The 288,358-nt window shown below is 39.9% G+C and overlaps 7 protein-coding genes and 2 long non-coding RNA genes across 12 annotated transcripts in view; 2 read left to right on the forward strand and 7 right to left on the reverse strand.

Annotated features, from left to right (window-relative positions):
- Positions 1-20,723, reverse strand: part of vat1 (vesicle amine transport 1) — a 38,580-nt gene extending 17,857 nt beyond the window's left edge. Inside the window, exons 1-2 of the mRNA XM_017686103.2 lie at positions 20,043-20,723; positions 10,802-11,009 (exon numbers count right to left, since the gene is read on the reverse strand). Coding sequence (XP_017541592.1) covers positions 10,802-11,009; positions 20,043-20,495 — 661 coding nt within the window. The 5' untranslated portion in view covers positions 20,496-20,723. The remainder of the gene's footprint in view (positions 1-10,801; positions 11,010-20,042) is intronic.
- A 15,054-nt stretch (positions 20,724-35,777) lies between these two features.
- On the forward strand, positions 35,778-65,684 carry rnd2 (Rho family GTPase 2). Of its 3 annotated transcripts, XM_017686127.2 has the most exons (6): positions 35,778-36,202; positions 37,727-37,814; positions 53,376-53,485; positions 58,800-58,934; positions 63,350-63,582; positions 65,141-65,684. In XM_017686127.2, exons 1-6 carry the CDS (start codon positions 36,101-36,103, stop codon positions 65,151-65,153), a joined length of 681 nt encoding a protein of 226 aa, XP_017541616.1. In that variant the 5' UTR covers positions 35,778-36,100; the 3' UTR covers positions 65,154-65,684. The 3 variants fall into 3 exon arrangements, with proteins under 3 accessions (XP_017541616.1, XP_017541606.1, XP_037400873.1); XM_017686117.2 differs by having other exon boundaries at positions 63,350-65,684; XM_037544976.1 differs by having other exon boundaries at positions 58,806-58,934; positions 63,350-65,684.
- Positions 51,074-53,446, reverse strand: LOC108413550. The gene is made up of 3 exons (XR_001856772.2): positions 53,357-53,446; positions 51,536-51,681; positions 51,074-51,431 (listed from the first exon to the last, which is right to left on the reverse strand). It is a non-coding gene; the product is annotated as an uncharacterized LOC108413550 (long non-coding RNA).
- On the reverse strand, positions 53,456-76,699 carry LOC108413557. Its single transcript, XR_001856773.1, has 3 exons — positions 76,554-76,699; positions 73,279-73,418; positions 53,456-53,521 (listed from the first exon to the last, which is right to left on the reverse strand). It is a non-coding gene; the product is annotated as an uncharacterized LOC108413557 (long non-coding RNA).
- Positions 76,700-88,785: 12,086 nt separating this feature from the next.
- mrc2 (mannose receptor, C type 2) lies at positions 88,786-163,246 on the reverse strand. The gene is made up of 30 exons (XM_017686155.1): positions 163,015-163,246; positions 162,713-162,848; positions 149,519-149,956; positions 131,199-131,372; positions 130,804-130,968; positions 129,650-129,763; positions 129,237-129,380; positions 126,979-127,170; positions 126,572-126,726; positions 124,488-124,592; positions 121,245-121,360; positions 118,637-118,785; positions 116,984-117,201; positions 102,433-102,575; positions 101,591-101,678; positions 100,671-100,800; positions 100,508-100,540; positions 99,847-100,010; positions 98,160-98,328; positions 97,708-97,850; positions 97,430-97,544; positions 96,026-96,186; positions 95,359-95,467; positions 93,815-94,053; positions 93,560-93,725; positions 92,507-92,656; positions 90,948-91,067; positions 90,673-90,852; positions 89,947-89,970; positions 88,786-89,473 (listed from the first exon to the last, which is right to left on the reverse strand). The coding sequence occupies exons 1-30, from the start codon at positions 163,027-163,029 to the stop codon at positions 89,253-89,255; spliced, it is 4,476 nt and encodes a 1,491-aa protein (XP_017541644.1). The 5' UTR covers positions 163,030-163,246; the 3' UTR covers positions 88,786-89,252.
- Positions 163,247-168,177: 4,931 nt separating this feature from the next.
- Positions 168,178-183,894, reverse strand: tlk2 (tousled-like kinase 2). 2 transcript variants are annotated; one of them, XM_017686166.2, is made up of 21 exons: positions 183,238-183,894; positions 182,176-182,258; positions 180,878-180,949; positions 178,738-178,804; positions 178,418-178,461; positions 177,231-177,335; positions 176,948-177,055; positions 176,689-176,781; positions 175,963-176,073; positions 175,746-175,882; positions 174,325-174,477; positions 174,161-174,227; positions 173,945-174,042; positions 173,647-173,728; positions 173,290-173,381; positions 172,947-173,036; positions 172,640-172,809; positions 171,513-171,648; positions 171,168-171,279; positions 170,729-170,836; positions 168,178-169,497 (listed from the first exon to the last, which is right to left on the reverse strand). In XM_017686166.2, exons 2-21 carry the CDS (start codon positions 182,254-182,256, stop codon positions 169,324-169,326), a joined length of 2,100 nt encoding a protein of 699 aa, XP_017541655.1. In that variant the 5' UTR covers positions 182,257-182,258; positions 183,238-183,894; the 3' UTR covers positions 168,178-169,323. The 2 variants fall into 2 exon arrangements, with proteins under 2 accessions (XP_017541655.1, XP_017541662.1); XM_017686173.2 differs by lacking the exon at positions 177,231-177,335.
- An 8,759-nt stretch (positions 183,895-192,653) lies between these two features.
- mettl2a (methyltransferase like 2A) lies at positions 192,654-199,403 on the reverse strand. Its single transcript, XM_017686201.2, has 10 exons — positions 199,351-199,403; positions 198,988-199,215; positions 197,779-197,867; positions 196,047-196,312; positions 195,887-195,936; positions 195,255-195,315; positions 195,025-195,164; positions 194,672-194,778; positions 193,419-193,484; positions 192,654-193,107 (listed from the first exon to the last, which is right to left on the reverse strand). The coding sequence occupies exons 2-10, from the start codon at positions 199,137-199,139 to the stop codon at positions 192,923-192,925; spliced, it is 1,116 nt and encodes a 371-aa protein (XP_017541690.2). The 5' UTR covers positions 199,140-199,215; positions 199,351-199,403; the 3' UTR covers positions 192,654-192,922.
- A 5,702-nt stretch (positions 199,404-205,105) lies between these two features.
- Positions 205,106-237,335, reverse strand: itgb3a (integrin beta 3a). The gene is made up of 15 exons (XM_017686190.2): positions 237,190-237,335; positions 234,830-234,918; positions 233,769-233,973; positions 232,207-232,459; positions 227,419-227,584; positions 225,365-225,526; positions 224,819-224,914; positions 224,586-224,675; positions 223,445-223,579; positions 221,514-221,940; positions 216,364-216,586; positions 214,812-214,912; positions 212,374-212,490; positions 207,825-207,991; positions 205,106-206,142 (listed from the first exon to the last, which is right to left on the reverse strand). The coding sequence occupies exons 1-15, from the start codon at positions 237,254-237,256 to the stop codon at positions 206,074-206,076; spliced, it is 2,367 nt and encodes a 788-aa protein (XP_017541679.1). The 5' UTR covers positions 237,257-237,335; the 3' UTR covers positions 205,106-206,073.
- Positions 237,336-262,600: 25,265 nt separating this feature from the next.
- Positions 262,601-264,107, forward strand: rprml (reprimo-like). Its single transcript, XM_017684512.2, has one exon. It carries the CDS (start codon positions 262,922-262,924, stop codon positions 263,243-263,245), a length of 324 nt encoding a protein of 107 aa, XP_017540001.1. The 5' UTR covers positions 262,601-262,921; the 3' UTR covers positions 263,246-264,107.
- The last annotated feature ends 24,251 nt before the right edge of the window (positions 264,108-288,358 follow it).

Genomic DNA, 288,358 nt, shown 5'->3' on the forward strand with positions numbered 1-288,358 from the left:
CTCTGTCTGGGGTGAATCTGGTTTGCGTTGCCATGGCGACTAAGCAAGTTACCCTGTCTGCCCACATACAAACACATTTCCCATACTCCACATGTTTATTCACCTGGGCGTGCTCTCTCTCTCTCTATCTCTCTGCCCTCAGACAGATAGAATGTGTGTTGGGGTTCATGCCACCCCATTACTTCAGAGGCCTCATCACAAGACCTTCAGTGGAACTGCCAGGAGAACCTGTCTGTCTCTGTCTCTGGTATGCTGAATTGCACGTTCATGTGTTCTTATTTCAGCTAATCTTCTAAAATATGCACATGCGTTAGATCTGGCCCCCTCCATACGACCCTCAGTTTTCTCACTGAGGGAATGAGAGATATCATGGGACAGTGAAACCCTACATACAAGTGGGAGGGGAAAAGAAAGAGAAAGAAGAAAAGAGTAGAAATGTAGAGAGCACGAAAGTAGAGAAGAAAAAGAGAAACAGGAAAAGAGAAGGTAAAGCGAGAGAGGGGGGGAGCGGGAGAGAGAGCGCGAGAGAGAGAGAAGGAGTCCAGGCATATAAGCAGATTCCCATGGTTAATTCCATTTGTTATGCTCAGGATTAAATTCCATTGTTTTTATGAGGAATGAGGAGTGATGTTCATCTAATAAGGCTCATTTTAAAAACAAGGCTACAGCAGGACAACACACACACACACACACACACACACACACACACACACACACACACACACACACACACAGGATACAGGGACGTCTTTATATTTCCCTTTTCTACTTACACATTCACACCCACTCACAGATTTGGCAGCCACACTCACGGTCACAACAGCATGACCCTCTCTACTGAGGAGGAATTTTCCCTAAAACACTGAGGAATTCTACAGATTCCCAACACGCCAGCAATCCCAGCCCACACGAGGAGGGCAAGCAAAGGACACAGAGAGGGAAAGACAGAGAGAGAGAGGGAAAGACACACAGGCAGACACACAGACAGGGAGACAGGGAGAGGCTTCTTTTATAACAAACTGACATCTTCGACACTTCACAAACATCACTGCTGTTGGATGTATTTTTAGGAAACAGTGTATAAATTAACACTGCAGACTTCTGACGGTACAGTAACATGCAGCTGGTTTTGCTGTAGTGTACAGAACATAAATAAATGCACATATTGTAACCTTTAGATTAGTCCTCGACATTGTGTGAACTAGAGATGTGCACAGGTACCCAAGCACTCCGTTATTTATTTGAGGTGCCAGTACTCAGAGACTGAAATCAGTATTTGGGTATTTCATTTCATTGCGAGCAGACAGTGAAAATACACATATATTTACAATTCAGCGATAGTTTCGCTCATATCTGCAAGCAAATATGTTATGTCCTCTGAAATACGAGGGCCTGAACGCGAGTGTGTTGCCAAATTGCAAGAGCTGTAATTCTCAAAAAATTATGTGCTGCCCTTATTGTCAATAAAAGGACTGAGCTTAATAATAATAAAAAGAGTATATCAAAGAAAATAATTGCACTTAAATGGCAAGTATAACACTGGTCAGAATAATTGCAATTAAATATTTTGCCCATATCACAGTACTAGTATTTTCTTGATATCATGCAGGAAGATACAATGTAGCATCAAAAGGTCAGGAAGAGACATTTAGGCCCAAAATGAGGGATGAGCAATATGACAAAAATGTAATTACACATGAAAACGTTCTTATAGCATACAGTTAATCTCAATGTTTTTGGTTAATTATGAATACAATAATTTGGGCTACACCTGATTGAAACAGATCTCCCAACAAAAGAATGAAACCTTCTTCCTTGATAAATCTAATTTTAATGAAGGAATATTGAGACGGTAAGTGTTCACTGTGTGACACCATTTATCATGGTAAAAGATATTGTATCATCACATCACACCAACATCAAAAATATATAATTCGTTAATTGTTAATGTGACACCAGGCTCTGCAATATTGATATCGCAGAAAGCTGTAATATGAGCTCTCTAATCAATCATAATGGTTTTACTGCGTGCATCTTGACAGTTTCAGATGAGTGTTTGACTGTTCATGAGTTAGGACACTCAAGTAGTTCCAAAAATAAAAAAACAAAGCTATTTTGGTCCAGACAATTTTTAATCATTTCACATTATTGAATCACTAATGTGTTTTTAATACATTTCAAGTCACATCTCAGTCAAATTATGTGGCAATATGTTCACAACACTAGTATTCTGATCATATCGTGCAGATCTATTATCCAGCCCACCCGAGCTAAATCGAGCAATGACAGTTGCAAAGGCTATTTCCTCAACTGTGTTTGTAAGCTCAGTGTATTATTCACAGCTTCCCCAGGTCAAGGTTAACTTTATCATGGTTTGATTATTAATAAGGTTGTTGATTTGTCTGAGAATGTGAGTCTGCAAAGCTGTTATTGTAACAACTGCTGTTGCTAGCTGTATATTGTCACCTGTCCAAAGAAATATATGTATCTCTAAATTAGTAACCTTAATGAACAGCAAAAACATTCTTTCAATACAGATTAAAGTAAAGAGATTTTATTCCAACCAAATTTGAAGCATATCTGTTAGTCCATTGATCATGAAATTTTCCCCAACAATGTAAAGGACAGCTGCCAGGCACAAACAATGTAGAAAAATGGAAATTGTATATTCAATTCACACTACACTCTTTAAAATAAAGATGTCAAAAGAGTTCTTCTGAGAAAATAACCTTCACATAATGTAAGGTCCTTTAAACTTTAAAATGGTTCTTCACACTAATTTACAATGATGTCTCATTAGAGACATTCACTATAATGTGGCATCTCACTGAAGAAGCCCCTGGCACCTTTATTTCTAAGAGTGGTAGTTCAAAATCCCCCCTTCTTCCTACCAACTGGCCATACGGGGGCTGCTTCATTTTGTCCCTTACTGATATAAAAAGAGATTAAAAATATACACAAGGTTTTAACACTTCCAGTCAAACTGCGTTTAGTTGACTTTCTAGGTGTCTGTACTGTATATCACTACTTTTTACAGAAATATTAGATTTGTTTGTGCTACTGTTTAAAAAATGCTATCTTTTCTTTTTTATTATTATTATTATTATCTTTTATATCTTATTGACAGGTATCTTACTGCATGTGTGTCCCAGAGTCAGTAAGGTGTTCTTTGGCAACAACGTTGGATATTCCAATATTCAAAGCTTACTTCACACCAAGGCATGCCCACAATATGCTTAGAGATTAAAACAGTCTTTTGCAATCTGTCACATCTGTAAAGGACAGTCAACCACAAAAAGAACTGTGGTTTCCAAGTACTGACAGTACAAGTTGAGTCAATGGCTTTTTCTTTTCTAAATTCAAAGAAATGCTTGCCTGTTAGGCGTGTAACAATACATCCTGACATGATTACACAGTGCTAAAACGTGACAATGTGCATTGTGGAAATATGTCTTCTAATGTCAATGCATTGTTTTAACGCTAAAGTCCTACCTCCCAACTCTATAGTGTTATAAGTAAGCTGCGCACCTACATAATTATCAAGTTTAATTCAATATACTGAATCGCAAACCCAGTGAATCAAACCTAATCACAGGCCAAGTGTATTGTTACACCCCAATTGATTCCAATTCTTATTTCTTGGCTGAATTTTCTATGGATTTTAAAACTGAGGTTTTTGAACACATGAAATACACTAGTATAAGTGCTTGCTATTAGGAAGTCATGTTACTGATTTGCCTAATAGCAAGCACTGGCATTATAAACTCAATGAAAAATCAGCTGCTTATTTAAACAACATTAAATCAATTAAAATGGTACATCGAAATAAAGGAGACACTGACTGTTTAGCACAATGAGTCATGCCTAATTATGCTACAATATTTACCAGCAGCTTCTCAAATACAGCTTGAATGCACTAACCTGACTCACTTTTTTTACGCCACAAAACCGCAACAGCCAAAATCACAATAATTGGTGGATGTCAGATTGATGGTTTGGAGCCAAAAAAAAAAAAGACCAATTCTGATCACGCACCCTCAACTGTTCTGTATCATGCATCAGTTTATACATTCCAGTTCTCTCCTCTATCTCTAACTGTCTCACCCCCTCCCCTTCTCCATGGGCGCGGTGGTCAGAGAGGTTGGACTGTTGGATAGGTTTTGCCTTCTGCGACACTCCAGATGGATCACTGTACTTCCTCCTGACATGAGCCAAACACACACACACACACACACACACACACACACACACACACACACACACACACTCTCACACCAGGATTAAAAGTTCACTTTCACATCCAGAAAATCTGTGAACCCTGAATGTGAGTGTATTCACTTACTGAATTCAAGGATGCAGATGTTTAAAATATTTGTGCCATTTTATCAGAAAAAAAGGGAACAAAACAGTCCAATTAAAACAAGCTGTCAGGGTTGTAAGACATTTACTATCCAGTACTCACAGAATGCACTCATTAATCGTATTAATGCCAACCTTTTATTGTTATTAATGCTAACTAAAATAACATCTAATATGCTTATATATTTGAAAATACATTATATTTCGAAAAGTATTCACTCACCCATCCATCCAAAACATTGAATTCAGGTGTTCCATTCACTTCCATGGAGACAGGTGTATAAAACAAAGCACCTAGGCCTGCAGACTGCTTCTCCAAACTGTGAGAGAATGAGTCACTCACATGAGCTCAGTGAAGACCTGTGCAACAAGTCAGGTTGTGAAATCCTCACTACTAAATATTCCACAGTCATCTGTCAGTGGTATTATAACAAAGTGGAAGTGATTGTGAACGACAGCAACTCGGCCACAAAGTGGTAGGCCACGTAAAATGACAGAGCAGGGTCAGCGGATGCTGAGGAGCATAGTGTGCAGAGGTCACCAAGTTTCTGCAGAGTCAATCACTGTAGACCTCCAAACTTCATGTGGCCTTCAGATTAGCTCAAGAACAGTGTGAAGAGAGCTTCATGGAATGGGTTTCCAAAGCTGAGCAACTGCATCTAAGCAAGCTTACATCAAGCACAATTCAAAGCGTTCAATGCAGTGGTGTAAAGTGCCGCCAGAGCAGTGGAGACATGTTCTCTGGAGTGACTAATCATGCTTCTCCATCTGATGGACGAGTCTGGGTTTGGCACTGGCCAGGACAACAATACTTGTCTGACTCAATTGGGCCAGGTGTAAAGTTTGGTGGAGGGGGCATTATGGTGTGAGGTTGTTTTTCCGGAGTTGGGCTCAGCCACTTAGTTCCAGTGAAAGGAACTCAATGCTTCAGCAGACCGAGAGATTTTGGACAATTTCATGCACATGTCTGGGGATGGCCTCTTCCTGTTCCAACATGACTGTGCACCAGTGCACAAAAAGGTCCATAAAGACGTGGATGAGCGAGTTTGGTGTGGAAGAACTTGACTGGCCTGCACAGAGTCCTGACCTCAACCCGATAGACCACCCTTGGGATGAATTAGAGCGGAGACTGAGAGCCATCAGTGTCTGACCTCATAAATGCACTTCTGGAAGATTGGTCAAAAATTCCCATAAACATACTCCTAAAACTTGTGGAAAGCCTCCCCAGAAGAGTTGAAGCTGTTATAGCTGCAAATGGTAGACTTTGCTGTTAAATTTTATTATACCTTCCTCAAGCATACTAATATCCTCTGTCTTGTTTTATTTCTCCAATATATTAAATTTGGCAAATAAACAAAAACTGTGCACTAAAATGGCCATATTGGCAGAAAAAAATGCCATATTTAATTTTGTTCCCTATAGAGGGAGTGTTTAGTTATTTTCTATTATCCATCCATCCATCCATCCATCCATCCATCCATCCATCCATCCATTTTCTAAGCCGCTTCTCCGTCAGGGTCGCGGGGGGGGTGCTGGAGCCTATCCCAGCAGTCTTCAGGCGGAATGCAGGATACACCCTGGACAGGTCACCAGTCCATCGCAGATTTTCTATTATGTAACAGGTAATTCCACCTGTATTCAAACTTTCACATATGGCTGTACATACACAATAAGACCAAAAGTATGTGGGCAGCCCTCATAATTATTGAGGTCAGGTGTTTCAGCCACAACCATTGCAAACACATGTATAAAATCAAGCAAATAGCCATGCAATCTTCATACACAAACCCTGGCAGTAGAATAAGTCATATTGATGAACTCAGTGACTTCAAATGTGACACTGTGATAGGATGCCACCTTTGCCACAAGTCATGAAATGAAAACAGTTCATGAAATTTCTCACCCGTTAGATCTGTCCTGGTCAACTGTGAGCGCTATTACCTTGAAATGGACTGCCTAGGAGCAACAACAGTTCAGCCACAGAGCGGTGCACCGTGCAAACTCCCAGAGCAGGGTCACCGAGTGCTGAATCACAGAGCATGTACAAATCGCCTCTCCTACGTTGCATCACTCACTACAGAGGTCCAAACTGCCTCTTGCAAGCAACATCAGCACTAGAACTCAACAGATTCATGAAATGGGTTTCCATGGCCAAGCAGCTGCATACAAGCGTAAGATGTGCAATGCCAAGTATCTGCAGGAGTGATGTAAAGCACACAGCCACTGGACACTGAAGCAGTGGAAACATTTTCTCTGGAGTAATGAATCACGTTTCAATAAACGCCTGATGGATGAATCAGCGTTTGACAGATGGCAGGGGGAATGCTACCTATCAGAACACTAAAAACCAACAGTAAAGTTTGGTGGAGGAGGGGAAATAATCTGAAGCTGTTTTTCAGGGTTTGGGCCTCTTAGTTCCAGGGAATATTTATGTTAATGCCACAGCCTACAGAGACCTTTTAGACAACCACATGCTTCCAACTTTGTAGTAACAGTTTGAAAAAGGCTTCTTCCTCTTTCTGCATAATTGTGGAGGAACTATCAAGGCCTGCGCAGAGCCCTGACCTCCACCCTACTAAACACCTTTGGGATGAGCTGGAACGTTGACCGAGTCGGGCCTTGTCATCCAACATCAGTGCCTGACCTCACAAATACTCCATTGACTGAATATGAACAAAGTCCAACACTCCAAAATCTAGTAGAAAGCTTTCCCAGAGGATTGGAGGCTGCAAAAGGGGAGCTCCAAATTAATGCATATGGCGGTATAAAGCATGCTACCACTGGACTTTGGAGCAAGGTAAAAAGTATTCTGTGGAGTGATTAATAACTCTTCTCTACCTGACAGTCTGATGGATGAGTCTGATTTTGGCAAATGTCTGGAGAACATTACGTGCCTGACTACATTGTGCTAAGTTTGGTGGAGGAGGGATAATGCTATGGGGTTGTTGGCCTAATTCCTTGAAGGGAAATCTTAATGCTTTAGCATACCAGGACATTTTGAACATTTGTATGCTTCTAACTTTGTGGGAATGGTATGGGGAAGACCCTTTCCTGTTACAGCATGACTGTGACCCAGTGCACAAATCAAAGTCCATAAAGGCATGGCTGGGTAAGTTTGGTGTAGAAGAACTTGCCTGGCTCACACAGAGCCCTGACCTCAACCCTATCGAACACCTTTGGTATGAACTAGAAACTCCATGTTAATGCCTATGAATTTAGAATGAAAGGTCATAACTTTTGTGATAGTTTTATTGCCTTGAGTCGCACACATTCAGCTATTTCCTGAAACACTAAGTGTTTATAGTTGAACGCGTGCGGTGCTGTGGGCTGCCAGGAGCTGGATTAAGAAATGTTGTTCTAGAGTCTTTTTTTTCCCCTAAATACTCATGGAATCAACAAAGTTCAAAATTTACTTTTGTTTGTTTATTCATGCTGTCACAGTCTGGGTGTGATTACATTTATTTTCCTTTTGAGATAATTACTCTCATCAGGCACTGCAGTTCTTTTACAGCAATTGGACTTTGAAAACAAAATATAAATCCACAAATAAAAGCTAAAAAGCGAAAAGAAAACTGCTGACATTGTTTCTGCTGGGTGGTAAGCCCTTGTGTCAGACCTTCAAACCATCTCAAAATATTACTGTGGTATATTGTATTTTCAGTTCAGCAGAACCAAAACAGAATTTGAGATAGTGAAAAGGGACGTCTAAGGCACATATTAGAAGTTAAATATGCGGGTAAACTTAAGAAAACTCATAATATCCTGCATTTAGTTGTTGCAAGTTAATGCACAAAAACACACAGTATAGGTGAAAATAAACCCCACCAAAAGATGCAAAAAAAGTCCTCTGACTACCTCGCACACAACCACTATCGCAGCACAATATGTACAAAACAGACTATATAGTTACAATTATACTGGTAACTGTACTAACAATAAGATAGATGGGCTATAGGTTTCATTTTTCTACTGGGTGATACAGCACTGCACAATCTATGACATTTTCTGACAAAAATGACATTGTGCATTAGTCAAACCATAAGAATGCCAGATATTCTCAAAAACACTCATCGTGAGCAGCTGAGATGGTGGCCAAATTGTGTGCGATTTATTAGAGCAGGGAGAGAAGGGCAATTTACACCGAGCAGGAACCTTAAAACTCGCCTTGCTTGATTTGGATGGACCAGACTTACTACTACTACTACTACTACTACTACTACTACTACTACTACTACTACTACTACTACCACCACCACCACCACCACCACCACCACCACCACTACCACTGCACTGAGTGTTATACTGCAGAAACTGATCAGAATAAGAAAAAGACAAATATACTATATATTAAGCAACCGTAACACTATGATGCTGTCATTATCAATTATTTTAGTAACTGTGTAATACAGTGAAAGGCTAAAGAATAAAAAAGCATAACCATCTTGAAAAGTAATGGACAAAATTTGACAGTATTTATTGCTATTGTGATAAATCACATCCCAAGCTTTTCTGTATGCAGTGGGTACTGTCTGTACTTCAGCACTGGTAACTATGTTTCATTACAAAGAAAGCACAATTAGTCTTGTTTAGATGCAGTGTAGCACAGCACAATTTAACATCATTTTTAAATGAAATCATAATCAATTTCTGGTAATATTGTACTGGACCTTTCAAACTTTACAAACTTTAAGAAAAACTAAATATTGTATTATTGTTTTGAATTCTGTGCATTATGAAAACATCTGTAAGCCTCTCATATTATTGCACAGCTGTAATGCAGAGCTTTCCAAGACTACAGGAAAGAAAAAAAAAGCTTTTTAAATGCCTGTTTCTCTCTGGAAGAAACCAGCAGGAGAACTTAATGCATTCTTATCATGCAAACTGTCAGTCATTACGGATACATTGAGAAAGTGGATTGATGTTTTTTAATTAAATAATTGTGTCTAATACAATACCTGACCGTCCTAATACATTCCACTAAAGACTGTAGAGTTTAAGAGGAACACTTGGCAACAGCTCATAACCAGAGACAGAGATCTGGATTATTTATTCACACAAACAAAAAAACACAAACTATCAGCAAGATGCCAAGATGATTGTCTATAAATGTATAAGCTGGCCTAAAAAGTTGCTGCAAATATACAAATTATGCTGTCATTCACAAACTAAACCTTCATGCTAAGTGTAACTGTCAGTCAGTGCTAAAGTGAGATACAATGTGACCATTTCTAAGAGTGAACAGCTTCCCTGTAAATAAGAAAACACTCCAACAGTAATCCATCATATTCATTTTACAGCAAGAGACACACTGGAAAACAAAACACTATTGACTCATGTTAAATGAGAAGACTGTATCCATTTTAAATGCATTTGTCACTTTCACCATGATGGAGTTTTGTGTTCTGGTTCACCGGTTAAGCCTGGGCCATGATTGTGTACAGAATGGCAAACATGCATTAAGCTATTAGAGTCTTCAGAAGATGATTATTCTAGTATCATCTAAGCCATTTATGCATTACTGTATAAAATAGTTTGCTTAATTTCATGCAATTGTTTGATGGCAGTACATTACACAAGGAAAAGGTAATCAAGTTAACAGAAGTAATGGAAGAGAACTCAATGGAAACCATGTATTATTATTGGGGTGTTTGAGTTGACCCTAACTGCTGCAGAAGTATGGATCACTGAAAATAAGAAAGTAACTATAACTCATGCATAATGTTATTCAAGCTTGAACCTGTTAAGAAAAAAAAATTCCAACTCAGGGATGGCTACTCCACTGTGCTAACACATGTAATCCCTTTCATTGTGGTTTTATTACTGCACCAATTAATAAGAATGATTCATTAGAGTGTTGTTTTATTCATACATTCAGGACATCCAGCAACTGGTGTTGGTCTTATTGCAAATCATCAATGGAATTATTATAAAATCTCTCTCTCTCTCTCTCATTTAAAACATTGCAAGATGCACAGTTACACAGACATGAATACACTCACACACACACACAGACACACTTGTGTAAAAGATCCCAGAAGACGCTTCAATACAATTCCCTGGCACAGATATGTCGATCCGCCCAAAACACACACATAAATATAGGGTGGTCTCTGACATTTGCAAAGCACTGCAGACAAGTCAGTCTCGATTACTTTGCTTCTTGCACACTCGCTCTCTGCAACTCTCTTTTACAGCTTTCTAACACAATACTGTACTTTCTCATTCCCTCAAAAGCCCGAGAGTCCACTTTCAGCAGCTGCAACAAGTGTGTGTTTGTGTGTGTAGGTCATAAAATAGTAATTAAATATGATTGCATATACCATTGGCATAAAGCCCTCAGGCCTGCTGTCAACAGCTGCATAAGGTCATCTCTGGGCAATATCCCACTCCATACACCAAAAAATAACCTCTCTCTTTCTCTCCCTCAGTCACGCACACTAACCTGCTGCCATGTGGATGAGGACGCTCTGGTTCGGGCGCAGGTGTCCGAAGTCGAACAGCATCATGTAGGCGGTGATATAGTTGACCGGCAGAGCCGCCGCCTCCTCAAAGCTCATCCCTTCCGGCATGAGGAAAGTGTGTGTGGCTGCCACCACAACTACTTCCTGCCACAGCCCACTGCGGTTCAAAACCATCACCTTGTCACCCACCTGTGAGGAAAAGACAAAAACAACTTTAGAGACATTCAAAAAACCTAAAAGGATGTGACAAGTATGGAACACAAACAAGATTTATGACATTGCTGCAATTCAAGCTACAATCCTGGAATGTAAATTGTAGTTTTCACCCATGCTCTACCCACAAATGTATTCTTTTATAGCAGCTATTGCCAAGTTGGACAAGCTTTATACAATGTTGACAAACACAACATTCAACCGAACAAAGGGTCATAGTACACTTTGCTTAAAGCTGCTAATAAGGTTTCCAGTTTGAAGGCTACCAATATGGAATACACTGCTGTAGCTAATTAAAGCTAGCAGGTTTAAAGCAACATCAATGATGAATTTTCCCAGTGTTAATGTTAGTTTGATCTACCCCAAAAGGTGTAACCTTGCACATGCAAATAAATATCGTTTAAAACTATTTCTAAGGTATTTTGACAGAGCACACTCGCCATTGTTCTGAAAAGCTTGAAAGCACGCCTAACTTAGCAACAGCTGTTAGGAAAGAATACATTTGTGGGCAGCGATCAGACAGTTCATCCTAAAGCGTGACAGTTTAAAGAATTTACATGTGCACAAATGTATCAGAGCTGGCTGAATAATTAGAAAATGCCAAGGGTTACACAATATAAAGAAGACCAAGATGTGAATATGAAATGTGAAAATACCCACCCACCTCACCCACCCGGGTAGTTTCCCACAATTGCAAGTATCTCCAGATAAATGAAGTGTCACATTGGCGTGGACTCCTTCCACATCAGTGTGGAAAACTTCAGTACTGGTTTCAAATAGAGTTTGTTGATTCTGTTTTTTATTGGGTTTACAGTTTATTTTGTAAATATAATAGGCCATTACATATTGGTAAATTGATACAATCATCATTTAGAAGATGTATTGGAACAACAATATGGCAATGCTTATTAAATTGCTTATTAAGGCAATGCTAAAACCTCAAGTGTGCTTTCTGACTGTCTTAGGGCATTTTGGAAGTAAACAGTGTGAGGTGGTTTGGGTTCGAGTTTCAGGGCAGCTGTTTCAGTTTCAAGTAGTGTGTTAAAGCAACTGGGGAAACTTGTAAAACCAGTCAGAGATCTTATTTCTATGATTTTTTATGAATTATGACAATAGCAGAACCCTTTTGGTACTGTATAGCAACATTTTTAAAATGTTCTTTAAATAAATAAATAAATACATACATACATACAACAGGTTTTTCATCATACAGAAGGACTATTCATCACACTCTATTCCATCTTGCTTTCTCTTTCTGTTGTTTTGCTGTATCCTGTATATCGAGTAGGATGCTGTTTTCAATAGGCATCAGCCGTGTAGTGGAGAAGTGTGGTGTCCCCTTTTGATACTCAACATGAGCAGAGATTATAAATGGCTGTGGTGACCAACGCAGGAAAACGAAGGGGACAAAGTGTTCTTACTCACTATTGTCATTACCACTATTTGTAAGAGCTTAGATTTTGAAACTTTGTCATAAGCCTATTTATTCTTCTTTATTTTCAATGGAAATTGTCCTTGTTTAATTTTAACTATTTAAAAAAGAAAACAAAAACAATGGAAATTTCCAGTGCAAAACAAGAAGATTGCTGTTAAATTACCATAGTTTTACAAATAACCACTGCCTTGAGGAACCAATGGTTTTAACAGTGTAGTACTATAAAAATATTCACAATTTTACAACTCTCTGCTATTAAACTTTCACAGTGTGGTAAATAATCAGCAGTGAAGAGACCCCGAGACCCCACACTCCACTCCCCAGCCCCCTCCCCACCTTAACACACACATGCAATACAGGACACAGGAAAACTCATCCAGCAAACTTCCACAACTTCCTCTGGAATCAGGAGACACAGGAAACACTACTGCATGCGCGCACACACACACACACACACACACACCCACACACCCCATGTGCTTTGCAATGTCTTTAGAACTATTTTAGTTTACACATTACCACAATTCAGAAAAAGGTTCTTATCTTTCATTCTCCTTCATTATCTTCTGTCTCTCCATGTCCCTCCCTCCCTCTCTCTCTTCTCCCCCTCCCTCCCATCCCTCTCTCTCTCTGTAACAGGATGAGTTCTTCTCATCAGGGGAGCAGCCAGATTCTTCAGCCTCAATAAGCATGAGACAAGAAGACAAGCATGCACACATACAGGCACACGCACACACACATACACACACACAGACTTTCAAATACACTGGAGACTGGACAAACACTTCTTCAAATTATGGCTGAAAGATTCATTGTTTTGTATTAAAATCGTAATTTGGAGTGTGTGTTTGTGTGTTAGGGTAGATGTGTGTGGTGAGCAGAGGGCCAAAATAAAATAACGTGTAAACAGGACAGGAACAGGAACAAGAAAGGTAGGTTTGCATTTTATAATATTACACTACATGTTGTTGCTAAAAATCATTAAACAAAAAAATGAATTTAACAAATTACTTGCAACCTTTGGCCATGAATGTTTAAGCCTCAAGCCAGAAAATGTGGATGTTCTGGTGTTTTTTGCCAAAAACTGACCTGGACCTCAAATGTATAGAAACAATTGCTATCAGTAACTATATTGGTCAAAAAACTGCAATTTTCCCCAAAATATTTCAACCCTACCTCTCTCATATCTCTCTCTCTCTCTCACACACACACAGTCATAACCCATTTAAAAGATCGAAAATGAGACAGAAGTACATACAAGCACACACACACACACACACACACACACACACACACACACACACACACACACACACACTAATAGGCTCAAGGGAGACATGAGCATAACTGTCTATTGAGTCCAATTAGAGAGCGATTCCATCTGAACCACTCCCCCCCCACCCTGCTCTCTCTCTGTCATTTCAAACTATTCCCAGCTCACTCTGTCCCTGCCCCAATTCCTGTCTTCTCATCGTTTGCCTTATTCTCCCTCACTCTGTCCCCCTCCTCCCACTTTTACCCACTCCCTCCCTCCCCCCCTCTCACTTCTGTCGCTCCCACAGTCTCTCCTCCTTCACTCCACTGTTCTTCTTCTCTCTCTTTTAATTGGAGGCATTGTACAGCATAGATCAATAGACGTGGGTGCCTGTGCCCAACCGCCATCATGACTCACACTGTACAGCCTCACAAACACACACTTTCTGCTTTTTAGGTCTAAAAGCATACGGCACATTTAAATAATGATCCTTGCATCAAAGACTCGCTACTGTGTGTAAAGGGGGCACAGTCAGCACACACACACACACACACACACACATATATATACACACACACACATATATATATATATATATATATATATATATATATATATATATATATATATATATATATATATATATATATATATGAAGCAATCATAGTCACGCAACTGGCACATCAGCTAAGAACATAAAAAAATAAATGACATGTTGATTTTGAAAGTGAAAGCAAGTTAAAACATCCTGTACACAGAACAAGCTTAATTTTCCTTTAAACTGTTGTGCATGATTCCTATTAATTTGCTGAGTTTAACATATTGCAAAATAATAAAACATACAACATTAAGTATGCCATAATTTCACAAAAGCCACAGTTCACATTATTTTCAAAAAGCTATAAACAGTAATTGTGTACTAAAACATGCAGGAGTGTGCTGGCAACAAAATATGTTATTTGACAAGTGGCGCCAAAACTTTTGCATGGAACTATACATTAGCAATCAGATTGTTTTAACAATTAATTGAGTAAGAGCCTAAATAAAAAAAAAAGAATGAACTATAAACCAATACATACATACATACATACATACATATATATACATATATATATACACACACACACACACATACACACATATATATATATATATATATATATATATATATATATATATATATATATATATATATATATATATATATATATATATATATATATATATTTATTGACCATTTATGTTTTCACTCCAGGTTATAGTCTTCTCTGTGCTTCTTTATGGGTGTGCACAATAAACAAGTGACACAGGACAAATATTGATGCCTATGAACTTTCGGTGGCAAAGACTTTTGAGAGCATCTCGGACTGAAAAGAAAGCACACAGTCTTCGTCCCAATCAAGCCTCATCTCTCACTCAAAGCAACAGAGCCAAACTGCAGTTCTCTGATTTTGGACATACTTTGAAAAGAACCAATTCTCGGAAAAGACCATTATGTTTGGAACGGTTAATGGTAAATGAGGAAAAGGATGTAAACGCTCCAAGATGGATGGATACAATCAGAAGAATCTTGAACAAGCCATTCAGAAGCCAATAGACCCAAACAGAAGACAATATATTCTGGAAAAAAAAACATCTAAAGTGGTTCTTAGCAGTCAGATTTAGCAGCACAAAAGATGAAGAAAACGAAGAAGATGAAGAAGGATTATTATTTTAGATGGAAACTCCTCCTAAAACAAAATTTGTCTGATTTTTTTAACTGTGATGTCAATATGGCATTAGCAATACTACACATCACTGAAATGCTCCCCTCTTCAATTCGGTGTTCTGTTTTCTAACTTGCAGCCAAATGTTATACTTACTTGGCTGACATTAGCCACTGAAGTTAGTTAGTTACAAGCACTTATTACCAGCGGCAGCAGAAAATGTGCACGAACTCAGCTGCCTTTATTTCATTTGTGCATCACTGTTTTGCAGTAGAATAATGCTACCTCCACTTCAGAATACTGTACTTTTTAGCTTGCTTTCCAGAGTCCATCTCCCTTTTTATCTTCCCTTATTTTATCACCCTTTTTCAAAGTTCTGTATGCAGCACAAATGACTTTTCAGCAGAGCTTCTGTCCTTTTATAGCATCGGTCAGAATCACCACACAAACACTGTTTGGTGCAAGTAAATGGTACACTGACAAATAAAAAAATAACACTGACATTTTTTTTCTATAATACATATCAACTTTGTTGACTAATCATTGCGGCTCTACACTCAATTGACACTGCAACACTGTGATAGCGCTGCTGTCTTTGTTTTAACAGTAATGTTGAGTCACTGATTTTCCACGTTTATGGTACTGTTTTTTATAACTACTACACCAATAAGGCTCTACTGTACCATCATGAGATGAAGGTTGCGTAACTAGGCCATCGATCTTTATAGATCAAAGGTAGCCTCACTCGGTTATGGTTAATCACACACTTCACTTCCACGAAGTTGACCTTGTACTAATTCCACATTAATCCCACCCAAGATCTTTTTGTTGTAGATATGGCTGAATCACAGTCATTGTAACTGTGACGCTAAGTCCACACAAACATGTTCTTTAAGATTGTTCTTACTGTCCAGTAGCATTTTTTCTATAATACAGAACTAAATCCAGCCCTACATCCTTCTTAGGGCTGATCACAATTTAAAAATTTTTAATTGATTAAATAAGATGCATTATTATTTTAAATTCTCCTACTGATGGATACACCCATTTACCTTTAAACACTTAAATAATAAAATACTTCATATTTTTAAATCATTTGTTATGCATGTTCAGTTAAAGAAATGGTTCACAAAATATTGTCTTTAGTAAATCAGATTGTGCCCTAAACATCAACAAGGCTGAGCAACCATAATGAAGACTTGGCAGCTTGTTCAGAGAAGTTGTGTGTGTGTATTTACAAAAATTCTTATGAAGATTTGATGTTAGCCTTCTTAGCCCTAAACTAAAATGTGGTATTAATAAGCGCTATGCAACAATAAACACATTAACATGCAGGTACATTTAAAGTGGGCAGAGCACTAGCTGTCCATGCAGTGACAAATCTAATTCATCTGTTGTTAAATAACAGAGTTAGAGACATAAACTAAGAAAGAAAGAAGGAAGACGAGAGAAAGTTTGACAGAGAGAAAGAAGGACAGACATAGAAAAATAGAGACAGACAGACAGGCAGGAGGAGAGAAAAAGCAGGAGGAAATTCCATCCTGACAGTGTGGACTGGAGAAAGATAATTGAGAACAGATGTGACTGATCCCTGCAGCCAGGCTGTCTGATAAACGCAGATGTATGTATATGTGTGTCTAGCATGCATTATTCATGCTAAGCAGCTGATAAAGAAAAAGACGGGAAACATCCGGACGGTAAAAGAATTATTCCTCCTTTGTTAAGTCATGTGAGGTGATGTCACAGTTGGCGTGTTCATTCACTACTTTTATTACCCACAAGAGCTGAGTGCCTGTGAGAGAGAGAGAGAGAGAGAGAGAGAGAGAGAGAGAGAGAGAGAGAGAGAGAGAGAGAGAGAGAGAGAGAGAGAGAGAGAGAGAGAGAGAGACAGTGGCAGTTTCTCTTCCTCTGCTGCTAAAATGCAGCATTATACTAAAGTCGGCATCAGCAAATTCCAAAGTGCACATGTTTACCAGCAAATCCAGACCGTATGATCGCGTAAGCAGCAGTGAGAAGTGAGAAGGCCTGTGAGACACATCTGTCTACAAGCAATAACGCTTGATGGACAGGACTGGGTGGACAACCCTTTAATCTAATTTCAAGGATGAACGAGTCAAGGGGAAAGTTGGACTGACATCTCTTTGCTCAGCTGGCGCGACACCGCCTTACTTTTCTTTCCCACTTGCTTTCTAGCACACTTGATGACCAAACCCCAAATAGATTACTGGACAATTACCATATATATAAAACTCTGTAGACACCTGCTCACCCAGTGTTTCTTCCCAAATCAAGGGTACTAATACGAAGTTCCCCCCCTACCTCTTTGCTGCAGTAACAGCCTCTACTCTTATTTGAAGGCTTTATGGTAGATGCTGGAACATTGCTGTGAGAATTCGATTGTATAAGAAAACAGTGCTAAAGCTCAGAATCTTCAAAGTGTGTTTTAAGAAGAAATTTCTTCTTAAGAACGGTTGGTGAATGAGGCCCAAGATTCTTAAAGGGCCCACTTGCTTTCTGACCGAGGCACTTTCCTCGTGGGAATTGGTTTCCAGCCATGGGTGACCTTAGGCTCATCCATGACTGCTCCAAGAGCATCACATTATATTGGTCAGTGCTGTTCTAAGGAGAATATATAAAGCTGTTTGTGTACAACTGAACACCTGTGTCAGCAATAAAGCACTAATGTGAATTGTAAGGGGTGTCTGGATACTCTTGGACACATACAGCCGTTTTCCAGACGTGGATTAAGTCTAGCTGTACAAGCATTACAAATTCCCCTATATCCAAGTCAGGGAAACTCCTATAGAACCACATTGCACTATTTAGGTGTAGAGACCACGCAGTGCACTACACAGTCAGCAGGGAGCCATTTGAGATTCAGAAAATGTTTTCCCATTGGCTTCTATCAGTTGTGCGACACATCTTGCAAAAGATGCTTTCATCCAGTAGCCATCAGAGCGCGTTGCCATAGGGCGTCGCCATGGATACCATCACGCATGACTCATCGATTTGTTCCTATGGAAGCGACCGACCATCACGTGACCAGACAGCTCTCACTGTGTATTAAAACATATGTACTGATTCCTTTGCGAGTTTTATTTACACGTATACGTTTTTATGCTTATTAATTCTACATTAAGGGTGAAAGTTTGGCTGATCGCGTTTCATCAGACGACAGGTGCACGAAAGGCGTACATGGCGCGCGCCCTGCACAGATGGGCGTAGCCGCTCCTGTAGGAGTGGGTTCTTTACAGAAAGCTTTGGCGAAAAAAAATAAGTTTAAGGAATTCATTAAAGAAAACGAGCACAACGCTCGATTTGTGTCACCGGGTCTCAAAAACGGCGGGATGACAAAAGGCTCGCGTACCCTTCCATACGTCGCGCCTCGCCCCTTCTCCCCTGCGTCGTGCACGAGACACCTACCGACCCCTACCGCACTCCCAAAACCTACCCCACCCTACCTAACCGCCACCTCCTTCCCACGCGCACTCCGAACCCACCCGTGACAGTCACCACGCGGCCACATGCCTCTATAGCTTCACCCCGGGCCGGGGGGGGTGGAGTGGGGTGGGCGGTGGTGGGATGTGCTTTTCTTTCCAGCTAAACCGATGTTTAATTGTTAATCGGGGTCCACCATTGCTGTGCTCCAGCATCGAGCAGGCGTCTCCACAGCCTGTCAGTCACCGTCAGCGGAGGCTCGGTGGGGCGGGCTGGGTGCACCTTCCATTCCCGGTCCTTATTTAAACCAGTAACGGCTTCACTCTCTATATCTCGGCTCCAAAAGCCGAGCAAGTGGCGTCTCTATGGGGGCGTTTAGACCGTCCCCACCCCGTGATAAAGAAGTGAGGCTACATCCCCCTCCCCTTATTCATCACATTCACCTATTGTCTCCGAAGCAAATCACATTTCTCCTCACAGATCAGCGGCTGACTTTAAAACAAACTGAATTTGGCCCATAAAAGGAATAAAAACCCTATCAAGCAGCTCTATTACTAGTGTCTGGTCTTCGCTGGTCATTAGCTTCGCTTATAAAACAGATACATGTCTGTACCACAATAGCCTACCTGCTAGTGTACTGACGCTAAACTTTGCCCATTAATGAAACCAAGCCGTCCAAATCACTTTCACTGACGGTCTCTGTGAACTGTTAACTACAAAGCCCGACAGGCATGTTCAGACACTACACTGAGGCTCTTCACTACTCCTGTTTGAGGTGTTATGGTTTATAGCTGCCTTAAATGCGCCTGTGAGGACATTTAAAGCTCAGCTGAAATGAACTGAATACATTTTTATTAACGAGGCTGAACCTGGCTTCCCATTTTCCAGCCTCTTGTTCTAATTTTCCGTGCCGCCTTAAATAGCGTAGCAGTTACGTTCAGGCGCCTTCAGGAGGCTGAACGTAACTGCTGCGCCATTTAAGGTGGAACGGAAATTAGAATAAGCCCAACTTTTGCAGCTTAATTTGTTAGTTTATTGAGGTAAATTTGATGGAAGTTACAGCTATAAAAGGCAAAAGTACATATAAACGAGGCGAGTTATGCAAGATTAAGCTTTAAGCTCGTGTCCGTGCTGTTCAGTCTAAATCAAACATTTCAATAAAAGACGGCTCTTACTTTTCTGTCCGTCACCTCCTCGCCCACCGCCTCGATGATGCCTGAGCACTCCATGCCCGGTGTGACGGGCGGTGACGGGAGCCGGTCGTAGAGCCCCTGTCTGGCCATGAGGTCGGCGAAGTTGAGCCCGCACGCCCGCACGCGCACCATCACTTCACCAGCCTTGAGCGCGGGCTTCCCTTTCTTCACCTGCAGCTTCACCTTGTCGTAGCCGCCGTAGCCAGTGAGCACCAGGGCGCGGTAGCTGAACGCATCCTCCTCGGCGGGTTTCTCCGCCGGGGCTGCTGCGGCGGTGGCGGTGGCGGCGGCGGCGGCGGCAGCCTCGGCGGGCGGAGGCTCCGGTTTGTTCTCCGTCTTGGGCGACTCGGCGGGCTTCGTGTTCTCCTGCGGCTGCTGCTGCTGCTTCTGCTCGTCGGCGTTCTGCTGCTGGCTGGGCGCGTCCTCGCCGGACATGATCGGAGGAGTCAGTGTGGTGGTTAAAACAGAGAAAGAAAAGAAGAGCCGAGAGAGGTTCGCTCGGTTTGGGCTGTACGCTCCTACTCCGCCTGAGAGAGTGGCGTACAGAGAGCCGCCGCTGAGAGAGGTGGAGCGAGAACGGACGGACCGACTGAAAATGTTAAACGGGAGTCACAACCCGCCTTTCTCTTTTTTCACTGTCTTGCAGAGAGGGGCGCGAGCCTGAGGGCGTGGAGGAGAGAGAGAGAGAGAGAGAGAGAGAGAGAGAGAGAGAGAGAGAGAGAGAGAGGGGTGGGAGAGGGAGAGAGAGAGAGAGAGAGAGAGAGAGAAGTGAGAGAGAGAGAAGTGGGGGAGAGAGAGAGGAGTGGGAGAGGGAGAGAGAGAGAGAAGTGAGAGAGAGAGAGCGAGAGAAGTGGGAGAGAGAGAGGAGTGGGAGAGGGAGAGAGAGAGAGAAGTGAGAGAGAGAGAAGTGGGGGAGAGAGAGAGAAGTGAGAGAGAGAGAGCGAGAGAAGTGGGAGAGGGAGAGAGAGAGAGAGAGAGAGAGAGAGAGAGAGAGAGAGAGAGAGAGAGAGAGAGAGAGAGAGAGATGCCTCGACTACAATGGCCCGCGCTTGACAGCTCAGTACAAAAGAGTCCGCGCGGAGAGACCCGGAAAACCCGGAGAGACGGAACCACGGAACGGAGGGAAATTTAATAGGGCGTTTTCTCATCTTTCATGCCTCCCTGTCTCTTCCATTCTTTCATTCTTTCTTTCAGTCTTTCTTTTGCAATTTCATGTTTTCCTTATTTTCTTGTTTAAATAATTTCGTTTCTTTTTCTTATTTCTCTTTATTTCCATTGTTTTCTTCTCATTTCTTTCACCTTTGTCTTCCTCTTTGTCTTTTTTTCTGTTTACATTCTTAATTTTTCTTTCTTGTGTTTTTTGTCTTTCTTTCTCTTTAAGTCTTTTTACTTGTTTACATTCTTAATTTGTGTTTATGCTTCTTTTTCTTTCTTTCTTTTGTTGTATTATTTCTTGTTTTTGTTTTAGTTATTTTTCTTGACATCTCATTTTCATTTCTTCTTGTTCTTTCTTTATTTCTTTTTTAGTTTCCTTTTTTTCCTTTTCAATTTTGGAATTAAAATAATTTTGAAATAGTTTACTAATTTCAGAACCCCCCCCATTCTATACTCTATCAGGGTAAGAGCTTGACAGTGTTACAGGAGGATGTATATTATTAGTATGGAGTGAGGAGAAATAGCTTGTCAAGGAAATCATACATAACTGGTGGAAGTGCTAGTTCTGTGCCAGAAAGGAGAGTGATGTGCGTGAGTGTGTGAGTGAGGGAGAGAAAGGGAGAGAGAGACTAATGGGTCAAAAGGAAACGTCTGTTTATTCCCCCAATTCTCTCGGACGGATTGGGAAATCACAGAAAGCTTACACACCATTGTTATCAGTGTCAACACAGAGAGTCCACTTATTCCCAGCCCATCTCACAAAAACAGTCCTGATCTATGGTCAGATTCCTCCCTTTGTTATACTGATCTCTGGCACTAACGCTGATCTCTGAGGATCAGCCTGTGTGTGTGTGTGTGTGTGTGTGTGTGTGTGTGTGTGTGTGTGTGTGTGTGTGTGTGTCTGTAAAGGAAGTTCATATCTTACTCATTTTTTTTTTTAAAAACATGGACCGTTAATGCATTATTGTTTTCAAGGCTCATATCCAACATGTATTTTGTACTTTATTTATTCCCCACACATTCACACTGAAGGCATAAGGAGTGTTTCAGCCTGGACTGCTGTTTGAATGAGGCTCAATACAGGGCATCCAGCCAGCTTTGCTATACTTACATATGTCAGTTTTAAAGGCACAGTATCAAAAACAGCCTGTTTCATTCCAAGCGATAAAGAGAGATTGAAAAATGGTCATGTGAAAATGAATTATGAATGTTTTTTGTGCATAATTTCACACAAACTTTATACGTGAACATCAAGGAAAACAGGAAAATCCTACAGAAATGTAGAATATTAGCCCTTTAATTGTTGCAGTGTTTACTAGACTCTCTTATCCAGAGCAGTGTACAATTTGAATGAATGTCGCATTTGCCAAAGGACACTTATCGGTGCACAATCTCAGAAAAAAGGTAAAGTATCTGTCACTGGGGCTGTACCCCTCTTGTCACTGGGGTGGTACCCTCAAGGGTACATCTCATTACCTGTAGTCACGGAACATTTGTACTATAATCCGCTGATATTATATTTCCGAAGTATGTACTTTTCTCCTGGAAAAATGTATTTAATATACACAATTAGGCTGCAGAACCATTGTTGTACCTTTGAGGGTACGTTTACATTGTTTGTACCTTGGTGAATAAAAGATGTACTTGTTCACAGGACCTTTATTTTTAACAGTGTAGTACGGTGCACATAACCTCAGTCTGTTGCCTGGTGGATAGTAGCATCACCCACTGCGCTACACCAAATACTCTCTTTCAAAAAGGCAAGGAACATTTGGTTTGCATGATATGCAAAGTTTAAGTTCTACAGAGTCAGGAACATTGCTACACCTTGTCCTATTTTTATAAATAAAAGATGAAAATAGACTACAGGACACTGAAAAACAGTTTTCTTATCTCTTTTGTATCAACGAAGCAGAAACACACACACACAAAGCAGGCCGAGTACACAAATGAGACTGCTGAATAATAAAAGCATGCACTCATACATGCACACACCCCCACATGCCCACACACAAACACTCTCACACAGTGCTAAAGAGCAGCGAAAGCGTGCACAGAAGGAAGCGCTCGAAGAGGAACAGGAAGCTAAGAGTGGTCGATGGTGCCCAGCACCGTTCAACTCCACTATTATTTATAGTCAGGATTACTGCGATATGTATATGACCAGCCGGCAGCGAGGTTTTCTTTAACGCAAGCTACAAACCACAAAACAGGGCAATACAAAACAGCTTCAACTATAATTAGAGTATGGGTGTCATAAGTCACTACATACCTAAAATGATGGGTCTTCATTGGTAAATGAAAAGAAAATGGACTATGGAATAAAGAAAATGGTTCTATATAGTGGTTGGGATAACACCTCTGCCTTCTACACTGTAGACTTGGGTTTAATCCCCACCTAGCCAAACACCCTACACTATACCAATAAGAGTCCTTGGGCAAGACTCCTAACACTGCCTTGGCCTACCTATATAAAATGATCAAATTGTAAGTCGCTCTGGATAAGAGTGTCAGCCAAATGCCAGAAATTTATATAGAACCCTTTGCATGATGAAAGTTTGAGGGAGAATGTGCTGTAGATGGTTCTATATAGCACCAAAAAGTGTTCTTCTATCTTCTAACAACACTCTTTAAAAAAGATAGTGGGATCTTCAGTACAGAAAAGGTTGTTCTGTTGTTACAAGCCTGACCCCATAACAAAAGGGTTCTTCTGTGTGCTGTCTAGAACCCTTTTCAAAAAGGTTATATATAGAACTGTCTTCAGCACATTCTCCATCAATTTGAAGAAACTTTTCATGATGCAAAGAACATTTTATTCATGCAACATACAAAAGAACCATTGAAGAACCATCATTTTTAGGTGTGTACTATTAGTGGCACCTGTGGAGTGATTATGACTATAGTCTGATATTAGCACAGTCAGCCTCAGATGCTCTGCTTGCAGAAATGGAGCGTCTGATATCTTTTGCAGGCAAAGCTGGTCACAACTATTGGGTTGATATCAGCTGCACTCTGATTGGCTACTCACACGTCAGTGTATTCACACCTCCAACATTTTTATCATTTGGGAGGGAAACTAAGTTTTGCTGTTCCAGCTAAGTTCTAGACAGCAACAGTGAACAGCAACATGCACTGGATATTGTGATGAAAAAAGAACCTTTTACAGCAACATCCACAGTACCAAATCATTTCAAACTGCGGCCCTGCAGGTAAAACATTATTTAAAAAAACAACCACTTATTCAGACGTTAGTTATTTACAAGGATTAGATTATGATCCATTTAAAGCCCAGACATGAACAGAAGTTAAATATGTACAAAGGTATCTTTTATAAGGTACTTTCTATTGGGAGCTGTCTGTTTCAAACCCCAGCCCCAGAATTCAAACTTCTGAAAACATTACCCATCCATCCATTCCATCCATCCATTTTCTTAGCCGCTTCTCCGTCAGGGTCGCGGGGGGGGCGGGTTGCTGGATCCCAGCCTATCCCAGTATTACATTTTTTTCAATTTTTTATAAAGATCTTTTTGATTTCTTTTAAAGTGGAGCTGAAAGATTTAGATTTGTCTTGAGTTTAATTTTTAAATAAGCAGTGAGCAGTTAGATCCCATTGTTTTGAAGTAAATAAGTCTGAAAATCAGTGTGTAACATTATAATTGTCACTATTGTCTGTAATTAAGAAAACGCTCTTTGTTTTTAATGATTTTAGGTTTGCACAAGTGTTCAAATCTGTGATTGCTAGTCATGTACTGGCTAACATAACTGTGTTCTGCTCAAAATGAGTTAAAATTGTCACTACTGAAATATTTGGTAAAGTTTCGGTGGTGATATGATAATTAAGGTACAGGGTCACTCAAAGTAACAGGATTTTAGGCTAAAGTCCAGGTCAGTAAAAAGTCTGAGATGTGTTTTCAACTCTGACATTTAACTGATCCGGTACAATGACTGATAGAAAGGTAGCTTTTCTAAGCAATCGCCAAATACAGCAGGCAGTGATTGGCTGTTTGCCATGTCAAATGACCCATTCCTGACAAAGCAAGCAGTTATGTTTTAAAAAGTACCAGCTTTGCCAATGATCAGAAGCCTGGCTTGTGAAACTGTTCAGCATCCGTGCATTTTTACACTGCTGATATTTGCATTCCTCTTCACTCAACACATCTGAATCCACTCATTAGCTAATTAGCACGGCCTTCTTGAGCTGAATTCTGATAGAAAACACTAATCCCTGCAGGGCTGTGGCCTGAAAGGCCTCCAGTTTGACACCATGGTTTAGCAAAACAGCCCAGACTAGAACATCAACAGACACTATTCAGTGCTTCAAACTGCAAATGAATCTGTCGCTTGTCTTCAGAGTTGTTGATCACGCACGCAGCCAAAGGCCACTATCACAAACACTAGAAGAGTTAATGGTAAACCGCAGGTGCTAATGTCCAGAGTGTCTCACTCTAAGGCAGCCAGGAAGTGATCGGTATCTGCATATACATATTACGCTTTATTTTGCAGCACACTTTATTATGTCACAAATATTGCACATGTATGATGTTGTTTTCCTCAAAATAAACCTGATTAAACTTTAATATATGACATTATTGCAAAAAGACAAAGAAAGCTGGCTTATTTGTCTTTAAAGCCTAGGCACCAATTAACATCTGACAGGCAGTGTACACACATCAACAGATTGGCTATTGATTTTTTTTTAACTTTTTTTTTTCTCTTGGTCTCTAATGCACAGTTGGCTCTGCGCCAATGTGTCAGCATCCAGCTATTTAGCTGAAGTGCAGTCTTTATTATAGAGTAGAATATTTATTTACTGCAGCCCGTCATCGCAGATTCAGTAAGTATAAAGACACAGAGCAGTCCATAAATAACTGGACAGTGTCACAGTTTTGGCTCTGCAGGCATCAGATTGTCGCTTATTGGATTTCAAATGAAATTATGAGTATGAGTTGAAGAGTAAAAGTAAAAGTGTGAGTGAAGAGCCAAATTTCACCTTCAATTTTCAGTTAGTTGCATCTGTCTAGGGTGAGTCATATAGGAATTTTGCAAGAATGTGTGGCAGTCTGTATATGGATTTGCCATAAAGCCTCCCAAATTATAACATTTAATTAAACTGAGAGAGAGAGAGGGAGAGAGAGAGAGAGAGAGAGAGAGAGAGAGAGAGAGAGAAATTAGTATTGGTCATGGCCACTTGGGACTTTACAAAGACGTCCGTAGACACATAACTGAGAGCACGTTCAGCTACACGACTGACCCAAGCATTGTTTTGTTAACATTAGACTGAACTGTGAGCTGCGACTGAACTTGGTCTGTCCAGTTTGAGGGGCAGCATCTGTCTCCCTCTGCTGGTTAAACTTGGCAATGCACCACAAATTCCTCACTTTCATTAACAACTTTTACCAGTCTAGCGTTCAGAGCCCCTCTACACTGCACGTTGTATAATAATAATAATAATAATAATAATAATAATAATAATAATAATAATAATAATAATAATATAGGAAGAAGAAGCCTGCATTTCCTGAATAAAATGCAATATGATTGAACAACTTGAGGCCATTTTAGATGGTTCCTAGAGTGTTGCTAGTGTGTTGCTAGGTGGCTGCTATGAAGTTTCAAGTGGTTGCCAGGTGGTTGCTATGGTATCCCAGGTGGTGGCTAGGGTGTTGTTAGCATACTAATATGGGGACACAATAGGGGTTCACAAACCTTTGTCCATAAAGTTCTGAATAAAATGGTTACTACAGGGAAACCAGACGTCCAGTAAAAAGCTGTACACCATTCACAATTAGACGCACCACTGTAGTTGAAAGGTTGAATATCTTGAAAACTGCGAGACACATTGGCGGGCCAAACATGCTTAAGTATGTTTGTGTTTATGTAACAAAAACAGTACATATCAATTTGTCCATGACGTTTCTCCAACCTCTCCTTCAAACAGGCCATTTTTGTTGTTGTGCTTTTAATGCTTATATATGTAAATGATCTCCATTGTGATTGGCTGCCCTGTATTGTGCCTCAAAAGCAGTCTGAGTTGGAATAGTCCTTATAACTTCAGTATGAACGGGCTGGAATAAACTGTCTTGTACAACAGCTAGTTCTGGCCACGCAAGCTGATTGGTTGAGAGGCGTTCTAACCGTGCAGATATTTCGCCACAACATCACAGGCTTTTCACAAACACTGTATCACTCCTCTGAGACGCCGTTGCTAAGCTATGACTTTGACAGCTGTAGGAGATGCTCAAGCCATTTGAACGTTTTTACTTCTTAGTTTGCGCGGAACCAGAAAATGAATGCTTTTAAGATCACATTTGATCGACAGCTGATTTGGTCAGACTCTGAGGATGAGACTACACTAAATTCCCAAACTGTCATCACCACCGAGCAGCTTTTCAGTTGGCAGCTGAGACAGAAGAGCAGCGGAAACAACCAGGAATTAGCCAGTCATGAACTCAGTACCAAACGTGTAGTCTGATCTTCAGAGTCTGATCAAATCAGACTGAGCCATAAAACTGACACAATAAAAAACAAAAAGCTGCTCAGTGGTGATGGCAGTTTGGGAATTTAGTGTAAGGAGCTGGAGAATGAACTGCTGGCTGAGCAGCGAGTGAGCGGAGCTGCTTGATAAGGAACTATAATTTGGTAGAAGGAATTGAGAACGTTAAAACATATTAAATGATCACAGCCCAATTGATGTATTTCTCACCTTATTTTTTAACTGTTGTGCTAAAGCAATAGAACACTCGAGGTTGTGATGGCTGTGATGATCTACGGTTCGACCAAATCACAGCCGTAATGTTATTTCATGATAACACACTCCCTCTAGTGTTGCTTAGAACACTAGAGAACCAGGTTGTAAATGTGTTGGTTATTTGTGACATCACAAAAACAGTTAATTCATAATGTTTTTTTAGCAGGGATTTCCATATATGGACAGTATGGACAAGGAGTGAACAATACAATTTAATACTATACATTTACATAGTTTTTGTGCAATTTATTCAATTTTCCCCTTCCCTTAACTGAAGTTGATGCCAAGACATTTTGGTTTATGTGTGAAATATACTGTTAGATAACAGGGAATCAATCATACAGTGTCAAAACCACATGAGCCAGTTTATTTGAGATTCCTTGTTGCAACCGCAATACCAGTATTAGAACAGTAGGTGGCGATAGGAAACTGCATCAGCTGATCATCTAAGGTTAAAAAGCATATGCTTTTTGATTCCACCCTTTAAAAAGTGTCATGTGCCTATATATTTCTGGTTCCACTATGGATATAATCCAGTTTGTTACAGACATACTGAAGATGATGTAGGACTATAATAAGCAACAGTGAGGCAGGGTTGTCCAATCTTATCTTCAAAGGGCCAGTGTGGCTGCAGTTTTTCATTCCAACAAAGCAGGAGCACACATGATCTGTTGAAGACTGAGACCAACTGATTAAACAAGCACAATCAGGTGAGCTCCTGCCTGTTTGGAATGGAAATCTGCAGCCACACCAGCCCTTTGCAGATAAGATTGGACACGACTGCAATATGGAATTTTGGACAGCAATCAAACACGGAATTTTCTAAAACAGGTTGGAAGTATTTCGTCCACCTAAATGCCAGAAAAAACATTCAGACAACGATTCAGCAAAGCCTATTTAAAAGCTCGAAAAAGCTTGCTGATTTGTATATATTGAATCAATCAATAAAAAATAAACAAACAAACACCTGGCTGGAAATGCTTTGTGGACTGCTTATATTTACAAACACTGTTCAACAGGATGTAAAAGGTACAGAGAAAGAATACTCATGTGAAAGTATGAGTACTTTATCTAAATATTTCGTAGTTAAAAGTGAAAGTATGGAGCCTAAAAATTGACGTTGTTAGTTTATGTATCTGTTCATATTAAGCATTATTCATCATATTACAGTGTTTAAAAGACAAACATTTTTCCAAAATCTTCATTTAAAATATAATGATCTTTGGCCACTAAAATTCCTTCAGATTTTTTATTACATCACTGTGCACCAGTGTGCAGAGAAAATAATGTTAACCAGTTAATGTAACATCATGTTTCACCAACCCTCCCACCTGAAGTCATTAAACCAGCTCAGAGAGCCTCCCTAAGACCATGTTATGCTCAGATATATGTTAAAGGACACCAATTGTTGAAGCTTTGTAGGTGGAATTCTTTCCCATTCTTGCTTGATGTACAACTTCAGTTGCTCAACAGTCCGGGGTCTCTGTTGTCGTATTTTGGGAGACAATGGGAGACAGGTCTGGACTGCAGGCAGGCCAGTCTAGTACCCACACTCTTTTACTACAAAGCCACACTGTTGTAACACGTGCAGAATGTGGCTTGGCATTGTCTTGCTGAAATAAGCAGGGATGTCCCTGAAAAAGACGTTGCTTGGATGGCAGCAGATGTTGCTCCAAAACCTGTATGTACCTTTCAGCATTAATGGTGCCTTCACAGATGTGCAAGTTACCCATGCCATGGGCACTAACACACCCCCATACCATCAGAGATGCTGGCTTTTGAACTTTGCGCTGATAACAATCCGGACAGTCCTTTTCCTCTTTGGCCCGGAGGACACGACGTCCCTGATTTCCAAAAACAATTTGAAATGTGGACTCGTCAGACCACAGGACACTTTTCCACTTTGCGTCAGTCCATCTCAGATGAGCTCGGGCCCAGAGAAGCCGGCGGGGTTTCTGGGTGTTGTTGATATATGGCTTCACTTTGCATGGCAGAGTTTTAACTTGCACTTGTAGATGGAGCGACGAACTGTGTTCACTAACAATGGTTTTCTGAAGTGTTCCTGAGCCCATGTGGGAATATCCATTACAGAATGATATCAGTTTTTAATGCTTTACCGCCTGAGGGATCGAAGGTCACGGGCATTCAATGTTGGTTTTCTGTCTTGCCGCTTACTTGCAGAGATTTCTCCAGATTTTCTGGATCTTTTGATGATATTATGGACTGTAGATGATGAAATCCCTAAATTCCTTGCAATTGCACGTTGAGAAACGTTGTTCTTAAACTGTTGGACTATTTGCTCACACAGTTGTTCACAAAGTGGTGAACCTCGCCCCGTCCTTGCTTGTGAACGACTGAGCCTTTCAGGGATGCTCCCTTTATAGCCAATCATGACACTCACCTGTTTCCAATTAAACTGTTCGCTTGTGGAATGTTCCAAACAGGTGTTTTTTTGAGCATTCCTTAACTTTCCCAGTCTTTTGTTGCCCCTGTCCCAACTTCTTTGGAATGTGTTGCAGGCATCAAATTCAAAAAGAGTAAATATTTGCAAAAAACAATAAAGTTTATCCATTTGAACATTGAATATCTTGTCTAGTGTATTAAATTGAATATAGGTTGAAAAGGATTTGCTAATCATCGCATTCTGTTTTTATTTATGTTTTACACAACGTCCCAACTTCATTGGAATTGGGGTTGTGTATATATATATATATATATATATATATATATATATATATATATATATACATACATACATACACACACACAGACACACACACACACACACACACACACACACACACACACAACAGTTTATTAGGTACACTTTGCTAGTAAAGGGTTGGAGCCCCTTTTGCCTTCAGAACTGCTTTAATTCTTCGTGGCACACGAAGTTGGAAACATTCCTCAGAGGTTATTTGAGTTACTGTTGCCTTTCTATCATCTTGAACCAGTCTGCCCATTCTCCTCTGACCTCTCACATCAACAAGGCATTTTCTTCCACACAACTGCCGCTCACTGGATATTTTCTCTTTTTCTGACCGTTCTCTGTAAACCCTAGAGATGGTTGTGCGTGAAAATCCCAGTAGACCAGCAGTTTCTGAAATGCTCAGACCAGCCCGTCTGGCACCAACAGCCATGCCACGTTCAAAGTCATCTTAAATCACCTTTCTTCCCTATTCTGATGCTCGGTTTACACTTCAGCAAGTTGTCTTGACCACCTCTACATGCCTAAATGTATTGAGATTAGCTATTTGTGTTAGAACAAATAATTGAACACGTGTACCTAATAAAGTGGGGTGTGTGTGTGTGTGTGTGTATATATAGTTATACACACACACACATATATATATATATATATATATATATATATATATATATAGTTATAGCGTGAATTCTATATATTGTGACTTCTCTTTTGGAGATTCAACTGCAGTTTCAGTATTAAAGCAGTAGGTGGAGATATGAAACTGCAGGCAGCTGATAGATGAAGGTAAAAAGCTGTTTCATTTCTCACCTGAAACCCCACATCTCTGCCCCTGTAATTCCTCACTCTGCCTGAAAAGAAAATTAAAGATTTACATAATTTTGTCTCTGACACAAGTTATAAATACTGTGTAAATATATTAGAACCTTGTAGTCAAGTTGCTCATTTTTGCACGATACTCAGCCAATTTGATCTAAGAACAAAGCATAACTATTGGACAGAAGACTGGATGTTACTTTCTATACCTGTGAACTTGTGACAATGCATCATAAGATCACCTTTTAGACCTGTCTAAATTAACAGCACTGAGTTAGAAACGGGAAAAGTGAAGTTTATCAAGGAGCCCTTATCCTCCATTTCTCTTGTATTTAATTTTTTCCCTTAAGATCCAAATGTGCTGGTTTTCATGATATCACAAATCCAGTTAATTCAAAATTTTAAATAGTCTGTTTTGTTTCAGTTTCCAAATATGGACTTATATAGTAGTTACAATAGTTACAAACTGCATTTAAAACTTTTATTTCATATTTTACTTTTATTTAATTAAATTCTAAAATAGAAAGTTTTTGGTCACAAAGCAGTGGAAACCTAAAAGGATCTGCAAACCATTGACATCACAGATCTATTCAAGACAAAGTTTTTGAGTTGAGGGGTTTCTGTCCTTAGCAAGTGAAATATGTGTTTCATTTGCATAAACCCTGAGGTGGTTTTAAAGACTGTCTGGTCTGCAAGTTTTCACTCATGTTTTGGGTCACTGCCTGGTTCCATTGTAAAGCACTCCATTGAGTCTGGAGAAATTGTCTTGTAAACAGACAGATGAGGTGATTGTGCACACTTCTGAAGTCTCTATGCCGCTTTAATCTTCACTTACATCACCAATTCGATGAGTCAGCAGACTCAGAGCCTGCCATGCTCAGCTAGCCATGTCATTATTTCCACTGTGATGCGCTGGTGTTCACCCAATGTGAACATGGTAATGAGGGAATTCAAACAGTAACGATCACGCAAGGACAGTAAAAATGATGTTATTCAAAATAACATACATGTAATAATAAGTCCTACATGTACTATATAAATGAAAGCAGTGTGTGCAATAATAATGTCTTTATTTATGTATTTATTTTACAATCTCATTTCCAAAAAAGTTGGGACGATGTGCGAAATGTAAATAAAAACAAAAAGACATCCAAATTATTTAAACCCTACATTTAATTGAAAATAGTGAAAAGACAACATATCAAATGTTGAAACTGAGAAATTTTAGTGTTTTTTGAAAAATATATGCCCATTTTGAATTTGATATTAACAACATTTTCCAAAAAAGTTGGGACGGGGCAACAAAAGACTGTTAAAGTTGTGTAATGGGTTAGGGTTAGGGTTTTATATATGTATATATATATATATAAAAAAAACACCTGGTGGTTGATTGGCAACAGGTCAGTGACATGATTGGGTGTAAAAAAAAGCTTTCAGAAGTAAAGATGAGGAGGAGTTCACCAATCTGTGAAAGACTGCATGATTAAATAGTGCAACAACTCAAGAATAAAGTTTCTCAACATAAAGCAGCAAAGAACTTTTGCTTTTCATCATCTACAGTACATACTAACATTTTCACAGAATCTGGAGAAATCTATGTATACAAAGGACAGGGCAACAAAACAGTACATGTTGGCCATGATCATTGGGTCCTCAGGCGGCACTGCATTAAAGATAGACATGATTCTACTGTGAAAAACACTGCATGGGCTCAGAAACACTTCTGAAAACCACTGTCTATGTCACTTCATCGCTGCATCCACAAATGTAAGTTAAAACTCAAAGAAGAAACCAGATATAAACAGGATCCAGGAATACTGCCACCTTCTCTGGGCCCATGCTCATTTAAAATGGACTGAGATGAAGTGGAAAAGTCTTCTGTGGTCTGATGAATCAACATGTACATTTTTTTGGAAATCACGGACACTGTGTCCTCTGGGCTAAAGACCCCTCAGCTTGTTATCAGTGCACAGTTCAAAAGCCAATATTCATGATGGTCCAGGGGTGCATTAGTGCACATGGCATGGATGACTGGCACATCGTGAAGGCACCATTAATGCTAAACGATACATGATATACATGTTTTGGCATCATATCATATCATATCCAGATGATGACTTTTTCAGGGAAGGCCTTGATTATTTCAGCGAGACAATGTCAAACCACATTCTGCACATATTATATTATAAATATTTTACTTTCAACACTACAGCAATTGGTCTCCTCAGTTCCCAAACACTTACAGAATGTTGTTAAAAGAAGAAGTGACGAGACACAGTGGTAAAGTGTAGTAAACATTTTGGAATGTATTGCTGCCATTAAATTCAAAATGGGCATATATTTTTCAAAAAACAATAATATTTCTCAGCTTTAACATTTGATTAGTTGTCTTTGTAGTATTTTCCTTTAAAAATATGGTTTACATGATTTCCATATCATTGCATTCTATTTTTATTTACACTCTGGACTGCATCCCAACTTTTTTGGAAATGGGGTTATATATGACCAACATGTGTAATATATTGCTGTTGTCAGAACAAAACCTTGTATCTCCATTTTAGTCGTTTTTCAGTTTTTGCCATAATTTGAAAATGCCTGTTGCCCTTTACATTGTGTGCAAAATTCATGATAAATGGACCAAAAGAAACATCCCAAAATTACTTGGAAAAAAGTCTGGTTCCATTGACTTACATTAAAAGTAAAGTAGGTTTTATTCTTCTACTGTAAAGTTACCATTTTGGAGATACAAGGCTTTGTTCCCACAGCAACGATATGTACATATGTCATAATAATATGTATCAAAGTACATATATGGAATAAGAATTGTCTAAGCCTAACCTGCCAGACCAAGAAGCCCAGGCCTGGGCCTGAAATTCCTGACAGTCAGGATGAAAGAGAGACTTTATGGCAGTTCATTCAGGAATGCCAGCAATCTCTGCCCAGAGATCAACTCAAAAGTGTGCCTATTCCAACTTTACCTAAAGTGAACATCATTCTCGAGGTTGGGCTGGTCAGGGTGTGGTGGCCTTTGTATTGAAAGAGGCTCTCTTGTTATGAAAGGGTTTTCTCTTATTGCCCAATGTTTTGCTTACAATATCACACCAGTGCTTTTGTCTGAGTCAGATGTAGTACAGGACACAGCCTACGGGTTATCATCAGCATCTGATGCTCTAAAAAACATACCATCACTACACCAATGAAGAAAGAAAAGACAACAATCTTTCTAAAAAATTCTGGACAGTACTGTTTGTTTATTAGACCACATATTTTTCCCTTATTTGCCTTATTAATTTATTTAATAATTAAGTTACTAATTAAAGCCTACTCATAGATATATCAGTTTCTAATGTTTTGGTACCTGTCCCTTGTAACCTTTTCAATTTTTTATAACAGAAAAAAACAAAAAAGTGTTTAATTTTTGTTTGATATAAAATTCAGTGTTTAAAATAAAATTCTAAGTAAAATAAACACAGAAATTGTATGTTTTCTATTAAATTTAACCACATGCATTATTTGTTTTCTAATACCTGATGACATGTCCCCTTTCCTTTAACTTCTCGTGGTTCCTGTCTAGTCTTCCACAAACTGGGAGCAGATTTCAGCCATGGTTTGTGTTTGCCTGTTTCAGCATTTCACCTGCTGTTCCTAGCTGAGATTCAGTATTGAGGTCTGGTGATTTTGCTGATCAGTCAAACAGTCCCAGTTTTCCATTATGTTCTTTATGTCCACCAGACACATACAGACACTCTACAGTTGTCATCCTGGAATGTGGGAATGTCAATCCTGCATTCTGCTCAGACATGCAGACAAGCACAAAGTTAGTGGACGAGTGGGCAAAAATGGATAGGATTCTCTCTCTCTCTCTCTGGTAATCTCTCTGGAGACTGGTATAATCCTTACCTGACAAGATTGGCACCTGGATGCTAGAATGTTAAAGGAAGTGTTGAAGAATAAATGATGAATGCGTCTAATGTTTTCTTCAGGGAGTTTATTACGAGGTCCTGAATAATAAATCACTAAAAACTATAATTAGTTTTCTAAAGCTTAGCTTAGCTTCCATCACCTAAATCAATGGAGTGATCAGTAATACCCCAGTCCTCTCAGACCGGCGCCCACAGAAAATGAACAGCCATTAATATCCACCATACGGCCTCACACAAAGGAATGAATGAGAACAAAAGCGAGGGATGAGGACCGTCTGGGGATTTCATTGGACGTCGGGCATTCTTTGGGCGTGGCTATTCAGATCAGGGGGCGGGGCACGACCCACACGGCAGACTGAGGACGCGAAGTGTCAAAAGGGAGCGAGGTGTCACTGTGGGAACTCTGTCTCTCGTTTTCTCTCTCGTGCTATCACTTTCCCGTTTCTCTTCCTCCCTGCTCTCTATCTGTCTCGTTTCCTCTCTCTTATCTCTCTCTTTCTCCACCCGTCCCTCTTTCTCTCTTACGTTTTCTGTCTCTCCCACTCTTCTTACTTACTCCCACTCCACTTCTCCCCACTCGCCTTCTCAGCCTCGGTCACTGACGGGTGTCTCCGGTATTAGCGGGCGGTGGTTGGTGTCCTGAGCGAGCGCAAGGAGTTCTAGGCGGTGACGGTTGTTGCCGGTGCGGGCGATGGAAGGGCAGGGCAGCCGCTGTAAGATCGTGGTGGTGGGCGACACTCAGTGTGGCAAAACGGCGCTGCTGCACGTGTTCGCCAAAGACAGCTACCCTGAGGTAAGCTAACCTGGAGACTGGAAATATGACTGACCAGTTATGTCTTCATGCTATGTCTTCAGTACATGGAATTATTCACGTAGATAGTTTTAAACTACATTTGCTGTCGTACAAAAGACTACACGCAGTAAAAATCCCTAAATCTGTAAGTCGTAACTCATGTGCACTTGACTGTAGCCACCTGAGAGGCTCAGGTTTGAGAGACTGTATGGCAGACTTGCCCAGTTAAGTTCTGGACTTTCTATATGTGCAGTTGTGTTTCTGCGAGTTTATTGGGTGTATTTTTGTCTAATGCACAAAAATAGTTCACCGAGTAACATTTCTCACTGCTCTAGCTCATAAACTCCGCACTATTAATTGTTCTGTTCCCTGCCAGCTCGAATTGTTTTAGCCTGCCAAGAGTTGTGTTGCATGGGCATTGTAGTTTTTTAGACCCCAGCTCGAAGCTAACTATCTGTGTGTACAGCTAACTTTGAAACTACAACTTTCAAAAAGTTTCTAAACGATAATGCTATTCAAGGGTAACTCCACATATTTTTTAATATTTCTACATTATTCAACTGTTCATTCGTAAACAAGGTCATTTAGAGTGTTTTGATGGTATGAAATGGTGAATAAGGAAACCTATTGACTCGAATTTGTTCACAGTGGTGGTAATAGCAACTGACGTAGCTGCATTACGAACAGCGGAAATATAGCCATTTTATTCACTAGCCAGAAAGACAAGTGAAGCTAAATGTCCCTTCTGTGTATTTATGTGTAATGCTCATAAAGTTCAAATATTAATAAACAAATAATGAGTTTTCTTTGGGGACTACTGTACCTCGCCACACCCTGCATGTTCCTCTGCACCATGAATGTATTTTTAAAAATACATTTTAGGCCAAATCCCTCTCAAAACAGTGTCTCTGGCTACCCACCTCACGTAATGTCCCTCTTTGTGTTAACCTTTAGAGGCATTTAACACTTCAGATGTCTGGTTCCTATCACCACCACTGCGAATAATTCTGAATTGATAAGTTTATCTAGAACTGCTGATTTCACACTAAATCATTCCAAATGAAAAAATGATAGTGGAAAAATATGATAGAATTTTCTCTTTAACAGTACCCACTTAACTTGCTATCAGTATAATGTATGTATGCCTTTTAAGGAGAAAGAACATGCTGCTTTGCTGTTGCTCTTAGCATTTTATTTCATCCCAATGACCCAAATGATCTCAAAAAGAGAGCAACAGCCTGTGATAAACTTCTCTTCCTATGCTGTTAGACGTTCCACTGCACGTCTATAGGGAACCCAGCACTTGAGGAGTTTCTTGACCTGATACTTTCTTTCCTTTTGTTTCTACTTGAGTGATTATTTCTTTGAAGTAATGAGATTTCAGAATGGTTTTAGGCTCTTCTACCCACTTCTGAGCAGTGAGCATATAAGTCACAGAAAAGAAGGACACAAAGTGATTTCCAGTGTTTATGGCACGGCCCATGCGGCCTGGTTGAAGTTATTTGTTTGCTTGTGTTGTTCCAGAGCTACGTGCCCACAGTGTTCGAGAACTACACTGCAAGCTTTGAGATTGACAAACATCGGATTGAACTGAATATGTGGGACACGTCAGGTAAGGCTTTTTTTGCATCTGTAATGGTGACATCACCCAGTAATCAACTGATTTAGTGAATGCTGCCATTGGAACATAGCTAAGGGTCTGTGGTCATCTCAAGCTCAAGGTCAGTTTCATCTTCTAGAGGTTCTAGTTACAAAGGTGGATATCTGTGTACTGTAGTGATGAGTTCTTTATTTGGATGCTGCTTTTATATTGGATATTGTTTTCATGAGAAGTTCCATTTTGTGTAACAAATCTTGGAGCCATGTCTACTGTTTGCATGCCTTTGTTCGTACTTGCACTGCCTGCACACCACCTGTGTGTGAGAGAGAGAAAGAGAGAGAAAGCATGAACTTGAATCAGGGATGTGCCAATATGGGAATTATGGACTGATGATGATATCTGATATTGTTCATATCTGTTCCTGCCAATGTGGATACAGACGCAATTACAATATAAGTACAACATTTGTTTCTGAAGGTTTACAAATGCAGTAAAATTAATACAACAGAGATACTGTAGCACTGTAACCCAGTGTCAACTGAACATTCTGGTGTTCTTGAGTAAAATAAATACAAAGAACTTTACACATGAACTGAACAGGGTATATGTAGCCTCCTTGCAGTCTCTTCTGATTCCCTTGTCTTGCCTTTTCTTTCTGTTATTGAGTTTATTGGAAAACTTGCTCAAAGCACGATTTCTTTTCAGAGCAAATGAATGGCAAAACCTTTTTGAACATGCCTTCTGAGAGGCTTTTTTATAGAAACATTGTTTCTTGTAAGCGTGCTTTGATCCCTTTATACTGGAGAACAGCTTGAGTCTAAAAAGCTCCGTTGACCGCCTGATTAAGATCAGCAGGCAAAAGGCCTAATTTATATTGCTATTAGGACCTGATGGCTACTGTTTTTACTGATAATATAGTCCCATACTAAGGTTTTCCAGCCAACAAAGCACCAGTTAGGTCTCTTTAAATGTAGCCCAAGAACCACATTCAGGAATGTCTAGCTCTATTAAGGTTAGATTTACAAGTAGCTTGTTCTGTTTATTTTATTTAAGACTATGTAAGACTATGTAGTATTTCTGCTGTTTAAGAAATTTGACAATTGACAACTGACAATCATATCAGTCAAAAATACATAAAATATATGAATACATTAAAACATGATATCAGCTGATATTATTGTTTGTCAGGATTTTTCCCTTTAAAATTGGTATCACTATTGGTAGTCATAGGCAGTATACCGGTTCATACAGTAATCTTCATATGAAGCACAAATAATGCAACATACAGATCATGTTAACACGAGCACGTTTAGCAGAATGGCCGAGTCAGGGATGCTTCAGTCCATATTCAGTTGCAGTCTGAAGAAAAGTATTTCAGATATAGTCCAGTTGTTAAACATGTTTTTTATTTAAAGTAGAGGGACATCCACGAACAATAAGCCGCTGTTAACTAGTTATTGGTGACAAAAATGTTTATATCAGTGTTGCCTTTAAATATGTGTATTTTCATAGTGTCAGTTTACAGATTTGCATGTCATTTACAATATTGCAACAGTTTGGAAAGATGTTTAAGATGTTTATACTGGGATATTGGTGTGTCAACATGAGCCTCAGAAACGTATGTAGGTTGGATGACATGTAAGTGTTGCAGCAGCTCTGCATGTGAAGTGTGTGTGTGTGTGTGTGTGTGTATAGGGTTGTCAGAGTGGATCTTGGCACACCGGGTGTTACGCTGGAATGCTGTTTACGCACTTGCCCTGACACACACACAGACACATGCATTTAGAGGTTTCTCAGCGAGTGTGACCTATAAAACACTCACTTAAGGCCAGTGGGGTATTTCCTCACCCTGCAATAAAGTTATTTCAGGCATTTTTCTCATATTCTGTTTCCATTTTCTGTGGGAAAATGTTCCCATGCTGGACTGCGGTTCTCTCTGGAGGACTGATCAGACCAGTCTTGCCCTGTTAGAGCATATATTTTGTCACTAATGCCCCTTTGGCCTTGGGAATGGACTCCCAAGTCCAAGGTTGGTCTGGATATCTGTGAACTTTCAGTTTTGCAGAGTCTAAAACAAACAGGCTATGTGACAGCTTGGTGTTATTGGCCCTGCATTTTGTAATGTTTACTGTGCCGGTCCAGGCTCCTCGCTGGCAGATAAACAGTTGTGCCCCATGATCAGACTGCAAAGGGAGTAAAAAGCCAAGGCCAAAACATGGTCAAAACTGTTTTGGGATTTTTTTCCCATACAAGAATCTTTGATGTTAACACTCATACCAAGTTTAAAACAAAACCTTAATTAATAACTTTACAAGAGAAGGCAAAAACATACTTTGCTTTTAACATAAGTCATTGTAACCAAGCGTTTTTTCCAATATATTTTGAAAATTTCTTTTGGCCCATTCATTATGAAATTTAGACACAGTGTAAATGGAAACATGTTTAAATATGTACAAATGGACAAATATGGAGATGTGAGTGTTTGTTCTGACAGCAACAATATCATTTTCTGGACAGATGTGCACTAAATCGAACACAGAAAAAATATTCTGATTGTTACAGCTTAAAAAGTAACAGTCGTTTAATTTAAAATAGCCTCATTTGCATGTTCTAAAAAGAAGATTGATAGTGAGACAGTAATATATACAATACATCCTAACATTCGTTGCAAAAATAGGTTATACCTCATATTGTTTATAGGGGGGTAAAGTTACATATTTTACCGAATAACGCTCTTCATCAATATGAATTTTTGAACATTTGATATGATGATGAGCGCATCAATGACCTCCCAGGTCAAATTAGGCAATTTGATTTGCCCAAAGGCAGAATACGATGTCAACATAGTGTTAGTTGGTTTAAATAAATAAAAGAACTAAATGCAGTCAACAGCAGTATGAAAATGCATGGCCCTTCCTGAGGAATATCTATATTAATAAAGAACAAACTAAAAACCAAATGTTGCACAAAGAACCTTGCTGATTACAATGCTACCTTGAGTGAAAATAGCCTTTGTAACTCTGGTATTTTGATATACCAAAAGTGTTAGACATATTTTCAGATTCTACAGGATTCAAGTTTTTAATATTTTATGTTGAAATGTCTTGAATCAAAAGATTTTATACAGGTCCCAGTGTGTATGTACTAAGTTATTGTTTATAGTTTTCATGCTTTGTGGTTTCCACAAACGGTGGCAAAAGTGGGAAAGAAATGTGTCGTCAGTACAGTTTTTACAATTTCAACACTGCTTCAAAATTTTTTTCATGTCTTTTGATGCGGAATTGAAACTGTTACATCCTGTAATCTGACAGAATTAAGGCCAGGGGCAAATCAGTGTTTCAGTACAGGCTGGACACTTGTGGCCTGAGATAGGATTGTAATATTTATGGTACTACAGTGATATCATGCAGCTTTGAGTGAATTCAAGTCAAGGACAAGGCCAAGGAAACACAGGTAGAATTAAATGCCTTCTGCTTTCACACTATATAGACTATTCACAGTATTTGGTGTGTGTGTGTGTGTGTGTGTCTGGCTGTGCTGACCATCTGGAGAATCAGGCCAATAATTAGCAAGCGATTATGTTGCATGATAATGAGGTCCCTGCGTGTCTGTCTTTGAGAGTGCCATGACATAGTTCTTTGTGAGGAAATGTCACCATGTCAAAGCAGCTGAGTGGACAGTTTGGTTATGCTGTCTGTCACAGACCAATCAGCTTGTTGTAAAGAAGTACGGTCACAAAAAGGAGCCTGAATGCCTTATCTGACACAAATATACTAGATCATCTCTAAGGGTGGACGATATGGTAGTCACTGTGTTATCGTTATTGTTATCATTTTCGATTATGTCACAGTACTTTTCTATCTAGTGTATCATGGGTGTCATCAAAACACCAAACACTTCTTTTACCAAATCATAAAATGGAAGTCCAAAATGATTTTGAGGGCACTTTCCAACTACACACTTGTAGTTTCAAGTGAACACCACAGATCACTACACCAGCTGACTGTGCACCAAAGTGCTTTGTGAGTCCCTTGCTACAGAGGAACATTAGCTAACATTCACAGGGGCTGATGAGTAAATGAAACTTATCAGACTGTCTCGACTGCCTGTCTTAAAATGGAAGCATTGAACAATAAGAAAGACCCTTAAGCTACATTTACTGACTGTTTGTCATCCTATAACAGAAACACTTAACCAGCTTTTATTGGTAGCTGGTTAGAAATGAGCTAAGCTGCCTCAATCTTTGACTTGCCTGTCCATTGCACATTGTTCCATAATCATTAGCAAACATTCGTCTTGCTCTGTTGTTCTTTTTGCTTCCATATGGTGCACCTTCCTATGTAGGTCAAATTTGTGGGGACTTGTTCTAATGGTAAATGCATGCCCTTTTACAGTAACAGTGGCAAAAGCTGTAGCCCCTGTGATGAAATGTTAAGTTTTTAAACACTTCTTTTAGCATCTTATGGTCTTCTCTTGGGTTAAATGTGATGGGGTGGCCTGGACAGGTTGCCAGTGGTTTTATATCTTCTCTATTTGTAGATGACCTTTTGAACAGTGGAAGGACTGACTTCTAGTATTTTGGAAACACTTCTCAAACCCCTTTACAGTCTCATGGACATCTTCAGCCATCTTTCCGAAAACCTCAGAGAGCTCTTTCAATCTAGGCAAGATGATGCCCCAAACTCCAATAACAAAGATCAGATATGTGAGGTCTAAATTAGACCGGTTCTTTCAAGATATTATCTAATGGTGTTCTAATTATTAGCACCTCATTGAGTGCACCTGATGCTGATTTGACACATTTGAAGAACTAATTATATATAGGGGCATACTTACATTTTCCACATAAGGAAATTGCATTTCTGTTTATTTCAGTTATATAAAAGATTTTTTTTTCTTTTAGGTGTCACTTGTTAAATGATATCACTTTATTTACCAGCATATAGATACAAATATGTCCAAATATGCTGATGAAAGTCTAGACTTCTCATGGCGTGTATTTATTTTTTATGGCAATGAGCTAAAATTAGCTAGTCAGTTAAAAGTTTATAATAATGACAGGCGTAAAAATGTAATAAAAAGTCACTGCCCCCTAATTGTTTTGTCCATTGTCCCCTTGTTTGTAAACCTCAGATAACCTTTTATGACACTGTTCAATACTGATGACCTCAATTAAATACTCAGGAAAACATGTTGTGACATCATTTGTCACATTAACAACCTCTCTTTCTCCCTCTCCTCTTGTGCCCATGTGGCTTCCACTCTGCGTAGTGTTTATGTACTCCTGATTACTCCTCTACTTTGCTTGTATAGAAGCTTCCAAGTCTCTCAAGTGCTATCTGGCCTTTCATTTTAACATCCTCCACCTCTCCTATATTTTTGTTTTCAGATCTGCCCTTTTACTTGGATTCTGCCCTTCAAAATGAGCACTCAGGGACGCAAACTCAACCCTGAGATCGCGTACACGCTGTGCACATATTCTGAGTCAACACCACCCTCATAGGAAAGAAAAATCTAAAAAGAGGTATTTTTAATGGCTCTGTGGCTTCTCGTAGGCAACAAGATAAGAAACTGCAGAAGTGTCTGCTGCAGTTGTTTCCAATTCACTTTTCTGTTTCCTTTCACCCCCCCCCAACCCCCCTCCCCCCCCCCTCCCCAATTATGATACGATTGGACAACTTGGACACTGTCTTTCTTCCCAGATTGCAAGAAGGCTCTTAGTTTGGGGATTAAGCCAGCTTCACATACACTATATTTCCAAACATATTCGCTCACCTGCCTTCACACGCCTTCACACGCATATGAAATTGAGCGAGATCCCATTCTTAATCCATAGGGTTTAATATGATGCCAGCCCACCCTTTGCAGCTATAACAGCTTTAACTCTTCTGGGAAGGCTTTCCACAAGGTTTAGGAGTGTATTTATGGGAATTTTTGACCATTCTTCCAGAAGCGCATTTGTGAGGTCAGACGCTGATGTTGGGCGAGAAGGCCTGGCTCACAGTCTCCGCTGTCATTCATCCCAAAGGTGTTCTATCAGGTTGAGGTCAGGACTCTGTGCAGGCCAGTCAAGATCTTCCACACCAAACTTGCTCATCCATGTCTTTATGGACCTTGCTTTGTGCACTGATGCGCAGTCACGTTGGAACAGGAAAAGGCCATCCCCAAACATGCGCATGAAATTGTCCAAAATCTCCTGGTCTGCTGAAGCATTAAGAGTTCCTTTCACTGGAACTATGGGGCCGTGTCCAGCTCCTGTTAAACAACCCCACACCATAATCCCCCCTCCACCAAACTTTACACTTGGCACAATTCAGTCAGACAATTGCCGTTCTCCTGGCAGTCAGACAGAGAAGCGTGATTTGTCACTCCAGAGAACGAACAAAAGTCTTCACTGCTCTAGAATCCAGTGGCAGCGCTTTACACCACTGCATTCAACGCTTTGCATATGTGCTTGGTGCAGCTGCTCGGCCATGGAAACCCATTCTATGAAGTTCTCTATGCTGTTCTTAAGCTAGTGTGTATTGACTCTGCAGAAAGTTGGCGACGTCTGCACACAAAAAATTAAGAAATGTGAAATATGGCCTGTGCAACAGTTATGGCAATTTTATATTTGAATTGTGTTAAATGCCATGTATACTTTTATTCCCTGTAGAAAATGTGTTAATGTATTTACACTTCAAAAATGAACAAAATGTGTCCTTCAAACCTTTGCATACGACTGTACACAAATCACATTAGCTGCGCTGCAGTCGTGGTTATGATGAAACGTGTCTGCGTGTTTGTGGTTAAGCTAATCATGAAGTATGTGAGGGCACAGTTGTGGTTAAGCTAATCAAACTGGCGTTTCTCGGCTTTTAGCTGAAGCTATGACGATTGGTAATGACACCCAGGCTCATAAACTGGCGCATGCTGGCACACACACTAACATTAACCCATGCTTTGTCTTTGAAACGCACTGATAAAGTACGAGCATGTACGCTAGGCTAATCAAACTGGCGTGTTTGTACTTATAGCTGAATCCACCACAATCAGCAATGACATCTCATAGAGATACACACACAGCAGGAGAATCGCTTCAGCATGAGTGAAGTGTAGCTCAGAATATTTGCTAGAACAGATTTAGGCCACCTTTAAACAACACAAGTTTATCGTCCTCTCATATCACTGACACAAGATCAGTCATAACGATGAACCTGTAAATAGCAGCTACAGAAAAAGCTGAATTTGTTTCAGATTTAAATTTAATGCACTGAAAGAAGGCAGCGAAGCTGTTCTGTGCTAGTTTTTTTGCTGTATTAACGACAACAATGCCCCCAGGCGATAAAAAAAAAAGCAGATGAAAAAGATAAAACAGAATGACACACATTCAACACAAACACACACACAGGCTGGGAAGAGGAGCAGCTGGGGGCATCCATGGATAAAGTTTATGCATCAGAGAAAGAGCGGCTGTAGAGAACAGACAGATCTACATCTGTGTCCCCTTTAAACACACAGACACATGCAGCGAATGGTGTGCGTGTGTGTAGCGCTGTGTGTTTTTGTACATTTTCAGGACAAAAATGTCCTGACATTGTAGGAAAACCACAGAAAAACAGGACTGCTTTTTTTTTTTTTTTGCTGTTAACAGAAGTTTATTTCTCAGCACTGCAGTAACACTGATGTGGTGGTGTTGGTGGTGTGTTAGTGTGTGTTGCGCTGGTCTGAGTGGATCAGACACAGCAGTGCTGCTGGAGTTGTTAAACACCTTGGTGTCACTGCTGGACTGAGAATAGTCCACCAACCAAAAATATCCAGCCAGCAGCATCCTGTGGGCAGCATCCTGTGACCACTGATGATGAATTAGAGGATGACCAACACAACCTGTGCAGCAGCAGATGAGCCATCATCTCTGACTTTACATCTACAAGGTGGACTGACAAGGTAGGAGTGTCTAATAGAGTGGACAGTGAGTGGACACAGTGTTTAAAAACTCCAGCAGCACTGCTGTGTCTGATCCACTCGTACCAGCACAACACACCACCATCACGTAAGTGTCTCTGCAGTGCTGAGAATGATCCGCCACCCGAATAGTACCTGCACTGTGAGTGTCCATGGGGGTCCTGACAACTGAAGAACAGGGTAAAAGGGGGCTTAAGTGACAAATTACGCAGTGAAACAGATGGACTATAGTCTGTAAATGTAGAACTACACATACAAGCTTGTTGCATCTGTCTGTTGGTAGTTTTTCCCACTTCTCCACTGCAAACTTTTCAAGCTCTTGGATGTTTGCAGGATGTCTCTTCCCTATGGCAGATTTCAGCTGTCTTCAGAGATTTTCAATGGGGTTGAGATCAGAACTCATTGCTGGCCAGTATAAAACAGTCCACTTCTTCTTTTGCAACCATTCTGTTGTGCTTTTTGATATGTGCTTTGGGTCTTTATCATGCTGGGGGACGGATGATCCACAATCTAAACCTAGCTTTCTAACACTAGGTAGCACATTTTGCTCTTAATTTTGCTGCTTTTGTAATCATTATCCCTTCAATTCGATTGAGGCCTCCAGTACCTGAGCCAGCAAAGCAACTGTGGGGGTCATATATACACTACTGTCCAGAGGTTCTCGTCATTTTAGAAACTTTTGTTATTTTATGTACAATAACTTACAATATAAATGTATATATTACAAACTATTCACTTTTTTTAACATATTTCAGGAATTCTGTGAACAGAGAACTTGATAAGTAATTTACTTATCTCCAAGTTATCTGTCTTGAGATTTGGTCTTCATGTTTGAAGTTTAATGAGTGTTCTGGATATTAAGGTTATTAAAACTTAATTATTGATATTATACAGCTTTCTCAGTCCCTTTAGAACCAGCTACAGCTCAGTTCATCATCCTGAGCTCATTTATACATTCCATCATTTTTATTTAAAGTGTCAAAGTCTCTTACTAATTATTTGAAATAACTTTGAACTTGTGTATAAAAAAATATATATTTTCTACACTGTCCTGCAGCCAAACTGGTTGTGTGTTAATATTGATTTCAAACATTTGAACAGCAATATATAACGTGTGTGTGTGTGTGTGTGTGTGTATTTTGGTCTCACAGCTGGGTAAGTGAACCATCAGACTGAGATAAAACATATGAGGCTACCTTTCTCCCTGATGCTGCTCTTTTACTCTGGCCTTTTTTCTGCCTGCGCACTCCCCCCCCCTCTCTCACTCTCTTTGATTGACAACCAGCCACAGGGGCTTGTGGGACATGCAGTCCTGTGCCTACTCCCCGAAGCCAGCACAAAAATCACCGAGAGCTTTGATCGCCACTTCAAAAGTGCACAGTCTCTCTCGTCCTCTCTCTCTCTTTCTCTCTCTCTCTCTCTGACTCTCCTGCTGTAGAGGAGACAGAAAGAGGGACATGTTTGATTTCATTGTCTAGTCTATCACTTTCTTTGAGCCTTGAGGCTCGCCTTGGTCCATCGAGGGGTCTGCGGGATCTACAGGTGTTCGGTCCACCGCTGTATTTCTCCAAGGAGATGAGTTTTCTTGACAGAGCCAGGTGTTGTGGTGCAGGGCAGCACAGCAAGAGCACTCACACTGCCAATCAAAAGTTTGGGAACACGACAGGACTGAGGCTTTGGGGCAGAATACATAAGCTGGTTTATTACAGTTTATATAAAAAACAGGAAAAACTGGAAAATAATAATAATGAAGTCTTTATTTTTATTTGAAAAGTAAGGCGCTATACAAGTAAAGTTTAAAGTGCTTCATAAGTGCTGCATAAATACACACACACACATTTTCTAAGCCACGTCTCCCTCAGGGTCGCGGGGTGCATAAATACACACACAAAATGTTGGGATGCTGTGCAAAATGAAAATCAAAACAGAATGCGATGATATGAAAATAGCACAAAGACAACATATCAAATGCTGACAATTAAATTCTTTTTTTTTTTTTTAAATATAGAGGCCGATTTTACCTTTGATGCCTGAAACACATTCCAGAATAGCTGGGATGGGGAAAAAAAAGACTGGTAAAGCTGTGTAAAAACATTTCACAACTAGTAAGGTTAATTGACAATAAGTCAGTAACATGATTGTGTATAAAAAGAGCATCCTGAGGCTGAGTCTTTCCGAAGTGAAGATGGGGAGGGGTTCACCACTCTGTAAGACTGCAGGATTTCATCATGTACAGTGCATAATATCACTAAAAGATTCTGAAGAAATCTATGTATGTGATGGAAAAGACCAAACACCCATACTGGATGACTGTGATCTGCAGGTCCTCAGGTGGCACTGCATTAAAAAAAAAAAAAAAAAAGGTATTCTGTGGTGGAAATCACTGCATGGGCTCAGAAATGTCACCTTCTCTGGACCTGAGCTCATTTAAGATGGACTGAGGCGAAATGGAAAAGTGTCCTGTGCTCTGATGAATCAACGTTTTAAATTCTTTTTGGAAATCATAGTTGGCTTGTCACCCAGTCTAAAGAACAGAGGGACCACCCAGCTTTTATAAGCACACAGTTCAAAATCCATTAGTTTGCATGGCATGGGTGACCAATAATGCTGACTGATATATATATATATACAGGTTTTGGAACAATGTATGCATCAATCCAGATGTCTTTTTAAAGACAGGATTTGCTTACATCAACTATTTTATTTTAACATTTGACATGTTGTCTTTGTACTGTTTTCAATTAAATATAGGGTTGATGATTTGCACATTGTTACATTCTGGTTTTATATACATTTTGCACAGTGTCCCAACTTCTTTGGAAACAGGGTTGTAGTATGTAAAAAGAGTTTGAAGTAGTATGCAAACAAAGTAAAAGTTTCAAAGTGTAGCAATCACTCCCTCATCACACAGAAGCCAACTCACACTTTACCCATATAAAATATGTTTTGTTTATTTTTTTTTCAGTTTTGGAGGTATATGGCTTTATAAGGCTGGGGTACAGGAACTCTGGTGTAATACAGTTTTCCCTTAAAGCATTTGACCAATTAACATCATTAATTTCGTTGCACTCAGGTGTGTATTTTATTAGACTTTATAAGACTGTGGGTGGTGGAGTGGGAGTACTGATTTGTGTGATATTGTTCTGAGTTTGCTGTACATGGACAAAACAAGTATCATTTTTCTCACTGAGAAACGAGAATTTTAAACAGTGTTGTGCTGTGATAATCGGATCGTCATCAAGGAATTAGAGTTAAGGTTCTGTGTCCCTCGTAGAAAAGATAAAAAAAAAACATTACACTTGCCAGTCTACAGTTTAATTTACTTATCACAGTCTTACCTTGCAGATTATATAACGTCTTCAGAGACTTTCTGTTCTATGCTATCGCAGACTGCAAGCTGTCTCTCTCTCTCTGACTTCCTTTGATGATGTGTATGTGTATTTAACATTGTGAAAGAGGTTGTTTAGTGTAGTAAAAATAGTTTCTGATGTTCTGATGCTGTATGAAGAAATCATACATACATAATGTGTGTGTGTGTGTGTGTGTGTGTGTGTGTGTGTGTGTGTGTGTGTATGTATGTATATATATATATATATATATATATATATATATATATATATATATATATATATATATACACACACATACATACATAATTAGTGCCGTTAATGGCACAATTTTTTTAAATCGCATTAATGCCTTATTATTGTGTTAACTTTGACAGCCCTAATATGTACATTAGGAGTAACTCATTAAGAGTAGAGGAGTGAGTGTCTGTGTTTACAATCAAAGATTTTTGCCAATCCAATTGAAAACAGTCAGATTACAGATTCAGACTGAGGTGTTTATTCTCACTCTGTTCAACAATCTGATGAAAATCTTCGTTTACCTGCTCGCTACAAGTAATCCGATGCACAATGGCATGCATGGAGTAACTTCAGAGTAAACGTTACCATGACAGCGAACATCACGTGATGTCCAGTCGGCGTGAGATGAGTCTCCAGTTGGCGTCTACTCACTAGCTATGTTTACATGCTGTTTACAATGCTGTAGCACTGTGGTATGACGCTACATGTCTTTAATGAACTCCAACTTTGTGTAATTTATTTTTCTTTGCGCAGTACTGTGAAGCCCTATAGGCTGTGACTGCATACAACTTCAGCACAATTGAAGTTTTATTTAGTTTTTATTTTCTTTACACATCTCTGAACTGAGACACAGTAGTATTATATTTGAGACTGCAGCTCCCTAATCGATTACAAATCCAATTTTTGTTTTGTAGGTTCAGTATCACTGCCTAGTATGTGAGTGAATAAAACTCCCTTAGTTTTCTCTTGTCCCAGCAGTTTTTAACTTAACTACATTTAGCATAAAATGTGTTCACCATTTTAATTGTAACATTTCACTTAAAAATCCTTATTTTCTATAACATTTACACAGATAAAAAAAAGTGATTAATCGCGATTAACTATATAAAATTCTGAGATTAATTGTGAATAAATTTAGTCGTTTTACAGCCCTACACACACACACACACACACACACACACACACACAATACAACACACACACACGCACCACTTTATTAGGTACACCTTGCTAGTAAAAGGTTGGACCCCCTTTTGCCTTCAGAACTGCCTTAATTCTTCATGGCACACTTTCAACAAGCTGTTGGAAACATTCGTCTGAGATTTTGGTTGGTTAATTGAGTTACTGTTGCCTTTCTATCATCTTGAACCACAACCATCTTGGTTGTGTGTGAAAATCCCAGTAGATCAGCAGTTTCTGAAATACTCAGACCAGCCCGCCTGACACCAACAAACACGCCACGTTCAAAGTTACTTAAATCACCTTTCTTCCCCATTCTGATGCTCGGTCTGCACTTCAGCAAGTTGTCTTGACCACCTCTACATGCCTAAATGCACTGAGTTGCGGCCATGTGATTGGCTGATTAGCTATTTGTGTTAACAAGCAACTGAACCTAATAAAGTGGCCGGTGAGTATTTACACACTATATATACACATTTACTAAACCTAGACTATGTAATATTTGGGGATTTGGAGACCTCTTTGGTGGAAAAGTGTAATCAAGAACCTTTTCTAATGTCGGGTGTGCTTCGGACCCCTTGCTGGATGAATCTGATGATTGTGAGTGGATTAAAACAGTATTCGAAGACAGTTCAGTCGAAACCTGATGGACATGTTTTCGATGACTTAAGAAAAATACTTACTCTTGTCATCATATCTTCATCAATATAATGTTGATTTCACATTTGAAATCTAAACATTAAGCAGGACCTTCTTTTTGAGTCTGTGTGTTTGACCTGAATATGTTCAGGCGTATGATGTGGCCCGTAGAAAAAAAAGAAAAAAAAAAAAACTTCTTTCAATTATAATGGGGGAAAGAAAAAAATCATACATAGTGCTGCTTTAAACTATATATTGACTCAATGTCATATTTGGGAGTCACCAAGAAGGATTTTTCCATAGTTGCAGCAAAATTGAGAAACTGGGCTTGGTGAAAACCATTCTGAAAGGCTAGGTGTCCTCAAACTTTTGGTGGGCTTAGTGCCTGTAGGGAATGATCAGACTCCATTGAGTCCAGCCACAAATTTGATATTCTACTCAATATCTGTACTGTGCCTCAGAATGTTGGGCCACAGGCAAAGATGTGAAGAGGTGTGTCCTAAAAAAAAAAAAGACTTATTAAATGTCTGTTGAATCTCAAGTATGAGCTCCACAAAAAGAACAGAGCTATCTCTCTCCCTCTCTCATTGCTGCAACACTGACCACCAGCCTCAGCTTTCCTCTCGTGCTGTCCCTCTCTTCATCCATCTTCACCTGTCCGTCCTGAGGTGGAATTAAAGTGACCTCTCACTTAGCGAGCTTAGTAGAGGAGCCACCATCTTTTATTTCATCTGCTTCACTTCATTGGCCTGCAATTCACACACGCACAGTTTAGGGTTTAGAGGTGGAAGCTCCAAATTCTCACAGCAGATTGTGCCCCTTCATAAATATGTGTACATGTTCGTATCTGTGAAGCAGTTGTTTGGAAAATCTCGTTCTCATAGTCTGATGCCACAGCACAGAGACATCAAGGTCATATCTGTTTATACCAAGCTTGCATGCTGTTGTACTTGGAACAGTGAAACAGTCAGACAACAGCTGTGTCTCCTTTATTACTGCGTCTGTGTTAAGCTGTGTATACTGATCTGCTTGCAAGGGATGATGGCCATTTTGTTGCTTGACTATGTCCAGTCACAGTGTCACCAGCAGGGAGAGGTTGTCTTGGTGCTGTTTGAGGTGTTAAGTGTTTTGACAAACAGCACAACCAGAGATGCAGTCCTAGGATTAGAATCTGCAGTAGGCCTGGTTGATGTCTAAAACTAATTGGCACAACATTTTGTAGTTAGAAATTATGATTATGGATAATAACGCCAAAAAATAAATAAATAAGACGTGGTCTGCGGCAGCTTTGACCTACTTTCTGTATAGACTTGACATATGAAATAATATGATACTGAGTAATCCAACATCTCTGAGAACTAATCAGTTTGTCGGTTATAATAAATGTTACTGTATACATCTGCATTCATGAGCTGCTTCTGCTGCAGATCTACATTAACGTGTGTTAATAGCGCTAGAGAAACTTCAGACTGAGTGATTTCCAAAGCCACGTCCACATGCTTTCCATATTTAAAACAAGGGGTTTTCAAAATTTTGCATAATTCAACCACTGGGACATTTAATCTGTACAGAAAATACAGTACACTGGCCATAGAAGAGGATCAGAGGCAGTTTCTCTTCAGGTTAGAGGTAATATAGCTGCTCTTTGCTAACTTTCAGTTATATTATCATTATTTTTTTTTTTTTTTTTACTGTGGCAAGTCAGTGAGAGGTGAGCTGAAGTTCTAAAGCACATGAGCATTTATTTAATTCCTTTAACATGAAGTAAAATAAGGGGATCTGTGTGGTAAAGATAGCATTATAGTGTGTAGCAGAGGGAAATAATACTAGCAGTTTCTTTAAAAAAAACGGTCTCTGTCACTCTCTCTCTTTTTGTGTGTGAAATTGATTACTGGGGCGCTAGACCACACGCTTCTTAAACGTCAACCCCAGTTTCCCAATGTATTTAGTTTTCTCCATTTCTCCCTCAGTTCTTATACCAAAATGGCGATTATTGCCTTTTACACATCGTCATCGGGTTACTTGTCCATCATCGATATCTGATTACCTTGCCCTATCGCCCAGGCCTAATCTGCAACCCCAGTGGTTGGCTCATCTCTCTTACCTTTAAGCTACTGGTCAACCCTTTTTAGTCCCAGACATTTCATACACAGACATGCTTATTTACATTACACCTTTGAAATACTTTTGGTATGTAAATATAGTGGCCATGAAAATGTCATGTCTTTGCCATCTATACTGATGTTATGCATCATCGCTATCAAATCACAAACATTAATCTCCATTTTCATTTACATCATTCAAACAGACCATCTGCACTTTACATTGTGAATCTTTCTCCTGTAGCTGGCAGCCCTTTCAACATGATGCTACAGACTGAATCATAAAAGATAAGCCTTGAAAAACATGTTTAATTTTACTTACAGTATTTGTTTATCTGCAGGCTCTTCTTACTATGATAACGTGCGGCCGCTGGCGTATCCAGACTCAGATGCTGTCCTCATCTGTTTTGACATCAGCAGGCCTGAAACTCTGGACAGCGTCCCAAAGAAGGTCTGATTTCATCAAACTTCCTCTTCTCCTTTCTTACTTTGTTCCCAAATAAAATGAGATCGATACATATATATTATTTAAATGTATAAAATCTGTTTTATTTTGTGTGTGTGTGTGTGTGTGTGTCTATATATAAATACACACACACACACACACACACACACACACATATATATACATACATACATACATACATACATACATACATACATACATCACACACACACACACACACAGTCAAATGTACTGTGTACATTGCCAAATGTATTCGCTCATCTACCTTCACACATATGAACTTGAGTGACATCCCATTCTTAATCCATAGGGTTTAATATGATGTCGGGCCACCTTTTACAGCTATAACAGCTTCAACTCTTCTGGGAAGGCTTTCCACAAGGTTTAGAAGTGTACTTACGGGAATTTTTGACCGTTCTTCCAGAAGCACATTTGTGAGGTCAGACACTGATGTTGGATGAGAAGGCCTGGCTCATAGTCTCCACTCTCATTCATCCCAGGTTGATGACAGGACTCTGTGCAGGCCAGTCAAGTTCTTCCACACCAAACTCGCTCATCCATGTCTTTATGGACCTTGCTTTGTGCCCTGGTGCACAGTCATGTTGGAACAGGAAGGGGCCGTCCCCAAACTGTTCCCACAAAGTTTGGAGCATGAAATTGTCCAAAATCTCTTGGTCTGCTGAAGCATTAAGAGTTCCTTTCACTGGAACTAAGGGGTCGAGCCCAACTCCTGAAAGACAACCCCACATCATAATCCCCCCTCCACCATACTTTACACTTGGTACAATGCAGTCAGACAAGTACCGTTCTCCTGGCAACCACCAAACCCAGACTTGCCCATCGGATTTCCAGATGGAGAGCGTGGTTCGACACTCCAGAGAACATGTCACCACTGCTCTAGAGACCAGTGCCGGTGCTTTACACCACTGCATTTGATGGTTTGCATTGCGTTTGGTGATGTAAGGCTTGGATGCAGCTGCTCGGCCTTGGAAACCCATTCCATGAAGCTCTTTACGCTGTTCTCAAGTCAATCTGAAGGTCACAAGAAGTTTGGAGGTCTGTAGTGATTGACTCTGCAAAAAGTTGGTGACCTCTGCACACTATGTGCCTCAGAATCCGCTGACATTTTACGTGGCCTACGACTTCATGGCTGAGTTGCTGTCGTTCCCAATCGCTTCCACTTTGTTAGAATACCACTGACTATGACCAGTTGACTGTGGAATATTTAGTAGTGAGGAAATTTCACTTTATTTGAATAAATGAAGTTACAGTTCACAATGATGATAAAAGCATGTCATTTTTTATTAATTATTTTTCACTCATCATTTAAACAATCTATGGAAACTGCAGATTCTACACTTTCAGTCTCTACCACATTTGTAAGTAAAAGAGTAACCATATTATGATTTGAATTTGATCACAAGTTATTTCCATTAGAACTGATTTCAAATCAATACCTAATATATAGATTTACTCCAGATTTGAATTACTGTATCAGATTTCCAGAGGTCAGAAGTCACTTCGTCAGTATTTGATGGCATTGCCTTTTAACTGCTTAACTTGAGTCAAATGCTTTGGTTAGTCCACTACAAGCTTCCAATGATACTTTGATGTAATTTTTGCCCGTTACTCCTGACAGAACTGCTGTAATTCAGTCAGGTTTGTGGGCCTCCTTACTCAGACATACTTTTTCAGTTCAGCCCATAAATTCTCTGTGGACTTTATGATGACTGCGCTAATATTTTCACTTTGTTGTCTTCAAGCCATTTTGACACAACTTTGGAGGAATGCTTAGCATTGCTTTTCTGCTGGAAGGCCCAGTTGTCACCAATCTTTGACCTTCTAGATAAACCTCCTTCCTTATGATGACATCTGTTTTCTGAAGTGCACCAGTCCCTTTTCCAGCAAAACACCTTCATGGTTAACAGTTAGGACAATGTTCTTTGGAATAAAAGCCTCACTCTTATTCCACCATACATAGCCCTAATCACTATGGTCAAACAGTTTACTGTTTGTTTCATATGACCAAGGAACACTCCTCCAGAAGGCCAGGCCTTTGTCCTGGTGTTTACATGCAAATTTCAGTCTGACTTTTTCAGTTTGGTCTTGGAGCAGGGGCTTCTTCTTTCTGAGACAGCCGTTCAGGTCATGGCAATGTAGGACTTAATGGCAGATGTAGATACTTTAGTACTTGATGCCTCCAACTCCTTCACTGGTTCCTTGTTTTTTTGTCCTGTGGTTTAGTTGAACCTTTCAGACCAAAGCCTTGAGGAGTAATTTGTGCCTTCTTCTTGAATGATACCAGTGTGGTGACAAGATTTTTATATTTACATATAGTTGTTTTTATAAATGCTTGTTATACTGTCAGTTGTTTGGAAATTGCCCCCAAAGAGGAACCGGACTTCTGGAGGTCCACAATGAGTTGATTAATTTTTTCCATGGTATCAAAGGCAAAAAGGCACTGGTTCTAATAGTAGGCCCATAAATACAGCCACAGTGCACTCCTAATCATGACAATTGGCCACTCAGAAGCTTCTAAAAGTCATTACATCGACTTCAGGAATCTTCCCAACTGTTAAAAGATACAGTCAACTTAGTATTTGTAAATTTCTGACCCAATGGAAATCTGATATAGTGAATTGAAGCCAATACCCTAATTGACTTTCCAAAAGAAATTTACAGCAAAACGAAATGTGTGGAGTTCAAAATCTGTGAAATATTTGCATAATGTATTTAGCGTAGATGTATGTAAACTTTTGTCAATAATAACTCCAGATTTCTAAGGGTTATATAATGCACATAAGCTGGAACAAAATATTAGCCTGTTCTCGTGCATCACCATAGCTACCGATTTAATTTAAATGTGAAAATTATGGGATCCACTTGCTATATTCTTGTTAAAGGCAAACAAATAGTTGAATAAATAAAAAGTCACCCTTTATTTTTTTATTTTTCAGTAGATACATAGGACATAAAAGGTTATTGAAATTAACTCAGTGTGCATGCTGCTGTAGATGTAGCTGGCCTGATAATTACACTTTTTTTTTTTTTTTTTGAAAGGATAAAGCTGATTAAGGGCATTATCGCTGAGAGCAAGCATGCCATCTCATTGATGGAAACTATGAACTGTTTTTGTTTGTGATGGTTTTTTTGTGTATGTGTAGTGGATTAACTGAAAGTGCTGTTTTATGCTGGAAAAAGGTTAATAATTATGTGCTGTACACAGGGTGTGAGACTGGTCCTGCAGGGTTTAAGGATGTGTGTGGTTTGGGGTGTGTGGTCTCCCATATCAGCCTTAAATGCAGCAGGGGACATTCCCACGCTATAAGAGCTTAATAGTTGTTTTGAGGTGCTTTGAGCTCAAGACTGTTTGGTTGTGTAATGTGTTTCGTCTAAGAGTTGCTTCATCCAGTGTGCTCAGCCACAGAGTCTCAGCCACATGTCCTTACATCACCCCAGCTTTGAGAACTCCTCAGTACAGTCTACAGCCGCTCAACCTCAAAATACCTCTCCTCACATTTCACTTTGTAGGAGCCCATTTTGCAGCTGCTGATTAAAAACCCATTAAAACATCTAAGCATTTTTTTCAAAATACAGTACCCACAGGGTACTACAAAATAATGATGATGATGATGATATCATAGTCCCAACATATGTAGTTTCAGTCAAAACGTATAGAAGACAGACATGTCTAGCTTTAATGTATGTTAATGTCATGTGATTTAGTCCAAGTAATTCTTGACCATTTCTGTTGGTCCATTCGTGACTAAATAAGGGCTGCTAAGCAACTAGCCATTTCAAATGGTGCAAAAAAATACAATTATGGGATAGCAGTAATATATTTATCTTTCAAGCTTTTAAGCAAAAGCTTTTAACTTAAAATAATTCATGTTCAAAACTAAACTTAGCATGATGAGGAAAAATGATTGATTTGGTTTTGATTGGTTTAAAGCGTTGAAAATGTCATGGTTAACTTGGATGAACATCTACGAGTACCCATTTGATTTTTTGATTAAATAATTACATCAAAGTATATATAATTTTCATATATTTATTCACAGTCCTGTTCGTGTGTGTGTGTGTGTATATATTATATATATTGTACAAATGACTGGCCTTGTGTGTTCAGATTTAATATTGTAAATTTTTTTTGGAATATCAGAAAGTCATGAAACGATTCTGTAACTATCGATACACAGAAAATGAGATTCAAATGCAAATACAAGGCATTCTGAATGTTCATTCTGTTATATTCTTCATTCTTCTTCATTTTCAATGTTATACACAGTACTAACATCATATAAGTATCGTTTTACACATGCATCTCTATCAAAATGTTTTTATATTATTGATTTTGAGCTTTTCATTCATTGGGTATATACAAGCTTTTGACTGGTACTACAAACCCGGCTGCCACCTCAGACTCAAAGTTGGCTAAACTGACCCCTCCCATGTAGGCGGGGTTAAGAATGTGACAGGCCTGGAATGTTGAGGGATTCTGTGTTCTGACCGGAGCATGAGGGATGGTGTTAGGGTTCAAAGGTCATTTAGGATGTGTTGATGGATGGATGAACACATTCAGCTGCAGGGCAACAGTGGCATAACTGGCATAGCTGAGCCGGGGGGGCTATAGAAGCAGAGACAGTGGCCTTTAGATGCCTTTGGTTGGCGCTGCGCTAGGTGAAAAACCACTGAACAGGAGCAGGATAAAAGCTACTTTTGAGTAAAATGTCTGCATGCAGATTTATTTGTCTCGGTTGGTTTCACGTCACTGGAAAAATATATGCATGCTGTGTAGCTATCACCATCTGTTCTGACCTTTAAAAATCAATTCAGTTGTAAAGTGCATTTTCCATTCACCATCTGAATTGTGTTTACCACATACCACCTTTGGCCAAATATATGATCAAAACCACCAAGACTACTGGAGTCATTTATGACTTGAGAGTAGAGTTTAAGTCTAAAGTTCCAGGAAGTCAGCTAGAGGGGTATAAAGCCCTGTAGCATCGAGCTGTGGGGCAACTGTGTTCTCTAGAGTGATGGAGCTCCATCCAATACGTGTGGGATGAGCTGGAGTGTTAAGTTTGTGATCCAGAATTCATCATCCAATATCAGTACCTGACTTCATCAATGCTCTTGTGGCTGACTGCAATCAAATCCTTGCAGCGATGTTACAACATCTAGTGCAAAGCCTTCCTTGAACTAGTAAAAGCTGTTACTGCAAGGGGGTACAAAGTCCCTATTAATAAGAATGTAATATTGCTCTGTATATTTCTAATCCTCTTTCTGTCTGTATCAGTGGCAGGCTGAGGCTCAGGAGTACTGTCCTAATGCTAAGCTGGTGCTGGTGGGCTGTAAGCTCGATATGAGGACGGACGTCAGCACCTTACGAGAACTGTCCAAACAGCGCCTCATACCCGTTACACACGAGCAGGTGAGAACACACATGCACACACAATCTCAAGAGGGAAATGAGAAGACAGCAGTACATGCTCAGAGAGGAGGGAGTGCAATAAGCAAGAAAAGGAAAGAAGGACTGGTGCAGAAAGTCTCACCTGCAATATTACTGTTTACACAGCTACAGCCGAAGGGCTCACCAGAGAGAACACACACACACACACACACACACACACACACACAGTGTCTGCTGAGTTGAATCGCAGTGTGAGAGGAGTCACAGTGTGTGAGGAGTTGACAGACTCTTCTGCAGTGTGAGAGTCTATTTGGAGGTTAAGAGTGTTTAATATTCATGCCTGGGATTTAGCAAAACCAAAGGAATAATAAAGCTACAGAAGACTTTGATGAACAAACGCAGCCTGATATCACAGGCTTTAGGCTTGTGTGTGTGTGTGCGCACGTGTGTGTGTGTGTGTGTGTGAAAGAGTGGTGAAAAAAAAAAAGACTTTAAAGAGCCTGTATACTACATTTTTCGTGTAATCCAAGTTTTCACCTTAGGCCCAGGTCCACTTACAACATTACGTACCAAAATCAGTCAACATTTAAGGGTTTCATTCCAAAACACCTTATAGACAACTTTATGCTATTTTCTTTTTTGTCATATATTTTCAGGTACATTCTGAAGTACACCTGGTGTGTGTTGGGGGTGTGAGTGTTGCTCTAATATGTTCTGAACTCAGTTCACCATTCTATACTTGCATGTATGATTTAGAATAAAAAAGGGGTATAGTTGTGTATTATCTAATTTTGCTCAAATTGTGTCATGTTAAAAGCACTACTAACAACTTCAGTGTGTCTAGGTGGACCTTCTGCTGGCAGAATTGGTGGATATATGTAAATCAGTTGAATCTTATGACATCACATTAATGCTGAATTCAAAACAGCTTCATTTTCATATATGGCCTTTATGGACTGGTATGATTTGAAACATTAAAAATGTTGACAAACTATATCAAACTCTTTTAAAAAAAAAAGGAAAATGTGTTTTTTCTATGATATGGGCTCTTTAAAGTGGAACAAACTTCAAGAAATCCACACACTTTAATCAGCTTTCTCAAAATCCCCGACATAAGAACAGACACTCTCTCTCTCTCTCTCTCTCTCTCTCTCTCTCTCCCTCTCTCCCTCACACACACACACACACACACACACAGTGCTGGATTTGTTTTCTTGTTCACTCAACCGAGTATATAAGTCATGACACCTCACATACTGCTTATGACAACTGCATTCAGATGCATGATCTGGCTCTCTCCCCTCTCCCTTACTCTCACTCACACATGAATTTTGAAAGAACAAAGATATGTATATAGAGCCCTGTGTAAGCTTCCTGCTACAAGGCTTATCAGCAGCCAGAGAGAGCGAGAGCGAGAGAGAGAGCGAGAGATGGAAAAAGTGCAGAGAAAGAATGTCAGTACAAGAGAGGGAGATGCTGTTTGGAGGACAGTGAACTGCTAAATGGAATGCATTACTTGTCCTTTTGCGGTCACCTAGTCAAAGAGGGAAAAATAGTCATTTCTATTTATATACGAAGAAATTTCAGCTCTAATGAAATACTAAGAGAAAAAGAAGGATATGAAAAAAGGGGTAAGGAGAGGGGTTTGAAGTGTGTGATTATTATATATAGAGTTATAAATATTTCAAGTCAAACAGTACAAGGTCAAAAGCTAGATCAAGAAAACAGTAAACCTAGGGGCAATCCAAAAAACAGAGTCTGTAAACCAGAAATACAAACAATTCATAAAGGGCTGGGCTAAGGCAGGGTCAAAAATAAACAAAACAAAGGGCATACACAGACAGACAAGTTAACAGACTGGAAGGTTCGGTAATGCTCTGTGAGACAAAGACACTAATTCACAATGAACTGACAAACTGAGGGGGGTTAAATAGTGTGTTAAACAGGTGACCTGAATCAATAATCTGGTGGAGCGGACCGGTGAGGTGTCACGCGAGGGAGATCTCTGGTCATGTGATCTGGTGGGCCGTTCTGGGAAATGAAGTCCGGGGGCCTACATATTTATATACATTTAAAAATATAAACATTTGATTTACATATTTTAAACTAACATTTTAGAAATACCAAGAAGTTATTCTTAAGCTCCTAAGCAAAATATCCTCACGTTTGCATATTTTTTTTCCTCTGGGGTGTTTTTGCAAAGATAGTCTGTGGTTGGTCATTTGCATGTTCCTTTCCTGCCTATTCTTGTCCACCAGTGTGACTATTAAATTATAAATAATATTCTGGAATCATCTATACATTTTTTTCCAAGATATCGGTCTTGAGATTTGGCCGTTACATTTGAAACATATACACGACAAATCCTTCATTAGGAGCACACATACACCTGCTCATTCATCTCATTGGCCAAACACATGACAGCAGTGCTGTGCATGAAATCAGGCAGAAAAGGACCAGCAGCTTCAGGTAAAGGTTACACCAATCATCTGAATACAGAAAAAATCTCAGTGATTTTGATTGTAGCATGATTGTTGATCCCAGGCAGACTGGTTTGAGTATTTCTATAAGAGTCTCTATAAGAGTTTACAAAGAATGGTGCAATAAAGAAAAAACATCGTCAGCTTTAATTCTGTGAATAGAAACACCTTGTTGAGAGAGGTCAAAAAACGATGGCCAGGCTTGTTTGAGCTGATAGAAAGGCTACAATAACTCAGATAACCACTTTGTACAACTGTAGTGAGCAGCAAAGCACATCAGCATGCACAACATGTTGAATCTTGAGGTGGATGGGCTACAACAGCAGAGGACTACATTGGGTTCCATTTGTCAGCCAACAGCCGAAAGCTGAGGCTGCTGTGGGCACAGGCTAACCAAAACTAGACTATTGAAGCCTAGAAAAATATAGCCTAGTGTGATGAATCTCAATATCTGCTAAAGCAAACAGATGGTAGGGTCAGAATTTGCCACCAACAGCATTCATCCATAGACCCAACCAGCAAGCTGGTGGAGGTATTTGAGTATAATTGCTGACTATGTGCATCACTTCATGGCCACAATTTACCCAACTTTTGATGACTACTTCCAGCATGAGAATGCACTGTCACAAAGCAAAAGTTCACAAACTGATTAATGACCATGACAATAAGTTCAGTGTTCTTCAGTGGCCTTCCCAGGTCCCAGATGAATCTTAATAGCACACCTTTGGGATGCGGTAGAACAAGAAATTCACTAAAATAAAATAAAATCAGAAATATCGGCAGGAATTGCATAATGCAATCATGTCCTTATGGACCTGAATATCCAAGGTATGTTTCCAGCATCTTGTGGAATCCATGTCATAAAGAACTGAGGCTGTGTTGAGTGCAAAGGCAAGCCCCACCAGGTATTAGGCTAGTATAGTGTTCCTAGTAAAGAGCTCTGTGAGTGCAAGTATTGAGAATATTTTATTAAGAGCCCACACACAGCATCGCATTTTGAGTCTGAACCTGACCCAACTGAATGCAAATAAACCTGAACCACATCATCATGAGTCCAAAACTGACCTCAATATAACAAAACACTGACAAAAATTTTGTTAAAAAATAACTTGAACTGGCCCATCAGCCAAAGTGCAGAATAACACCAACAGTGCTGATTAATGCAGTGTCAATAATAGATAATCATTAGAGCACAAAAATAAGATACAAACATTGTAAAACAGAATGCTATAATAAAATAATCACCTATCCAAATTTTCCCCCCCAAATAATCCTTTTGAACAGCATCTCATACGGTCTTAGTCTGGATAAACCTTCTGAAATGCAATGTTTTCATGAAACAGCAAGATAGTTTAATACTAAAACTATTTCTGCAGATAAAGCAAGTTACAGAATTACAAACAAATCAAATGTTCTTTTGGCTGCACTAAAAAGTACTTTCCTGAATCATTTACCATTTATTTCCTGCACCTTTGTGCTGAGTGGGTGACTTCAGCTTATACGGTTAAAAACAATTTAAATTTGTGAAAGTAGTCAATAAAATAAACAGTAAAACTAAACCAGAGGCAAATCTGATAAAAGTGGAAGGCGGACTGTGAAGCCCAACATTTTGAACTCAACCCAAGCCCGACACCGAGACCGAAAAAGACATGAGCAGTCAGGTCCCATTGAGTTTAGACAAATGTTTTGAGCTAGATACTATACATCTTACTCAGTTAATATAGCATCATCTGCAGTGCCATTTGTCAGTCTGACAACTTTAAAATTCCCAGTTATTATTTTTATACAGCTTCCTAGTTTATGAATTATGAATTATATGAAAACTGTGAATTGTAGTTCTACAAATTATATGAAAGCTGTGATATTGCAAGGGCCCTGCATATTAGAATTTTTCTTTTCCGCATCCAAATTGGTTTTATATCGTTGAAAAAACGACTTTCTCTCTTTCTCTCTCAGGGCAGTCTGCAGGCACGGGAGCTGGGTGCAGTAGCATATGTGGAGTGTTCATCACGCATGTGCGTGAACAGTGTGCGGGACGTCTTTCACATCACCACACTCGCCTCCGTCAGACGGCCTGCCCCTGGACTCAAACGCAGCTCCTCCCGCCGAGCCCTCAAACGCATATCCCACCAGCCCCTGCTGCCAATCAACTCTCGAGCCACGCCCCTTGAACCCTCTCCCACTCTCAGGAAAGACAGAGCCAAGAGCTGCATTGTCATGTAGAAAATAATCCAACAAACACATTCAGCTGTGTTCCGATCTGATCTGCGTAAAGTGGGTTTCTCACAGCTGCTGTGTATTTATGAGACTTTCACGGTCGTATATCATGTCAGATTACGGCCCATTAAAACTGTACAGATGCGTGAACATGTTCCACAGAGGACTATTTATTGACCCTTACATTGTTGTTGTTGCTGTTAGAATTTTGATGCCGCTAAGTAAACAAACAGAGAATGAACATGGAAAACAACATGCATGGGATTTTATCTGTGAGAGCAGATTATCTTGTAATTTTAATTGTTAGCACTTTACCGTAGGGCAGTGTTCATCAGGCTACATGACACCAGGCATAAAGTAAGTAACAGTAAGAAAGTAATATTTATTTTTATTATTAATTTAAAACACCTTACAGTGCACTGATGCTTTACAGAATTAAGATATTAAAATTTACACATGAAGAAGCAAACAAGTCAAAAAGAAAAGCAAGATTAAGACCAAAGAACATGTAAAAAAGAACATCAAGACAAAAAAAATACCAAAGAAAAGAAGAACAAAACAAAAACACTACCCAACATTCACATTTAATACACTCAGCTACGTCAAAGGCCAAACAACATTCAATCATATGCAAAAATTTGGGTGCCGGGTCAAATACCATGCTTTGTTGATGTTAACACATCCTCTATAGTGAACAAACTTCAGCACATTTGGAGTTGGCCTATTAAGTGCCTTACATAAACATTTATAAAGGCTTATTCCTATTGGTGTTGTCTGTCACAAAGGCTGCTTCTGTCAACATTGATGTCAACATTTATGTCATGTAATTAATTTTCCAAAAAATTGGCCCGTCATGCCAATTTTTTGGGGGAAATGTCGTAGCTTTTGGTTATGCTGGGTTAGCTTTAGCTCACTAAATCTCTGACTCTGAAACTGTTTTGTGTGGGCGGGGCAAGAGATGACAACCTTCTGATTGGTAAGGGGAAAGCTTATGGAAGCATTACCCAAGATTAGGACTGTCCAGTTTACATTGCGAGGGAAGAAGTATGTTAATTTATTGGTCACTGGAACATTATTCAAATGATATTAGTACATTTTTATTTGTCTGCAAGAACAAGATTAAACTAATTACAAAGAATATACAGATCTACACAGATCTTTAAACCTTATAAATGGTAAAATGAAAATTACCTAACGGCCAAAGATATGCTTAATTTTGTTCAACCAGCCTGATTTGGCAAGCTGTGTCATAGTATCAGCAATAAGTCACTGTGACACTGAAGTACAAAGTCTATGCCATTTCAACCCAGAACATGTCAAGACACGATCTAGTGCCAGAGAAAAATCAATGTCAACTTGCCATCAAGGGTGGCAGATGTGAGCTTTATGACAAATGATGCCTAGTGGAATACATGTTTATAAATGTTCATGTAGGTTTATGTCATGAAGGGTTTATGTGAGCATAGCCTTATGAACACTGCCCTACAGTAAAGTGTTACCTTTTAATTCATATTTCTTTGTACTTTGCAGACTCTTCTGCTAGAGTGTCCACCTCAGATGTTCCACTGCCACCGCAGAGAGTTAAATTCAGATAGGCTTGCGTCTCCAGAGCCCTCAGTAACTTTTTTATTCACTTCAGTGACTCTAATGGGAATTGGCAGTCATGGGTGATAGTGCTCCACTTACATGGAATTATGCACTCTGGAAACGACACTGGGTCGGAATGCCAAAAAGGTCATATTTTTTCACTGCTTCACATCATATCGCATAGGAACCAGTGTAGAACTGGCTGACACAGTCAGATAGAGGCAGAATCACATGTCTGTACTGATAACAGCTGATGCCTGGAGAAGCGCATAAGCCTAAACATGGTGTGAGTTGGGATTTAGTAAGGTATTGACTCGTTTCACACTCTAGGCAGGTGAAAAAAGCACATCAAGCTATACAGTTGGCTGTTATTATTCAGCATTCACACTGTTCAGCAATCTCTCCTGGAGGAAAAGAGGGATCACATCAGGGTTGGCATTATCCATGTATTCCTGTTCAAAATAAAATTTCAATCAAGAGAATCTCAGCACTGTAGATTTTACTGTAGCAGTGATATTTTCTCTTCATGCATGTGTGATATTTGTGTATGTAAATTCTGTGAGAGGCAATCAGAGGCATGGAAACTACTGAGCCTATGTTTATCAGGAACGGGCAGCTGTTTCCCTGGCAACCTCCTCCCGCCTTTGTGATGTCACAACGGAACTGAGAAAAGAATACTGTTGCCTTGGTTTCCGGCTCTTCCGCGGGATGTCTTGTCTTATCTAATGAACACCAGTAAATTAATACGTGCACACACATGCTCACACACACACACACACACACGTGGCATGGGGTTGGGTGAAGGCAGGAGGTAGATGAGGTTGGCAAGAGCAGTCGTGAGCCAACAGAGCACCACGGCTCAGACTGAGAGTAAGAGGATTAGTATGTGTGTGCGAGAGAGAGTACTCCATCATTCTCTCTCTCTCTCTCTCTCTCTCTCTCCTTACATCCCCCACCCCTCCAGTGTTCTTGGCTGAGGGTGTGGAGTGCAGCTCAAGGAGCCCTTGAACCACACATACACAATCTCTACCAACTTACACACTGTTTAAATTCCAATAACTCTTCAACTTTTAACATTTCTGGATAAGTAATTGGTTAAGATGTTTAAAAAGTCATTCCGTGTGGTTTGATGTGAAATGCACCATTCTACAGAAAAACTTAGAATTGTTCACAGCAGTGGTGATTGAAACGAGACTACATATTACATAAACTTCCTATATTTTGTCTCAAGTTAAGATCTGACCAGGTCAAATTAAGATTTCTCACATTTCATAGAAGCAAATCTTAATTTAGGGATTATGTCTTATAGCATCATATCACCAGAAATCCTAAACTTCTCAATATCAATAATCAATTATGTCTGACTCAACTGATGATACACACACAAACATTAACGTAAAGAAAAGTAACATTCAAAACATAACATTCAAAAGACAGCATAACTAAAACTAAACTAAACTAAAATGCGATGAACTACAACCCCAATTCCAATGAAGTTGGGACGTTGTGTAATACGATGATTTGCAAATCATTTTCAATCTATATTCAATTTAATACACTACAAAGTCAAGATATTTAATGTTCAAATGGATAAACTTTGTTTTTTGCAAATATTCACTCATTTTGAATTTGATGCCTGCGACACGCTCCAAAGAAGTTGGGACAGGGGCATGTTTACCACTGTGTTACATCACCTTTCCTTTTAACAACACTCAATAAGCGTTTGGGAACTGAGGACACTAATTGTTGAAGCTTTGTAGGTGGAATTCTTTCCCATTGTTGCTTGATGTACAACTTCAGTTGCTCAACAGTCCGGGGTCTCCGTTGTCTTATTTTGCGCTTCATAATGTGCCACACATTTTCAATGGGAGACAGGTCTGGACTGCAGGCAGGCCAGTTTAGTACCTGCACTCTTTTACTACAAAGCCATGCTGTTGTAACACGTGCAGAATGTGGCTTGGCACTGTCTTGCTGAAATAAGCAGGACGTCCCTGAAAAAGACGTTGCTTGGATGGCAGCAGATGTTGCTCCTAAACCTGTACGTACCTTTCAGCATTAATGGTGCCTTCACAGATGTGCAGGTTACCCATGCCATGGGCACTAACACACCCCCACACCATCAGAGATGCTGGCTTTTGAACTTTGCGCTGATAACAATCCGGACAGTCCTTTTCCTCTTTGGCCCGGAGGACACGACGTCCATGATTTCCAAAAACAATTTGAAATGTGGACTCGTCAGACCACAGGACACTTTTCCACTTTGCGTCAGTCCATCTCAGATGAGCTCGGGCCCAAAGAAGCTGGCGGCGTTTCTGGGTGTTGTTGATATGTGGCTTCACTTTGCATGGCAGAGTTTTAACTTGCACTTGTAGATGGAGCGACAAACTGTGTTCACTGACAGTGGTTTTCTGAAGTGCTCCTGAGCCCATGTGGTAATATCCGTCACAGAATGATGGTTTTTAATGCAGTGCCACCTGAGGGATCGAAGGTCACGGGCATTCAATGTTGGTTTTCTGTCTTGCCGCTTACTTGCAGAGATTTCTCCAGAATCTCTGAATCTTTTGATGATATTATGGACTGTAGATGATGAAATCCCTAAATTCCTTGCAATTGCACGTTGAGAAACTTTGTTCTTAAACGGTTGGACTATTTGCTCATGCAGTTGTTCACATAGTGGTGAACCTCGCCCCATCCTTGCTTGTGAATGACTGAGCCTTTCAGGGATGCTCGCTTTATACCCAATCATGACACTCACCTGTTTCCAATTAACCTGCTCACCTGTGGAATGTTCCAAACAGGTGTTTTTTGAGCATTCCTCAACTTTCCCAGTCTTTTGTTGCCCCTGTCCCAACTTCTCTAGAATGTGTTACAGGCATCAAATTCAAAATGAGTGAATATTTGCGAAAAACAATAAAGTTTATCCATTTGAACATTAAATATCTTGTCTTTGTAGTGTATTCAATTGAATATAGGTTCAAAAGGATTTGCAAGTCATCGTATTCTGTTTTTATTTGTTTTACACAACGTCCCAACTTCATTGGAACTGGGTTGACATTTCCAAAGCTTTATTCAGGTTAATAAAATGCCCCACATTCAACTCCCCCTTAATGTTTTCATCAGCCTTAACACACAAAAGCCCTATGAAAAATAAATCAGTCACAACTGAACCCACAGTTTTGCAATATCGTTTGGCAAAAACGTAATGTTACGTTAGATACAGCAAATCTGTTAAGCTGCCTAAAAATTACAGAAAAAGAAAGTTAAAACAGAAGTTAGGATACTTACTTGAGGTTTATCCTAAAGTTAAGACAGTATGTAGGAAATTTTGTCTAGTTAGGATGTTTCTGTTTAATACTGTTTTCTTATCTGGAGTTAGAATAAGATTATGAACTTAAAAATTGTTGTTCTGTAATAGCTTCTGTTCTAAATTCATCCCTGAAAGTCGAGATGTTTCTGTAATACGGCCCCTGGTCCCTTTTACCACCACTGTAAAGAAATCAGAGCCTGCAAGTGTCTCTAAATTGAATCACTTCGGATCAAACCACTCTGAATGACTGTTTGCATCTCAATGACTGAATTAGAAAGAAAAAAAAAACATTTAAACTGAAACAGACCCACACATTCTACTCACGCCTGTACACACCCTGAAAGAGTGTGAGACTTCCTCCACACAGACTTTGCTTCAACCATCTCACCAGTTTTGAACTAAAAATTATCTCTCAGTGAACATCATACATAGAATTTGTTTTCACTCATGCTACTAACAATGTATAATATATCAAATAAAACCATGTTGTGACTAAGTGGAAACAGTGCAAATGTCAGAGAACACTCTTGTTTCTTACATTTCCAGTCAAGAGTCATTAAGTACAAGTTTTTTTTTTTCAGTGTCAGAAAAAAAGCAGGAAAATTACAGAAAAGCCAATGCAAAGAATAACAAACCAATTCTATACTTTTATCCACATACTGTCACGTCAACTGGTTCATCCTTTCAATCTTAAAACCACCCAGCTATAGCTGAGTCCTCCCTCAAGAGTCACTGGCTTTGTTCCCCTTCAGTGGGGTACAACCCTCACACAAACAACTACCCAAATTTACCTTAGCTGCCTTGCACATTCCTTGCTCACGAAAATCTAAAATATCTATAGGAGATATTTATGAGAGGATTAGATACTATAATCCACTTGCATGAGGTAGAAAATCTCTTTAGTGTGTCTAAATCTGGAGTTCCATAAATGATTAAAGTATACAGAGAAATTGGGACACCTAACAACTACGCAAGACCTGGTAGACACCAAGACTGCCACCATCAGATGAACAGCATATGAAACTTGTTTTTGAAACAGGAGAAAAATCAAGCTCCACTTTTCAGATTTGAAAAAAATCTACAGGTGTTCAGTCTATCTTTGCACTGTGCAATAAGACTGCAAAACTGGGCATCTGAAATGTGAAGTGAAGGTTTTTGAACTTCCCTAAATTTGTAATTCAGATTACTCAGACCATGAAAACTGTAAAATGCAACCAACTACTAAGACTGAAATTTGGAGGTGTTTATAAGAAGCAATACCCCTGCAGATTTCTCAAATTTCTCAAATGAAAGCAAGTCTCCTGGCAAAACAGAGTTCAGAACATTTTTGTTTACCGTACAGCACGATAGCAGCGATTTTTAAAAAGAAAGCATGGGTTCTGACAGATTCAAACAGAGAAACATCATCTGAAGCTACATCATCAGAGTTGTCCTGAAGGACAAACACAAACATGACTCTGCAATCCTACACAACACAGTTGAGCCAACAGGACATTTGCGCTTCTTAAAACAGATGTATTTTTAAAAGCTTTAAAAGAGCCCAAATACATGTCCGTGAAGCACATGTTCTCTGTGTTTAAACGTCTCTCAGGTGCGTGCACACTTTCTTTCTCAAGGTAAATCAGAAACTGATGTTGCCAAGGAAACTTTCAAACGGTAGGTAAGCTGTGTGTGATTGTGTGTGTGTGCACACTGATGCCAGTGATGGAAATTTTCCTGCATCTTTTCATGAGTGTATTTTTAGTATGCAAAGCTGTTTTTCCCCAACATGGTCAAGTTTGAACATCACGTAAATACGCAATAAACATGTTTTTAAGACTAGGCTCTTCATAGTCTGTAAACAAGGGCACTTGTTTCCACATATGCTCTCTCTCTGACAGTAACAGAGCCCCATAGTCCAGGAGAGTGGTCATCAGAAGGCCAGCTTCCAGGAATGGGGTAAACTTTTTTTTTTTTTAAATATAACCTCTGGAAAGTAACTGTAAAAGCCGTAAAAGCCACAAGAATTACAACCAAAAGATGCCATACTTTTCACAGGTTGACTTGAAACTGACAGAAAACCAACCCTCTATATTAACTGTTGTTAGGTGCAGCCAGCCATGGTCAGCTACTTCTACTGGATTTGATAGTGATATGAAAATATCAATAAACGTATGATGTAATATATAAATCACACCATTAATAAAACGATTGTTAATTCAATTTTTAATAAGCACAACTGAATAAAAGTTCATTCATTTTTAATTTATCTAAATATCACATTTATTAAAAAGTTATGGAAGTTTCCACATGTTATCAAAGCTGAATTGAGGACATTCTAATACACTTAATGTGAAAAAGCTTAATGAGGCTTAATATACTAAGGACGTTGTTTTAGTACATTAAGCGACGTTAAACCTTTTCATTATAATGCGATTAAATGGGAAGAAAAAGCTTAACGTAAAAATTATTACTTTCTTTATGGATCACAGGCTCTTCCTTCCAGTTGTAGTCACTACATTAAGCCATGTTAAGCTTTTTTTCACGTTAAGCATTTTAGAATGTCCCTGTAATGGACATGAAACTAGTGTAAAGAGCACAATTAAAGAAAAAGACTTTCAATTAAGCATCTCTTCCACACCTCCTGCTGCACTCCCTGCTCACACCTTGCATATAATATAGCTAAATTCGCACCTCATAACTGTCAGCTGCTTTCTCTTGCATACCTTCTCATTATGAAAAAACAAGTTGATAGTGCTAGTAGCAAAATTACCAAGATAAGACGATAAGTAGGCACTTAACCTCTTGTGGTGTGGCTACTGCACACTTAACACTTTACATTAAAGCTGCTGTTTATTGCTGTGCAATAAAAACACACTATATATTGCCAAAAGTATTCGCTCATCTACCTTCACACGCATATGAACTAGAGTGAAATCCCATTCTTAATCCATAGGGTTTAATATGATGTCAGCCCAACCTTTGCAGCTATAACAGCTTCAACTCTCAAGGGTAGGAGTGTGTTTATGGGAATTTTGACCATTCATCCATAAGCGCATTTGTGAGGTCAGACACTGATGTTGGGCCAGAAGGCCTGGCTCACAGTCTCCTCTCTAATTCATCCCAAAGGTGTTCTATTGGGTTGAGGTCAGGACTCTGTGCAAGTCAAGTTCTTCCACACCAAACTCACTCACCCATGTCTTTATGGACATTGCTTTGTGCACTGGTGCGCAGTCATGTTGGAACAGGAAGGGGTCATCCCCAAACATGTGCATGAAATTGTCTAAAATCTCTTGGTCTGCTGAAGCTTTGAGTTCCTTTCACTGGAAGTAAGGGGCCGAGCCGAACTCCTGAAAAACAACCCCACACCATAATCCCCCCTCCAGCAAACTTTACACTTGGCACAATACTGTCAGACAACCGCCAAACCCAAACTCATCCATTGGATTGCCAGACGGAGAAGCATGATTCATCACTCCAGAGAACACGTCTCCACTGCTCTAGAGTCCAGTGGCGGCACCGCTACATTCGACGCTTTGTATTGCGCTTGGTGATGTAAGGCTTGGATGCAGCTGCTCTGGTTTGGAAACTCATTCCATGAAGCTCTCTATGCTGTTCCTGAGCTAATCTGAAGGTCACATGAAGTTTGGAGGTCTGTAGAAACTACAGAAAGTTGGTGACCTCTGTGCAGTATCCGCTGACCCCCACTCTGTCATTTACCACTTTGTGGCTGAGTTGCTGTTGTTCCAAACCTCTTCCACTTTGTTATAATACCACTGACAGTTGACTGTGGAATATTTAGTAGTGAGGAAATTTCACGACTGGACTTGTTCCACAGGTATCATCATATTTGCTGAAACTGTCACCATGTCCTGATAGTAGTACATGAAGGCAGATAATCTGTGAAGAAAAAAAAAACAAAAAACAGGCTCCTCTGGCCCAGCCTAGTGCTCCTAATGACATTTGCAAGAATCCACTGAGCCTGAACAAAAACAACCAAACAGAGGCAAGAGGAGTATCTGATAAGGTTAGTGTCAATCACTTCATGTGCACACGCTGTGGGCAGCAGCCCCCGGACAAAAAAAACTGCCCATCCTTCCTTTGCTAACAACAGCATAGCTACATGACCAAGATGAATATATACGACAAATACAGAAACGCAAGTAAAAAGAAAAAAAAAAGATTTTCAGAGATGGAGGGAACTAACGTTACAAGACGTGAAAGGCTTTAAATCAGATGCTGATTATTTATTATATACATTTTTGCTTGACATGTAATTACACCTACTTGATTTATGTTTAATTTGATTTTCAAAAAAATTTAATCACAAAGAGCGGATGGTTACAGTAACACTTCGTAGCTCGTATATTACTGATGTTGCATTCAGGCTAACGTTATTTTGTTTCCGATGCTAAGGCTGCTAATCACACACACACACACACACACACACATTCTCTAAACCGCTTCTCTCTCAGGGTCGCGGGGGGGTGCTGGAGTCTATCCCAGCAGTCATCGGGCGGAGGCCGGATACACCCTGGACAGGTCGCCAGTCCATCACAGGGCAATGTATAATTAGCTGCTAATTAGCATTATTTTATCTGAAAGCTGTTGAGAACATCTTTGTGAAGCGGCCAGGCAGTCGTATTGTTTTGGTCCTGATATTAAGGTGTCTGTGCTCTCACAACCAATTGGTCTCATAAATGATTTACTGCTTATTTAGGACTTTTATCTGTTATGAGTCAAACATCTGAGCACTGAAATAAGCGAGTGCTAGTTGCTGTTGTTACTAACCTACCTGTGCGCGGCTGCCTCCTTTGCAAGGAGGGGCTTTGGAGGCAGGGCTGGCACGCAGCAGAGATGGAGGGACATCGAAGTTTTCCTTGTCCAAATTTTCAAGCTAAGACCACTCGTTTTAACACAGTAACATCTTGAAATCTGCAAAAAACATTAAAAATGTTCACAGTTATACTTACAAACTCTTTAGCTTAGCTTTAGCAGATTCCTGCTTTGGGCCTAACCGAGTTTTTTTGGAATGAAGAAACAGACATTTTATCATAATTATTATATCAATACGAGTAATGTAAGTACATTTGTTTGCAACAACATTATTAATTTTTTTTGTTTATAATAATTACTGTAAAAGGTTCAACACCCCCCACCCCCACCCCTCATTCTTTTTTGGAAATGAGGCCTACAGTCAACTCACTCTAAGCTTTTACAGTGGAAAACATAAAACTAAAGCCATATTTGAGCTGGATTCATTTAAGGAGTTACTTATTACAGACAAGATTCGAGATTTTGGTCCAGTATGAATCTGCAGTGTGTGGTTTTCACAAGTCTGGCAGTCATAATTCAGCAGAGAATGGCCTTCTGTAATTGGCTGATCCTGGAGCTCTCTGAGTAATAGTAGTCCTGTTCCAGTCCAACTCACGCTAATGCAATAACAGAACCTGCTAATAGACAAGGCAGCGCTGTGCTGCTGTTGTTATTAGCTGTGCCTTAAAGCCACGGACACAGCCGAGGTAGGCTGCACTTCTTGGCCGCCTTGTCACTGAAGGCTGTCCCATCCTTTGATCCTTTGAATGCGGCAGAGAAATGCGCCCTTCATTTCTGAGAATTCAAAGGCCTCAGCTGGTGTACCCTTCCAGACTTTCAATCACCCACAACCAGAGTTCTGAAAACCATTTAAATGCTGTAAACAGCTGCGAATGGGCGAGATGCTGCAGCCTCAGTGTTTATACACTGATATTTCAATGAACTGATCATATTTATAGGATATAACAGTTGTGTAGTATACACTGATGGACCCAGTGGTGGAGGTATGATTGGGTACAGCAGGTCTAGGCCCTCCTGCCTTCGTAGTGGCTGACAAAAAAAATCACTCAAATGTACTTCCAGTGTTAAAATGTTATTAATAAACACATCAAAGCTACAAATAAAAATTAACTTGCAAAATACGTGACAATCAGAATCAGTTTTAAAATGACCAATCAAAATTCCAGTTTAACCAGTACCAGGTGCCACCATTTGCATGTTTTTTTTTTTTAAATACAAAGGTCACAAGTCAAACTTTCAGTTTAGTTGAAAGATCTGTTTTTTTGTTGTTGTTTTTTGTTTTGGTAAATACAAAAGATATTTTTCATATTGTGATGCAAAAATATAGCTCACATGCACATTTTATGATATATTTACACCCATAATATCTATAGGGCTGTCTAAACTTTTTTCAAAGAGCCCCAGATTTACTTTGTCAAAATACTGAAATGAAATTCATAAATTCATATTCAAAATGCACATAGAATCCGTGCTCTCTGTGTACTACTGTGTTTCCCATCACTGTATAAAAGATGCCCAAGACTTCTTTTATTGTTGGATTGCCCAGTCAGCGCTATTTGCATAATCAAATAATTCAATTGATTCAGGGTAACCAAAAAAAATGCTGGAGCATATCTCAGCAGTTATTGGGTGGAAGGAAGAAAACATCCTGGTCAGGTTACCAAGTCTATTGAACATGGTTGGTGTAGTGTAGTGGGTAACACCTCTGACTTCTACGCTGTAGATTAGGGTTCAATCCCCCACCTGGCTAAGCACCCTAACACTATATCAATAAGAGTCCTTGGGCAAGATTCCTAACACTGCTTTCGCCTACCTGTGTAAAATGATCAAACTGTAAGTTGCTCTGGATAAGAGTGTCAGCCAAATGCTGTAAATGTCTTGAAATTTTGCACAAAAATATAATTTGTGAGACAAACTAAACAAAAACATATAATTATTTGGTTTCATTAGATGTTATTCTTCACATATTAAATAAATAGACACATGTTTAGACCATAAAACTTTAAAAATCTGCTAAACTACTGAATTTGCTCTGATAAGAATTTGGTGCTGAGTCTCAAGTAGTTTGCAGTTGCTTTAGTTTCTCTGCCCTCTCCTGAATGTTTGTTGTATTGTCTGTGCTTTGTTTCACATTCATTGATATTGAATTCATTATGTCTTTTATAATATGAGTCACTAACATTTAGGACTGGGTATCATTTGAAAACGTTCGCATCCAACACCAATACGATAGTTACAATTCAAAATCGATACCATAATGAGACTTTTTTCTATACCCTTTTTTCTAATTGTGAGAAAAACATCCAAAAAAGCAATAAATAATGATTTTCTTTTTCTACTGCATACCAGATAGATATCAGTGTTTTTGATGGCATCTCTCTGAATAAATAAAAACAAAGAAAAAATTATTCCCAAAGCACAAACACATTACTGTACCCAATGTTATAGGGATGCCACAGAGGGATAAAACAAATGATCTCACCTAAACCAGGGAGATAGGACAGTCGAAAGGGGCTGCAATCCAAACAAAAAAACCTGGCTACTGCTCTGCGGCGTTCTTCGCTCCTCTCCTCTGACATCCGGAGCTTTCTGGCTAGTGAAAGGGGGTGTTTCTCTGTGGTCAGCCGCGATAGCGCGAGTAGAACTGACCCCTAGTACTGTCAAAGCCCTCACCTCCAACATGAAAACAACTTAAAAGTTAATAGGGCTCAGTTATGAAACCTAGGAATTACATCAGTGTTACAGATAAGTTCATACATCAGCTGAACTGTAGCCAGCTGGCTAGCTAATATGTTGTAGTTTTATGCTAATATTAGCTGAATCCTAACCGGCTTTCAGCGCCGACAAATGGCACAGTAGCGAGTGCTGGTTTTCTCTGGCAAAGCAAGAAAGGCGCACAGTAAACCGTTAACTTACATGATATTTTGTGACTGGAAACACTGGAGTGTGTGTGGTTGTAATATATTTCGCCCGGATTCTCGCGTCTCCGGGGGCGTCGCAGTGCTGTGCTTCACACAGTCAAACATTCAGCACTTTACTTGATGGAGGTTAATTCCAATGACTTGTTTTCCCATTAGTAATAAGATTACTTCACTAAGCCCGTGTGATTTGCATTTTTTGCAAAGTACTGAAAATAGGCACCAATGTTTTTGAGGCTGTCCAGTACTCTGTGGTACCGAGAAGTTTTGGTTGGTGCCATTTTGGTATTGAATCTCGGTGCCCAGCTCTACTCACATTTACTGTGTCTCTTGATGAAGTATTCGAGTTTCCCTCTCACCAAAATCGCCGGTTCTCAGTGTGAAGTTATAAGTGCTGAGTAAATTGAGCTGCAGGTCTAGACAGAGAAGAAAAACTCTTAAACTGTAGGTAACCAGAGCCAGTTTATGAGGAGCCTGGCCATTTCCAACCCCCCCCCATTATAATCAAAAAAGAGGACTACCAAACAGCAGAGGGCGCCCGCGAGGGAGTCCTCAATGAATGGGAGTGAATGACGTTCAACGGCTAAAAACGATCAACTTTCCCAGAACATTTCTCCAATTTTAGAAATTAGGAGGATGTGTTCCACTAAAAAGCCAAGAAAACGCACCCAAATATTTCCTTTTTACTACAGCAAACGGGTTTTGGGCAGCGGGCATTAGTGCTAGTGAGTGCTGATTGACTGGAGCGGAGAAACTCATTGGCTGTTCGCGCTCACTGACGTCATGGACATACACGAGGCGACGTTTTAAACTCCTATAATTCGAGTTTAAAAGCTCTTAAAAATAGAACAGCAGGGTTAGCATGTTTTATGATATTCGGTGTTCAGGAAATGATTGATTCTTTTACATTAAAAATATTTAAGCATTTATAAATATGATTTTGCGGAAAGGCTCCATATCAACCCGTTCATTTTGGACTCGCTCGGGAGCGCCCTCTAGCGTCTGAAAAACCCAGAAGACGTTGCAGAGTGGTAATTCTCCTCTATACAAACTTCATTATCACAGTGAAGTGCACTACACTGTAATTTTACAGTAGTGCTGCCACCGTCAGGTGCCACTTATAACGCACTATAACACAGAGTTTCTACACACTGTGTCTAATCATTGTCCTTTTAGACCAGCGGTGTCAAACTGGATCCAGAAAGGGCCGGTGTGGGTGCAGGTTTTTGTTCCAACCGAGCAGAAGCTGTACCTGATAGTCTTTTTAAAGCCAGGATCAACTAATTAACCAGGTGGAATCAGGTGTGGCTTCTGCTGGGTTGGAATGAAAACCTGCACCCACACCGGCCCTTTCTGGATCCAGTTTGACACCCCTGTTTTAGACACTCCTAGCTTGTTGGTCCACCTTGTAGATGTAAAGTCACAGACAGTAGCTCATCTGCTGCTACACAGTTTGTGTTAATCATCCTCTAGTCCTCCATCAGTGGTCACAGGACGCTGCCTACAGGACACCGCTGGCTGGATGTCTTTGGTTGTTGGAGCTACCTCTCAGCTTAGCAGTGAGGTGTTTAAAAACTCCAGCATCACTGCTGTGTCTGGTCCAGTCATAACACAACACCACCCCATCAGTGTCACTGCAGTGCTGAGAAGATCCACCACCCGAATAATAACTGCTCTGTGGGGGTCCTGACAATGAAAGAACAGGGTGAAAGGGGGTTACAAGGTATGCAAACAGATGGACTAGAGTCTGTAACTAGAAATACATAGTGCTCCTATAGGGTGATACAAGTGTAGAAACAAGGAGGTGTACTTAATGAAGTAATGGTAGAACCCCAACAATGCTTTAGTAACACCAAAGACTGGATCTAAATGAACAGCTACTGCAGTGACTGGTGCCAAATTATTTTACCTGAATCCTAATGCATGCATGGTTTCTTGCTGTTAGACAGAACGGCTCTGCAGCAGAGCGTATTTGGCGCCTGAAGTTAACAAGTGTAACACTCCCATAGCAAGGTAGCAGGTGTAGAGGGTGGAAAGCTAATATCATTACTCGTTCAGCCTGTAGTGCAATAAAACAGTACAGCCCCAACTTCACTATCACACATCTGTCATTAGCACTGACACATACAACACACACACACACACACACACACACACAAATGTTTGGCCATCGTACAGGCCAGGTGGAGTGGGACTGGGTGTCTGGCAGAGTCCTTGGCCAATCGCTTGCCCCCTGCTTAGTGACTGCCACAGCAGGAGCGCAGGCGCTGTCCCAGACCAGCCAAAAACCTGCTGCTGTACAATATGGCCTCCCACCCTTTAGAGAAAAACAAAGAAACGCTCATTCACACTTCACCACCGCCCCCACCATAACGCTTGTCTTGCTTTCATCATTCATTTCCTTCCCTATCAATGCGAGCATACACACATGCGCTCACAGCTGCCAGTCAGACAGCAAATCTCAGAAGGTGGCAAAGCACCAGGGAAATCAGTCAACCTTCACACCTACACTGAAAACACAGACACACTCTCACACACACACACACACATACACACACACACACACACACACACACACACATATATATATATATATATTTATAGACCTAAATCATATTTTACATTACATTTCATGTAAACATTTTAATAATTTTAGTATTTGCTCTGAATTCTCTGGGGCCGCAGTGTGACAGAGATAGACAGAGAGAGAGAAAGAGGGAGATAGAGCAAGAGATGGAGATGGTGGAAAGAGATAGAGAATTAGGGAGACAGAGAGTTAGAAAGAAAGATAGAATAACGAATAGAGAAAAAGAGTTATAACAGGAGGGAAAGTGAAATGATGGAAAAGGGATAGATAGAGAGAGGGGGAAAGAGGGAGGTTGGAGGTAAAGGAGAGATAGAGAGAGGTGATAGAGAGTAGAGAGAGAGAAACAGCACAAGAGAGAAAGAAAGAAAGATACAGAGAGGTATATATAGAGAGTGAGTAAGGGGGAGAGAGGAGGTAAAAGAGAGGTACTGAGAGGCGATAGAGCAGAGAGAGAGAGAAACAGAAAGCGCAAGTGGGAGAGAGGAAGAGAGAGAGAGACTGATGTGTTGTACAATGTGGTTCTTGTCTACATTGAGGCTGCACTGACAACTGCAGAGTCAGAAAACGACAGCTGTACACACACACACACACACACACACACACACACACACACACACAGTTTTTGTTTCATTGTAATTTTCATTAATCATAATTCTGTTATTTATGATTTTTTATTTAAATTTTTATGGAATATGTAACAAGTTGATTTTTTATTTGTGATTTTTGGTTGATTTATAAATATGATGTTAAGTACATACAGATGGTCATGTTCGGTGGGCCAGTGACAAATGAGGGTAGGCTTAGGCCCATTCACACTGAAATCAATGGTGTTAATAGGGAATTTGTCCCTCTTTACTGCAGCAACAGTCTCTACTCCTCTGTGAAGGCTTTACACTACATGTTGGAACACTGCCTAATGCTGGGGGACTTTATATCCCTTTATCTGACACTTGGCATTAGGCATGGTCACCTTAGGCTGCTCCGGAGTGCCATTCTATTTCCTGTACTATATATTGTATTTATTGTTATTGTTAGATTACTGTTTGTATTTTGTATTGCTAGCACTAATTTCACCAAGACTAATGCTGTGTACATACAAGGATAACCAGAAGATAGTGATCTCTGAAAAGACACACACGTGTTGTGACCTGGAGTGTGTGAGCATTCATCTGGAAAAAGGTGCCTTCATAAAAAGAAATGAGATCTTATAGGATTAGGATTTCCAGTTTTGGTAAATCATTAAAATTTAAGCTCCAACACACACACACACACATACACACACACACACACTTAATCAGCTTTTTTACCCTGATTAGCAAACATTGTTTCAGATTCTCATTTTCTCCAAAATAAACCCCTTACGTCATCTCCTCTACTGCTGTCCTCATAACGTGACTCTCTCTCTCTGCATTCTCATCTCTTTACCATTCTCTTTCTTTTTCCTTCTCCCTCTGTTGCGCTCTATTTCTAAACACTCCAAAACACTCAGTGAGAGGGAACAATTTATACCAACAATATAACACACACACACACACTCACACAGTTATGTCTTTATGAGGCTGTTGAAGTATCACTCAATTTGTCCTTCAGTCAATTCTCACTCTCACACTCATTACCCCCCCCCCCCCCCCCCCCCCCCCCACATCGTTTTTTCGTTCGATGGCTCTTCAGCATCATAACAGCTCAACGTTCTGATTACTGCTGCTTCTTCTTGTCATATCCAGCACTTACTGAACTGAACTGAACTTATTGGGACACTACAAATATGCTTATGCTAACAGCACATACTTTAAATGTCACTTCCCCTTAAATCACTTTCACCGATTGGGCTCATCAATGAAAGTGAATGCCTTTTCTGCTTCTGACTCAACATTGTGTGTGTGTTTTATTATCAATTTCAATGCACCCTTACCCCCATCCACCCCAGGTCATACCTATAATGTACTATTCCATGTTGTTACATCATGACAAAACTGCATAACACCAAACTGGCATGAAGAAGACTACAAAATGATTGACTACAATTTCAAGAGGTGGTTCTTCAGAATGATTTTTCAAATGTCAATACTGAAATCAAAGATATTCAGGTACAGGAGAGAAACATGAAAGAGGAAGAAAGCAAAGATGGCTGCACCACTCAGGTGAGCCTCAACTAATTTAAAAAGGTGCATCCAGGAGGCCCCACTCCTGTCTATTGCCTAGAGCCCCACAATCACTAAATCCCCCTTGATTATTATCAAAATATATTGGTGCTGTCTTATAATGGAATTTAAACTTACATATATTTTTCTAAGTCATTTTGAGCTGTTTCTGTTGGTCTGTTTATCATGAAATTTTAACATAAATGAAATGGTACCTGGAGTTTTCAAACTGTGTGACTAAAATAGAAACATGACAAAAATGGAGATACAAGTTTGTTGCACAACAGACGTAATACGTACAGGAGATGTATGAATCACCCCACATCCTAAAATTGTATGTACAAGCAAACCTGTGTGTGCATGTGTTGTCTGTCTGTCTGCCACTCTATTTAATTAGACCTAGGAAGACTGCTAATGAGGCCCCTGGAAAACAGCCAACAGACACCCAACTCAGCAAACGCGCACACACACACACACACACACACACACACACACACACACACACACACACACACACACACACACAGGCATATGGAACAATAAAATAAACAGGACGTATATCCTACTCTCATTCTGCGCTGTTCACAAGACCGATCCAAAAATGACTGACCCCATAGCTATCATCACACACACACGTACACAATGCGCCCAGTCTTGAAGACAATCTCTCACTCTCTCCTTTTCTCTCTCTCAGTGGGTGGTCTATAGTGAGCTGTGAGGGTTTGTGGTGTGTGCGTATATAATGCTCTGAAATGCCACTTCAGCTCAAACACAGGCAGAAAGAGCAAGACAGTGTGTGTTTGGGGCAGCGGGAGAGAACGCAGGAGAGCTAAAGCGGCACACTGCTGAAACAAGCACTTCTGTTTGATTTGCTCTGAGATTAGGGAATAACACTGACCCACACAAATAAACAAGCAAACACGCTCGCATTCATATTCCTATCTTTCTGGGGGTTTTTCCCCATTACCTTCTTTAGTCCTGTTTTTGCTCCTTAATAAAAGTAGATGTTTTGTGAGTGAAACAAATAAATGAATAAATAAACACATGCATGCAAATGGAAACTGAAATAGCCTAATGTGCAAAAACAGTCATACTGTGAGAAATCCTGCTGCTAACCCCCCCCCCTAACTACTACTAATGCACTTCCCCAGCCAATCAAGGACTTCTGAAGAGGTGAATTAGCTGGAGCAGGTGTTACACATTATGGTTGAAAGCAGACTTAGAAAGAAGGTACATCTCTAGGATCAGGGCTGGTGACCACTGATCTACATTACCTAGGTAGCAAATGAAAATGTGTCATTAACAGGCCAGATTAAGCATCTTGGTGTTAAGATTTGTGCTAAGATGCTCCTGGGAAACCCAGCTCTGAGCATTAAACCATTGTACAAAAATCGTATGTGTATATTCTGCCCTCTTGTGGTGAACATCAGTCATTGCTCCAGCGTTACATACCTCATTGCCATCAATTGATCCCCACAGCTCTGTGTCAGCCAAGATCTGATGGCTTATTTTGTCCCATGACATGGTGCTGTAGTCAAAAATGAGAACATGTTTTAGAGATAGGTAAAAGTCAAAAGATGTAACTAACTACAACTTAGTTATCTCTGGCACGAGGGGCATCGCTAGAGGGCTACTAAGCCTGTGTTAGGGGGGTCGAGGGCATGGTCCGCCATGAGAATTTTTGAATGGCCCCAAAATGTGTTCACCATGAACTTTTATAGCACCAACAGCCAGAAAATGTGTCAGAAATGGCTTTTTGGACAAATTGGCACAAGCAGATCTGTCTCTTCGTAGCTTGTGTTAAGCAAAGGGCTTGTATGAGTTAAACACAACATCCATTCACTTACAACAGGCACAGATCAAGCAAAGGTACTAAAGTCAAGCAATGCTATCTCTCTCTTGGATAAGCTGCAAAGTCCTAAATATACTGTACTACTAAATACACAGACTACAGATCAGTTCAGTCTCAGCTGGTGATTATGCTCTGTAGGCATATAAAATAAGCTAAGTATCATAATTTCATGGTCAGTGGTCATGACCCATTATATTTTCTCAGTTAAGTTCAATTAAATTCTGTATCCATTTTAACTGAAAGCTTAAACAACTCTCTCTTGCTTTCTTCTTGATCACTAATCTCCATCAAATCTGCTCCTTCAGCTCTGTCAGTCTACTTCATCTTCTCTCCCTCTCTTCACCAGTGTTTCGAAATATATATATATATATAAAAAACACTGGCAGGCCCAAACTTTAATTACATACTTGAAGAACTTCAGTACAGCTCGGCCAGTTTGCAATGAAGTCTCTGTAGTTACTGAACAATAAGCCTTAGGTATGTAATAAGCCTGAGATTTTTAACTAGTAAAAATCACTGACTAGCCCTCGACTGAGCTTCTTCTTCTTCTTCTTCCTCCTCTACTTTTACACCAACTATCTCCATGTCCACCTTCACTACATCCATAAACCTTCTCCGAGGTCCACCTCTTCTCCTTCTACCCAGCAGCTCCATCTCCAACAACAGCCCTCGACTGAGCTGCCGCCTTTAATTTCCATCTACAGGTTGAGGAATTAATGGATATAAAATTGCATTATGATCCACATTATATGACTTTTTCACTCACAATAACTTACTGTAAACAACAATCAATGGCACATACTGGTGTCATTTGTTTCCAAATGCTGAAGAGAACAGTACAAGTAAAGTTATATATACTCTCACTGTGAAGTTAAAGTAGCTGTTTTGTCAGCTAGCTAGCTAATGTTAGTGTTAGCCTAACACTTTTTTGCCTCATATAAACCCAAAGTTAGCTAGCTAGCTAACAAGCAACAAAGTAAAGACCCAACAGTCAGCTATACTGGCCATAATTTGCCACAAATCCCTATTGTAGGAGGGAATCTTCACTCTGTTACTACTTACTGTTTCACTAGACTATAGTTTTTGACTAAGGTCAAATGTTTTAATTCCTGAGTTTTTTGTCAGAATCCTGCCTTCAGCTTCAGCAGATGACAAATTACATTACTTTGTGAGCGAGTAAAACCAGAGAGCCTTTCCAAGGTCTGATATTATTAGATTACAATTTATAAGGCCTGCTGTGATTGGTCGACGTTTGGGTGACATTACATTAGTCAATCTCTGCTAGCACAGTAGAGGCAGTGCTGCATTAGAGCAGCAGCACTGCCTCCCCATGGCGGCCACAAATTAAGTATCTCATTCCACTATCTTACTGAGTCATGGTCATGACATGCTTACTCATTCCCACACCTCACCATATTGGGGCCACAACTTAATTATCTTATTCCCACACCTTACTAATTTTAGCATTGACTCATTTTCACAACTCACTAAATCCTGGTCACAACCTATCACAACTTAATTGTCCAATTCTTATGACTTAATAAATTGTGACCATGACTTAACTAAAGCAGGTCTTACTAAGTCTGGGCCACAACTTAACTATTTTCTTCTCACAACTTAATTGTGGCTACGACCTATTTAACTTGTTGTTATATACGACATATTTAACCCATGGCTTACTAAGTCAGGGCCACAACTTAATTATCTCAATTTATTATTTTCAGTTTTCTTTCTAACACATAATTAAGTTGGGGGCCCAATTTACAAAACACATTCCTCACCTTACTAAGTATCTCATTTCCATTCTTACTAAGTTGTGGCCATGCATTGGGATTATGTTCCCACACTTTAGTAAGTTGTGGCCATGCCTTATTTATATATATATATATATATATATATATATATATATATATATATATATATATATAAGATAGGATGTCACCAGAGAGGCCCCATAGAAAACAATAAAAAAAGTCTCACTGAAACGGACTACCAGCTCCAATAAATGTCTAGAACTGCCACATAGCCAACATATACTTTATTCATTTCATATAAAAACAAACAAAAAAAAATCAGAACAAGCAGACAACAGGTGCATATTTGAACAATGTTTTCACAGGGAATCAAGATGATCCATTTAATCCTCAAAGAAAAGAAGGAAAAAAAGAAGATTTCCCCACTTTGAACCATACATTTATCCCTAGTGTTGCCTGACACTGAACCACTGATGGCGACTTGATCTTCCACCCACATTCAAACCCTACTCCCAATGTTCAACCTCTACAGCATGGTCATAATAGAATGTGATGGTCATAATAGTGCCATAATTTTATATGTAGTCATATTACATTGATATTGTGTGGTCATAATTAGTGTATAGACATAAGTGATACTACACTATTAGCTACAGTATTATTATTTGTCAAAATGGTCAGTATATGGCACATAGTCAGGTCACACACCTACTTGCTCACAACGTGATGTCAAACACTAATAAAAACTAATGTTTCACCCCTCTGGTCACATTACCTGGTCAAACCTGGAGGGCAATAACAGCTGCAATATTCTGTGATCAAATGAGTTACAAAGGCGTTTCAAAATACTCAAATATTTTATGGACTGAGTGTCTATAAAAGATGCACACCAACACTTGCCTGTGTGGCTAGGGTTTCACTGAAATGGCCCTTTTTGAACGTGCAGTGACCCCATCATACATCCTTTCATCACCGTTCTGCATATTCCTGACTGGCTATTCCTTTGTATGACACAAGCACACACAATTGAAATTCCCAGAATGTGCAATTACTGCGATAAACCACAGGCATGAGCCCACTTACTGTAAAAGCAGTGATCCTCAAATCTGGTCCTGGAGTACCACTGCCCTGCATAGGTTAGTATTTCCCCTTATCTAATACACCCTCACTGCGTCCCAATTATATTCTAACTGCTAATTCTTACTGCTATTTCAGTATGTAGTATATAGTATGTTTACAAGTGCCAAAGTTGAGTATATAAAGAACCCAACATGCACACTTGGTATATGCAGTGCAGATTTGTTCAACAGACCGTTGATAGTAGTAACATGTGTATCAGCCAATCACTAATCTAGATTTTGGAACAAGCATGTTCATGGGCTCATGGATGCAGATAAGACTGACAAGTTAGTTACTGAAGTGAAAATAAGTACTCATCGACTACAAACAAACCTCTGCACATTTTACTGAACAAGTACTGTTTATTTGCTGAATTTAACATATTAAAAAAACAAAATGTGTCTTCTGCAAAAATTATGGCACATATCATATTTTTTCCAATATGTAAAAATCAGCAAATAAATAGAAACTGTGTGAAAGGGAATTCAAACTTATCTACAATGGCTTGATTCAGATTGTAAGTCTGCGGCTGAAAACAACTTTATGCTATGATTTGTCCAAGCCGGTATCAGAAGGAATTTTGAGCAATGCAAAAGCCTACAGCTCTACATTCCTTGTGGACGTGTTAAAATGACTGCAAGACCCAATCTGGACATCGCCAGTGGGGATGCTGGACACTACTGTCTCACACTGTGATGCAAAGCAGCGAGGTAAATGTTATAGAGATAATTAAGAAATTATGGCAGTTATGGGGTTGAGCACTACCTAGCTAACACGATCAAGCTGGAAGGAATAGGAATAGGAATGTCAATATAAAGCTAATAACAAAGTTTAAAGCTTGACTATGCAAGTTGGGGATTTGGAGACCTCTCTGGTGGAAATACGCAATTGCAAGCAATGCAAGAACATTTTCTAACATTGTGCTTGTGCCCCATTTCCCCCAATAGATGCATCTGATGATTGAAGAAGTATTCAAAGAGAACTCAGTCTTGGTGAAGGATGCATCTTACAAGGATGTAAATGAATTACCTACTTATGTCAACATATCTGTTTCAGACATAAACATCAAGCCAGACTTTCTTTTTGATCCTTTGTGTCTAAAGACATATGATGTGGTCTGAAAACTCATGCACACTATTAGTTTTCAGACCACATCATATTTTAGTGTTTTTTTTTGTACCTGACTCAGTAATGCTACTTACTTACCAAGTGCAGTGTACATGGTCATGTCTTGGTGTGACGTAACTTATGCTAGCATAGCAACATCACTTCCTGTTAGTACAAAATAGTGCAGAGTGTTAACATTCCGTATACTAACCTGCCAAAATCTTACGCCATCACACTATAAAGATTAGCATGCAAAATAAACCCTATAGTAGGGGCCCCCAATCCTGCTCCTGGAGATCTACCATCCTATAGTGTTTAGCTTCTTCTCTAATCTATCTAACACACCTGATCCAGGGCCTCTGACTATTAGAGCCAGGTATGTTGAACCTGAACTCTCCAGGGTGGTGGACCTCCAGGACAGGACTGGGCACACCTACTTTATAGTATTAGTGTATATTATTTAACTGGAACCCAGTACTAGCTCAACTCAGGAAAGGTTTTTTAAGAAGGTGACACTAAAAAAAACACTAAAATGTGCAGGGGTAGAATTCCAAGGCTGCATTCAAAATCACACACTATTAGAGAACTAGTGCAGTATATAGTGAGTCAGCCGTGCTGCAATGTTTGAAATCTCAACAATTCGAGTCTTCTGGCTGTTCTTCAGTCAGCTCACTATTTTAAACGCTATGAAGTGAATAGTGAATGAGTTAATGTACTGAGAACACAACGCCGGTCTGACTAACACTGCTGTAAAGACAAAGAACTTCCACTAGAGGGAACTTCAGCAACTGCTTCTTTCCCTCAGTAATCTACTCACACCCTCTAACTCTTGTCCACCTAAAACCTCTCTCATTCCTTCCACTCTACTAGGACACTTCCTTTCTCTCCTCACGAGCTACGATTGGTTCCAGACCTGTTCCGCTCGCTGACTCGACATTCCACAGCTGGCCGTGGCAAAGTTTCAGCCTCATGCTCTCGCCAAGGGAGAAAAAAATGAAAAGAAAAAAAAAAACACCACACAATCTAAACCCCTAAAGAATTCTGGAAAGGAAGATGAGAAAAAAAGGGAATAGGAATAGAGAAAGAGAGATAACAAATGAAAGAAAACGCTGCCGTTAGATGTCCACAAATGTAAGAAAAGATCAGAAAGCTGGAGGTTTGAGTTACTCACATTCACAAAGAGCAATGCTAAAGTCAGTCCAGCTTTAACCCATTCATGTCTTACTACATTTAGTATACTCAGGAAAACAGAACTCGGTAGAAAGTGATAAACTTTTTGTAGAGCTACACTTTTGAAGAGCACCTAACAGTATACATTACATATTATTTTCTTACTCAAATTCAAATTTGGATTTTGTACTGCTTTGCTTAAAAATCAGGGGTCCTATGTGGTTGAAAGACAATATGGTAAGTCACCCAAATTAACTTTAGCTATACAGTTTGATCCCTTTTAAAAATTTCTTTACATTTGTGCCAAGCAAGCCTGGCGAACATACAGATCCAAAGAAATGTAATACAATTTCAGAAGTGGACATCAGTGGGTTAAAGCAAAATGGCGAGTCTGAAAAGCAATTGAAATCACTCATTCTTTAAATCACTCCAGATTGTTTCTGTCCCACTGCGTCTTTTTTCGTTGCGTTTCTGCATTGTTAAACCTATCGCACACTATCATTTCCTTTCCTCTATAATCACTATGATTATCAAAAACAGACAGCGAACGATTCAGCTGGAGCTACTGCCTACAAAGAGAGAGAGAGAGAGACGTAAAGAGAGTGCAAAGAGGTGAGGTGATAGAAAAGATGCATGAAGGGGGAGAAAAAGGAAAAAGAAAACACTCCACAGGCAGACGATACGTGGACTCTGACCTAAAAACGAAAGAATTCATTCCACTTCAGTTGCATGTATGAAAAAAAAAAAACAATAATAAAATGAATGAGAAAAGAACCCCCCCCCCCCCACCCCCCCTCCTCCTCAAAGTCACAGTCTGCAAAAAATACTGCTGTGGTATTACATTTTGGTTCGGATTGTGCATTTGCTTATGGGTTTCAACCTCCAACGTTTGGAAGTTTTGAGTTAACTTTTTTGGTTTGTTTCATTTCAGCAATACAGAAAATCTAAAGTACCCAAGGCAGGGTAACACTGGAGTGAAAGTATGGTTATAAACACTATTTCCATAAAGAGTTACAGTGGAGAAAAAATACACTTTATGTGCGTATCAGCCAATCTTAGCTGACCTTCTAAATCTGTGGAATCTGATTGGTCGATGATCTTGATGTGTTGGAATGATGCAACAGTAAGAAACGGGGTGGAGTTTCACCTCTGTTCATTTTTGATTGGCATCTGCTGCGCTCCACACAGCTTTCAGAATGTCTCCACAAAAAAAAAAAAAAAAAAGAATTCAGTTCAATTAGTCATTGAATGTGCAGGCTAGCTTTCATTCTTAACTCGTCCTCCATTATTCCCCTTGCTCGTTTAGCTCCATATCCGACACCAGGATGTTTTTCTCCGCCTCCTCAGAGGGGGTGGAGTTAGTGCGGCTGTACCGAGCACCCTCATAGGACCCAGAGGCGCCATAGCTTTTCCTTCGGTAGAGAAAAGCTCCGCCCACCACAAGGGCAATCAGGACCAGCACAGCAAGAAGGATGAGAACCAAAGCAGGAAGATGATCCACGTCAGCTATAAACACAGACACAGAGACAAAACAATCCAGACTGTGAGCATCTGAGTCAAATGTATTGTATTTATTGCCTAACATCATTCCAAACACATGTATTTCAAAAGCTGTTGCAAATTAAAGTGATAGTTTAGCAAAAAATCTGACCAAAAGTTGTCTCTTTAGTTTTCTTTAGGTATTGTTCAAACTACAGGCCTAATTCAAAACCTTCCTGATTCAAATCACCTCAAATAGCAAGTCATCTCAAATAGACTTACATAGTTTCTGACATTGTATGACATACTGTTATCTAAAAAAATGGACAAAAGTACAGACAAAATTTCAACTCAAAGCTGCTACTATTGACTTCAGCAACCTACTTTAGTTCAAATGTGATTTTTGGCTAAATTATTCCTTGAAAAGTTTATTTCATGATTTTTCATGATTAGTATGGGATTAGTATGACATTGTAGAGTTAAGTGGAGACAGCACTTACCTGCTACATCTGAAGAATCTAGTCCTATAAATATGAAGAGTTGAAAATCAAAATTTTTTTAAAAGATAATAAAAAAAGCACATAAGAAATATAATAAAACAGATGACGTGTGTGATTCTGTACCTCTTGCTCATTTGCATATTTAGACAATCGTGAGTGTCAATGTCTTGTGAGTAGGGATGCAATTGTGGGCTGATGATAATATCTGATATTTTCATGTGCAAAGCTGCAGATACCCATATGGATACATTTATAACATACTGAAATTGGGACTACAGGTACCTGGATTAGCATTACAGACAAAATAACATTTTGTAATGTTTTGATGCTGTCCATTTTTATAATATACATTCTTTGACCACAACAGCTACTCAAATTTACTGTGTGACAAAGATCATGATAAATGGACCAAGAGAAATACTCCAAATTGGCTTGAAATAAACTTATGTTAAATGTAAAGAACATTTTGCCCTCTCCAGTGAAGCTGTTATTCTAAAGATGTGTGTGTTTTGGTTTTTTTTTATTGTATAGCTATGATTTATTGTGGTGGGGTTACAAATGCATGAACGAATAAAATGTAGATATTTCACACCCTCTTCTCTTCCAGAATACAGTAAATACATCATAAAATAATAAGTTGAAATATCTCTCTCTTGCTGAAAAATTGTTTTTAAGCAATTTTCTCCAGACAATCGCATGATATCATCGCGCAAGTTTGTGTCCCACCTCGTGGCCGTTTGCAGATGACTCCATGGGTGCGATTCTTGCAGGATCCAGGTCTCCAAAACCCTGTGTTGCTCTGCACCCAGAAGCAGCTGTTAGCAGAGAGCATGCTCAGATTAGCGTCCTGCTGCTCCCAATTGGTGTACTCCACGACCGAACTGTCCTGCCATTGCAGACTGCCTCCTGCACACAAACACACCCATACAGAGAGTTGTGCTCAAAGTTAAAGAAAGAATAAAAAGCCCTGAATCAGTCATGACGAATGAGGCTACTTATACCTCTGGTGTTAAAGATCATGCCGAGCCACGCGCCATTTGCCTGTTCTTGATAGCCCTGAATGTGCTCCCATACAAAACCATTCTCATTCTCATCCAGCACTGACAGCAGCTCTGCTCCCACTGTGAGAGAGAGAGAGAGAGAGAGAGAGAGAGAGAGAGAGAGAGAGGGGTAAAGTTACAGTGAGAGCAATCACAACAAAAGCAAAAAAACTGTATACTTTAGTGTGCAAGATATTATTAGGAGGCCATTTTAAAAATTTTAAACATATGGTGCCAGAACCCAAATTATGGCTTTAAATTAAGACCAAAACCTGGCCTAAAACCTGGGAAACTGGCCCACAGTATTCAAATATCCCAACTCGTGAATACCTGGATATCATGAAGAGCTCACCACTAACTCATTACCCGCAACTAACACTATATTTCCAAAAGTATTTGCTCGTCTGCCTTCACACGCATATGAAATTAAGTGAGATCCCATTCTTAATCCATAGGGTCTAACATGATATCGGCCCAGCCTTTGCAGATATAACAGCTTCAACTCTTCTGAGAAGGCTTTCCACAAGGTTTAGGTCTTTATGGACCTTGCTTTGTGCCCTGGTGCACAGTCAAGTTGGAACAAAAAGGGGCTGTCCCCAAACTATTTCCACAAAGTTGGGAGCATGAAATTGTTCAAAATCTCTTGGTCTGCTGAAGCATTAAGAGTTCCTCTTACTGGAACTAAGGGGCCAAGCCTAACTCCTGAAAGACAACCCCACATCATAATCCCCCCTCCACCAAACTTTACACTTGGCACAATGCAGTCAGACAAGTACCGTTCTCCTGGCACTGCCAAACTCAGACTCGTCCATTGGACTGCCAGACGGAGAAGCATGATTCATCACTCCAGAGAACACGTCTCCACTGCTCTAGAGTCCAGTGGCGGTGCTTTACACTGCTACATTCGACGCTTTGCATTATGCTTGGTGAGGTAAGGCTTGGATGCAGCTGCTCAGCCTTTAAAACTCATTCCATGAATCTGTCTATGCTGTTCTTGAGCTAATCTGAAGGCCACATGAAGCTTGTAGCGACTGACTCTGCAGAAAGTTTGCAACCTCTGCGCACTATGTGTCTCAGCATCCTCTGACCCTGCTCTGCCATTTTACGTGGCCTACCACTTTGTGGCTGAGTTGCTGTCATTCCCAATCGCTTCCAATTTCATGACTGGACAAGTGGCATCCTATCACGGTACCATGCTGGAATTCACTGAGCTCCTGAGAGCGACTCATTCTTTCACAAACGTTTGTAGAAGCAGTCTGCAGGCCTAGGTGCTTGCTTTTATACACATGTGGCCACGGAAGTGATTGGAACACCTGAATTCAATGATTTGGATGGGTGAGTGAATACTTTTGGCAATATAGTGTAAGAGATGATGCATATCTGATCATTCATTTGGCTTATTGATTTGTGTTTTAGGTGTGTATGATTGAACATGCTATCAGCTGACCTACAGAATGATAACTCAGCAAGAAAGAGAACTCTCAAAAGTATACACTGCACAAATGTCATAAATGTGTTACCTTTTTTGCAGGTGTGCATGGCCTCATGTTGTAGCCGTAGCTGGTTCAGGTTAAAAGTGTAACAGTAGTTTCTAAAAGGAATCCATGGCCAGCCACCCAGCTTCTGAAGGCAATGTCCCGGATACCTCCACCTGTGAGCAATGTCGTGCTCTGAGAACAGAAACATGTGAGGTACACATTAAACAGATTCTCAGAGGCAAAGTATTTAACCTCATTTCATTTTGATGTGTTTCTGTGAGCTTAAAACACAAGTGAAAACCTGTTGATATGAAACTCTTTTGTGATAGAAGCCATTGGGCACATTACAGATACAGTGGACAGACATTAGGTTGAAACTCTGGAATTTTCCTTTAGTCTCTTAAATTGTGGTAGTGGGTGCTATGGCCAGAAATTTAAATCATGGTACAATTAAGAGTACTTCTCTTCTCTGAATGCTAAAGTAAACTTATGTTGTAGATTAAAAATGGACTATTATTCTGGGATGTCCTTTCAATCTCAATAAGAAAAATCACACAAATCTTTCAAAAATTTAATATAATTTAATCGTTTGGCTGTAAACAAAGTCATTCAGTGTGGACTGATGTGTCTAGAAAATCTCACTGAGACAGAATTGTTCACAGTGGTGATGATAAGAACCAGATGTCTGAGAGTTTAAAGCCTTTAAAAGCTTGTGTCCATCACAAAGATTGAGTTATGCAGAAATAAAAAAAAAATCTGTGTTCACCTTTAAGAACTGAAGCAAATCAAAAATAGTTTTATTCAAACTGTATATTAATGTAATCAAAGTCACTGAATAATTCAGTGTAGTTACTGAATAATTTGGAATCTGAATAATAAGTCAAAGTAATCCATGAATAATTTGTAGGTTTGCAATAATAAATCCTAAAACAAACTGCAAACAATAGCCCTGCAGTTTAAGGGGTTAAATTTCTGCATCAGCCTTATAAAAGCACTTCTCTCTCTCTCTCACACACACACACACACACACACACACACACACACACACACACACACACACACACACACACACACACACACACACACGCACTCTACCTGTATTAATTTCACAGATGGCTGCGTCCAATGTAGCATCACAAGCAGACACTGTCCATTGTCCACTGGAGGTCATGTGACCACAGCCAAACACCTGATTGGGCTCTCCATCCCGCCAGTCACTGAAGGTGACATCCTCTTCACCCAGCCATCTGTAGCTTCGACCCTAATGACACAGAGGTGTCATTTATATATGTTTGACTACACATTTAAGCTCGTCACATGGAATTCATAAACTGAACAGCACTGCCTCACCCCGTCATTATGCAGGGCAATCCAGGCAGGTTTGCGGAGTGTACTGAGCAGGAGTGTGAGGTATGCGTGCTGTCGTGGATCTCTTACTGCAGCCAGACTGCCATTAACAGACTCACACACTTGCAGAGCCCCCTTCCAGTCCAGTCGCTTCTGCAACAAACGATACTGAACCCCCTGAAACTCCAAAGGCCCATCTACTGCAGGGGGGAGTGGGTCCACACCAGGGACTATAGCACGGTCTGAACATACATATTGTTGTACAATGTCAGGACATAACGTCACACTTATGTCCCATACATACATAAACTCAAGCAGCATTTTTGTGTATTATTAAAAGAGCTGAAACTGACACATAAACCCAAACAAGCTGGATTTTGCACTTGGTTGCAGTCACAGATTTTAAAAGTTTTTCTTTACTCAAAGCCAAGGCTTAATTTTAGTTAGCAACCAAGTTTTCCAGTCAATGAGTTAACTCTGAAAAGGTATACAGGCTAAAAAAAGTAAAGGCAATAAGCATAGCAAAGGCTGCCTCAGCCTCTGAATCCAGAGACTTTTTTGGGTTGTCTAGTTCTTTTTAAGCTGGCAAATGGTAAAATCTCTAAATTGCAAATTTAAGTACTTGGATTTGTAACCAAACTACCTGATGGACTACAATAAACACTAGAACTTTGCATAACTGCAGTGAGGAAATATGTAGTGAGAATAGTTCACAAATTCTGAAATTGTCTACAAATAACTACTGGAACTAACAATAAATATATGTGTACATATAAGATCAGTAGGGCACATTTTTGAATAGACTGCTAAGAATGATCCACTGCCCAAATAACACCTGCTCTGTGGTGATGTGGTCTGGACCCCTGTGGGGGGACCATTGAAGAACAGGGTAAAAGGGATTTAACAACGTATGCAGAGAAACTGATGTACTACAGTCTGTAATTGTAGAACTACTATATGTAGAACTACCTATATGGTAAGTGGAGCTGACAGAATGGACAGAGTGTAGGAAATGTCCTTAATAAAGGGGCCAGAACAAGAGAAGGAGGGGCTTAAGTTATGTACATGCCATGCTCAACTTTTTTATAAATCAATAATAAATTCTAGGGGTCAAGATCAAGATTATATATTTGTTGTATACAAAGTCTTATTCCTATAAGGGCATTCAGGACACTGTGCTGAAAATGTATGAACTCCACTACATTCACTCCAATACATTAATATTATTCTCAATAAACCCAAACTGTACAGTCTGCATATTAGACATGCCTAGAAACAGAACAGAAGACAAGCCAGACATTTAAATCCTTCACACAAGTATGAAAAACCCTGCAACACAGCATGGACTTCCATGTAGCTGCGATACCAAATCGACAGATTGCGGTAGTGGTTACAGAGGAATGGTGTTTTACTGGCCTAGTTACGCTGTTCTATGATAATTTTACTTATCTTTTACTCTGCTTAATAGGAAAAACATAGCAGTACCTATGTGACTACATTTTTGAACGTGTGTGTATATGATTATGACTTTGTTGTGAGCGGATTACTTTTGCTCTTCATGCAAATGTAGCCGTGTTTCTCTCCTTCACAGCTTCGAGATGACCACATCCCTGTGGTTCTGTGAGGACTGCCATGCAGAAACACCACACAGTTGCGCTAATAACACACAAATAAACAAACACAATTAACAAGAAATATAAAGTGAGACATTAAAAAAAGACACTGATGGTAGGGCTGCACAATATCGACAAAGTATGAATATTGCAATTTTACTGCTACATATCGTGTTCACAATATGCCTGTGTCACAATGAAATAGTCAAAGGTTGGACTACATTGCTTTGATACATTGATTCATCAAAACATGCATAAAAACACTCAAAACATGAACTGTGAATGGACAAGACACACTTATAAAACGTAGTATAAATAAACTGACTGGCTGGATGGCTCATTTACATATTGCAGATTTCTGAAAAGGCCAATATGGCAAAAATTATACAAACTACATATTTATGTGACAGAATAAAAAATAAGCAAATAAGAATAAAAGAACAGATAATCAAGAAAGTAAATATTAAAACTGGTAGAAAGCAACCGAGGTTGGATGTATAGATGGATGGATGGGTGGATGGATGGATAGTTATGAGAAGTAAGAAGTAGAAGTACTGGTTAGATGGTTTAATTAGGGAGTTTTAGAACATTTTTCTAGTACCGAGTTCTTGTTGTGTCCACTCTTGTCCACAGGCTCCCCAGGAGCCCAGTTTGTGTAGCTAAGCAACCCAGGCTCTGCCCACTTGAACTGTCCTTGAGAATCTGAGGTAAGCCCCACCCACAGATGAAAACTGGTGTTGGGCAGCAGAGTCACCAGGAAGGCTAAAGCAGACAAAGGTGTGGAAGAGTGTGAAGAGAAAATAAAACGTGTTACACAAAAGAAATTTGTATGTCACACAGATCGCTGAAGGATCGTCTTTATTGTCTACTGCAATCCTATTATTCTGGGGTTCCACAAGGGTGGGCTCTAGGCCACATCCAGATTATTATTAAAACCATGCTCTTCGCCTTGGCTTGCATTAAAATGAAGGCAGCTTGAGTTCATTTTGCGTAAGATTCAAGCATGCTTCTTTGTAAACACAAACTACATGATCAGCATATTAGGCATGCCTTGGACCACAGAGGACAAACCAGACATTTAAGACCTTCATATGTATTTAAAACCCTGCAACACAATAAAGATTTCTATGTAGCTGTGATACCGCACTGACGGAATGAAATAGTGGCTACAGAGGAATGAAAGACACCAGTGCTTTACTGGCCATAATAGTGCATAACATTACTTTAACCCTTAAGGCCTCCGGACATTTATTGTAGAGATGATATTTACCAGGCTTAGGCAAACAGTATGATGTTGTGGAGAAAGCTAACACCCATAGACGCTGTGCGTAGGCACATGGCAGCTTGGAGCACTCCGCAGACAAACACACCATGCAGCAACGCCTGTGATTGGACGATGTGAGGATTTTAAACTTTTAATTCCCACCACTACTTCTACTTTATAACCTTAACTACTTGCTTTATAACTGCTTTGTAACCTTATCTTCATTTCTAACACTGAAGTCGTCTCAAGTTGGCTCTCCAATGCTGCTCTTGTTCTTGCATGTGGTCGCATATGCTGTCCAGATTGGACCAGAGAGCATTCAAGAATCCACCGTATATGTATTGTCGTTTTTTATATACAGTACATTTATAAGTATCCCTTCCTTATTTGTGCAATACTGTTGGGAATAAGAATGAAATCCAAAGAATGAAAGGAAGAAAAAGTTCAGAGAGGTAGGACTGGGGACTTTGGAACCCCATTTCTACAATTTGTCCAAGAAATGTCTTTAAGACAACCATTTCATTTAGACTGTTGTTCTATCTCATCATAATTAATTGGCATAAAATTTCGATAATTTCAGCTCACTTTATTACATCACTGTGCTGCTGTGTTGCTTATTACTAGGTTGTGGCTACATATCACCCGCTCCCTTAGGAAACGACTTAAAACAAATTTATTTTGCTTGACATTTTTAATACAAAAGAGACATACATTTATTTGCATGTTTGTGTTTGTCTGCACCTTGTTCAATGTGACTGGGCACTGTAGTTAGTTTTGCCCCTTGAGACTGGCACATCATGTGGGCGGTAGACCAGGTGACACGCCTCAATTCCTCGTGCCCAAACAACTTGTAACACTAACAGAGAAGGGAGGGGTCAAAATATAGCATATAAACACATATAGACAAATTTAACTGTTCCAAAATGTTTAGACTAATCATTACAGAAAGCATTCGGCATTCACTTTCAATAAAGAAACACTGAGGATGATGTACTATTGAGTAGAAAGTTATTTTTTACTTTGTGAAGGAACGGACTCCAGCCATAAGGACAGCCTGCTGGGATTCGGGGAGGAGGCGGGATGGGTGGGGGCGTGCCCGTGACATTTACTCTTTTACACACATATGGCAAATCTATATGACACTTCTGTTCTGCCCATTCACCTGAGAGGGAGAGAAACTGAGAGTAAGTTTTACTGAATGTTAGCTGTTACGCTACCAAAAATATTTGTGATATTAGACATTACATACTAACATACATTAGAATGGCTTTTACTGTCCTATTAGTAAAAATTCATGACATTATCTTCTTTTGGGAACTGGACATTAACCAAAATATTGAAAGCAAAATGCATTTTTTTCCACTCCTGTATCAAAAATGTATTGTGTCATGGTGAGAAACAAAAACAATACATATTGTACTACGACAACTCTAGTGTACGTAAAAGAGAGACACAATGCACATTGCCAAACCTTTAGACCCAGATATGTGGACACACTTGGAGTCTCTAGTGAGGGGGCGAGGTTGCCCAGGACCCCATGACACATAGTTGAGCACAGAGTGATCAGACCACCTGTATCGTCCATCATTCTCAAATGTGTGCAGTCCAATCCACCAGTGATCACTCTCTATTCTTGTTATCTGGAGACATACACACACACACACACACACACAGAAACACACTTTTCTGAAATATAAAGTAGAAATGGGTTGTTTGCCTCACATCAAAGAATTTTATAAGAACTTTATAACATTTCACACTGTAGGATGTTTATCGTTATCAGAGTATACTGATGAGAGTGGATATCTTTGAAGCCATAGTTCAGGAAAAAAAATCTAATTTACACAATTTGTCCTTTACTTACCAAATGTAGTCTCTCACCCAAACTGTGTCCTTGCTTCTTTAGCTTTTTACACTGGAGCTACAAATCTGATGTAGCTAAGAAGTGATAGAAGCTTATAGCCACTTGTTAGCATAGTGCAAGCTGCATGCCTGAATCATCTCATACTTTCCTTAACAAGTATGACAAGTAATGCTGAATAGACCCGCTTTTTGACACTGTATGACATACTGTTATCTATAAAAATGAAAAATCTCACAGCTGCCATTCTGAAGCGTAAACGCTGTCTGTACTTTTGTTTTTTTATAGATAACAGTACGTCATACAGTCAAAAAAATACACTATATTTTTAAAAGCATTCACTCATCCATCCAAATAATTGAATTCAGGTTTTCCAATCACTTCCATGGCCACAGGTATATAAAACCAAACAACTAGACATGCAGACTGCTTCTACAGACATTTATGAAAGAATGAGTCGCTCTCAGGAGCTCAGTGAATTCCAGCGCGGTACTGTGATAGGACGCCACCTGTGCAGCAAGTCCAGTTGTAAAATTTCCTCACTACTAAATATTCCACAGTCAACTGTCAGTGGTATTATAACAAAGTGGAAGTGATTGGGAAAGACAGCAACTCAGCCATGAAATGGTAAGCCATGTATAATGAGTGGGGTCGGCGGAAGCTGAGGTGCAAAGTGTGCAGAGGTCACCAACTTTCTGCAGAGTCAATCGCTGCAGACCTTCAAACTTGGCATGGCCTTCAGAATAGTTCAAGAACAGCATAGAGAGCTTCATGGAATGGGTTTCCATGGCTGAGCAGCTGCATCCAAGCCTTACATCACCAAGCACAATGCAAAGCGTCAAGCGCAGTGGTGTAAAGCGCCGCCACTGGACTCTCTGTGTTCTCTGAAGTGGCGAATCGTGTTTCTCCTTGGCTTGCATAATTTAGGGGTTATATTTGATCAATCCTTGTCATTCGACACGAATGTTAGGCAGCTTACCGGGTCTTGCTTTTTTCATTTAAGAAATATTAGCAAACTGAGATCAGCATTGACAGATATGTGTGTGATAATATCAGACATCAGCCCTGACCCACATTTCTCAGATGGGTGTATCCCTAGTTTGTATGAAGCTAATTCCTAGAGTATAAGCTTCTATTACTTGTTACTGTATTAGCCTCACAGCTGCAGTGCAAAACCAAAGAAGTAAACTTTAGACATGGAACATGTTCTTTCTGAATGACTACATTTGGAGGAATGGAGGAGATTGTTTTTGCAAAACTTATCCTTTAAATGACTGATGTAAAAATGTGTGTGTACCTTGCGCACGATGCTTGCCACAAACTGTCTCTCTTCATTAGAGTGTATGGAGGCGAGGGACGCGGAAAACCATGAGCAAATCCTTTGGGCCTGTTTCCATGTTGAACGATGCTTAAACAGCTTGTACTGAGCCTCCTCAAAAGTCACCCACTCCAGTCCAGAGTCTACACACCAGGGTACAGACACATGAACACAAGACATATCCCATATATGTACTATAAAGTTTTACTGAGCTTGTTTAATTTTTGGTGAAACATAAATAAGAACGTCACCATCTTGATTAATTTACAGATTTTTACCTATTTTTTCCCCAGTCTAGCCATGGCCACATGCATTCGATAGCTAGGTTTCCCCGTGTCACACATTGCTACCAAGATAGGAGGATGAGGGGTACCACATGCTTCCTCCATGATAGCCACTGCATATTTTGGACCTACTGCTAATTTAGTGTCAAATGTCATTGGATGGCTCAACATGCTTGAAGGAGAGCGCTAACTGCCAATTCTGTTATGTCACCTAGCAGACACTTAAGATGGCTAGCATTGTGGTGAGTGATGAATAACTATCCAGTCCACAACACATACACACTGTGTAACATAAACCAACACAAGCATGGAAAAAAATACACAAAAAGCACTAAAGATGATCCAGCATTACAGACCTTCAGCTGTCTCAGGCTCCAACTCTGCTTTTCCTGAATCAGACAAGATGCAAACATTAAGACTCATAATCAGTGTGTGTTTGTCTGAGTGTGGTAAGTGTGTGTGTGTGTGTGTGTGTGTGTGTGTGTGTGTGTGTGTGTGTGTGAGAGAGAGAGATATTACCCTTGGGTATTTTGCAGATCCAGTCCAGTTCAGTTTCACATTCTGTCTTTAGCCAGTTCATATCTGAAGGGTTCGCTGCTCCACACTGTGCTGAGCTATACGGACCCCTGCCGAAGTTCTGATAGGACACCTGAGAGAGAGAGAGACAGAGAGGGGGGGGGGGGGTGCTTCAGCCTTATAAAGATATACAGTATTGTGCAAAAGTGAGAGACCACCAATAATTTATTTAATTTCGAGTCAAAATAATTTTTGGGACTTTAGATTTGACGTGTCTTATCGTGTCTAGTCTCCTCAGAAAGATCTCCAGGAAAATAAATAATGATATGAGTACAGAACGATATTACTTACACTGTTACTCAAACGTTCAGAATCAGTGGTAATATTCAACAATATAATACCAAAATAATTTTTTCTGGAGCAAAATTTATAAAATGAATCTAACAAGCTACTTTTCTACATCTTCATAGTTTAAAATAATCAGTGGCAAGCTGTAAAAATACAATTGGTCTGTTGCTCTGGGAATTTACGATCACAGATGCATGTAAATTCAACCAACCCAATGGCTTGCAGTCTTTTCCAATGAATTTAATGCATTATTACTGTGTTAAATGTCATATAACATGGATAAGATGATTCTAAAATGACTAGGAAAGCTGTAAAACAGCAGACCAATAGCATGAAGATATCATAAAATAATATTCAGAATATATTAAATTAACTTGATGAGAAATGACCATAAATAGATCATTGCAGTATATTTTACACTATTTATTATTTAGTATTGAAACAACATTGTCGTTTTTTCTCATCTTGAAACATTGAATAAAACATCTAAAAATACTTTCTAGTATTTATAATATTTTAATTTAGTTCATAATATTTCAGTCTACACTGTATAAGAAGAGTACAGGCTCACTTACAACTGATCCATCACTCCATGTCCAGCTGTCACTGTTCCGACGGGATAAACCAATCCAGATCCAGTGCTGCTCATGATCTTCCTCATCCCTACACACACAGCCGATCACACACACACACACACACACACCGCCGTAAGTACTTAACCAATCAGACACTAATAGGCTAAACAAATCGCCAATTTGTTTCATGAGTTTTACGTGTATGCTCATGCGTGAGTGCACTGCAGTGCAGTGAAATTTATGACTTTTGTTGTTTGCTCAAATTTTTGGTGCCAAGAAAATCTACATGAAGCAAATATGGTGGCACTCAAGACATACTTCTGAGAGCCATGCAACATGAAAACAATAAGCACTAATGCTAAGTCCTTTACTACCTCTATAGTATCATATGAACATTGTAGTGCATTATGACGTATTTTAAGCAAACAAAGAACTGACAGTAAAGTAAAATGGCGGCCATTAGAGAAAATTGTGTATATCCATTTTTAAACAATTTAAATAATCTGAAAACACCAGCTGCAATACACATTTTGGGAAAACCTCATGATTAGTTACTCCTGTGTACTTCTGCCAACTTACCATTGAGGAAATATAAAGTTGGTGGTCCAACAGCGAAGGTATACACATAAAAGAACATTGTAAAGCAACTTTAAGTGACATAATGAATATTAAACAAGACATCAGCAATTTTTTCATAATCTTTATCCTTGATTAATCATCTAAAGTTGACAAGTTGTTACAGCCCTAATTCTCAGGCAAATACAGCTACTCAGAACAATGGAGTAAAGCCACATACACATACAAATACACACGCACACACTCCCTTTCACAACCATACTCACCCGAAGGCCTCATGAAGGATCTGAAAGAGGAAGGCTTCCTCATCTGAGTTGCCAAAGCTGGCCAGGTCAGCACCGTGCTTCTGACAAAACATATGAGCCTGGATCCACGTCAGCTTCTTCTCCAGATCCCCCGCATGGAAGACCTGCAAGAGTCAGCAGTGAGAACACACACATACACACGACTGCTGCCAATGACAAACCCACACAAACATTCTACAATCCACAAAAAACAGTGTTGGGCCATATATCTCCTGTTCTAGCACTAGTGTAACACAATGATGCTTATTTTAGCTTCAGAATGATTTATACACAACAAAAATGTAAACTGCATCAACTATAAGTGACTTCATAAATAAACAAGACAAACAAACAAATCATTGTATGCTGGAAGCTTCAGATTATTTCGAAAGAACAAAATATTCAAAGTACATCTTACACAATATTTCCTTGCTGGAAATGTGCTTTGCGGTTAGTTAATGTTTATAATACTGATCCTTTGGTGCTTTTTTTTTGTAGCAAAACAGACCAAAACAGTTAAGCAAACTATGTCAGATCTGTAAGCGATTCTTTTGACTTGTCTCAGACTCACGGTTAACTGACCTCCAACTTATCTTAGACTCTCGCTTAACTGACCTCCAACTCATCTTAGACTCTCGCTTAACTGACATCCAACTTATCTCAGACTCTTACTTAACTGACTCAAATCTCAGACTCATGCATAGCTGACTGCCAATTCGTCTTAGACTCTCAGTTAACTGACCTCCAACTCATCTTAGACTCTCGCTTAACTGACCTCCAACTCATCTTAGACTCTCGCTTAACTGACCTCCAACTCATCTTACCTCTCGCTTAACTTATCTCAGGCTCTCGCTTAGCCGACTCACATCTCATCTCATACTCACACTTAACTGACTCCCAAACTGACTTGTGACTTGAAAAAAATCAGCCAGAGGAAAAAATAGCACAAACAAAACTGAGTGAATAAAGAGTGCCAACAATAATATGGGAAATAAATACAACCATACATGTGCAATTTTGCCTTTCAGTTTTACTATGGTCATGCACAGTGCATTATGGGTACTGTAGCGAGTTTAAGTCATTACTTTGGCAACTGCAGTCACTGCTGTAATGCAAAACACTTTTTTCACTTTTTTGTTTAATAAATGAACTGTCTGCAATAATGCCGAATACTTCACCAACATTCCAGTCCAACTCAACCTTTTGATAAATAGTGTCACCGAGGTCTGTGCAGTACTGCTTCAAATGAGTCTTTCATTATGGAAAACTTTCAGTCTAAAGGACAGAACTAAAGCACTTCTTGTAGTAAATGTGTTTAATGGAATGAGGCAAAACTAGCAGTGGCTAATTCAGCTGAAGTTGTCAGCGAATCTCCTTGAAGTACCATATTTACTACATGTAGCACTCCAGTTCTGTCCTTCAGACGGAAGGTTTTTCTGTAATGAAAGCCTTGTTATTTAAAGTAGTGCCAATCCTGGCAGGGGCAAATGACAAAATTAAAATTCTCTACTGAAGACTCAAGACACGACTTGGATTTACATTTTATAAATTCGAGGTTAGACTCAAACTACCTAAGGCTGAATGGTTTTCTGTAATGTAAGGCTTGTTATATAAAGCGGTGTCGAACTTGACAGATACAGCTAATAATGAGATTGAAATTCTGTACTAAATACTCAAGACTCAACTCAGACTTATACTTCAGAGACTCAAGACTCAACTCAGATTTATACCTCAGAGACTCAAGACTCAACTCAGACTTGCACCTTAAAGACTCAAGACTCAACTCAGACCTGCACCTCAGAGACTCGAGACTCAACTCAGACTTGCACCTCAGAGACTCGAGACTCAACTCAGACTTGCACCTCAGAGACCTGAGACTCAACTCAGACTTATACCTCAGAGACTCGAGACTCAACTCAGTCTTATACCTCAGAGACTCGAGACTCAACTCATACTTGCACCTCAGAGACTCGAGACTCAACTCAGACTTGCACCTCAGAGACTCGAGACTCAACTCATACTTGCACCTCAGAGACTCGAGACTCAACTCAGTCTTATACCTCAGAGACTCAAGACTCAATTCAGACTTGCACCTTAAAGACTGAAGACTCAACTCAGACTTGCACCTCAGAGACTTGAGACTCAACTCATACTTGCACCTCAGAGACTCGAGACTCAACTCAGACTTGCACCTCAGAGACTCAAGACTCAACTCAGATTTATACCTCAGAGACTCAAGACTCAACTCAGACTTGCACCTTAAAGACTGAAGACTCAACTCAGACTTGCACCTCAGAGACTCGAGACTCAACTCAGACTTATACCTCAGAGACTCGAGACTCAAATCAGACTTATACCTCAGAGATTCAAGACTCAACTAAGACTTGCACCCCAAAGACTTGAGACTTGATTCAGACTCCCACGTTAGACACTTGAGACCCGACACATTTCCAATTCACACATTAGAGACTTGAGACACGACTCGGAATTACAACTCCGAGACTAACAAGAACAAGAGACTTAAGACTCAGACTCGAACATCAGAGACTCAACACCGATTATGGACTCTTACCTCAAACACTCAAAACTCAACTAAGATTCACATGAAGCAGTCTCAGTACATCTGTGTAATGTTGTGTCACCAGAGGGCAGTGAAGAATCTTACAGCACACCAGATGAAAAGCACAGCAAAGAAGATCTTACAGAGCTCACAGCTAACAGGAGTTCATTTCAGTACATTTTCTTGAACTATGTGTAAGCACCCCTCTCCATGGATCACCACCTTATTGTGGTGGAGGGGTTTGTGTGCTTGAATGATCCTAGGAGCTATGTTGGCTGGAGCAAAAGCTCCTGGTAGGGTCTCCCATGGCAAACTGGTCCTAGGTGACAGGCCAGACAAAGTGTGATCCATAATCACCCCTATGAAAACAAGAAAACAGGATTTGTGTACCCTGCCCGGATCAGGGTTACCGGGGCCCCACCCTGGAGCCAGGCCTGGGGGAGGGGCTAGCCAGCGAGCGTCTGGTGGCCGGGCATTCACTCATGGTGCCCAGCCGGGTCCAGCCCGAAGGAGCTACATGAGTCCCCCCTCCCATCGATCCACCACCGATGAGAGGGGCAGTAGTAGGGGTTCGGTGCATTGTGGATCGGACAGTGTCCGAAGGCATGGGCCTTGGCGTTCTGATCCTCGGTTGCTGAAACTGGCTTTTAGAACTTGGAACGTTACCTCACTGGCGGGGAAGGAGCCTGAGTTGGTGCGTGAGGTTGAGAGATACCGGCTAGAAATAGTCGGGCTCACCTCAACACACAGCTTGGGCTCTGGGTCCAGTCTCCTTGAGAGGGGCTGGACTTTATTCTTTTCTGGAGTTGCCCATGGTGAGAGGCGGCAGGCAGGTGTGGGCTTTCTCATAACCCCTCGACTCGGCGCCTGTATGTTGGGGTTTTCCCCCGGTGGACGAGAGGGTAGCTTCCCTACGCCTTCGGGTTGGGGAACGGGTCCTGACTGTTGTCTGTGCTTATGCACCGAACAGCAGTTCAGAGTACCCAGCCTTCCTAGAGTCCTTGGGAAGGGTGCTTGAAAGTGCTCCTCCTGGAGACTCGATTGTCCTACTGGGGGACTTCAACGCTCATGTGGGCAACGACAGTAAGACCTGGAATGGCCTCTCTGATCTGAATCCGAGTGGTGTTCAGTTTTTGGACTTCTGTGCAAACCACAGTTTGTCCAAAACAAACACCATGTTTGAACACAAGGATGTCCATAAGTGCACATGGCACCAGGACACCCTAGGCCACAGTTCAATGATTGACTTTGTACTTGTGTCATCGGACTTGCGGCCATGTGTTTTGGACACTCGGGTAAAGAGAGGAGCTGAGTTGTCAACTGATCACCACCTGGTGGTGAGTTGGATCAAGTGGTGGGGGAAGATGCCGGTCAGACCAGGCAAACCCAAACGTATAGTGAGGGTTTGCTGGGAACGTTTGGCAGAAGAACCTGTCAGATTGATCTTCAACTCACACCTCCGTCAGAACTTTGACCAGATATCGGGGGAGGTGAGGGACATTGACTCAGAATTCCGCTCCTCCATTGTTGAGGCGGCCGACTGTAGCTGTGGTCGCAAGGTAGTTGGTGCCTGTCGGGGCGGTAATCCTTGAACCCGGTGGTGAACACCCCAGGTGAGAGATGCCGTCAAGCTGAAGAAGGAGTCCTACTGGGCATGGTTGACCTGTAGGACACCAGAGGCAGCTGGCAGGTAATGACAGGCCAAGTGATCTGCGGCTTCAGTCGTTGCCAAGGCAAAAACCTGGGTGTGGGAAGAGTTCGGTGAGGCCTTGGAAAGTGACTTTAAGTCGGCTCCAAAAAGATTCTGGCAAACCGTCAGGCGACTCAGAAGGGGAAAGCAGTGTGCCACTAACACTGTATATAGTGGAGATGGTGTGCTGCTGACTTCGACTGAAGACATCATTGGGCGGTGGAAGGAATACTTTGAGGACCTTCTCAATCCCACCAACACGTTCTCCAGTGAGGAGGCAGAGTCTGGGGACACGGGAATAGGCTTGTCCATTACTGACGCCGAAGTCGCTAAGGTAGTTAAAAAGCTCCTTGGCGGCAGGGCTCCAGGGGTGGATGAGATCCGTCCCGTGTTCCTCAAGGCTCTGGATGTTGTGGGGCTGTCTTGGCTGACACGCCTTTTCAACATTGCGTGGACATCGGGGGCCCAGCTGACCTGGGAGCGCCTCGGAATCCCCCCCAGGGAGCTAGTGGAAGTGGCTGGGGAAAAGGAGGTCTGGGCCTCATTGCTTAAGATGCTGCCCCCGCGACCCGAACCCCGGAGAAGTGGAAGATGATGGATGGATGGATGGATGGATGGATGGATGGATGTGTAAGCTCCAAGACTTATGCCTGCTAGAGTCCAATACATCTCTATGCTCTAGACAAGATTCAGTTCAGGTTGCAGCCTATTATACCACCTCCAATTAGAAGGATGGGGGAGTCCTAATTAGTGGCCAATAAAATTTCCAGACACAGATATGGTAAACTGATGTGCAAATAGTTTATTATACATATTAAACAAAATATAATACATTACTTTATTTAGAACCTCAATTAAAACTGAAAAAGGCTTCTGTTAAAATAAAAATAGTGATCAATAATGCTGACACATTAACCCAGTAATATTACATTTACATTTACGGCATTTGGCTGACGCTCTTATCCAGAGCGACTTACAATTTGATCATTTTACACAGGTAGGCCAAGGCGGTGTTAGGAGTCTTGCCCAAGGACCCTTATTGGTATAGTGTAGGGTGTTGGCCCTGGTGGGGATTGAACCCCAGTCTACAGTGTAGAAGGCAGAGATGTTACCCACTACACTATCCAACCACTTATTTAAGCAGGTTTCAGGATTAACAAGGATTTAATAAAAGGGGTAACATACACTGTGGTAGCCTATTAGTCAGCCCTGGGCAGGGCAACACCAATTTACACCACAAATCACACTACAATGAAGCCACTCCACACTCATCACTGCAAATAATAATGCCAGGACTCTTATAGCATACCCCAGGATCATAGCCCAATTATTAATAAATCCCTGAACCCAGGCTCTGACCCACTGGTTTCCACTAAATACCGCTAGTGGTTTTCCTACATAATAACCATGTTTTCCAACAATGCTAAAACAATAAAGAAAATAGTTCAAAAAGAAATTGAAACCAGTTTAGGAGAATAAGGAAAACAGTGATTGACTCTGCTTGGCAACTTGCAGGATGCTTTATCAGTGCTACTTCTTTCATTGTTCTGAAGAGTCTCAGGTGCTCTGGAAATGTAACTTCAAGCCTCAAGCACTCAAAAGACTGACTGCAACATCCACGACTGCCGCCTTGACTTGAATCAACTTGCTGCATGCATACAATTCCACCACTGCACTGCTCACTTCCACCACCAATGTCCCAGTAAATGAAAACATTCCCGTTAAAACGGAGGCATTCCAATGATCAAAAGCGTTTGTTGCAACCTAACCGTTCATATGAGCACGCTTCTCCATGCACGTGATCAAACAAGAGTTAAATTAAGTCTCACGGCACTTCCACTCGGCCAGCACCACTTTCTTAAAGGGGCAACGTGATTTAAAAAGGGCACAGAGCTCGTACATACATGTTGGGCAGAACAGACATTTGCAGTGGCTGACATGGGCAATGGGTCATAATATGATTTGTATGAGAAGGTAGAATCATTCCATGACTCTCTCAGCACTGAGCCAATCCTATTGCCTTGCAGGTTATATTGGAAAAGGTAAAGACTAATTGAGCTAACCCCTGCAGAAATGCCTGATGCTAACATTGCATCACTAGGTGAATAAAGGCTCCAGCTAGGGCAGAATGGATTTTAATACATGCATTGATCATGTGTTCAGGAACAAGGCAGACCACCAGTTAGGGGTTTTAGCAGTGGTCATGGCTTGGAGAGGAGATGAGCACCATTAAATCTCACAAAGCCCACTGAAAAGACCAGATGGGCAGACAGCAGCTATTAATCAACAAGCCAGAATGGGTGAGGCCCAGATTAAGACTGACCCCACATCCAATTCGCAAGCTCCAGGGTGGGAGTGGCCAGTGTGCTACTGGAGCCAATTCGACCAATTCCACAAGCTACCACATAAGAAGTGTTGCAGAAAAGTGGCAAGAAAAAATAAAGACAGGCTCGAATTTACAAGTACAATCTAGTTATTTAGATATAATATATTTTTATTATTTAGTAAATGTATCACATTTAGTATTGACTAATAAACTCTTTACAAGCTTGCCCTTTTCAAGCTAAACAGTACAATGTGACAAGGCTAGTAAGTAGACATTAGCTGAGGTGAATACAGGCACATTTGTTGTTTAACTTAACGATTTTATGTTGCCTTTTTCAGCGTAAAATTCATGCCACATGTGGCCAACTATGGGTTTTGTTGACAGGGTCTACGTTTTTTATTTAGTACATTAATAATAAGATGCTAAGTGGTGCTTCTTTGTGTCCAGCGTTCAGTAGGCCACTCTACCAATGAAAAAGAAACATCAACAGATATTCTTATCAATTTATTCAACAGAAATAGTTTAAAATGTAATTCAGTTTCAATTAAAATATTTTAAAAATTCCAATTTAATTAAACATAAAGGCTGAAACTGCTTTTGTGATGACCTGCTGCCATGACTAACTGAAATTAAAAAATACTGGTGTTGAGTTAAATCAATGCCACCTACTACTAAGTGCACTGAAAAAAAATCATTTAAATAAAACATACAAGATCAACACCATTAATATCCACAGAAAGACAGCTGTATTAAAGTAATACCTTTCATTCATGCCTACACATTTCAATCAATAACATTCAATGCCTCTTGTTTATAAGTCTAAAACATTCTTTACAAACCTAATCTCTAATCTAAACTAACCTCTCACACTCACTATCAAATCTCTCACATTCACTATCAAACCCCCTCACACTCACTGTCAAACTCTAAGGCGTTATTGATAGTGAATGTGAGAAAACTTGATGGTCGCGTTTTCTGGCCGAGAGAGTTATTATTTAAATTAGCAGTATCTGATTCGCTCATAATCAAATATGCCTGTCTCCAACATGCAGTAGTTCACTCTTAAAAACACAGTTCTTCAAAGGTCTTTTACAACCCCAATTCCAATGAAGTTGGGACGTTGTGTAAAACATGAATAAAAACAGAATACGATGATTTGCAAATACTTTTCAACCTATATTCAATTGAATACACTACAAAGACAAGATATTTAATGTTCACATGGATAAAGTTTTTTTTTTTTCAAATATTCAATCATTTTGAATTTGATGCCTGCAACATGTTCCAAAGAAGTGGAAGACAGGGGCATGTTTACCACTGTGTTACATCACCTTTCCTTTTAACAACACTCAATAAGAGTTTGGGAACTGAGGACACTAATTGTTGAAGCTTTGTAGGTGGAATTTGTTCCCATTCTTGCTTGAAGTACAACTTCAGTTGCTCAACAGTCCGGGGTCTCCATTGTCATATTTTGCGCTTCATAATGCGCCACACATTTTCAGTGGGAGACAGGTCTGGACTGCAGGCAGGCCAGTCTAGTACCCGCACTCTTTTACTACAAAGCCATGCTGTTGTAACACGTGCAGAATGTGGCTTGGCATTGTCTTGCTGAAATAAGCAGGGACGTCCCTGAAAAAGACGTTGCTTGGATGGCAGCAGATGTTGCTCCGAAACCTGTATGTACCTTTCAGCATTAATGGTGCCTTCACAGATGTGCAGGTTACCCATGCCATGGGCACTAACACACCTCCATACCATCAGAGATGCTGGCCTTTGAACTTTGCGCTGATAACAATCCGGACAGTCCTTTTCCTCTTTGGCCCGGAGGACACAACGTCCATGATTTCCCAAAACAATTTGAAATGTGGACTTGTCAGACCACAGGACACTTTTCCACTTTGCATCAGTCCATCTCAGATGAGCTCGGGCCCAGAGAAGCTGGCGGCGTTTCTGGGTGTTGTTGATATATGGTTTTCACTTTGCATGGCAGAGTTTTAACTTGCACTTGTAGATGGAGCGACGAACTGTGTTCACTAACAATGGTTTTCTGAAGTGTTCCTGAGCCCATGTGGTAATATCCGTCACAGAATGATGTCGGTTTTTAATGCAGTGCTGCCTGAGAGATTCAAGGTCACGGGCATTCAATGTTCTGCCTTGCTGCTTACTTGCAGAGATTTCTCCAGTTTCTCTGAATCTTTTGATGATATTATGGACTGTAGATGATGAAATCCCTAAATTCCTTGCAATTGCACATTGAGAAACATTGTTCTCAACAATGTTGCTCACAAAGTGGTGAACCTCGCCCCATACTTGCTTGTGAACGACTGAGCCTTTCAGGGATGCTCCCTTTATACCCACTCATGACACTCACCTGCTTCCAATTAACCTGTTCACCTGTGGGATGTTCCAAACAGGTGTTTTTTGAGCATTCCTCAACTTTCCCAGTCTTTTGTTGCCCCTGTCCCAACTTCTTTGGAACGTGTTGCAGGCATCAAATTCAAAATGAGTGAATATTTGCAAAAAACAATAAAGTTTATCCGTTTGAACATTAAATATCTTGTCTTTGTAGTGTATTCAGTTGAATATAGGTTGAAAAGGATTTGCAAATCATCGTATTCTGTTTTTATTTATGTTTTACACAATGTCCCAACTTCATTGGAATTGAGGTTGTAGTAAAGACAGTGGTTCTCTATAGAACTAGGAACACGAAAAGAACCATTATTAAATAGCGCTTTGCATGGTGAATTGGTTCTTCAGATGGATAGACAATGTGCTGTAGATGGTATGACTAAAGTCTTTTTGGTACTATAGCATATACTATCAAAGCTCTCACACTCACTATCAAACACTCTCACACTCACTATCAAACCCTCTCACACTCACCATCAAACCCTCTCACATTCACCATCAAACTTCTCACACTCATCATCAAACCCTCTCACACTCATCATCAAAACCCTCTCACACTCACTATCAAAATCTCTCTCACACACTATCAAATTTCTCACTCTCACTATCAAACCCTCTTTCACTCACCATCAAACCCTCTCACACTCACCATCAAACTTCTCACATTCACAATCAAACTTCTCACACTCACCATCAAACCCTCTCACACTCACCATCAAAACCATCTCACACTCACTATCAAACTCTCTCTCACACACTATCAAATTTCTCACACTCACTATCAAACCCTCTCACACTCTCTATCAAACCTTCTCACACTCACTATCAAATTCTCTCTCACACACTATCAAACCTATCACACTCACCATCAAACCCATCAAACTCACCATCAAACCTATCACACTCACTATCAAACCCTCTCACACTCACTATCAAACTCTCTCACACTCTCTATCAAACCCTCTCACACTCACTATCAAATTCTTTCTCACACACTATCAAACCTATCACACTCACCATCAAACCCATCAAACTCACCATCAAACCTATCACACTCACTATCAAACCCTCTCACACTCACTATCAAACTCTCTCTCACACACTATCAAATCTCTTACACTCACCATCAAACCTATCACACTCACTATCACAAAATAGCTTTGTTTCACATACTCAGCATAAAAAATGAAAAAAAAAAAAAAAACAGAAGTAGAATATAGGGTTGTATTTTATTCATCCTAATGTAAAAAGTTCTATCACTTTAACTGGAGATAACTGCAGAGGGCACGTCTGGTTGCAGAAGCTCAACAATCAGGCGATCGCAGTTAAAAAATGATAAAGACAAAAAAGATCGGGCATGGTGAGAAGACAGGACTACACGGTGTTCCAAACTATTATGCAAATTATATTTTTCTCTGATTTTCCTAAATGGTCGATGCAAATGACAGTCAGTATAATTTTAAAGTCATCAACAGTTAAAGTATAAATCAAATTTTATTGAACAAACCTCCCAATGATAACAGTATTTTTTCAAACTGAAAAAATGAACTGAAAATGGTCATTTGTTGAATTTGTAGCATTAAGAGGTTACATTTACTGAAGTCGAAAGCTATTTTAATCAAAAACATCTTAACAGGCCAAGTTATTTGTTAACATAGAACCCCTTCTTTGATGTCACCTTCAGACTTCTTGCATCCATTGAACTTGAGTTTTTGAAGCATTTCTGCTTGAATTTCTTTGCACGATGTCAGAATAGCCTCCCAGAGCTTCTGTTTTGATGTGAACTGCCTCCCACCATCATAGATCTTTTGCTTGAGGGTACTTCAAAGGTTTTTGATAAGGCTGAAGTCAGGGGAGGATTGTGGCCACACCATGAGTTTCTCTCCTTTTACGCCCATGAAGCCAATGACACAGAGGAATTCTTTGCAGCGTGAGTTGGTGCATTGTCATGCATGAAGATGATTTTGCTACGGAAGGCACGTATTTTCTTTTTGTACCATGGATGAAAGTGGTCAGACACCTTGAGGGACCCTAAAGGGGCCTACCAGCTCTCTCCTCATGATTCCGGCCCAAAACATGACTCTGCCATCTCGCTGCTGAGGTTGCGGCCTTGTTGGGATATGGTGACCATCCACCAACCATCCATCTGGACCACCCAGGTTTGCATGGCACTCATAGGTAAACAAAACTGGTTGGAAATTAGTCTTCATGTACGTCTGGGCCCATTGGAACCGAACCGTTTCTGCTTGTGAGCACTGGGTAGGGGTGGCCAAATAGCATCACGACAAGCACCAGGATCCAACAGCATACCGGGCAGAGCACTCAGAGAATGTACCAAATAGCTGGCTGATGTTCTCATGGACATAATCAACATTTGTTTGAGCACTGCAGTCATTCCAACATGCTTCAAGTCCACCATCATTATCCCTGTGCCGAAGAAGTCTCCAGTGTCCTGCCAGAATGACTACCGTCCTGTTGCACTCAATTCCATCACGATGAAGTGCTTCGAGAGGCTTGTCATGAGGCACATTAAAAAACCAGCTTCCTCCTTCACTGGACCTACTGCAATTTGCATATTGCCCCAACCGGGATAGGTAATAACATCTCCAACACCACCATACTGAGCACCGGTGCCCCTCAGGACTGTATGCTTAGTCCGCTGCTGTTAACTCTGCTGACTCATGAATGTACTGCAAAGTACAGCTCAAATCACATCATCAAGTTCACTGATGACACGACTGTGGTGGGTCTGATCAGCAAGAATCATGAGTCAGTGTACAGAGAGGAGGTGCAGCAGGTAACAGAGTCGTGTGGAACCAGCAACCTGTCTCTGAATGTGGACAAAACTAAGGAGATGGTTGTTGACTTCCAAAGAGTGTGAGGTGACCACTCCCCACTTAACATCACTGACTCCGCTGTGGATATTGTCAGGCACATCACAGAGAACCTCACCTGGTCCCTCAACTCCATAGCCAAGAGAGCCCAGCAGTGCCTCTACTTCCTGTGGAGACTGAAGAAGGCTCATCTCCCCCGTCCCATCCTCACCATGATCTACAACCAATTCCCTGGTTTGGAAATTGCACCACCTCTGACCTCAAGACCCTACAGCGTGAAGTGAGGACAGCTAGGATGATCATTGGGGTCTCTTTCCCCTCAATCATGGACATCTACACCACATGCTCCATCTGCAAAGCCTCCAGCATTGTGGACGACCCCATCCATCCCTCACACTGACTTTTTTCACTGCTGCCGCCTGGCAGAAGGTACCGGAGCATCCGTGCCATCACTGCCAGACTCTGTAACAGCTTTGTTCTGCAAGCGATTAGGTTATTTAAACTTACAAGGACTGATCTGAAAGCCTCCCTCACACACATAGTCTACACTCACAAACAAACACACACACACAAACACGCACACACCTCTTTTGCTGCTGACACTGTGTTTACACTGTTTACTCAAGTTTTACTACCTCAGTAACTGCTGTGTTTATGTATGTTATTTGACTGCGTGACTCACAAATCACATCTTTGCACCTTATTCAACTACCTCATGCCCAGAAATGTGTGCTGTGTATGTGCTGCACTGTCCTGTCTGTTTACCGTGTCTAATGTCTGTTTATCATATTTAATACACACTGTTTCTAACCTATATCTTTATTTGCACACTATGTCTGCACGTTGCACTTTTTGTTCCTTGTTGCATCGTGTTCTTCAAATACCAAATCTCTTCACAGTACGATGATCACGCTCAAATTTTCGTGAAATATCTAATGTTTTCATGCCTTGTTCAAGGCATTGCACTATTTGACGCTTTTGGGCAGAGATCTTTTTTCTTTCCCATATTGCTTGAAACCTGTGTCCTGCTTAATAATGTGGAATGTCCTTCTTAAGCAGTTTTCCTTTAATTGGGCTCACCTGCTAAAACTAATTATCACAGGTGTCTGAGATTGATTTCAGTGATCCAAAGAGCTCTGAGACACAATACCATACATGAGTTTAATTGAAAAACAAAAAATTAAGTATTTATGACACTTATATCCAATTAGCAAAGTAGTTTGGAACACGGGGTAGTCCGGCATTTGGGGAGGCAACCTTACGTTGTATATGTGTTTGTATATTTTATGCAGCTATTCTATCAGAAAGAAACTGAAGCGATATAGGGCAAAGACTCAATAGGACTCCCGCCATTAAACAGCGAAATCAAAGAGGAATAAAAGTCATGCTGCACAATAATTATGAGAAAAATTCACTGTAATGTCACGTCACCAGATGTGAACTTCGTTACAGCTCCAGACTTAAGAATTAAAGCTGTGAGCTCCTCACTGTCCGGTATTCATATCATCAAGTTCTTTCATACACTCTATCAAGCTCTCGCACACTCACTATCAATAACGCCTTAGCGTTTAAAAGTGAATGTGAGAGGGTTTGATAGTGAGTGTGAGAGTTTGATAATGAGCGTGAGAGCATTTGGTAGTGAGTGTGAGAGGGTTTGATAGTGAATGTGAGAGGGTTTGATAGCAAGCATGAGAGCGTTTGATAGGGAGTGTGAGAGGTTTGATAGTGAATGAGAGTTTGTTTGATAGTGTGTGTGAGAGAGTTTGATAGTGAGTGTGACAGAGCTTGATAGCGAGTGTGAGAGAGCTTGATAGCGAGTGTGAGAGAGCTTGATAGCGAGTGTGAGAGCTTGATAGCAAGTGTGAGAGGTTTGATAACAAATGTGTAAGAGAGCTTGACAGTGAGAGTGTTTGATGGTGAGAGGCTTGATGGTGAGTGTGAGAGAATTTGATAGTGAGTGTGAGAGGTTTGATAGCGAGTGTGAGAGAGTTTGATAGTGAGTGTGAGAGCATGTGATGGTGAGAGGTTTGATGGTGAGTGTGAGAGAGCTTGATAGTGAGTGTGAGAGCGTTTGATGGTGAGAGGTTTGATGGTGAGTGTGAGAGCGTTTGATGGTGAGAGGTTTGATGGTGAGTGTGAGAGAATTTGATAGTGAGTGTGAGAGGTTTGATAGTGAGTGTGAGAGTTTGATAGTGAGTGTGAGAGGTTTGATAGTGAGCGTGACAGAGCTTGATAGCGAGTGTGAGAGAGCTTGATAGCGAGTGTGAGAGCTTGATAGCAAGTGTGAGAGCTTGATAGCAAGTGTGAGAGGTTTGATAACAAATGTGTGAGAGAGCTTGACAGTGAGAGTGTTTGATGGTGAGAGGCTTGATGGTGAGTGTGAGAGAATTTGATAGTGAGTGTGAGAGGTTTGATAGTGAGTGTGAGAGAGTTTGATAGTGAGTGTGAGAGCATGTGATGGTGAGAGGTTTGATGGTGAGTGTGAGAGAGCTTGATAGTGAGTGTGAGAGCGTTTGATGGTGAGAGGTTTGATGGTGAGTGTGAGAGAATTTGATAGTGAGTGTGAGAGGTTTGATAGTGAGTGTGAGAGCGTTTGATGGGGAGAGGTTTGAAAGTGAGTGTGAAAGAGTATGATAGTGAGTGTGAGAGAGTTTGATAGTGAATGTAAAAGGTTAGTTAGGATTCTGGCCTAAACGGCACATATAAGCACACACCTTATAGCAGTGGCGCAGCATGCTAGATGTTTTCCACTCAGGAGGGCATGCCCCGGTAAGAGAGGGAGTGGGCTGTGGTTTGGGGGGTCCAGGGAAGATAGTGGAGTCCTTTTCTTGTCGGCAAATGTATTTGGAGCGCGCACTTATGCACTCCTTCACCTCCCACAGGCCTGTAGCATGTCCTGTCGCCATTGCAACACATCCGCCTTTTATAGGGGCTGAAAGTAAAAGAATGTCATACAAGAGACGTGGATGAATCTGACCTTATCAATCTGGTTGTCATTTGTCTCAGTACTCACTCAAGGGCATGCACTATTAACCCGGAGAAGTGAACAGGTGATAACAAAAGCATAGTGTAATTTGATAATTATTTTTTTTAACTTATGATACATGGAAAAAAGCAGCGAAATTGAGTTAGAAGTGCAGATTCTAGCCTTACAATCAATATCACATTTGTGGTTAGAAGAGGAGACATTTGTATTTGATGAAATGAATTCTTCACACCAAACAAATGTAAAAAGTCAGTTCTAGTAAAAAAGTGGAGTCACCAACCTGACAATTTAGAATATAAATCAAATGTAAATGCAATTATGGGTTAAAGCCATTCACAAATTGTACTTGAATATTCAAGTGGTTCAATGCTCAATCACAAAAAAGTAAAAAACAATAAACAAATCAATAATTTTAAAAAAATCCAAGTCAAATACATCACTGAAGATGACTACTGATAAGAAAAGTCTCTTTAGAAAAGTTCTAGTTTAAGATAGAAGCTAGTTGCATCATAGCCTCTTTAAATGCTCTATGTGTCACACAGCATCCAGGAACTGACAGCGAGTGACTTCAACATTAAAAAAGAATGAATTGGCCAAATTTGAACCATTTTCACAAGTGTAGTCGATCAGCTTAAAAACAAGGAGCTTAAAAACAAAAACACAAAATCTTAACAAACCAGAGAAAATGAGGAATAGATCTGGCTTTTTATTGAAAGATTAACAGCGTAAGCGGGATCTATAAGTTTAAATCTATAAAATTAATAAGCTATTTTTAGAAATTTTGTCCACATTTTCTTCTTTACGCAGTCTAGTATATAATGTTTGTTTTGAGCATTGATTCTGACCATTTACATATTGATTACTGACCATTGTAAAGACTTTTAAAAGACTCAAGACTAGTATTGAGGTTAAAGCTTGTTCAAAGTAAAAGTAGCAGCCACACTGAGGCTAAAATGTCGTTTTTACTTCCAAGTTCCTGACCTTAGACCTCTAATTTATTCACCACAAAAACAAACACAATGGTCAATCTCATCTCTGTGACTACTGGGTAAGCCTGGGTTTTTTATTGTCTGTAACTGTCTGTCTGTCTGTCTGCTGGATAGAAAGCAAGCTAATCCGATTTTCCTTCTACGCACTAAAAGCATAATTTTGCTAGTATAAATACTAAATAGTCTAAATAGTTTTGCGTTTGGTGGACATCCTACCTGTACATGCAAGCAATGTGAAAATGTGCCATTTGACAAAAAGATGCATTGTGCGTAAGTGGTTGTAGATGCAAGTGTCTCTTTATGTGCGTGTGTGTGTGTGTGTGTGTGTGTGTGTGTGTGTGTGTGTGTGTGTGTGTGTGTGTGTGTGTGTGTGTGTGTGTGAGTGTGTATACCTGGCTGGTCCCGGTTCCAGTTAGTGTATGCCAGTTTCTCTCCAGTGAGCCAGCGGAAGGGGCCAGTGCTGTTCTCATCATTCAAACCCAGCCAGAAATGATCGTCTGAACGGCCAAACATGAGACTGTTCACAAATGCCTGCTCAAACCTACACAATAAGCAGCATCTGTTAGCACATCAAACCATCAAATCATCAAATAGATACTCTTTATATTATACACACATCCAGTGCAGAAGTCAGAGACCACTCTTAATTTAATCAACTTCCAATGAAAACAGCCACAAGTACAAATGATGTTTTTTAATATCAGGAAAAAAACTGAAAATATATATTAATTTTCTATTTAATTATAGAAAATTACACAGAAGCCTCAACAACTAAATGTAAAATGAATGTGTCCACTCCTTGCCTTTATTACAGCTTCTCTTCTCACAGTGGAAGGACGGACAGAAACTCCTGATTTATTCAGATCTGAAGTAGGAGTGGAGCTTGACTCTCTCCTCTCTCTCAAAGACGAAAGCTCTCAGTACTGTTTATCTGATGGAGTTCTAGTGGTCTACCAGGTCTTCAGCCCCAATTTCTACATATCTTATCTACTTATTTTTTGAACTCCAGTTTTGTAAACTCCATTTTCCATTTACTTTCCCATTTATTATGCAACTGCAAGTAGTTACCTTGTATTTACTCTGCTGATAAATGAATAACTTGTACATAATGGCTGTTTTTGCTGGAAATTGAAAAAAAAAAAAGATTAGTCTCTGATATTTGCAATGCATAAAGAACTGCATAAAAAAAGCAGTAATGGACATAATGTACATATCGTTGGCAGAACAAAACCTTCCGAAATGATAATGGTAGAGGAGAAGATTAAAAAAAAAAAACACTTTTCTTTTAATGTAAGTCAATGGAACCAGACTTCTTTTCATCCAAGTGCCATTTCTTTTGGTCCATTCATCATGACATTTACACAGAATGTAAAGGGCAAGAGGCATTTTCAAATTATGCCAAAAACATAATGGAGATAAGAGGCTTTGTTCCGACGGCAGCAATATACTACCACTGATGCAGGGTAATTTATGTAATACATATATATTAAACACATATACATAATATTAAACACATATACATACAGTATGAAAAAAAGATATTAATAAAAGTTACCCTGTAATTATTGCAGACATTAGAATGTATTTTTAGATTTTGATTTGTTTTCAATGTTTTCGATGCAATTTAAAGAACCACATAACATGCGTTTCAGTCTGGTTAACGTGGCTTCCTTCACTTCTGAGGTAAAGGCCAAACAGAATGTATTAATTTTTGGGATAACAGTGCAACATTTAGCCTTAAACAATGTAAATTAAATGGAAACACCAATGTTCGGGACTCAGACACAGCCTCAGTCTTTAAGTCTAGGCTAAAAACTTACTTGTACAGTCAAGCCTTTGGTGATTAGTCTTCCCTGTCAGATCTAGACCTGCTGGAGTCTCTGCTGCTCTGTTATACTGTAATCTGTGGTCAGCCACTCTTTACAGAACTGACTCTGTGTTTTCTTCCTTTCTTTGCCAAGTTGAACAGCTGCCCACCCTGTGTGTCGCCCCATGCTGTTGGCCCTTCTGCCCTGATCGGGTGCCACTGCTCACCAGCCATCGGCTTGACCACCGCTGTTGCTGCTGCTGCATAATCATAAACTAATCAAATTAGCCACTGCTTCCCCCCCCGCCCCCCGCCACACTTTGTTCTATAATACTTCATAGTAACAATGTTTGCTATCCGGTGTCGACCAGAGGAGGATGGGTTCCCCTTCTGAGTCTTGGTTCCTCTCAAGGTTTCTTCCTCTTCTAGTGAGTTTTTCCTTGCCACTGGCTTGCTCATGTGGGCTTGGACCCGGATTTTTCTTTTCTTTTCTTCCTGTAAGACTGATTGTTCTGTAAAGCTGCTTTGTGACAAACACCTGTTGTAAAAAGCGCTATATAAATAAACTTTGCTTGCTTGCTTGCTTGCATAACTATGCTTGTGCCTTCTCCAATACCATAAGTAGAACATCACTAAAAATAAAACCTCTACAGTGTTAATTAATCCTTAGCATAACAGTGCTAGCATTTAACCCCAAAAACTTAAACAATGTTTAACAACGTTTTCCTCAACAATATATAAACTGTTGCATTAAAATTTTGGTACAAAAAATTTTTAAAAAGGTGTAAAAAGGAGGAAAATGGTGTTTACAAAAAACAAATAATTAAAAAGTAGTTGAAAGTAGAGGCGAAATGTGCCTAAGTGTTAGAGCACTTAATAACCAAAGGGGTAAAGTATAGTCATTTTTATTTTGGCTGTCCAGAAATGGGGTGTTACACTGAAAATAAAGTAGTTTTTCCAAATTAATGAGGATGGCGACTTTTATTTTGAAAAATGTCTCTCAGTAAAATGACATAGTAGTCTATATTATTATAATGTAAAACATGTATGACTTATAAATGTGTTTATGTAAGATGTTATGAATGTGTTATATAGACACCCAAGTACACGGTTACCAATTTTTCCCATGTTAAAAAAGTGAATTAAATGGAAAATGGTTATGCAGTTGTAATGTATAGGCAGAAGAGTTTTACCTGTTGTTGATAATGGCTAATGTGGAATTTTTGCTGGCACATGCTCTTTTGCCATTGTTAAAGGTTACAGACTCCTCTCCAACCCAGAAACACGCAGGACTGTGCCACTTCCAACCCTGGATGGAGAAATCAAGAAAAGGTGGGTGGGGGAGAGATTAAGAGAGAGAGAGAGAGAGAGAGAGAGAGAGAGAGAGAGAGAGAGACGTATTTGTATGTATATGTAATCACAGACTGAAATGGAAAAAAAAACGTGCTCTCGCAAGTAGCCAAATAACCCAAAGGCTTCCAGCTGTCAGCCCAGCCGCTCATGCTGGGGACAGATGTGTTCTCTCTTTGGGTGTCTGACCTCTTAGTAACTCCTAATACAGACAGTCTCATGAGATATAAATGCAAAACAGGATGAACTTGCTTTAATTGAATGAGCTTTAATTAGGTATAAACTAAAAACATTAGGCCAGTACACTTTACAAAAACTCCACATAATCTCATTACTGTCTTACCAGAACCACACACACTGTAACCTTAAGGGAATGTTAAATGGTAAATGGTAAATGCTTTGTAGCAGGGGGAGAGTCGTGGGCTGGAGGTTAGTGAACCAGCCCTGTGACCAGAAGTTTGCCGGGTCGATCTCCATGACTGAAGTGCCCTTGAGAAAGGGACCTAACCCCCAATTGCTCCCCCTGGCGCTGTGGATAGGGCTGCCCACTGCTCCGGGCAAGTGTGCTCACTGGCCCCTAGTGTCTGTGTTCACTACCATGCATGTATGTGAGTGTTTCACTGCACAGATGGGTTAAATGCAGAGGTCTAATTTCACAGTGTTCAAACACAGTGGCAAATGGTTGTAAATTCCATTCAGAAGGAAAAAGCTATACTATATAAGAATTGGGGATCTTGAGACCTCTATGGGGGAAATGTGCGGAAGAACATTTTGTAATGCTGGTTGTGCTTCTATCCCCTCCTCAAGCTGAACACATCCCATGTAAAAACTAGCTGAAGTTTTCAAATGATGTAAAAAATAGAAATTAATTTAAACAAAGAAATTACACAACTTTGACTTGACAGTGACGATTTACTGTTTTATTTAACTATTTGCTAATTATTTTGCTGCATCTGGATGTATGTGAGCCTGAGAAGTGTGGTGGGCCTAGAAGTAGCCTTTAACCTTTAACCTGCTGAAAGGACCATTTAAGATGCAGCCATCTGGGATGGAACTCGTATTACAACTTGGACAAAAGGAGAGGTCACAGTGAAGCAACAAGACACACACACACACACATATTTATGCACAGACCTATTTACCTAATTAATGAAAGCATGCATAATAATGCTCTACATGGCTCGCTACATGGGAAGCTTCAGATGAAGGACAGAGCTATAGACAGAAGTCAGAGAGAGTGTCACGGTTGGCTCCTCCCACTACGCCATGTGCTCCTTTGTTTTGGACTTCCAAGTGCGTTTGTTTTGGTTTTAGTCCTGCCCCCTGTTTGGCTACTCCGCCCCTGATTGTTTTCACCTCACCCTCGTTTTCCCCTGTGTATTTAAGCCCTGTGTTTGCCCCTTGTGTTTGCCAGTCTTTGTTTGAATCTCTTTGTTTGATGTCTCGGTCTCTGTTTGCTGTGTTTATTCTGGTTTATGTCATGTCTGCCCCCCGATCTATCCGTGTTGGCTCCATGACCCTGGATTTGCCCCTAATAAATCTTGCTTATCTCAGCGTATGCGTCCGCCTCTTCGCTCCACGTTACAGGGAGAGAAAGAGTGAAACAGAATAAGAGAAAAAACAGAATAACAGAGAGGAATGGGGTCAGAAAGAGGAATAGATTTAGCAGATGTATGAAAATACTCACAACTTGGTGTGTGCATGTGGTGTGTGTGTGCGTGTATGTGTCAGTCTCAGTGTTCAGGTTCAATTCATGGTTGTGGGTGAGGAGGCTGGACCTGTGTATGTGTCTGTGTATGTGTGTGTGTGTGTGTGTGTGTGTGTGTGTGTGTGTGATTGCAGTATTTACAGTGTGTCTCTGACAGGTTTGTGCACTGACTACATCTGGAGTTCCAACAGTATGACACAGCAACACTAAAAAGACCCTTTATGTGAGAAAGAGAGAGAGAGAGAGAGACAGAGAGAGAGACAGGGGGTGAGGGACACAGATAAATGGTGAGAGAAAATGAGAGAGACAAAGACAGAGATAAAGACAGAGAGAGTGAAAGACAGAGACAGAGAAAGACACAGAGAGAGAGAGAGAGATGAAGACTAAACTTTCTAAAATCAAAACTGAATTTAACAGGACAAACACAGACAGTTGGTGTAGTGGAGCAGGTAGCACTGCTGCCTTCCTCGAGTTAGACTGGAGTTTGGTTCCCTGTCTGGTCAAGCACACCACCCTTAACCAATAAGAGTCCAAGACTCCAAACACTACATGTGTCCACCTCTGTAACACGCAACTGTAAAACTGCTTTGGGTAAGAACGTCTGCCAAATGGGGTGAATGTGAATCTACAGGCTTTAGAGTAGTTTTCCATGGGAATGTGAGCTGATACAGCTATTACCAAATTATCTACTATAAAACAAACTGTAGAAATAATCCTGGTTACATTATTCCAGTATTAATTCCTGTGGAAAAGGACATTTCACATATTAAGTATGGAGACACTTAAAGAAATCTAGCTGATGTATCCTGTCCAACCTAAAGTGTATAATTCATTAAACAACCAAATCTGAAAAAATGCTTGATTTCATGACACTGTGTTGACTGTTGGCTGTAAATGCCTAAGCTAAGAACAAAAGTAATGACATACTACATTCATCTGAGAAAGCCAGGCATGTAGCTCCGGTAAGCAAAATTATGATAAAACTTCAGTCAGTAAGATCCCATATCAGTGAATGAGTTGTAACCCACCCACACAGACAAGAGAAATCATATCTTTGCCTATCTAGACTGTGGGACTACTAGTATGACCTTTAAATGTGTTCCTTCATTTCTATTTCCCTTTATTGATTATTTAATTTTCTGTATTTATCTTCATATCCTTATATTTTTTATTGTGTCCATTTTGTTCATTAATTTTATATATATATATATATATATATATATATATATATATATATATATATATATATATATATATATATATATATATGCTGTTGGAACAAGACCTCTATTTTTGTCAGTTTTTAGATTTCTACAGACTGTAGAAACAATGAGAGGACGGCTGGAGAGAGAGTTAAAGATTAAGAGATGTAGAGTACCGGTCTGCAGCCGTGGTCCTGGATCGGTCCATCTGTCTTCTGAGCAGCTTTCTTACAGATGGAGGGCAAGGAGAAATTACAGGGGCTGTCATTCCAGCGGCCCTCCTACACACACACACACACACACACACACACACACACACACACACACACACACACACCCATATACAAACAGAGAAAAATGAATGAGTTACATGATGCAGATGTATCAAATTCCTTTTTAATGCTTGTTCATGATTTTGTTACCTAATCCTTAAAAGCCACAGTAAATAACAAAAGTGTAAAAAATGGTGTAAATCTGTAGGAATGTGATATTCGAGCATCTATGGAACTTCATGAATGGATTAACCACAGAAGTAAGAATCTTTATTTACAGTACATTACTCACTACTGAGGTGCATACTATTACAGTTGTTTTGTAAAAATACAGGAAATTACTTTTAATTTGCAGCTCAATACAACTGCATAACAGTAATCTTGTGGTCTGAGTGGAGTCACAGTATAAAGTTGCTATTTTACTGTTATTTACAGTCACTACGGTAAAGTAAATTACTGTGAAGGTAAGACAGCTGGTAGCCGGTAATCTACTCTACTTTTACACTTCTTTTGTTTTACAGTTAACATAAATTAAACACAATTCACTACATAAGTAACTGTATAGTTAAGTGTGTAATTATGTAAGTACATCTGAATTAAAATGATAGCAATAACTAAACATCTGAGGGTTAAATGCTTTCAATTCCAAATGCCTTTTCATCTCACTTCTGAGCCACGCAGTATGGCAGAGTGACTCAACATAGCTGGACAGCTCTTACTAACTGCCCACACTTACTGCAGAATGCCTGACCAAAGCAGCTCTCTGGGAAGCAGAGGAGTCTATTGTGCAATACCTCCACCATAATAATAAAGCAGCCAAATGCCTTCTGCTGGCACTTCCGGTCGTAGCCTGCATATTAACTGGCCGCTCTATTCAGGACGACTGTCCACTAATGCTAAATGGGAAACATTTCATAAGCATATGTTTCATAAGGTATATGTTTTCTTCACTGAGTTCCAAATAATGCTAAGCACTTTTAAAACAGTTTCATTCCATTACCCAGATCTGATGTGTACAGTTAAAAGGTTCCAAAACCACCACCTACAGTATAGAGCCTTACTGGCTGACTGAGTAAGCAATTATATCCTAGTATACACATTTAAAATCTAAAATAATTTCAGTCAATATTATCAGTACTCCACATTTTTAGCCCCTTAAAATCAGTATCAGCCACACAATTTTCATATCAGTTGCTACTGATAGTGCTACTACTGTATACATAAGTTGTTGATGATACTGAACATATATCACAATACTTCCAACAAATGTTCACAATATATAGCATCACAATTTTTATTAACTTCTTACATCTGATAAGTTGAAGCAAGCAATAAAGAGCCAGTAGTGCCACATTAAAAAAAACACAAAACTGACATTCACTAAGCCCAATTAAAAAGGACTAACTGTGCAGTCATTGTAATAAAACACGGTTAGTCTGTGTTCTAGAAGTACTGACGATATCTACGATATACTCAAAAAAGCATACTGTGACACATTGTGATACAATTTATCTCAATAATTAAAATTATTGACATATTGCCCTAACATAGTGTGCACTGGATCCATGGGGTACAAACAGCTGTAAGTGATGTGGTGTGGCAGGAGAGGTAGTGACTGATTAGGAAGCTATTTAATCCACAAAAATCTAGAGTTATTATTATTATAATTAATACATTCTATTTATATATTTTATCCGAATCGCATATGGTATATTTATATTGCATATTATTTACATTTAATTATGTGATTCCAAAGATAGTTACATAATGAATTACATTTGCATTCAACAGGTTCAAATCTGCAGTTCCTTTCTGTTTGTTTCAATGTTATAATAACAAAAATATGGTAAACAGATAAAGAAAATTTTAATGTTAACTGTGAGCAATATTTAATGAAAAATAATTGAATTAAAGGTATGTACATTTGTTGCTTCTGATTCTCAGGGTTTCAAGTCAGATGCAAGTGAGGGGCTAGAAGGGGGACTCACCGGACCCCACATGGTGACGCAGTCCTCCTGCGTGTTCAAGAAGTTGTTGGGCTCAAATGGATGCCAGAAAGTGAAGATAACGGGGGTGCGGTCTGTCCACTCAAAATTCATCTGCATGGCGGTGTCATGCAGGCCTATCCATAATTCATCTACATCTGAGAGAGAGAAACAGAAAGACTTGAGCTGTACACTGTGAGTGTGTGTGTATATGAGAGAGAGTATGACAGAGTGTCATAGATATCATGTTTGAAATATGGCCTTTAGGGTCTGTCACACTGTCAGTGTCTTATTAAAGCTCTTTTTTACACCATTAGAAAAAACCCAGCCTTACACTGAGTGAAGATTTTATTATGAATGAATCAACAGAAATGGTAAAATTTGCTATAACAGCGTTGATATGTGTGTACCTCTTTTCATGTGCACAGTGATAAACTCCAGCTCCGGCAGGGTGTGGATGCTGACTAGGTGGGCATCCATCTTCTGGCATGTTTTCTGGGCAGAGTTCCAGTCCATCTTCTCAGAGTTCAGCCTATAGCATCCAGCCTGGAAGTTCTGCCAGCCTACATCACACTGATACTGACCGTCATCTGCCCATGAGTCTGAAATACACACACAGTGATGAATACCTGCCCTGGGTTTGAGATGATCTTCAGTATCAGTATACAGGGATTCAGTACTGGATTTCTCTTTTAATAAAATGTCACAGGCTGTACGTGGTGAAATCTCTGCATGTCCTGCATGTTCAATTATATGCTGAGAAACATTTTCCTCTAACTGCTGGACTATTCGTTCATGCATTTTTCGCTAAGTGAGTCTTTCATGAATGCTCCTTTTATACCCAGTCATGACAGCATCATTTATTACCTGTTCACCAGCAGGAAGTTCCAAACCAAGTGTTTTTAATCATTTAACAGACATACACTTTCTTGGAACGTGTTACAGGTGTCACATTTGGAATTAGTATATCTCTACACAAATCAGTAAAGAGGATGTGGTGAAATATTAAATATATCTTGTTTTCAATTAAAAACCTATTTTAAAAGTTTTCAAACCACTGCTTTCTGTTTTTGTTCTCTATTTTAAATATTTTTGCACAGTTAAAATATGAAGCAATAACTCATTTTAGACATATTTTATTATAACTTTAATCTTGAATTTATACAGCTGTTTCATTTAATAAGGAACTGTCTACAGCTCTATTCACCATTTTCCCTTTTTAACAGCTCCCCAGCTACCTGCTAATTATTTAAAACCGTTTTGATGGATTTTTCATTTCATGTTGCACCAAATATTTTCTTTTGGTGACAGGCTGGACTGCAGGCAGGCCAAGTCAGCACCCAGACTCTTCTTCTGTGAAGCCATGCTGCTGTGAAGGATGCAGTATGTGGTTTGTCATTGTTTTGCTGAAATATGCAAGACCTTCCCTGAATGACTACTGTCTGGATGGAAGCATATGCTGCCAAAAGCTGTATATTTCATTCAGCATTAATGGTGCCTTGACAGATGTGCAAGACACCTATGCCATAAGCACTTATGCTCCGCCATACCATCATGGATGCTGGCTTTTGAACTGTGCGCTAATAACAAGCTGGGAGGTCTTTACTCTGGAGTATACAGTGTCCATTATTTCTCAAAAAAAAATCATATTTTGATTCATCTGACCACAAGACACTTTTCCACTTCCATTTTAAATGAGCTTGGCCCCAGAGAAGTTGGCAGCGTTTCTGGACCCTTTTTATATGTGATTTCTTCTTTGCATGACACAACTTTCACTTGCATTTATGGATTTCACAGCAAACACAGACAATGATTTCTGAAAGTGTTCCTGAGCCCATGCAGTGATTTCCAGTATAGACTCATGCCGATTCAGGGCCCGAAGATCATGAGCACCCAATATTGACTGTTGTCCTTGTCCCTTGTGTACAGGGATTTCTCCAGATTTTCTAAATCTTTTGATGACATTATGAACTGTAGATGGTGGGATATCCGAAGTCTTTGCAATTTTACATTGAGGATCATTTTGAAATTTTTTTACAAATCATTTCATTCTGGTTTTATTTACATTTTTTTTTACATTTTATACAGCATCCTGACTTTTTTGGAATTGGGGTTGTACTAAAAACATTGATTCTTTAAAATCACATTAAATCTTTAAATACCTTCCTAAGACCTCTACAAAGGAAGAATAATAGATTTTCCACTTCAGCTCACATATGGCATGTATTAAAAGGCCCATATTCTGCATTTTTCTTCTGCTTTATTTCTTTCTCTCAAGGTCCACCTACAGCATTTGTTTGGTTGTATCAAAAATGTCCACAAACAGGGCTTTAATACCGAAATAAAATACATGAGCACTCAGAGCTGAAACACTTCCTAGAACTACAGTATGAATGGACGGAGCTAAACTGTTATCTTTTCTACTGCTTAAACAGCGGTCAGTTTCTGAGCAGAGGAGTACAGACCGCTGGATATTTCTGGTTGGTAGACTAGTGTAAAGAAATTTAATATACATGACTTTCACCCCAGCCTTTATACTGAATATCTTATATATGAAAAAATGAGACAACTCTAGTCTTTTCATTATCTAAAAACCTATTTCAAGGTATTATTAAAACTTTTGAAGGTGCTGCAGTAACCCTGCACCGGTGTATACATGTACACACACCTGTAGTGAAGGGGTCCAGGGTGGCGTTGGGTCTTTTCTTGCAGATGTAAGGCAGAGCCATTGAACAGTCTCTGTTTTGCCAGCGGCCTGCGCTTTCAGTGCGGATCACAGCACAGTTCTGATCTTCCTCATGATTTGGCTGTTCTAGAAACACACAGACACAGAGTCTTTATTCAAATCAAGTCTGCCTTATCCAGCCAATTATCTGCGATCTCTCAGGCACCAAATAATGCTGCAACTTGCCATACTGGGTGAATGCCAGTCATACCAGCGGTCATTTGAAGCCACCATGAGTCAGCGCTAGCTTAAAGATTTACAGTAAACAGCAAATAAATCAAGCTATTTTTCCACCTGGGAGAAATGAATGAGCACATGTTATAAAGCACGTAGCTCTGTAGGTGTGATTCTCTCACCTGTTTCCCAGTTGAGGTATTTAAGAGGGGCAGAGTCAGCCCACTGCCAGCCTCCATTAAGGTCCAGATCATTCAGACCCATCCACAAAGCAGCGCTATAACCAGTCAACAAACCTGAGGGTCACACATGCATATACAAACATCATGCACTCTGCAAATAAGTTCACTGACCAATATCGCAAACCACATATAAAAACATAGATATACAGCATTTAATGTCTCTAAAAGCTACCTCACAGACCACTATTGTACAAATGGTCACACACAAATACGCTGCCTGATGCCAGAGACATAGTTTTATGACAGATTTGAAAAAGAGGTTTTTGGCCTAATATTTAATTTTTAAAATACATGTATGGTAGAGATTTACATGCAGGGCATACAGCAAAATAGAACCTTACAGAAAGTGATTTTTCCAGATTTAGCACAATTTTACTTTCATCAACATAACATATAAAAACTCAGAAAACACACATAACTGTTTTGAATAGTATAATAAAATGGCAAAAAAATGCATTGTAGACATCACAACCCCTGGTTCCTATCACTACCACTGTAAAGATATTAGAGTCAGTGAGTTTCTCTGCAATGCTACAATTCACATAAGACCACCCTCAATGACTTTGCATGCCAACAATTGAATTATAAAGAATTCCTGAAAAACTGAAATCTGGAATTCCACTTGAAGTAATCACAAATAGAGATTTCCCTGCTGTTTTTTCTGTAAAAACAAACACAACAATGGATCAAATTAAGGCCGCAAGTACCATGCAAAGCTACATTTTCTTGCTCAAATGTTGCTCTTTGGTGGCTCAGAAGGCCTAACTGTGATTCTCCTGAAATTCATTAGACAAAAAGGAGATATGATGAAAGACGAATGTTCAGTTGCAGATAAACATGAGTGTTATTATCTCTTTAACTGAAACTCAAGAGATTAGTGAGGTCCTCTTCTTAGGAGAAACATCTGAGCAGCAGACTCCAGCAAAATCTCCTTTATCTTTCCTTATGATCTCACTGTTGTCTATGAGAAACTGCAGAGATATTAAGGTCTCTTTTTTATTTTTCCTCTCCATTTTGTGTCCATTTTTACCATGACAATGACCATCAGTTTCATTATCTCTGTTCCTTTCTCTCTGTCTCTTTGTCATTCTCACCATTGATGTAGCTCTGCTCCTCGACCTTGGTAATGCTCAGCAGATCTGCCCCCTGCTGCTGGCAGCTGGTACGAGCCTCACTCCACGACAGAATGGCCTGGAAATTAAACTGGTAGCAGTTATCCATCAGAGGATCTGTGTCCCAGAATGTCTCACAGTCCGCACCTACACATAGAGAGAGAAAGAGAGAAAGAGAAAAAGACAAAGAGAGAGAGAGAGATAGAGAGAGAGAAAGAGAGAGATTAAACAGACATGTTCTTCTCTGAGCCAAACTACTGAACTACAAGCCAGTTACGTTAGTGGTACATCTAAATCACTTGAACAAACAGTATTAACTGTTATGGTAGATTGGGAACAGCTGTGAGAGTAGGCGGTTTCTGGTAAACTGGACTCACTCTTAATGGGGCAGAATCCCCAGTGCTCGTCCTTGCCATAATCGTGGGTGGTGGCGCACCAAAGATGGCCGTCCTCCCGCCCAACACTGGTGCAGCTGTGGAACCACTGGCCATCATACAGGAAGGGCAAGTAGCAGGGCCGGCCATGAGAGTTCCCCTGAATAGTGTAGATCTCTATGGAGATAAATTTGTAAGGAAGCCTCAGTGAGCTAATCAGCCAGGTATACAAACTCTGCAATGCAAAAAGTTAGTGGGGCCTGCAAAAAGTATTTGGGCCCTGAAGTAGTGCCTTTCCTTTTATTGCAGTTACTCACGTAGGCTTTAGCATTCACATTTAGCGACTTAGCCGAGTAAAGTGGTTAAGAAGTAATTTGCCACCTACATCCCAGCAAATTGAACGTTGTAGCTTTGAATCATTTTGTATTTGAAAGTTAGGGAGTGAAACAGGAAATGTGTCAGGTTGCAGTGATTTCTGGGCAAGATTTGCTCACCCCTCTAAGGGCTCATCTAACACCCCCTTCACTTGATATAGTACAGTAAAGGAGTGGGTCTTTACATGGCATCTGGGATTCAACTGAGGAGAAACAGTGAGGCCAAGTGGACGAGGGCATGTTAAAACTGGCACTGAAGTGGGCGGATTGTTTACTTTGTCAATGCAATGCAGTCAATGCATTTACTGCTTTATTTATGCTTATACTAACATTTTTTGTTGCTATGTAAACGTGACTATAGAAAATGACCACAGTCAGCATAAATAATAGCGATCAACTGAAATAACTAAAGCCAGGCAATTATGTAATAACTGTGAGAGGCCTGTAGGACAGCTTGTAACAATTTAAATCACATACAACTAAAACACTAAACCAACCTGAGCCATCAGGTCACCTCTGTCACAATAGCTGCACACAAAAGTTAAGCAAAGGTTAGACTCTGTGCTCTAATTTTTTAATCATAAAAATATTTAACTGTTTCTTGTTGAGATGTTCAAATACTGTTCCATTAAACTCTAGATGTCTGAGTAGCAGAAGTGGTTAAAACACTCATGCCTGGTTCTCAGTCTTGTTCAGTTTGGCGAAAAGCCTGTTCAGAGGAGGCCAAAAACACTCAACTGCTGTTGCTACACCAACACAGAAATCATTACTGGACACATTTGGCTGTTCTGAGTGGGTAAACAACAGTGACAGACTAAGCCAGGAAAGGAATAACTTCAGTCAATGATATGATAAAAGAGTATGTTTATTACGCGTCTGTCTGCCTAGCGGCTTTGGCTGCTGGGCACTACTGTAACAATAGAACGGTATTGAGCAATGATCTCTGTCTTTTCCCAGGAATGACTTGCATTTGGGTAAATGTGCATAGGCCTATTCCATCAACCTACACAAACTCACTCTTTCTCTCTCTCTCTCTCCCTCGTTCTCTCCTTCTCCCTGTTGCTCTCTTTACTCGCTATTGACTGAAGTTAATCTCTACAGTCAAATGGAATGCCCAGCAGTTTCTATAGCAACAGCCACATTCCGAAAGAGGAGCAACAGAGAGAAAGAAGGAGAAGGGACAGAAAAAAAGAAGAGAGATGGAGAGAAATATAGACAGAGAGTGAGACAGTTACACAGAAACACAGAAAAGGAGAGACAAAGAGAGAGAAAGAGAGAAAATTAAGTAACAGAACAAGAAAGAGTAAAAGAAAGCAAAAATACATACATACATACATTATATATATATATATATATATATATATATATATATATATGTTTGTATGTACATATATATAGAGAGAGGGACAACTAGGAAAACTAATGTGAGAGAGCATGAGACAGAGAGCGAGAAAGACAGAGAGCAGTGTGAGAACTTTGAGACTGTATGTGAATGTGAATATGGGAGAGAAAGTGAGAGAATGAAAGACAGTGTTCTGCTGTTCCACTGTCACTCTTCTGTGGAAAAGTAGGCCACTCCCATTAAAACCACACACACACACACACACACACACACACACACTCAGACACACTGAGTGAGTAACGTTAGTGGCATCTCCTCAGGTTGGAGTACACTTCACTGCTGCTGCCTCGCTCTGACAAACATGACAAGAATCACAGACGAGCGGAGAAAGAAGAGAGGAACAGAAATGACATGGGAGTCCTTCAAAAACAGCTGTGTTTAAAACAACACATCATCTTTAATCCAGTTAAGGTCAACACAAATTCTGCACTACTTTCAACACAACCAGTTTGTTGCCTTATAGCTTGGCAAAAATTCTAATTCATTCAGTTTTCCCTCCAGCCCATATAAAGTCAGTCAGCTGAGAGGCGACTTGCTTCTTTAGTTTTTTTGCATTGGAATTATGAGGCTGACGTAGCCAACAAGTAATAGAAGCTTATAACTGCCAGATTAGCAACATTCAACCTAAATCATCATACATGCTCCAAAATGTGTTGTTGAGTAATCTCAAAAAGACTTACAGAAATGCTTCGATGTAGGATTTCTAATAAAGTGCAGAAACTGGAGAATCAAACTGTTTACTGCTGCTGCTTATAAACAGATTTGTCCACTATTATTTTAGGGAGTGAAACAGGAAATGTGTCAGGTTGCAGTGATTTCTGGGCAAGATTTGCTCACCCCTCTAAGGGCTCATCTAACACCCCCTTCACTTGATATAGTACAGTAAAGTAGTGGGTCTTTACATGGCATCTGGGATTCAACTGAGGAGAAACAGTGAGGCCAAGTGGACGAGGGCATGTTAAAACTGGCATTGAAGTGGGCGGATTGTTTACTTTGGGTGGGTCAGGTATCTTCTGTTTAATTCTAAAGGATAAGGACAGATTAGAAAATTCTTTTAGTACATGAAAGGACCAATAAGTGGATGTGTGAGACGTGTCTCAGTCAATGCATTTACTGCTTTATTTATGCTTATACTAACATTTTTTGTTGCTATGTAAACGTGACTATAGAAATATGCTCGCACATGTGGATTCTGACGCTGTATGATGTACTGTTGTCTATATCTATTTTTATAAGTAACAGGCCTGTCATGATATAACCAATAACCATGATTCTTAGGATCTAGGATCTCTAATGCACAAGCCTGAAGTAAGTAAACATGCTCACTATCAGTTGAGATCTAGTAGCTCCTAAATTTAACTCAAATAAACAAACGCTCACTGCTGCCCTCTAAAAGTGTCACAGCACCAGTCAGATGTTAAATTGACAATAAATAGCAATAAATGTGGTTTCTGCATTCTTTTATTTACATGTACATACCTCAATGGACACAAATGCACCCCATTCACCTTCTGTTTGTTGTGACATATACATACTGCATATGTAAAGGTAACTGTGTGTAAAGAACAACTGCAATCAGCTCAACTAACTGCGATCAGGGGCTTATATAATAATGGTTTATAGGCTCAATAACAGCAGAGGTGGCCAATATGATATGTTACCATTACTGTGATAAATAACCTCAGATTATGCACAATTCTAACCTCACAATTCTAAAAATTTAGACCAATTATAGAGAGCATGTACATCAACGACAACCAGCATAATAGTAACTACATAAACTGCACAGTAACAGACATGTTTGATTTTCCTGTTCCTTCTTAATCAGAATATTTCTGCAAGCAAATGATTTTTTAATATGACACTACTCTTCTGCTGCTGCACTCTGTCCACTCCAACTTCACAGAAAAACTAAAAATTGTGATACACATGGTGCATCATGAAAGCATCGTGATGCTATATTTTTAGCCATATTGCACATTTTTATGTCATACGTTAGCCAAACATACAGTGTGCTTCAAATGTCTATGTTAGAGATATGCTCTCATGTTCTAAAAAATAGTGCGTTAAATTTGTGACTGCACAAAAAAATGCATTGCTACTTCAAAAAAAATCTCAGTAAAGTGTGTCTAATTGTTTTGCAGGCTGAGACATTCAATAAAAAGAGTGTAAGAAACCACACCAGCCCTCAGACTTTCACTGGCTGCAGTTAAACCACACAGACTGTCACTGATTACCAAAAGATTCTCTAGAATCTAGAATGCCAAAGTTATGCCACATAGCTAAAGACAGTAGCAGCAGCCTGAACTTTGTACATTGGTCCATTTTATAGATAACACCTTGTCATACATACATATTTTATCAAAATAAAATAATCTCTTAATCAATAATTGTTATGTAATAAAATAACAAATGTAATGGATATATATGTGGAGTATGAATTCAGTAGGATGCGTCATCACACATATTGTTTATTTAAGAAGAGTGAATATGTCAAAATAAAGCTGACTTTAGGCAGCAAGATGGTGCTATTTGGGAACAACGCAGTTTGGGTCAAGGAAGTGATGATTTAATCCGTAGTTAGCAAGATGCTACTTAGCATGGTAAAACTTCTATCACTTGTTTGCTACATTAGCATTAAAGAAGCCACGTCTTGGCTGACTGAGCACATCTGGAGTAAAGAGAAGATTGTTTGTATTTGCCAAATTATTCATTTAAAGGCTGTAATAAAATTGTAACAGATGACACAGACGAAAAACAGAAAACACTATGATATGAAGACATTTGTAATTAAGTAATCTAATCTTAAATGGAGCAGTGTCTTTACAAACACTTTACTCTGCGATTTTCTCTTCAGACCCTTTGACATCATTTTGACATCTGGACAAGCTCACTTCATATTCTAGATAAGCTTAATCCAGTGGACAGAAAGGCCAGTGAATCAATGTGATTCTCAAGCAGACCACTGGACAATTGAGCATTGGCTAGACTTTTGGTATTTAGTTCATGATATCAAGTTAGACTTTATGAGATAGAATTTACCGTCAGAAGTCACATTTATTGTTAAATGTAATTTTATATATTTCTTACTTGTAGCTCAGTGAAACAAGAAGAGACATTCTGTTGAACATGCACAATGCTTCAATCCACACCACATTTGTGTTTGTGAGTAAAAGCAGTTTTTTCATTTGAATTCTCTTGTTTGATGGAAAGGAAAAACCGCGTTTTGCCATGTTTTTGTCATTTTCCAAAATCAAAGTGGCAAAAAGGTCAGAAGTAGAGACACTAAAATTTCACCATAACATGTAAATGTAATCTGAGTGTCATTCATTATGTAATATTGTCATTATATTAAATAAATTTAACATAAGCTGAATGTGTTGCAAAACCACAGTAATACAGTAATAACTGGTGAGATGTAGAGATAGAGCGAGAGAGAGACAGAGAGAGAGGAGAGACAGAGAAAGAGGAGAGACAGAGAGAGAGAAAGAGAGAGGACAGAAAAAATGGAAAGAAAAAAAGAAATGGGTGCAGAAAGAGAAATAGAAAGAGGCTAAAAAGAGTGAGAGAAACGGGTGGACGGAAACAAAAATGGGTGAAAAGTAGAGAGGGAAAGAGAAAAAAGTGGAGAGACAGATTGAGAGAGACAGCGAGAGAGAGAGAATAAAAAAGAGACAGAGAGATGGAGGGAGAGAAAGTTCTAATATCAGGCTGCACTGCTGCACAGCTGTCGGATGCTGATTCTCTCTACTGTTTACAAACATGATCCAGCCTCCTCACTGGCCGTCTCTCTGGCAAGCAGCCAAACAGGCGGCACTCAGAGTTGCCCTTGGCTACAAATCCGCCAGCGTGAAGCAGATCCTGCCCTAAAGAGCCCCAGATGTGCTGCAGACCTCCATCACAACAGCTTACATGCTCACTCCATTTTTCTGCCGCTCACACTTAAACAGATGTGGGTAGAGTAGCCTAGATCTGTACTCTCGTGATAGCACCGATACGTGGATACAACACTGACAAGTAAAAGTACCTTTCCAAAAACAACTGAAATAGAAGTACAAAAGTATCAGGTGAAAAACTACTGAGTGACTTAGAGAACTGTAGTGGAACTTCTTAGTAAATCCAGCGCCTCTCAGACACTGTAGGAAATGAAGAATGTTATGCTGCATTCTTCTCTTTTTGAGATTCTTTTAACCTAAAATAAATGCTAAAGCTCCATGGAGTCAGATGTGGCCAATCAAAAAGTAGCGCAGATGTTACTCTCCACTAAAACACACTGAGATTAAACACAAAAAGGTAATAGTAACTAAATTAGAATTACAAAAATGTAGCATAAAGCAGATTCATTCTTTATTTACTTAAGTAGAAGTTAAAGTATTAGGATTTGTAAATAATCAGTATGTGCTGTTTATCAAATCAAATCAAATTTATTTGTATAGTGCTTTTTACAACTGATGCCACTAGGCAGCTTCACAGAATTCCAGTATAGACAAGTTTTAAGATGAATGTAAAAACCCCAAGGGTGAGCAAGCCAGAGGCAACAGTGAAAACTCCCTCAGAGCTGAGGAAGAAACTATTCTGCCCTCACTTGAAAACCCCGCTTCAACAGCTAGGCAGATACATAACTTGTCCAAACCCTCTTGAGGTTTAAATGGATTTATTTGTTGTCACTATTCAATGGAAGAGTGTGCCAGGAACTCAGTAAAATTACAACACAAAAAAGCTTTCCACTTCCTTCTGCATTGTATAGTTGGAAGATACTCTCTCCTCCAGCGATGCCAGATAGTGTTGGCTAAAGCTTGGACTTGCTGCCACTGACTTGCATATAGGTCCTTATCATCAAACTCACCCTGAGGAGGAGGATGTGCCCCAATTTTCTGGGTAAAGAATGTTGCTGGTGACAGGATAAGAGGAGAATCAGGATCTGTTGACACAGGGACTAATGACCTTGAATTCACAATTGCTTAAACTTCAGCCATGAATGTATTGAGAACCCCATGAGTAAGCCTTGAAGGTTCCATCTTGAGAAACATTGAATCAAGAATACGCCTGCTGATGCCCATCAGACTTTCTCAACTGACCCCCATGTGAGAACTATGAGGAGGGTTGAAGTTCCAAATACATGCATTGTCAGACAGATATTGCTGGACCTCTTTGTTGCTGGATACAGTTTCAATTTTCAGTCCTTTGCAGGTACCCACAAAATTCGTCCCACAGCCTTACCTTAGCTGCTTTGCAGATCCCCTGATAGAGAAGAATTGTCGCAAGGCATTTATGAATGATGAAGCACTCAGTGACTCAATTACTTCAATGTGTATGGCTCGAGTGCTCATTCACGTAAATATAACTGCCCAGCATTTGCTCTCAGACAGGCCACCTCTTGTGCATTAAGCTGCAATCACCCAAGCTCTGAACACGTCTACTCCCACGTATGAAAATGGAGGTTCAGTACACAAGCGCTCCATAGGTAGGTCTGCCATTTTCTGGGTTACCATCTTACCCTGTAGCTTCCTGCAAGTAACACACTGATGGAGTATACCGCTGACACGTCACTTTCCACCAATGATCCATAGTCCAGCAGCTCTCAGAGCGCCTTCAGTAAAATGGCGACCTTGATAGTGAAAAGGTTAATGGTAACAACGAATAAGTAGAGTTATGACATGACTCTGAGCAGGAAGGATGAGAGGGTGGATTTCATCCTTCTTTAGATTGGCTTCTAAAAGATGTCCTCCAATTCTAAGCATGCCATGATCATCTATGTCTGGGCATAACCTAGAAAGTGGGCTCTGCTTGGGAACAGGTGTGCCTACTCAAATACATTGCAGCTCTTTTTTAAAGGCCTTGTGCTGCACACTTTGGATTATAACTCTCTTAGCTTGGTCTTACTCTTCCCTCGAGCAGGGTTCATCACAAATGTCTTGGCATATTTGCTTCTTTCTCATTATGATCCTTCCTGCACATCACTTAAAGAAAGCATATGTACGAGGTCAAAAGCTCCAGGAAGTGTGTGTGTGCGAGTGAGGGCCAGCCAGCAACAGGAAGTGAGCTGAAACCATAGTAGCTATTAATGTGTCCAGCAGAGCACACACAGCATGGGCCCAGAAGTGACAGACGTGCTGTCTCAACAGCTTCCTACCCAAGGTTTAGCTTGACCCCACTGAAGGTTTGCTTGTGTCTTTCTATGCCAATGAAATTAATTACCTTTTAAGGGACAGGCGTGCCCCAACTTATCATATATATAAAACCCAGTTTTCTCTGCCTGCGGCCAGAGCATTTCTGATCTGGCATGCGAATGCTTGTATCTGTTTGCTCTCAATAAATGTTACTCAAAGGCTCCACGTGTCTGAGTATTTGATTAACTGATTTTACTACGACAGGTTCAACTGACCTTATAGCTTGGTCAGCTAGGTTTTGGTCAGTTGAGATGTACCTCCACTGTTCTGGGCTGGTGGATTTCCTTATTTGCTGTACTTTGTTATGTACATAGACATAGAATTGTCTTGACTCGTTGTGAATGTAACCCAAGACTATTCTACTGTCTGAGCAGAATGTTACAGAGCCAAACTCCACGTCTATCTCACTTTGAATTGTGTCAACTATTTCCACTGCTAAAACTGCAACACAAAGTTCAAGCCGAGGAACAGTGATCTCGGGACAAGGCGGTATGAATATGAAGCCAACGTCTGCCTTCCCACTTGAGTCAAAGGTTCAGAGGTAGGCCACAGCTGCAATGGCCCCTGTTGAAGCATCACAAAAGACATGCTTCTCTTTTTGTGAGCTTGACTAAGTGAGATGGAGATATATTCTGACAAGGAATTCCGACCTTTTCACGTTCAGTAAGTGATTCTCTCCACAGCTTCCATTCTTGCAGTTTCCCTTCTGGGAGAGAAGCATCCCAGTCATGTGACTCCATGGTGAACTCCCTAAGGAATGACCTCCCTTGAATGCTCACAGGGGCTGCAAAACCCAGTGGGTCAAACGGACTGTTTATCGTTGACAAAACCCCATGTCTTTTATAGGGTTTTTCTGTTGCTGACACCTGAAATGTGAAGACATCTTCATCAATGTCCCAGCTCACTCCTAGAGTTCTCGGCATAGGAGGAGAGCCAGTGTTCATGTCCATTAGTCCCTTGGCCAAGTCTTCTGAAGGGAACTCCTTCATAACCTCAGAACTGTTAGAGGCAATTTTATGTAAGCACAAGTTTGAGAGTGCAAGCATGCCTTGGGCGTTCTATAGAAGTGAAACTGCCTGGTGCTCTGTGGGAACGGATGCCAGACTGTCATCAACACAGAAATTTCTTTCAGTGAAATGCCTAGCTTAAGCTCCGTAGTCGTCCTCACCTACAAGGGCAGCTCTCCTGAGCCCATACATAGCCACTGCTGGTGATGGGCTGTTACCGAAGATGTGCATGCACATCCTGGACTCAATCACCTTGTCTTCAATGTCATTATTACGATACCAAAGGAATCACAGGAAGTTCCGGTGATCCTCGTGCACCACAAAACAATGAAACATATGCTGCACATCAGCTGTTACTGCAATGGTCTCTGTTCTGAAGCGCAGAAGAACTCCAATCAAGCTGTTATTCATATTGGGACCAGTTAGGAGGACATCGTTAAGTGACACCATCTTGCTTGGCGCTAGAATCAAAAACAACCCTTATCTGATCAGGCTTTTGGGGAAGATACACCCCAAATGTTGGCAAATACCAGCATTCCTCCTCTGGCGTCAGAGGTGGAGCTACTTCCTTGTGTCCATTTTCAAAGATTTTATTCATAAAATCAATTAAATGCTGCTTCTTTACTGGACGCTTCCTGAGCATGTGGGAAAGCGATGTTAGACGCTTAGCTGCCTGCTCATGGTCATTTGAAAGTCTTTGTCAGGGGCTAGGAAAAAGGAAGTGGTGCAACCCAACAGTTACTGCTATCCTGATATACCTCTTTGACCCATTAGCCTCAAGAAGGCAAGATCTTCCATGGAAAGAGCTGGTTTATCATCCTCTTTGGTGTTGCAGAAAACAGACTCACTCACTGAGATTCCAGCATCGGCTGGGATGCACTGACGACTTGTGGTTGAGGGGCACAGACTGTGAAGCCAGTTTGGATCACTGCTCTTATCTTTAATTTGAACACTGTTAGTGCATGGGATCATGAAGCTGGGGTGACCATTTTCAATCACATTGATTTTGAAGACGTTTACTGATGAGGGCTTATGTGCCCCGTGAAGACAGACTTCTCCAATTACCACCCAACCAAGAGCCAGGCGTTGAGCAAAAGGTGCATGAAGTGGGCCATTGCGTTGTTCTAGGACCTTCTGTGCCTGGATGATATCTCTTCCCAGAAGAATGAGTACCTGGACTTCAGGATGTAATGAGGGTATTCTTGTGGCTAGACTCTTCAGATGGGTATGATGCCTTATTATGTCAGGGGTAGGAATTTCCGACCTATTGTTAGGAAGCTCATTACACTCGATGAGTGTGGGAAGAGCTAAACATACATCTTTGTCAACAGATTCTATTATAAATCTGTTTGCTCTCCGACCTCTTGCTTCTGTGACACCTGCACATGTTTTAAGAGTGTAGAGTGAAGCATTGCCAGGTATGCTGAACATGTTGAAGAAGGCTGATTTAGCTAGAGACTTGTTACTTTGGTCATCCAAAATAACATATGTCCTCACTCTTTTCTCAGGGTGTCCCTCCAGATAAACATCAGCAAGGCATATTTTGGCACAGGACCACCCTGGGAAGCCATCTCCACATACCTCAGTACAGGTGGTGCAACAGCGAAAACATATTAGGTTCTCCTTCAAGAAAGTTTTCCTTTCCTCGAGAGACTTCTCACAAAAGCCTTTACACTTACGCAATGGGTGTGGCTTCTTGTGAAGGAGACAGTTTCTGTTGGGGTCTTCAAACCTCCATATCGCACTCCTCTCATCATTCTTGATGGCATTGTCCAACTCTGTCTTATGCACCATTATAGGATTGCATACTGTTCCTCTTTGGAACCTCTCTGTCTTGAGTGGTGCTGTGTTGCTGCTGGTAAGTTGTAAGCTGTGATCATTTGTCATTTTTTCTACAGCACGAATAAAGCTGGAGAAGAACGAAAAAGGAATCTTCTAGTTTCTTCTTCATTAAGAAAAAAGATGGAGAACTTCGCCTTTGTATAGATTATCAAAACCACATCCCTATCCACTTCCTCTGGTCCCAGTAGCCTTAGAACAGTTAAAGGGAGCTAAAACATTCACCAAATTAGATCTAAGAAGTGCCTACAATTTAATATGTGTCAGAGAGGGAGATGCGTGGAAAACAGCTTTTATGACCACTAGGGGGCACTATGAGTACCTGCTGATGCCCTTCGGGGTCTCTATAGCGCCCTCTGTGTTCCAGGCATTCATTAATGAAGTACTGCGAGACAAGTTAGGACATTTTGTGATTGCTTATCTGGATGACATCTTGATTTATTCCTCAGACAGACACCCATGTGCATCATGTTCGGGCAGTGTCCAAGAGACTACTGGAAAATAATCTGTATGTTATTGGAGAAAAGTGTGAATTTAATCTTGAATCTGTCAATTTCCTGGAGTATGTAGTCAGTAGTCAAGGGGTTATCATGGATGATCACAAGGTTGACGCTGTCGTTAACTGGCCCACTCCTACTTCAGTCAAAGAACTACAACGGTGCTTAGGATTTTCAAACTTCTATAGAAGGTTTATCAGGAATTTCAGCACTAAAGCCACGCCACTCACATCCCTACTCAAAGGCGCCCCAAAAGGATCAGATGGACAGAGCAAGCAGGCATTTTGAGAACTCAAAGAAGCCTTCCTTTCAGCTCCCATTCACACACATCCCAATCCTTTCAAACCATTTGAGGTTGAAGTGGATGCTTCCAAGACTGGTGCACAATGGCATAGGACTGAGTAAGTGGGCTTCTAACAGCAAAGTACTGTTGCTCTTTGACCCAAAAGAGCCCCCAAGCTTCTTTTCTGCATGCCGGAACTCTTACATCATTCCAGACCTGGCCTTCACCATATGCCGCAGCAATGACCTGAAACCAGAGAGACACGTCCTGGACAAGTTCCCTCATTCACACCCCCGGCCATCCATCATCAAAGTACCATCACTGGTACAGCCAGTAGCTGGCAAACCGGTCAGGAGATGGAACTTCAGAAAGGCGAAGTGGCAGCTCTTTATGGCAGAAACGGAAAGAAGATCTGCTGGCCTCCCAGACCCACAAGTAGCTGATGTGGACGTTGCATATTGCAAAGTCATCCCAAGGGCAGCAAAGCACAACACTCCATGTGGCTACAATAAGAACTACATCCTGGGCTGGGATGAGGAGTGCAGCTGTCTGCTGCGTCAACACCAGCAGGCAAGCTCCAGAGAAGAAATGGAGGCAACAGCAACAACCTTACAGCAGAAGCTGGATGACACCCAAAGGACCAGGTGGACTGAAGTAATGGAATCTATCGACTTCACCCACTCTAGTCAGACGGCATGGCAGACCATCAACCTGCTCTCAGGGAGTAGAACAACACCCCGCCGGTGTCCAGTGACATGCCTTCGGATATCCACGCATTGTCCTGCCCGCAGCCGAATACTGTGCCCACATGTCCACATGTGAACAAGGTAGATACTGCCATCAGCAGCGCCCTCCGGATAGTAACTGGTTGTCTGAAACTCACCCCTGTGTCCTACCTGCCAGTCCTTGCTGGAATCGCCTCAGCTAGTCTCAGACGGATGCAGCTACCCTCACCCTGGCAAGAAAAGTGCAGAAGTATGACTGGCACATCCTGCACAAAGACACAATAACATCGGCTCCACCAAGCAGGCTCAAGTCTCGCCATCCCTACAACAAGGCAGCACAAGAGATGCTACGGTCTATTCTTGAGGATTTGTCCAGGGATGCTTGGCTGGCAGCAACTGAAAACAGAAGTGGGAGACGGCTGGGCCATCCCGCATCCAACAATACATCAGGGACCCAGGAGGCGGTGTAAAAGGAGACCTCCCATGCCACCTTTGGACCTTGCTGAAACGTTTACGCACTGGGGTCGGCCGTTGGACAGTATGCGAGCGTGGCGAACCTGAACAGACTGCACATAATTACCGACTGCCCCTATACAGCCCACCCTCAGAAGTTGGCCTCTTTGACTTGGGACCAGAGACGAGGGCATGGCTGCATGGCACTGAGTTGGCCATCTGATGATATACGAAAGAGAGAGACAACCCAGCGGACTGGTATAGATTTTTAACCTGGGCCGAAATAGCACAAAACTCTTTGACTAGTTCCTTGACAGGTATGAGCCCTTTTCAGTGTATTTTGGGATATCAGCCTCCCTTGGCTCCGTTGACTGGGGAGGACACAGAGGTTCCGGCGGTCGACCACTGGATGAACTGGAGCGAGGTTGCTGGACTCCAGAAGACGAGGTGGTCTCTTGCAGTATCTAGCGGATTGGGAGGGCTACAGACCTGAGGAGTAGTGTTGGGTGACAGCCAAGGACATTCTGGACCCTGCTCTCGTGATGTATTTTAACAGCCAGCACCCTGAGAAGCCTGCTCCATGTCCCAGGGGTCGTTATTTCTGGTTTCATCTCACATGTTTTTGACCTTGTGTTTTCTCCTGTTGCTTGTTTACACTGTTTTTTAGATTTGCCCTTTTGTACTGTTGCCTGGTTTATTGGATAATGGATTTTTACTCATTGTCTGTGTTTTGGACTTTTTTTTACCTGCTTGGTTATGATTGCCTTCTGTGTTTTGCGGTTTACTTTGGAACTGACCCATGCCTATGTATTGACGACGATATATCTGCCTGAATCTCAAAGTAAAGCAAAGTAAATCTCTGTTTATAACCATGACTGTCTGCTTACTGGTCATATATTACACACTGCTGTGTGGCAATAATCAATCATGAATCATGAAATGTCCTCTGAAATTTAGTGTGCGTTGATCACATATTTATGCGTGTAAAAAGTTACACTGTTAGAATATTACACTGTACGCAACCACTCAAAACAATATTGATTGCCTCATCCTGCTTCATAGCTACAGCACACACCCATGAGTCAATTAACTTGACAGAGACAAATTATGTGTGGTTTATCATTAGTTCTAAACATGTTGATCTACATCTTTATTTGTCACTTTCAGTCACTTGAGTAGTTTGACTTTATTGATAAAGTTCCAAGAATATGCCAGTAAATATGAAAATAGACAGGAAAAATGCTGTAGGCAAAACTTTCAGAGTAACTTTTACAGCCATGCTTTAGTACATAGTGGCATAGGCTACAACATTAATTCAACCAGCTAGCGATGTTAAATCTCATTATTTCTCACTGGACTGAACAGGATTTTTGTCAAAGTTCTCTAAAGCTTGTTATAACAGTTACTACGAAAGAATGCACAGGGGTTGCAGAGGGGGAATTAACCAACGCACGGGGAAAGCGAGGGAGAGACGGCGGAGGCTTATGGAGAAGAGTGGATATAAGCCGCGTCTCCCCTCCGTCATCATGGGCAACGTGAGGTCGCTGGCGAGGGAGTACCGGGAGTGTAGTCTCATGTGCTTTTCGGAGACATGGCTACACCAGGACATCCCGGATGACCATGTTTCCATTGATGGCTTCCACACTGTTCGGGCCGGTCGGGGCTGCACCGAGAGCGGTAAGCGCAAAGGAGGTGGTGTCGCTGTGCTAGTTAATAACCGCTGGCGTAACCCTGGTCACATTACCATCAAGGAACGTACCTGTTGCCCGGATATTCAGCTGTTGGCTGTCGGACTCAGGCCATATTATTTACCACGCGAGTATTCGCATGCCATCATCGTGACTGTCTACATTCCCCCCTCTGCCAACCCGACGTCGGCAAGTGACGTCATTTATTCAACAACAGCACGTCTCCAGACGCAACACCCGAGTGCCTTCATCGCCATATCAGGTGACTTTAACCATGTCGCTATGGCCAAGGCACTACCACACTTCACGCAGTATGTGGACTGTCCCACCAGAGAGGAAAGAACACTGGACCTGCTGTATGCTAATGTTAAGGACGCATACAGCTGCTCCCCCCTTCCCCCGCTGGGTAGGTCAGACCACAACTTGGTTCACCTCAGTTCCTGTTATGTGCCGCTGGTGAAGAGTCAGCCTGTGACCAAGCGGATAGTGAGTAGATGGTCTGTGGAGACTTACGAGGCACTGCAGGATTGCTTCGAGGCTACTGATTGGTCTGCACTCTGTGAGCCGCACGGAGAGGACGTCGACGGGCTCACAGAGTGCATCACGGACTACATTAACTTCTGTGTGGACTCCACTGTCCCAACCAGGACTGTTAAATGTTACCCAAACAACAAGCCGTGGGTAACGAAGGACATTAAGGCTCTCCTCAACAGGAAGAAGAGGGCCTTCAGAGCTGGAGATAGGGAGGAGGTTGAGAACGATCCAGAGGGAACTGAGGACAGCTATCAAGGAGGTGAAGAACAAGTACAGGAGGAAGCTGGAGTGGAAACTCCAGCAGAACAACATGAGGGAGGTCTGGAATGGGATGAGGACCATCACCAGCTTCAGGTCCAACAACAACAGAGGAGTAGAGGTCAGTGTGGACAGGGCCAACATGCTAAATCTGTTCTTTAACAGATTTGACACGGCAGGCTCTGTCCCCCCCCAGCCTGACTCCTCTGCTGCCAGTCTTCAGCAGACCATACCACTCATCCCCCCTCCCCCTCCTGATAGCCTGCCCCCCTCGTGTGATAGCCCATCTCACACCTCCATCCCTCCCCCACCCACCTCCTCTAAAGTGTGTCTCACTGCTGACCAGGTGAGAAGACAACTGAAGAGACTCCACACAAACAAGGCTGCAGGCCCTGATGGGGTTCCACCCAGGGTGCTTAAAGCCTGTGCTACCCAACTATGTGGAGTACTTCAACGTGTCTTCAACTTGAGCCTGAGTTTCCAGAGGGTCCCCATGATGTGGAAGACATCTTGCATTGTTCCTGTCCCAAAGACGCCACGACCCAGTGACGCCAAGGACTACAGGCCAGTGGCACTGACGTCTCATGTCATGAAGACCATGGAGAGGCTCGTCTTGGATCAGCTCCGACCCATAGTCCAGCCTTTTCTAGATCCCCTCCAGTTTGCCTATCAGCCCCGCCTGGGAGTTGAAGACGCCATCATCTATCTGCTCAACAGAGTTTATGCTCACCTGGATAAGCCAGCCAGCTCTGTGAGGGTCATGTTTTTTGACTTCTCCAGCGCATTTAACACCGTCTGGCCCACTCTTCTGGGCGATAAGCTCACAGTGATGCAGGTAGATGCCCCCCTTGTGTCCTGGATTGTTGACTATCTGACCGGCAGACCACAGTATGTACGCCTGCAGCACTGTGTGTCGGAAAGAGTAGTCAGCAACACTGGAGTGCCACAAGGTACTGTCCTCTCTCCCTTCCTCTTCACCCTCTACACCACGGACTTCAGCTACTGCACAGAGACTTGCCACCTTCAGAAGTTTTCTGATGACTCTGCAATAGTTGGATGTATCAGCAAGGGTGAAGAGGATGAGTACAGGGCAACGGTGAAGGACTTTGTCGCATGGTGCGAGCGGAACCACCTGCAGCTCAATGTGACAAAGACAAAGGAACTGGTGGTGGACCTGAGGAGGGACAAGGCACCGGTGACCCCTGTGTCCATCAGCGGGGTCAGTGTGGACACTGTGGAGGATTACAAATATCTGGGTGTGTATATTGACAATAAACTGGACTGGGCTAAGAACACTGACGCCCTCTACAGGAAGGGCCAAAGTCGTCTCTATTTTCTGAGGCGCCTGAGGTCCTTCAACATCTGCCGGACTATGCTCAGGATCTTCTATGAGTCTGTGGTGGCAAGTGCTATCCTCTATGCTGTTGCATGCTGGGGAAGCAGGGTGAGGGTGGCAGATGCCAACAGATTCAACAAATTGATGCGCAAGGCCGGTGATGTTGTGGGTGTGGAGCTGGACTCGCTGACGGCAGTGTCGGAGAGGAGGATGCTGTCTAAGCTGCGGGCCATTATGAACAATGGCTCCCACCCACTCTACGACACGGTGATGAGACACAAGAGCTCATTCAGCTCAAGACTCATCGTACCAAAATGCACCACAGAGCGCCACAGGAAGTCATTCTTACCTGTGGCCATCAAACTCCATAACTCCTCCCTCAGTGTGTGATTCAAAAAACTGTTCATATGTGCAATAACAACAATTGTGTGTGTAGAGTACTTAAATCTGGTGTACATACTGTAAATTCTATATATTGTCTTAAATTATTAGTAAAGTGTTTATTTTTACATAAATGGCTGCAACTGTAACAACTGCAATTTCCCCCTGGGATCAATAAAGGAATCTGAATCTGAATCTGAAGAATGCATTTATGGAGCATGAATAGCTCAATTGCAGACATTGTTGGACAGCGTAAAGGCCTATTCACACCTTCTGATTTTTAAAAAACAAAAATGCATTTCAGGTTTTATGGATGGATGTGGATCAGACTGATCAAATACTGCTACACTGTCATGGTTGCAGTTTTAATAAAAGGCAGCAGAGCAGTAATCTTGTTCATAAGCACAAACACTTACACAATAATACTTACAAGCAACCCGCTAACTAAAAATGTGGAGGTTAAAGGAAATATACGGAGAATCTTTGTTAAAATGCTTGGAATAAATATGTTTTTATCAGTTGTTTTGTTTTGTTAATCTTAAAGTATCAAACTCTGTTTATTCCCAGTCTTTTTGTAGAATGAGGTGCACCAAGTATAAGCCTTCTAACTACAGTGCTACTATTCTAATTTTTCTTCTCCTTCCATCTTCTTCCTGTTTTTCCAGGGCATTAAAAACAAGACCATTAGATTTGGGGTGACGGTTCTACTATGCAAAATATCGCATACGTTTTCCATCCGAAAAAACTGTACTTGATGTGAAAAGCCTTAAGCCTGATGCTCTGCTTACATCATGACAGTAAACAGATGATGGCATCGTACATTTTCCCAACTTTTACATTTAGCTGCAGCAGTGGTATGAACGGGAAGTTTTGGGGTTTTTGCACCGGATGCTTTTAGTTGAAGTCTGCACATACGCATTCACGTATAATATCAACAAGAACAAATCATTAGAAATATTAGTATGGGTTCAAAACACTTTTTGAGATAAAACAGTGTCTAACATAATCTACAGTGGGGTTGGAACTGTTATTGCAGTAATATTATCCCCACAATTCTGTTTACATGGTTGCACGTCCATGTAGGATGCTAATTTCAACACTTCTGCTCTGATGCACAGAACAACATGCAAACGCAACAAAACATTCAAGATTTTTTTGTCACACAATTACACTGGCTGTATCTGGATTCTGCATAGCTTCAGGTGTGTGAAAGTCCAGAGTAAATGATACACAATATGTAAAAAAAAAAAAAAAAAAGAGAGAGCTCTGCAAAGGCAGAATCTTCAAAGAAAATCAGAACTCATAAACATTCTCCTCCATCTTTGGAAAACTGTGGAAAAGTGACTGAGGAGAAACACAGCCCACCCTTGTCTTACCGCGGTATGTCTTTGTGCAGAGGTCCTGATCATCCCCGTACAGTCTCCACTGCAGGTTGTCAGGTGGGCGTCTGACAGGCAGAGTGACTGTGGCCGAGCCATTGCGGTCAGTAGCTGGTGGTTTGGGATTGGGCAGGTGCGTATTGAGGGACTCAAGGAACTTGCTGCAGCTCCAGGACCAGCGTACCCGGGGGGGCTCCCAGTCACAGCGGAACATGCCCAGTGGAGAGCGGTCGGCCAGTCCACTCAAGTTGCCCACGGTAATGCCCAGGCAGAGGGAGGATCCAAGGTTGAAGAGGCGGCTCCTGGTCACCCACTTCCACAGCTGAGCATCTTCATTGCAGGACGAGGAGAGGTAAAGGCTGTGATCCCGAACACCCAGACAGCCCTGAGCACCCTCATGGTAAAAGGCAAAAGTGTCTGAGTCTGCAGTGTGTGCTAAAAGAAAGACAGAAGAAGGAGAGATGAGAAAGACAGTTTAACTTTGTTAATGTATTTTTCCTCTGTAATCATTATTAACATTAAACATGTGATTTTTTTGGAAATGGTTGTTTTTATTGTGCTTAAATGCAATTTTTTGTCATGCCAGCTGTACAAAACAATTCAATATTAAAAAGCTGCAGTTGCACCATCCATTTTATCTAAGTATGGCCAAAGAACTGGAAAGAACTGTGAACTGTTTTCACAGCAGGGCGTTCTAACTAGGGCTGGGCAATGTGGCCAAAAAGTAAAATCTTGATTATTTTCAAATTTATTAAGGATTTTCTATCCTGTTTTTTTGGTTCTTGCATAATGCCACTAGAAAAAGCAAAAACAAATTCTTTTTTGCACGTTAACTTAAAAGTCTTCAGAAGTGCAAAAATAGTAACAGACCTATAATTTTTAAATGATATATTCTTTCAAGGGACTCAAACTGTGCAAGTACAAAAAAAATTGTTCCAAAAATAAAAATAATTAAAAAATAAATAAAAGAACCATTTTAATTAGTAATATTCTTTTAAGAATAGCAAGCAGCTCCCAAGCAACTCTCACTTTAAAAAAAGTGCAAACCAGAAAGTTCTTACAGGTTTCTTGAAAGGAACACAAGCCTACCCAGTAAGCAAAGAATGTAAAGCAAAACATGTTTAAAAAATTCAAAATGTGTTTAAAAATAGTCAGTCAGTGGGGGGCATGTTATGAGCATCAATAGTCGTCCAAAATCAGTTTTAAAGAAATCAGTCCACTGGTGACTTGTCAATAACATCACTAGATATCCAAAATCAGTTTTAGAAAGTCAGTTTATTGGTGACCTATTAATAACGTCCATACACGTCCAAAATCTGTTTTAAAAAGTCCGTTTATTGGTGACCTATTAATACCAAACAACAAAAAGAAAGCTGTATTCCAGTCCAGAGATATTATGTTGTTACTTTTCTCAAAGACATAAAAAACGCCCATTTTATTGTATTTCGTCATCATGGCGCTCCAGCTCTGCCAAAATGAAAATGTATTTGCAATCCTTTTCGCATTTCCACTGTCAGCAAGGCAGTCCTGTCATTTAAGTGCTGTGGGTGTGGAGGTTGTATCAAATGGCTTAAAAGAAGACACGTTATCAATTTGAACAGGCACCTATCAATACCCCTCTGAAAGGTTCTCGTTTGAGAAAGTGGGTTCATGAAAATTACAGCTCTGATTTAAATAAAAGTAAACTGAGGAAGCTGTGAGGCACTAGAGAGTGGAGAACGCTATCTTTCCATGCTAGCTGTTTTTCGCAGCTGGTTAACTTGAAGTAGCGCTCCGTCACTCGCACGACACGGCGAATTGATGATCGTGTAGATCAAATACGATACAAAAGCAGTTTTTAAACGTAGCTAAAAGGAGGACTCCGTTTGTCTGGTGTTGATATATTGCGGTTCACCCCCTAAACTACTACAACAGAATAGAGAAATCCAGTCATCGCTAGCTGATGCTTGAATACTGTGACATGCTCTGACATGGATGTGGTGTGATCCATCACTGACCTACCGAGCCGGCAAATGATTGCATTTCGTATTAAGTTGACGTTGTTGAGAAACTGAACAGTTGTGGAGCTTTTGCTGCTGTTTTCTCTGCCATTTGCACTGACACAATAAAGAAGCAGCAGTTTAATTTAAACATGTTTAAATGAGGCTCATGGATTTAAAAATGTGATCCATGTGGTATTTTTAGAGTTTTAAATGTTCATAAACTCGACTGTGCTCAAGCCTTAAACTCAGCTCATTATAAAGCTTCGCTCCACAAGTGAGTGACTTTTTGCCATTTTTCTTTTTTTTACTTGCTGTATTTTCTTCTTTTGTGCTCCCTGTTTTCATTGGCTGTTGTAGGAATTCACTCAGATTGACTCATTGATCAGTTTATACTACTAGATTATGCTCAGAGCAGAATTGGAAAAATCATACGTTTGATGAACTTCAACTGGTCTAAAATGCAATCAGGAGACAAAAAATCAAAGTCTGCGCTGCTCGATCACTATTCAATTCTCTCTCCAACTGTCCAATCTGACTGACCCAAAAATCTGCAGACATGAGCCACCCGGCACAGACTAAGAATTGGGTAAAAGCATGAAAAAGTTGTGTGGCTTTAGCTGACGACACAAAGCTTGTGAACCACTTGTAGATGAGTCAGACCAATCAGAAGCAACAAACACAAACTAACTGGCAGTCTGGCACATTATGCTTAGCGTTCAAGCCTTCGGCCAAAAAAAAGTGGATGGAAGTGGGTCTTGGACCTCAAGATACATTCACATTTTAAATCTAAATCCCAAAGAGTCAGAAAAATTGCAATTAGATATTTTGCCCAAATCATTCAGCCCTAACAGAGCCAGAACATGCAATTCACTGAGAGTCACAACACTTTATACACAGAGAATCACCAGTCGCCTAGTTAATCTGACAACAAAGATAAGGGGAAAGTTTTTATGTAATTAAATTAATTACAAATACCCAGTTGATTTACATTCCGCCAGAGAAAAATGTCACTAGGGGGCCAAAATTTGTCATAAATTTCAGCTTGCAAAGCCTTTTAAATCTGAATAGAAGCAAGAGAGATACAGAGAAAAAGAAAGTGAGGGAGTGAGAGAGGGAGAGATGGAGATAGAGACAAAAAAGAGACAGAAAGAAAGAATGAGACAAAGGACTAGAGTGGAGAGAGTGATGGAGGGAAACAGAAAGAGAGAAAGACAAAAAGAAAGGAAAGGAGACATAGACAAAGTAAGAGAGAGAAAGAGAAAAAAGAGAGATGGACTGAGTGAAAGGACAAAGCGAGAATGCAGTTACTAGCGCAATACTAGAAAACCAATAGTGAACCATTATCTGAACGCTGTTAATGTGGAAAAGGGAAAACAATCAATATCCATAACAGATATAGGCCCTAGTGTCCTCTATGGCTTACGATCAAAAACAGAAACACTAGGAATTCGAAAGCACACTGTGTGATTAATAGTATCTGTATTAGAAAGTGCTGCTTAGATCATACCAACACACTGAGAGTGAACAGACCAGACTTAACTCGGCCCAGTTCACACTAAAGGCTCCTTTAGTTACGGGCCTAATCATGGAGTAATTCTCCGAGAAGTGAAAAGTGTTTCCACATGGCTGATTCAACACCTTGATTTCCTGGTGATCATTTGTGCGTGTGAGAGAGAGAGAGAGAGAGAGAGAGAGAGAGAGAGAGAGAGAGAGAGAGAGAGAGGGAGGGAGAGAGAGAGAGAGAGAGAGAGAGAGAGAGAGCGAGAGAGAGAGAGAGAGAGAGAGAGAGAGAGAGAGAGACAGGGAGAGAGAGAGAGAGAGACAGAGAGCGAGAGAGAGAGAGAGAGAGAGAGAGAGAGAGAGAGAGAGAGAGAGAGAGCGAGAGAGAGAGAGAGAGAGAGAGAGAGAGAGAGAGCTGTTAATAAAAGCTGCTAAGCTGTGACCTGGTATGGCCTTCTCTCCCCCGACAGTGGAAGGTTTTGTGGTGAATGTTCAGCAAAGTTGTTGGACACTATTCACACAGCGATTCTTTGACTGCATCTATGCTCTATTACTTGACACTTTGGCTTCGCAGCCCATCGTAATTCAAATTGCAAAACACATAAAACACATAACAGAGTTCTAAAATCCAACAACCAGCCTAAGAAAAACGCTCTGGGAAATTAGAAGCTCTGCAGCTTTTGCAATGCACATTAAAGCGCATGTCTACAATAAACCAACAGCAATTTTCACTCGCTTTGGATATGTTTCTGAGCAGCAGCAGCAGCTTAAACGAAGGAGGGACCTGGAGGCCAAGAGTAAACTGAGCTCTGAAAGAACCTTTATTTAACAACATGGATTATACAGAGACCAAGAACTGAGGAGGTGAAGGAAGACAGAAAACAGGGAAAAGAGGGGATCTGGAACTTGACTGAGGTCACATGGCTTGAAGGGTAGAGAAAGAGAAAAAATGAGAGGAAAAAAGAGGGAGACAGAAAGAAAGAGAGAGACAAAATGAAGAGAGAGAGAGAAATACAGACAAAATAACAGAGAAAGAAAGAAAGAAAAAGGAGGAATGAAAGAATAGAGAGACAGAATGAGTAAGCAAGAGAAGGAATAAGAGACACAGAAAGGTAAAATGAGAGAGATGAGTGAAACAGCAAGAGAGAAAGAGATCCAAAGAGAGCCAAAACCAACAGCCTTCCCAAAAGCACGGTTTCCTCTCATCCCTCTCTCCTTCCTTCTCTTGGAGGGGGGGGGGGTGAAGTTATAACCACAGATCCACTGAGGGAGAGAAAGGGTGAGAAAAAGAAGTGCAAGAACAAAAAGTAACGTGTACAACTGTAAAGGAGTGCTGAAAATGATGGTCAAGGAACAAAAGAATGAAACAGAAAAACCGACTAAAAAGGAAAGGGTAAATGGAAAAAGATACAGAAAAGAGAGATGAACAGAATGTGTGTAATCTATAATACTATCTTTCTCTTATTTATGTTCATGTGTTTCTTGTTATAGTGTATTTTACTACATTCATGCCAATAAAGCACTGTTGAACTGAACTGAAAGACAGAGAGAGAGAGAGAGAGAGAGAGAGAGAGAGAGAGAGAGAGAGAGCAGAAATAGAGCTGTGATTTCAAACTGTGGAAAGGATAAAAAAAGAATAAAAGAGAAGTTTGTGATAAAGTGGTGGACAGTGAGGGGAGCACCAACCCAAAACCAAACACAGGCTCTCCTTACTGACCTTAAGCCTAAAGAAAGAAAATAAGTAAGGAGGTAAAGATGAATAAACAGTGGACAGTGAACTGCTGTAAACCTACGCCAAACCCCCGGAAGGAAAATATGTTTTACAGTAACTGCAGTCTATGAATACCTATCACACTCACAAACAAGCACACAAACAAAGCAGTTAACTCCTTAAACTGCAGGCCTTAAACTGAGTTATTAAGACTTATTATTCAGGAACTACTTCATTATTTGGTAACTACTAACTACTAACTGCTACTAACTAACTACTAGAGCTACATGACATGAACGGTGCAATATAACAGAGCCTGCATTGGTGAAATGTGACATGGCTAAACGATGTGATGCTTTAACTTTTTGCATGAACACCAAAACACTGTGATTGGCTCCCCAATTACAGTGCCTAAGTATTAGCCCTGATGATGCCACAGCCACCCATGACCAGGATTCTGGGTGAAATTAGTGGGTGAGAATTAGCTATGACAAACCTGGCTTGAAAAACCTGGTTAAACACCCCCGCCCACCCATAAACAAAGTGTGACTGGTTAGCAGCCTCATTTCCATATTTCAATGGTTCATCTTTCCACAGTATCAAATATCAAGACAAAGCAACAGTGGTAGTGATGTGCATGGGTACTTGGCCAACCGCTTACAATCCCAGGCTAATTACATTTAAGTAACTATACAAACTACGCTGCATATTAGCTGAGCTGTTCCTCTTTCCTCGATAGAGCGATAAGACACGGTCGATACATTTTGGATATAACACACAATTCTCACACTTCCACGTTCTAGCGTTTTTCGACTGCAAAGAGAGCGACACTACTCTGTTGCCGCCAGGAGAGGGCGCATTTCCGAGTTTTTTTTCTTTCAACATGATTACAGAGAGAGGGGGGCCACATGTAAAAAAAGGGTCGCCAAATAGACGTCTGAAACGTGGATTTACACATTAACCGATTCAGTGGATCGACCAGCGATCTGTTCTCCTGTGACCAAGTGTGAGTGACGAGATATGTGGCGTTGCTGTACTGACCTACAGTGAACTCACCTCTTTCCTACCAAGCTTTAGCAGCATTAAATCACGTCTGATTTATACAACTAAAGTGCTGTTACAACGCTCAAAAAGTCTCATTTAAGTATTAGTGCATTCTCAAACCACGAAAGTAAAAGAAAGAAGTGGGTTCATGTCAGTTACAGTCCTGATTTAAACGAAAGTAAACTGAGGAAGCTGTGAGGCACTGGAGAGCGGAGAACGCTAGCTTGACAGGCTAGCTGTTTTTAGCAGCTGGCTAACTTGAAGCAGTGCTCCGTCACTCGCACAACACAGGGAATTTATGATACTGTAGATCAAACACGACACAAAAGCACCGCTTGCAGTTTAAATGTAGCTAAAAGGAGGACTGTGTTTGTCTGGTGTTGATATATTGTGGCTTAGCCCTTAAACTACTATTACTGATGGCAGTAAGGCGTTGGGATTCATCAGTGACCTACCGAGCCGGCAAATCATTGCAGTTCATATTAAGTTAAGGTTGTTGAGAAACTGAACAGTTTAGCACGGTTGTTGGCCACTTGTTTAGCATTTGTAACAGGATAGCCGTGCGCTCGTCACCAGACAGCTAAAAATAATCTTTTCTTTCTTAAATTATGACTGAAATAATTACAAAAACTGCAGCAGTGCTATTCCAGCTGATAAAGACAGCAGAAACTTTCTCTCACACATTCTCCACTGTTTGGTGAGTGTTTGTCATGTTCTGACCATAAATGATGGGAGCAAAAATCAGCCTTCAAACTTGAAAGAAATAATGGTTTGCCATTTATCGTGATATGTATCCATATCGAACAATATTCATTTTGGTTATCGTCATAACATTTTTGGCCATATCGCCCAGCTCTATCCATAGCCCTCCCTTAATGTTTTGCTATGTGGTTTACGAGCTGTCCATCCAAAAACCCTTTCAGATACCCAAATATTATAACTAGTCAGCATGAACATGATTACACCCTGAAACGAACCTGATATGTAAGTTATACATGTATACGAGTGTGGTGGACGCTTAGGTTCAATATGATACCCACCTTCAATAAACACACAAACACAAACGCACACCCACATCGAAATGCATCATCATCATCATGACCTCAATCCCACAGTTGATGATGATGATTGCTGTAGACCTGTAAGTGCTTTTCGTTTTCCATAAACACGCACAAAGCTAAAACAGGGACAAAGGCAGGCCGCAGTTTGCTACTAATATCGCCTGTCTTCCTCTTGATTGTGAATTCAGACTGTGGTGAGTTCACCAGCCACTGCCCCGAAGCACACAATGGGAGTGAGTGAACCACCAGCTGGGGTGAAGCCGTAACTCTCTAGAGTGCACGTCTGTGTGTTTTGAGAAATGTGTGGCAGCCTGTGTGTGTGTGTGTCTGTGTGTGTACTTCAGGGACTGTAATCAGATATAATCACTGCCCTCCTCTTCTCTCTCCATGCTCTTCACTGAAAAAATGTGACACGCTGACGTTATTTGATTCGATTTCATCCATCACTTTCACATTATTACACTATAATACATCAACACAGTTATTACCAAAATTGAGTGAACTGAAAGCAAAATGCCTGGATGTAGCCTGTATTTCAATCATGTGGAAGTGATGTTCATGTTTGAATCATCGTGTCTTTAACGTGGCCGCTAACTGTGACTGAAGGCCAGCAAACACTGGCAATGTTACTATAACTGCTATAAATGTGTCCTAACTAGGACAAAGCCCTGGCAGTAGTGAGCCTTTGGAAAAATCCAAACTGGAAAAAAGCAGAAAGAACACAAGTCGAAAAAATTGAAACAGAAGGTTTGAACTAGGACGAATCTTTCCATGAGGCAATGATTCCGCATTTAATGAAACCCAATCTGTGACAGGCATGGATTAGATGACTCCTTCCATCTGTGTATTCACCCCTTTTTCTCCTGCTGAACCCAATTCACCTTCTCTCAGCTCAGAATGCAAATCACGTGACCGTGGAGACTGCTGCGATTGGTGGAAGCCAGATACCCTTTATTACATCACAGTGGACTGAACCTTTAAAGGCAGCAGTCTTGTAAGCCGTCTTGTAAACTTCAAAGAGGTTTTTTTTTTTACTGCAGGCTGAGCAATTAGCCACAGCCGGATGAAGGGGAAGGATATTTTTGCAATATACTTCAAACCATCTTAATGCTGTCACGCTGAATCTGGAGGTGTTCCTGTATAGTATTGATAAAATGGAAATTCCAAATAGAAATGCAGACAATTAGATGATGAAATCCCAGAGCAATAACCTACCACAGTTGCACTGTGAGGCACTATTGCCTTTTGGCTAGTCATAACACATTATGTTACTGTTTATAACAAAGTCATTCTAGATTTATTATGCATTAACAAGAAATTTGTAAATCATGCAATGCTCTACTACACTACACTATCAGGTTACTGATCCATATTCAGTCAACTTACTAGAGCAAACGCAGGCATAGGCTGAACTTTATTTAAACTTAGCAAAGTAAGTTATATGATATTACATGCAAAATCTAAACCTTTAAGTCAAATTTGATCTACTATTTGGCTGCAGCCCCATACAGTGGGAAAAACGCTGCTGTGCTTTAATTCCATTATTCAAAATGAAAGGTTCCCTGAAGCATAAAGCCCTCTGACTTGGTTCTGGCGCTGTTGCTGCAGTCTAGGTCATACCGCCTGAAAGCAGGCTGAGTGGATGGCCATCTGAACCTCGACAGTGAGAGCTCACTTACATAATGCTGCTTTTGGCTTCAATGGTAGCAAAGTGTGGGCGAATCTACTCAGTCAACGATGCTCATTGGTGGGGAGTTTCAAGTGATCCTGATATCACTATAACCTTCATAAAGGAAGTCAGGGCAGTGCTGTGTTTGCTGCAGTTTATCTGGTGGAGATGTTGCGGATCCAATACCTAATATTGGCGTTTGCCGATACTAGCGCCAAACACTGAATCAGATATGGGAGTAAAGAAAATAACAAATCCAAGTCTTTAAAAAACTTCGCCTGGGATTTCATGAAACAAAAGTATATGTAGCCATTGTAGCCAAATCATTAACCTAAGAACAAGTAGCTAATTAAATAGCCTAATTTTGCACACATTTGCACTGTAAGAGATTTATATTGTTGGCTATACCTGTCTTCTTGTAGGGCAGTAAAGTATTTGCTTGATCATTTTTAGAATGGCACTTAAGCGGATTGCTTAAGTTTGATTGATCAAGATTTTAATATCAAGGTCGGAAAAGAAAAAGTGATACTGTGCCATCTCTGCTAGTCTATCTGGCCAATCAAGGCTAACATGCCAGTGGCCTCCCCTGCCACGCAACCTTCAGCATACAGAGTAGCAGGTTTTAACACAGCGTTCAATTTAGCCTGCAGCAGAATCCTGTCATTTAGATAATTAGCCATGTTTCCCACAACCGTAAAGGCTGCTAAAGGTTTTTGTTGCTCCAGCTACAGTCCAACACTCACATTCCGAAGCAATAACACAACCTTTAACTTATTGCACATACAAAGTGATGTTTCAGTCCAGGATAGGTATTTTACTGATGGACTGAACAGCATCCAAACTGCATCTGGTAAGACTATTGTCTACTGTTTTAGCTATTTCTATAACTAACTGTGCTTCTTCTGGCCTGCTGCTACTTTTTAGTCCTCATGCAATTATAGATCAACAGTAGAGCATGCTGGCAAAAGGAAAGGCTGCATTGCAAAGGTGGTCCTGGCTGTCTTGAGCATACATGCACATTAATGCATTTGAGTAATATAAAAACCAGCAAGACTGTTGTCTGCATAATGCAACTATGGCATCACAACACTTAGCCTGCACGTACAACACATAGAATACTGACCATGGTAGCTACAATCTGTGGCTATAACTAAAACTAAAAACGATCATAGCAGTAGGTATTAGTATGTTAGCTAATAACTATAGTCTTGGTTTTGGGCTAACATATTAACTTGTGGCTGAAGCATTAGATCTGGAGTCTTCAATTTTTGGAATTTCATGTTAAACGCTCTAATAAACTGGATGTGGAAAGCATTAACATATAAAACATAAGGCACATTTTCAGCCACTCCATATTTTTGCAAAAAGTAACATCTGTATACATTAACAAGTCAAATATAATACAAAATACAAGAATCCACATAACAGACATAAGACATAAGCAGAATAAACATGTTTGCTGGACGGCCTATGAGGCAGCTCCCTTGGTGTGAGGAGTGTGATCTAAAGTCATGCATTATACTGTGGGCTTCTCATGTTCTGCTTCTGGGCTACCAGCTCACTGAAGGTTTTATTATGACAGATGTTGGGGTGGGGGGTGGAGGGCACAGTGTGAGAGTGGAAAAGGACTGAGGGAAAAGGAGAGAGAGAAAAAAGAAAACAGAAGGGACAAGGAATAGATGGTAGAGAGAAGTCAGGGTTTTATATAGATGATCCTTTTGTTCTGTAAACACAGAAAACCAACACACCGGAAATTCCGGCAGCTGTTTGTTTCTCCACTCCCTCTGCCTCAGCAAATGAGTGCTGATCAGGAATCAGCTTTCACTACATGACTCAGTTAACACTGATAAAAAAAAAAAAAAAAGAGGCACTGGTCCAGAGCTTCTGGATCAGGATATGGCCTCAGGTCTAACTCCCATGGTTTCATCAGTCCACATCATGGAAATACAACAACAAGCCTCACTGTCCTCTGATTCAACATGATCATCAGGCCTAACCTGGACATTATGGTTCAGGATCTGCCAGCGAGCAATTTTTTAAACTATGAATACTGTGACAATGCATGTCATTTTTTTGGAGGCACATATCAGTATTGATGGGCTCAGCTAAAAATGCTGAATCAGATATCAGAGGGGGAAATATCCAATCTAATCCAGTGTATAATATACTGAATATTATATTCTACTTCTCTATACTCACAAAAATAATGCTGTAGTTTTTAACAACTTAGTATTGCAGGCTTATTATACAGTAAGGCTTATTATTCATTAACTACAGGGACTTTGATGCAAACTAATGGAGCTTTACTTTGGTTATGGAAGTGTGTACTAAAACTTTGGGCCCGTCGGCAGACTCGCGGCTTGGTAAGGGGTGAAAGAAACAATATTAGCTGATACTCACTGTATCAAAAAAGAAAAACTGGTATTAAGCCATCTCTAGCTCTGAGATTCAAGTAGCTTAAAGAGAACAGTTCAGAATACATTAAACTATACAAACTGTAAGTATCCTGCCTGGAAATGTGGGTTCTGACTGGTTAGCATTCACAGTACTGTTTAAGATGATCTTTGGTGTTATTACGAAAGAAGCACCACATTTAGCAAAAGGACACGCCTTACTTACCTTTATTTATTCAAATTTTAATATAATCTGATAATATACTGTGAAATATAAGGAAAATAATGATACTGAACATTATCAACGCCACTCAGATCTACCTGACTTTCAGGTTGAATGTAGTTGTTCTTAGCAAACAGACAGCCTTTAAATGTCCTCTTTATTTCTCAAAAACAGTCTCTCTGTCTACCTGTGAAGACATATAAACTCATTTATATTGTCTATTTCCAGTGCGTTTGTACTGCTACCTTTGTGCAGACTCCTTCAGGCTGCTTTGACTGGCAAACGTGTCGAAAAAAAGTGACGTTAACATCGAAGCCTGAGAAAGCAGTGCTGCTTAAGGAAACGGGAAACTTGAAAAGGTTCTGTGAACAAGCTCTGTGAAGTATTTTCTGTCAGGCTTTAAGTTTTTTTGTGTGTCTCTCCACAGATGTGTGCCTAAGATAGAGCTGTGACAGTTGTTGCCACAAAGGTGCAAAAATCGTCTGGGCTGTCTCGTGGATTTCCGTGAGGGGAACTAGCATCAAGCAAAGCTGTAAAAACGAGACAAAACACGACTGCAGCTTGGCACCGTGTAAGTTACTACAGTTAAAACAAACTCTATCACCAGTGTCGAGATTTCAAGCCAATGGTCACTTAAGCAGAACTGGGCAATACGATGGTATTTATCGTGATATTTATCACAGTATGTAGTATCATTTTCTTATTGTGGACGTCATCAGTACTTAAAATCACTTCCAACCTGCATACTTGATTAAAAAGATGTGTCATGTTTAACAGGTTATAGTGCAGTTTGTGAAATGTTGAATTAGATTCATAGTTTTTGATATTTAAATTGTGGCACTACTTGTCGGTTTTAACTCATTACATGTCGTAAAAAATGAATACTGTGTTTTGTTGTGTATCAACAAAAAAACTTTTACGATAAAAAAAAAATATCACGATAGTACATTTTGCAGTATCAACCACCTCTAAGCATTTGGTGCTTCTAGAATATTCACGGTATTTGGGTCTAGATTAGGTTTTATAACCAGAGTTTATTGGACGCTTTTATACGGATATGCCCTCAAAATTAGTGGCCTAATTATATGAGCTTCATTTCACTGTGCTACACATTTGCATTCAATATACAGAGATTATGCGATGGAACAAAATAATCATTTCAGGGCAATTTCACTGAATGGAGCTTCGGGACTAAAACACCTTCCATTCACTGAAATGTCCCTTAATTCATGCTTTTCACGGAAATCAGTTATGTGAAAACAGCACAGCTATTTAAGACTTCTTATGTTAAGCAATGTAATCGCTTTGGCAGTACAGCATGCGAAGCAGCCATGTCAATGAAGCCCATTACAGTGAAAAAATCTTACACCTCCCCTCCCCATCCCCCTCTCCCTCCACATCTGGTTCCACTCAAACTTCGGGCTTTTCTTTAGCATTCCGGACCATCGCTAAAGTCTCATAGCCAACACAGCCAAGTCAAAGCAGCGTCCTAAAAGCACAAAACTAAACCCGAGGCGTACAAACCTCTTCACGCACCTCTGTGGCCGCACATTAATGTATGTGAGGGAGGAAAGGAAGTTGCAGAGTCTTTGTAAAGCGGGTTCTTACCTGTGAGCGCGACCATCGGGTGCAGACTTAGAAGTGATAAATATAAAGTGCATCTGCAAAAGTGAAGAAGGTTTTTCCACGAGGGTCCGGGCTTCTCCCGGCGATGCATGGCTGCAGCGAGCGCCGAAAAGCAAGACTGAACAGTGGAGAGAGAGAGAGAGAGAGAGAGAGAGAGAGAGAGAGAGAGAGAGAGACTGTGTTAAGTGTCCGGAGAGGGGAGAATAGTGTGTGCGAGAACGCGCGCGTTCAAGTGGGTTTTTATTCCTGAACTCGTGCAGTTCCAGCCCGACTAACTGACTCACCGAGACGCTGCGCATCCACACACAAACACTCGTGGCCGAAGACGGAGATCACAGTGTTTGAGTGGCAGCCGGGATAAATCTGTGGAGAATTCACCAGAAGTCGCACCGTGAGGAGTTCACTAGAAGTTTATCTGAAGCTAACGCCGGTTTTCAACCCAACTGTGAAAACTGTATGAACCTCAGAGGGAAGAGAAAGCGAGAGAGAGAGACGGAGAGAGATGTGGAGCTGTAGCTGGAGTAGTCTCCGTAGCAGCTGCACCTCGGTTAGCCTACTTTAGCTTCCCCTCTGCCCACGTCACCACAGCGGGCTGCACACAGTGGGCATCAAACTCCTGAAATACCACCTCAAACACTCTTTACACGACATCATCCTACAGTTGTGCCAGTACATGCGAGGTCTAGTTAACATTTTGAGGTTGAATGAGCATCTGAAATACATTGTCATCGCCAAAACACGCAGACGTTTTTGTTTGTGTGCTCTCTGTGGGGTATTTCCACCGCCTTCTGTACAGATGTAGCCCTAAACTCTTTCTCAAGTAAAAGTGATTACTTTTGTCATATGCGTAGACGTAAAACCTCATACAAAGACATTTAAAAAGTAGGGGGAATTAGAGAAGTACGAAAGTAGCTGGTAAGAAAATGTCAGTAATTTATAGAATTTGGGTGGAACTTCTTAGTTACATCCAGCATCAGCTTAGCTGGTTTGTTATGCTCTGTACTTCTCCTTTTAAAATAATGCTAAAGCTCCAGAGTGAGAGCTGTGAGCAGGAGCTCAGTCGACAGAACTTACCTTAAAAAGAAAAGAATCAGAAAATTAATCTGAGCGAAAAGCAAATCACTTTCATTACAAGCATAGGCTGCTTACGCACCTACTGGGGCCTTGCTAACCAGGCTAGCCAACAGTAGCTAAAGTGCCATTCAGTGCTATTTTTTTATATCATTCAGGTGATTTAGGTCCAGATTATTTGGGGTTTGTCACCATAATTGACTATATCTATGTGATATGTATTGCTATGTCTTCAAAATTAGTGAACCTTATTTAATTATGACATTTCCAGCCAGTTAAAAATAAGAGGCAACATAGTACATGTGAATACATTTGGTCTCAATGCTTCTACTTTTGGGTTAAGAACAGATGCTAAAGCTCCACAGTGAGAGCTGCAAGCAGCAGCAAAGCTGTCCAGGAGCTCATTTGACCGAACTTAAAAAGAAAAGGATGAACAAAATCTAACTAGGTACAAAGCAAATCACTTTCCTTACAAATATACTTAATAGTATTCATAAAATACTCAGAAAAGTACAAATCAATGAGAAATTCAACTACATTTACACTTGAGTGAAAACATACCTGGCAAAATGTAAACCCTTACTACTCATTTCTTCTGTACTGTTTCCCCCCTCAAATACTAAAAAAAGAAAAATAATGGCCTGATTTCCCCCCTACAAAACATCACTATAACCTCGAATGACCTGTTGCTCAAAACGTTGACCAATTATAAACCCCAGTTACTTAATAACTGGTGCACTTAACAGCTCTTAAACGGGACAAATTAATGTAGACCAAATCAGCTATTATTTATCCATAATAAAAAAAAATAATAATAAGGCATACAAACTCTAGTAGCTCTTCAAGGTTGGGTCTGATTCTGAATACTGTGGTTCTGCTCAGTCCAAAAGTGTTTTTCATTCAACAGAAAATGAGAGGGACGAAAGGTTTTACAACCCATTTCAAACCACACACACTCCAAGACCATCATAAGCCGCCGACCATCAGTCTAAATTACGGCTGCTGTGTGAACATTCAGATGTTTTTCTTTGTGTGTGTCTTTTGTGCAAACAGCACATACGGTTTAGTGATCAAACATGAGACAGGCACGCATTCTGAGGTCAGGCTGAAAAAAGAAAATGCTGTATGCGGGGGAAAAGTACAACCCCAATTCCAATGAAGTTGGCACATTGTGCAAAACATAAGTAAAAACAGAATACGATGATTTGCAAATCCTTTTCAACCTATATTCAATTGAATCCATTACAAAGACAAGATATTTAATGTTCAAACGGATAAACTTTATTGTTTTTTGCAAATATTCACTCATTTTGAATTTGATGCCTACAACACATTCCAAAGAAGTTGGGACAGGGGCATGTTTACCACTGTATTACATCACCTTTCCTTTTAACAACACTCAATAAGCGTTTAGGAACTGAGGACACTAATTGTTGAAGCTTTGTAGGTGGAATTCTTTCGCATTCTTGCTTGATGTACAACTTCAGTTGCTCAACAGTCCGGGGTCTCCGTAGTATTTTGCGCTTCATAATGTGCCACACATTTTCAATGGGGGACAGGTCTGGACTGCAGGCAGGCCAGTCTAGTACCCGTACTCTTTTACTACAAAGCCATGCTGTTTTAAGGCGTGCAGAATGTGGCTTGGCATTGTCTTGCTGAAATAAGCAGGACGTCCCTGAAAAAAGACGTTGCTTGGATGGCAGCAGATGTTGCTCCAAAACCTGTATGTACCTTTCAGCATTAATGGTGCCTTCACAGATGTGCAGGTTACCCATGCCATGGGCACTAACACACCCCCATACCATCAGAGATGCTGGCTTTTGAACTTTGCGCTGATAACAATCCAGACAGTCCTTTTCCTCTTTGGCCTGGAGGACACGACGTCCATGATTTCCAAAAACAATTTGAAATGTGGACTCGTCAGACCACAGGACACTTTTCCACTTTGCGTCAGTCCATCTCAGATGAGCTCAGGCCAGAGAAGCTGGCGGGGTTTCTGGGTGTTGTTGATATATGGCTTCACTTTGCATGGCAGAGTTTTAACTTGCACTTGTAGATGGAGCGATAAACTGTGTTCACTGACAATGGTTTTCTGAAGTGTTCCTGAGCCCATGTGGTAATATCCGTTACAGAATGATGTCAGTTTTTAATGCAGTGCCACCTGAGGGATCGAAGGTCACGGGCATTCAATGTTGGTTTTCTGCCTTGCCGCTTACTTGCAGAGATTTCTCCAGATTCTCTGAATCTTTTGATGATATTATGGACTGTAGATGATTAAATCCCTAAATTCCTTGCAGTTGCACGTTGAGAAACGTTGCTTTTAAACTGTTGGACTATTTGCTCACACAGTTGTTCACAAAGTGGTGAACCTCACTTCATCCTTGCTTGTGGACGACTGATCCTTTCAGGGATGCTCCCTTTATACCCAATCATGACACTCACCTGTTTCCAATTAACCTGTTCACCTGTGGAATGTTCCAAAAAGGTGTTTTTTTTTTTGAGCATTCCTCAACTTTCCCAGTCTTTTGTTGCCCCTGTCCCAATTTCTTTAGAACATCAAGGCATCAAATTTAAAATAGTGAATATTTGCAAAAAACAATAGTTTATCTGTTTGAACATTAAATATCTTGACTTTGTAGTGTATTAAATTGAATATAGGTTGAAAAGTATTTGCAAACCATCGTATTCTGTTTGTTTTACACAACTTCATTGGAATTAGGGTTGTAGTAAGATATTCTAAATATGTTCTGACCTTTGTTTGTTGACCTACTGAGGGATAAAGAACCATCGTTTTTAAGAGTACAGAACACAGGCACGTGTCAGATGTTATGGGCAGAGAGCAAAGCACAAAACCAGATTTATTGCTTAGTTCTAGTCATAATACCCAGGCTGGGCTGGGCCCAAAGCACCAAACTGTGCCCATAGCCATGCTTACCAGTTTTTGAAGGGGTCATGCCATCTCCACACTGAAATACAAGAGCAACTAGCATTAGCCTTTTTATAGGTATATTCTGTCAACCTGTTTTCCTTAACAACCATGACATATTTCCATTTAAAGCAGTATTAGGATATTAGGCATTAGGATGTGCTCTGTAATAGCTGAATAGGTTTAGGTGAAACAATATATTTTTGTTAACATTTTCCCCACCCACTGGTGCATAGTGATGTAACCAAAAAGCAGAAGACATTTTAGAGATGGGCAAAAAAGCACTACAGTTCAGTGAAAGACTATAGGAAAGATTAGCTTGTACAATGGCATTCCAGCAAAGGTTTTTTTTTTGGATATGTTTATAAGCTAAGATAGAACAAAAAGCAGGCAAAAAGTGCTACACTTCAGTCAAACAGCACAAGAAAAACAGAAACTGACATTTTAATGATGTGTATTTGCACTTAATGTGACCAGGGATATGAAACCACAGGGTCAAAAGGGTCAATTATGCTTTCAGGTTGAGTTTTAGGCCAGAGCACAAATAAAAACACTGGTGTTTAATTATTCTGAAAAGAATGTTCCTAATTTTCTCCCTCACCAGAAAAAAGGTCTTCAAAAAGAAAGTAAAAAGAAAGAAAATCTGAATAATTGAAGAACATTCTAGATTCACCCAACAAACGTTTTGGTTCTATAAACACACACACACACACACACACACACACACACACACACACACACAACGATCAGCAGTAACGAAATGAGACCTACATAAATGAGTGCATTTTAAGATAATCAGAACTCAAGATTAGCCTCTACAGGACTACAGCTGCCATTTATCAAAACACATCACATTGACACCAAAACAGATGAACAGAATGTGTGTTTGGCTTCAGTCTAGCCTTATTAGAACATGTTTGAAAGCAGAACATTTCTTTTGAAAACTACAGACCTACTTTGGGGATAGTTGAGCACAATTGTTTAGGAAACTGAAGTGGTTTATGCGAATGCTTCGTTGCTAGACGAATCCTTAAATTCCAAATCAGGAAGAAAAGTTCTGAAAGTGTGGCAACAAAATAATGTCAAGCCTGACTAATGTATTAATGACCAAAAGTAACTGTAGGTCCAAAAATGGTCACCCAAAAATGGGCTTTTTTAAAAAAAAAAGTCACCCAAAAACCTCAAATCAAGACAAGAGTGTGCAGGATTTTTAAACAATAGTATTTAATGATCATTGCCATTTCTGCCCTGTACCCCAATAACTATTCCCCACCCCCCCGAAAAGTCCTCTTCCCCACACAGTAAACAATCAGGACCAGGAATTAGCTAAACAGACCTAAATAAATATGAGCATGTGGGTATGAGTGTGTGTGCGAGCACGCAAGTGTGAGAGAAACAGCTTAAAATAATGGAAAAGAAAAAAAACCAAAAAAAAAAACCAAACTTAATCTCAAGTTTAAAATTTAATTTTTCCCAATTTTAAAACATTAAATGGAACATACTTGGGGCCACTGGTTCGTTTCACTAAACCGTCTACAATAAACCTTTCTAAAACAGCTTTTCTTCAAACCATTTAAAAAAAAAAAAAAAAAAAAAAAAACCCTAAATCAAGTCAAACAGCACCACCTTTTGGTAGAGCTAAGCTTTGGTCACAGAGGAGGAGGGAAGGAAGAAAGATTGACCAACATGCCGCAAAAGAAGTTAGTTGATCAAGCTATTAAGACTTCACCTTTACACTTCGATTTTAAAAACATTTGAAAAGCAAAATTTTCATGAATTATTGTCACCGTTGTAACATTTTGCACTACTGAAATGGGCGAAAATGTTCATGACTAATGTAAGTTCTACGTAATTTTGGACAATTTCTCTGGGTTCGTTTAACATAAAATGCGAATGCTAAAAAAATTGACAAGGTTTTCATAAGACAGCGACAGTTTCCTTGTATGATGGGGTTCCAGCAAAGGGGTTTTTTGGATATGGCTATAAGCTAAACAAGAAGAACACAAAAAAGGAGTGGGGTGTAGGGCAGGAGTGAGCGCTGGGCGAGCAGAGTATCTCCTCAAGTCCAGAATCTGTTGCACTTACACAGAAGACACTAAAGTAGGAGTGAGGGGGCTTCTCGCATAATGTCAGGAATTTACCTTCAAACAAACTGAAGACAACCTCTTCACTGAAAATATGCATGTGTGTGTATAATGTATCTGTGTGTTGTGGGGTGCAGGGCATGCATCAGTCCATGTCATCTGCCCAAGCAGTTGCAACTCTGTCCTCTTCTGCTCCATTCTATCCATTTCTATTCGTAGCATGAAAACACCAGCTCTTACAAATTCTCTTTCTTTCTCTCTCACTCCAAGGGTGCTTTCCGTCATACCCCTCCCCACATTACAAGCATTGAAATGCTGGGGAGAGGAAGAGGAGCAGAGGGGACAGACATCTTTTTGTCCAGCCCTCCATCCCTCTTTTCTCTTCCTCCTGCTCTCCCTCTGTAGGCAGAGGCAGATGCTCCTCTACCTAGGGCACTTCAGAGCTGGGTGGGGCGAATACAAAGCCCCACTCTCTCCGATTCAAATCAGACAGGCGTAGATGGATGGAGCTCTCAGTTTGAGGCGCTGCTGCTGGAGGAGCTGGAGGTGGAGGCGATGGCCGTGTTGGAGTTGCCAGTTGTGGCCACTGATTTGCGGATGTGGGGGAGCAGGAAGGGGTCACTGGCCAGCTGATGGACATCAATACGGTCCTCCTTACGGTAGACCAGACACCGACGAATGAAGGCCTGGAAGGATAATTTGATATATACACAGACAATTGAGAATATAAATAAAATTAAATATACATAACTAATATAATGATATTATTAAAAAGGTGGTATGTAGGTATTTCTACCTACAGAAGTAATTCTATGGAGAACACAAGTGATGTGACAGAATGAAAGATGACTGGCATTAGCTGATTAACATTGAAATATTATGATGGGGGAAAAAAATGCATAATTTCATACATACATAATTTCTGTGTTCCATTCACCCATAAACTTTAAACAGAGATTTGCTTAAAAGATTTAAAGAGGTCCACACTAGCAGTATGTAGTATGACCAAAACATGTAGCACAGTATAGTTCAAATTTCTAATGTCTCTTCAGTTTATATCATAGTCCCCATTTTAGATGCTTAAGTAAACCTATTTCAGCGGGTTTAACAGTGGCTAATTATACCAGGATCAGTAAGAAACATTAAGATCTAAAGTATGACTGAAATATATTTTACTTTGCAAAACAACAAATTAAACAAAACTGAACGATATATAGACAAATCTACGCAAACATTACTTTTTAACACAAGACTGTGGGCCCAGCAAAAAGATGTAAAGAAAAAAAAATTTTAAATTAATACCGGCACTATACAGGCATCTGAAAGTAACAGTGGCATCATTTAAAGTGCAAAGAGCAATTCAAATGTTCAATAAACTTCATATTCGGCAGCAGACCAAGTCAGTTTCTCAGGTGGTGTGAGGAAAAATTTTTTTTAATTAAATACACAAATCACTAACAATCACTTAGTTGCCCATGTTGGGCTTAGGCCAACTCCAAGTGACTGGCTTTGTCCTTAAGACCATTGCCTCAATAGCAAAATGGACTACACCAGATTTAAAGAACTACACAGCAGAAAGTTATTTGCTGTGTTTTCATTTCCATTTGAAATGTGACAAAAAAAAAAAAAAAACATAAGTCTCTCACAGAGTAAAAACAATATATTAAGCAATGTTTAAAAACAAAAAAAACATGCAAGCTAAAAATAAAATAGAAAACATGTTTAAGGGTGTTTTCCAGGGGCTGCCAAATAACAGGGGATGGGACTGATAATCATGACTTGTCAACAAGAAACCACTGTGCTATTTATTTTTGGATATTGGCCAGACCCATTAATTACATTGTGTTGTAATTTATTTATTTATATAATTAAATAAATAAAATATATAGAGATGGGGGGGGGGGGGGGAAGCTGTACCTTGGCCTCAGGTGAAACTCCAGGTTTGGGAGGGAACTGCACCTCAGTGGCTTTGAGTATAGTGTTCTCCTGTAGGATATCCTGCTGTGACTGATTATGACCAAAGGGCTATAAGAGTAAAGGAAACAAGAGAAGGCAATCCAAGGTATTTCAGTGGAATGCTGGATGTAATAGAATGTAAACAAATTACATTAAAAGACTCCAGTGAACAGTAACTGAGGATTTGTTTTGAATTGCTGAGGATTTATTCTAAGAAACTGGATAGCATCTAGAATTAATCTCGGGGGATGACAGAACTGTACCACACAATTTCTAGAATTACAGTCTAACTGAGCTATTAGGAAAAGCATATCTCCAAGTGAAACACTTCATTATATTATGGCCAAAGTGAGAGCCTTATGGACTTGAGGGAAAAGCTTTCCCCTTAAATATACACTACCTTTTTCCCATAGAGGCACTGGTAGAAGATCACTCCAACTGACCACACATCCACTTTGTTGGAGATCTTAGGCGGCTCCTTCCCTACCACAAAGCATTCGGGGGGCAAATACCTACAGGAAAGAGAGGGAGCATATTAGATGGCAGCTAATCTAGAACATTAGAAGGTGTGTTCCTGCTCAGTTTTTAAGGCCAGTATTTGAAACTCCACCCAAATTACTTGAATGACAACTGACATTACTTAATGACATGCAGAGGCTAACCATTCATGCATTATAGAGACTTATTCCAAGATAACGTAATAACAAAAAGAAGCATAATTACAGTCTACATCAGACACACATACCAGTAGGTCCCAGCTCCTTGCGAGGTGAGCTCCATGCCATCTACACCATAGTTATCATCGTCCATGATCTTGGACAAGCCGAAGTCTGTAATCTTTATCTCCCCGCATGCTGTGCCATTCACCAGTAGGATGTTACCTAAAGAAGGAAAGAGTCGTGGGTCATAAGGTCTGTTTGGGTTACTGTGAAGCACAGTGATTACTTCTAACAAGGTCAGCCTCAAAGATTTAAGACAAGTCTGCCAACTCAGTAGATCGTTTCTTGTGACTATGATGGCAGCAGTCTCCATTTTAAGCAAGTCTGTTTTTCTAATGTCTGGAAGAAAAACTGAATGATGTATACTCTGCTGCCATCTACAGGTTGCAATGCAGTGAAACTAGGTTTCTCCATCACACTTGCTAAGGTTATTTTATCCCAAGTATCGTAGACATGACCTAAATTGACATTATCCATGTGTGGCTGCAAGGCATGTTTTCACAGGTTAACAAGTGGATTAAATGTCTGTAGTGTGGAACTATTTTAAAGTGGAAATGAAGAGTCTAACAGCCACCTGTAATGGCTTGCAATGCCAGTGTTTTGTCTGTGACAAAGCCAGTCAAGTGTAATCAAAAAGAGGGTTAAACTAGATGAATGACAATCTTCAGTGCACAGCTCTATACACTAACAGTAGCAATACATGGAAAGCCAAGATGGGTGCAAACGTTAGACAAACTTGAAATACAGAGGCAGCATATTCAAGACACTTTGCACATACAAACAGAAGAGTAGACAAATGTATACATACAATTGCTCTGGTCACAATGAACCTTGTGGCCAGAATTACAGAAACATGTGTATACTTCATATTTATAATGAACAAACATGCTTCAGTACCAAAAAAAACAGTCAATCCACTCACTCTATGCTCTACAGAACATCAGAACCTTCTGAATTCAACTATGAACTTTGTTTTTGTAGTCGTCACTACTGCCACTGGCATTAAAGACATATCTTATAGCTGTAGTTATCAACAAAAACGACTGGACCATGACTGTCAGCAGATACTCAATATTACACGAGGGCCAAAAATGCTTGGATTAAGCCCTCTAGCAGAAATACCTTTGGAATCACAAGTGTATCTGTGTTGTACCTGGTTTAAGGTCATAGTGGATAATTGGTGGGCGGATCTCATTCAGGTATTTGAGGGCGTTGACAACTTGCATGATGATAGACCGGCCTTCTTTTTCAGACATTAACTTGTGCTGCTTCAGGTAGAAATCCAGATCGTTGCCCTCACAGTACTCCAGAACTGTGCAGAATCTATACACAAACAAATCCACTATTTCTGCTTTTCAGACAATTTAGGATAGACAGAAATCAATGTTAAATTGCATTCTATATCAGCTATTGCAGTTACAAACAGAGTCTCAAGCAAGCAGTTAAAAAGAATTTCTTACGAGTCAGTGTCCAGCGAGAAGTAGTCGTAAAGTTTGACAATTCTGGGATGGTCCAGCTCCTTGTGGATGCGGTATTCTCGGCAGGCGTGTCTGAAACAGTCAGTATAGAATGTTTAAAAACCTCCTCAGACAGACTTAAAGGCACAGGCAGTGTGCACCTAACTAGTGAACATAAGCGCATGACTAAATGCACATTTGATGCATTCCTAAAATGCACTGCGCACATTTTAAAAACCAACTATAACGCCATTGTGGTTTCTTTGAATTACAAGAAAAGGGGGAAGAAAAAAAAAAAAAAAAAAAAAAAAGATTCAAGCTTTGTAACATAAAAATGGCATCCTACTTGTGGTAGTTCTCTTTCTTCTCATCTCTCCAGTTTTTATTTAGCTGATGGATTTTTACAGCCACATATCTTTGCTCTGTCAAGTCAAAGGCCTGGAGGAATTGGAGACAGAAAAAACAGAGAAAAAGAATATTATTACATAATCTAGTGAGTCCTAAGCATCAAACGCAATACACCCACTACATACACACCACACAGAAAATTCAGACATGCTTGGTAAGTAAGTAAGTAAGTAAGTAAGTAAGTAAGTAAATAAATACCACCTTATAAACATTTAAAAAAAAAAAAAAGACAAGCATGACAAAAACCTGGAAAGAATGTCTCGCCCACCCTAGATTCTTTGAAAAGCTCCCCTACCTTGTATACTTCACTGAACCCTCCTCTGCCTAGCAGGTGCAGCAGTAGGTAGCGGTCATTCAGCGTGGGGTGATCTTTGAACCTGACACAGAAATCAAAACAATAACTTCAGCTTTGGCACTTCAAAGTTAAACCAGCAGGATCTCCAAATTATCAGATGCGTCATTCAGCAAAGCCCGTGCAACTCTAAAAACAGCTTAATTAAAACAGGCAACAAAGAAAAGCAGTGTTTGCCCTAACAAACAACAAACCCCTCTGAACATAGCTACGATGGAACAGCAGAAAGAAACGAACATACTGAGAGTTATCTTCGTTGTGTATTCTCTTGAGTTCTCGGATGTGAAGATTACGCACTCGCTCCAACCGTTCCAATTCAACCTGAATCTCAGCCTCCTCCTACACAAATATACACATTGTATATCATTTTAGCTAAAAGCAGACACCATCAAGACTAACAGATTAAAAATAAACAAAAAGCAAGTAAACACCAGCTTAGTATTTGCTTACTACGTACCTTTTTTAAGTGGCCAAGTCTCAATTTGAAAATCTCTTCTTGCTCATGATATTCTGCTAGTGATAACCTGTCAGCATAAGAAAAGCATATTACAGTTCAAAAACATAAGCCAAATATGCCAAATAATGCAAAGATGCAGGTAGTGCCTCATTCTCTCTACTCACATCTCATTCTCTGCCCCATTGCTCTTGTTCTTGCGTTTGTTGGGCTCCAGACTGGGGGGTGGGGTCTGGGACACACTGGGAGGTTTCTTCTTAGCCAGGAGTTTCCTCTGCCTCTCAATGTCCTCTCTCTGAGAGTTCACCCTCTCCTGCTGCCTACACGCATACAAACACAGAGGATGAGGGAACAGATGAACCCACACAAAAGAAATCCAGGAAACACTGATCAGCCCATAAAAGTGAAGGACCACAACAATGCCTCCACGGACAGCAATGCAATGCCATGGGCAGCAAGAGCATTACTGGGTAAACTGGAAAGACTGGACACTGGCGGGGGGCTATATTCCAATCCTGTAGTGCTATTCATGTAATGTTGTGTGAACATGCAAACATTATACTATGTACTATGGTATCACATGCCATGACTGGCTGATCCAAAAGTACTTACCACATAGTCTCCAAATACCTAAAAACTATTCTAAAGGAAATACTGATTGTTTTCATGGCTCCTGTCACATTAAAGTCAAATGTATCTGAAGTTTCTCAGCAATCTGAAATGCACTCAACTCTAACAAGGGGGGGGGCCTTTTTCTTGGACGTCCGAAGTTTTAAACTGGAACTCCAATCAAACACCACAGCTGAGAGCATTATTCAGTCAGGTTTTCTGTGCTTTATCGCAATTGATAATTAGCAAATGCCGTTACTGACCGTCAGATCAGTGTAAAAATGCTCTGCCTCTCATAAATGGCCAAATAAAGGTTATGCATATAAGCATAAACCTGTCTGCCAGAAGGCATAGGAGCCTAGCTGTTGGCTACATTAAAGCATTTAACATTACATTATATCCTTCAGCATAGCCCTAGATTAACGAAAAAAAGCACTTATTTGAATATATAAATAACTATTTGTAGAGGTTCTGGTTTAAAATCTATAGATATTAAGCTAAAACACAATAATAAGGAGCTTTACCGAAGCTAAAATGACGACATACAAACCAGCAATGGGCTACTGAATTTGAATTAAAGAACCTGAAAGACAGTCAGAGAGGTTACATGGAGGTAGTCTCGTTTCCACAGCAGGGAGACATGCACAGGATCTTAAAAATTTACTGGACCATATCTCTGACAGGATATTAATTTACTGGTCTTGTCACTTTTACTGTTTTAATTCCTTAATTAGGGTTGATCACTACACCACAACGCTAGCCAGAACAAGTATGACTTTTAAGCCCCTATTGAGCTTGCATACCATATCTTCCCCCAGCTTGTAGAGGTTTGGAATTCCTACAACAATCGGCAAACTGAGCAGAGTGCTCTGGACTGGCTAGATGTAACTTGTATACTTGAATTGAATTAAACATGTTTGTGTATTTATATTTATTCTTGCTTGTCTAATTTGTGAAGGTGTATACAAATTAGTCTTACTTGACTAGGTTCTGAAAGGCATAGCCATCGGTCCACTGCTCGGTGAAGGAGGCTCCATGTCGTACTGTGGTGAAGTGGCCCAACCGCAGCCGATCCTGCATGCTCTTATCTCTGCAAGCCATCTTTTCCTGCTTTGACTACACAACAAGCAAACAATTAATACAGGCTCTGGATTACATCAAAATCACCCACACTAAAGGAACTACGATGCACACACCTTCTCAATGAGCAGCTTCTTGCTCATGGTCACGCACTTATTGAGGCGTTCTTTACAGCGTTCCAGCATTCTCTGCTGCTCATCAATCTGTCTGCGCAAGTCACAATTCACCTGCAACACACAAAAACATCTCTAAATCAACACAGACAGGCTATGCATAAGTCAGAAATTAGAAGTGGTCCAAAGCAGTACTGGAGCTGGATAAAATATATAGACAGGGTTTTTACAGAGGTAACCAACCATCATATAAATAAGTAGTTCATGTTCAACATAGGAACCACTGAAGTACATCTTCGAGATAACTTTTCTTCCACATTTTCATTTCAGGTGCCATTGTAATATCTGGGCTATAGTACAAAAACTTCCTGAGCATATTGCGAATTTTAAAAGTACTTGTACAATACTGACAAAGTGGCATAAACAGCTATGCTATTTGGTAGGGGAGTTTAATTTATGTGACTGTAGTACATGGAACACTGAATTTTTAACTTAAACATTCAAAGCTTTCGACAGCTTTTTCAAAATGTAGCACTACTGTTTTGCCAGCGAACTGTCTGTTCCAAATTTAAACCCCAAAAAGGTTACATATCAGGATATGAAGCTCAGTAAATGTCTTCACCTCTAGCTCAGCATAATGTTTTTTTTTGGTGTGTGTGTGTTAGGGGGCTGTGTCGGTTGTGGTTTTACATACTGATTGTGGAACAGTGCTGACACTGCCATCCCTACCCTGAGCAGATCGTCAATGCGCCCTTCTTTCTTCTCCAGGTCAGAACTCTTGCTGCTTTCCAATGCAGCCAATTTCTCCAGAGTCAACTCCGACTAAGGGGAGAGAGCACGAGTGTATTGTTGCATCATCTCAGTGTATGCTGCATCATCTTTACCTATGTATGTTTTTAAAAAAATAAATAAATAAATACATACATAAAAATAACTAACCAAATAAATAAATAAAAAAGGACAGTGTGCGAGTGTGTGTGAGAGTTACCTGTGTTGCTCGGTGCTGCGTGTGTGTGAAGGCTGGTTTGATGGAACACGAGGAGTGAGAGTGGTCTGTGTTTGCTGAACCGAGAGAGGAGGGGCTTCCCTGCTGCACCTGTCAATCATATTTTCATTTATTACATTACAGTAATCACACGAACACTGCAAAAAGACAGTGATGGATGGGTAGATGCAGAGAGCAATGGCTGTAAAAAAGACAGGAAGAAGCAGAGCAGAGAGGGGGCGGGGGCAGGAAAGTGAAAGACAGAAAGCGAGCGCAGGTGACTCACTGCAGCAGGAGGGTTGGAGAGTGAGTGCTGGGGAGAAGAGCGCACAACAGGAGGAATACCACGCGCCGGACTAGTGCCAGTGCCAGTGCCACTACCCCCCGCAAACTAGAGAGAGAGAGAGAAGTAAAGAGAAATGATTAAAGGGTGAGTAGTTAGTATAAAGCCTGAGTAGTTAAAAGAAACCATGTTGCTGTATCCACATGTCGCTGTTCATACAATGCGGCTTATCCATTTAGAGAGCCCATATTCTACATTAAATAACATCCACCACCCCTCAGAATGAAACAGGATGTTTTGATACCATGCATTTAAGACTAAAATGAATGAGCTCAGCTCTGATTGGTTGTCCTGTATTGTACCTCATTCAGAAAGCAATCTAGGAACACTTGACAAACACTCAAGTTTCTTTTCTTGTAACTGAATAATTTTTTAATTGTTCAAAAACAGTGAAAATGTTGAATAAAATAAAAAACTGAGACTGGTAGTGTAGGTTTGGCCAATAGGCATGCCTGCCAGCTGCCCTGGCAAAAAAGGGACACCAGTTTTACAACCTAGGTCATCATTTTCAGCAGACAGGCACGCTTCAGTTATTACTGGTGAAATGTGATGCTTTCAGACAGCTGGGGTTCAGTAATTTCATTTACTTCCAGTGCAATGATTAAATCAATTAACAGGACCCAGAAAAACAAGATAATGGTCAGGTTAACTTGCTTTCTCTTAGCACTCCTTCCATAACCCTTTATTCATTCCATCTACGCTGCCACAACTGCAGACATAGGACTGCAGACACAGAGGACTGAGGAATGTCATAACCTTACTACTACTACATCCAAAATGTGAAGTATTGTTGTAAATAGCCAGATCAAAAATGATGTGAATAACCTGGTTATTAATTTTTGCCTTAAAACTCATTTCATAGTCAAGTGGCTTTGCAAGAACTACACTGTCGTAGGAATTCCTTTCATTCCCTTAAGTGGTTTTATCCATTAATTTCCTTTGAACTATTAGCATGCCATTGATAAATACTTCTGCAGCCTCTAATTTAAACATAAGAGGACTCTCCTCAGCTTTGGCTTACATGTTTTTAGAGATTTTTTGAGAACATATTCTTAATTCTGATTCTAGAGAAATGAGTAGTGGCGTTTTAACTATATGGCAAGATATTCACCTTTTGCAATAGAACCTACCTCAAAATAATCACTGATCTTGTGTCCTCGGCCTCCTGCCTTTGCTGGGGTGGGGGGGAGGAGGAGGAGAAAGGTCACAACATGCAAAGTGAATCTGGATGTGTCGGGACACAAACAGAGTTTTGAAATCTCTCAGCTACACTAATTCAGCCAATCATGTAATAATGGAGGACATAACAACAACCTGAATCTTTATAACTACACATCAACCATCTTCACAAATTCCAAAACACTTGAAGACAAAGTGTAGTGTCCTTGGCAGATGAAGAAAATGCACTACAGTTACTGCCGCAAGCAGAACAGATCCAAAAGCTGCCTACCTTGGCTGTCAAAGGGGTCTCCTTTCCTCTTACGTGTCCTCTGGTCATTAGACTTCTTCTCAGGTGTCTGAGAGACAAAGAGAGAGGGCAGGAGAGAGAGAAAGGGACAACAGCAAATCAATAACATGACTTCATTCCACAATCCTATTCATTCCAGGCGTTTCCATTAAAAAATAAAAAAAAAAAAAAAAAAAAAAAAAAAAAAAACACTGCTGCTCACCAAATCTGCAGACTAGACAGCAGCCTCCCCAGACTAAATAAAACAGAACAGTACTAATGTAACCCCATTACACATCCTCATCACTGCACACCATCCATCAGCCCTACCCTACTGCCCTTAAAACTTCAAACACTGCACCAAAAAAAAGGCTCTTGGCAAATCTATAACAGCTTTACACTTCAAAACTTTAACTACTACAACATTATACCATGCTGTTCAGCCTGACACCAATGTAAAGATATATGAACATGCATTTCATTGTACAGCCAATAGAATACATTAACAGAATGTATTCAAGCACTATGTTAATACAGGTAAGATTGTAGGCAAGGTTCTGAAGCTTAATTTAGGTATTGGGTAAACTTTTTTTCCTTTAATCTTTTTTGAGTACTTTCTGTAGGGATGGGCAATGTGGAAAAAAATAATCACAAATCATTTAGGAAAGTTTCACAATATCATAAATGTAGTTTCCTAAGTTACAGTATCAGTACCAGACGTATGGCGACAGGAAAGCTTAACTTCAGACTTGAACAAAGAGGATCTGATTGGGTCAATGGCTGTCAGTAGAAACTTTTTGGCGTTAGCTTGAGTTAAGCTGCACACTTCACATAAATGAAAATGTTTTCTTTCCAGAGTCACATTCATCCTTATTGTTTAGGAGTATTTCCTAAACAACCTTTGTAACCGATCTGCTAGACAATAAATGGCAGAAGAACAGAATAAAAAGTGTTTATTTCAAAGCAGTGGCTATATGAATCCAGACAATATAGAATCTGATGCTAGATTAGCGAAACACAGCAACAGTACTCAATTTTAAAAATGTGATGTGAACTAGCACGATTATTTCCTTTTACTCAGTGATTCACATTATGCAACAATAATGGGTCTAATTTTTCTCTCCTGAACCTCTGGTATTGTCAGAATTTCATCTCCCAACAAAAATGGAGCAACTTTTATGGGAGCCCTCTAAATAAATGTGCATAACAAATATCATGACATTTGGTAGTACAGTTCTATAGATACTGAACTGTTTTATTCCAGAACCTTTAAAGCTTCATTCCTACATTTCCCAGAGTTCATTTTCTCCATGGTGGAGTGTCTAATAGCACTGCCAGACACAGTCTATGCCCTCGTTCTACTGCAAGTTTAGTTAGGATCTCCGTTTTCTGTAGAAATAATGCTAATGTGTGCAGGAACAAAAGCTAATCGTTATCACACACCACTGGGAAAACAAAGAAGCCACGGTCAAAAAGCCAGAAGACGTCAAGAAGGATTTAAAGGTTTGGATTTTTCTGGACCCTCGGCAGAAAGAGAAAACTCGAGTTGAGGTAGGCGCAGTTATTACTGACAGCCATCACTGCTGTACCTGCTACAAAGAGTACTTGCTTGACAATGTTCTGCTCTTCCGAAGTGAACTTTATATGGCAGTTTGACAAACGACTCTAAAAATGTGAACACACTGCAAGATCATGATATCATAAAAATAGACACACAATCTTCTTCAACCACAAGTCGTGTTGCTGCAGTGATTCATGGGAGTTATTTTTGTTTGACACATGCACAAAGACTTTATTGGTCAATTTATTCCCTAGCATTTTCTCTGAAATGGCTTTGACAACAGAAATCATGTCACTGTCCACCCCCACAAGCAGCTAGCATGATGGCACCTTCTGACATTAAAGATCATCACCCAATGTGACGGTTTTCCTTTAAACATTTGCCACTTTAAAGTATTTTCTAAATCTCTCCAAGAAATCAGTTGGTTGCAATTACAGATGACATACACCCACAAAAATGCTTTGTGACCCATCTCTAACTTTATGCACAATAAATTACAGAAGTATATGAGAGAGAGCGAGAAAATGAGAGTGTGAGAGAGAGAGAGAGAGAGAGAGAGAAAAAAAAAAAAGTTAAACTAACCTCTAGCTCCTTATCACTCAGGGAGCCAACGCTACACAGACTCTGATTGGACGATTCGTTGTGCCCAGAACCCTATGAAGAGAGGGGAATAAATAAGTAAATAAACAAAGACAGAACTAACTTCAGACACAGACAAACAAGCTGCTGAGAACATCCTGTTTACAACTGCATTTCTCCATTTCTCTCTCTCTCTCTCTTCTACCTCTTCATAATTTCTTGAAATTTTCTCAATCCCTTCACACTCAAATGCACAAAGATGTTGAGTTCCAAAGTTGTACAGACAGAGAAAGATGGGGAGTGAAGAAGGGGGTGGAGCACAGAGGAAGTCTGTTCTGTAATTTTTCTTTCAGGACACTTTGAGCTCTGTGTTGAAGAAAAACATCGAGGGCCCCGTCCTGACGCACCTGACTTGCACTGCATGAGGTTGATGCAGACAAATGTTTCCACTGGGACTACACAATGATTCACAGTTTAATAGTCTCTGCAACATGGCTTCCCGCAACCTGACAAATCGTAAAAGCCCACAATTATCGGATTCTGCTTGGTGCTACAGCTGGGGCATCAAATTGGAGCAATCTTGTGTGCTCCAACAGTTTGATGAACTGCAGACATTCAAGCACTCTGAGAAAGGATGTTTATCAAATCCAAAAAAACGAAAGTCTTCAGGCATTCATTCCACTAAATTGTTCATCATAATTCCAGCTTTAATTATTCCATATCACACATCTCCATTTTTCCATGCTTAGGACAGCAAGAAGATTAAAGCTGCTAAGCCGACAGAGAAAGTGACTGTTCTGGATCTTAGTCAAAAAGGCTGCCTACATGCCACCTACAAACAGGGTTTCCAAAAGCTGGCTACAAAAAAAGAAAAGCAAACAGTTGTAGAGCTGCTTACTGATAAAAGTTCTGCAGATTAGCGATTCGCATGTGACATTTTGTCCCTGACGTGTGCAAGAATCAAATGGGATTCACTGCAGCTCACTTAATGACATGCCTGATCAAAATACTATGGGAATACCATTTAACAGAGCAAGTTATGTCTGCAGACCTTTGAAATTAAATGCACTCCACTTGCAGTTAACAGGCTGTATGATTAACTGCATAGCCTCACTTTGTGCAAGCGAAAGCATGGCAGATCAAGACATAAGGACAGCAGAAACATCAGCACCTGAACATAAAGTGGTTGCAAGGAGATCACTATGAAGTTGGACACATGTTTAGAGGGGAATTGGTGATTAACGTAAAGCAAGAGGGACAGACAATGGATGTTTCGGCTTTTCGGCTGTGTGCTGGCAGACCTTGGCAACTCCGACCCCAGTGAAGCGCGCCTCCAGCAGCTCCTGCCTCCGAGGATCCAAACTGTGCAGTTCCTCCATCATGACTGAGAGAGAGAGAGAGAGAGAGAGAGAGAGAGAGAGAGAGAGAGAGAGAGAGAGGTTTGCATCTGATTATGCAGCCATAGTGATGCTGACGGATTGATACCACAGTAATGTGTGTGACATGTTGAGTCATGTGTCACTGCATGTTTTTTCGAGACCTTTCTCAAAATTCATGAGTCTCTCCCTCTTTCACCCATACACCGAACATCCACAGGCTCCACTAAGCCTACAAGCATCGTCAAGAGTCATACGACTCCATATGACACGTACAGTTACCTAACAAACACACAAACCTGTATGAGCTTTAGTTAGTAAAACAAATCACAACATGGAGCTTTTCTCACAACATGAGCCAAGCACATCTAACATCGCAGCACAAAGCCCAATTCTTGTAAGCTGAGCCTCTATAACTTCATTAGGTCAGCACTAGGTTCAGGGAGGTGGCTGGAAGGGAAAAAAGATGCCACCCAACTAGCTGTCCAGGTTAGCTAACAACTAAACTAGCCAGCTAACTAGCTAGCTACCGAAGTATTCAATCATTATCCATGCAACAAAGTTACTTCCAGTTCAAATAATTGAAAATACAACAGAAAGTGTGAAACATTTGTCAATGCATCGCACTAATCCACAAAAATAAACTACGTATTTGCTGTGTGTTGACTATTTTAGGTATAATTTCGAGGCTATGTAGTTGGCTAGCCTAGCTAACCACCATGCTAGCTAGCTAGCAGACTGCTCTGAATCACCGTCCGTGTTCATGTGTCGAGCAAATATGAAAGAAAATCTCTCAGAAAACGTCTCCAACTTTTTCTTCTGATTTCTATCCTTACAGACCCTTGCTAGTGGGTTAGCTTAGTAGCTAGCAGGTCAGGTTGTTTGGGTTTGGCAGCATCATCCACACAACATTGTTAGCACTGATTGATGCAGGTTAACTAGATTCCTCACAAGTTTTTAACACTCAGCAAAGGCTGTATTTTTTACCTGAGGTGTTAATGGCGTTTTAACTCCTGAAGGGCTTGTTTTTTTGGTTTAATGTCCGAATGCTCTCCCCCCTTCTCCTTCTCCTTCTCCTTCTCCTCCTCCTCCTCCTCTTCTTCTTGACTCCAGTCTTGTCTTTCTCGACTAGCCCGACATTCCCAAGCAAGGCCTCGTCCAAATCCCCGCCTGTCCCCAGCGCTCAGTGGCCAGCAGCTCTGACTTCCAGCGGCAAGCGGAAGGCCGGGACACCTCCGACTCGAGGCCTCCACACGGTCAACCTCTTCCACTGGCCCTGCTGAAAAGCCACAGTCTATTAACCGATCAGGCTACGCTGCGCTCCTTTCTTCCTTACAAAGCGATGGCATGCTGCCCGGACGCAGCGTTCAGAGCGCATCCACCATCGCTCCGTTTTTCCCCCAGCGGAATAAATCTCGACCTCTCTCCTCCTTCACGTCTGTCTTCTCCGGGTCGGCTCCGAACCGGGCTCGACGCCTTGAGTGATGAAGCTGCACGTAAAGCCAGGCTCCGCGCTCTCATCTCTCGAGAACAGACCCGCCGCTGAAAAGCTCCCCGATCCGTTCCGTACCCGATCGTTCAGTCCAATCCGGATCGATTCGGTCCGGTTCTCATCTTTTACAATGTAAACAACTATCGGTAAATCTCACGTTCTCTCGTGAGATTGAGTACGCTTTTCAGCCGCTCGGCCACGCCCATTTCCACATTCCACAGTTCCATTCACGTTTTCTTAAAAGGGACATTTCTCAATATATTTGCATAATTAAATTAATCAGAAGTCTGACGCCTTACATGCTTCTAAAAGTTACCTCACAGAAAGTCATTACATGAAATGGTTACGAATATGCGTCCTGAGACACATAATCCAAATCAGATTTGGTCAGTAATCAAAATGCGCTTAAGCAATCAGGTAATGGGGAAACTCCGGGTCTACAGGAGTCAGACAAGAATCAGATTTCTGCTTTCCAACCAGTCAATAAACTCACAGAAGAAGACGTGGCGTAAATGTAGTGTAGACCACTTTGCTTGCAAGTATGAACATACATCATGTAGAAGATGAAGGATATTTAAATCCTTCATTTCGTCAAGCATGTAGTTGGTTTCAGCATCGCTCCAAAAGTGTTTTGCCGCATTTCGTGGCGCTTCTTGCTTAGTTCTGGTACCGCGGTCTGTTTTCACACATGCACATATTGAGAAATCAAAAGTAAGAGTTAACATGTACTAAGAAATCAGATTACTGAGCTAAAGTCCAGCTCTCTTTACTGAATTTCTTAATCTGATTTCTAGACCTTACTTTGAGCTAGGGAATCGGGTGTGCAGTTTATATGACCATTTGAATAATCAGATAACTGCAGAAATCCAAATATGATGGGTGCATGTAAGCAGACTGTTTTACAATAGTTTTGAGTTTTGGCTTAAAATCTATTTTTTAAAATGGTGGCAGAGGCGTATGTAGGGCTTTGTTAGGCAAAATAGTACCAACTCAGTATTTCAGGTTTAGCACTATTTTATCATTCTAAACATTATATCTAAAAACACAGATTACACATGTAGGTTCACTCACATTTTGAATAGTAAGTATATTATATATATATATATATATTTGCATTGTAGACATTGAGTGTGTTTACATGCACTTAATCTGATAACTGCAGAAAAGTTTATCAATAATTCTTTCAATGTATTTGCATGCAGTGAGTATTCAGATAATGGATAAACTCTGGGTCTATATCAGGAATAATAGGATTTCTACTTTGCAAATGGACAATGAACTCACAGAATTAGACATAATGTAAATGTAACGTAAAACTCATCGTCATGCTGCGGCTATTTTCTTTTTAAATCAAGTCATTTTAGCAGAAAATATTGTAGCATGTTCAAAATGTTCTGCATGTACATTTCAGAGTCCTATTTCTCTAGTATTTATTAGCTGGCTTGTTTTGAGAGGACCTATATCATGAAGGCATGAAGGTTAACCTCTGCTTTGTTGTTAGGTTAGGCTGTACTGAGCCAATTAACACTGACAGTTGAAAAAACAAGATGTAGTGAGGCTTAGAGTTCACTGTTAGACAAAACTCTCTTTATGCACAACGTGGCTGTGGCCAACTACAGCATGCTGATAAAGTGCAACTCTTTGTGCATAAACTGGGTCTTCTTTAATATTGGTGAATTCTATGATATAAATACATCATCTAGAAGACGAAGAATACTTAAATTCTTCATTTCGATAAACATGTCATCTCAACATCTCGCGGGTGATGTGTTGAACTCTGCTTGTTGTTTCAAGGACAATGGTCTGCTCTGGCACATGAGCAGACTGAGAAAAATAAAAGAAATCAGAGTAAGGGTATACATGGGCTGAAAAACCCCATTACTGACATAAAACTGAGATAAAACTGAGATTCAGCTGTGTGCATTATTTTTATCTAAGAAATCAGAGGATGCTATTTACATGAAACTGAATAATCAGATAATGAAAACCCAATTATGATGGAATTATTAAGTGCATGTAAACACTCACTGGGTGAGTAAGTAGGGACTGATCATGGTCTTGCTAGGCCCCCCTCTGCACACAGACACACATACATGTTATCTGTTCTCAATCTGAAGCTGTACGTTTGCACATTCCCCATGTTGGAGCGGTCAAGATCCGCTTGTAAACAAATGCACATATATTGGGACATGATGAGCTCTTATGAGTCAATCGGCCATAAGAAATGGCCACAATGTGCTCAAAGTCTCTCAGATTTCTTTAATCTGACAATTTGCTTACAAATTTCATTCTTTCTGAGGCGTCCCTGTAGCTTCCAGAGGTAGACAGAGTGCATATTTAAAAGTGATGGTTCTTCAAGTGTTCTTTAGTAAAAAAAAAAAAAAAAAAGTGGTTCTATACAGAACTATGAACACTCAAAGAACCATTTGCATGATCAAAGTATTTTTACATGATGAAAGCGTTCTTCAGCTTCATGGAGGATGTGTTGTAGTTGGTTCTATATAGCACCAAGAGTCAATACCTAACAGTACTGTTCATATGTGTAATAATAATAATTGTGCGCAATAACTCAGAGGTACAATAATGTGAACTGCCTTATACTACATGTTTAATATTTATTATCACAGTCACCACCACTTTACTGCATTTATAAGAACTTAAACATCGTGTACACATTGCAAATTTCTCTTTATCTTTGTTTTAAATTATTAAAGTGTTTATTCTTTTACATAAATAGTTGCAACTATAACAACTGCAGTTTCCCTCTGGGATCAATAAAGGATTCTGATTCTGATTCTGAAAAAGATTCTTCTGTTATTGTTCTAGCCCTGTGATGGACTGGTGACCTGTCCAGGGTGTATATTGCCTTCTGCCCAATGTCAGCTGGCATAGGCTCCAGCACCCCCCACATGACCCAGAAGGAGAAGCGGCTTAGAAGATGTGGATGTGTGTGTGTGTGTATTTTTGTTCTAGAAGATCCCTTTTTGGTGCCGTAAAAAGAGCCATTAATCACGCAAATGGTAGTTTGAGTGGATGGATATGTTTAGAACCACTTTACTTTACTAAAGAACCATTAAAGAACCATCGTTTTTGAGAGTGAAGCCCATCCTCAATTAAAGGTGGTGTTATTTTGCTAAAAGTAAATGAGGTCAAAGAAATTACTGATGTGCTGAGCAACTTAAAGAATGACTTTGGCACTTTTTAGATCATGTATCAGTAGAGGAACTGAAGTTTGTTTGGCTCTATCTTTCTCTTTTTGATGCACTCTGCTAACCCTGTACTATATTAGTTACAGCTGTCTGGTTTGTATAATTACTGCCTGCCCAGACAGCAGCTCGCTGCTCTTATGAAGCCGCTCAACCACTGAGAGAATCCGTGTGCTGATTCAGCAGTAGGTCCAGGTAAAGACAGATGTTCAGTGGTCAAGAAATAGCAAATCTTCTCTGAAGCTGGACACATACTACACCACTTTTCCTTACAGATTTTGAAAATGGACAACATCACACACACTTTCATCTGTTTGAGCCTTTATGCATGCACAAGTGTAGTAAAACTGCGAGCTGAGGATGAAGAGGAAGTTGAGATGCAGATATCACAGTCAGAGCAGCAGAATCATTTAACTACGAAGTGACTGCTGATTTGAAAATAAAAGTGATTATTTGTCTGAATTCAACAAGCAGCTCCTCTTTCTCAGAGCTCTCTCATTGGCTGTTGCCTGAATCACTTATTCAGTTAAATTGCTGACCGACTCGAGTCATAAAAATGAAATGTTATACAACCCCAATTCCAATGAAATTGGGACGTTGTGTAAAACATAAATAAAAACAAAATACGATGATTTGCAAATCCTTCAACTTCAATCCTTTCAACCTATATTCAATTGAATACACTACAAAGTCAAGATATTTAATGTAAACTTTATTGTTTTTCGCAAATATTCACTCATTTTGAATTTGATGCCTGCAACACGTTCCAAAGAAGTTGGGACAGGGGCAACAAACGACTGGGAAAGTTGAGGAATGCTCAAAAAACACCTGTTTGCAACATTTCACAGGCGAACAGGTTAATTGGAAACAGGTGAGTGTCATGATTGGGTATAAAGGGAGCATCCCTGAAAGGCTCAGTCGTTCACAAGCAAGGATGGGGTGAGGTTCACCACTTTGTGAACAAATGCGTGAGCAAATAGTCCAACAGTTTAAGAACAACATTTCTCAATGTGCAAGTGCAAGGAATTTAGGGATTTCATCATCTACAGTCCATAATATCATCAAAAGATTCAGAATCTGGAGAAATCTCTGCAAGTAAGCGGCAAGGCAGAAAACCAACATTGAATGCCCGTGACCTTTGATCCCTCAGGCGACACTGCATTAAAAACTGATATCATTCTGTAACGGATATTACCACATGGGCTCAGGAACACTTCAGAAAACCATTGTCAGTGAAAACAGTTCGTCGCTCCATCTACAAGTGCAAGTTAAAACTCTGCCATGCAAAGTGAAGCCATATATCAACAACACCCAGAAACTCCGCCGGCTTCTCTGGACCCGAGCTCATCTGAGATGGACTGACGCAAAGTGGAAAAGTGTCCTGTGGTCTGACGAGTCCACATTTCAAAATGTTTTTGGAAATCATGGACGTCGTGTCCTCTGGGCCAAAGAGGAAAAGGACTGGCTGGACTGTTATCAGTGCAAAGTTCAAAAGCCAGCATCTCTGATGGTGTGGGGGTGTGTTAGTGCCCATGGCATGGGTAACCTGCACATCTGTGAAGGCACCATTAATGCTGAAAGGTACATACAGGTTTTGGAGCAACATCTGCTGCCATCCAAGCAACGTCTTTTTCAGGTCCCTGCTTATTTCAGCAAGACAATGCCAAGCCACATTCTGCACGTGTTACAACAGTGTGGCTTCATAGTAAAAGAGTGTGGGTACTAGACTGGCCTGCCTGCAGTCCAGACCTGTCTCCCACTGAAAATGTGTGGCACATTATGAAGCGCAAAATTCGACAATGGAGACCCCGGACTGTTGAGCAACTGAAGTTGTACATCAAGCAAGAATGGGAAAGATTTCCACCGTCAAAGCTTCAACAATTAGTGTCCTCAGTTCCCAAATGCTTATTGAGTGTTGTTAAAAGGAAAGGTGATGTAACACAGTGGTAAACATGCCCCTGTCTCAACTTCTTTGGAATGTGTTGCAGGCATCAAATTCAAAATGAGGGAACATTTGCAAAAAACAATAAAGTTTATCTGTTTGAATATTAAATATCTTGTCTTTGTAGTGTATTCAATTGAATTTAAGTTGAAAAGGATTTTCAAATCATCATATTCTGTTTTTATTTATGTTTTACACAACATCCCAGCTTCACTGGAATTGGGGTTGTATTTGAAAATATCACTTCAGAGTTTAAAGGCTAAAGATTGGCCATCCACATCATCAATCACTTCTGATTGAAGTCCCGACCCAGAAAAAGACTTCAAACTGTGAAAATATGTCAGGAGGAGCAAATTGGGGTTAAAAATTACCCTAAAACCCATGTAGCATAGGCCAAGTTCAACACAGATAAGACCTCTTAGCTGGCTAACTTGTATCAAAAGCAGAGAACTGTTTAGTATTTTTAGGGTTTATGGCAAAGTGTCTATCAGATCATATGCCTTCAAATTCAGTCTTTCTCAGTAATGTAATAAGACATCAGATTAAACTAAGAGTTATTTTAACAGAAGGAAGGATTGTTATAACAGAAATGCTACGATAGAGAATCTTCAGTTTCCTCTGATTATGAAAGCACAATTTAAATTGAGTCATGAGAGTGTTAATATACTTTTGATCAATGCATTTCATATTGATATTTTACTCAGCCGTGGCTCTTAAATAGCCTTGCTACCATACATGAAGTCACTATTCGATGGAGAAAATGACTTCATTCTTCAACACAATTCAAGTTTGTACTTTTTACAACAATGTTGTTACAAAGCAGCTCTGCAGAAGTTTGAAAACATACAGTTATAACATACATTATTGTCCAGTGAGCAAGCCAGAGGCGACAGTGGCAAGGAAAAACTCCCTCAGTCTGGAGGAAGAAACCTTGGGAGGAACAAAGACTCAGAAGGGGAGACCCATCCTCCTCTGGTCAAACAATATTTACAATTTAAGAAGCCAAATACTAAATAAAAGCTAAGAGGATCTCTGTTTGAAGACTGGATGGTAAAGCTTTAGAAACTGCACTGGTAGAGGCAGTTTCTGACTGAGTCTCTATGAAAAGTGGGAGTGAGATGAAACGGTCCCGTCCTATCTCAATGCTGGTACATCTGGATGGCACAGTGATGTAATCGAGGGTGTTGCAGTTGGCACAAATGAACAGGAGAGCGGGTTGGTGATGGGGAGGAGGAGGCCCTGATGGTCAGTCTTCAGCAGGATTCTTATTGTAACTGGGTTCAGAAAAAGCTTGATTTACCAACTGATTCATTAGTGACACATATACACACAAATAGCTGGCTGTGTTTGATGCCAGCCTGACACCATATCTAGTAAGGCAATACAATGCACATCAAATTAGATTCTGCCTCAATTAAAAGTGAGGAACAAGTTTGCATTACATTAATATGTGGGTGAGGTAGCTTAAACTCGTATTCAAGTATTTATTCTTGGTGTAAACTTAAATGAACATTTCTAAAATAACTAGAGCAGCAGTGCCACAAGGTCAGCTCAAAAAACTTTTGTGCTGAGTAACTTAAAGAACTGCAGTGGAGTTTCTTAGTTCATCCAGCCTCCATAGTAGGTGCTATTGTTGTCAATTTGAGATCATATTGGTCTAACATAGAACGCAGAAGATCCAAAGTCAGAGCTGATGTGGCATAAAATAATAAAATTAAAAAAAAGAGGAATGAGTAATGGTAATGACTAAAAAGTAACGTATTAAACAGTAGACTCCTTTCCTCGCAAATATACTTGAATAGAAGAAAAAGCTTTAGCATTTGAGCAAACTTGTTTCTACCCATCTCTGAATACTTTCTGATTAAATATGGTCATTTCAGGCATTTCAATGCACCTGTAACTCCTCAGGCCCACGGTTATCAAAGCAGGGCCCTCTGGCCAATCCCTGTTTTTGCTCTAACCCTTCTCCCAACACCCTTTTACCATTTATTCAGCATTCTTAATTATTTAGTTCAGATGTGTTTCTAGCTAAGAGTGTGGACCACCTGGAGGGCCCTAAGGACTGGTTTGAGAGCCACTGCTTCAGACAGTAGTAGAGCACAGGTTGGGATTTTTTTAATGCAAATACATAAAGAGCATAATCTAATGTAGTCTTAAAAAACATACTTTTGTGTTCTCACTATTTTAACACCTTTTCTTGTGGGCCACAAAAATACAGTATATCTAGGTAAATAGAAGTGTTTACTTTTTACCTCGGGAAAGAAGATAAAGTGTTGCTATTATTATTAGTCCATCTGTGGATGCTTTCAAGAACATCACTGATGATCAACACCGATGAAGCATCAGCATTTATACTAACAGAGCCACTGCTACTACCAAAAAAAACACCTCACAAAAAACAAAGTGCAGGTTATGTTGTGTCATCTTTTATGTGGTCGTGAAAATGTAATTAATTTGGCAAGAAAGAACTTAACATAGGGTTGCACTGATACCACTTTTTTTCCTTCTGATACCGATACCTGATCTTCAAATATCTGCCAAAACTAAGTACTATACAGAGCTGTGGTGTCTGTAGCCGCTTAGATTTGGCTGACTGAACAGGATCTGAGACACAACCGTTTTCCCGTTCTGTCTGATGTCTGACGGCTGATGCTGTGGTCTGAGGATGTCCTAAAATGTACTACCATATGTACCAGTGGGACGTAAGGGAATACAAGTATTGGGAATACAACACAAGAAACATCATTGCTGGTTAGGTAACTATTTTAAAATGGCTTCTTTACAAACATTGACGATCCTAATAAAGCCTAAGCAGACTGATCACTGTGAGGTGCCAGTTATTCAGTGTTTTAGTAAAATCTTGAGGGACAACAACTGAACAGTCTCTTCAGTATGTTCACGAGTGATGAGCTTAGCTTTTGTATTGAAGTACCTTTCATGGCAGGTTATCTGTCATTCACTGAAAATCACATAGCTACCCACTACTAAGTCAAATTTGTGGGATTTTGTTATTGGGACACGGGGAATTATTTGCTTAGTTCATGGAATAGCAGTGGGATTTTGGGATCAGCAGTGGAGTAAAGCAAGCCATAAAAGCCCAAATAACGTTGGGAATTTTGTATTCATTTTTTGTTATTTCATGAAACATTAATAGAATTTTTTCTATTACAGTTTTTCAAAATGAATTCTAAATATATCTTCTGAATACATTACTTTATGTATTGTAGTTGAATACATCCCTAACTGCATTTAGGACAGGGTTTTCAGTATTCCGTAAAATTTTTTTGCCCAACTCTGATCATGTGTTGCTTTTTATAGAGGCATAACATCTGATATATTATCAGTAAATGCCATTCATTTAAGCTTAGTATGTGTTACCTTTGACACAAAACATTGCTTTTAGCAAAATAAAATATTTGGAATCATATACATATCATGGTTTATAGCACCTACAAAGTAGTTAGGGCAGGGTTAACGATCAGGTTACTTTCTGTGGACAGATACTTGAGGATCACAAACCTGTATCAGAAGGGAAAAATTCTATCAGCACAACCTTAATTAAAAGTTCAGGTACGTTCAAATGTGAGAACACTAGTGTCTTCCTAGGGTTTGCAAGACATAAATCAATAACTTAACATTTTCTCAAACCCACAGTTTTTGCCATCACTGGGGGCTGTTAAGTCAGTCAACCATCAATGTGCACCTACTCTATGAAGCCACATAACTAGAAAGAAAGCAAAATGAATTGGAGAAAGAAATCTGCTCTGTTAAAAGCATGCCATCTTTTATTTCAGATATAAATTTAAGTAAAAATATTTAAGATGTTTTAAAAGCAAGAAACCTTGCTATTTGTCCATTGGGGCCAGTGGGCACTAAGGAATGAATGGATTTAAAGCCCTCCCACCATATTCTTCTCCTTGCTGGTTCATCTTCTGCCTTACTCATGACTCATACTCTGTGTCCCAGTGATGAACAACATAAGCACAGAAACCATGACAGGAAGTCACTGACACCCTCCAGTCACATTAGTGTTCACTGTTCTCTGCTCCTGTCCTGAGCTGCAGGTTCTTGTGAAGGCATATGGTTCTTGCGGTACTTGCACTGCACCCACACTCTGTACATGGTCAGCTGCTTTCCTCTGTTCACCTGGAGGCGCCGGTCCACCAGGTTCTGCACCTTCTCCAGACCAGCTCCAACAAACAGCTCATGCAGCTCTTCTGAGAGGACAGGAAGGAAGAGAGGGAGTAAATAGTAGGTTAAAAAATGTTCTCAGTTTCAAATGTGGCACTGAAATAATGACAACTGTTTTACCCAAATTACTTAAAGCACCAGTGAGAAACCTATCAGCATTAGTTTCAGCTCTTCAATAACAGAGGTTTTTAAGTCACCCCAATAACCTACTCTCTGAAATGTACATAAGTACACAAAATAAAAAGAGTACACAATTAAAAACATGTACAGCAATATCTAGGTAGACATACTACAATACAGCTTTGTGGTTTGTCTGGTGCATGTGAAGACTCTTTACCCTGAGTGAAAAAATAGACCCGTGTTCCATCTCCTCTGACATAGAAATTTTCAGATAAACACCTTCCTAAAACAGATAAAACAAAAACATGCATTTCAAAGCTCAGACAAGAACCAATACGTGTAATTAAAGCAAAAATAAATGTTACACAGTCCCTTCATCTGTTGTTGGTTAGTGGTCAAGATATGTTTTGCATCCTAAGTTTTTGATTCTTTAGTTTATTACAGAGACTACAAGGCAAAAAGTAGCTAATGGAAGCCTATAGTCAGTTAGCATTATAGTTAGCATTTACATCAAACTGCTTTGAGTTGCTCAGTAATCTTAAGCAGACTTGCCTGTGTGGTTTCTCACACTGCATGACATGAACAGAAGTATAAAGATGGCTGCTAATACTATTTCTTCTAGCTTTGTTCCATTTTATAAAAGTCAGTATGTATGAAGAAATAGGCTGATGACTGATATCAAGCATTACAATAAATTATATAGGTGCGGACATTATGCAAATAATCATGCTTTTGTTCTTCTTCACATACCAGATCTTTTTTATTTTGATTACTTAATGGTTGTGTAACTTTGCACAATGATTGTAATATAAGTCTAGTTAAAAGATGCATGTTATATGCTGTACTAACAGAATATCAACTAATTAACTATACTCATACTTTGAACACTACTTCAAATGTTTATAACAAAGATTTTCAGTCTGACAAAGTGAACTCCAGGACAAGATCTACTCTCAGGTACAGAGTAAAACAGACGAGGTTGTCCAAAAGAACGCACCAGTTTGACGGTGTTGGCTATGAGGCAAGGCTGTGTAATGCGCACACTTTTGCATTTTTACAGTGCTACTTTGTAACAATATTTCATATCTACATTTGTATCATGATGATATTGTTTAATATGACAAATCTGTAGATGATATTAACTGCAGACATTTGTTTTCATTTTACATGATCATCCAAGCTTAAAGCACATAGTTTGAGCCACTATGTTTAGGAGTTTATTATAGTTTATTATAGTTTTAGTGATGCTAAACTGTTGGCTTTAAGGGAACAGCTTGACAAAAAAAAGGTTTATATGAGTTTCCACCAACATACATTTGGTTCTGTTGTTTAGAACTTGATATACAAAGCCAATGTCGCTAAGAAACAATGGGAGTCAACAGTCACCAAAACAGGCTCCAGCACAAAGCTGGCAGTAACTCACTAGCACATGCACTAACATGCATGTAAATGCAGTTACAGGACTCTAACCTTTCTTAAATCGAAGTTGGGCCATGTCGTAGCGTCCATAGTCCCGCAGTAAGAGAACTCCCCCTGGTTTGAGCAAGCAAGCAAGTCTACTGATAGAACTCTGCATCCTGAGGGAGGGAGGGAGGGAGGGAGGGAGAGAGGGAGAGAGGGAGAGAATAAGAAAAGAAAAAAGTGTGAACTACTATTAAACTTCTGACAAGCTGATATTATGGATTTATTCTTTACTCACAGTTTTAAATTTATGATGAACTTATCACTACTCAGAAGTTAATTTACACTAGCACAAACAGCTACAGCTGACACAGGTGATCTACACTTATCAACTCTACATCAACTCTCTCCATCCCACTCACTTGTCAGGATGCAGAGCGGAGAGGACGAATATAAGTACAATGACATCGAGGCTCTGCTCTGGCATTGGATACACATCCGTCACATCACTCAAGTCATGCACGAAGGCGTGACAGCGAGATGGGTCATACTCTGGATTAGACTGCAAGCCAATTGATAAAATCAAATACAAAATACAAAACCAATAAACAAAATAACCAATTCTAAATTTATGCTCTGCTCTCTCTCTCACCTTGACTAGATCAACAGCTGTGCTGGAAAAATCACAGCAGTACACAAAAAGACCTGGATCACTAGAAGACACAAAGGAAAAGAAACATAATATGATGTATTTTTATGTATTTGTGGCACTGGTCATGCTTAGTATACATGCTAAGAAAAAAAGGTATGCAACTGTCAGTCTTAGAGTAGTACCTCTCTAGCCACTGGGTGGTACCCTCAAGGGTACATCTCAGTGTCTTTAGTCAGTCAACATAATTGTACCATAAGCCATTATTTTTTTAAGCTGTACTGACTCCATACCCTGTCTCGTCTCCAGGTGTATTATTTTAAAACATTAGGTTATGAAAAGTTACAAATACATACTTTTCCACTGGTAAAATGTATTTTAAGGTGCACAACTGGACCATAAATCCACTGTTGTACCTTTCAGGGTACATTTACATTCTTTGTACCTTAATGAATGAAAAATGTCCCTGTACAGATCCTTTATTTCTAACAGTGTATAAGTGGACAGCGAGATGCATAGCCATTTACACATTTCCATGTTTCTCTGATGACTGTTTATGACGGAAGAGTTTCATGACTGAAAGAAACAGTATTATTTACCTCAGCAATTAAACAGTAACCTCCCATCTTACTTACTTGTTGGTCTTGAGAATTGGGAAGACTGTATTGCCCACTCCACAGCCAACCTAAGACAACAGACATGCATTAAATTGCAAAAGGTTAGAAAATGATCTCACACAAATCTGCATGTATACATGTACAAACACACAAACACATTGAGTATCAAATGATTCACCTCCATAATGCGATAGGAAGCTGAGGCTCCAGGAAATGCTGTTTTTTCTAGGTGCAGGACTGGATTCTCTTCACCATTTATTTCCAGGTTTGATGCATTTTCTCTGGGCTCATCTGAAGTCTGCTCTGTGGAGCTGTTGGGTTCTTTATGCTGAGGGGCAAGCTCAGGGAACTCAGTGAAGAGCCAGTGACGGTCCTTAAAGAAGCGGTTCTCATGGATAGTGTAGAAGGCATTCCAGTACTCATTAGCTTTCCTGTCAAACTCTTCTGTTCAAAGGAAGCGAATAATTCTTAGAACAGAGCTGTGAGTTTAACGAACATGTCATGCTAAAAATAGCAGACAAGAGATAGAAAGATAAAAAAAAGATAAAATAACCATTAAAACAAACAACAAAATACTTCTGATATTATGGACATTGCAGGTGCCGACTACAAGAGAAAGGTAAGTTACATGGATACATCGATACCATTTTTGTCAGACTGAGTACGAGTTCATGTATAATACTACGTACTAAGTAACCTAATCAGAAATAAGTAGTTAGTGTAACTGAGTGCAATATACCTTAACAGTTACATCATTACAATCTAGCTGATTTTAAATGATGTAACTTAACTGGCTATGCTATATTATTCACCTTTGATTGAGCTGCACTGCAGTGGAGTCGAATACGTTAAATTCCATGTCAGAAAAGCACTTCTGTACAGCTGTAAGTAAAGTATGCCTCACAGTTTTAAACCCCAATCTGTCTCTTTCAACATCAGTCTCTGCAGCACAGTGACAGCAGGAATCACATCCGAGGAGCTCATGTGTAAGGTTTTATGCCTGGACTATTTTGTTTGGCTGGTTGAGCTGTAATTAAACGTCCTCTAAAGCCAGACATACACTGTGTGAATTTAGAAATGTTGTTCTTTGGTGAGTCACACTGTATGTCTGAATACGCAGCCCATCGTGTAGAGACAAAGCCTACTATATATATATATATATATATATATATATATATATATATATATATATATATATATATATATATATATATATATTCAAAACATTCAAAATAACTGCAAAATAAATGCTGTGCACTAACATGCTGTGCTAAGGAAGGACAAACTAAGCAGCACTGCGCTGAAGCTAAAAGCAGGCAGTGCCGTGCATAGCAGGACAATACAGTATCAATACATTCAATGTATAGAATTCGTATTAATGTTTATACCTCACTACTCTATTCAGTCAAACAGAGAAAAGTTGGCACAAACGGACTCTGGTAGGAAATGTTGACTCTTTTGCCTGTTTTTCTAGTCTTTGTTTCTCCAACTGTATTGGTTTAGTGGTTGTGATTGTGTGTTTAAATCACACCGTCTGATGCTGGAGGTAATATACCAAAGAGAAATGTTTAAAGTGAAGAGTGACTTTGTCAGAGTCAGTAACAGGCCTGATCAGTAGCAGCGTACACTTGGCTTAGGTCATATGGTATCAGTGGATATCGGAATGTTAGTATCAGCAAATTTTTTTGAGTACGAGTAAATGAGCCCAGTAACGGCCCAACATCCGATACCAGTATTGGTATCAATGCATCAATAGTAAGATATGATCCAAACTGTAGAACCATGTATTATATGCTAAGCTACCAAATGTAATTAGAAACTGATGTTCCTTTGGTAATGATATAACTTTCTCTGGCCTGTAGAAAGACTGAGTCAGGTTCGATTTAGCTGACAAAAGGTTTCCCACAAACCTTGTCTCTCTGCTGGCAGAGGCTGGTTGTTCTCCTGTACTTTCTTCTGAGCGGCCTCCTCCTGTTCCTTGGACCATTCCACATTATCCCTAGCAGAGCAGCAGAGAGCACAGAGAGTCCTGAGTACATTTGACATAATGGAACATCTTGCTTGCTTCCTTCTTTAATTATAAATTAATTAAATACTGATTAAGTTATTATTAATAAATAGTGATTATTAATAACATGAGATTTCATATTCTTCTGAACAGATTATATGCTGTCTTCTAGTGCTGTTAATATGATGTATTTCAAATGAATCTGATTGGATAAAAAAAATTAAGCCAATAACAACACGACCATTTGGTGGGTCAAGTTGCTATTGGCTTCACTGTTTTTAGAGAACTCATGATAATGACTTTCAATAAAGACTACATTTGATATTTTATTATTTATTAACATTTTGTATTTCTGCAACAGAGTGCTCTGATGCAAAATGTTCCATTCTAGAAAAGTTAGCTGATGCAGACTTCTTCATAGTAGTGGTGATGGGGAACCAGATGTCTGAAGCTCTTAACAGATTTTTTAAACTAAAACAGTTACAAATATGCTCTCTGAGGCACTGTTTACTACTGTTTAAAGATAATCTTTGGCCTGAAGCTTTTTTAATGCATTGATGGCAAAAATATATATGCAGGGTGTTGTAAGGCAAAATAATACCTGGAAAAAAACTTTTAGAGACACATCGGTTCAGTGAAAAGGAAGAAAATGCTACTCAAAATAAGCACTGTGTTGTAGACACCATGATGCCTGGTTCCCATCATTTCTCTAGAATGCGTCACTTCACACTGAACCTCTCTGAAGACTGTTTACAACTCAACTGGCGAGTTATGCAGAAGTGTTGAAAAGACTGCGGATTTCCCTTTAAAGAACTGGGAAAGGGAAATACGTGTGAAAATGGGAGAGCCAACAGAATGGAAGATTTGCTTTCTCATTTCCAAAAGCCTTCCTACTGTGGCGCCCTGGATCCTCCAGGAGATATGAGGAAGGCTGGATTTAGTCATGTCTGAGCCACAGAGCTCAGGAAGAAAATATTTTTTACTCACTATCACGTATGAGTTTAAAACGTGGTCCAAAGCCTGAGTAATAAGGCGTTCATTTTGTTGAGGTAAGAGAAACTGCGCTTTCTCTGTTAAAGCCTGAGCTCTATCAAAGAAGCCCGTCTCCTACCAGGCATTGTGCTGAAAGACCTGTCGGGGGTCTGTGAGGAAGCGAGTCCCGAACTGTGGTCGTTTTTGCCCGTCCTCCCTGCTCCGGTTCGGTCTGTCAGCGGGCTCGCTCGGCTCAGACACCGGCACACCGACACCAACGGGCGCCGCCATCGTGCAGCTGCTGCTTCTTCTTCCTTCGAGCGGCTTGTGGCGGTTGGCAAACCGGCTTGAGGACCATTACTGCCTCCTATTGAAATGGAGAGTGGAGTGAAGATTGGAGGTTGGAAAATAGTGGGAAAGCTCGTAACGCTCAACACGGCGCCTGTTCACGACGAAAGTAATATATAATATTACATAATATAAAACGAGCTGGTCAACTTGCCGGTTAAACAGCCACCCCTTGGTGATGAGATATGCGCATGCGCAGTAGCAAGAAGAAGCTAAAGTGCCAAAAAAGAGCCAAACGGTACAAAACGGTTTATGCTGTTTTTGTAAGAGTTTATCACTGATATGAAATATGTTTCTGAAGTATTCATTTGGCTTGTAGTTTCGGTTTCATAGATCTACCCCCCCATACAAAGTGATAGGTACTGCAAATATGGCCGTCGACAGACTGTGTTCAGGACACAGCCCTGAGCTGATCAGTGAAGTGTGGGGTTCTGTCCCGAGGTTTCACAGATTAAAAGTGTGAGTGTGAAGCCAAACATATACTTGAGTGAATGAAAAATAGTGTCTAGCTACATTTAAACAGACTCAATTATACTAGGTACCAGTTCTTACAAAAAGGAGAAAAATGAGCTGTTTGCCCGGCACCACAAGCCTGATCTGAATTTGGGATATTTTAATAACAATTAAAAAAAATCTTCCAATCAAACATCTCTGTGTAATGAAATGATTAAGATGTAAAGTGCAGATTGATTCAGAGTTTAGTGTAAAGTGCTCCGGTCTAGAGAAACCTACCATGTCAGAATTTTCATGGCTGATAGGGACCAGACGTCTGAAGAGTTTACTACCTCGAGAAGCCCGTGTCATCTTGATCAACATTACATATAAAACTCAAAAGAACGTGTAAGTTTACTGCTCATTTTGGACCATAAATAAAAAGGCTGTATTTGTATCGTAGACATTGCCTCCCCTGGCTCTTACCTCAACCGCTGTAAATAAAATAAAGAGGTTTCTCTGAACTGAATTCTCCTTTAAGCACAACAATGAAGTACTTCAGTATTTTTCACAAGTGGAATTATGGGTTTAAAAAAAGGATAAAAAAAATCTGAAAAATTGTAAACAGTTCTTTTGTGAAAAACACCCATTCTAGATCTGCAGCCCATTTAGTGTGAAATCTAGGGATGGACGATACTGCTGTTTTTTTAAATACTGAAATCTACACTTTTTCTTACCCATGTAAAAATGTGATTTTTTTACTTCTTAAAGAAAACATTTATTATCAGTATAGCTGGCCGTTCCTAATGAAATCCTTAGGGTGTTCCATTTCAGTGTGGATATGAAGTTTCCCTTTTGTGTGGCTTTCACTATACAGCGCTGGAGATTAGCAGTTCGACTGTCTCCCTGTTTTGACAGTTTTGGCAGAGCACTGTATCATGTCCACACCAATATTGTAGGATAAGGCATTCTCATTATCTTTACAAGCATCTATCACAGATGTTTGAGAAGGGCTCTGACTCAGAAAGCCAGAAATACAGTTCTAAAAAACTGCTCAGTTAAATTGTTAATGTTAACTAAGTAATGTATTTGCTAAAGGTGTTGGGGATAAGAACCAGTTGTGTGAAGTGTTTAATGCTGTGTAGCAGGGGTGGGAAACTCCAGTCCTGAAGGGCTGGATTCCTGTATAGTTTGGTGATTTTTGTGCTTAACCATGCCTGATTCACCTCAGCAGTTTTAGTTTTTCTGTCAGAGCAGAAAAATCAGCAAACTGTGCTGGACTCCTTCCTTCACCTCCCCACCGCTGCTCTATAAGCAAACTATTACAGACACACACACACATATAATGTGAATGTGTCTAGGTGTACATATATGTCTAGGAGAATGTGTGTGTGTGTGTGTGTGTGTGTGTGTGTGTGTGTGTGGGGGGGGGGGGGGGGTGGATGTCCGCGTTCGCACGGGCATGTAGTGTTGTGTGGTTGGTGTTGATGGGCGGGCTGCTCTCTGCGGTGGGGGTGGTGGGGGTCTGGGCTTGGGCGGGGTGGTGGTGGTCTGGGCTTGGGCGCGGTGGCGACGTGGAAAAAAAAAAAACACACACATATATATATATATATATATATATATATATATATATATATATATATATATATATATATATGTGTATGTGTGTGTGTAATGGTTAAAGATACCCGAGACACTGTTCTATGATAATTGCTTTTGAATAGTAAATAAAAAGGTAAATAAAATAGTAAATATAAAGGCTACTGTGACCCCTGGTTACTGTCAATCTAAGTTGGTAAGTTTCTCTACAATTAATAATTTCGCATCACATCACTCTGAATGACTTTTTTGATGTCTCAGCCAGAAATTTAAGAATGTTGAATGTTGAAAAACATTTTTTTTGTTCTCCATTCAACTAACATATAGGCAGCTGACCAATTGTTATAAATGAGCATTCATGTGCCAAGAGTTTCAAATAAAATGATAACATCCACAAGTAAAATATTGAGTATCAAAATGTCAGAAATTAAATCAAACTTATTTATTGAAAAAGATTTTTACACATAGCCACTGAGCGTGAACCACCTCCAGCATGGCAGAACATGTCCTACTGAGTGCTACTATCTATATGTCCTAGATGTAGTTGTTTATGATGTTTAGATGTTCTTGACTTCAAATATCTTGGGTCAACCATCCAGAGCAATGGACAGTGTAGAAAAGAGGTGAAGAAGAGGGTGCAGGCAGGATGGAGTGGGTGGAGACGGGTGTCAGGGCTGATGTGTGACAGAAGGATAGCAGCAAGAGTGAAAGGGAAGGTTTAGCAAGTGCGCTGAGGATGTCACCACCACCAGGACTGTGACGTGCTACCCGAACCAGAAACCCTGGCTGAATGCAGAGGTCCGATCTCTGCTGAAAGCCAGGGACTCTGCCTTCAGGTCAGGCGATTCACAGAGACTCAGGAGAGCTAGATGAGAGCTGACGGCAGGCGTAAAGAGGGCCAGAGCTGCATACGCTCGGACGATCCAGGGTCATTTTTCCTCCCAGGATCCACGGAGCATGTGGAAGGGCATCAAGTGCATCACGGACCACAACACCACAACACAGCCCCTCAGCGTGACCCAGACTGAGGTCAAGAGGATCATTACAAAGATTAATCCCCGTAAAGCTGCTGGCCCGGATAACATTCCAGGGCGTAAGCTGAAGTGCTGTGCAGACCAACTCTCTGAGGTGCTGACAGAAATCTTCAACTCCTCTTTAATGTCCCCACCTGCCTGAAGACCGCTACCATCATCCCAGTCCCCCAAGAACTCCACAGTGACAGAACTGAATGACTATCGGCCAGTAGGCCTCACCCCGATAGTCACTAAGTGCTTTGAAAGACTGGTTATGACCCACATCAAAGCCAACATCGACGTCACTGGGGATCCACATCAGTATACTTACCGGGAAAACCGATCCACAGAGGATGCCATTTCCTCTGTGGTCCACACTGCCCTCACCCACCTGGAGAATAAGGATTCTTACGTCCGTATGTTCTTTGTGGACTTCACATCTGCCTTTAACACGATGATTCCCCAGACCCTGGCTTACAAACTCCACACACTTGGACTGAGCACCTCTCTCTGTAATTGGGTCCTGGACTTCCTGACTAACAGGCCGCAGTCTGTGAGGATCCACAACATCTCCTCCTCCACCATCATCCTCAGGGCTGTGTGCTGAGCCCCCTCCTGTTTACACTGCTCACATATGACTGCTCAGCTGGCCATCCAGGCTGTCATATTGTAAAGTTTGCGGACGACACGGCAGTGGTTGGATGCATCACAAATAGTGATGAGTCTGGCTATAGGCAGGATGTGGAACACCTGGAGAGTTGGTGTAGTGAGAACAATCTCTGCATCAACGTGAAGAAGACAAAGGAGATGAGGAGAGGATTTCAGAAGGAGCAACACCATCCCTCCCCTCCACCTACATGTCGGCGGATCTGCAGTGGAAGTGGGCTCCAGTTATAGGTACTTGGGTGTACACCTAAGTAACAATCTTACCTGGAGTAATATCACTTTCAGCCTGATCAGGAAGGCACATCAGCGCCTCTACTTCCTCAGAAGGCTGAGGCGTGCTGGACTCGGGAGCTCAGTCCTCACCTCATTTTACAGATGTGTGGTGGAGAGCATTCTGTGCTCCAGCATCACTGTGTGGCACGGAAGCTGCTCTGTGGCAGAGCGGAAAGCCTTGCAGAGGGTGGTGAAGTCTGCACAGAGGATTGTTGGAGTCAGCCTTCCCACCAACGTGGACATTTACACCTCTAGATGCAGGAAAAGGGCAACTGGCATCATGAAGGACCCCACCCATCCAGCACACACACTTTTTATTCCACTCCCCTCAGGTAGGAGGTTGCAGAGCATTAAGAGCAAAATTAGAGGAACTAGACTGAGGAACAGCTTCTTCCCTGAAGCTGTAAGACTCTCAAATTCCAACTGAACAATCACTGCAATGGCACTTCATGTCCATTTATTTATTTTATTGCTGCTGTACTGAATCAATGCCTCCACTATATCATGCCTACACATGTCACTTTATACATTTCCAGTATTAAGATGTACACCTTCTACCTCATACTCATACTGCTGTGGTCCATGCTGCTGTTATCTGTCCTCCCCTTTATGCACCTTCATGCACCTTCTATTTATTGTTTATTGTTTGTCACTTTGGGGGTTGACTGGACCGTGAGTACCACCTCATGTACCACATGTGATCTGAATGAAAATAAAGCTCTCTTACCTTATCTTATCTTATCTTTATGAATGAACAAAACTACCACCTTTTGTACCACTTCAGATGCTAGTGCTAACTAGTCTAGCAGGGTCCTATAGGGCTAACTAGGAGAGCCATAATGGAACTAAACTGCTGAATATCTGAAGATGGGACGTTAGTTCACTGCATTAATCTAAAGACAGTGATTTAGAGCGTGCTGAGACACAAAGCCTGTTGCAGTGTTTTGCCCCTGCTAAAAAGGCCAAAAGTCAGAAGCATCAGAAAAATTTCAGAAGTTGAGAGCGATTCCAGAACCAAAGATATTAGCAAAATCAGCGAGTAGAAAGAAAGCGAAAACTCAGAATGATTGAAAATGAGTAGAAATGTTTTTGAAAAATTAAGTTTTGATTTCACTCTCGTTATTTGTATTTGCACATTATATTACATAACATTTTATATTTTGTGGATTTCATAATTTTCTTAGAAATTTTTGACACAAAATTAGCTCCATAAGCCTTACTTTACAGGTTCTTTTCTATACAGTGAAAATATACCATGCAGTTTTGTTTGTTTTAATATCTTTCTAAAAAATAAAAATCCTGAAGGGTGAGACTAAAGTCTGTTCCTGAGTCTGCATTCAGCTTTTTCTCCATTATATATTTTTCCACTGTTGTATGGAAAAAACAAATGTGGAAAAATTGTCTAACGCTCAACATTTTACACCAGCTGTGCCCAGCAGGGGCAACTATTTTGTTTGTTTGTTTGTTTTTCCTCCGATCTCGACCACAAGGGCAAGTCAAGCCAGGTTTTTTGTAGTTCTCAAAGTTTCAAAGTTTAAGAGGGACAAAAATCAGCCTGGTGGTGTAGTGGGTAGTGCCATCGCCTCACAGCAAGAAGGTTCGATTCCCTGGCTGGGTGACCAGGGTCCTTTCTGTGTGGAGTTTTCTCCCTATGTCTCCCACAGTCCAAAGTGCAGTCAGGCTGTTTGGAGATGCAAAAAACAAAAAACAATCTCCAAAATGGCAAGTTTACAGGAGGGGCCAAAAACCTGCTTTACTTTCAATGTAAGTTAAGGTAAATAGATTTTATTCCATGCAATTTTGGAGTATTTTTGTTGGTCTAGTCATCATGAAATAATCTCACAATCAAATGATGTCGAAAAGTAATTGAAACTGAAATAAAGCCAGTGATCTGTGGACACTGACAGAAATATCTGACTACGTAAAGAAGGTTTTTAAAGTGAGATTTTATTCAGAAATGTATTCAGTGAAGCAAAGCACATTGCACCCATTAGGCCTAAAATATGTGAAATTAACAGGACCACTGTACAAAAAAAGCAAAAAAGGGAGAAAGATCAACAGTTTGCCTTTGGCTGAGGGAAAAGGCACTTAAAGTTTTATCTAACACACTGCTAGTTTCCATTAGTTTACATAGAAGTCATTAATGGGAATATAAGGAGTTGACTGGGTTTGGTTTTCTGGCTGACATTTCCACATTTTCATGAATGACTTGAGTCTCCAGCACCGAGGAGTCTGGTTTCCTATGGGGTCCAACAGAATCTCAACCAGTGCTGCCATGGCAACAAAAGTTTTGGAACTCTAGAAGCAGCCATGTGATGCTGTATCTATGACAACCAAAGTAACTAGAACCAAGAATGAAACATGACGTTCACATGAGCACTGTGCTGCAGTTCAACTCCATCACTAAAGTGCATCAAATATTTTTCTCAGAAAAATCAGTCACTGCAACTGTGCATAGTGCATGTACGCATTATTTTCTCAACATTCATTAGTTTGGAGATCAAACCCGAGGCTGCAACGTCATTACAAACGATTATAAGCCCTGTAGCTCTTGCAGGATGTTGATGGGTCATATGATCTCATAAGAGAGCAGTGCAATGACCACTGTTTCAGATTCATTCTCCCAAAGCTTGTTAAAGTTATATCTAATTTGGATTTATGTTTGGGTGCTTTGTTCAACATAAAATAGGAATAAAATAAATTGTAAAAAAAACCAAACTGTATCCCCATTCGCAAGTGATTCATGGTTGCACAGTTCAGCATTACAGCAAAATCACAAGTGTGACCCCTCACCACCTCCTCATCATGCCAGCAGTTCTTTAATAACAGTGAAATTTAAGTGTGATTGGTGGAGTGTCACTGAGGACATTGTTTGTGCTGGAGGTGTAACATTCTTATGTGTTGCCACTGTAGGTCACATTTGTAAAGGTGCTGGTAGCTCCTCGATATAACGGATTATTGGCCTGAAAAAGAACACAGATGATGGTCTTGATGAAAAATAGTGTAAAACATAGCAACGCAAAATGTCCTATGCTTATAACTAACTAGCTGTAAGTATGTCTTTCTCCTGTAGATGTCACTAGATGTACATGTGTGAGATGCAGTTTGCTTGCTTATATCCACCCAAAGTGTACTGCTGATTAAATACCTCAGCACTTCCACCTTCACTTTATAACTTTTAGGATTTAAAGGACTAATTTGGCAAAAAATAAAAAAATCCTCATTTTTTTTATCTTCCTTAATTTACCCCTGATGTATCGCTCAAGCAAGACATATTTAGTGTCCAAATTTTGCTTCTCTAGTGTAGCACTGCATATTTGAGCCTAACAATGATAACAAACAGAAGAAGTCAATAGACACCCAAATCTTTTCTGTAAATTTATCCCCAAAACTGCTCTCTACCTGCTCAAACTACATCCAGCTGTTAATTCATTAAGATTAATTATTATGAACTATAAAAGCGATCAGAACTGTGTAGCTCAGTGCTATGGTGATATCTTCAGTTTGAAAATTCAAGATAACAGTATTTATAAACAGAAGTGACAGAAATCACAGACGTAATCTGTAGTGTCAGTGTACCTAATGATGTGTGCATACAAAGAAGAGTTGAACAGGGCCAGATCATTCTATGGAAGCTACAAGGGGCCCCCGCGGGCAATGATGAGAAAATCTAAACAGCTATTTTGATTTAAGGTAGGATCTTTACTAGCTTCCTTGTTAGTAGTGATTTCAACACTTCTACTTCTGCTCATAAAGTCATCAGAGGTAAGACATAAATGAAAAAATTCCACACCTACTGTGTGATAAATGTTCTTCCTAATGCATAAGCATTCTTCAATGTTGCTATTGTTTCGTGTTAATTGGGAAAAAATGTGCCCTTTAAGCAGCAATGTGGCCAATACCATGGTTAGAATGCTACTGTCATGGTGCTGCAATTGAGTAGGGGAGTTGAAATTTGGTCACAGGATCTGCTGCATAGATGCCTACAGCATTCAGTTTTTGTTTTTTTCCCCCATTTTAATAGTTTACAGGAGGTTATACTATGTGCTAAAACACTTTGACAAGTCTTTCCAACCTTAATGAGACCTGAATGTGGTTTGACCAGTTTTGAGGATGTTTGGAAATTATGAGTTCCAATGATTATGGAAAAGATCTGTGTGTCTATTAACTTCTAGTGATTATTAACAAAGCAGCTCCAGCACTAAACTGAAGAGGCTTGACTGATTGACTACATCTGGACTAAGGGGAAAACTATGTACTTTTTTTGCCAAATTATTCCTTTAATGTTAAAACACTTGTGTACACTTCTTTTATAAGTAAAAAGCATTCTCACACAAGTTGCCCAAGTTACGAAATCTCCTGCCGAAATGAATCAACTTCTTAATTACCTAAAAAAAAACTGCTACATCCTTGTAATGAGAACTGCTTTAAGTCTTAGCTTACCTGAGGAGTTAGGACATGACATGAAGCCACTAATCTTTACTCATGTAACAGAGGAAGATAACAAACTACCTATTACAACATACCATCCACATCCCACTGTCTATGTGTGTGTGTTTGTTTCTGTGTGTGTGCATGAGAGAGAGAGAGAGAGAGAGAGAGAGAGAGAGAGAGAGATGTATATGTTTGTATGGTTTTGTCTCACCGCTTCCCACTTGGCCTTGGCTCTCTCTTCCTCAAACTTGGCATATTCTCGGCGGTCATGAATGGTCACTAGCAGCTTCCAAATTAGCAGAGCAGCCAACCCCAGCAGGAGAATGGAGCCAGCCACATAGGCCATCACCACCAAGATATCAGGACCCATAGGACATTCTACACACACACACAGCGTGCGAGAGAGAGAGAGAGAGCGAGAGAGAGAGAGAGAGAGAGATGCTATCAATCCTGTATACGTCATGCAAACTGACCAGCCATGTTCATTAAACAGAGGCTTCACCAACTACATGTATAATTTAGGTCAGTATTTATTCTGACTACTCTTTATCTTTCTTACATTCCATTCTTTTTGGGACGCTTGCTTTTTTTAAATAAATCTGCAGGGATATTTTTCCACAAAGGCATTTTCTGCTTCCCACAAGGTCTGGACTCTTGTGTGATCAGTCTGTTCTTCTGAGAACACCAGCAACTTCTTTGTTTGATTTGCAAATTTTCTTCTGTTTTGTCTTTTTTTCTAAATAATATCTTTCTGACAGCTACACATCCTTTCAGATCCATAATGTTAAGTGTCTTCTCACAGTTGAAGGATGAACAGAACACCTGTAGATTTATTACTAGTAGATTTTCTACTAGAGTAGATTTTCTCCTCCCTCTCAAAGATGAAAGCTTTAAAGAAGTGCTTATCTGATATTTGACAATTGTCAAATTAATTCTATTAATTTCTATGAGTTTTTGAATCTTCTGTTGTTTGACTTTTCTCTTCATTATAGATAGATAGATAGATAGATAGATAGATAGATAGATAGATAGATAGATAGATAGATAGATAGATAGATAGAAAGAGCTTTAATGATCCTGGAGGGAAATTGCAAAGTCCCAGTGGCAAGACAAACAATTGCACATAAACATATGCAGAAAAATAGAAATAAATCTAGACATGTTAAAGTACAAGAGAAATAAAATTAAAGTATGTCTATTTACATATTTACATGGCATATAAGACAGATTCGCTGTATTTACAAGACAGCAAGCATGGTATGAGGTAAACAAAAAGCACATATTGTAGACAAGTGATGTAAGTGAGTTGCATCAATATTGCAGTGTAAAGTGCATGGTGAAAAGTGTCATTACAGTAATTGTTGTGATATATTGCACAGTGTGTATTAATCAATCAGGAGATACAGTGATGTGGTTCAGCACAGTTCAGACAACAGAGGATCAGAACCTTCTCTGCAGTAAGGAGAATTGTGATAGAGCCTTACAGCAGTAGGTAAGAAAGATCTCACACAGCGCTCTTTAACACAACGCAGCTGTAACAGACGGCCACTGAATGTGCTTCTCCATTCATCCAGTGTAGCACGCAGGGGGTGTGAGATGTTGTCCATACACAGGAGTTGAATGTGTATTATTTAACAAAAACTTACTTTAATGGCCATTTTGACTGGAAATTAAACAACTTAAAGGTTATCTCTGAATTTGGCAGCACTGTATGAAAAAGGTGAGCAGGTCAATTTGACCTTAATTTTGACTCAAGTTGCTGAGAAGTAAGATCTAAGTGGCTTTGAAAGAGGGTTCATTATGGTGCCTCAGCTGGCTGGTGCTTCAATAGAAATGGTGACTAAAGCGATATTTGCATTTAGATCAATGAGAAAAATAGGAGTTAACAGGGCTGGTAATTGATGTTGAAAACAAACATTCAATGAGCGTGGTGCTCATGCATTAGTGCAGTATGTCAGGAAAGAAGAGCAGCAGTTCCTCAGGAGACTGAGAATGTCAATACAGGACCTAATCAGACTGCGTCAGGAAGACCTATGCATTCATAGTTATATGATGGAGTTCAGTGCATAAACCCCCGCATTGCAAAGATGAATGAACAACCGAGAGGTCAATGCTAAACATTTAGCACTGGTCTGCAGAGATGAGCAAAAGAGTGATGTGGTCAGATAAGTCATTCTTCACTAGGTGAGTGGGTGGCATGCAAGACAATGACAGTACACACCTAAATGCTTGACCCCTGTTATTCTCAGTCCAGAATATCTGTCTGCAGTTATAGGCTAGTTCTGAGGCCCAATGCAGACCAGGATTTTAAATGACAATTAATACAACAATGTAATAACAACGTCCCATGTTTTGACTACATTCTTTTTTCCAAATATTACAATATATCTCACACTTAACGTGAATCTTTAGGGCGTAGCTTCACTATGGGTTTGACACAACTGGTTACTGCACCACATAACATTCTAAATGGTTGCTGCTTGGCTTATTTCCATATATTCTGTCCAGAAGGAGGGAATTCTGACTGAAATCATGTTAATTTGATGCTGGACCAAAGCACTGAATCACTATAGATGTCTGATGTTAAAACTGTATTCATTTTACTTGTCGTATTGGCCATTGATTCAACACTGGAAAATCAATAATGTGAAACATTGATCCAACGTTGATTCAACAAGGAAACATAATTCATGTTTGACATGTAAATTTTTTAAAGCAGACAATATTACATATATTTCATATACTTATGTGCATGTATTTCAATATATTTACATACATGTGCATATAATGTATAAATACTAAGAAAAGGTACAGTTGAGCCTGTTTAGCACATGCTGTACATATAACCTCACATATACTGTACAAATATGTTTAATATGAGCAAATACATAAATGTATATTTTCTTCTTTATGGGACATTAGAGAGCTGGTTTTGCGCAGCATTAAATAAACATAGTTTCAGTCAAAGTTTGCTGTCTGGGCAGGGTTTGCATCAGCGGTTTGATGACATGTTTATCTTGATTATTTAAAAAAAAAAAATCAAATGAAAAAGGCATATCATTTTGCATGATGTAAAATTTCAGCCACACCAACCAGAGCCGGCTCTACCTAATAAGAGACATAAGCAGCTAACCACTTCTAGATTATTACTGTACCATTATCTTGTTTCAGGAAAGTGACAGGAAAATTAACTAGTTAAAAAAATCAAGGCTCAAGAAAGAGAGTACATATCTGGAGCTGAAAAACAGAAAAAAAGGAGAGAAAAAATATAAAGATAAAGGTATGTTTTTTGTAGTGTTATGCCATTATTTTTAGCTTGTATTTAAACAACAAAAAGTAGCAAATTTAGAAAAGTAGAAAGGCATTTATAACAGTAAAAAAGCAATGCTGTCACCACTGGCACCAGGATTAGATCCAATTAAGCTTAAAGTTAGCTGAGTAGCAAGAAATACTGCCGCCTGATATAGACCCCCAGATTGGGAGTGCTGAGAAAGTCATCCGTAATTTTAACTGTAACTTATTAGACCCTGAAACGAGCATCTAATCAAATCATCAGCAATAATTAGCCAGAACTAGCTAGTTGTAGATGTATGTCATTTAGGTGGCTTGTGGTAGTTATTGTTTTTAGTTTGTCTCCAATTGTATAGTACACCACCTTGCAAGATGAGGGGGCCCCAGAAATCCTGCATAGAAGCCCCAAAACACCTTCCCGTGTCCCTGAGTGCAGTTATCCTGCAAATTGTTCTGTGCTTGCCAATATTCAAAATCTTAGAAGCCTTTTATGCCTCAAACAGTCAGAAAATCCTAAATTTGAGTAATTTACCAGTAAAACAAGCTATGCTAGACACAGTATTCTAGATGGATACCAGTCAGATGGATACCACACACACACAAAAAAAATGTTTTTCTTCTTGAGGATTTTTCATTCCCCATTATTGGGTGCAGTTTTATTTCATTTATTTTTTGTCTCATATTCAAACTGTAAAACCTCTTCCTGTTGTTCAGTTTTCCACTGTCACTCATTCTCTCTTACTATCTGACACTCAGTTGTCAATAAATTGTGGACTTTCACTTGCAGTCCTGGTAGTGGTTTCAATAAAGTGAGTTTCCTGATTTATGATGTCTACTTTGAGATTAAGGACTAGTTTTAAGTTAAATATGGGTTTAGGCCTAAATGTTCCAAGATGAGCTAACCTGTTCGAACAGCAACAGCATAATAATAATAAAAAGTAATTTATCACTTAAATCAGTGATTTCTTTTTTGTTCCTTAATTAGAAATAATTTGCTAATATACAGTGTATTTTACTGATTACTAAGCTGTAGCGAGTCTGAACTCCAGTAATTTGGTCTAAAAACCAGAATTTTTTACTTATTTTAAACACCTATCAGAGCCTACTGATTACTAGAGTGGAACCAACTTATTTTAGGAGTTCTTCTGAAGTAAAATGATTCTGCTGCATGGACAGATAATTTCAGTAGTTTTAAGTAATTTTCTCGTCAAATTCAGTATTTGTGTCTTGTATTTTAGCTAAACTTTTTTTGCAGTTTACCTTTTTAGATGTGCAAGTGTGGGAGGTAGACACAGTTTACATTGCTGCTCTCAATAAGAATCTCTACGTTCTAGCCTTCAGTCTTCTTCAGAGAAGACTTGTTGTGTCATGCAGTAACAGCTAGTGCCTGTCTGTCCCCATGAACCAACGAATGCTCATAGCATCTAAAGAATAGTTTGTGCCATTAAATGCCCATCAGTGTCTCTCACCAGGTTCTTTGACTAGGTAGAGGATGGATTTGCCACTGATGTCTTCATAGTACTGGAAGTGATGAACACAGTTGTCATCTTTATAGGTGCAGTTCACCGCACTCTTCTCACGGAAGACTGGAAAGAGCAGAAGAGGGAGATAGGTCAATTATACAAAACCAAAAAGACCTGCAAGAATGTAGAGTAGTTAGAGACCTGAAAGCATGAAGGTGGTAACTAAGCAAAAATGGTTTGATATGCATGACTGAAGCGGCTCATATTAAGCCTGATTTCCTGTCACTCTAAAACCTTAACAAGCTTCCATTAAGAGATGAGGACTGACCGCAGTGACCATTTTTGTATCTGAACTATCCTGATAGAATTATTTGCTCATCTTCTGTCATTTAGTTCTTAAGAAAAGTGAACGAGCACAAGATGAATGCAGGTTTCATTTAATCCCCTTACAATAGTTTCCCAAAATATAATGGCAGTTCACTCACATAAAGCACCATTTCAAGCTTTCTGTCAACATATTAACACAATTCTAACCTTTGAATAACAATTTGAGGTACAATGACATGAAATAAAGGTTTCTCAAATTTATGTGTACCACAATTGTTGGCACCTTTAAAAGCCTCTTGTGAGTGAAATCTAACTGAAGTATAATCAGTTCATCTGAGTGGTTAGGAGCACTAAAATGGTTAGCCATGACTTCTTGTTTCTCTGGGGTATGAATATGAGATGACACTCTGGCCAGATTCTCCACCACTAAGAGAAAGACCAGAGAATACAGCGGTGTTAAGCGAAAATAGATCAGCAGTTTCAGCTGCACAAATCAGGAACTAGCTACAAGAAAATAGCTCAGCAGTTGAAAATGCCCTTTTCAGTTTAAAGTTACTGGAAATGAAGAAGCTGCTGGGAAGAGGACATATGTCTATACCAGGATTTCAGCAACACAAATGTTAAGAAGAGCCATTTTCTCCTTTCAGTAAAAATCAAACCACCTTGGGAGCTACATTTTATGTCCATTTTACCATCTTAGCTGGAAATATGTCTTAGAATGTGTGAATGTACTAGTATAGGCTAAAAATAAAATATAAACAATAATAAAAACTTTGCTTTGAGCTTTAGCTCAGCTATAGCTGCTTTTCTTGCATTTATAGCAGGAAACTTTGCCAAAAGCAGAACAGTTCATTGTAAAATGTCCCTGCGTTTAACTTTTTACGAGGGTTTTGCCGTTCCACCTTAAATGCCGTGCCTGAAGCGCCAGAAATAAGTCCATTTATCACCAAATTATCAATGTTTGTCTTAAATCTTTCTCTTTGTCTTTTCTCTTTACCTGTATTGCTGTGTGACCAGCACTCTGCGCACTGATCTTCAGGATTAAAGGTTAGTGAATTATTAGTTCTTTATTAACCTCTGCGTTTAAGACCATTTATTGCTAAAACTGTGTTATAACGTTCAGCAGAGCTTTATTTTATTGCAAAGGAGGATTATTTTTACCTGAAAATCTATTTCTGCAGTGGAGCTGCAACAGGGCAGTAAAAGAACCTAACGCAGCTCCAGAGCCGCATGTTACTGACCCCTGGTCTATACTGACCCCATGCACAGTGAGGAGGATGGTTTGAGTGGACAAAGAATCTCTAAAGATCCAAACCACCTCAAAATAAACACAAAAAAATGGTTCACTGAGCACAGAGTCAAGGTTTTTGCCATGGTCTTCCCAGCCCCCTGAACAAATCCCATAGGAAACCTGTGGTATGAGCTGAAGAGGAGAGTCCACAAGCATGGAATATTAAGGTTCTGGAGAGATTCTGTTTGGAAGGATGATCTTAGATTTCTCCAGTCTCATTACACTGCAGAAAGCATCATCTTGGCATGTGAAATGATGTTAAATCTAGTCAACACATCTAATATTCCTAATTTTATTATTGCTGTAAGCTTATTGTAAAATTATTCAGCTTATTTCTAGACATTTTTACTTGTTCTAAATGACTGTAGGAAGTCAAATGATCTGTCTATACTGGCAGATATATTTACTTAGTTTGAGAAAATTGCTTGAAACAAGCCATTTATCTGCCAAAACAGTGAGAATACAACTTATTAAAATTATTCAAAAGAAGAAAATATATATACTGACTAGATTTAAAATGACTTTACTTACCAAGATATCAAGATATCACTGCAGTACAAGCAATATAATAAAAGATTCTGAGCTGTTATCTTTGCAATGACAACAATAAATTATATTAAATAGTTTTGAGAAAAATATTTATTTCATTGTACGATTTAGATCATTCCTTTCTATTGTTTACTTAGAATAACATAAGAAATTAAAGAATAATCAATAAAGAATGTTTTTCAGTGGATGCTTTGCTCATGTTTACATGGGGTGCCAATATACACTGTACAGTCGTCAGAGACATGTGAAAATAAGGAGGTATGAAAGTATGTATTACCCAGCTCATCCACCAGTGTGATGTCATCTCTGCAGATGGTATTACAGCTATTCTTCTCAAACAGCGTTCCCCTCTTATAGTGCTTACACTCCACACAGTCCCTACACACAAGACCAGACATTACTGATGACCTGTTTAACACAGTAATCCATAACCTAATCCCAAAGATTTTTACAGTAATGTCATCTGCTTGCATCCTGTCATGTTTTTAAAGGCACATAGTTAAATGAGGACAATTTAAAAGAAATTTCAAGGCAAACAGGAAAACTGCACTGGTTTGTTAAACAAAACTACAGATTAATGTGACATACAGTATAATTCTGTGCATTTCATGTGTGTTATATCCATTTATAAATGGAATAATACAGGCTTACTGTGGTGAAAAACCTGAATCTTCTAGCTTATATATGGTGTGATCTACTTAGCTAGGTCAAAAACATGCAGCGCCCATTCGGTTTCATGTAGTTGTATGCAAATTTTTTTTGGGTGCCCCAGTCATCTTGTCATTTTTTAAGTAAAAATAGGTTAACGTCTTTAACACTTTAAATCACAAGTTACTGCTGTCCGGAATAAAGCCTCATATCTCCATTTGAGTTATTTTGCAGTTTTTGACATAATTTAAAAATACTTGTTATCCTTTACACTGTTTCACAATGATTGGTCCAAAAGAAATGACTTTCCATTGACTTACATAGTAAAGTTATCGGTTTGGAGATGTGAGGTGTTGTTCTCAAATTAATGTTTAACACATAAAATGTGCCCTGTGTAAAAGTAGTACATTTTATGTGTTTGCACATCTTACTTTTTCCCAATATGTCACCCTCACAAAAAATCATTTAGAAAAAAATCATTTAAGATATTTAAATTTATTATATGTAGAGGTTAACCACTATTTTCAAAATGTAATTTAACTAGTGGTATTTAGATTTCGCATACAACTGTATATTTAGACTTCTAACATGCAGTGAATGGCTGATATTAGAAGGCTAGTTAGCTCAGTATCATTATTTCCCATTTGGGTTTTGCTGACTAATGTGCTAATTTATACATATTTATACATGTGGTCACTGTCCAATGAAAAAGTGAAATTCACCAAAAATGGAGATGCTTTTTTTGACAGTGACAATATGCTTTAGAAACACTACATGCAGTTCTCCTTATAACACAACTGGCTAGGTTTCTAAATCTGAGCAAAAACACTGTCCCGACTTTTACTCCTGGAACAGCGCTCCAGTGCAATTCAATGCATTCAATGCGTAATTGTGCATAAAACTGCATTATGACGTTTTCTATACAGGATGTGTTACTTATTTTTCACATAGTAATCAACAAAATGTTGATCAAGGGTGCACAAATTTTGCATATCGCTGCTGTCGGAACAAAATCTCGTATCTCCATTTTTGATGTTTTTTAGTTTTTGTCATAATTTGAAAAGACGTGTTGACGTCTTTACATTGTGTGCAAATTTCATGATGAATGGACCAAAAGCAATGGCCCAAAATGACTTGTAAAAACTTCTGGTTCCATTGACTTACATTAAAAGTAAACTCACTTTTTGATGGTGCAGGAGTCGGGGCAGGTGGGACACTTCTCACAGGTGGCGCCATATGCTCCCGGCTGAGTGCACTCACACACCCCACACGTACAGTGACCACGCCCACTACACAGCAGGCCAATACTCCCCATACAGTTGTCCGTCCTCGTGGAGCAGTTACAGCTTTCACCTAACCAATCAGGGTTACACTGACAGAACCCACACACACAGTCGCCATGACCTGAGAAAACGCACGCGTACGCACGCGCACACACACACACACACACATACACGTATAAGCATAAGATTAGACATCATTTACACAGATATTAAAGAAGATAAATTCAGCATTATTCACAGAGTTACAGTAAATGATTACAACGCTTCAGAACAGCAGTGTTACTGTGGTGTTCTCAGCAGATGTGGGTAGTAACTAGTAATATATCAAAGGATTTTCGCTCTCTATATTCAATTCATGATACTTTCTTCTACTCAAGTATTTGTATACTAGGGAGTACAGAAAACTACTTTTCACTCAGTTGCTGCCATTCATATTAAGTGTTTAATCTCATTATGTTTTGTTGGTGGCTACATCTGTGCTGCTCTGTGACTTTGGAGCCTTATTTTAGACCAAAGAAAAACCCAAAAAGAGAAGAATAGCACTGAGACATGCTGGATTTACTAAGAAGTTCAACTGGTCCAGTTCTCTGTAAGTTACTCTCTAAGTAGTTTTTGACTGGATGCTTCTGTAGGTCTATGTAAGTTGTTTCTGTGAAGTTTTTACTTTTACTGTGTCATTATTTATATTTAAGTATCAATACTTTTGCTGTGTGCTGATGTTGGTTACTCTACGCATCTCTGGTTCTCAGAAACATCATCATTTACTGAACTCACCCCTTCACTGAGTGTAAAAGAGTCTTCTCTGAAAACAAACTGTTCACATTGACTCATCCATTGTATAAGTGCACTGAGTAAGTGTAATCATGTAACCCCTTCTTTATCAGAACACTGAGTGACTCATTTAGTCGGCAGCTAATCAGTAAGGAAACACATTATAAACACTATGTTTTTTTTTCTGTTGAAGAAGCAGAGGGTCCTTTCTTTTGGTCCATTCTTCATAAAATACAACACAAAAAGCACCAGGCATTTTCAAATTTTGCCTTTGGCTTTATTACAAAATATCACATATTTTGATGGTTTTCACTTTTTTAAGAACTTCAATTGTAGTTTTAGTTTTTGAATTAGAGCAAATATTACATGGGTTACATGGGCAACCACACTAGGGTTATTATGTTTATTAGATTTGAATTAGGTTTGACTTTTTTATTCAAAGATTGGACATTTTGTATATATATATATGTATATATATATATATATATATATATATATATATATATATATATATATATATATATATATAAAATTTAAATTTAATATGAATGCATTTTCATGGTTTTCATTTTCATTCAAAGACATCAACTTCTGGGTATTTTTGGTTTTGACCTCCACCTTTATGCTAATTGTGGCTTCAGTTTAGTTTTTTAGACTGCCATTTTTATTTTTATTATAGTTAATGAGCACATTTCTCCACAGCTAATTTTCATTTTACTGGTAGTGTTCATTAACAGTAATAACCCTGCACTTTAGCACATGGAAATAAAGTGATGTGATGAATGCTTGACTGTGTACATCAATTCTGTCAGGAAGTGCTTCACACAATGGTAAGGAGTCAAGTGCAGGTTAATACCAAATTCGGAGTAGATAACAACAAACAGAGGGTCAGAAAGCCAGAAAAGCAGGTCACAACTAGAAAACAAATCCAAAGGGGCAAATCCAAAAGACTAGTCAAGAACAAACAAAGTAAAAGATCAAAACGCCAGAAAAACCGAATCAGAAATACAAATGCTTGAGTAAAAACGGCCAAGTAAAAAAGATCAGAGGGTCAAGACAACATTTAAAATTCTGATGACAGGAACTTCCAGTGGCGGGAGGGGAACGGTCGGCAGCAGATGTGACAAATTCCATATGTACATCAGTTTTGTTTTTCAGTTTTACTAATGCTAAAATGTTACTATTATACTTTCAGCAGAGTTGGGTAGTAACTAGTAAAGTACTAATAGACTTTCCCTCTCAAATCATGATACTTTCTTCTACTCAATCATATTAACAAGTAAAGGAACCTACTTTTCACTCTGTTACAGTTTTGCCATATTTTGTATTTAGTTAATGATTATATGATGGAATATGATTTACTCATATGGACAGGGTGTACATATTTAATGCAAATTCTATACTTTTTCATTGCAGCATTTATTTTCACATCTAATAGACTGGCAGATGTTCTTATCCAGGATGACTTGCAAGCAAGGCCAGTGAGGTAACATATGTAGAGAACTTCAAAGGATTCCTAGCATAAAGACCAGAGACTTATCTGAGCTTCTTCAAGTACAGCTATAACTTACAACCACCAGCAGCTGTTCTAATTTAAGTGGCTCTAAAATATCTAAAAAAATATAAGTGTCTTCCTGTGTCAAACCACTCTGATGTTTGTCTAACTCTATCATTTCTGTTTCCTGTGTCAAGGCTTTGCACTTTTCTGGCCCTGTTGAAGGCTGAGCCTGAGTGCTTATCAAACAGTTACATCCTGTGGTGGACTGGTCGTTAAAACATTATCCTGCCAAATATCGTGCAGACAGAATCATCTGAGAGACAAACTTCCCTTTGGTTTCCTGACTTTCACTTTCATTTTTTGACTGTCTTTTGAAAGTTTCATGTGTGCCTGGGTGTGTAACTGCTGAGTGCAGAAGTGTGAAGCATTGTTATGCAATAAGTTAAAGAAAAAATGATAATCTGTTAAAAAGTTAAAGGGACAATATTGCAGAAGAACAAATTGGCCTCATTTTTTGAAATGAAAAGAGTTTGATGTAGTATTTAAACTTTTTTAACTGTTCACTCATCAGTCCTTACAGTATATGGAGACTAAGCTGTAAAAAATCATCAGTTTAGCCCCGCCCTTTCACACTGAAGTTGAGAAGAGTGTTTCAGCCTGGGCTGCTTTCTGAAAGAAGCACAATACATGGTGACCAGTCACAACACAGCTCAATCAATTTAACAGCCTGTTTAATTTAAGGGATAAAGAGAGGATTTAAACGCATTGTGACAGTTTTTTTGTTTTTTTAGGTTTTTGGTCTTTAAAAAATTATATAAAAATTATATTCCATTAATTTTGTTATCTGCTTTTCTTTGATTATTTCTTTGATATTTCTTTGATTCTCATCCATTTGCTGCTGGATTTTAAACTCTACAAACTCCTCCACTGCTCCAGCCGTGTACATGCCTTCTAGACAGACAACATCTGCATGTGTGTGCATCTACTGCTCCATCCATGTTGTCTATAGTGTAAACACCCTTACATGCATCGTGAATCAGAATGAAGGAACTTCCATAAATGACAGTTTTGGAAACCATCATTTTTGTAACATGAGGAACTTTCATTGCATCATGCATCAGCTCAGTTGTGGATGATCAAAAAGTAGGTTAAAATGATGCTTTAAGTTCTTATATCTCTGAGCTATAATTTTAGAGAGCAAGAATGTTGCACTGTATTCTTCATAACGCACCTAAGGGAACACACACACATACAGATGTAACTCCAAGTATATCAAATACATGTTTGTACATGTCCTCAAACTAACCCAAACACATCCATAGACATGCATGTATCCTTCAAACCACCACTAAGACATCTTGCTCACAAAACAAACTTGTGTCATAGACACTGTGCTTCATTATTTGGTAATATCCTGAATTTTATGTGGGAGCACAATGTCTTGGGAACATTACACAAGATCTGATGCACAGGTGAGGCCCTGGATTCTGATCCACAACTGTGCACAGACATGTTGAAGGGATGAGCAGCATTTCATAATCTGCTGTAGAATCACCAAGAATGGCAAGTAGGTTGGAGCATAATACAGGGCTCCAGTATCTAGGTATCTAGGCATCATCACCATATATGGTGGTGTGCTGTCAACTCTCTACAACATGTGTTGGTACTTGTTCCAGTAACAAGGTTTGGACTTCAATCTCAAAGCAGCTGAAATCTTTAAACACAGGCCTCAAATTCAAGTAATATGTTACAAAAAAAACCCATATTGTACCTTTTTTCTATGAGCATTATTGTGCATTTTGTTTTTTGCAAGATCATTTATAACTTATCTAACCTCTTTAACTTTCTTAGAAATGTTTTTGTTTCTGTGCCTTTAAGAAATAAATTTAAATGACATTTGTTCTGACTGGCTGCCCTGTATTGTGGCTCATTCAAAAGGCAGTCCTGAAACAAGCTGTTAATTAAAAAGAACTTCAGCCATTTCATACCGATGATCTTTTTAAGCTTATTTTGACACATTTTCTTCATGACCATCAAGAGCACCACAATATTCAATCACTTTCCCTACATCCCCACTTCCAGTTCCTCAGTTCAGTAGAGTGTGACATGGCCTTTCCAACGAACCCTGGTTTGCAGTGCTAACTTTTGGGGAACTGGAGATACAGACCCCAAAATCTCCCAAATTTGTATCTGACGCACCCTAGGCAGCCTTGACAAGACATTCCTTAACCAAAAATAAGAGTAACCAACTTTAAACTTCACAGGATTATAGCATGTTATACTCCCTTTCCAACAACACATTGAACTGAAGATAACAATGGTCAGTATCTGATTTTGAAGCAGTGTAGCTCAGTGGAAAAAAGTTAGAATGAGGCCAAACTCCACAGGTCAGCAGATCATGACGTGGCCTTTCTAACTAGCCCTGGATTGCAGGGCTCTGAGATATATCAACATAAATGTCTCGGATAATGACAAAATCACATGGCCAGCTAGTCAACATCAAGCTAAAAGCTTCACCACCAAGCAGTAAAGTCAACTAATCGACTAAGTGACTAAGAGACCAGTCTGTACAATCACAGTGGCCTGTGTATCTTGAACAGGTGGTCAAATGTAAACATGTTCATGGTTTACATGCTGATTTTGCACTGTTGTTGAAGCCTTAACACTGTTTACATCTTTTATTTCAAAAACTGTCTGGAAAATTATTTTTTTCATGATACAAGCCCTTTAAAATTCCACCCACTTCCCAACAATGATTCGTTCACCATGCAGGCCTCACCAGAGCAGAGTTGTCCTTTCGAACGGATGCAGTTGAAGTCATCACACTCACAGTATTTCCCCCACACCTTTCCAAAGTTATTTGAGTGACAGCTGCATTGGCCACACAGGCAGTCTCCCCGCCCACTACAGATGGGCGCCTGGGGCTCGGGGCTACAGCTGTCCGCCTCAGTGGGTTTGTGGTCTTCTTCTGTACACTCACAGTGTGGACCCAGCCTTCCAGCATCACATAGACAGACTCCACACTCCAGCGTGCCATTGCCGTAGCAGGCAGGGCTGGCGGGCTGGGCGGAGTCATGGCAGGCACAGTTGCAGGCATAGTCCACAGTGACTTGCAATGTGTCTTTAAACCCCATTGGCTTAATGTTGAACGTGCGGTTCTTCTCTTTAGGGCAGGCCCGCAGCGTTGCTTCCACATTGAACGACACCTGAGAAAAAGAGATAGAGAGAAAAACAGATGGATGGAGGAAAGCCCCTTTCAGATATAAAAACCAGAACATTCCTGGATGATCTTTTCCAATAATGCTGGACCACTCCTGCATGCTTTTTAATAAACAATGGCAGGTCAACAGGTCATACTGTTTGGCGATTTGATGGAAATATTATTTACTCACACATTTTAGAGACAGCTGGTGTTCTTGTCATACTGGGTTCAAAAACATGTTTGTGACATCATAACAACAAACAGTTTAATCTTCTTGTCTGGAAATGTTCCGGCTTTTGTTTTTAATTGAGTTTTACCTGGCACATTGCCCAGAATTTTATTAGGTGACGTCTTGGCAAATTTTCTGAACATTTCAGGAACAGCTGCAGGCTTCAAAGGGACCTTAAATGGGAATGCTACCATTTTTTCACATTTTTTGCATAATTCAGTGGTTGCGATATAAACAAAGCATGGTTTGATGTGAAACAGAGCATTATGGAGAAACATAACTTTTTCTTTACAGTGGTGGTGATAGGAACCAGGGGTCACAATGTCTGAACACACTGAACCTACATGCATCTTCTGGGCTTTTATATGTAATGCTGATAATGGTAAAATAGTGATAAAGCTAAAAAAAATACATCTTAAAACTTGTAAAACAGTGCCTCATCATAACCCATTTCATGTAATAACTTTCTGTGAGTGAGCTAGTAGACGCCCTTAAAATCCCTTATTAGTCCCACAGTGTGGAAATTCATCTCCACATTTAGCCCATCTGTGCGGTGAAACACCACATACACACTAGTGAAAACACACACACTAGGGGCAGTAAGTTTCTCTAGAACAGAGCATTTTACAACAAACAACTCCAGATAACTTTGTTTACATCTCAACAATCGAATTATGCAGAAAAAGTAAAAATATCAGTGTAATGCATCTTTAAGGAAGGATTCAGATAAATGACATAATCCTGAGTTCTGACTTCTCACTTTCTCACGTTAAGCCACAGACTGCACCTGGATATTGCAGCATCACACCATATTTTTTGTTATATTCTTAGACACATACATCTGTTCCCAATAGTTTAAATAGTGTTATTCTATTGGTAAATATTCTTGTCTGCTGTCTCTTAGTCCAACATGTCTTTGAGACATTAACAGAAATTTAAGCCTGGTTTAAAAGAAGTTGGAGAAACAACTGACCACTAAACGTGCTCAGCGTAAATTGAGATCTGCTGCATGTGTAACATCTCCACCCACTTTTTGCACAATCTTCTCATATTTCACACAACCCTCCCTTGAATGTGCATGATAAGAACATTTTAACATGCATATTTTATGCATGAGGCTCTTTCATATGTAATGCGCCCAGTTTGTACCTGAAATCGATGTATAAGTCTTAATATATCTGGCCTGTGGTGTTTAGTTTTGTGCCTGCAATATGACACAAAGCTAGAAGATCAACTGTGCTTGCACTATACCCTGTTTATATTAGTGTGAGTCACTGACCGTGTCTCCAATCTTGAGTCCCAAGCAAGATCTGACACCAGGCACCACCTCTCCATTGAGGCATGTAGCATTGAACGACAGGGTTAACTCATCTGGAACACCCAACACCTCCAACTCTGCTTTGGATCTAATATTCTGCAAGGGTCAAAGGGTGCATTGTCAGCATGTTGATCAAATATGTGAGGTGTTATTCTAGCAGCACAGGACAGGTAATGATATATTGAAAATACAACATTTAGGGCTAAATGATCAGAATTGACTAAACTTTCTCTAATCTATATCCAAAATGTAATAGTGTCCACCTTTCATTTCTTTGATTTTCTAGTCAAAATGGTCAGTAAGTATAAGTGTTCAGGAGATATTTCTAAAGAGATTAGATTTTTAAAATCCTCTTTGTATGGGAAAGTCTGTCAAACAGGAGTTAATAAGATATTTAAGAGATATAGATAACTCTGCAATTCCTGGTAGACCACCAAATCTGTCACCATCACATAAACATTTCATCTTTCAGAGAGAGGATTTGAGAAGACATTCTCAAACTCAACATTAAGTGTTTGAAAGGATGTGTAGCTGTCAAGAAGATATTATCGAGAAAATACAAGAGACCAAAAACAAGAAGAACAGTTGCAAATCAGACAACGAAGCTGCTGGTGTTCTCAGAACAATAGACTGACCACCCTAGAGTCCAGACTTTAACATTACTATATGCCTTTAGGATTTTTTGGATTGTGAGAAACAGGTCTCTGACTTTTGCACAATACTGCAAACAAATCAAGTGAGTAGGCTCAGCACATGCACATGTTGTCAAAAATATTAGCTGTCTAAAAAAAGCTTGTTAGAAGCCTATTTGTTTCATTAGCAGTGCATTCATTTAACTCTCAAAGTACAGTAAATAAACCACATTATCTTTGCTGCCTGTTGCTTTCGAAATAGATTGTCTAGTAAAAATAAGCTAGAACAGTTGGAGGTTAGCTGTCAAAATGGGAACAGACGTCAGAATGGGAATAGGCCATTAAAATCTGAGATTGGTGCCCCCCCCTCGGTAACGTTCAGTGCTGTGAAATGAATGTCATGTAAGAGTGGGCAGAAGTGTGAGATTTCATCAAAGCGAGCTGGGAATTCCTGAGCATGTGAGGCTCACCGTGTATGCGTCCTGGATGAGCTGGATGATATTTTTCGAGTCGTAAGACAGTCTGCCCACGGTGGTCCCAGGAATCAGTTTACTGTAATTCTGAAAGACAGTAAAACTCTGTGTGAGGGTGTGTGGAGGTGCAAGACTGCACAATATGACAAGACAGTGGACACAGACCCTATTAATGCATGTATGAGGCAGAGAGAGAGAGAGAGTAGGGGTGGGTATGTTTGTACACTCACAAGGTACAGGGGCATCACGTTGTCAGTCACGGCGAAAATGAGGTTGATGTTATTCTCTGACAGCTTGTCAGCGAGCATTGCAATAGAGGGATAGTCCTAAAATACATATTCACATAAATGCATACAGTACATACCACACAAAATAACTTCTTATATCTCATAGCCATTTTATGTCTCCATATACAGGACCATGTACTAGAGAATATACTGTTTCCAGCTTTTAGTTTTCCAAAATAATTCCAAATATTTTTTTTGGTTATGTTCTCTGATATGTGAAGCAAAAAAGTAACTTCTCACAGGCCTACACATTTCTGTCTCTAGGTCCAAGCGATGCAACGGTTAAAGTGTTGGCCCTGTCAGGAAATCGCAAATTCCTAACAATGTTCTCCTTCTCCACCATCTGTCAGTGAGATGCTAGCCAATGCGTGTGTCTCTTAGCTGACATAGCAGAATCAGCAGTTAGCATTCTACACCAAGAATGTAGCCTTCTTCATCAATCAGATACATGCAATCACAATACAAAAACACAAAGCTAGTTTCACTGACCAGTAAAGTAGTCTTGTCATAGTTGTTTTCATTATTGACATAGCACTGTCCGTCACTGGGCTGGACGATGCCAGCAACTCGGCCGTCCAGAGCGGTGTGAGTGTTAGCGTCTGTAGTAAATACCAGCAAGTGGGACGCATCCGACCTCCACCCAATCTTGTCCTACAGCGGGACAGAGGGAGTTAGCACCTTCTTTAGAGTGCAAAGGTAAATAAAGCTTTCAAACCAATGATTTTAAACATTCTGATTAAAAAGTATGTCACATGCATTTTCTACAGGAACCTGTTCTATAAACTGATGATTGTTTCTAATCTTTTGTAATACTATAAATTTTTAAAAAAGTTTTAAACAAGATGGCCTGTTTTAGCAGTCTGACAGGTGGCACAATGGAATCCCATTTCACTCCTACCACTTAGGCCTCACCCCTACATTTTGCACGTTCATGCCTAGGGGAAGGGGGTCCCAATTTTTGTTGAGATAGAGGGGAAGGGTGAAGTGTTATGGCCCTACAAGTGGAGGCACACTCCAAACTACGGAGCCCCACTGTTGGCTTCCTGTATAAATAAGTCTCAGTAGCTAGCTAGCTAAATTTCCCGTACCACCTTAAATGGTTCAGCAGGTACATTCGGGCACCTCAGGCTTCAGAACTGCCGCACCATTTAAGGTGTAACAGGAAAATTCGAACAAGAAGCTGACGAAAATCTTCATATCATTGAAGAATTAGGGGTGGGCGATAATCAATAATGCTCTCATCCTCACCAGCAGTGAGGAGCTGAGCTTTACCCTCCTCTGCTGTCACTGCAGACGGGCAAGGTTGCCTACAGAGCAGCGATAGTAGATGTTAATGAAGTAATGTTCTTTTTATTTGAGTGTTGTCCCATTTCATAGGGGACAGATTTCAACCCCTACTCCTACTCAGTTCCATGGAGCAAGGTGACTCTCAAAATCAAGGGGTAGGGGTAAAAATAAGAAATGGGATTGGGCCAAAGTCTTGGACACCTGCATAAACCTTTGTTTTTTAACTCATAGATACATTTCAAATAAACAAACATTTCTACAGTAACACATTTTCATGCTGTTCCTGAGGTCACACCACCTGACATGGTCAAGCCAGCATGACCACTATCCTTGACATTGCACCAGTCTGTCTTAAAACCATGTCAGAATGAAAGTCCTTTGTTGTCCACTGCGCTGTGTGATATTTGAGGATATCAGTTTTTACTGTGTTGAAAACTTTTAAAACTGCAGTATGTTATGATTTCAAAGGTTTTAATTATTACAACTATTTTATTTTATTTAATCTGAATATATGTCTGAACAATTGCCTAAAATTAATTCATTTTGATGCACTGAATATGTTTTCATATGGAGGAGGTATCATAAAACAATGTGATGTACGTCATGTATTATTAAATTATTTACTGGGAAAGTAATAGACACAGAAAGTGCAGGCCATATCACGGACCTGTAAACAGTTATTTACCAAAGTTTGTGCCTCCTGGTCAAAATAAATGAACACATCCTCTACAGAGGACATGCATTGTAATGAACTGTTACTGTTTGTTTGCTAAATTTAACACATTAGAGAAAAAAAATGAACATAAAATGTGGCTTGTGCAGATGTTATGGCACATTTTATATTTTATGTTTTATTATATTAAACTCGGCAACTAAAAGGAAATCATGCACTAAGAGTATCAGAACAGTGCCATACTTAAGCTTATTCCTAGTAGAGGATGTGTTAATTTCACTTTGACTGGGGATGTTGAAACTTTTGCATATGACTGTATTAAATATTAATGCCATAGCTCATACTTTGCATCTGTGTGAGTCCTCTTTCATTTTTACCCAAAGCCATCTTCATTATGACATTTCCATATCCACACTTACTGTGTTTACTGTAGATAATCTTTTCATTAAGAGTGGCTCAAAAATTTGGTCTCAATGTATTTAACTTACTAAAATGTAAAAACTCTACACCAAAGCAAATTTTGATATCCCGTTCTCCTCCACCTAAGAGCCCTGGGTAAGCAATACCACCGTGTGCGACTCACCTTGCAGACCACAGCCTGTAGAACAGCATCAAATCCTCCCTCGGGTGCATCTCTGTTTCTGGACACTTCCTGGTTCTTCACCTCCTCAGTGAAGCGGCTCACCTGCTCAGTCAGTGACAGCACATTCTTATAGCCAAACTGCGGCCGGCAGACTGTGGCCGGCAGACTACAGCGCCCATGATGCACAAGAGAAAGAGACAGTGACAGAAGTGAGGTATAGAAATAATAATTATGCCAACAGAATAATACTTGCTTCTATAACTGTATATGCTTCTGTAAAATAGTGAGGAGAAACATGTACTGAGATCTTTGTTTTTGTTATTTTATGTACTTCCACTTCAGATGTGTAAATATAATGTCTTAAATTTTGACTATGTCAATTTTGTCCTGTAAAAAATATGTTAAATGGAAGAATAATAACCATGTAACTGCCTGTATCCGATTACCTTCCCATCTGGAAAGTTTAAGTGCGTCATAGTGAAAATTTAGAACGTTCAATATGGCATGAGCAGAAACAGGATGTCCAGTTTATGTGTCACAGAACATGATGTCTTTATCTCGCCCTTTAAAAAGTACATGTGAAGTACGTTTTCCAGAGTCTGACATAATTTTAAAGTAATCAAAAACATAAGCGTGCCAGCTAAAAACACACTGCTGCTCAAAACATGCTGATGGGGGTCATTACTAAACAGCATTTGAATGGAAAAAGCTATAGAGGCCTAGCAAAGAACCTAAACTTTCTGTTAGGACAACAGAAGTGATGATATGCAGTTGGAAAGTTCATGAAACCATGAAACCACAACTAATCATCCCTGGACAGGTGAGCAAAGATTTCTGTGAGACTAATGATAAAGAAGGTAAGAGAGAAGCCAGCCGACACTTGACCAGTAGGAACAATAAGCAATGAAGGGCATCTTCACTCCTGCGTCCCACACTGACAAATAAGCCAAGAAGTGTACTTATTTAGACAAATCAGAACTCTTTTGGAACAATGTTCTCTGGCCAGATAAAACAATACTAGAACTATAATTCAGTTATAATTCAGCTCATCATGTTTGGAGATAGAAGGATTGTGTGTATCTTCCCAAGAACACCATACCCACAGTGAAGCATGGTGGTGGAAGCATCATGATGGGCTGCTTATCTGCAAACAATACTAGGCATTCACTTCATTGATGGAGTGATGTCCCAGGAGATACCGAAGGAGATATTTTGACAGGACAATGATCCCAAACATATAACTAAAATAATTCAAGTTTCTAAAAAAAAGGGGAAAGTTCTTGCATGGTCTAGCCAAGATTGGACTTAAACATCATAGAACATTTATGGAGGATTTTGGACTTTGAAAGAAGGACCCATTTAACTAATTAAACCACAACGCTGTGAAAGGTGAGCTAATCACGTCTTACTGTAGATGTTTCAAAGCTACATATTGCAGTGCAAGCTAAAGAGTTTGTGTGTAAATTATAAGTGGATATATGTAATTGATATCTATTAAATAACATAAACAAATGTGTCCAAATTGTCCAAGTTTCTCCTCACTATATATGCATCAGTGTATATTGCATTTTGTATTATGCACAGTTCCAAGTACTCTTGTGGCTGTACATTTGTATTAGTTGTTTATAATTTGTATTACGTAATGTAGTGTCCATTTATGGCCTCATCTGTTCAACTAAGAGTACTACTGCAAGTGTACTTGGCAAATAAAATGACTCTGAGGGTTTAATCAGCAGCATTTATCATCATTTATCCTCTACTTTAAAGTGCCCATATATGACAATTTTCTTGTATTTTCACCCCAATGTCCCCATTTGTGTGGGTTCCTGTGCCAAAAAAGCTATTTATTTTTACATGACCCTTTCTTATAATTATACTGGCTATTTTTGTACTGTGCATTTAAGACTAATAGATGTAAATGAACTCTATTCTGATTGGCTGCCCTGTATTGTGCCTCATTCAACAAGCATTGGAATATGTTCACTCACACAGACTTGGATCAGTACACCTCATCTGTACTGGACCACATCTCCACCACTATAGACAGTGTCACCACCCAGAAATAGATCACCATGTACCCCAACCAAAAGCCTTGGATGAACCGGGATGTTCGTCACCTGCTGAAGGCCCGTAACATCGCCTTCAGATCAGGAGATGCACAGGCCTACAGTGCAGCCAGGGCTGAGCTGAAGAAGGGCATCAAAAAGGCCAAACACCACTACAAAGGGAAGGTAGAAGAACACTTCTCCAACTCCGACCCCCGGCGTATGTGGCAAAGGGAACCCAACAACTGCAACCAAGGCAGATGTGTCTGCAGACCACCAACCACTGACTCTTTCTCCCACCGAGGAGGAGCGGCGCTGGGCAGGACTAAAGCACACAAGGCTGCGGTCCTGATGGCATCCATGGACGTGTTCTCAGAACATGTTCTGGAGAGCTGGCAGGAGTGCTGACGGACGTATTCAACCTGTCCTTGGCCCGTGCTGTGGTACCAAGCTGCTTCAAAACCACCTCCATCGTCCCGATACCCAAAAATTCCAAACCATCACGACTGAATGACTACCGCCCGGTAGCCCTCACCCCCATCATCACAAAGTGCTTTGAGCGGCTGGTCCTAGTACAGCTCAAATCCTGTCTCCCCCCACCCTGGACGCCCACCAATTTGCATACCGCCAGAATAGGAGCACAGAAGATGCAGTTTCTATAGCACTGCACTCTGTCCTCTCACACCTGGACAATAAAAATACCTCCGTCAGGATGCTGTTCGTAGACTTCAGTTCAGCATTCAACACAGTCATCCCCTCAAAACTCATCACAAAACTCACAGACCTGAGCATTAGTTCCCTCATGTGCAACTGGTTACTGGACTTCCTGACCAACCGACCCCAACATGTCCGGTTGGACAACCACTGCTCATCCACCATCACCATGTACCACAAGGCTGTGTGATGAGTCCCTTCCTCTACTCCCTCTTCACCCATGACTGCAAGCCTGTCGATGGTTCCAATACCATCATTAAGTTTGCAGATGACATCACGGTGCTTGGCCTCATCAAAAACAACGATGAGACAGCCTATAGGGAGGAGGTGGATCATCTGGCTGAGTGGTGTGACACAAACAACCTTCTGCTCAACGCTGAGAAAACTAAGGAGCTCATTGTGGACTTCAGAAGGAATGCTGACCACATCCACCTATCCACATCAAGGGGACGGCAGTGGAGCGTGTGAACAGCTTCAAGTTCCTTGGTGTCCACATCTCCATGGATCTCACCTAGATGACCAGCTGCTCCAAGCTGGTAAAGAAGGCTCACCAGCGCCTCTTCTTTCTGAGGAGGCTGAGGATGAACCACCTGTCCTCAGACATCCTGCTGAACTTCTATCGCTGCACCACTGAGAGCATCCTGACCAACTGCATCACAGTATGGTACGGATGCTGCTCTGCCTCAGACCGGAAGGCGCTGCAGAGGGTGGTGAAAGCTGCCCAGTGCATCATTGGTGCACCACTTCCTGCCATAGAGGACATCTACAGGAAGCGGTGTCTGAAGAGGGCTGGGAAAATCATCAAAGAACCCAGTCACCCAGCACACAGACTCTTCACCCTCCTGCCCTCTGGGAGGCGCTTCTTTCCAACAGCTTCTTTCCAACAGCTGTCACACTCCTGAACTCTGCCTCCTGATATCTAAACAAATAACAATGGACTGTACCCTAACACACACCAATAACACACAGACTTAAACACCATTCAACACCACTTACCGGCACTTACATCTGTTCTATACACTGCCCATTATTGTATATACTGTGTAAATACTCTACCTGTTCATAAGTACATACTTATCCCCCTTCATATTTTAAACCTGTTCATAATACTTTATACCCCTTCATATTTATAACCTGTTCATAGTACTTTATAACCCCTCATATTTATTCATAGTTCATAGTACTTTATACCCCTTCATATTTTTAACCTGTTCATAGTACTTTATACCCCTTCATATTTATAACCTGTTCATAGTACTTTATAACCCCTCATATTTATTCATAGTTCATAGTACTTTATACCCCTTCATATTTTTAACCTGTTCATAGTACTTTATACCCCTTCATATTTTTAACCTGTTCATAGTACTTTATAACCCCTCATATTTATTCATAGTTCATAGTACTTTATAATTTCCCCTTTCATATTTATAATCTGTACATTCTTGTTTATAACCTGTAAAACTCCCTTCATGTTCATACCCCCTCATATTTTTTTAACCTGTATATACTATACTTACTGTACACTGTAACACACATATTTATATTTCTGCTAAGCACATCTGGATGGATGCAAACTGAATTTCGTTGCTTTGTACCTGTGACATACGCAATGACAATAAAGTTGAATTCTATTCTATTGTACTCTATTCTATTCTATTCTATTCTATTCTATTACAATCTGAAACACTCATTACAACTTGAACATGAATAGGCAGAGATAAGCTACTGTAGATTAAAAGGGTAGATATATGTAAATGTAATGGCTTTTGTGACATCATAAAAATCACGTTTTTTCAGCCTAGTTTCCATATACAGACTGTACGGACTGTGTAGTGAATTGTACGTTTTTAAACCTTGACAGTGTTAACACATTATGAAGTTGTTTTTTTTTGGTCAAAATTGAGGATAGGTAATTTTTTAATTATATGAACCTTTTAAATATTGTGTGCCACAAAAGAGCAAGTTTTTCACTGGTGACACTTCTAATAGTTTGTACAAATAAGCTGTTTTGTTGATGCCAGCTCACCCAACACAGGGGTTCTTCACAGCCTCATCTGGAAACATATACATGTATGGAGAGAGAGTTTTGTCTACAAATGCCCCAAATCCCATGCGCAGGTTACTAGTGGCTTGTCCCATAGCTGTGGCCAGTTCATTGCCAAGAGAACGGAGACTGACTAAGTCATCCTTCATAGAATATGACAGGTCCATCAGGTAGTACAGATCTACTGGATAATCAGCAACCTGCCTAACAGTCACTGTAAAACGTTTTGAGTCTCCTGAGAGGGGAAAGAGAGAGAGAAAGAGAGAGAAGGAGATTATTTGAATTGAAAAATGTGACAACCATAAAAAAACATTTTTTTCACTTTTAACCCCTTAAAAGTTTTATTACACTCTTCTATAACATAAGAATAGCTTACCCAGTTTGCACCGAAGTCCCTGTAGTTACTTTATGTATAAAACCTTAGTATATAATAATCCAGGGATTTTAAGTGCTTTTGTTTTCACATCATCTAAAAGCACCAGCAGTCATTTACACTGTGTGAACATCTCATCATAAATGGACCGACAGAAATAGTTAAAAACACTGTGCCTTAAAGCAGCACAATGTAATATTTTTGTTAAAACTGGAAGTAGTAGCATTACTGAGTACAGAGATAAAAGAGATAAAAGAACACACTATAATATGGCATGCGTACATTACTGTGAGTAGACCCGCGAGGACTGAAATAATCATTTAAAAAAAAAAACAGAGGTACAGGGACGGAATTGGTGGGAGTTTTGTGGACCACAACACACATCTTTACATATTAACATAACACACCCAGACTCAAAAAGAACTCAATGTTTAGGTCTCAAATACGAACTCATTGAAGAAGATATGATGATAGCAGTAAATAATAATAACGCACATCCTCAGAAAACATGTCCATCGCCAGGTTTTGATTGAGTTCTCTTTGAATACTCTTTCAACACACTGACGTTACACAATGCTCTTCTGCACATTGTGTATAGAGGTTTATGTAAAAAGACTTTTTTCTAAGTAATTTTAGACAATTTATATTGATCAGTTCATCAAGAAAATTTAGCACAATGCAAACAATATCCTGAATTTCCGAATTATACATTGACATCTTGCTAAATTAATGTGCATTACAGTGAAATTGCAAAAAAAATGCAGGGGTTGCATTTTTGCTGCATTTTTCCCTGAGATCTATGTGACATTTATGTGTTTTTATGTACCAGCTGTTATTCATGATCATTTTCCAATCTCTCATTTTCCCTAAGACTTAAACAGGCTGCTTTTGTTAGACTACCTTTAAGGCTGATATGTGTAAATATATCTCTGCTCTGATTGGCTGCAATGCACTGCACCTGAATCGAAATACGGTCCAGGCTCAAACACTCCTGATAACTTCAGCAAGAATGGGTGAGGCAAAACTGCTGTGTGCTAAATCAGTGGATGTATGTAAACACACTGTTTTTTCTGATATCAGGAAAAAAGTTCATTCAAAACGGGCTAGTTTTGCACGTTCATTTCCACGTATATTCTGTATGGTATGATTTAGCTAACAGTGAAAGTCATACCTGGCCGGAGGGTGAGGTGGATTCTTTGGGGTTGAATCTGTGTGATGTCTCTGGTGGAACCCTGCGCTTTATCACTGAGGGGGCGATCCTCCTTGACTGTCATACTACTGACTGGAGACTCGATAAACTCCGCACCACAGCCAGACTGCACTAGTATGCTCTTGAGATTGCAGCGGGAGAGACCGGGCCCACCCTTGCCGATATCCTGATGCACACACACACACACACACACACACACACACACACACACACACACACACACACACACACACACACACATATTCAGAGTTGATATTCTCATTTGGTTGCTATAGGTGTGCTACATATTGTTGCTGTCATAAAACAACCTTTTTAACTAATTAATTATTTATTGCACTTTTTAGCACATTTAACAAGACGATAAGTCAAAATCAGTTACAAATATTTTTAAATAAGTTTACATTTTCCTGTATGTACAGTACTGTGCAAAAGTCAGAGACCATTTATTTAATTTGCAGTCAAAAATGTAATAAATGTATTATATATTAAATATACATTCAAATAAATCTGCAGGGATGTTTTTCCACATCTCTATAGTTCAATCTTAGAAGTTGGTTGCATTTTCTGTTTCTCACAATCAAAGTAAGCCCTCTTTTTGTCTATTTCTCTGTTCAGTAAGGGTGTCTTGACAGCTTCATATCATTTCTGTGATTGAGTTCTCTCTCTTCTCACACTGGAAAGATGGACAGAAGCACCTGTGGGTTTTTTCAGATCTGAAGCAAGAGTGGAGCTTGATTTTCTCATCTTTCACAAAGATGAGAAGTATGGTTTTCCCATGTTGAACTCCAGTTTTGGAAAGTCCTGCTGATTTCACCTTTTTCCTTTGATGTTCCTCTTTATTATTTAAGTGGATTATCTTATATCTAATCTTAGAAATGTCTCCTGAAAAAACAACTAATATTTAGGTCTGTTGGTAGGCTCTGGCTTTTACACAATACTATATGTTTTTGAAAGAATATATATATATATATATATATATATATATATGTTTTATATATTCCCAATGAAAATCTGTCTCTTACTTGCTTAGAGCACCAAGCACAGGTTGGATGAATAGACAGACATTCTTTGCATGTTCTGACACCTCTAGAGGTACATATGTTTGAGGAACCTAGAAACACACACACACACACACACACACACACACACACACACACACACACACACACACACACACACACACACACACACACACACATCAATAAAAGAACAGGTAGAGTGTGAGAACAATAGAGAGAGAGAGAGAAAGAGAGAGATTAATTATTTGCATTAATTCAATCATTGCCATATCTCCTGTCATTCTCTCTCTCCCTCTCTCTCTCTCTCTCCCTCTCTCTCTCTCTTTCTCTCTCTCTCTCTCTCTCTCTCTCCCTCTCCCCCTCTCTCTCTCTCTTTCTCTCTCTCTCTCTCTCTCTCTCCCTCTCCCCCTCTCTCTCTCCCTCTCTCTCTCTCTCTCCCTCTCTCTCTCTCTTTCTCTCTCTCTCTCTCTCTCTCTCTCCCTCTCCCCCTCTCTCTCTCTCTTTCTCTCTCTCTCTCTCTCTCTCTCCCTCTCCCCCTCTCTCTCTCTCTTTCTCTCTCTCTCTCTCTCTCTCTCTCTCTCTCTCTCTCTCTCTCTCTCTCTTATCCATGTACAGCAAACAGTTAAACAAAGAGACGTAGATGTTGCCTGAGAACTTTGTGTTCATTATGGTTCATCCTTTGACTGTATGTCAGAACTGGAGCATCAAACACGAATAATATGCATGTTTACATCAGATTTTATGGTGCAGTAGGCAAGCAGCTCTTAGACATCTGATAAACTGAGATGTAAAGGCCTTTATCTGGCCAACCAAAAAAAAAACTAACTTTAGAACAAATACAAATAAACAAACAGCACACTGTTCAATAAACAAAAAGCTCTCCTCAAGGAGGTGTGTTCCTCAAAATAGGTGTCTACTGCGACATATTTACAAATATTTGTAAAATATATGTAAACATTAAAAACTGAAGCCACACTTGGATTGTCTCCTCTAGATGATGAACAGATACTTAACAAAGTTTCTGATGATACTTAATTGATCATAAACAACATTAGGATAAGGGTTAGGTTTAGGAGTAAGCTCAGGTTTTTGTGTGAAGTTAGGATTAGGATTAGATTTATTAGAATCCACTCAGGTTTAAGTTCAGTTTGCTTTTAAAAGATACTAAGTTAAATGTTAAGGACAGGCTGAACATCTACAACATATCAAAATAAAGTGTAACCAGAATCGACACATATATTTGACCTACATATGTGCATATTTTTCAATACAAAGAGATTCAGTATGTGCACATATTGGCATATATGCTAAATATTACATTTTCACCTGTGGCCTGCAATTTGTGAGCAAACAAGTAGGTAACTTATAGCCTTCATAACTTTAGAATGGCTACAGACATGATAAACATATCAGGCCATTCAGCAGACCTGGTCCAAACTAGCAAACATCAGCATCAGTGAGTAATTCAGCTCAGAAAATCACCCAAAATCCTGATATTATTGCTCTGCTTTTTGGCCTTCATATTCCAACAATGGGTTAAAACAACAACATGATTCACACATTAGATCACTGATCAGACTCACAATCCAGAGTGATTTCATCTACTTATGACCATCCATCAGCCAGCAATTCAGCTCCAAAATCAACCAAAACCTGTTCGCTGCTATTATATTACATCTCTGCTTTTAGCCTTCATATTATAAACAAAGGGTTAAAATAGTGAGATGATTCACACATAGACAAGAACACTCAGAGAAACCTGCCATCACTAGCCAGAGGGAGAGAAACCTGCTCTAACATCCCAGAACCCAGAAATACAGCACAAACACACAGCCAGATCACTGTAAAACCTGCTGTTAGCTCTCTGCTTTAGCCTTCATATGGAAACAAAAGGGTTAAAATGGCAACTCTGAACAGCACATATAATGAAAAACATCACATATACTGCACATTTTTACTAAGGAGCAAGAATGTGCATATATCATTTTCTTTAATATGGGTATCTAATCAATCCTGCATCAATGTCATCAAGTGTGCTTCTGACTGATTAGAACAAATCCATGTAATAGCTGGAGTGACAGGAACCAAACCTGCATACTTCTAACTATAATGGCCTAACACACTCACTGTTAAGATGAGTAGTTTTAAATAATGTTCTTGGCTTCCTCAGACCTTAATAAAGCCAAACGTATAGGATCATATTTGTGATTATAACATGCTGTCCACATATCCCAGACAAACATGGAGCACTCTAACCCTCATCTTACTGTATGTATTGCTAAATCAACCGAATCAGAGTTAGAATGTTAATATGACAGTGAGAGTGACTTATTCATTGATAAAAAAAGCGGAATCTGACCCACCTGAAACTGCGTAAGCTAGAACAAAAAGTACCAGGGCTGCGCAAACTTCACCCAAAAACTTCCCCATTTGAGAATGTAGACGTCTTCAGACGCCGATGCCTTTCAGCAGCTGTTTGTTCTCTTCCTCTCTTCCGCCCTCTGTGTTTTCCTGTGCGTCTGTGTGAGTGATAATCAGAGCAGTTTTCCTTCTTGTTGGGGGACGGGTTCAGATGGGCTGTGCTGTTTCAGAGGGCGTGAATAACCACGGCCTCTTACCCAGCATGTCCACACTGGCAGAACACACGGCAGTCAAGAAGGAGAAAACATATTCACCGGTGAGCTTTTCTAAGTGTCAGACCTACAATATATTTACACACAGATAACTACACAGAAAGTATGTGAAATGTAATAAGCTTGTGCAGCGTCATCTTAATTGGGGATGAATTTTGTTCAGCACTTGTTCTTACAAAATGGTAAGAACTTGAAAGGTTTGACTACAGAGCTAGAATCCACTCTTCTTTCTCCATGTAACTGTTTAAAAAGTAAAATAAAATCTGTTCCAGATCAGCAGTGAAACATGAAATCAGTGTCTATCTACATCTATATTTATATCTATATCTATATCTATATTTATATCTATATGTATGTGTGTGTGTGTGTGTGTACAGTCAAATGCAAAAGTTTATTGTGTTGCTTTTCTACTACAAGTAAGTACACGTCTTTGGCAGAGAACATTTTATAGCATTTGTTTTAATTTTTCCAAAAAAAATGAAATCAGCTAATTAAAACTATGCACTAAAATGCACTAAAGTTTTAAGAAAATTGTCATATTTAAGTTAGTTTTCTGTGGAGGGTGATCTAACATGTTTGCACTTAGAAAATCAACAAACCATGTTGTTTTATGTTTTTTATTTTTACTTTTTGTATTTTTTGACTTTTTTTTATTATTTTGTGAAATGTATGAATAAGCAGTGAATAAAATGACAAACGCTAAACTGTAATTATCTGTTGATATTCATTTTATCAGGCTATCTGTCTTTGTTCTACATTTTTGAAAGATGCAGACCATTCAGCACTCTGGAAACATCTAAATCATATTCAGTTAGGAATGTTGTTTTTTTCCTTCACCTGAAGGGTTACAATTTCAGGTCTTTGCACCAGTTGTGCTGAGGGTGCATGTTCTGAAATGCATGCTTCAGAGTAGGACACCCAACATGGGATTCCACAAGATGGAGAACAACAAAGCGAAATGGTTCTTCATATTATTTTCTGGCTTCTTTCAGGAAGAGGGTGGATGTTGTAGGCCTTTTGTGATTTTTGTGGGGTTTGTGGACTGACGTGGGTAAAGCCCTGAGGAGTAAAAACACCAGATTACCATCATTACGTAGCACAGTCTACATGATTAATGTAATCTTAATCTGAGCCAAAGTAATTAACATTGCCCTACACGGCACGTACCCATAATAACACACTCTGTTTTATTGTTGGATTTTGAAAGTACAATAGTAGTGTGGGGCTAAAATACAATCAATTGGTCGTCTCTAATGCTTGTTTAGATTCTAATCATCTTGTGTTTGTCTGTCTGAACACGCATTGCACATTCCAGTGCATGTAGGTGCATCCAGCTCTTCTTACATGCCAGTCAACAGTAAAAGATTTTAAAATGTTCATTATCCACAGCTCCCAGTATTGTTTGTTTTATTTTTCAGACAAGCTTCATTTCACACTAATGTGCAGCAGGAATTTCCGAAAGCATTTGTGAGATTGTTGTCTGATAGTAGAAGTGACTGTTGAAAATAGAGGCCATAAAGAGTTGTATAACACAGACAGAGAGGGGGAGAGAGAGAGAGAGAGAGAGGAGGACAATTTGGAGGAGAGAAATAAAGAGAGAGAAAGGGAAGGAGAGAAGGTGAAAGAGAGAGAGTGAAAGAAAAAAAGCTAAACTGTAGGAAATACACATCAGGCTAATGACAGTGTGTCTGTGGAGTACAGAGAGCTGTCTGTACATGTGTGTATGAATTTCCTGCTCAGATGAAAAATGTATTTACAGGATGAAGAATAACAAATAACAATAGACAAAAATGGAGATGCATGTTTTTCTTTTTTTCTTTAGACAGTGTCTATCTATGTATCTATCTGTCTATAGATATATTGTGTGTGTGTGTGTGTGTGTGTGTGTGTGTATGTTGGGAGGGTCTGACATAGTAACATGTTTTGAGTCTGTGTGTGTGTGTGTGTTTCGGGGGGTCTGACATATTAACAATTTTTGAGTCTGTGTGTGTGTGTGTGTGTGTGTGTGTGTGCATGTATGTGTGTGTTGGGGGGGCTGACATATTAGCATGTTTTGAGTCTGTGTGTGTGTGTGTGTGTGTGTGTGTGTTGGGGGGGCTGACATATTAGCATGTTTTGAGTCTGTGTGTATGTATGTTGGGGGGCTGACATATTGGCATGTTTTGAGTCTGTGTGTGTGTGTGTGTATATATGTGTGTTGGGGGATCTGACATGTTAACATGTTTTGAATCTGTTTGTGTGTGTGTGTGTGTGTGTGTGTGTGTGTTGGGGGATCTGACATGTTAACATGTTTTGAGTCTGTTTGTGTGTGTGTGTGTGTGTGTATGTGTGTTGGGGGGTCTGACATGTTAACATGTTTTGAGTCTGTGTGTGTGTGTGTGTGTGTGTGTGTGTGTGTTGGGGGATCTGACATGTTAACATGTTTTGAGTCTGTTTGTGTGTGTGTGTGTGTGTGTATGTGTGTTGGGGGATCTGACATGTTAACATGTTTTGAGTCTGTTTGTGTGTGTGTGTGTGTGTGTGTGTGTGTGTTGGGGGATCTGACATGTTAACATGTTTTGAGTCTGTTTGTGTGTGTGTGTGTGTGTGTGTGTGTGTATGTGTGTTGGGGGGTCTGACATGTTAACATGTTTTGAGTCTGTTTGTGTGTGTGTGTGTGTGTGTGTGTGTGTGTGTTGGGGGATCTGACATGTTAACATGTTTTGAGTCTGTTTGTGTGTGTGTGTGTGTGTGTGTGTGTATGTGTGTTGGGGGGTCTGACATGTTAACATGTTTTGAGTCTGTTTGTGTGTGTGTGTGTGTGTGTGTGTGTGTGTGTGTGTGTGTTGGGGGGTCTGACATGTTAACATGTTTTGAGTCTGTTTGTGTGTGTGTGTGTGTGTGTGTATGTGTGTTGGGGGATCTGACATGTTAACATGTTTTGAGTCTGTGTGTGTGTGTGTGTGTGTGTGTGTTGGGGGATCTGACATGTTAACATGTTTTGAGTCCGTGTGTGTGTGTGTTGGGGGGTCTGACATGTTAATATGTTTTGAGTGTGTGTTTGTGTGTGTGTGTGTGTGTGTGTGTGTGTGTGTGTGCGTGTGTGTGTGTGTGTGTACTGAAAATAAGACACAAAGAAAAGATAAAAATGCAGAGAGAGAGATAAAGAGAAACAGAGAAAGACAGAGAGATTGAGGAAGAGGAAGGGGAAGGAGCAAACATGACAGAGAGAGAGGGGAAGAGAATAAGGCAGCATGGGGAGAAAGAGAGAAGGAGAACATGAGAGAGAGAAGAAAAAAGGAGGAAGACAGACAGCAATACAGAAAGAGAGAGAGAGGAAGCAGAAAGAAAGAGAGAGCAAAACAGAAAGAAAGAGAGAATGAGAGAAAAAGAGAGAAGAGAGAGAGAGAGAGAGAGAGAGAGAGAGAAGGAGAAGAGACAAAGAGAGAGAGAATGATGAGAGAGAATGATGGGGATAAGACAATGATTGGATTAATGACAATTAATTAATTACTTCATCGTCATCATTGTACACACAGATCCTTTAATACACCTTTACCTCTTTAACCCTCTTCTCCCTCTCTCTCTTTCTCTCTCTCTCATTCATGGCCTGTTGCTTAGTTACTGCCATCAGTTTGTGCTGGAATTGTGCTAAGAGATTGCAACAGTGAGAGAGAGCGAGAGAGAGAGAGAGAGAGAGAGAGAGAGAGAGGTGAAAGGGTTGAAGGTGCAGTAAAGCATCTGTGTGTATGATGACTGAAGTAATGAAGCTGTTGCTCTTGTTGCTCTTTCAAACTCAACTTACTGTGGGTGAATATTTGTCCCTGTATGATCACCTTTACTGCTCAGTTCCTGGTACGCAAAAAAGTTGGCAAGTGAAAGCCTCTAAAATGTAATCAATTAGGACTGTTTCTCATTTTGCTCTTAAAATAGTAAGATTATTCAATCTATTTCTAGAACTACTTGTTTTAAGTATTTTGCCAAGTTGAAGAAAAACAATCACACCTTGAAAATCATTCATTATATCCACAATAAAACTCCCACATCTGTAAGAATAGATGCTTTGTTTATCCATTAAAAAGAATTGGTATTTTCTATATTTCAATAGTTACTACTCTGTAACTGTTTCTGATGGAGTCATTTGTTCATGCATTAAAATGGCCAGGACCCCCTTTCACAGTGTTTCCCCTCTGGGAAGATTGCGCATGGACTCTTCCATGTGGTATAGGCTCAATCTAGTTTTGGCTCCACCCTGACTCCACCCATTTACTACCACTTTCATCTGCATGAATTTATTAAAAGCAGCCCCTCCTAGTGAGACTTGTAGACCTCAATGTGGGGTAAATATGCTACAGTGCCTTGAAAAAGTGTTCATACCCCCTGAACTTTTCCAGTTTTTCACGTTACACCCACAAACGTAAATGTATTTTATTGGGATTTTGTATGATAGACCAACACAAAAGTAACAAGTAATTGTGAAGTGAACAGAAAATTATACATAGTTTTCAAAATTTTTAATAAATAAAAATCTTAAAAGTGTGTATTCAGCTGTACTCTGATAGCCCTAAATAAAATCCAGGCTGACCAACTGCCTTCAGAAGTCACCTAATTAGGAAATAGAGTCCACTTGTGTGTAACTTATTCTCAGTATAACTACAGCTGTTCTGTGAAGGCCTCATAGGTTTGTTAGAGAACACTAGTGATCAAACAGCATCATGAGGTCACACCAGGCAGGTCAAGGATAAAGTTGTGGAGAAGTGTAAAGCAGGGTTAGGTTAAAATATCCCAAACTATGAACATCTCATGAACCACTGTTCAATCCATCATCTGAAAATGGAAAGAGTATTGCACAACTGCAAACCTACCAAGACATGGCTGTCCACCTAAACTGACAGCCCAGGCAAGGAGAGCACTAATAAGAGAAGCAGCCAAGAGGCCTAGAGGAAAACCTGTTAGAGGCTGCAAAAGACTTGAGACTGGGATGGGGGTGCACCTTCCAGCAGGACCATGACCCTAAACATACAGCAAGAGCTACAATAAAATGGTTTAGATCAAAGCAAAGTCATGTGTTAGAATGGCCCAGTCAAAATCCAGACCTAAATCTCATTGAGAAACTGTGGCAAGACTTGCAGCTGTAACTTCAGCGAAAGGTGGTCCTACAAAGTATTGACTCAGGGGGGCTGAATACAAATGCACGCCACACTTTCCAGATTTTTATTTAATAAAAATTTTTAAAACTATGTATTATTTTCTTTTACTTTACAATTACTTACTACTTTGTGTTGGTATATCACAGAAAATCCCAACACAATACAATTTAAGTTTGTGGGAACACTCAGGGTGGTGTGTTATCGCAAATAGCATCATGGCTATGATGATCTATGATCAAATCACAGCCGTGATGTTATATCGCGATAATACACAACCTCTCATGGTCTATTGCTTAAATAAGTCTGGGATTTTAAGAAGGTTAAACATGACTGGATGACCAGTGTATTTAGATTTTGACCCCTGGTATTATATACTTTACAAAACCCCTTTGCAAATGTGGTGCCACTAGGAACTAGGGTGGTTCCTAGCCCTAAGCAGTGGGATTGATGGGATTTGAACACTGCATTGGAACATTCATGTTCGAATATTGACTCAACAATCAGCTTTATCTTGACCCATTTATCAAAATTCTGTCTATTTCCCTAAAACACAGAAAAAATGGTGTCATTTGCGACACACGATTGTAAGAATTGATTTAAGGTAAACCCGTTGCTCCTGTATTTTCAAAGGATGTACAACATGCACTCCTGAAATATGTTTCACTGTATCATTTGTGGAAAAAAGAATCACGGGAACATTCCACTTTGTTTTGGTTTAAAACAAGCTAATTAGTCCTGTTGATATTTAATACTGTGTGGTTTAATGCAGCAGGTTAACCAAGGTTTAAGTCAGCCTAATGAAAAGCCATGAGATTCAAATCAAATGTAGCCTCACAATGGTGTCCCAGTCAATAACACTGGACAGCCTAAACATCCATCCATCCATCCATCCATCCATCCATCCATCCATCCATCCATCCATCCATCCATCCATCCATCCATCCATCCATCCATCCATCCATCCATCCATCCATCCATCCATCCATCCATTTTCTAAGCCGATTCTCCCTCAGGGTCATGGACAGCCTAAACATCTCTATAAAATCTCAGTATAATCTTGCTTCTGTTATCATATCCACTACATCATGATTTACGACAATTTTAATACACTTTATATTTGTCATGTATGGTGAATTATAGAAAGAAAATTCACAAAGGATCACCAGTTTACTAACCTCTCATGCTCCTGGGTATATTTTGTTTTTTGACTTTACATGCCCAAATCATAAGGCACATTATTCAGTAACTGCTTGAGATGAATGTAGATTTTTTTTTTTTTGGTTAAAGTTCCCCTCGAATTAGCAGAAAATGTGTTTTATGATCATAAACGTAATGCGATATACTTACAATTTACTGCTGAAAGCCAAAAGTCTTAGAAAAATCATTTTTACAGAGCTTGTTACTGAAGTGACATCATCTGAGATCCAGTTTGTAGCTCAGATTTGTGGAAAAATAGGTTCAGCTGCTTTTATATTAAGAATATAACAAAGTGTGTTTTGGAACCACCAGTTCACTTGAGCTGTGGTTGCGACTTAGGAAGGAGTGGGAACAAAACAGTGTAAACAGCCACAACTTAAGACGTGAGGAAAAAATACAATGTATTTACAATTTAGTAAAGAATGAGAAGGAGTTATTCGGTGGCCATGACTTAGTAAGAACAACTTAATTATCTCATTCCAATGGAACACTAAGTTGTGGCCTCAAGTCATGGTCACAGCTTAACTATGGCATTTTCTTGCTTTACTAAAATGTGGCCACATCTTAAATATCTCATTCTCACATCTTACTGAGTTGTTGCCACAGCTTAACTATCTTTTTCCCATGCATTTCATTGATACAACTATCTTGTTTTTATGCCTTACTTAAGTCATGGTCACAGCTTAACTATCACATTCTCATGTCTTACTAATTTGTGGCCACGGCCTAATTATGTCCCGTGCCTTACTAAGTTCACTATCTCTTTTTTTTGCTTTGCTAAGTTTGGTCCTCAACTTAATTTATCTCATTCTCACATCTTCCTAAGTTGTGGCCAGTGAGATCCCGTTCCCACTGTTTAGTAAAACAGTAAATTTTTGACATTACCTTCTGTAAAATACAGAAAACATGAAGAGGCCTCCTTCAGTTATGCTTTTAAACTGTGGTACTCAATTCGTGCTTAAGAAACTTTTAAACTGTTACAAATATATCCTTTTTTACTTAGTATTTAATAAAAATTCTATGTCTCTTTGGTATTTCTTTTTAACTTGGTGTGTCACTGTCTTATCTATTATTGTAAAACATTATCACCTGAATCTAATGCACTTTGAGCTGCCACTGATATGAGAAGATTATTATTATTTCCTGGATCAGGGTCTTAGCATAGCCAAAGGGCTTTTGTCGTCTAAGGGTTTTCAGAACAAAGTCATCTGGGGCAGTATATATCATGTACCCTGCTCAGGAGAGGGGTACCGGGACCTACCCCTGGAGTCAGACCTAGATGTAGTGTTCCTGCGAGCAACTAGTGGCTGGGCAGATCAATAAGGCAACGTTGAGGGACTATGTTGTTCAACATAGGGGACCGTTGCAGTGCCTTATAAGCAGTGGGAGATGGTGGGGAGGAACTCTGCATCAGAAACTGGCTCTTGACATGTGGAATATAACCTTCCTGGGGGAAAATATAACCTTAGGGGAGAAGGACCAGATATTCACAAGCCCCCACTGGCTGCCATGCAGTTGGAGTCTGTCCCAATGGATGAAAGAGTTACCTCAATGTGAATTAATATTGCAGGGAGGAAAACTTTGACTGTTGTGTGTGCTTATGAGAAGTGCTGAGCTGTCAACTGAGTTTCTTAAACATGTGAGCTTGACTGTCTCAGTACCACAGTTTAAAAGCATAATAACTGAACGAGGCCTCTTCATGTTTTCTGTATTTTACAGAAGGTAAGATATCTTCAATAATTTAGTATTTTACTAAACAGTGGGAAAGGGATCTCACTGGTCACAACTTGTCAGGTCAGCAACCCAAGAACCTCCTGGTAGACAACGGTGGTAAGGGAGGCCATCAAACTGAAGAAGGAGGTCTTTAGGGACTGGTGAGTCTAGAGGACTCTCAACTCAGCAGACAGGTACCAGTTTACAAAAAAAGGCAGTAGCGGCAGCAGAGGCAGAAGCAAATCCAGAACATGGGAGAAGTTTGGAGAGGCCATGGACTTTCGGTTGTCTTAAAGGAGGTTCTTGACAACCACCTGTTAACTCAGGAGCTCAGAGTCAACCTCTGACTTTGAATGAGGATATTGTTGGTTGGTGCAAGCAGCACTTTGAGGAACTCCTAAACCAGAGAGACATGCATCCCTTGCGGGAGTCAGGGCCAGAGGCTTCTGGGATGTCAGACTCCATTTCCCTGGTGGAAGTTATTGAGGCAGTTGGCAAGCTCCTCAGTGGCAATGTATAAGGGGTGGAGGTGATTTGCCCAGAAATGCTTAAGGCTCTGGATGTTGTGGGGCTGTCATAGCTGACACGTCTCAGCAATGTTGCATGCATCGCAGTATCAGTTCCCTTGGACTGGCAGCTTGGAACCTGACCAGTTACGTCAACTCAAATGTTTTGAGGAAACCGATTGCCTTAAATGGTTTAAGTTAAATACTTTAAACCACTCGACCATAAATAATTCCCAGAACTAGCATCATAAGTGTTTTAACACTACAGTACCACACCCAGCAAGTGTCACCTCAGTAACTCTCCCAATCAGTATTCAATGTACTGTATTACAAATACCTGAAATACAAGCAAACGCCCATAGGAGGGTAGGCTGGGGAGAATGACAACACACAGACTGTAGGGTACAGAAGGTGGAAATACACTCCCAATATGCAAATACATTACTTTTAACCTGGGTGATTCTGAATAAGCTAAAACTAGGAGGGATAGACGGAGTAAACAGCCTGTCATTCATTATAAGTGTGCATATGTATTTAAAAATGTGCAGTTAGGTTTTACAGTACTATTGCTACTGTGACCTTAGCTGGATCAAGCGGTTTAAAATGAAGAAGATTATTATTCTCAAGAAGGGATGTCACCAGCGCAGCATTGTAGACCCCCCATAGTGTTCCACAGATGATGTGCATGCTCTGTAATAATCACATTTTAAGACTTCAGCTAGCACATGCTAAAAGTGCTCGCTTTGAGCAGACTGTTGCAGGACTTGCTTGTGGAGGATTAAATTGAGAACCTAAATAAAGAACGGAAAAGTTTGCTTTTCTTCACTATATTGTCTGCTGTTGTATTTATTAGCCCTATAAAGTGTGTATAACTGATCACTGTGTGTGTGTGTGTGTGCTCCACTATGCTGTATTGATTACCTCTCTATTCCCCACTGACAACCCAACCCTGCAACAACACACACACACAGAGCCTCAGGATGTGTTTGGGACTATATAGCCGATTTAAGGTCAGTTGGGGCTAACAGCTCATAACGGCCGTTTAAAATGAGGGCTGAGGGACACGTTGATCTTTGACCAGAGACAGAATTTCACTCTGGAATGAACGGATGGAGAACACACACACACACACACACACACACACACACACACACACACACACACACACACACACACACACACACACACACACACACACACACACAATGTGTCTGAGATCTGTATCTTAACCCACAGAAACTTCATCTCTCCCCAATGATTGTTTTGTTGTGTTCTTAGTGCCTGCATGAGTGAGCATGCACATGTTTGTGTAATGAGTCTGCAGCAGCAGGTCTCAGTCAGAACCTCCACAAACACTTTAATTAATGCACCATCAGTACTGCTCTCTCTCTCTCTCTCCCTCTTTCTCTCTCTCTCCCTCTTTCTCTCTATCTCCCTCTTTCTCTCTATCTCCCTCTCTCCCCTTCTTTCTCTCTTCTTCTCTTCCTCTCTCTCCCTCTCTCTCCCCCTTTCTCCCCCTCTCCCTTTCTTTCTCTCTCCCCCTCTCTCCCTCTCTCTCCTTCTCTCTACCTCTCTCTCCCTCTCTCTCTCTCTCTCTGCCTCTCTCTCCTTCTCTCTCCCTCTCTCTCCCCCTTTCTCCCCCTCTCCCTTTCTTTCTCTCTCTCCCTCCCTCTCCCTCTCTCTCTCTTTCTCTCTCTTGCTCTCCTCACTTTTCTCTTTCTCTCCATCACTCTTTCTTTCTTTCTTTCTTTCTTTCTTTCTTCACCTCTTTCTTGCTTGCTCTTTCTTTCTCCTCCACTTCTCTCTTTTTCTCCCCATCTCTCTTTTTTCTTTCTTTCATTTCTCTGTATATCTGTCTCATATTTACTCTCTCCCTCCACATCTTTTCCATGTTCTCTCCCTCCTTTCTTTCTCTCCATTATTTTCTCTCTCTGTCTCACACATACACACACTCTCTGTCTTTTTGTTTCTCTCATCCTCTCTCTCTTTGTCTCTTTGTCTCTCTTTCCCCATTTCTCTTTCTCTCACCCTGTCTCTCAATTTCATTCTTTCTAAGCCTTTCTTTCTCTTTCTCTCCAAGACTCTTTCTTTCTTTTTCCTCATCTTTTTTCTCTCTTTTCCTCTCTCTCTGTTTTAAACCAGGTTTACAGGTTTAAAATACTGTGAAAGCACAATAAAAATAACAGTTTACTATGATAACAACAACAGCCAGGAGTATCAACAATAACAGCACAAAGTTCAATTATAATGAGCAAACTGGCAAGGTACGTTCATTCTCTCTCTCTCTCTCTCTCTCTCTCTCTCTCTGTATTCAGTCAGTGGGGTGAGTCTGGTTCAGACTAAATGAATGCTGAATATATGCTGGTCTTACTTCATTAAAGCCGGTGATAAGACTTCTAGGAGTCACTTTAAATAAACAGAAATGAAAACACGGTGGCGGTGGTCTTAGGGTCTTAGCCAGTTCTCACTGAAAAGACTTTCTCTGTCGAAAACACACACAGACACACACACACACAATCATGCTGTGACCCCCCTCCGTTCCTTTGACTTCTGCCCTATTTCTAATGCAGTTCTGCCAGAGCTCATGGGGTTATTTCAGTACAGTAATGTGGAGAGAGAAAGAGAGAGAGAGAGATCTGAGAACTTGTCTATAGAAACAGCCTAATATAAAAAACAGATCCCAATTTAGTAAACACCACAGTAGTGCTGCATTCTTTGACTAAGTGTGAAAAATGCTTGATACAATTTAACATTACACCCCCATGTAGCCACATGCCCAGTACTGACAGATTGCACTTCCTATTTATAGACTAATAATAATAGGATAGCAGATGAAAAACAATAGTGCTGCAGTACAGCTCTACTTTACACAATACAAGGTTCACTGGGTGACCCACTCAAACCCACTACCATGTATGTATGCCTACATACAAATGAATGCATGGAACAAGAATATCTGTACTGCACTCGTAGGAAATAGCATAAACATCTTCAACCACCTCTAAATACCGTACACGACTACAACATTCCTGTTGCTGTACTAATACCTTTTTTATTTAAATGCATTTTTAAAAAAAAGTAATGAAAGATTGTTGCTGTAGATTCAGCCTTTTTATTAAAGAGCAACAAATTGGAACTACAGGCTCAAACCTGCTGATACAGAATGTAAATCATGTGGAAATGTAATATATATATATATATATATATATATATATATATATATACACAACAAAAATAACAGTAACAATTCTTGTTATATTTGTGTTTATTTGGTTTCCACAAGCAGGCTTTTTTTTAATGAAGTCAGAAGTGCAGATGGTAGCACTTTATTTTGAGCGGTCCTTTGTAAATGATTAATACACTCTTAACAGAGTATCAGTAACATGTCGGTGAAGTAGCATTTGTGCAGCATCTGAATACATTGAGGTAAATATCATGAAAATGTTCTGTTTATACATCACTTACATTAAGTAGATGAACTATTCATATGTTACATGAAGCAGACTTGCTATATTACTTCCATTAAGCAAAACCTAATCCTAATCCTGGCCCTATTCCTAGCCCTAACCTAACCTAATCCTAAAAAACCTTAATCCAGTTAAACTCCACTTGCAGAGTGGTGTGTACAGCCTGTCTACATAAGCTTGTTGAGGGTGTTGAGATGGTCTGTATTAAACCTACTACAGGTTCAGGGACCTTTTTAGGTTAACATCTACAGATATGAACTTGGACACTCCAAATAAAAAAGAAAAACAGCTGAATTCAGCAGATTATAAACAAATTTTATTTACATAATTAAAAGTCTCTTTGATAATCTACTGAACGAATTCACTGCTGCTATGTTATTGACATGTTGTTGAAATACGACTGAGAGTCTGTTGGGTGTTTATTTCATCTAAAAACAACCACTCAAAATAAAGTGTGCAGACTCATACCTGTTGATACAGAATGTAAATGTAATTCATGACCTTTTATTAACTAGGAAATTATATTGTTATGTAATTACATATGTATAATCATGTAATTATATATACACAATTATGTAATTACATATAAATAACTAAGTAGTTATCCAATTCAAATGAATAATAATAGAAAACAAAATCATAGCAATTAATAGACTGTCAAGTGTTAACGAATCAATTATTTTCATTTGAAAATGCTCTGGAAATGCAGCATCTAAATATAGTTGATAAAGCTCATTAATCTAAGAACTGAATAGAAAAAGAGAGAGTGAGAGAGAGGGGCATGGTAGTAAATTTCAACTCTTCACCACAGCTGCAGGCATGTGTTGTCTATTCTCGGTTGTGTAGGTGGGGAGACGAAAGCTCTGTCGACACTGTCTGGATTTAAACATGAACAACTTTAGTTCAAATTAATAAGATAGTGTTGTAGCCCTTTGAGAGTCCTCAAGGCCAATATGGGCTCTCCTCAATGTCCGAGATGGTTCAGATTTTTAAGCTGAGTGTGTGCACACACATAAGCACATCCATACATTTGCATAAGGAAACATCTGGAAAGGCCTATTCTAATGCAATCAGGTACCCCCGGCATGCCATTCTCTATACATTCGAGTCCCTCTCTTGAGGGGGAGGGTGATGTGAGGCTCTCAACAGAGCACACACAAAAACAGAGAATCTGACTTTACGTATGAAATGACAGATAAACAATATACAGAAAAGCATGAATATTGCAATATAACAATATAACAAGTAATTGTAAAGTGTAAATACACCTCACATGTAACATCTAAGCATGCATACAATCAGTTCCTGAAGTGGTTCTTTTCAGGAATAACATTTACTGCAGGCACTAATTACTCCTGAAGAGAAGAAGAACAGAAGAACAGTGTCTCCTGCTCAACTCCACCTTCTTCTCTAGAGGAAGGTGTATAAATGTGCTGGTGATACATCTGAACTGAGGAGATTCTCAGGAATGTGCAATTGCAATAATTAAAACCATTGACTTGAAAGAACATCTCTTGATAGTATTCATTAAAGGGATTAATGTTAAAGCAGTTGAATGTTGGACTAAAGGTAGTAAGAAGTCTCATATTACTAATGTTTCTGCATCCTTCCACCATCTTTCTGATGAGTTGACTTTATTAAAGCGCTGAATAAAGTAGAATCCTCTTGCATAGTGGAGCTCTTAAAGCCTTTTTTTCCCATAATAGGTCTCTTAGGTCTGTGGAAAAAGGGTTCAATTAGCCAAAACAACATTAAAAGCTAAAGGACACAGGGCATGTAAAGCACAAGCTTTGCTCTTGTGGAGTCTTCTCCAATTCCAATTACATGAAAACATCTCTTTTTATCTAGATCATCTTGCTAGTGAAATGAAAAATCTATAAACCCCTGAGACTCAACAAGGAAACAACTTTAGCATCACATCATGCCTGTACTTCAGGTAATGAGAGTTCTTTACGATGTTGTTTAGAGAAATGAACTGAAAATAAATAGTGATGAACAGTAATTGATTATGTTTTGAAAGAGCTATGATTTGTCATTCTTTCAACAATTCTTTCTGCAGTAGAATGAACTCAGTATCAAATACTGCTCTCTCTATAAAGTGCAGACAAACTCTAAAAATAGGTGTCAAAAGGGCGTATTTTCAAATAATGCCATAGAATACCTCTTTTGGTTCCCTAAAGGACCTTTCAATGGATGTGTCTTTTAGGAACATTGTTATTCAGCTATTAAAGATTTTCGCTCAAATTATTCAGTACAGAGCAAAAGACAGAGACCACCCTTCATTTATTTAATGTACAGGCAAAATGGCCATTAAGTAAAAGTAATTTATTTTTCAGTGCCAGAAAAAAAGGCAATAAACACATGTTAATTAGAAAATGACAAAGTCTCTGACACTAAGTATAATATCAAATTTATCAGTATTTCATTTGTGCACTCTTTACATTTTTGAACCTACTGCCACTTTATCTCTACTATCCTTTGGATCTTAAAACCAACAAGTTACAGCTCAGTCCTCTCAACAAAAGCTTTTCCAAACTGTTACAGGGAGATTCACTTGAAAGAGGCCCCAAATATTCTGTAATAACTTTCACTAGGATGAAGCAATCTGAATGAAACAATGTGCAACATGCTCCTCGGTATATGGAGCTTTCAACAAGCCAGGATACCCCTCTGTTGGGGCAATGAGTTTGCAACTTCAGGGTACATACCCCCATACCCCTTCATGTGTCTGGCAAAAAACAGAGACCACTTCCAGTATCACATATGATGCAATCGATTGTCAAAGTATACAGCATATTTCTTTGGTTCAGATTACTTCATCATAACGAGTGTTACAACAGAATATTCTGGTCTCTTTTGGTTAAATTTCCCTGTATATTCCAAAAAGGCACTACCATTCTCACAAACAACTACCCAACCTCACCTCAGCTGCCTTTCAGTCGCCTTTTTCATGAGCATCTAAAATTGCTAAAAGAAAATATTTCTGAACAGATTAGATGCAAGATAATCCATTTGCAAGAGGAAGACCCAAGTTAACAAGAAAAAGGGGAAAAAACAAGAATTTCAAAAACAAAAACTAATTATTAAAACCTCTTATGCTGCAGGGTATATTTTGGATTGTCCATCTGAATTTACATGACCAAATCTTAAGGCTAATTATTCAGTAGCTGCATGAAATAAATGCAATTTTTTAATTTATTGATCCATTCATTTTTTTTGCAAAAGCTTCTCAAATGAACAGAAAATGTGTTTTATGATCATACACATATCACTATGTGCTTACAATTTATTGCTGGAGGCCAAAAATCTTAAATGCTCTTTATATTTTTTCATAAAAATCATTTTTACAGTGCAGAATACTAAAGAGGCACAGTCTGTTTATAGTTTATAGCCCAGATTTGTGGAAAAATGGGCCGACTTTCAGTAGAAAAAAATTGTGAGTTCAGCTTCTTCTGTTATAAGAGTTTAAAATGATATTATGCATCTATTTGACTGGAAAGTTACAGCTCTCATATGACACCCACCTTTTGAATGTAGCTTATGAAATATGAAGAATCTGATGAAGTGCATTACAGGAGACCTGTTGTCTCCTGCTGTGACTGCTTACAGGAGACCTGTTTGACCACCAAAACTGCCACCATGAGATAAAGCTTTAATTTTTTTGGAGAAATGGGGAAAAAAAATCAAGCCCCAAATTTGCTTCAGATATGGAAAAATCCACAGGTGTTTCTGTCCGACCTTCCACTCTGAGAAGACAGCTCAGTGCTTTGAGTCTGAAAGGGTGTGCACATTTCAAGAAGCCCTTATGGAGAAAAAGAAACAGGGAAAAAATAGAAAATGTGCACTGGAACATGTGGAGATATGGAGTAAGGCACTGTATGACTGATGAGTCTACATTTATCTGAGGTGTCTAAATTCATCATTACTTTGGATTGTGAGAAGCCAAACGTGTAACCAACTTCTAAGACTGAACTTTTGAGTTTCTAGAATGGATTTCTTAGAAAAACTGAAAGCAAGTCCTTTGCACAGTACTGTACACTGAAGCCAAGAAGCATTTTAATCATTATTATTTTGATTCACATTCCAGTTCTGCTGCAGATTGAGCATAATCATGATTGTGGATGCATTAAATCAAATGATGTGCTTACCTGCCATCATATGAAAAGCTGTTATATTTCTGGGGCACATGTGAACGATGTGCAGGAGGTAAGGGGGGGATATTGCAACTACGCAGTTAATGCAGAAGTTGCATTTATGGTTTCAGTAGTTGTGAATGTGCCATTGTGTGTCAGCGCAAGTGAGTGCATGTGAGGGAGCAAGGCAATGCCTATCCGGTTGCTAAGGGACATCTTCACTTACATTGTGTTGCTAGGCTGCCAATTCCCCCAGCTAAGTGGAAACATCTCTCAGTCCATCTCTCTCTCTCTCTCTCTCTCTCTCTCTCTCTCTCTCTCTCTCTCTCTCACTCCAGCCCCTCTCTCATACCCTCCCTCCTATTTTTCCAACCAAAATAACTTAACTAACCATCTGTCGCCATGCAAACAGGTCACTCGTTGCTAAGGAACAAGTTACAGACCCTTTGCTAGACGTCTATATGTAGGCTATCTGTGTGCTATATTTGTAGTATAGATTACTAAATGCATACATTCTCGGCATCAGGGGACGATAATTTCACTACTGACATCAGCCGTCTTCCAAAGGATTCTTACTGTTTTTCATAACGGAGGAAGCACTGAATAAACACAACCAAGAAAATCTGAACGTGAACCTAAAGCCTATAGGAGTTGGAAAAAAGTATGCTTTGTTCCCATTCACAGCCCTCTGTGCTCTATAGCTCACTCCAGCTCCGCACACATTGCTAATCCCCTGAAACTGTTAAAGGCCTTTCATGTTAACACCTGTGTTAATCATTGTTAGTCCGTTTAATTGTCTTCAGTAATGGAAAAGTAATTGACTAGGCCCAGGAGAGCAGGTGCATGCAGGTGATAAACTCCTGCTTGTCGTAAGTACATTAAATTAATAAAGCTACCCCCTTCATTGCATATAGCATAGCAACTTTGCTAGTACATGGATTCGGGATTATTGTCGAACGTTGCTTCGAACTGACCTTTAAGGTGACCAACTAAACAGAGCTGATTGACTGTTTGTAAACAGTGCATATAAAAAGCATTCACCTCTTGGAAGTTTTCATATTTTATTATCATAGAACATGGATTTAATTTTGGAATTTGCACAAGTATTCACCCCCGTTTAACATGACCCTCCTATGACTAATATGACAATATTGTGGCATGATCGACACCATGAAAGCAGCACTCCAAGTAACTCCGTGATGAGGTGATTTAAAAGCACGAGTCAGGGAATGTTTACAAGATCATTCCAAAATTGCTGAATATTACACACTTCTATAACCTTGGAAAAGCTCCATTAGGTTGCATTGAAGTCCCTGTATTTAATGAATAATAAGCCTTAGCATATAATAAGCGTAGAATGTTAAGGGATTAAATGCTACACTGCTAAAAAGAGCAGTTGACTACTAAACCCCCTTTTAAAGAAAGCTGACCTCTGGCCCCATCGTTCTGATTTTATAGCAATTAGTGTTCACTTCACGTTTGCACTGTTGATAAGTGCTGTGCTGATCATTAATAGCCTGGTAGGCTTTTCAAACGTCTGTTCTTTCCACTGAATTTGTAGTAAATAAAATGCAGCCTTAAAACTGTAGGGCGTTTATTGCACGAGTATAAACTACGCATTGCGGGGAATGTGTAAAAGGAAAGCCGATGGTGTGACACTGGAATGAAATGTAGGCTATTGGGCTTCAGCAACTTGGAGCTCCAAATAAAGTTTTAAGAGCACAGGAGTGGGAGCAGTTTAGAAATGACTAATTTCTTTTAATTGGCTGGATATATAAGTAATTGGAAAGAGACACAGCCGTGGTCAGTCAAGCAGTAGCCAAATGTAGGCAGTTAACCTGAAGCCTGTTAATTTTGCTGGCTTGGGTAAGAGCTGGAGAAAGTGTTCAGGGCTTTTGGGGCTTTCGCTCGAGCCAATAAATGGATGACTCATTGGTCAGCGTTTCAAGAGGGAAAATCATGAGAAACATCCGCAGGCTTATTTGTTACATGACTGTAAATGTTTATTTATTTTCTACCCTTCCAAATTCATTTGTTGATGCATTGCCTGCCTGAAGTTACAATAAAAGCACTGATTTGTTAAAGTGGAATTGGGAGAAAAAAGTACGTAAAAAAAAAATCCTCAAGTGCTGAATTCCATATAGAACTGCAGTGGAACCTCTGGCTTAAGGCTGGTTTACACAGTGAAACATTCATGCAACTTCAGTTGCTTGAAACCTACATGAAACAACAGTTGCAAGCATCTCAACTTTGTGAATCAGGTTTCATGAAACAGCCAAATAAAATGCCAGTAATGCATGATTTGATCTCATCAGACAACATGCTTTCAGATTTCACCATAATAGTGGACAAGAAAATGAAACAGAAGAAGGTTTCTTGATGCTGCATAACTTTACAGAGAGCTCAGATTACTTGGTGAAGAAGAAAAGACTGAGATGCTCTTCACAATGTACTTGTGCTCCTATAGGACAGGATGAGTGAGACATCAATTACACTCTTAAAAAAGATGGCTTTGCTGGGGTTCTTTACTAATGATAATGATTCTATTTGGACCTAGTTCTATGCATTCTTCATCATTTTAGCAGTGTGGGTTGTAATGGCTATGGAAACATTCATTTTCAAAGGCTTAGCACACACAGAAAAACAGAAAAAGCTCTATATAATTAGATAAATGACAGATATGCATGTATAGATTTGTCACATCAACCAACCAAAGCTGGAAAGAATATTCAAAGATGTTGAAAATCCTGCAAATGTGTAATTTACTCCTTGCAGATAACTTTACAGTAATGATGGTGTTGCATGCAAGCAACTCGAATTGCTTTATGCAACTGTCAGGTTGAACAGAAATTATGTTGGCATGTAATTATGTAGGCAACTTATAACATGCAACTAGTTGCCACCATGAAAAGCCAGCCTTCGCAGCGTTCATCCAGCATCCATCAGCGTAGGAACGGTCAGACTATAATCTTCTCTTTGAGGGATCATTTTGGTTTACCAACAGGACAGAATCAAATTATACAAAGGGGTTAAATATAAGCCCAATGAAACTGTATATTTCTGTTTTTAAATGTCACCTTTTCAGCACTAATGGACAACATGTTGTTGGCAACTTCAGCCCCAGGGTTTAGCATGAGAGGAAATGACATCTGGGAAAAAGATTACATCAACCTTAACTCTGCATCCTGAAAGTTAGCATGACATGAGCTGTAAGCCTACTTTTTAATCTGTTTCTTCCTTTAGCTGTAGGCTTCTGCATGAATTTACAATTAGCTGTCAAATAAAGAACAATATTGATCATTGCGATTGAGAGATTGTTCACATTTTTGTTTCCTATAGCTGGACTGTAATGGAAGACACTGACATCAAGGGATCCCTCGAATCAATCAGCTCCATACCACAGCCCTGCCTCACACAAGCCAGTGTTCCCAAAGCTAGACTGCAGTCTAGGAGGGCTACACTTTGAGATTTTACAATCAGAAGGATCCAACAGCTGAGAAATGCAGCCTACATTTAAGGACACTACCAGAGTACCTTATGAAGTCCTCTGTCACCCTTAATCCTTTGCACACACATCCATGGATCCACAGCCTTGGCTTGTACAGTAAAATATACATTACTTCTTTAGTTGTGTATCTGTTTAAAAGGGTGTAAATTGAATGCAAGGTGTGAAATGCAGCTGCTTTGGGTAAGCTGAACAGTTTTTAGGATAGTGTTTATTAACAAAGTAATGCCATTTGCATCAACAGTGGTACCACTTTATAAAAAGACTACCCTTTTAAAAGGCTTATGAACAGTTAGTTTGTTATTGCTTATTAATTAGGTCATAAACACCTTAAAAATAATTAATAAGCAGCAATAACACATAAATACAGAGCTTTGCCTTGCCAGACAGTGAGCCCACATTCATTTATACTGTAAAACCTCAGATGTTGCTGGTTACTCATCTCGCTTTGTCTTTTCTGTTAATCAGTACAAAACCTGTCAGCTTAATCACACATTCATATTTATTAGACAGAACAGCTCATGGTTGCCCTATATATTCATATATTGTCATGTTATAATTGCTTATTGATGGCAAATTAATTGTTTATTAATGAATTAGTAACTGTTAATAAACTAATTGTAGGGTTATACTTATTGTTTAATGGTATCAACAAAATTTTGTGTGTCAACTCCGTTCTGATGACATTACAAAGTTGCCTTGGCAGACCGCTCCCTTTCACATTATGTAATAGAAACGATGACCCTTTATAGGACAGTTCTACTGAGGACCCACCTCTCTCAGCTACAGCCTGGCTTTTGGCATGCAGCTTCTGTAGTTGAGCTTGACTGGGTACCATTAAAGAAGCAAGCTAGCTAGTTATTGTTTTTAAAAACAATAATCCTGCTTTATGTTGCCATGGCTACACCACTGTCGATCACTATGAAGTGATTTCTAATCTGGTGTTGGTCAACAATCATCAAGTGACATCAAGCTACCATCTTAACAATAATATCCTCGATGGGTCATTTTTTAAAAATAATGAAAATGTGTTGACATTTAAGATTGTAACTGTTCACAGTGGTTGCTCTATTGCCTGCTTTGGAGGACTGAAGCAATAGCTAAACACCACCAAAAACACTCTTCAGGGGAAACATATGTGTAAAATGAACTAGTTCAGTATGCAAACTGTTTTTAGTCTTTTATACAATGAGACTCATTTTGAGATAATTTCTGTGAGCTTGCACTTAAAACAGAGGAAGCAAGCTAGTAGCTTAATATTGAACTCCAGATGCAAAAGCAAAACTGCTTCACCAAACTATAAAAACAGGCTTTTTACAGACATTGAACATAAATTAATACAGATTTTTTCTGTCTTTGTCATAATAAGAGATTATACCTGTAAAATAGCGGACATTCACCTTTTTCAATAAATCTGCTGTAAAACCACAGTTAAATTCTGTTATTTAAAATATAAAGAATTCACAATCTGTTGTACAGTGAGACTCATTTTGTGAGCACACAAGCTTGCACTTCAACCAAAGGAGGCAAGTAGCTTAATTTTGAACTCCAGATGCAAGAGCACACACACACACACATACACACATACACACACACACACACACCCCTTATCTAAGCCATTTATCCTCCTGGGTCACAGGGGAAGCCTATTCCAGCAGTCATTGGCCAGAAGACAGGCCACACCCTGGAGAGGTCACCAGTCCATCACAGTATCTTGTATTGACTAAGGTAAAAGGGAACAGATCACTAGAATGACATTTTCTGCAATGATTTTGCTGAAAAAAGTTTCAGCATTGTTTGCCAGTATTGCCTTTTTTCATTTTTAATTTAGAACTGTCTCTGTGACATTTTCAGATTCACCACATGTGCACACTGGTGCATGCCTTCAGCTTTCTAAAGCTAGGTGGGATTATATCTATTTTCAGGGTTGGTTTAATTGCACGGCAGCTTACACTGTGTGAATGATTGAAGAGCTGTAAGCTTTAGAGGAACTTTGATACATTTTTATTCAACAACTCTGGAGGCTTCAACATGTCACCATCACCAGTCGTGGAAATGTACAAACTTGTAGAGTTGAACTCTGACACAAGTCTACCACAGTAGATCATTAGGAAATCAGGTAATTAGTATCCTCAGGGCACCTTAATTAACAGGCTAAGGCGTATAAGATTTGGGTCGGAGGTGAAACCTGCAATATGGTAGATCAACAGGTGATTTGAAGATCACTGAGAAGTGTTCAGAGGCTGTCGTGATGGGAAGGAAAAAGGTAACAGTCGTGTGTCATGTCATGTACAACGCTATAACCTTGTGGTTGTCACCAACCCAGCACAATGATTTTGAGTGACAAAGAACCCTTTGAAACAGGGCTGGAGTGTTTTCAGTCCGGGAGTTGTATGATGCTCAACTCTAACTGTATTCTTCTTCATTTCTTTCTCTTATTTATTATTTAAATGCTACGCTGAGACAACCAAGGTCTATCTTGTGATAAATAAAGTGTTTTCATTCCCAATGCCAACTTGTTTTTTTTTTGCAGTTCTTGCTGCTGCTTCTCCTGTTTCATGCATGAAAATTACTACATTGGTAATGCAAAAAAAAAAAAAGCCATAAACTCTGTAGAGGCCTGCTTGTTGTATCACACCATACCAAATTCATACAATCACACTGAATTGGATATGTTAATTCAGTTCCACCTTAAATAGTGTATCACTAATACACTAGTCTCCATACAGGCATCAGAATGTTACTGCTTCATTAGTTAAGGTGGAACTGTAAAAGAAACTAAGAAGCCACTTTCAGCTTCTTCTAATCTTTGTCCACAGTACGATCTCTCTCTCTCTCTCTCTCTCTCTCTCTCTCTCTCTCTATCTATCTATCTATCTATACACACACACACACACATATATATATATGTAAAATCAGAAAACCAGAGCTGTACCACTATGGGTCACTAGATTAACCCCTAAATAGGTTTGGGTGTAACATTTAGTTACATGAGTTTACACATTAGCCCAAAACACTGCTGGACCACTGGGAATTTCCCGACTGTCCTGGTTATCCACTCTGAAATTGCTTTGAATGTTTAAATGGTGCCTTCCGCCCATTGACTGCTGAGATAGGCCCCCAGCAGCCCCAGCAGCCCCTGCGACCCAGAAGGATAAGCAGTTTAGATATGTGTGTGTGTGTGTGTGTGTGTGTGTGTGTGTGTGTGTGTGTGTGTGTGCGTGTGTGTGTTTGTTTAAATGGTTCCATGCATGGTTAATGGTTCTTCTCTGTGAGGGAAAACTAGATGCATAAGGTTACATTAAAACCATATTTGTTACTATGTCGAACATTTTTGCGGCGACTGTAGGCTATTTCACACACAGCCTCTGAGTAGAGATAGCACGATTTTTCCTTTCAGATCCTGATACCGAGAGTGAAACCTTCAGTATCGCCTGATAATGATCAGATATTTATTGCAATAAAGTGATGCACTTGAAGCAGCCTCTTTATTTTCTGTTGGATTTATAGTTGATATGCGCTTCGGTTCTGTTTTACAGGGGAATTTGCCAAAAATTTGGTTTATGGTGCAGCTACTCTCTTAAAGGATTGTTTAGTAAAGGAAATGGTTCTACTTAGAATCATGAGCTCTATATAGAACCACTGGCATGCTTAAATGGTTCTTTGCATGGTGAAATTGTTCTTCAGATTGATGCAGAATGTACATGATTTGATATATAACCTTTTTGAAAATGGTTCTATATAGCACCCCAAAGGGTTCTGCTATTGTTACAATGTCAAGCTTATAACAAAAGAAGAACCCTTTTGGGTGTTATATAGAACCATACATAATACACTCTCCATCAAGCTGAAGAAGAATTTCACAATGTATATATACACACACACACGCGCGCGCACACATATTTTCTAAGCCACTTCTCCCTCAAGGTGGCGGATAGTGTATATAGAACCATTTAAACATGTTCATGGTTCTATACAGAACTGTTTTCTCTCTAAAGAACCCTTGCAGAAGCTGCACAAGCTTGACATTGTAGTAATAGCAGTTTGAACCATATGCAACACATTCTCCATCAATCTGAAGAACAATGTCACCATTCAGAGAGCTATTGAATAATAAAACAAGTTGTGGAGAGTTCAAATCAAGAGTTGAGGGCTCAGCTAACTGAACTGTCTCTCTCTCTCTGTCTCTCTTTTCTCTCCTTCTCTCTCTCTCTGTCTCTCTCTCTCTCTGTGTCTCTCTCTTCTCTCCTTCTCTGTCTCTCTTTTCTCTCTCTCTCTCTCTCTCTCTCTCTCTGTGTCTCTCTCTTCTCTCTTTCTCTCTCTCTGTCTCTTTTCTCTCTCTCTCTCTCTCTCTCTCTCTCTCTCTCTCTATGTGTCTCTCTCTTCTCTCCTTCTCTCTCTGTCTCTCTTTTCTCTCTCTCTATCTGTGTCTCTCTCTTCTCTCTCTCTTCTCTCTCTCTGCCTCTGTCTCTTTTTTCTCTCTCTCTGTCTCTCTCTTCTCTCCTTCTCTCTCTCTGTCTCTCTTTTCTCTCTCTCTCTATCTGTGTCTCTCTCTTCTCTCTCTCCTCTCTCTCTGCCTCTTTTTTCTCTCTCTCTCTCTCTTCTCTCCTTCTCTCTCTCTGTCTCTCTTTTCTCTCTCTCTCTCTTCTCTCTCTCTCTGCCTGTGTCTCTCTCTTCTCTCTCTCTGCCTGTCTTTTTTCTCTCTCTTCTCTCTCTCTGTCTCTCTTCTCTCCTCTCTCTCTGTCTCTCTTTTCTCTCTCTCTCTGTCTGTGTCTCTCTCTTCTCTCTCTCTCTTCTCTCTCTTCTCTCTCTGTCTGTCTCTCTTTCTTCTCTCTCTCTGTCTCTCTCTCTCTCTTTTCTCGCTTCTCTCTCTCTGTCTGTCTGTCTCTCTCTCTCTTCTCTCTCTCTTTTCTCTCTCTTCCTCTCTCTTCTCTCCTTCTCTCTCTCTGTCTCTCTTTTCTCTCTCTCTCTCTTCTCTCTCTCTCTGCCTGTGTCTCTCTCTTCTCTCTCTCTGCCTGTCTTTTTTCTCTCTCTTCTCTCTCTCTGTCTCTCTTCTCTCCTCTCTCTCTGTCTCTCTTTTCTCTCTCTCTCTGTCTGTGTCTCTCTCTTCTCTCTCTCTCTTCTCTCTCTGTCTGTCTCTCTTTCTTCTCTCTCTCTCTTTTCTCGCTTCTCTCTCTCTGTCTGTCTGTCTCTCTCTCTCTTCTCTCTCTCTTTTCTCTCTCTTCCTCTCTCGTCTCTCTCTCTCTTCTCTCTCTCTCTCTCTCCTCTCTCTCTCTCTCTCTGTCTCTCTCTCTTTCTTCTCTCTCTCTCTTTTCTCTCTCTGTCTCTCTCTCTCTCTTTTCTCGCTTCTCTCTCTCTGTCTGTCTCTCTCTCTTCTCTCTCTCTTTTCTCTCTCTTCCTCTCTCGTCTCTCTCTCTCTTCTCTCTCTCTTTTCTCTCTCTTCCTCTCTCGTCTCTCTCTCTCTTCTCTCTCTCTTTTCTCTCTCTTCCTCTCTCGTCTCTCTCTCTTCTCTCTCTCTCTCTCTCCTCTCTCTCTCTCTCTTTCTTCTCTCTCTCTCTTTTCTCTCTCTGTTTCTCCCCCTCACCTACAGTGAGCCTATGAGACGTCCAGTGCGCGCGCCTCTCTGTCTCTCTGTGGACCGAGTTACTTTTTCCCGCTTTGAGCTCTTCATTCTGCTCACCAGCTCTGAAAACTTCAGCCGCAGAGCGACTCGCGAGTTTCTCGACGAACATCTTTTTCTTTTTCCTTTAACTTCTGCTCGCGGAAAGCGACCGAGGCTCCTCGCGAGCGCATGGACTGAGGGCAGCCCGCGATGAACGGCACGCTCTTTAACCGCACCGGCGCGCTGCTGGACCTGGTGGACTGCTGCACGGGGAACGGGACGGAGGTGAGCGCCAGCGACGGCGGCGGCGGCGGCGGCGGCGGGTCGCTGGCGCTGGAGCAGGAGGAGCGCAGGCTGTTCGTGACGCGCGTGGTGCAGATCGCCGTGCTGTGCGTGCTCTCGCTCACCGTCATCTTCGGCGTCTTCTTCCTCGGCTGCAACCTCATGATCAAGTCCGAGAGCATGATAAACTTCCTCGTGCGGGAGCGGAGACCCTCCAAGGACGTGGAGGCGGTCATGATCGGCTTGAGTTAGTTCCGGCGCGCGCACGCCGAGCTCCGGTGGGGTTCGCGAGGACACTCCAAAACCCCGTCCGTCCAGCAGAGGCTGGGATTTGTGGAGGGAAACAGAGAGGAGCTGAAAGAGAGGAGCTGATGGGGAGAAGGGATTTTGCACGCGCCACATATGAGAATGTATTGATGTTTATGAATGTTCTCGTAGCTCTTTGTAACTTTTTATATGGTGTATGTGCGTCACGCGTGCACATATATACACTCAAAAAATCCGCCGAGGGGCCGTTTGACTTGTTGATGTTGACCGCGGCTGTGCTGACTGTACTGCACAGAAACGTGCGGCACAGTTGAGCGAAGCTCTGTTTTTGAGTGTATATACTGATGTTCACTCCTTATTATATGAACCGGTTTGTTGGATTCGGGTTGTTTGACTTTTGACTTCTACAGTGAAACTATGTTTACATGTTTTTACCTCAAACGCAAGAAGAGAATGTGGTCAAAACTTTCTTTGTATTGAACTTCCAAAATGCATGGACTTTAATGATGGAGTAAGTGTAGCCTATGCATCTGGCACCGTGGGTGTTTTTTCAGTTGTCTTCTTTTCTTTTTTCTAAAGCTGTATTTTTCTCTACACGCACGCTCGTCCGGCGGGGACACCTGCACGTGTCCTCCTTCGTCCTTCGCCGCTGGTGTGTGTTTTGATGGGAGCTGGTCAGTTCATCAGTCAGCATGTTCCTGATGTACCAGGTGCTTCTCTGTCCTGCTCTCTCTGATGATGAAACCTCAGTGCCGCATGAAGTCTTATTTATTTATTTTTTTGTACACCATGATGATACTTGAAGTAGTGCAGCATGTCGTGTCAATAAAGTTGCTATTTCCGTTTCTGCTCTGCTTTTTCTGCTTTGGAGATTGAATGTTTGAATGGGAAGACAGCAAGGTACATTGTCAACGTAAAGGTAGAAAAGTGAATTTCAGGTCCAGTCCATCTTCAATAGGTTATTCCCAGGGTAAAGGGGCGTATTTGTACCTTTTCAAAGCCTTATTTAAAACACACACACACACACACACACACACACACACACACACACACACACACACACACACACATACAATCAAAGAAAAGGGCTGTGGACAAGACAGGGAGTCCATACAACTTCAGAATATAGAACATGGAATATGGAACTAAAGGTACTTGAGGGTACCACCCCAGTGATAAGAGGGGTACCACCTCAGTGACAGTTTAGTACCCTTTTCCGCAATAATCTCATATTAAAGTGGAGAAAAACAAGACCGTCAAAGTGCTGTAAAGCTAAACACTCTGTACATGATGACGTCTATACAGCCTCAGTTAGGGGAAATAAACTGGAACAGAGCCAGTTTTGTTTGTGTAACACGCAAAAAAAAAAAAAAACTTGAAAAGATGCCCCCCTACCTGGGGTAAGATGCCCACCTACCAAATCTTGAACAAGGTGTTTATGTGTACACATGTCAGATCACTTGCATTTTTCAAAATTGTGTTGGTAATTAAAGTACAGTGCTAAAAATATTAGATTTTGAAATAAAACCAAGAACTCTATTATTGTATCACTTCAGCTGAACAAGTTATGGCAAAAGACAAATGACAGTAGATAAATAATACAATAATGAATACAAATATTTAATAAATAAAATAATCCATGCAATCATGAATTAAACAGTTATTCTGATTATATAAGGTACATATAATGGAATTTTATATTTTATTATTATGATTATTATTATTATTATTATTATAGAAACCACAATAACTGGCAATCCAAGCAAAGCAACATTTTTCAATATTTAATTAGTAAGTGCAACTGATTATTCAACATATCAAAACAGATTAGGTGTAGATGTAACTCTTAAATAAAAAAAATAACAGTTTAAAAACTTTGCAATTCATTTAAAACATTCAAAATAAATAAAATTCTAATTGTGGCATTTGGTAAAGTTTGGACACCCATTCTTTAAGTTTAAATTCCAAGTCAGGACAGCCTTTTCCCCCTTTTTCTAGGAATATTTCTTTTCTTGTTTTAGGAATTTTCACCCATCTTCCACTCAGAACACTCCTAGTTCTTGGGTTGTTTTGCACGCAAAGCATGATAAAGATCCATCTACAGATTTTCAATGATGGTCATGCCGAGGGGCTGTGAGGGCCATTCCAAACGCTTCTGCTTGCATTTCTTGAAGTAGTTCATGATGGATTTTGAAGAGTGTTTAGGATCATTGTCCTGTTGTAGAAGCAACTCTTTTCAGCGTCAGTGTCTTGAGTGACTGTGTTACATTTACTTCTAGAATTTGCTCATATTTAGTCATAGATCTGCCCTCATGTTTAACAGTTGGCAAATAGTTAATTTCATCAAATGCTGCTCCGTTTTCTCTCCAATCATACCTTTGGTGATTGGGGCCATCAACATCAGCACTTTCAAAATGTCTCTGACTTATCTAGATGTTTATCTGCATGTTCAGACACTTCATGACATTTTGGACAGCGAAAGTTGAGAGCTGGAAAGACTTTATCTTTCCATAGCCTTGCTTAGGCTCACTTAGCTTCATTTTCAGATCCTCAGCCTGCTGCTTAGAGGAGCCCATGGTTGAGGAATGTTTGCAGAAGGTTTGAAGACTCTCACTAGACCTAATGAGTCAATAGTCATGTGTAAATAGTTCATTAAGTTGTAGATATTCAAACTTTAGCATGTGGCACTATAACTATTTTATTTTTAATTAAACATGAATATCAGCCAATTTTTAAATTTGTTCTCTCACTGAACTGTAAGAGCTCTTACAACAGGCTGAAAAGGAACTAAAGGACATGCAATAGGCCAAGAGATACAGGAAGCAGAAATGGGTGGAGAACGGTGTGATGTGATATGGTGTGATGAAAAATCTTAAATCTATCGGAAAATAAAGAAAAATACAGTGGAGAGGCACTAAATATCTTTCATGGATCATAACTGAACTCTCAACCTGCATTCTCCTGCAATCTCAACCTGCATTTTCCTAAAAGGTACCCTACAACAGTGTTAACATCAGCAGAAGCAAATGCTGTTCTACAAACCTGACAGACCTTCCTCAGAAAAGCCTTCAAAATCAAGATAACCCGGTATAATAACAAGGCAGTAGAGAAGATTCAGTTCAGGAGACAGTTCCCAATTTTACACTCTTTAAACTAAAAATTCCTAAATGGTTCTTGGCTTGGAAACCCTGTACTGTGCCAATGTCAGAGACTACCCTTCATCAATTCAATTCAGTCAACATGGCCATTACCAACAAGGTGTCATATCTCAGAAGACAGTTCTAATGAGATTAGACATCAGATAATCACTTGCATAACGACAGAAAAAACACAAAAACTCAAAAGAAAATAAGTAAAAAACGTTCTGCAACTTTCAAAAATACCAAAAGCTACAGAGGACCTAATAACCTGGTAGACCACAAAAACTGTTCCCAACAGGTTAACTTAACATTGCTTTTATGTCTGGAAGAGAGGAGAAAATCAAGCTCCACTCTTGCTTCAGATCTGAAAAACTCCACAGATGTTTCTGTCCATCTTTACACATGTACTGGTCACCATAGTCCAGACCTCAACATCACTAAATGTATTTAGGCTTATTAGACATGAAAAGTAGAAAATGAAACCTCTTGAAACTTGAAATGAAACTTCTAAGACTGAACTTTGCATGTGTGGAAAAACATACCTGCAGATTGCTTCGAAAATCTGAAAGCAAGCAATCATCCATATTCATAACAACACTGAACAGTAACAATCAGGGCTGTGATGACTCTCTGTTTCAGATAGAATAAAAAAGGTGCATTCAAAACTCTCCCAATTAATTTACTGGCAAACTGGATATCGCCAATCAGAAAAGTCATCTATTCAAGTCTTTCTGTTGCCAGTGAACCTGAAAAAACACAGGGGAGGTTGCCAAGGTTTGAAGGACTAAATGTGAAATTATTTCTTAAAGCAATTTGGCAGATTACATGATGTGTAAAAATGAGTCATATAATCTATTGAAGTTTATTGATCCCAGTTTTGCAGCTTGAACCTTTTCTAAAGAGTAGAAGACTTCCTTCTAAACTTTCTTCTGAGTACTTTAACACCTTAAATGGGCAGGGCCCACCGGCAGGCCCAAAGTTTTATTACTGCTCGCTGCTAAGAATAGCTCGGCCAGTTTGCATTGAAGTCCCTGGAGTTACTGAATAATAAGCCTTACTATGTAATAAGCCTGGGATTTTTATTGGTTCAAAGTGTTAGGCAGTGGTTCAGGTTCACAGCATTACAGTAAAATCCTACTCTGTGTTTTTGTCTCTTCATGACGCTAAATGGAGTTTCCTTCAACACTCTTTTCATGTGTCTTCCAATCTAATGAAATGTCTCTCCTTTCTCCTTGGCAGATTTGAAATACTCAGTGCATGTTTGACTTTGGATTGTTTTATCTGCTTTCTGATGCGGTTCTTGTATGTTCTCTTTTCAGGTTCTCTCTCTTACCATTCTATTTCCACTGTTTTCCAGTAAAAGCAATGGATCTACATAGAATCATCAACACTCAAAGAACCATTTGAAGGCTTAACAGATTATTTGCAGTGTGAAATTGCTCTTCAGATTGATGGAGTATTAGGTGATGATGAGTTGTATGTATATACCACCTAAAATAGTTCTTCTATTCATATGATGTTAGCTTGAAACAGTAGAAGAACCCATATAAAACAGTTTGACCTTCAATCTGAAGACCCATTTAACTATGCAAAGGATCTTTTAAGCATGCAAATGTTCTTTAAGTGCTCATGGTTCTGTGTAGAACCATTGAAAAACCCTTTAAGACTGCAGTCTATCTTTGCAGATACTCCAAATTTGTGTGTTAATTCCATCACATGTTCTTTATAGAATTCTTTCCTTTCTCTCCCCTTCCACTCTCATGTCTTTCTCCTCCAGTCTTTCTCTAGTTGCTCTGTCTATTCTTGTTTTTGTTTGCTCCTCTTCTCTCCTCTGTCTTGCTTCCTCCTTGCCCTCCATCTTTTTGTTAAAAGCGTGTCTTGAAAATGGTGACACTTGTAGAATTAGAAACAAGATCTTCCACTTATAGCTAAAGCATTTGCTGTCAGAGCTGCTCTTTCTGTTATATGGCTTAAGCAGGAAAGCTGTAGTGATGTTTTACAGGACCTTTGTGAAAAAAATAGGTTCAGGAATTTTAAACAAGACTGTCTCATCTAATGGAGATCAAAATGGGACGAAGTAATCCAGGTGCCATCTAAATGTTCCTTAGAATGCTGAATGCGACTAGGAGGCTTAGAAAGCCCCGAGAGGTCCAGCTCCCACTGACTTTTTGTTTTTCCCACTTTACAGTCATATAAAGGTCATATTCCAACTTGTGTAATTGTATAATGTAATATTCTCACCTGTATCATTCTATAATGTCGTATAATGTCATATTCTCACTTCTCTAGTTGCATAAAGTCATATATCATCATATTATTTCTCATGTTGTTGTATAATATTGTATACTCATTTGCATCATCATGTGATGTCATATGAAGACATATGTAGATATGACATGTACACTTATGTCAGATAATGTCTCAATCTCACTTGTGTAACTATACAATGTTGTACACTATAGTACCACACTCATATTCTCACTGTATAGTCCTATAATGTTGCATTCTTGCTTATATAGTTGTATAAACTACCCTAGAGGATATAAACCCTCTGCATTAAAGCCAGGTTAGGTTAGGAGTCACAACCCAAATGTTAAGAAAAAACAATCTGTCCTTTCAACAAAAGTCAAACCACCTTGGGAGCCACAACATTTAATGTCCAATATGTCTCAGTATGTGCTGATGTCCTAGTACAGGCTAAAAATATAAATGAAACCACAGACTCACTTTGCTCTGCTTTAAGCTTTAGCTACAGCTGCTTTCCGCCCAAGTCTGCCAGGACACTTTCCCTCAAAAGTTGAATATTTTCCTGTAAAATGTCTATCAACATTTGGCTGTATTATGAGGCCGAAGTCGCTTCTTATTCTCCAGCTTTTTGTTAAAATTTTCCTGCTCCACTTTAAATTCTGCCTGAGGCGCTGAATGTAAATGCGGCACCATTTAAATAGGAATGGGAGAATTTGAAAGAGAAACTGACTTCATCTTCACAACTTTTTAATGTTTGACAGTCTCTCATTGCAGATTTAACATTTCAGGAAACCAACTTCTTATAAATGCGCTGCTTATAAATGTCCATTCATCTCCAAATGTTCTTCTTGCCTCTCTATTTGCCTTTTCATTCACTACTAGCCAGGCGAGACTGCGCTTCTATCTGACCTACCGTCTGCGTTATGTTGCACACATCCCGTCTCGAAGATATTTTACTGACACAGCGACACCCCCACACACACACAGCGAGAACTGAACTGAAGTTATAAAATCACTAAAGAAAACAGGCAGGATGACTGTAACGTGCTGTGTAGACATCCACTGTCACTGGATCTTATTTCACTGTAACAGTGCATTTTATCACAGATAAGTGGCAGCCATTGTCTCACATGCTCCAAACAAGAGCAGTGAATGAGAGCCTTCCAATTCACTTGCCACATCACTTCCATTTGTTTTATTAATAAAAGATACTAGAAGTAAATTTATTATAGATCATTATAAATCTTTTGCTTTCAAAGTACCAAGTCCTGACACAGTGAGAAAATACAAATCCTGTAAAGAAAAAAGATGCATCAAGACGCATCGATGATCATTTTATAATCACAGCAAAGCCTCTGAATTGTAATCAAATCAAATCGTGAGGTGCCTAGTGATTCCCACCCCTATGAGATACCTTCTATGAGATAATATTTGACGTGCAGCTTATTTGGTCAGAGTCTGAAGAGTTTGACAGCAAGCCTATGGCAAATGCTAAACCTGCTGTTGGCCATTAGCAAGCTTTTCAGTCAGCAGCTGCGACAGCGGGACATCTGAACAAACTGTAGTTAGCCTGAAAGTAACAGAATAAATGAACAAATAAATAAATAAATAAGATGGACTTTGAAATGCTTTACCAACTGACTAACAAAATAACATTCAGGTTAATCTAGCAAGTACAGGAAGCTATATATACTCTAGTAATTATTGCACATAATGCCAAAGGCTATTCCTTTTTCAGTTGAAGGAACTATTTATATTAAATCTTTTGATACAGTATGGGGCTTCTCTGATTTACTTTTTCTTTATTTTGCAAAAACTATCTAAGTACAAATGTATCAGGTCCAGAAACGTCTTAATTACTTAGTAACTAACCGACTTCAGTCACACCAGCTTAGGAACTGTATTAGTTAGGTTCTATTCTCCTGCTTTACTTTTCAATTCAATTTTTCAAATCTTATCTTAAGGACATGATGTCCATATACATATTTGCATACATATTTGCATTTATATGTATTTTAGATTTTAAATATAATTAGTGTTATCAAAGCTTTTAATTGCCTAATTCAGTTAGGGTTAGGGTTGGTTGTGCTACCTGACTTTTCAGACTAATTTCAAATTAAACAGGCATCTACCTAGACACCTGTGGAAACCTTTGCCCTTGAACTTGAGTTTATATTTACAATTTTTACAAAATAATTTACAAAAATAATTATTTTAATTACACATTTCCATAGTTTTCCTGAGGTCAGACCACCTGCCATGGTAAACAGAACCATTTATGAAAGAGCTATTGACCTTATCATTGCACCAAAACCTTCTTTATGATACAGAATCCTGGCCCCTCTTTTGTAAAATCATGTCAAAACAAAAGTCATTTTGCTGTCTGTCATTTGAAGCAGTAGAACTTGTGGACAGAGGTTTTTCATTGAGTTGAGCACTTTTAAAGTGGGCAGTTGCACCACTTGATGTTTTCAGACGTTGAAACAAAAACAAACTAAAATTAATTTTATAAGAATGCACTGTAGATCGCTTGACATAAAAGAGGTATTGTTTAATTATTTGATATTTTAACAAGTATTTATAAAGTTTTTGGGGAACAAAATGGACTTGGAGACAAAAAACAAAATATGTCATGTCAATAACCCACCCAGAGTTATTCTAATCTGAAAATGCTCAGAAAAGTAGCATTTAAGCTTTTGCCTTTTTTTGTGAGTATATGGAACTAAATACTAAATTTAACTAGCTACTACTCTGTTACTCTACTGTTGTGCAAAATAAAAATGCTCATTTAAACTTCATTTCTTAACAAAAGGCTATGTACATACTTTTCTATGTTGATGTCATAACTAATATAAATAGCCTAAATATAACATCCGACAATATTGTTATTTCTGTTACTGCTAATGAACAGCCTCAACTGCTGATTCTTGCCCATTTTTGACTTACTGTGCTATTCTGAAACTGAATTTTAGAGTGTTTTAGTGAAAAAGAAACTGTGCAGAAACAGATGAAGTGAGGTCACAATCATGGTGCCACAGTAAACATGAATCCCAAAAAGCCCCCACACTTCTCACATCATCTGCTGTGCAAAGTTCTGGCTCCTTGCTGTTGACATGGCGACCGGTGGCCCCGCCCCTCTTGTGTGAAGCATTAATGAGGGCTTCTGTTTGGTCACCTCGCCATTAATCAATAACATCAAATGTTTCTCAAAGGCTCACCTCATTCTTTCTCTACCTCCTTCTTCCCCTTCTTCTCTGCAGATAAAGAGCGGTGATCAGATGCATGGGGTGGCCGTACTTTAAGGGAGGCGGCACAGGCAGCAAGGCGACGTGGGCTATATTTAGTTCAGTTCCATTTCAGCAGTTAATCGAGAGAAGAGCCTGCTGACTTGCTGTGAAAGAGAGGGGAATGGAAAAGCAGCTCAAAGTACCTGTTGTGGCTCATGCACTCTTATTTGCCTAGTCATGCCTGTGAGAATGGGGCAGTGGAAATCTGACCCACAACATGATTGAATAACTGTATGAGTCTTTAATGGACAAATTGCATATAAAAAATGTGGCAGCATTAACATTTACTGCATAAATGCTTGTAAGCACCCATGTCTAAATAGGAAATAATCATCTTACACAGGACAAAGCTTCATCTTTAGCACGGTCTTAATCATGTTCTGATTCTGTCTTCAAAGAAAATCCCCCTGTCTTAGTAAAAAAAAATATTTACACCTTCCAAATGATGTGTAGTGGATTTGTTTTGTGAAATACAGCCTTGTAAAGTAATATGTGGTGCAGAAAAGATCATTTTCACAAGCATAAAAGCAGTTTAACAGTGTTATGGCCTCAGGATATTGTGGAATTATGAATGAGTATTAAACATAATGTGGTGTTCGCCAAGAAAAGACACAATTACTCTCCTTATTGGCAAACACACAGCACAAGACAGAATGCTTGGTAGTTAGCCTTGAGACTACAGAGAACAAACACTGACAGCAGACACAAACAAACACCAAGCAAAGTGCTGGTACAACACATATCGGGAAGCACTTGTCCAGTGGTATTTTTTAGCCGTTTTTGGCCTTTCAACCTCATGTAAGCTACATTTTAGGTCACTGAAAGCAAATGTTTTGCAAAGCTCCTTCAGTGTTATTGTGTAGACAGGAAAATGGAGTTTTTGGCTTGTAACATCAAAACTGTGCACCATCATATCTTTTGTTTACATGAGGTGATTTTGTGCATTGGTGGAGGTTGCCAAAGTAGTGCCGGTTTAACATTGCTCAGTTGACCTGTCCATGACTCGCCCACAGATGTGCTCTTTCACAGCAGCTGTTGCAAGATTGAACAAGTTCTACAAAACTTTTGCACAAATTCAGACCCAATGAGAAACTGTAGGGATCTTTATTTAGAGTCGCTACATGATGTCGAGTTTACAGAATGCTACACTACTGAGCATTACTATGTTGTTGGAACTACTCAAAAATACACTGAACATACAGAGGTTGCTATGCTAATGTGAGCTTGATAACACAACAGTCATTTTCAGTGGAATGACAGAATTTTAGTTGATTAAAATGATTTATTTAGCTAATCCAGTTGGACAGAACAGCCCAAGCTGTAGGACATTTTTATTCTTAAATAAACGAGTGTTTCTGTTGATCACAATTTTATCAACTACTGAAATGATATTTTTATGAAATGAAATAATGAGTGGGCTTATTAAGAACAGAAGGGGGCTGATTTAACCCTCCTATATCCTCAAATTTATTAAATTCTTTATCCGTGGGGCCAGTTTGACCCCAGCAATGTAAACCTCCAGGAAATATCACAGTTCTGGTGGAAACTATCATTGGTTCTCACACTGCTGCAGGTTCGGTTATGTTAGGGCCCTAAAGCAGAGCAGTTTTTTGAAGATTAAAACTTGCATGTTATAGTGACCTTAATATCGCCTGAAACAACCAAATGTGTGTTACATGTTGATATTTTCTTATGTTTTATACAACTAAAACAGTCTGGGGTCAAAGAACACTGATGCGTACAAAATGTGAACAGGACATTGAGAACATATTATCACTTTTCCCCATTAAATTAGGGACAGTCATTAAATATGAAACAAATAAGACAACATCAATCAGTTATTCAGATGTTAAACACTAAATGTGGTCAAATTGACCCCAAAGATAAAAGGAGGGTTGAGCTGAGTCAAAACTTTAGCTTTTTTTTTGTTTAGTTTTTTTTAATGATTATGTTAAAAAGGAGATTTGTCTTTCATTTCATTGTAGGTTATATGATAAGAAACTAAAAATAATTTTGAAGTGAGTTATGCACTACAGTTTCTCAGCTTGAACTTGATTTTTTTCCAAGCATTCTATAAAACTTGTGTAACCTCACAAAAGCTGCTTCAAACCAACAGATTTGTGAGTGGAGCATGGACAGGTCCACATCACTGACCACAACTGTTAATTGAACATAAAGCAGCACAAGAGCCCCCAGAGAGTTCTCAGTAATAATAGCACAATATAAGAGAAAACTCAGCTGTTCCATTAGTGATATGAAAAAACACACAGAAAACAGAAAAATGTATTCATAGAGAGGATTTGTCCTTTAAACCAGGTGCAGAGGTGGGATCACACACATACACACACACACACACACACACACACACACACACACACACACACACACACACACACAGAGACACTTAGAGCAGCTCATCAAGCAGGTGTCAGGAGTTCACTTTTACAGCAGCAACATAATCAGACAAAAGTGAAATCATGTAGTTCCTTTCCATTTCTCTCTCTCTCTCTCGCTCGCTCTCTCTCTCTCTCTCATTGCTCAAAACCTGTTAAAGTCCACTAAAAGTGACTTTTAAGGGTTGCATTGTATTGCATTGTTACTTTGTGAGGCTTTTTCTGGAGAGCAGCCTGCAGCTCGCTGTCAGGGAGGAAAATTGGAGAGAGAGGGAGACAATGACATAAGAGAGGTAGCAGTGTCAGAAACGACAGAATGTGGGGCGAGAAAGAGAGAGGAGGTAGAAATGTCACTTGTAGAGGAATACAAGCACAACCCCATCTCATCAGCTTTTTTCTGCGGAGGCTGTGACAGTGGACAGACGGACAGACACACAGAGACAGACAGACAGATTGACCAGCAGGGAGGTGTCACACACACCTGTCTCTCATTCAGTGCGCACACACACACACACACATTACATACCTCTATTATCTGATGTCCTGGTGTGGCCAGAGGAACTGAAGAAAAAGAGAGAGAGAGAGAGAGAGAGAGAGAGAGAGAGAGAGATGGAAACGAATTTGATTTCACTATTCACTATCTATCACTATCATCATGCAATATTAAAGCTTAAATGTAGTGCAACTGTTTGTTTCTGTCTGTTTGGCAGGCCATGGCTGGACATGGACATCATTTGAATCTCTCTGACCATTACTAATAGAGTTCACTACTAACAATGACATTACATTTATTTATACTGCTGTGTGGTTTCAGTGGTGAGATGTTTTTCTTTTCTTACTCTGTTTTAAAAATCTCAGACACTGCAGACACGATCTTCATCGTCCTCTCTTATTACCTTCATGTGTTAATGTTGATGAAAACTCGTCAAATACAATATTGCAATGATGGTGGTGAATAATGAGAAGAGACAGCTGAATGTATGGCTGTTTATTAGGAAGAATAATGTTAGAGCATTCGGCTAAAGTGTTTAGGAACTGAAACTGTGGGGCGTTGACACTGATAAACAGCAGGGTAGAAGTAGAAGGCTGTAAGATAAGATAATATTCTTCCATTTAAATGGAAGAATATCCATTCTAGAATCTAGAATTCTAGAAGAATCTAGGACATTGTTTTACGTTACATTTGAGAATACACAGAATCCACATAAGTACGTCTATCTGAGATTGTTTGTACAGTACAACAATGTGCGAAAAATCAGGGACCACCCTTTATGGTGGTCTGTCATTTTGTTTCTGTTTGGGAGACATTCAGTTTTTTCAGTCTTAGACGTAGGTGGCATTTTCTGCTTATCATGAAGTAGAGTAGTTCCAAACATATTCAGTGATGTTAATGTCTGGACTCTGATCTGGTGGTTTGAGGTGGTCCATTGTTCTGAGACCACATCAGCAGCATCTTTTCTTGATTTCCAAAATATCTTTCTAATTTCAAAATGTCCTTCTCTCTTTTCTCCTGGCTGTTCTTCCATCCCCTACCCCTCATCTCCATTATCCATTTTTCCTCTATCTCTGCCTCTGCACAGTACATTAGCTCATGTTTGTGTAAGGGCTCACAGTAATCAATCCATAACCTCTCACCGCCTGCCAGCCTTCATTCAATCTCCCCATCAATACTCTCCACCTTCACCGTTTCCTAGGAAAAACATTTAGTCATAGAGAACGAGGTGATCTCGCCTTGTTGACTTCAATACAGTTTTAATGCCATGCTATTCTTTTAAAGGATTTGTTTTAATCTATGATGCTTTTTAACTCAAAGTGTATAAACTGGGCTGGGGATGCAAATGAGCATAATGACAATCATTTCCTCAAAGGCAAAGAAAGATCTGATAAGGCCACGCTGACCTAGAACAGACGAAGAGAGTGTTCCCTGCTTCCATTACTGGGGAGTTGTTCTGGAGTCAGCTGACTGACAGACATGTTATTGCTAGTGCATGATTTATTTGAACATTGGAAAATGACATGATCATCTCAGTTAGGTTTATCCTGGTTAATAATTAATGATTGCACAAAGCTAATTTCCAGAAAAGTTAGGACATTTTCTTTGTGGTGCACGTACATTTTCAATAGAAGGCAGACCAGAATGCATGGAGGCCAGTCAAGCACATGCACTCTATGTCTAAGAAGCCATGCTGTAGCATGTGCAGAATAAGGCCTGGAATTGTCTTGGTGAAATAACCATGAACTTCCTAGGAAAAGATGTAATCCTGATGGAAACATATGTCTCCCTAAAATCCCAATATACATCTCTGCATTAATGAAAAAAGCTTTATGTTGTTTTTATACATAGGCTAGAGAGATTTATTAACAAGCTCCAGATTGATTGATTTTTCAGGGAAAACAAACAAACAAACAATCAAACAAAAAACCTCTAGTACCAAGAGAAACAGTGATAAATCTAAACAAGCCCTTGCAATGAGCAACTAAAAGCAGGGAGCTTTATAATGGGACTGATGAGTAGGGTAATGAGCCACAGGTGCTGGTACTCCAGGAAGGCAAAGCATTGGGCACCTAGGATGTATCTGACAGAGACAGCATGCGTGAAGCACAGGTGTGAACAGTGTATATATTTTTGCTGCTTGCATGTACAGCAATACACTCTAGCAAAATGTTGCTTTCACATAGCATGACAACAAAACAACTATAGTTGCCAGTGACCTCCACTTAAAGTTTTTAAGCAAATAAATATCCATTGAGATGACTTCTGCTCTTTAATGGACAAAGGCCACTTAACACATTTGTGAAACAAAGTGGTATTCAACTGCGAATATTTGGAATTAAAATGACATTCTACTTCCTCTGATGAAGACCCAGATCCCAGATCTAGTACAAAAACAAGGCAAGACAAAATATATGTAAATATTGTTTAAAAATATTTTGTACTATGAGGTGTGGGAGGAGATGATAGGTATCTGTGGGTCATCCAGGGGTGCACAACTCTGGTCTAGCACAGTTTGGTGGTTCCCCTGCTCAACCACACCCACTAAATCTGGAAATTAACAGATGAGAGTTATCAGGTGTGCTTGAGCAGGCAAATCTAAACTGTGTTGAACGCTGGCCCTCCAGGACTGGTGTTGTGCATGCCTGGGGCGGTAAATAGGCTAAATAATAGCAATATAGCAAAAAAGTAAAAAATGGTTCAGTAAAGCCAATTCAGACAAGTTCAGACCAAATTCATGTACAACATAAGGTCTAGAAGTTTTCTAATGTAGGGTCGATGTTATTTTGGATAGGGCAAAGTATGTAATATCGTGTAGGTTGTGGACACATTAATTACATAGTAAATCTAGAATAAAACAGGTACAATATGTCAGCTGACGGCTGAAACTTTGTTTTGCTTTCATATTTTTTGGCTGTTCAAGATTAAGCACAGACATTTAAAGCTTGTAAATGACATTCCGAGTTTGAAGCTTGTAGCAGTCATTAACATAAACTTTAACAAATGTTTCATTCCTAATATCTGACAAACAAATTGGTCATGCTACAGTGGTCATCAGACTCACAGTCAGATGAGGACGTGAACTTTCAGAAGGACTTCCTTTATGATTACTGCAGAGCATATAGAGTTCAAAAAATGATGGCTCTCTTAAATAAAACTAAGCGAAAATTTACAGATGTATAAATAATTAGACCTTCTCTAAAAGCCTAGAAGGCTTTGAAGGGTCCTCAATGCCGGAATGCCAGAGACAGACTAGTGGTATTCCGTTTAATTACTGATCTGAATCTGAAAGATGAAGGGTGCTAAACTGGATCCTGCATACACCTGAAGAAATGCATACTGGAACACACTTAAACATTAATGAATGGTCCACTTCTGCTTTGTGGGCTTTGTGTTATTCCTGAAACTTTCCTTTCAAAGAATTTGAATATGGAAAGTAAATAGTCTCAGTGATAATGCTATTTATGCATGTGGGTTTTAGTTAGCTACACTCATTATACGCTGAATCTCAGAGGCCTTTTTTTCCATCAGCAATGTGTATTTGTGTTCATAAATGTCATTCTCCAGTTCATTAAGTAGCTGTGTGTGCTGCGTTTCTGTGTGGAACCATGTGTGTGCTGTCATTATTTTCTAAAATAGCAACTGTAAATATACTCAATGCACTGACGCTACTCAAATATACAACATAGGTATGCGCATATGTGAACATGCACACACACACACACACACACACACACACACACACACACACACACAACACAGTGCCACCAGCACCTAAGCCTCGCAGTCGCAGGTTAGGGTTGCCATGGGAACCAAAAGAGATAATGGCCATATAGTTGAGCACATGCCGCAGGGTGTGTGTATTAGTATGTCCGAGTGTGTGTGTGTTTGTGTGTGTGTGTGTGTGTGTGTGTGTGTGTGTGTGTGTGTGTGTGTTCTAAGACAGAAAGAGACAGAGAGGCCGTCTGTGTCAAAAAGTCACAACCGCACGCTCAGTGATGACCAGCCACATCATCCAATTATTTCTAACTTGGCAGGAAGAAACTCTTTGTACCTTTGATGTGAATAAAGTATCTTTTATCTTAACTCTAAGAAACCCTCCACATGGAACTCATATGAGGTCCTTCATTGTGTAATCCTGTCTAGTGTCACATTCATGAAGGTTCGAGTAAGACAGGAATTTACTTTTCTCTTACCCTCCAGCTCAATCCTAAACCCAGCCCTGGTCTCTTAGTCTTTCTGTGACCCCTTCTTTACAACCTGAGGCACAATAGCACAATCAAGTCCTGAAAGATCTCATAACTGTTCATGAGCTCTCATATTCACCTATAACCAGGAACCAGGGGTCTGCAACACAAATATAGTCACTGGTAACACTATTTTGAGTGGCTCTTTGTAGATGATTAATGAACACTTAACAGATTATCAGTAAAGCATTAACAACATATCAGTGATGTAGCAGCAGTGAAGCATCTGAATACAGTGAGATAAATACCTTGTAGGTGATACTGGTGTTCTGGTGATACATTGCTTACATTAAGTAGGTGTATTGTTAATATGTTACTTCCATTACGTAAAACCTAACCTTGTCCAACCTCAACCAAAAACTTAGCCCTGACCCTGGCCCTAATCCTAATCCTACCACTTAACCTCAACCCAAAACCTAGCCCTGACCCTGGCCCTAATCCTAATCCTACCACTTAACCTCAACCCAAAACCTAGCCCTGACCCTGGCCCTAATCCTAATCCTACCACTTAATCTCAACCAAAAACCTAGCCCTGGCCCTAATCCTAATCCTACCACTTAACCTCAACCAAAAACCTAGCCCTGACCCTGGCCCTAATCCTAATCCTACCACTTAACCTCAACCCAAAACCTAGCCCTGACCCTGGCCCTAATCCTAATCCTACCACTTAACCTCAACCCAAAACCTAGCCCTGACCCTGGCCCTAATCCTAATCCTACCACTTAACCTCAACCCAAAACCTAGCCCTGGCCCTAATCCTAATCCTACCACTTAACCTCAACCAAAAACCTAGCCCTGACCCTGGCCCTAATCCTAAACCTACCACTTAACCTCAACCCAAAACCTAGCCCTGACCCTGGCCCTAATCCTACCACTTAACCTCAACCCAAAACCTAGCCCTGGCCCTAATCCTAATCCTACCACTTAACCTCAACCAAAAACCTAGCCCTGACCCTGGCCCTAATCCTAATCCTACCACTTAACCTCAACCCAAAACCTAGCCCTGACCCTGGCCCTAATCCTAATCCTACCACTTAATCTCAACCAAAAACCTAGCCCTGGCCCTAATCCTAATCCTACCACTTAACCTCAACCAAAAACCTAGCCCTGACCCTGGCCCTAATCCTAATCCTACCACTTAACCTCAACCCAAAACCTAGCCCTGACCCTGGCCCTAATCCTACCACTTAACCTCAACCCAAAACCTAGCCCTGACCCTGGCCCTAATCCTAATCTACCACTTAACCTCAACCCAAAACCTAGCCCTGGCCCTAATCCTAATCCTACCACTTAACCTCAACCAAAAACCTAGCCCTGACCCTGGCCCTAATCCTAAACCTACCACTTAACCTCAACCCAAAACCTAGCCCTGACCCTGGCCCTAATCCTACCACTTAACCTCAACCCAAAACCTAGCCCTGGCCCTAATCCTAATCCTACCACTTAACCTCAACCCAAAACCTAGCCCTGACCCTGGCCCTAATCCTAAACCTACCACTTAACCTCAACCCAAAACCTAGCCCTGACCCTGGCCCTAATCCTACCACTTAACCTCAACCCAAAACCTAGCCCTGACCCTGGCCCTAATCTTAATCCTACCACTTAACCTCAACCCAAAACCTAGCCCTGACCCTGGCCCTAATCCTAATCCTACCACTTAACCTCAACCCAAAACCTAGCCCTGGCCCTAATCCTAATCCTACCACTTAACCTCAACCAAAAACCTAGCCCTGACCCTGGCCCTAATCCTAAACCTACCACTTAACCTCAACCCAAAACCTAGCCCTGACCCTGGCCCTAATCCTACCACTTAACCTCAACCCAAAACCTAGCCCTGGCCCTAATCCTAATCCTACCACTTAACCTCAACCAAAAACCTAGCCCTGACCCTGGCCCTAATCCTAATCCTACCACTTAACCTCAACCAAAAACCTAGCCCTGACCCTGGCCCTAATCCTACCACTTAACCTCAACCCAAAACCTAACCTTAACCCTCTTATGTTGTTGACAAATTACTGAGAGTCTGTTAAGTGTTTTCTCCAAAAAGGACCACTCAAAATGAAGTGTCAGCATCACTTTATTTATTTTTATTTATATATTTTATTTATTTAACCTCCACATTCTTCTGTGCTTTTATATGTAATGCTGATCAAAATAACGTAAAAAATCTTTGGCCATTACTTTACTGGAGCATTCTGCATGTACCTCTCTTTGGTGAATGTATTTTAGAAATATGTATAAAATAATGTTTCAAATAATTAATTACAATTTAACTCCTTGGGGTGTTTTAGACATCTGGTTCTATTACACTTATTGTAAACAACTCTGACATGGTCTACATCTCTAGAACAGAGCATTTCACATCACACCACTTGAAAGACTTTATTTACATCTCAAGTGTTTAATTACACAGAAATTTTGAACATTTTAAAGTGGGAAAAGACTATATTTCAGTGCTTCCACTCACAGACAAGAAATAATTTAGTTGACAAAATGAATTAAACTTATTAACTGACAATCATTAATAATAGTGATGTGGTAATGCTTACTTTAAGGACTTGAAGCTTGCATCCCTTTGGCTATTTTGTTGATTACTAAGAGTAGCAGGTTCGTGATTTCATAAAACAATACCTAAAGGAACAGAATTTCCAAACATTCAATAAAACAATTCAAATTTCCCTTAGCTAAGGAAAAGTCTAAAGTGTTTTACTGTAGTTTGTAGCAGTTAACCAAGTAAAACTGTACAATATTTAAAAGGAAATGGTTTACATGAAAATATTATACCGCTGTTGTCAGAACAAAACCTTGTATCTCCATTTTTGTAGGTTTCCAGCTTTTGACATACTTTTCAAATTCCTGTTGGCTTTTACATTGTGCATAAATTCATGATGAATGGACCAAAAGAAACGTCCCAAATTGACTTGGAAAAATTCTGGTTCCATTGACTTACATTGAAATTAAAGTATTTTTTTCCTTCTCCTGTAAAGTTACCATTTTGGAGATAACAAGGTTTACAGCAGCGATATTTTCATGTAAATCATTTCCTTTCCCACTGTTGGAGCCCTCGTCTTCTCTGCTAGCTTGAGCAGAGGTGTCTTGATTTAGAAATGTTTTCTAAGGCACAAGTGTATCAGTACACTTAGATAACCTAAGACAGGAAGAGTTTAGGGTCTATTAAGTAGCGGACATGGCTGATGAGGACGCAGGATGCAAATACAAACACATTTTATTTCAGTGCAATTTAACAGCGTCCGCAAGCTGGCAGGTAGAAACAAGGAAAGCAAAGATATCCATAAAAATTGAACTGGTAAGAAAAAACATAAAAGCAAAACCCCAAAGATCAGAACAATCACCAAACACTAAATTCTGAAATGTAAACACATAGAAAGATTAATAAAACAAATGCAGAAACCCATAATCAGAGGTCAAAATGGCAACGTATGACAAGGAAATAGGGAAAAAGAAAGATTGCATATATTTTGCAAAACCAAACGCTATTGAACCGAATAGTTTGACAATAGTAGTGCATCTCCATAAGAAATGCATTCATTAGCATAGCATGTAAAAGCTGCACACTACCATACTATACATCAGTGGTCTCCAACCTTCCCCCTGGAGAGCTACATTCCTGTAAGTTTCACCTCCAAGAAGAACACACCTCTTTCAGGTAATCAAGGGCTTCTGAAGGCAATAATTAGATGGATCAGATGGGGCAAATAAATGCACTACTATTGGTGGTGGACTACTTTAATGCACTATTTAGTCTGATAGTATGTGGTATTGGACACAGTCATACATTAACAAGGAAGAAGGAACAGCTTAAATAATGAGTAAAAGGTTGCAAAGTTCATGCAGGTGAAACTAATGACAAGGGGCGGAGGTGACATTGCTGGGTGATAAAGGCCTTCTTGAAAATGAAACTATTGTAAGCCTTTATGTTCACGCCACTTTTATTTGAGGCCTCTTCTGAACTTTTTTTTATCTAAAGTTTTTACACCGAGGCATTCTGTTTTATTTATAACATGGCAGCAGGAAGCTCATCTCGGAAGCTTACTGTAACCGACCGCAGCTGTAATCAGACTTCAGATTTTTGACAGATGATAAATGTTGCATCCATCCCAGATTAGATTACAGTAGACCGATTTTATTGCCCACCACGTTGGAAATTTATCATTGGCATCACTGCGTGAGACAGCGCATAATTAGAAACATACAAACATGCAACCTGAAGGAGAAACGCCTTTCTTAAGATCTCAGGAGAAAAGCAGATCTTAATATTTTATTAATAAAGGATCACTAGTTTCTGAATTCTTTCCCCTAAAGGACTAAAGAGGAGATTAACATAGGGGTTCCACTGTAAGACGTGCTGGAGATGAATGAAAAAAAACACAAGTTCTCTTTCTGCACTGATCAATACTGAGGTTCTGCGATGTAGTAGAGAGGTTTATAAGATTAAAAACCGATAATATCTTACACTCATGTAGATGTTTTCAGCTAAAACTGAAGTGAGATGAGTGACACACTAAACAGAATAATATATATTACCAACAAAGTCATTCAGAGTGATCTGATGTAAAATGGTGCAATGTAGAGAAACGTACCAACTCTGATTGTCTATGGCAGTGGCGACAGGCACCATTGTTTGCAATGCCTCCAACAAAATACAGCCTTTTTATTTACCATCCAAAACCAACAGTGAACTTACACACGTCTTCTGAGCTTTTACATGTAATGTTGATGAAGGGAAAATAAAGGTGAAGCTGGAAAAAAAAACGTTTTCTTTGGGGACTTTTTCCTTACAGCACCAAGCTTGTACCCCTCTGCCATGGAGAAAACAGTAGGGCATTAGCATCTGTTATCATAAACATTTTAGGCAATAATGTCTTGCGAATGAGCTTTTAGATGCATTAAACCTGTTTGGTTTCTAGCCCCACCACTGTCATCAATTCTGATATCAGTAGAATTCCCATTAAACCAGGTCTAGGAGAAGTAATACGATTTAGAGGAGATCTTTTTTGGAATGTGTCTTTTCTGTGGGTTAGTGCACAAACAGGCACTCATAGCAGTCAATAGGAAAAGTCCTCCACAGTGCAAAAGGGTCATTCAACAGAACTGTACATCTTTGTGTCCATAGCGTTTACGATATATTACACTTGAAAAACATGTTAGGGTTACAATTTATTTATATTTTTAAATGAAGTTATTCTAACAATTAGTCCTTCTTGAGCCATATTTTGAGGTAAAAAAAATGGAAATAAAAATCACACTGATGACTTCCTTTTACCTGTTTTCTGAGGACCTATGAAGAAAAGCACATGTTAATCCACTGCGTGTTTTCATTTATCAGAAATATTCTCATTTAGCTCATGATTTCTTATGAAGCTTTTACTGGTGTGATCTACTTTATTCTTAGGTAATTGTGAAAAATAGAACACAAATGGATTAAAGTACATATTTTAGTGGACATTCCCTGATCGACAACATGTGGTTTGATGCTCTGTAGCAGCTATTTTGTAAAAAGCATTTTTCATTACAATGTCTCTGGTGTTATATATCTTATGTGTAACACCGTTGACGATCAGTAACATATAGTGACTCCTGTGGATAGATAAACAAAGTGGATTTGGTTACCTGCAACATTTTTAAAGTGGTATAGAGAAGAAAAGAAATATGATGCAAAATATCGACCTTTCATTTGATGGAATAAATGCGCACATTTATGTGTGTGTGTGTGTTTGGGAATATGTGGACCAGGTTTATGCCACATTGTGGGGACTTTTCTTCCTTATGTTAACCAGCTTGTGGTAAATCGTTAAAGTTAAGGGTTAAGGTCAGGGTTAAGGTTAAGGTTAGGGTTACGGTTTGGGTATATCTTCAGGAAATGAATGGAAATCTATTTATTGGCCCCACAATGCACTGAAACAAGATGTGAAAATGTGTTGGAAATGATGAGGTGGAGTTTTACTTAACCCAGACAGCTTCAGGCAATCAACCAAAAATATACATTGCCAGTACTTCAGTTGTGAGCATATGAGCATAACATTAACTTTCTAACTTCAAACAGCTTTTGCGTAATTGCACTGGCGTTTACCTTATCAGACAAAATTATCGACTATACCTGCTTAGACCTGAGCTTACACTCAGTTTGCTATCAACTGACCTATTCATGGTCCACCCACAAATGTGTTCTTCCATAGCAACTATTGCAAGGTTGGAAAAAACCTTCATTAGAAGTGTATTAAATTGACTTAATATACACTTTGCATGTGTGCAAAAGGCCACACTCTCAGGACATGTAAGCTGTAGTAATGTTTTTGGTTGTGTACTTGAGCTAACATTAGCATCGTAGCATTTTTGTTGTTCTTTCCAATCTGCTTACATTGGATTAGCTTCAACAACAACACTAACACCATAGCATTTTAAATAGGAAACGCAGCTAGATGCAGCGATACCTTTCATCTATTTTGACAAAAATAAATATCTTCAGAGTTAAATGGGATGTTTGTTCTGTAAAGCTTCTGTGAAAGACAGTATGTCAACAGTCAAGATACTTCAATGGTGGGTTCAACTGGAATTCTACAGGGCACTCCAATCTCCCACAACGCACCTGCAATTTCTAGTCAACAGAACAACGCATTGCAAGTATCTTGCTACAAAGCAACCGATATGGGAATGTTAGCTAATATTACCAGCACCTGCAGAGAACTAGAGCCACTGGAACCAGTACTCCTGAGATTCTCTGGAGAAAAGCAGTCGCTCTGTACAATTAAAAACAAAACAAATGAAATGTTTAAATAAGGCAGACTAGTCAAATTTTCCCTTATCTTCTGCACTTTTCAAAGAAATTATTCTCATGTTGACGACTATGAATAATAAGCCATGTTCAATTATTAATTTGTGTGTTTTGTGCTGTTTAATAAACTAAATACAATAGTTCACTACTACAGAGCACAGCTGGATTAGTGTCATCCTGCTCAAGCTGATATGTGCAAAAATGCTAAATCTCTCTCTGACCTGATGTGTCCTGAGAATGTCTCTGCTATAATGAATAAGGAATAACTTTTTTAAATTAATAAAGCATTAATATGTTATGTAACGCACTGACTCACTCAATGAAGAAGCTTAAGGATCCATTAGGTATGTGCGTGTGTGTGCGTGCGTGTGTGTGTGTGTGTGTGTGCGTGTGTGTGTGTGTGTGCGCACAAGGGAGAGAGAGAAATATGATTTTAAGCGTCATAAAACATCTATGGGCTCATAATGAACGATGGTGCATTTAAAATGGTGAGTAGAGAGAGCGAGAGTGAGAGAGAGATTGAGAGAGCGAGAGTGAGAGAGAGAGAGAGAGAGAGAGAGAGAGAGCACGGATACCATATGTGGATCATTCACCAAACCGGTTCAGCGTCAGAGCTGAAAATACTTTTAACTGACTTGGACCTCAGACCAAAATGATTTTGCTTTGTGTGACAATGTACCTTAATTATGTTTGTTTTGTAATGAGACACATTCTGTTTTGTCCCTATCAAAACAATCACAACACTACTGAACACTACCAAATGTTTGGTTAGGGATGTTGCGGTAGGGATATTTCAGTAGGGACATTTTGGGCTAATTTTGATCGTCAAAAACACTACTGAAAACACGACCAGCAAACATAGCTTTGAACAGGTAAACACATCAAGTCTATTTTTGTCTTTACATGATTGCAGAAAATATGTGTTTCAGTAGTGACAATTCTTCATGTTACACACTGAATTTCAGATTTTGGGACACATTTAATTCAAAACAATAGGATCCAACTGCTCTCCATGTGGCCATGAAGGACAGTCTCACTTCCTGCTCTGAATGCTCATGATTAGTTTAAATCTTTGAGCTTTACTTTAAAGAAACAACTTAAAAATGCACAGGGAAAGAATGTAAGTGTTACTTTCATAAGCTGAATGCAGTTAGGGTTCTGGACAGACAGCCCTCAGTAGGAAACACCTGATGAATGATGATTGTGTATAGAGAGGCAGGTGAATGGAAAGGCAGCACTAACAGGTTGTGTAGTAAAAGGCCTGCATGACCCGCCTACACAGACAGTTCAGTCACTGTAACTGATCTGACTGTGTTGACTCAGTACATCCTTACAGAGAGAGAGAAACACTGAACGGCCCTCTGTCCTCCTTCACTACAGCGCAGCAGCTAATACAGCCCTGCGCCAGCTCCTCTCTCTCTCCTCCTTCAATACAGCGCAGCAGCTAATACAGCCCTGCGCCAGCTCCTCTCTCTCTCCTCCTTCAATACAGCGCAGCAGCTAATACAGCCCTGCGCCAGCTCCTCTCTCTCTCCTCCTTCAATACAGCGCAGCAGCTAATACAGCCCTGCGCCAGCTCCTCTCTCTCTCCTCCTTCAATATAGCGCAGCAGCTAATACAGCCCTGGGCCAGCTCCTCTCTCTCTCCTCCTTCAATACAGCGCAGCAGCTAATACAGCCCTGCGCCAGCTCCTCTCTCTCTCCTCCTTCAATACAGCGCAGCAGCTAATACAGCCCTGCGCCAGCTCCTCTCTCTCTCCTCCTTCAATACAGCGCAGCAGCTAATACAGCCCTGCGCCAGCTCCTCCCTCTCTCCTCCTTCAATACAGCGCAGCAGCTAATACAGCCCTGCGCCAGCTCCTCTCTCTCTCCTCCTTCAATACAGCGCAGCAGCTAATACAGCCCTGCGCCAGCTCCTCTCTCTCTCCTCCTTCAATACAGCGCAGCAGCTAATACAGCCCTGCGCCAGCTCCTCTCTCTCTCCTCCTTCAATACAGCGCAGCAGCTAATACAGCCCTGCGCCAGCTCCTCTCTCTCTCCTCCTTCAATACAGCGCAGCAGCTAATACAGCCCTGCGCCAGCTCCTCTCTCTCTCCTCCTTCAATACAGCGCAGCAGCTAATACAGCCCTGCGCCAGCTCCTCTCTCTCTCCTCCTTCAATACAGCGCAGCAGCTAATACAACCCTGCGCCAGCTCCTCTCTCTCTCCTCCTTCACTACAGTGCAGCAGCCAATACAGCCCTGCGCCAGCTCCTCTCTCTCTCTCCTCCTTCACTACAGCGCAGCAGCCAATACAGCCCTGCGCCAGCTCATCTCTCTCTCCTCCTTCACTACAGCGCAGCAGCTAATACAGCCCTGCGCCAGCTCCTCTCTCTCTCTCCTCCTTCACTACAGCGCAGCAGCTAATACAGCCCTGCGCCAGCTCCTCTCTCTCTATTCCTTCAATACAGCGCAGCAGCTAATACAGCCCTGCGCCAGCTCCTCTCTCTCTCCTCCTTCA

The sequence above is a fragment of the Pygocentrus nattereri genome, chromosome 14 (assembly GCF_015220715.1).
Source record: "Pygocentrus nattereri isolate fPygNat1 chromosome 14, fPygNat1.pri, whole genome shotgun sequence".
NCBI classification, from domain to species: Eukaryota; Metazoa; Chordata; class Actinopteri; order Characiformes; family Serrasalmidae; genus Pygocentrus; species Pygocentrus nattereri.

Coding starts and splice junctions, on each gene's coding strand:
- rnd2 (XM_017686117.2), top strand. CDS start 36,101: ATGGAAGGGCAGGGCAGCCGCTGTAAGATCGTGGTGGTGGGCGACACT. Junction 36,203..37,726: donor CCAAAGACAGCTACCCTGAG/GTAAGCTAACCT, acceptor GTGTTGTTCCAG/AGCTACGTGCCCACAGTGTT. Junction 37,815..53,375: donor GAATATGTGGGACACGTCAG/GTAAGGCTTTTT, acceptor GTTTATCTGCAG/GCTCTTCTTACTATGATAAC.
- mettl2a (XM_017686201.2), bottom strand. CDS start 199,139: ATGGCGGCGCCCGTTGGTGTCGGTGTGCCGGTGTCTGAGCCGAGCGAG. Junction 197,868..198,987: donor GTCTTTCAGCACAATGCCTG/GTAGGAGACGGG, acceptor CTGCTCTGCTAG/GGATAATGTGGAATGGTCCA. Junction 195,316..195,886: donor CCAATTCTCAAGACCAACAA/GTAAGTAAGATG, acceptor TGTGTCTTCTAG/TGATCCAGGTCTTTTTGTGT.
- itgb3a (XM_017686190.2), bottom strand. CDS start 237,256: ATGGGGAAGTTTTTGGGTGAAGTTTGCGCAGCCCTGGTACTTTTTGTT. Junction 225,527..227,418: donor TACAGGCTGTGGTCTGCAAG/GTGAGTCGCACA, acceptor GTCCCGCTGTAG/GACAAGATTGGGTGGAGGTC. Junction 224,676..224,818: donor ACGTGATGCCCCTGTACCTT/GTGAGTGTACAA, acceptor ACTGTCTTTCAG/AATTACAGTAAACTGATTCC.
- tlk2 (XM_017686166.2), bottom strand. CDS start 182,256: ATGATGGAGGAACTGCACAGTTTGGATCCTCGGAGGCAGGAGCTGCTG. Junction 178,462..178,737: donor AGACCCCTTTGACAGCCAAG/GTAGGCAGCTTT, acceptor CCCCCACCCCAG/CAAAGGCAGGAGGCCGAGGA. Junction 173,729..173,944: donor CACAACGAAGATAACTCTCA/GTATGTTCGTTT, acceptor TTTCTGTGTCAG/GTTCAAAGATCACCCCACGC.
- mrc2 (XM_017686155.1), bottom strand. Junction 100,011..100,507: donor GGAGCCTGAGACAGCTGAAG/GTCTGTAATGCT, acceptor CCTGGTGTGTAG/ACTCTGGACTGGAGTGGGTG. Junction 97,545..97,707: donor GGAGTCCGTTCCTTCACAAA/GTAAAAAATAAC, acceptor CTTCTCTGTTAG/TGTTACAAGTTGTTTGGGCA.
- rprml (XM_017684512.2), top strand. CDS start 262,922: ATGAACGGCACGCTCTTTAACCGCACCGGCGCGCTGCTGGACCTGGTG.